The following is a 265818-nucleotide window of genomic DNA, read 5'->3' as shown; positions in this document are numbered from 1 at the left end:
ATTGTGGTGTGTAGTATTTATGTTATGATTGCCTTTGCTCATAACGGCGGTAAAGTGCCTTCATTCTGGGGTCAGTGGCTCATCTGTTTATTGGCCTGTGGCACATGGTAAACATAGAATGAAACAAAAACAAACAGCATAAATGGGAGGGAAACTGACCAAAAAGGAAATGTAAAGAGAAAAAGTATTAAATGTTTTTTTTCGCCTTCATCCATCCATGTTCTATACCACTTATCCTCACTAGAGTTGCGAGTATGCTGGAGCCTATCCTAGCTGTCTTTGGGTGAGAGGCGTGGTACACCCTGGACTGGTCCTTTTTCACCTTCATACACAATGTTTTAAAAATATAACATATAAAAAAAAATATATAAAAAAAATATAACATATATATATATATATATATATATATATATATATATATATATATATATATATATATATATATATATATATATATATATATATATATATATATAAGTAGCCCCCTGCAGCTTTGCATTTGCCAGTATGCAGACATTGGTGAGCACCTGGAAATGGAAGTAATCATGATAAAAGCACTAATTATTCCGTGATATAAAGGTTATAAAAGTTATATGCTAAAAGTACTGATTGTGTCTATCAGTTTAGAGAAGGAGACAGTCGGTGGTCTTGTGTTGGAGAACACATTTTAGATGTCCTCACAGAAATGAAGACCGCAAAAGATCGGACAGAAAAGGTAAATGGAGACAACTTGACCGGCAATATAACAAAAGCAACTAACACAACATTGTCTTCAGTTATATTGGGAACTCCAGCTCCTCAATGTCAACGCTTCCGTGAAGTGTCCACACCAAAGCTCCTGCTGGGTTCACACGGGTAGCACACAGGTATTGTATGAGTGTATTTACCTGCCATGCAGTTACTGTATAGGAGCTTCCTCCACATGCAGGGATGGAAGACACGGATGGAAGAAGGAGAGCACACCTGCAGTGTGAGAGGCCTCCGCAAGGCAGCCAGACAAAGCTGGGCCAGGTAAGAGGATCCAAATATTAGAACCAGTTCTCTGTATGAATTAATAGTCTGCAATAAAATGTGTTTGTGTCTTTAGGCTGGTGACAGAGGGTGTGCAAAGTATACTGGCCTGTCCCAGGAAATGCAACAACACAGGGGTCAGAGGTAAAGCTTGGGGCTGTGTGTCCGTGTCAGATACGCTCCTGTTGATGGAAGTGAAGTACGACGTCGTCAGGCGTTTGCTTTATACTGACATGTTGCAAGAACACCACAGTAAGGGCGATACGTCTGGACTTTTATAACGTAGAACAAGTGTGTGACTGTCTTTTCCTGTGATGTTCCAGCTGTCAATGTTTGGGAGGCTCTGTCACCATGGTTACGTCAAAGAGAAGAGGTTTGGTTAGAAGATCTTGCAGAGGAGGCTTTGGAGTCCAACGACATGCTCCGTTTGGCTGAACTGCCGGGAGCATTTAAAGTGTACAGGTGATTTTTTTTGTGGTGTTGCTTCATATTTGTATGCATTTGTCTGAAAAGATTAAAAATTATCTATTGGAAAAATGTACTGATAAAACAAATGTTCATCCATTTCTATACCACTTATCCTCATTAAGGTTGCAAGTATGCTGGAGCCTATCCCAGCTGACTTTGTGCGACAGGCGGGTACACCCTGGACTGGTTGCCAGCCAATCACAGGGCACATATAGACACGCTATATAATATATATTCACAGTATAAAACAAATGTTTTCTAAGGAAAAAAAAGTACATTTACGTGTAGAAAAGAATCATAAGGTTATGAGATTTATGCAAAAAACAAGTATTTTTTAGCATTGCTAAAATTGTATTTTAGGGGGAATCATTTTACCAAAAAATATATATATAAATATAATAAATATAATAATAATAATAATAATAATACATTTTATTTGTATAGCGCTTTTCAAGATACTCAAAGACACTTTACAAAAGAATGAAGTTGAATAGAGCAAGTAAACAGAATAAAAGACACACCAAAATACAACATTCATTGGTTAGTACACAGTTAAAAAAAGCGGGGGCGGGGCACAGCAGTCAGATATAGAAGGTTAGATATTAAAAACAGATTTAAAGAGGTGGGTTTTGAGTTGTTTTTTGAAGGTGGGAAGGTCAGGGCAAGCACGGAGTGAATGGGGCAAAGAGTTCCAGAGGGTGGGGGCAGCGATGGAGAAGGCTCTGTCTCCCCAGGTTCGGAGCTTGGTCTTACAGGGGAGTGCCAGGAGGTTGGAGTCTGAGGAGCGAAGGGGACGCGGGGGATTATGTGGATGGAGGAGGTCTGTGAGATATGGGGGGGTCAGATCGTGGAGGGCTTTGTAGGTGATGAGAAGAATTTTGAAGTGAATGCGTTGGGGGACGGGAAGCCAGTGGAGGTTTTGGAGGACAGGGGTAATGTGTTCACGGGAGCGGGTGGAGGTGAGGAGGCGGGCAGCGGAGTTCTGAATATATTGTAGTTTGTTGAGGGTTTTGGATGGTGTACCGTAGAGAATGCTGTTGCAGTAGTCGATTCTGGAGGTGATGAATGCATGGATTAGGGATTCAGCGGCAGAGAATGTAAGTGATGGACGGAGTCGGGCTATGTTCTTAAGATGAAAGAATGCAGTCCGGGTTAACTGTTTGATGTGGGGTTCAAATGAAAGGGTGGGGTCTAGGAGGATACCAAGGTTGCGGATGAGCGGGGATGGAGTGAGGGTGGCGCTGTCAAATTGAAGATGGAAATTATGGGTGGGCGCCGTGGTGTTTTTGGGACCGATGATGATAATATCTGTTTTGTCACTATTAAGTTTGAGAAAATTTTGTTCCATCCAAGTTTTGATATCAGCTAAGCAGTTGGTGAGGGTGGAGTAGATGTTGGAGTTGATGGAGGTGGTAGAAATGTATAGTTGAATATCATCAGCGTAGCTGTGGAAATTGAGGCCATGTCGACGGATGATATTGCCAAGTGGAAGGATGTAGAGGATGAAGAGAAGAGGACCAAGCACCGAACCTTGGGGAACACCTTGAGGTAAAGGGGCTATGGAGGAGGAGCAGCTATTTATGTGCACAAACTGTTGACGGTTGGTGAGGTATGATTGGAGCCAAGACAGAGCAGAATCGGTGATATTGAGGCTGGTTTTGAGGCGGGACAGGAGGATAGAGTGGCTAATGGTGTCAAAGGCTGCGGTGAGGTCTAGGAGGATGAGGATGGTAAGATGGCCGGAATCGGAGGAGAGAAGAAGATCATTGGTGATTTTAAGAAGAGCTGTTTCAGTGCTGTGTTTGGGACGGAAACCGGACTGGAAGGATAGGAATTTATAGGAATAAAGTTGTATTTTTATGGCAAAATAAAACCTACATTACATAATGTTAGGTACATGCTAGGTTAATTGGCGACTCCAAATTGTCCATAGGTATGAATGTGAGTGTGAATGGTTGTTTGTCTATATGTGCCCTGTGATTGGCTGGCGACCAGTCCAGGGTGTACCCCGCCTCTCGCCCGAAGACAGCTGGGATAGGCTCCAGCACCCCCGCGACCCTCGTGAGGAAAAAGCGGTAGAAAATGAATGAATGAATATTATATAATAATATAATTTATATATATAATATAATAATGATATAAGGCTTGATTCTTTGATATTTACAGTTTCATTATTGTACAACACTTTGACTTGTAATATCACTTATAATTTTTTCCTTCATAAAATCACCACTTTATTCAAGTCATTTTTAAAATGTGAATGTAAATATTTGTACTTCTACTACTTTTAAATGTGTAATCAGGCTTGTAAAATGGTCCTACAGGGTGGGGCCTGAGTCCAGTAGAGAGTACTTCACTGCTGTTTCCCTCCTGTACAAATTAAATACATCACAGCAACAAGAAAGAAAAAGCCTAACGACCTTGGCAGAGAAGTACACATCATCATTAGACGTCAATATTAAGTTAAATATTACGACTAAATATAAAGATGCTTATGTCTTTTCAGGCTGGATATGGAGAGTCTGAGACTGGCGTGTCTCCATATTAGGTTTGCGATGCTCAGAGCTGAAAGAGAAAAAAACTGCAACGATGCGTATTTGGGAGTACAGCAATACTGGGACATGTGGTAAGACATAAAGTCTTACACTGTGTACTTCATCAATGTACCTGTTTAAATACTTCCTCTTTACAGGCCACATGTTCACAGTCCATGCAGGCAAGAGACGGCTGCTTCATTACTGCACAGTGAAGAAGTACAAGAAGCCATTAGAGACTGGCAATCATCACAGCAGGTCCTACTCATAACATTGGCTTACATACATTGGCTTACATAAGCAACCTGAAGCAGCCATTAGTTACATGGGAACATTCATTCTACTGTTTACTCAGCAGGAACTGCTCCAGTTGCTGGTGCTCACCCAGGAACAGGAGAGGAAGCACCTGGTCTATTTGCTACATGGACTCACCCCGGAGGACATGCAAAAACCAGGTTCCACAAAGTCTCCTAAAGCAGGTAAATCGATATTATTTATTAGCGTTGATGAGTCCCACTGATAAGAAAATCCTGCCCATAGATTGTGTAGAAAGGCTGAAAGAAATCCGCTCCGCCTGGAAAGAATGCAGTGACAATGAGAAACCCCAGTGTGACATCATCAGCGGCCCCCCTACTGAGTGGTCCCAGGACCAGCTGGAACAGGTGTCCTTGATCCTCTTGACCCATGTCTTAGAGCTCCAAGAGAGGGAGGCATCTTCATTTCTTCACGATCTGATGGACAAGGTAAGGCAGGTACCTTATTCAACCAAATATATTATAAGATTTCCTTTACTGATCATGAAAACGTGTTTTTGGAGAAAAATTACTCATCACTTTGTTGTAATGGTAATGGTTTTATTTCATTTGAACATGCATCAGATTACAATTGAATGCATCACATAATCAGTTGACAGTTCCACATGTCCAAAAGGAGTAGGAAGAAGCAAAGCTTATTAAATCCTACCCCTCCATCTGGTACTTTTATAATCAGTAACTGTTACATTTGTTCACTTCCTGCTTTCCATAATACAGTTTAAGGTTTTTTTTTTTTTTTTAAATAATGCACCTCGTAGCAAAGTACGAGGTGATATGACCATACAATGATATAATGGGTACCATAGTAACTGTCAATATAGTGATATATATAGCACATCATGACTGGTTCAAGACTCTTCATCCTTGTATTTAGCAAACATCAACTGCTTGTATTGATTCTTGAATTCGTTCATCGTTGTGCATTGTTTGAGGGTCTTACTCAATCCATTCCATAGTTTGATTCCACATACTGAAATGCTATGTTTTTTAACGTAGTCCTAGTTGTAGTTGTCGTTTTAATGACGTGTTTGCAGAGTGAGCAGCAACTCCAGGAACTTCGGGAAGAGCTTGAATCCAAACTCCAAACACATCACCAATCCAACCTGCTCCACCTCATCAAACCAATGACTACAACTTCAGACTCTCACCCAAACCAGGAGAAAGTCCAAGATCAGTTCTGTTGTACTGAACCTAATGAAAACCAGAACCTCACTGCTGGAACATCTCAATCTCTAACAACAACCGATGCAATCAGCAGTCAAGTAAATGGAGTCCAAACTGAGGAAATACCTAATAAACAGGGGGTTTGTGCAGGTACCACCTACATGTCAACAACATGTCAACCTGAGCTCAACCTGAAACTTAACCCTAACCCCAACACTACCTGTTGCCCTAAACTAGACCTGAATCCAAAGTACTTGCTAGTAATACCCATCTATTTATTTCAGGCTGTGGAGTGACACTGGGGAGCCTGCCCTATTTGGAGGTCTTATGTGTTCCAGATTTAAATCCTGGAGAAGGCGGGCACGGTGAGGAGGAACAAGACACTAAAACAAGGAACCAGGACTATGATGAACAGGACTCCCTCATCACTCTGGCTTGGAGCACACAGACAGAGGACCACACCGGGCGAGATCATCTCCAAACTGAGCCATTTGAGGGGCACAGCATCGCTGAACATTGCAGAGCAGCGGCTGGAGAAAACCACATGGAGACTCTGACCCAGATCGCACATACGATGGTAGGACAGCAGGAGTCTCTGGACATGAAGCAACGTGGATTCTGCTCTGCAGTTTCCAGTGAGACAATTGATGAGGACACAGTGAAGGTGTGTTCCTCACAGAGAAGCAAAATATATGATTTGACCTCTATGGTCGACCTCTAATTGTATATGGACAAAGACACAAAATGTACCTCCACGTTGTCCCTCGTATTTTATCCTTGCAGGGACACTCCAAAAAAACAGAGAGGAACACAGACGTTCATTCATCTTCACTGACGAAGGACGCCAGTGGGCGAGTTTCTGCAGTGGAACGAGAGAAGACAATGCGTAAACTGGTGGACGTGCACAGACGGGCGGAAAGGAAACAGCAAAGAGACAGAGAGAGACAGCAGCTGAGGGTGAGAGACAGGTGTCAAAAAAGACAACTGATATGATGACGGACAGCTGCCATTCTGAGACACTATTCTTTAGGTTCAAGAGCGTCTGTCCATCATCCAGAGCAGAAAGGCAGAGGACAATTTATTTGGCCATAAACACAGAGACAGGATGAGACATTTGACAAAAGAGCTATCCCAGGTAAAGACTTTGTATCATTGGAAAAACACATCAGTGAAATAAACTGAAACATACCTTTGTTCTTTAGGAGGACAAGAGTCAGCAGAAGACGCTGGTCAGAGAGCAACTGGAGCAGCTCCGAAGAGAGCGTTCTTTTATTATGCAGTCCAGAAGAAAAAAGTATTAATTCACAATTCAGCAAACACAAACCCACAAATTCTGAATGTGTGTCAGAAAAAGTAAAAATAGTAATAGTCAGGAACCATTCTATGACGGAAAAAAAAAATGTCTGAGATTTTGAGAATAAGGTTGTAAATTCAAGAGAAAAAAAGTTGTAATATCATCATGTCATACGGAAAATAGAGCACAGCTCTTCAGGATGAAAGGAAACTTTTATTTATAACCTGGCAGCAAAACAGAGCAAAGAACAAAGAGTTTTTCGCATATATTTACTGTGTTTTATTTACTGTGATTATTTTAAAACTCTGTCATAACAGGTATTTTTCTCGGAAATGGACAACTTTATTCTTAGAAATTTCCAATGTTATTCTTGAAATCTCAGATCATTTTATTGCTGACCACGGATCAGTGACATGTAGCTCTGGAGTCGCATGTAGATAGATAGATAGATAGACTCCCTTTATTGTCATTGCACAAAAACACAGTAGTGAAATTGCCAACGAAATGTCGTTGCCTGGCTCCCATATAATAACAGACACAAAAGAAGATAAGTAATAATAAATAATAATAATAATAATAATGTGGAGAATAAATAGATAGAATAGACACCAAATATGAACAACATAATGTAAAGTGCAGCGTGAACAGTAAATTGCCCAAATAATTTAAATAATTTAAATAAATAATAATAATGTAAGTAAAGGTAGAGGGGCTTATTTGGCATTGAGCAGTCTGATGGCCAGGGGGAAGTAGCTGTCTCTGAACCTGGTCGTCCTACAGCGGATGCTGCAGAGCCTTCTCCCCGATGCCAGGCGAGAGAACAGTCCATGCTGGGGGTGTGTGGGGTCAGAGCAGATCCGATGGGCTCTAGATACACACCGGCTGTTTGCTATGTCCTTAATGGGGGGGGGCTGGGTCCCGATGATCTTCTCCGCTGTCCTCACCACTCTCTGCAGTAACGTCCAGTCCGAGGCCTTGCAGCTCCCAGACCAGACGGAGATGCAGTTGGTCAGCAGGCTCTCGATGGTCCCTCTGTAGAAGGTGGTAAGGATAGGAGGGGAGAGGGAGGCTCTTCTCATCCGCCGCAGGAAGTGCAGTCGCTGCTGTGCCTTCTTCGCCAGAGCGGAGGTGTGGAGTGACCAGCCGAGGTTGTCCGTTATATGCACCCCCAAGTACTCGGTTGTGTTCACAACTTCTACGGCTGTGTCGTTGATGCTGAGTGGAGTGTGGCTGGGTCTGGATCTCCTGAAGTCGACGATGATCTCCTTTGTTTTGTCAACATTCAGGATCCGGTTGTTCGCCTTGCACCAATCCACAAGGTGTCGCACTTCCTCCCTGTAAGCCAGTTCGTTGTTGTCCTGAATGAGGCCCACAACTGTTGTAGCTCGTTCAACCTTCTGTTGTGGCTCTACTCTAGCTCGTTTATGTTTCTGTGTAGTCGCAACACCATCCATCACCAAATGGTGGAACATCAGTCAGGATCCTGACCCGTGACCTATTCAAGCGAATGGGGAAATATAACATATTCATGGTTGTGGACTGATGGCAGTGGTAGTTTGCGTCTCTCGGAGTACAGGATTGGTGGCGTGCCACGATGTGCCATTCGGTCCTTGTACAACCAGGGCAAGAGCCTGTTTTCAGTCAATGTTGCCCGACCCCCAAGCTGCCCTTTGTCACCTATTCTGTTCATAAGTTGCATGGACAAAATGTCTAGGTGCAGTTATGGTGTCGAGGGAGTTCAGTTCGGGAGCCAAAGAATCTCACCTCTGCTATTTGCAGACGATCTGGTCCACATGTCCTCTTTGGGCTGTGACCTTCAGCGTTTACTGTGACGGCTTGCATCTGGGTGTGAAGCTTCTGGGATGAGACTCAGCACCTCCAAAGTCTAAAGTCATGGTTCTCAGTCTCTAAAGGGTGGAATAGAACCCTTCAGGTTGGGAATGTGTTCATAATGAGGTGACCTGCGGTATGAACATAGCCATAGGAGCTTATACAAGCTGTAGGGATTCGCTGTGAAGGTCATGACCAGAAATATCAGTGTCATTGACCTTGTTTTTTTATGCCAACAGCGCAAATAAGTGACAATTTTCATGTTGCACCACTGTGTCACAATTTAGTCAGTCATTGGGTTAGGTATACATAACAGCATGTACAAATATAAATTTCATTGGTTTGGACCCTAAAAAAAACATAATATAATCTGTTTTCATCTGAAGGAACACAGCTGGATTGAAGGAACTTCTGGATCCAGTGCATCCCCAAGGCAGAACAGGAGAAAGGGTGGACACTGACACTACAACTTAGGTTAAGATTACTAAATGGATAATTGATTCAAAATGCATGTCATCTCACATTTTTGCTGTGGAAGTGAACATTAAAATACCATAACTGCTCCAATGAATGCTTCAATTCAATAAATCACTTGGTTTAACAGACCCAAGTTTAGGTACTGTAAATAAATGTCCCTTATTATTGGCATTTACGGTACTTATACAAGAGATCTTGCAGAGAATGTTTATTATACAGTTTAATTACCATCTGGACAAACATAAGCATTAACAATAATATCACTTAACAATCCCCTCCCCTGAAGTTGTGACCTACCCTCTGGGACCAAATGTACATACACTGAAGCGCCATAAAGTCCTTATTTTATACCAAAATTGGCCAAGATTAACATGATTGGGACAATTGAGGGTACTGCTGTACACAACAAAAGGATTGTGGCTGTGCTGACTTGTGTGTGTGTGTGTAGCAAAGGGGTCAATATTGTAACATGTCAAGAAAATAGGTTTGTCCAACAATTAGGATGATATGTTATGTTTTTATATCCTTGTGACAAGGTGAGTGGGGTGGTGACGGACTGCCAACATTGGGGGGGATTTCTTGGCAAACATTCAATTGTTTGACAGCATCCACTTGCATTACATCTTAACACAAGGCAGCATTAGCAATCATCCTAATTAAGCCAGAACATTCCATAGCAGCTCCAACACACCGAGCCACTGCATTACACACATTACAATGAAGAAAGCCTTCACAGATTACGTTGAGTGGTCTCAAAACACACTTTTTAACATAAAAACAAAACTCCAAACAAGACATGGTTCCTGATAGGTACTACAACTCAGGATATTTTCTAGCAATGTGACAGCAGGATACTGGGCAGCACAAGCGAGTCCCGTTTTGAAAACATGGTTCAAGAAAGAGACAAATGTCCAAGCAGGCTGTGTGGAATCTTCGGGGCTGACGTTATCCATATGGTGTCAGAACACATTGGGTGTCTGGGCTCTGTTCTACATGTGCAACATTGTCAGCGGGTAAGCAGCATGCACTTATGTGTGATAGAGTACATTACACCTTGGACATGAGTCAACAATACTTGCTTTTGTCTTACACAAACCATGGAGGTCCGAGTCATGTTTTGGCCTGAGACTTTGTCGAGCACTACTGTCTAGAAACATAAAATAATCATCACAACTCCAGCATGTCTTATGGGCACCATAGATCTGAGGAGGGTGCGTGTATATGTCAATGTATGAGTGTATCTGTCTTTCACGGGAACTGTGAAAGGAAGGTAATGTGCATGTATGTGCGTCAAGTCTTGAATGGTGTTAGCAGTGGGACTCAAGGGATGTGCATGTAAACATGCTTAAAGTCTTTCTACTGGTGTGCGCACTGCACCCCTGGGCCATGATGGCCACCCTCCTCATCAGAACTATCATGGTAGGCCTCTCTCCTGGAGCCCCCAGCCGTCCCTTGACTCCTGTCAAAATCTGTCAAGTCAACTTCCTCTGCATCAGCGGAAATGACGGGTTCGTCTGCACGGCTTGGCAGCAGGCACTCGAGCTCCTGGAATAATAATAATACATTTTATTTAGAAGCACTTTTCGAAAAATTCAAAAGGGACAAGCAATATACTGTTACAGACAGGCAAACTTTTGTAATGGATGTCAGCCTCTGCACACATCGCTACAAAATCTTCAACAAACTGTAATGTCTGTTCTTGTGATTATGGAAGATAGTCACCAGTGAAATTCCAAATGCATGTGTAGATATTTTCATGACACTCTTGTGTACACAGACAGCAAACAGCTGCACAATTGGTGGCTGACCAAATACTTTTGTCCGCATATATTTAAAAAAATTATAGCTTTATTACATCGCATCCTCATAATCACTAGACAGATGTAACTCACGTTCAGCTTTTCAGGGTTGATCCAGTTGTTCTCCGGGAACTGCACGTCAAACTTGATGTAAAGATCGCCCTTCTCAAACGGGTTTCTGTACTGTGGCATCCCCTCACCCTTCACCATCCGAATAGAGCCTGAGTGACAGAGAGATTTTCAAGATGGCTACATCAACACAACATCCTCAAAAAGTGCCATTAAGCGCTTTAGTGAGCAAAATAAAATATAAAAAAATATAATCGCCACAAGCCACTACTACAAACCTCTATCATATAGCAGTGAGGGTGGAAAATTTTAATACTTCTGCCATCTAGTGGCTTGTCTTGTAAATGCAGTCAATGCAAGGGCAGTAAACCTTCAAAAGTCAAACATTACATTCACAAGACAATGATGAAGCAATGGTGTTCTGATTTCAAATCCGAATTGACTCACACCACCCGCTGAAACACAAAGTAGGAGTTATCACAATCCTACAACACAGACCTGAGGGATGCCCTCGAATCTGACACCAGATACGGAATGATTTCATCCGGTGAATGAAATCCAGCTACCCCACCCTCTATCAAAAATGCCTAGCATAAATATGTTACTTTGTGATGAAAATGGTAAAATAATTATTTACCTGGTTCTATGACCTTGCCAGGTGGGTATTTGACAAGCAACTGACGTCCATCCAGGTGTGTGACAGTCATTTGGAAGCCACACAGAGCTTCAACAAGGCCAATGCGTTGCACCATGTGAAGGTCACTGCCTTCCCGACGGAATTCCTGAAACGACCTCATTTATCAAGATTGGTGCCCATTTGATTTTAGAGAAGTGTAAGCACGAGTGTTTGGTACCTCGTGTTCTTTCTCCTGTAGGACCAGAACGATGTCTCCTGGTTCAACGCCTGGTGCTTGGTCAGCTTCCCCAGAGAATGTGATCTTTTGTCCGTGTTTCATGCCTTTATCCACATGCACCTCCAGGAGCTTTGTTTCCTTACACACCTTATGACCTTCACACTTTTTACAGCGGTCCTTCTCATTGATGACTTCACCTTCACAAACACAAATGTGGACCAATGGCTTAGAGTAGTACAACATTAGATCACACATCAAATTTGAGGCTATTGTTGTATGTTACTTGTTCTACACCAAGCATTAACTCATAGATTGCAGCATTTATTGATGGATTATACATTCCTGTTGGGACTTGGTTATTTTGTATTCAATTTTTTCCAACACTTTGTCTTCCATCATAACAGAATCTACCTAGCCATTGTCACCAATTATTAATCTTTTTAATCATACATAGTACATATACAGAAGGGATAAGATGAAATAAGCTCTGCTTTTTCCTATTCGTGTTCATGTTCAATTGTGTAAATGTAAATATTCAGTCATATTACCCTCTCCTTTGCAGTCTGTGCAGACTGACTGCACCTGTTGGACCATACCAGGGGCCAGCTGTCTGATCACGACTCTCATGCCTACTCCTCTGCATGCCACACACTTTTGCACTGCACCCGCTTTACCCCCCTGACTGGATGGCAAACAGGAGAACGTCAGCACTATTCATGTACATTAGTGGTACCCAAATACTATATATTAAATATATATTATAATATATATATATATATATATAATATATATATAATATAAAAATATATTAAACTATATATTAAAAGCAGGCTCACCCATTGCAGGTACCACATAGCACATTCTTGCTTAGCTGCAGTTTGGTAGTTTTACCATTGTAGAGGTCTTCAAGAGAAACTCTGAGTGGAGGGGGAAAAAACAGGTTTATAACAATAAATTATTTGTACAATAAACTGTTTTAAGTGTGAAGTACTCACTTCAAGGGGTGTACCATGTCTTCGCCTCTCCTCCTTCCTCCATTACGACCTCTGCCCTGGCCTCCCATGAACCCAAAAAGTCCCCCACCGAAGATGTGAGAGAAGATATCGTCCATTCCGGGCCCACCTCCTCCGCCCTCCCGAAGTCCCTGTTCTCCATAGCGGTCATACAGCTCCTTTTTCTCCGGGTTTGTCAGTACTTCATATGCAAAACTGATCTCTTTAAACTGGATGACAAAACACAATGTACACAAAGAGGTCTGTTTGGTTGCATGTTGACATATGAACAGCCATGGCAAGAACTTTAAATTGTAAAAGAAAATTAAAAAACGTCATTTAAGAGAAGATCGTTTGAAGAGCGATTTTGAGATATTGTAAGACACTATGAGATACGATGTACCACCAGAAGAAGAAACAGGACAAAAAACGGTATCAAAAGAATAACAAACAGTTAGTGTGCTCTATTCAAAGTTTGAGGGAATAGGTGATATTCCAGTATTCTCAAGGGAAAAGCATTTTGATTTTAAAAGTATTAACTGCTGATTAAATTAATCATTATGGGCTTTGTTACAAGGCTATGTATTGTGTATAATTGTGCTGTCATAACCCTTACAGTTCTCTTTTTGGATGAATTTCCTTACTTCCTGTTCCTGCCTGAGGGCACGATACCCTAGGTCGGCCATTAAAACAGCCGAGTAAGCCTGACCGACACATGAAAAAAAAAAACATGTATTGGACTTTGGGGCTGATGATGAGCAACTATGGTTGTCACATTCTGTTGATCTGTTACTGTGTCTGCTAAATACTGTAGGTCAAATTTAGTTTTATTTGGGAAGTTGCCAGTTGTCTGAAGAAAAATGTGGTAATTTAATAAATCACACATTCACAGTTTGTGATTTACAACGTTGCCATTAGAAGAAAATGAATTTAAATAGGCAAATTCTTCACATGTGCGCAGATACACATTATTAATAGACTACCGTTCTTCGTGGGAGGGACTGTAAGGACCGTTCTATATATAAAAAAAATAGTCGAAGATTTTTTACATGTTTAAATGGGTGTTTAAAGACGCAGGAAGATTGAATGGGCTACAAAAAGCAGCAAAGAACAAAAAAAAGGAAAAATAAATGTTTTCCATGAAAATATTGTTTTGTTGCCTTTTCCCAAGAAAATCCTCAGACTCAACAACATAAGGAAAACCAGTGTTTTTTATTGGGTTTTACTGACTGTTTAATTGTTATAGTTTATTCCACATACACCATTTAATAATATAGCATTTTATTTCAACTTCATCTTTGTTTGCCTGCTTCATTCACACCAGTCAGATTGCATATAGCATATATATCTCCAAAAATAACCACCACTTACACTATGCATTATGTCCATTTAAGAAATAAAACACTTGATTATCTAAAATAATTAAACCAATTGGTCCTTCCTTTGAATAATTGTTGTATCTTTGCCTGTTTTGGCTTTTACTCTGTGGTTCGAAAATTACCGGCCCAACTTTGTCCATCAAATTTTGTGTTTGTGCTGTTAACAGCAACATGGCAGAAGCTGTCTTTAAAGGGCAATGTGAAAGGTGTTAATGCATGATCACAGCATGGATATCAAACGATGCAATGCTGTTGCATAAAATATATATATATATATATATATATATATATATATATATATATATATATATATATATATATATATATATATATATATATATATATATATTTTTTTTTTTTTTTTTTAACAGGGCTTCATAGCCCAAATTAACTTGTTTTCTTGTGTTAATGCGCACAAAAAGGGAAAGAAATATGTGTTCATGTCAGTTGCCTTCATGTCAAAAAAAAAATGCAAACTATCCCTTGGTTTGGTGTTTATATATGAACACCAGAGCATGTTCCATACCTTGTCTCCAGCATCAGGGTTCTTGTCAGGATGATACTCCTTCGCCAATTTGCGGTACGCCTGGAATAATCCAAGAGTGATAAAGTTGTTAAGTAATATAACAAGTAATATAATATATAAAAGATCAAACCAGTCTAGTGCCTATGCACCAAAGTACGTAGGTATTGGTGGGTATAGTCTGCCTGCATATATAATGCTAGGGGCACAACTCCTGCTGTCAAAAACATCAGGACACCAGCAGGCAACTCAATGTCTTTGACATCTCAAACAACTATTTCATCTCATGAGCTTTATTCTTGACAAATCAATCATTCTGCTGATGCGACTCAATTAAGGTCTTTTGTAAATTTTGTAGAAACGATTAGAATGTTTGTACTTTTGCATTATCGCAAAGTATTTCGCTGTACGACCGATCGATCCGATGTTAATTCAGTTTACTTCATTGTCAGGTTTTTCGGGCACATGTGTGCAAAGGTAAGACAACAGCATGCCAGCAAATTACTATCTTATAAAACATTTAATTATTCATTGTGCATTATTCAAGTTCGGTGTTGGGTTAATAATACAAATTTACGGCGATTCACCCTGATTGCAGCAGCTAAATGCGATATATAATATATACGAGTACAAAGAAGATACATATTGACTTTAATGCTCCGTAAAGAGCTATATGGCGACGACTACTTCCTGGAATGTACCGTCTAATATCCGGCAGGCTAGGACACTCGTGGTCACTTTAGTCTATCAGTAACGTTTGACTTGAGTATATTTTGGGCCTATAAAATGTGATATACTCTGATATACGGAAATATCCAACATAGCCACCCACAGGAACGCCATCTAGTTTGTTACTAGCTTGCTTAGTTTTCTAGCTAGCTAGACCGCTCGAAAGCTGCTGCTAGCCATTTTAGCTAGCGCCTGGCAAACTAGCTCACGTTGGAAAATATGTATTCTAGGCCATAATGCAAAAGTGGCATACATTCAAATATGGTTATTTCGAATCCTCACCTTTTTAAGTTCATTTTCATTGGCCGATGGGGAGACTCCGAGAATGTCGTACAGCTTAGTATCCGCGACTTTCGACATGTTGCAAACCGGCTGCCTACTGCGGACGTTTTGCTAGGTGAGAGGGAAACACAAGCTTCCACCGGCTGGGTCGTCCAGGGTTGCCAGATTCACACACAAAGTCCCTCCCCACTTTTGACGTAGACATCCGCAAACCAGAGCAGTCGCATTTTCAGGGGGATCTTCACGAACTTCATACTGGCCATAATTAGGTTTTGTTATTAACCTTACGTTTAATGACGTGTTCTTTATGACATTTTAATGACCAATTCCTGAAATGTAGAGAAGAATCATATTTGTAGGAGGACCTCAAGACTCTTGAGTTAGTATCAGAGGAGAGCAACACAAGAGTGACGAGTTTGGCTTCGAAAATGAATATAGTTATAGTCTACAGAATGTTTAAGGTTGTTCATATAATGCCTGTAATGCTCATTAATAATGTCTAACTTTCTTCCCTACACCAAAAGAAACGCTTCCCATCATCACGTGTTCGATTATAATAGTCAAAATAAAATTAAACCCAATCAGTAAAAGCGGGTGCTATGGTTTTCAATAAGAAAATATTCAAGTGTACTTTGTATAACTGTAGGCATTGAGTTAGTGGTCGAATCGTAAGTGTTGAACATTTTGTACATATCCCTAAACGTTTCAGAGTGAGAATAGAATGACACTCCCTAAGCCATCCTACAGTATCTATAGAAACCGAAGCAAATTCATTGAAAGAGATAAATATTTAGGGTCAACCAGTGTAGTGTACTTAGTGTGTCTTTCATTTTAATTTGCATGTACATTAATGTGTGATTGTCTTGACGGCGTGTTTAGAGTGACAACAGATAATAAATGCCATAGAGCTGATGTTTATACGGCTTGACGGACAGTCGAACTTATGGACTGCGTTATCATCTTATCCGCCATTTTGATCGTCAAATATGTCCGATTCTCGTAGCTCGCCTGCTTAAGTGTATTCATTGGGTCAGTGTCGGTGTAACAGTGCGGTTTATCAGATCATTGTGCTGCTGCAAGGCAAACTGCGGGGAGTCGATGACATTGCTAGCTGCAAAAGCTGGCTAGCTCGAAGCTAACAGCGCAGTCAGGAATAGAATAGACCGCTATGGGCCTCCGGATGAGTCGCTGACAGAACCCACGTCGCCCAGTTGCCGTCCAGCTAGATGCAGAACGAGGAACATGACGTCTGAAAGGTAAACCTTCAAATGCCATCTTAAAAAAAAATAAGTGGAAGAGGTGACGCTATGATAAACGGGCTGAACAACGGGGCATCGTTCCATTTATAGCCGTGACGAACCGTACGTGCTAGCTTAACACGAAGCACCGGCTCCGAAATTGTGTGCTAACATTAGCGACATATTTAATAAAACATTGCGCAATTTACAATCTGTATAGAAGATAAACGCCACCGTATCCAGTGGAAATCACATTTCATTTCATTTCGAGCAGAGATGAGCCAATTTGATGCATAGTGCTGTTAATTAAACGATAGGCTAATTACGCTTGGGGTAGAACCGCAACATCAGTGGCTCCTACCGGCTGACACGCGGCCGGTCAAACCCATGCTTTCTATTTTACTTAACATATCTATATATCTGTAAACCATGGAATTGATAAATAAAAACAAATCTCCCAATCTCCCTTGCATGTGAATCCTCCACATGCGCAGTGATAGATGGAGACAGAGACAATGGACATTTAAATCAAATAAACACATTCTTTCCTTGTTTCATGTGCAAACAATCCGTCGTAACATTTTCAACATAGAGGCTCCAGCACCCCCGCGACCCTCGTGAGGATAAGAGGTAGAAAATGAATGAATGAATGAATGAATGAAAGGTCAAGTTGCAAACATCGCCTTAGTCCTGACTACTGTATGCACTATCATTAGTTACACTTGCACAATCCAATAACATGCAGTATAATGACAGATCACAGTGGGTTTCTCATATTTTGTCCATTGTAATAGCCATGCATTTTCTATGCCACTTATCCTCACTAGGGTTGTGAGTATACTGGAGCCGATCCCAGCAGTCTTTGGACGAGAGGCAGGGTATACCCTGGACTGGTCGCCAGCCAATCACAGGGCACATATAGACAAAACCATTCACACTCACATTCATACCTATGGACAATTTGGACTCGCCAATGAATCTAAAATACATGTTTTTGGAATGTGGGAGGAAACCGGAGTACCCGGAGAAAACCCATGCATGCATGGGGAGAACATGCAAACTCCACATAGAGATGCCCAAGAGGAGATTCAAACCGGATCTCCTGACTGTCGGGCCTACATGTTAACCACTTGTCCACCATGCGCCCCCCATATTTTGATTCAGTGCACCACACTACAGCCACAACAATAAACACTGTCACAGTCGTACTTTTCTGACAGTATTAATCACTATGATATTGGCATTGCGTATTGGCTCTCATTCGACACCACAGGTTAGAAGTAAGTCACATTTACTCATGTTTCTGCAATTTAGTAGGCGTTTTTATTATTGCACCTTAATTCATAAAGATGTTGTTCCTTAAAGAACCATTGTTTTGTACCACCTTTGCTTTTTGCTCTACACGGGATACTTGCTTTTAATTGATTTTTAGACCTGTACTTTTACTTGTACAAGAGTACAATATTTTAGTACACTTTCCAACCATAAATCAGCCTATGTGAGATGGGGTTCTCTGATTTATTATGGCTTGCACAGAGTGCTATGTGTAAATCACTTCTGAGTATGCAGCACGTCCAATGGTTAATTAAAATGATCTGCCTAAAGCTCTTTGCATTATCGTAGTACATGTTTGGCTTTTGTAATAAATGAATCAATCAGCAGTTTGTTTAGTACTAAGCGCAATGCCTCTTTTGCCTCTACAGCTAAGTGCATATGCCTCTGACATCAGCCATGTTTTGGAAGTTTGACCTACACACAGCTTCTCATCTGGAGGCTTTACTTGACAAGGAGGATGTCACGCTTACCGAGCTTATGGATGAGGACGATGTGCTGCAGGAGTGCAAGGCACAGAACAGGAGGTCTGTTGAAAGAATTATTATTATTATCTCGTTTCTCATTTGTAACTAACATTTCTTCTAATGTCATTGTGTAGACTTCTCCTATTCCTGTGCCAGGACCAGTGCATGCAGGAGCTGGTCCGGAAGATTACTACCGAGCCCCCTGCTGGTATAGAGGAGACAAAGCGCTTTAAGTACGTGTCTTTTAATATAAAAGTCTATAAATTTGTACATGTTTGTAGGTGTGCATTAAAATGAAAGTCTCTCACGCCCCCTCCGGGGATCCACTATTTGAGAAGCACTGGACTGCATACAATGTATCAAGCAAGCATCTGCAGCTGTTTTTTTTTTTTTTTAATTTGCATGGTAACATAAATGCAAATTCCTTTTATATTCCTTTTGAGCTTACTGCTTGGTGTGCTCTCTTGATTCACAGGTATTCAAATATAGCATGCGAGCTATTGACGAGTGACGTGGGCGTGATCAACGACAAGCTGGGTAATGAGGAGCCTCTTCTGGAAACCCTGTACGCCTTCCTGGAGCAGCCCTCACCTCTTAACCCCCTATTGGCGTCCTTCTTTAGTAAGACAATTGGGAACCTCATTGCACGGAAGACTGAGCAGGTAACACAGCCATTACAGCGACATACCTCCTTTTAGTTTCAAAATCAATATTGTTGCAGAAGTTTTCATCATCATTATTTTGTCATCTAGTCAGAGTAGCTTCTAAAGATGAGGTATTGAGAAGGAACCATGGTTGCATCAGAGGCCTTCAAGTGTAGTCACTGTGCTTAAGACATCAAAGCACAAGTGACTAATTTAATTCTTCAGTCTCCACTCAAAGCTCACTAGTGTCATAGAGTCAAAGGTTCTAGGGCACTGGTTGTCCTCCATTTTGTTCATACTTAAAAATAACTTTTCCCATAGTAAATTATATAATTTGAATAATCTGTTCCTGTTCCAGTTAACATAATAGCTGACGTGGTGACGTCACTCAAAATGAGCCAATGTAATCTTTTACTTGCCAGGAATGATCCTATGCCGCTAATATTGGAATAGTACCATGGCTTGCTCAAAAGTAAGAAGTTTATTGAGAAAACCAAATTTCAAAGTGAAAGGACGGACCAAAAAATGTTAATTCTTACAGAATCCAGTACTGTAGCGCCCAGTATGATGAATCGACAAGGTTCATAGCACATTAATTTACAGCACAGAAATGTGCAAACGGGTCTTCACTAAGGATTGTATGGGTATGTGCTGGTTTGTTTGCCACATTTTTAAGGCAAAAAAGGTTTGGACCTTTTGCTGTGAAAAAAATGTCATAAACGGACCTTATGCAATTTTAATTGATGACCCCAACTTTAGGATGTTACAATTCAGACACTGAGCAGTGTGGTGTTTTTTGTTTGTGTTTTGTTGTAACTTACAACTGTAGAGCTTGATGGCCTTTTCTGTATTCTGTCTAGGTGATTAGTTTCCTGCGGGGGAAGGAGGGATTCCTCTCCTTAGTTCTGAAGCACATTGATACATCGGCTATGATGGATGTCCTTTTACGGCTTATCAGCTGCGTGGAACCGCCCCCTCTTCGACTGGAGACTCTCGCTGTATGAGATGAGACAAACACACAGTTACACTTTAATACAATTGTGCTCAAATGATGTGATGTAATGTGTGTTTGTTTACAGTGGTTGAATGAAGAGAAGTTAGCCCAGAGACTCATAGAGATCATTCACCCAGAGAGGGATGAAGAGGTAGAAGCAAATTATTGTATTAGAAACTCCCTACTATGGTTAACACTATCAACCATATAGAGCTGGAATGTACAATTCTGACTGTATGTATTTTCTTTCTGTCAAGAGGCAGTCCAATGCATCTCAGACATTATGCGACATAATTCGTTTAAGCAGAGACCAGGCCAATCAGCTTCAAGATATGTCCCAGCCTGACCCCTTGCTAACTGTGCTGGAATCGTACGTAATACTGCAGACATATAACACACCCATGTTAGTGTTGTTTTAACAGGATACTGTAAATATAATGTCGTTCTCAGGCAGGAGTGTGTGGAGCAGCTGCTGCGGAACATGTTCTCGGGAGACAGAACCGAGAGCTGCATCGTCAATGGGATTCAGGTTCTGCTCACATTATTGGAAATCAGGAGGCCTGTGTGAGTTGACTGCAAAGCTTTCTTAAAAGATGTAAGATTCTATTTGTTCAAATCGAACGATGTATCTGTTCATTCTTTGTTTTTGTAATCCAGTGTGGATGGTGTAATGGATGCCCAGGGTTTTGAGCGAAGTTACACCATTAACAGCAGCATTCTGTTGGCCATTCAGCCACACTTGGTACACTTCCACCAGCTACTCCTGGAACCCCCCAAGGTACGCAACCAAGATTAATGAAATATATCTCATAGATTAATGAAAAAGATCCAACTGCTTACAACTTGTGTGCATGTATGTGTGTATAGCGAAGTCGTATGCTGACGACTTTGGGTGTGATAGAGGAACCTTTAGGGAACACACGGCTACATGTAGCCAGACTAGTGGCCTCTCTGCTATACACCAGCTCTGCCAGCCATGCGGTCATAGCACAGGAACTTTGCAGACTCAATACAGTGGATCTGCTTTTGGTGAGATGAAACCACACATGGAAGTTTTCATTTTACAGTATACTATTTCTAAAAAAATAACCCTTCACCTATCACTCAGAACTTATTCTTCAAGTACACATGGAACAACTTCCTGCACCTGCAAGTGGAGCTTATTGTTGCAGCCATCCTGCGGCCCTGTGCGCATGAAATGAGACTTCAGCCAGCTGTGGGATCCCAGGATAAGGCCAAGTCTCCTCAGGAGGCATCGCCGGAGCAGGCTTTAACTGAAACTCCAGTCACCCCCGAAAATGCTGCACATAATTTATTGGTGACTCACGTGGGTATCCTTGACACACTGAAGGCTCACAGTTGCAGTTTGTGACCATTGACCTCCCCATTTTTTTCTCAAGTTGTTTCAGCATTGCTGTCTTGTACAGAGGATTTTAGTTGCCTGGGAAGAGAATGATAAAACACAGTAAGTAACTTTGAGACTATGCCAAGAGGTTCTTTTTTGTTTAGAGGCATGAGGAGATGAGCTAATAGTGGGAAATTTGTTTTTTAGGTCGGAAGGTGGTATGAGGAGAGGCTACATGGGACATCTAACCAGGATCGCCAACACTGTGGTCCACAATCTGGAGAAAGGCCCGGTTCACACCCAGATTAGTAATCTTATCAGCGGTATGTGTAGAGAATAATACATTCGAAAAATGCCTGACAGTAAATCAGAAGAAATAAAGAAAGAAAGACATAGACACATTCATGCTTCTGTAATATCCCGTTATTCTGTAGAGCTGCCAGATGACTGCAGAGGGCGCTGGGAGGCTTTTGTGGACCAAACGCTATCGGAGACCAACAGGAGAAACACCTTAGATCTGGTAAAAGTTCAAATCTGCACAACATAATTTCAGTCAGTTTTTATTATACATACATAAACTTTCTATTTGTATGTTTAGGTTGGCAGTGGGAATCCACGTCCTTCCTCAGAGGACGATATGATGGAGAGCCCCTTCCCAAAAGAACTGTCACTGCAGCAGGTATTGGCACACGCATGCAACATTAAGGCTCTCTGTTATGCCTTCAAATTCAACTATTTGCTTTGCTTTTGTTTTAGGCTTTTTCAGACTACCAGATTCAGCAGATGACGGCTAACTTTGTGGATCAGTTTGGCTTTAATGACGAAGAGTTCACTGATCATGATGACAGCATTGGGTATGTCTACTAACATGCCTGTGTGTGTGTGTGTTCTAACCATGCCGACTAAGTGAATTCTTCTGTTGTTGTAGGGCAACGTTTGATCGAATAGCAGAAATCAATATCAACATTGATGTAGGCCAAGAAAGTGTAAGTTTACACAGTTGATGTGTATGTATTTTACTGATTATTGGTAGGTAATAGAACAACATGCAAAAACACACACATCTTTACAGTAATCCCTTATTTAAGATGGTTAATTGGTTCCAGAGTGTAAATTTCAGCAAAGTAGGATTCAATAAACGGAATATCTTGGTAGACCTAAGCCACAGAATTTGGATCATAGTGTGGAGAAGGATATCTGTATAGGAATGCTCCTAAATAATGACATATTTACCTTAAAGGCCAATACAGCTGTGTTTGACGCCTGTGCCAAGGAGAGGATTCAGCCCTTTGATGATGATGATGAAGAGGACATCTGGGAAGAAAAAGAGATCAACTATGCAACACAAACCAAGTCGAGGAACAGGTTTGCAGACTTGCTAATTCCAGTCTTAAATCATCCAGACTGGTGATGCATAAAGGTTAATTTGATCTGCCCATTCAAGATTTGGTGGGTCGCAGGCAGCCCAAGGCCAAGCAGCAGCTAAAACCTCTGATAGGTCAGCTACTGCTGCCACACAGGCCTCTGACAAAGCAGCAGGCTCTGACTCAGATGAAGGCGAGGAACTGAAAGATGACCTTGACCCTTTCTCTAGCCAGACAGAGTCCACAAAGAGTGAGTATATGATAATCATACCACTGTTTATCATACCATTGTTTTGCCCTTTCTGAGGGAATTCCTGTTTTTTTCTCAGACTCTGGAGGTTGGATTGCAGACTTTGGCGAGGTAAACTCAAAGGCTCCTGCAGCAGGCGTTGGTTTTGCAGCGTGGGACAATCCCCAATCAGTGGCCACAGAGACAGAGGAGAAGGGCTGGGCCAAGTTCACTGACTTCCAGCCTTTCTGCTGGTAAGTCTGCAGAATGTCTAAACAGACATAGCAATGCTGTCTTCACTGGAAAACTAAAATGATTTTGTTCCGAAAAGTAGAGTACAGCCAGCATGAGTTTGACCTCAAAACTTCAAACTCAGACACTAAATACAGTGTCAAACTTTAGCAATGTGCTGTTAGTGGCATTCACCAGGGACAGAACAAAGCCAGGGCGACATTCCAAAAGAAAACCATTAAAGTGAGTGAATTTATTTCTCAGTCAGATGGATAAAGCTGAGTCCTGGCATTCAGTACAAATGAATGAAGGCGATCACCCATCTTCACCATCACAGTCATTCTGGTACATTTGGTAATTTTGGTTTGTTCCTAGTATTGGTGAGGGTGCCTTGATGTCAGAAATTCAATTCAAAGTTTGGAATTCAAGGAATGTGACCTTCCTGCCTTGCACCCAAATTGGTCAAAAATGTCTATAGTGCTTTGGCTGCGCTGCATTTATTTATCATATTTATGACTCAATGTACTGTATATCTCCAGTTCTGAAACAGGCCCCAGATGTACTTCCCCTGTGGACTCTGACCACAGTGGACCCAACAACACTAAACCAAACCAGAATCGTAAGTTGGAGCAATATTCTGTTTTTGACCACTACAACATTCAAACATCTAAAACCAACATTTTAAAAAGTTTACTACTGCGTAACATTGAAATGATTATCTTATCCCTTGCATCCCTCTAGCTTGTGTGTGGACTGTCTGTGGCGCGAGAAAAGCTCCACTGGTGGCATCAGACAGCTCCTCCTCTAGCAGCTCAGAAACCGACGAGGAAGAAAGCAAGACTGAGTCAACAGCCACTGAGACGGTAACCACGGAGACCATCAACACAGGCGCTGGCAAGGAGACCATCCGGCTCACCATGGATGCTAAGAATGAGCGGGCTGTGTTCACCAGGTACAGTACGCATAGAATCATAGAAAAAAGCATTGGTTCAAGCACCAACAGTGGATATAAAAAAAGTGCCAGATTTTTAATGTAAGGACAAAAAAAATACTCTTAACACTATCTGTGCTATGCAGTTGAAAACTAATTATTTTGGTTAAATTCCTTCTAGTTTAATATTGCATGTTGCTAGGTAGTTTGTGTTCACTTTAGTTTGTCCTAATTACCAAGGCTTGGAGTGTGACCGATTACTATAATTTTCATTCCAGCAAAAGGATTTCAGTTCATTTTTCAACTGCACTGCATAGGTATGGTTTAACACTATTTAAAAAAAAAATTAAATTAAAAATGGCATCTTAAAATAGTTTTCCACTGTACATACAATGGAACCTCAACTGTCGAACGCCTTAAAGTTTGCATAATTAGGTGTTCGACCAAAATCTTGGGGGGAAAAATATGCCTTCCATGTCTTAATGCATGACGTCATCATACCATATCACGCGAGCCATCAGCGCACCTCACCAGACCTCATTTCAGCCTCCATCAAAAGGATTAACTCTGCGTGTGTGTTTTGTTTGTTCTTTGGTTGTTTGCGGCACTTTTTTTCTGAAAGAAGGACCATTCCCAACACGGGGTGTTAAGAGAACAGCGTGAGACGAAGAAAAAGAAGAATATGCACTGGAAGTTACCGTGAAGTTGAAAGCTGAAAGACACTTGCGGCATCCAAGTACTTTTGTCCAGCATTACCGAGTTTTTCCATTGCCATCGGAGATGTTCACCAGTAGTCATGTGAATGACTGTGTGCAGAAGTGCGGCCTCTGTTAAGAGATATTTAGTGCTGTGACTGGTTTTATTTTGGTAAGTTTTCTACTACTTCCTGTTTTTGTTCCCATCCTGACTGGCTTGATAGGACTCTTAGCCGGTATTGAGCAGCTTTTTTTTTTTACAAAGGACTTTGATTTGGATAATTCTGTCACTGGTGTATATTTGAGTTCTGTGTGTTTGTGCTGTTCGAGGCCATGAGTGAAGATGTAGACTGATACGTGAACGCCTCTTGCTAGCTGTTGACTGGTTAGCTGCGAGCGTGTTGTATGTGTGTTGTGTTTAAATGTTTTACATGACATTAGTGGTTAACTTCATTTTATGCGTGTGTGATAGCTTAAAAAAAAATAGATGCATCAGCAACGCCCCTCATTCATTAAAGTTAAGCGAGTGTTTACAGTGTTGTTGTTTTGTTTTTGTTTTTTTAACTTATGCTTATACTTGTATGACAGTTAATAATGTTAAAATGTAACTTAAAACATTGTCTGTACAGTTAATAAAGAATTTAAGATGGCGACATTTTGGAGTCTGGAACGAATTATTCAAACATTTTTGAAAATTGCGTTTGAAAAATGCGAACAAAACAGAGGTCATCCAGCGTGGCGGAATGGATTATGTTCGACTTTGGAGGTTCCACTGTAATAGCACTGTATCGTTCTCTATTGTCCGTATTTGTCTGTGCTGCACTAGACCGTCCCTCCTTTTATCCCTCAAAGCTGTCCTACCCTCTATGTTACTGTTCTGATATCACCCCCTTCCTGTCTCTTCCCACCTGTCTCATCTCCCCCTCAGAGTATTCAGACCAGCCACTAGACGGTATGTGAAGTGTGCAATGATTTCCTGAAGTTTTATGCAACAGCAAATGCCGTCCATCACAACAACAAAAAATATATATGTCTCACGTGGTTTTTGGTCTGCTTGTTGCCTTGTACAGGAAGTGTGCAAAAATGCCTTGTCATCATTCAGGACAAGATTAAAGTCCCTTTTCCACTGCACTGTACCTATTCGGGTTGCACAGATGTACTCGGCGTCGACTATTTTTAGTTTTGCGTGGTTTTCCAATACAAATCTCTACAGAGACACACAAGTAACAACAAAGCAAGAGAATTACTTTTTCATATTTTAACAGCATAAAACTGGATGAATCTGTTACAAGGATGACGGGGTCAAGAAAACAAATCTGTGGATTATAATAAACCAACATCCAGAATGGGACCAGACAGGGTAAGCTAACAGTAGCATGTGTTTGTTTGTTTTTTTGTCATTTCTAGCTACGCATCCTCAAATCTCCATGCTTTTATTTTGGAATATTTGGCAAACATCAATTTGCGGTACTTGCAACCCCAAATGACCAGCTACAATGTCTGCCTCATATCTGCATTTGCCAATGGAAACGCATCAATAGCGAGTGCAGCCATGATGAGGCGGGTAGTTAACGTGCAGTGGAAAAGGTGCTTAATTCATAAATGGACTGCACTAACTCAAAAATGACATACTTACTTCAGTTTCCTAATAGTTCTACCCAACACAAGCCTCTTTGTATCAATTGCTATGTGCACTTCTTAAACCAAAAATAGTATCTCCCGTAGGTTGAGGTTTCATAATTACATATCCAGTGCATCTTTTTCTTTTTTTTTTGCAGTGCAACAACCAGCTAATGTTAAGTGTTCCAACCATCATCTTCACTGTGAACCGAGCAAACGAAAAAATGAGGGGAAAATATAAAAACTGTTTTTGTTTTAGCGCACCCCAACACTAACAGTGTGACACATTGCATGCATTTGAACAACCCAATTTATTTCAGGGTTCCTATGATCAATGCATTGGCACGCAAACTACTAACAAATTGGTACTCAAAAAGCATGTACTGACTAAAATGATCGATGTAGAAGTTGGGACTACTGTGTGCCTTAATTAGGTTAGTCTACAGCCTGATTGGTGTTTGGGATGACCAAGTTTAGCAGGAACTAGAACTGATGTTTGTTTGCTTTACTGTTCACGAATGTAAACTTTGCTCAGAACGTTTTTTTTTGTTTGTTTTGTTTTGCAGCCAAGCAAATATGATGGCAGCTGAAGACAAAGGGAAGGGAAATGAAGCAGACGCGGGACATGATAGGAAACACGGAGACTGTTCGGACCCAGCTACAGCCATTACCACTCAGGGGTCGGCTGCTGTCACACAGTAAGTAAGTGTACCTATGATTACATTGATTGTCACTAGGATTGCAAATTTGACTACATTTGGCTTAAATTTCACATTTTAGCACAATACAATCACAATAATTTGTACAGATATAGACCTAATGGTAATAAAGATAATACCAGTGTGTGAAGCTGGAAATAAAGTCATAATATTCAGAAAATAAAATTTACTGCAAGTATTTTAGAACGTTTAAATATTAGGGGATACAGATTTTTATTTAAAAAATATTTATAACTTCTTAGCATATGTATATTGGCATACACTAGGGTTGGGCAGTATGGACCTCAGCATGTATCACAATATTTTTAGGATGTCACGATATAAATTTTTTTTTTTTAAGTCTTTGACTTATCATGGGAAGAATGTATACCGGTACATACAAAATATTGCCCAACCCTAGTATACATAATATCCTTGATTCCTTGCATTTTTCAGAATGTGGTCCTTGGTGGAAAAGGTTTGGACACTCCTTTTAAATGCTTAATATGGAAGTGTTGTCTAACTCCATTTTTGCATAGCCAGTTATGACATACCACAAATATTTTTTAGCTGCAGGTCACAATGCTGTTTTACTGTTGCTTGTCTTTAGCCAGTAACTCTGTTGTTGACCTCATCAAATCTGTCCTTTTGTCACAAACTTGCAGGGAGAAGCTGCCCTCCGTCAATGGACCGGCCTAACGACGGTACAGGCACGCACACTCGCTCACTGACGGACCATTCAAACTGCAACCATGCATTCTTTGATTCCTCTTAGCCCTTTCTGCCATTGTTTTTGTATGTTTTGATAGACGTTGAGGTCAAACAGCACCAGACTCACTGAACTGCACGTCAAAAGTGAAATGAAGTTACACATTAATGGTCTGCCCACTGGAAAAACAACACTGTCAAGAGCAAATTAAGCCAATTTTTGTACACGAATCGGAACCTGGTCCTGTATTAAACACAGCTTCAGAGCATTTGACTGTTGATAGCAAATAAAAAAAATCGACAAAACTATAGCAACCATTTTGACTCATAAGCATTTCAATTTGCATGCCATGCAAATGCTTTAAACACAGACTTGTTTTGAACACACACACACTCAGACACTCATATGGCCAACTGACCGTATCACCACTTCCTCCTTCGACCTCTGACAGATTCCTCAAGTGTAGAAATGCGTTTTTGTTTGTGTATAGATGGTGTGCATGGCAGCTCTGTCCAACGTGCAATCTCAGGTCAAAGGAGTGGAATGCAGATGCAATGAAAGCACCGCTGTGTAACACACATACACACTACATTTACACACATACTGTGTATACAGTATACACCCACACACAGGCATACATGCTTTAAAAAAAGGGGGGTTGAAAAAAAACGACACAAAGATGTGCATGCACCCTTTCCTTGGAGCTGTGTCAATATAATGTTCAATTTGCACCTGTATTAGGCTGTGGCTACTCTTGGTAATATAAATGTATACAGTATATATATACACATATATATGAACATTCTATCTATTTTTAGAACAAATAGAATGTACGAAAAGTTGTTTTGAATGAGTGTGTGTCGTGTTGAAATGATGCAATAACAATGTTTCAGTTAATAGCCCAGCATCAGTTCCTGTGTGTGTGTAGTCTTCCATATCACTTTGCCAATCAGTTTTTAGCTCACTTCACCATCCATCCATTTTCTATACCGCTTATCCATATTACTCCTAATTGGCCTTTTCTTGAGATTTTCTCATCAGCAAGGTACTTACATAAGTACTTAATAAGTGAAGAAAGGACTGATAAATACATTAAAAATGGTTAAATAATGCAGTTTAGGTTTAATGCTGAGCTACATTGGAAGTGGTGCTTTATCTTTCCACTCGTCTCCTGTCCTGCGTCTGAGGGCGGGTGGTGACTTCTACATATTTGACTTTATCTCTGGAACTATTTGCATTAATTTGGAGTGATTCACAAGCACTTTTTGTAGAAAGAAGCACTTACCGGCTTCATTTGAATCTCATGTACATGTCCCCCTCCCCACAATCCCAGGCTCTTTTGAAGTTTGGTTAATTTTCACTACAGTAGGGGTACAAAATAGAAACTATACAGCTTCTTAGCCAATAAACAAAACTAGTGGATACAAAATAAATAAATATGATGCACTATATCTTAAGTTATATCATAGGTGCTTTAAGGAAAGTGAGACAATACAGGTAAATACAACAGTAAGAGTTTGCACAATGTGAATGATTCTATTTTTAGTATATGGAAGTTTTTTATTGGTTTAACTGCAGCATTGTTAGTTGCCAGTTTGTTTGCTAGTTGTTTGTTTACATCAAGGCTGCCCAATCTTTTCCCACCGAAGTTTGCTCGTTCTGTATTATATATATTTTTTGCATTGTTTGGCCTGTAAATAAAAAAGGAACTGCGATCCCTGCACCACACTTTGGACACCTCTGGTTTACATGTTTCACTGGAAAGGCAAAGTGTTAGCAAATGACGGAAGAGTGTCTTCAGGCTCTGTCTCGGAAAAGCCGCTAGTCAGTGGCTGGGATGCACATTTGTGGAGGTGTTCTGCACGGGTGTACCGTTACACCCTCTGTTTTTTGTTTCAGGTTAAATATTCCTGGCAGCCATATTTACATAGAAATCAGGGTTTGAGGAGGAAAACAGGGCTGTTTCATGAGTGAATATGTCATTCTCGTCCTTTTTGACGTTTAGTGTGAGAGCTTGGTGTAGTGCAGCTGGGGCAATATGAATGTGTAATGGTATGAGGTACAAAACATTGGCCTATAAATACCTGTGGTGTATGTATCGGCATCTTGCTGTCTGTTGCTCATTCCAAAGGTTCTGTGTACCACTGTGAACCTGTGGTAGAAAATATAATCTGTGTTGTAAAATGCAATTTTTTGGTAATGCGAACTGATGCTGGTATTTGTGCGTGTGTGTGTGTGTGTGTGTTTGTTTTTCTTCCTTATGAAAATACTGTGTATGTTAATTGTTAATTGTTGTCACTTTAGCTTGTAAATTCATATATGGCCCTAATAAATATGTCATACCCAGAAGAAATGGAAGTGTGTGGCCTATTGCAGCACACACACACTATTAAAGGTCAAAGCATGTCATGGGTTGTAACACACAGATAAACAGCACACACACAGTGGTCTGAAAAAGTGTTTACCCCCTTTAATAATAAACTGTTTCTTTTTTTCCCAATTGTGTTGTCATTGATTTATATTTAAATTATTTGATCTGAAACATTGAAGTGTGACGAATAAGAAATCAGGAAAGGGCCAGCTTTTACACGCCACTACATACTCTGTAGTAGTTTAAAAAGGAGCTGTTCCTAGCATTCCCAGCATTTTTCTTATAGGACATGCCAGATGTCTGTACAATAAAGGTTGGGATGTTAAATGTGATGCGACTTAAAGACAGAAAGACGAGAACATACACACACAAACAGGGTAAAAGGAGTCCTTCCTGGGATCATTCTCCTGAGAGGGGTACCGGAGTACTTCAAGAGGCATGGCAAACACACTATAGTGGTAGGAAGTGATTTGCAGTTCTAATAGAAATGCAAATCATATTGAATAGTACATATAGGATCTCATCATTGGCTAGACAGTGCTTGTCATTGTGTTGTTAACCCTTGTCACCTTTGACAGGCATTAAAAATGGCACAGAATAAATTATGTATTTTATTTGAACTTCAGATTTTATTTTGTTTTGTGCGCTGCTTAAAGGGAACTTTGATCACAAGTGATATAAAGCCATCCAGCCAGGTAGAAAATGCTCTGGTTGCAGCGTACACACGCATCACCATGCCGACGCAAACGCAGAAGCACAAGCAAAGACGCGACGTGACGCAGTACAATGTGCTGAAATGCATCAATTGAACCCTTTACACTCTCCTTGATAAGGACTTTTCAAATTAAAAATATGCTTTTATCATTTTCACAGATTTCAGTGACATTCACAAGTGTTGGGAAAAGTCCATGTTCCATGATTTTCAGACAGCCCCCCAATAATGACATCATGGCAAAGTCTGCCTCCTTTGTAAATGAATCACATAAGCCCGCCTTCATTTACGCGAGGTGGGTCTGCTTTACTTGTGGTGGGCGTGTCAGGAGTATGGAATGAGGGAAACATGCTTAACTTCAAGCGTGTAGAAAAATACTTTAAAGAGGTTCATCCTGTATGTTGTCCTCAGTAAAGATGGGATGTAAAAAGATTAAAAGTGGGGCCACACAAAGATAGTAGATAGCAGTACTCACAGCAAGAACAGCAGGCTCAAATATGTTTACCTTTAGGGCAGGTCAACTAATGGATTATGGAGTTTACTTGTACATCGTACATCTCACATGGACACCTTCATGATCAAAAATACACGCTACACTGTCACAGCCTCCCCACAGAGCAAACAAAGGTTTTGAATATACTGTGCTTCAGGCGGTAGGGAAGTACGTTTATGTGATCCAGTCTTTTGTGTCATCATCATATCAAGTTTTACACATGATCCCAAACACACCTGATGCTCCAGGCGACTATTCCCTCTTCATTCAATAACCTTTACTCTGTCATCTGCATCTGCTGCTCGTCTCTTAACACACACACACACACACACACACGCTATGCAGAAAGGGGAAGAGGCGTAAGAGTATTTTAACTAGTGTTGGAGAAACCTGCCTGTCCGCTCAGAGCTGAGAGGAGGAGCCTGTGGGGCGTGGGACTCTAGACAAAGAAGACAAATGCACACTAACAGCACATACGAGTGGAGCAAAAGCGGACAGCTGGAAACAATCTTCAACTCCTAGGACTACTTTTTTCCTCCTGACTAACAAACTTGTAAAAAAAAAAAGGGGGAGGGTGGTAGTTGGTGTGCCAGCTGTGTGTGGATCCATACAATGGCTGACGTTGGCTTCCATATGTTGCCTGCAGCGTGTGGAAAAGTGTGTGTGTGTTAGCATGTTTGGGATGGCAAAGTGGGGCAGGCTCGACCAACAGCTCTGCTCTTAGCTCTGCGCCATGGGGGGTTGCCATAGTTACCCCTCGGCGACCAAAGCAGACGGCAAGGCTCCTCCTGACATCAACAATGACAAACTGTAAGTTTTGCTTTCATTTCTCTCTGTCTAAAAGCCCAATAGTTTGAGAATGTGAAGAAGTGAACAAATACTTTCTAAGTGAGCAACGTTCTCCAGATAAGAGTATGTTGCATATTTGTGTGATGGCATCAATGGATTCCTCCAGCAGCAGCTACAGGAACACATGCAGTGTGTGAATTGAAAGTGGAGCTCAGTTACTGTGCAAATATTTGCTCTCAAATACATAGTGTTGATTCCACCCTCATGACAGCAGGCCAAGGTAAACACACACACAAACTAGATGGAGGCAGCTGATCACACACACTACAAGCGTGTTTATGCACCAACACATGATTTGAGCTAGACCAGTGTGTTTGTGTGGCGACCACTGGCAGACCAAGAGGCCTTAAAGGGGTTAAAGCCAAGAATTGAAGCAGCACAGGATGTTCACTCCATTTCCTTTGAAGCCCCACTTCCACCAAGCAGCACAGTTCACTTGTGTTTCTATTGTCAAAACATGGCTACCAAAATAATACACATCTCCAAATGTGTCGAGATTTTTTTGTTCTATGTCTGAAACATAAAAAGTAATTTACATAGTCGACCGGTTTAGGGTGTACCCCGTCTCTCGCCCAAAGTCAGCTGGGATAGGCTCCAATAAATGGATGGATTTTTTTTATACATGAAATAATTTAAGGTAATATACATACATTTCATTTATTTTCATGTATATTTAATACGGAGCTGTGGTTGCTTTTATAATTGTGTTCGTATGTGTCAGGTTGATATCTTCTTCCTGTCAGATCTCTATCCAAAAAGATTGAACTCTATGAACTCTGCCAAGCAACAAATGGCCACACAAAAGTTTGACTAGGAAAATATATGTTGCTGGGTCTGCTAGTTAGTTAAAATATTATCTGTGAGGTTGTGATGTTTTGTGTCCGCTTTAAAATAATAAGCTAATGGAGAAGAAAAGGCCTCTAAAAGTGCCATTTCTCAACAAACACGTGTCCTCTAGTAATGCTAGATGTACTACATTGTTGTCATTTGAGCTACTAGCATAGTATTTCTCTTCTTTGTTGCTATAATACGGTGTCAGGCTCCTATGACGTCATAATATTGACATAGCTGACAGAGGTATTACTATCCCGCTTGAAAACACAATCCAGAAGACTGTTTTAATGCTCCAAACTGACCTGCACTGCTTTGTGGAAACGTGGTTGTAATGGTTTGGCTTCACTGACATTCACTTTTGACTCTGACCGTTTGACCCACTCTCTCTTACGCCCACCAGTAGGAGTGAAACCCCACGCAGTGCACAGTGTCTGCCTTATCACTGCAGGCTATGCAGGCAAGGTCACACTGAATAAACTCAGCTGCTGTCTAAGAACAGTGTGGCAGCTGCCCGATTCCTCTGCACATTTGCAGCAGATAGTAAAAGACATACACTCTAGTTTTACTAACAGACAACTGTTTACACCTGTAGTCATGGAGTCAGCTGAGTGTACCCTGACAGCAACACTTTAGTGAACCACAAAAATCACAATTGAACCATGTAGATTGGCGTGGAATCACCATTTTTCATGTGGTCAAATGATGTCAGCCACTTTACATTACACAAGCTCTTGCAAGGTTGAACATTCATTGACACAGTGGTCTTCCTGCTCTTTACTTTTCTGCAGCATCGTCTGCTTCTTGGACAATATACTGTAATTACTCTCAATTAAATGCTCACTCACTGCTCTGCAGTTGCCGCAGTGTAAGCTTGTTTGGCCACAGAGTGTGAAATGTCTTATCTAGTGGCTGCAGCAGCGATGTCACTGACCTATTGATTGTTTCGCACTGTAATTTTCACTTCATTACCCCTGCACTGTCCTCCAAAGGGGGATTAACAACAATAACCTGGAGGAGCGTCCGTACCTCCAGCAGGAGTACGTGTGCCAGCACATCACTCATTTGGACATGTCCGCCCTCACGGCACTGCCGCCTGGCGTGGACCAGGCCGAGTGGCTGGCCAGCAACAGTGAGTACATAACTCTTCACTTTCGTTGACTTGATGAACAGGACTTCATTTTCTCCTTTCACGGTTTGCCCACAGCCGTGACATTTTTCAAACACATAAACCTGTTCTCCAGTGCGCTGTCCGAGTTCTGCACACCCAGCACATGCCCGACTGCCTGTGGTCCAGGCGACACGTAAGTTAATGGCCTGTTGCTCTCAGAAATTAAGCAATTGTAAGATATGGTTATATATGTTGTCGTTATTTCTGAACTGATGCTTCAAAGGTTATATGTATTTAAAGTAAAACCCAGTGAAACTAAAGGGTAATCATTTTTCTGGCGGACGAGTATGAGTACACATTAAAAACATGCTGATTTACAAAGAAGCCCCCTGAGCATGCATATAAGTCAAAGAATTTGAAAAAAGTCAAGCTTGATAAATGACAAATCTAGCAAAGCGTTATTATTGTGGAACATCTAAAGTTGAATGCTGCATTGATTGACTATGTATACAACTCTTGTTTTAGAGTTTATTTTTGGACCGATGACCACGGCAGGAAGCTGAAGTGTTCCGCTCCACTTTACTTTGACTATGCCATGTCCTACATTCAGGATCTACTAACTGATGAAGATGTGTTCCCTACAAAAGCAGGTAAAAGTTACAAACTTTTTATTCAGTTGAGCATCACCGATTCTGACTAAAGTGCTCATCTCTACCACCAGGTTCAGTGTTCCCCACAGGCTTCATCTTTCTCGTCCAGAAGGTCTTTTTGCTGCTGTTCAGGACTCTGGCCCACATTTACTGGTCCCACTACCGAGAGACGCTTGCACTGGGGCTGCACCCACATCTCAACACACTTTTCACACACCTCACGCTCTTCTGCAGGCAGCACGCGCTCCTGGATGCGCAGGACACGGAGCCACTGCGGGACCTCATCATGGCTCTAGGACTGCAAGGATGAATTTAAACAGGAAACGTGCTGGTTAGAGCTGGATATGAAGTTACGGTTTTAAAAGCAGTGGGTCGTTCAACAGACAATCTTTTCATTATTTCTATGACATTGTTATGTATCGAGTATTTTAACATAACAGCGCATTCCTATGTATACTGATGCTGCTGGTTGTTCAAGTCTTCTACATTTACAGTATATTTAAGAGAGCATTTTCCTCTCATCTGACATACGTAACTGACAGTCCAGTCGAGAAGTAGAGATGTCCCCATCCGATCTTCAGGATTGGGATCGGCTGCCGATCTATTGTATTTTGAAGATAGGATAAAATTGGCTTCCACCACAAGATTGCGCCGATCCGATTTCCGTGTAACATTCATGACTATGGGCCACACCGGTGTGAGACATTAGCTCGACACAGAAGTCTTCTGTACGTTGATTGTTTTGCAATGTAGCAAGCGACACTGTCAATTCAGGAGGTGCACACCATTTTGCATTGTTTTGTTTATATTTGCCTCAGCAAGCTTTGACTGTCGGGACCTCCATTAGTACTTTTTTCCCCAATTGAGAAAACTGTCCATGTCAATTCAGTTGCATTATTTCAATGCTTTGAAGAGCTATTTTCATAACCGTAGTCAATTCCTCAAATTCAAAATCTTATCTAAAAAAAATCTGGATCAGAAGCCAAAAGATGTGGATTGGGACATCACTAGTAGCAAGCATTGAATGTGCCATCATTTATAACATGTACAACCACCATAGGAATGTTAGACTGCATGATTACAGTATACCCTCAACTTGTGTGTGTATATATTCTGTGCCAGAAACACTTGTGTCTGAAAAATAAAAAAGAGCAAAATGTTACAGTTTAAATAATGTATCTGATAACTGGACTTGTTTCAGTTTTTATATTACAAATTGACATGCAACTTTTATGGCGGAAAGTCCTGCTATTGGTTTGCCAACAACGCCCCCTGCTGACACATTGACTAAGCATGTTACCTGCGGCACAAAAAAGGGGACCCTGGATTACACTAAAATATAAATGTATGTTTCCAATGTATTCATATTACTTAAAAACATGCATCTAATTAAATTCAGGTTCCAAGTGAAAGGTTGTTTGTCTATATGTGCCCTGTGATTGGCTGGGGACCAGTCCAGGGTGTACCTCGCCTCTTGCCTGAAGCCAGCTGGGATAGGCTCCAGCATACCCCTGTGACTCTAGTGAGGATATATGGGGGTATAATGCAGTCCATTTTGTTTCATTTTGCTGGTTTCAGTTTCTAGTTCAGTCTGTACTTTAAAGATAAATAAATAGATATTAGCAGTTTCTCCATAGGAATTAATTTTAAGTGTAAAAAGAAAACTCAAAAACAGGGAGAACATGCAAAGTCCAAACAAATAGGTCCAAGCTGAACCAGAATAACCAAGTGTGAGTAATTTAGAAGGGTACCAAAACTCAGTACCATAATGACACTAGTACCAATGAAAATGGTAGTAAACAGACGGAAAGTAGACATTGGTGCCTCCTTTCGGTGTTAAATACTAATTACTAATAACAAATAAAAAGATTTGTCTTGCGAGTGTTGCATTTAAGATCAACTTATTCCAGTTTTCTTAAGGTGATACTATGTTAAAGGTCGGATCGTTGTTGTAGGACTTGAAATAAATAAGCCTTCCTCCTCCCTGCTCTTCATCCTCTGCTCTGCCTCCTCAATCAGACCTTACAGTATAAATAAGAAAGCCAAAGAGCCCAGTTAGTCCCCTTGAGAACACCTTTTTTTAAAAACTCGGATGTACTCAAGAAAGACTACACATAAGCCACTCAAGGAACAATCACTTTTAAACAAATATTTGGCATTCAATTAACCCACCTCCTTCCTGTGAGATCCAGCTCAAGGGTACCACTTGCTGCGAGTCTCCCGAGCGCGGTCATGAGTGCACTCCTGCCGGCGTGGACTTGTCTGCTGCTCGGCTTCCTGCCCCTGGAGATTCAGACTCGGACTTTCATCCATCAGAACCTCAGTACCAGATACAGGTACATGTTTTTAATTGTTCAGTTTCGTCGTTATCGTTATTATTCAAAGAAACTGCTGTATTGATTACAAGGGTCTCGTTAGGACCCCAAACATAGTTGCAACAAATTATGCCGAGCTCATATTCATAAAACTAGTTTGACTGGTGTGTTTTTAATAAATATATATTTATCGTCCTGTAAGTTGTAAATACACTGGCGGATATTATAGTTATAATAACAAAAAATATAAATATATCAGATTTATTTTTAGGTTGATTTTTGATCAGGCACTCACCTGAAGCCTCATTTCAGAGAGGAAGACAACCCTGGTCATTAATGAACGCATTTTTTTTTTTTTTTGGATGAAGTCAAACAATGGAGTCATACAATGTAGAAAAACAATTTACAAACAAAGAATGACGATAATAAAAACAGAAAATACAGTTTAGCATCCACATGTTCAATAGCTAAGTTGTTGCAAGAAGCATATAATCGAGAATGTCAAATTAGATTGCATAAACCGCAGCGTACAGGACTAATAGTCTCATCAATGAGCATGTCACCTAATCAAGTCATTAATTACAAAATAGTCATGTTTATTATATCTTATATTTGAATTTTGCAGTGTTAGTTGTTGTCAGACTTTGTATTTACTATTACATAAGGATAATCATTCTCACAGCAGGTGTCTTATTGAAGATCACCCCAAAAAAGGAGCAATGGAGGTCTGTGACTGATGTAACATAATACACTCATTGGCAAAAAAAAAAACTGTAATGAAACCCTGGGTACAGTACTTCAAATTAACAGGAAGTGCCGGAACTTTTTACCATGGTCCACAATGTTCTCACTTCTTGCACAATCCTGTCATACTGTTGCTGATTAACTGCAAATATCATTATGGAGCTGCTGATGAAGCGGATGATTCAGTCGGTTAAAACCACTTTGTTCCTGAATGCTGCAGACACCACCATCAACCACAGGCCCTCTTTTTGAAGCATAGGTACCGGTATACTGAACAAAAACTATCGCTATCTTATTGATGCTGGAAATGTTGTTCCAGAATTACACATGGGTTTAAGTTATGGCATCCTCTTCTGTTTTTCAGGTCACACAAATCTTCTAAATTCATGACGCCTTCTTACACCACCATGACAATGGCTACATTGGATCATTCTGTTTCCCTGGACGACCCCATCACCCTGGCAGACAGACGCTACCGCTGGAGGGCCCTACTAAAAACAGAGCCCCCGCTGAGGCTGTCTAAACTGTTGCTCCATCAGGAAGCGCTGTCATCGGCCCGAAAGGGTAGGTTACGAGGTCGTCGCCACACCAACAAAGGGGCCCGAAGGGGACAGCTGATGAGGGTCGGGTGCGTCCTGGGGACATGTCAGGTTCAGAACCTGAGCCACCGCCTCTACCAGCTGATTGGACAGAGTGGGAGGGCAGACTCCTCCCCCATCAATCCTCGCAGCCCTCACAGCTATGGCTAAGACTTTAGTGTTACAGGCTCACTACTTGGATTTTATTTATCAGTACATCATAGAAGTGTGCTCTAACTAATTTGCTTGTTGTTCGGTTTTTGTTGACAGGGCACTTTTTGTTGTTATTTTCACAATGATTACATAATTTTAATGAGTAATTCGACATGACAAGATATGTGTCTACAATTTTGCCTTTAGTATATAAGCATAGAATATGTACCTCGCAAACCAAGGCCAAACTCATTTGTTCCTAACATTACAATGTTATTGTTCTAATCCAATCCTGTAGTAACGCACATCAGCGGCCTGCACACCTTCAAGTCCACCGTAAAACACATTTTCCATTTAAAAAATAATAAATATTTTAGAATTCTAGATTTTTTCTTAATAATAGAGGCAAACCTCGGTTTTCATACACCCTCAGTTTACGTCAAAATATTCTCGGTTTACATACAAAATTGTACATAAACAAACCAGTTTTCCCTGTACTGTATCGTTCCACAACATCAAGTGCCCTAACTCATTGTCTGTGCATTTTTGATTGATTGTGACTGCTAAATAACCCACCATGGGGCCCAAATAGTCTTGCAAGTGCCAGCAATTTGATAATCAAGGTGAAAAACACTCGGTGAATTCAGTTTCATCAGGATGTATGGGAAGTCCGCATCAACAAGTTCTATTCAAGTCATAGACTTTAGACAGTGGTGTGAAAAACTGTTTGCCCGATTCCCGATTTTTTCTTGCAGTTAAATGTTTTAGATCATCAAACAAAGTTAAATATGAGTCAATGACAACACAACTGAACACAAAATGCATTTTTTTAAATGAAAACTTCTATTATTAAGGGAGAAAAGAAATCTAAATCTACATGGCCCTGTGTGAACCCTCCAATGTGGCAACAATTCTGCAAAGTTGAGTGGGCCAAAAAACAAACAGTGCTGGAAGAGAGTCATTGCAGGTTAGCACAAATTGTTATATATTAGGTACACAGGGCAATCGCCTTTTCACACTGGGCCATGTAGGTTTGGATTGATTAATTGATTAATAATGAAAACCAAGGTGCTACTGTACTTTCATACTGTACTTTTCATGATATTACACATTGTCATTGTTAGAAATCATGATGATGTGAACATACCTGGGCTCTCAGTTCATCCTTCCTGCGTCTGTCAAGGCTTCAGACACACACTAATCACCTGGGCAACAACAATCAGACAGAATAATTGTCCTCACACTTGCAGCCAGAATGGAAGTATGAAATGGAAGTTAAGTGGATATTTACACATCATTTATGCATATGAGTCAGTGTACAATTGTCGTTGTCCGCAGTGGAATGAAGCCTTGCTTTAATTTATCATTTGCCATGCTCAATAATTGCCTTTATTCTGTTTTAGTGGACTCATGACGTCAACCTTGACAAGGATATTATATTATAAGGATACTATATTTCTTCCTCATATTGTTTGTTAACCTTTTGTGTTATTTACTTTAAAATGTACAGTATACAGTATATCCCATGTGACTTAATCTCAAATATCATTTCATGAGAGTCTGAGTGGAAGAACTGTGTAATAAAACACTATTAAATCTCCTTGGTTCAGTAACCTAATATAAGGTCGTCAACGTCACCTTTTCATTAATGATGCTAACCACTATGTTTATGATTGGAAAATGCATATCTCTCGCATACACGCACACATGCAAGGTCCAAACTGCTTGCCTAAAATTGTCAAGTGCACCATGACATTGCACTCTGGAGCATTGTTCCACATTCCAGACCACATTCCAACTCCATGCAAAGACTATTAGATAAAAGCTGTACTGGGGATTCTATCATTCAATTAAAAAGTTGAAGAAAATGTTTTGAAACAAATTAACAAACTTAACTCAACTTCTAGGGGCGGCACGGTGATCGAGTGGTTAGCGCGCAGACCTCACAGCTAGGAGACCAGGGTTCAATTCCACCCTCGGGCATCTCTGTGTGGAGTTTGCATGTTCTCCCCGTGCATGCGTGGGTTTTCTCCGGGTACTCCGGTTTCCTCCCACATTCCAAGGTTAGGTTAATTGGCGACTCCAAATTGTCCATAGGTATGAATGTGAGTGTGAATGGTTGTTTGTCTATATGTGCCCTGTGATTGGCTGGCGACCAGTCCAGGGTGTACCCCGCCTCTCGCCCGAAGACAGCTGGGATAGGCTCCAGCACCCCCCGTGACCCTCGTGAGGAAAAAGCGGTAGAAAATGAATGAATGAATGAACTCAACTTCTATCAGTCACACAATTTCTTGGGAGGTTTTCCTCAAATAAATCGGCAAAAATGTTTGCTAATGTGGGCGAAAAAGTACAGAAAGTTTGGATTCATTTCTGAAATTGAGATTTTTGTTATAGTGTAACAACAAAAACAACATAAATAATGTTTACTGTTGATTTATCAATTTCCTTTATCAGTTTTCTGGACAGGGGTGCCGCCAGGAATAGTGACGCCTCATGAAAAAAAAAATATCACATTGGGGCCCCACTGAGCAATGGTTTCATTTTACCGACAGGAGCCCTGTAGAATTCTCCTGACATTTCCTTTTCCAGGGTGTCGGGCTGTCCTGTGGGGAAAAAAAATGCTCATGTATGATTTGTGCTAACACTGGATCGATACTAGACTACAATATGGATATCATATCAGTAGTGGAAAAAGTTGGATCTGACATATTTACATATTTATCCTTGTTGTGTTCTTCCAAAAACACAAAAAAGGAAAAAAACATCATTGTTAAATGTACACATAGGGATTACTTCTATCCAATCAGATTTCAAGGTTGGCCTGCATTGCCACCTCCCCTTGACACACCACTAAATGTCTCCAAAAACAGAGCAAAGTTTGACAAACTTGCCTGCATGTCAACAATAGTTCAGTGAAAACAGATTAACAGCGGTGACGTGCGGTGTGGTTCATGGCTGGTGACGCACTGACTCCTTTGGAGTTTTTTTTGTTAATGTTAGTGCAGGTTGTTCATTGAATGGATAACAAAAAAAGGAGAATAATTCACTTTGGTTGAAAAATGTTTTCATATACTTCTGAGACCCATTAAAAAAAATTTTTTTAAAAACATTTGTTGTTACCAAGCATGTGCCGCTTGATTGGCCACCAAATTATATTGGCCGGTTTCCGTAAAAAAAACCATGTGATCAGCATGTCGATAAATGCCTTTCAAAGCCGATCACAAAGACCGACATGTGTATGCTGTCGCATAGGGTTGCCCACGGCTGCCAATGGACGCACTTTGCAAGAATCAACACTAGTGTGTAAAAAATCAATGGCGCCAGTTTGACAGCTTTCCACAGGCAATGCCAATCGATGCTTTGATCACTCCCTTATCAAAACTATTGCTGTTCAACTTGCTAGAGTTATCCGCCTAGTTTCTCATCTCCTGACTCCAAATGTGACTTTTTACCATGGTGACATTTTGTTTTTAAAACAAACAAGCAATGTGGTTAGTTTGGAGCTTGTTTTTGCCCCACGAGGCAGTGGATATCACGTTCATGGGGTATGTACTAACTAACTAACTTTTTTCATGCTCATTTTCCTTCTCCAGGAAAAGTTCTGCTACTTTGTTGTAAGTCTGACGACCTCCCGGTGAATTTGGGTATATATATTTACATTTATTAATATTTGTTATTATTCCTTTTTTGTATTTTTCATCATGACAGGTGAGGCAGATGACCGCGCATCACTGATTAACAGAGTGTACCAGCCAAATACTGAGTGGACAGTTGTATTTGGTTTGGCTCGGTCATGTTTTAAAATGTCATAGGTGAGCGAAAGCCGGTTCTACGCCTGTTATTGAAGAACTCCATGCCAGCATATACAAACACATAAAGGTCAAGGTTCACAACAGTGTACCCCCTTAGATTTGATGACGTTTGGTTAAACTGTGACAGGACACAACATGTTTTGACCTGTGTCAGTTTGCTCAGAGGACTGAAACGGTGGAATATAAACAGATGCAAGTCATCACCTGCAGGAAGACTTCATCTACAAACCATGAGGGTCATCAATTTAGTATGTAGGATTTTATAGTCAGCCATTTTTGACTTGCTTTATTTTTAAAACATGTATTCAAGTCTTCATTGTTTATTTTAAATGCAGGGTCCAGACATGTCTCTGGCATACCGGCCAAATTTGACGAATAATACCAAAGAAAAGGAAGACTATAGGAACTTTGAGGTAAGCGTCAGTTGTTGCACTGTGTTTTGAATAATGGGCAAAATAAATATCCTGACTTTGTAAATTAGTTATGTTTGCACGTTTCAGAGTGGAAGCCTACAGGAGCGTGTGTTCAACACGTACAAATTGATGCATACTAACCAGACTGTGAACTTTGTGAGGCAAAAGGTGAGAATAAAACAACACACTCTCTGGCATCATATTTTCAGCTACCGTTAGGTTGATTTCTTGCATGACGTCTCAGATGTGATGGATACATGAATACAATAAATACAAAAATGTCAGTTTTTTTTCCACTGATATGTGCGTGACACTGAAAAATCTGCCTGTGAGGTTTTGGTGACGTGTCTGCAATTTACCATTACACGAGATGCGCTTTGCCCGCGCCCAGAATAGACCCGGTCGGAGATGGCGAGCTTTCTCCGCACCTTTGGCGCGCTGTTTTGTCCCGAAATTGTCACTGCGCCAAGCTGAAAATGTGGACTGTGCACTGGCCGAAATTACCACTGCGTGGGCTGCACCACCAAGTTATGATGTGAATGTGCTGAGAAGAGTATTTACATAACGAAGCATTGCTGACTTTTCAGTGTATAAAATATATCATATTGGCATTTGTCATCGAAGCCTTATCCAACCTCACACACAAATGACTAAGCAACATGAGTAATGAATATGAAATAATACCACATGACAGCCGTACCTTTTGGGTAAATGACATGTCCTCTTGTTCTCCTGCAGCACTTAGAATGGAGCAACTGCAACCACACCGAGATGTCAATGATGGACGCCATCATGTCTCTGGACCAGCTGGTGGACGAGTCTGATCCCGATGTGGACTTCCCCAACTCTTTCCATGCCTTCCAGACAGCTGAGGGCATCCGCAGAGAGCACCCAGACAAAGGTACACACAGTCACGATAATCCCTACGGTATAATGTTCACCAAGGCATTTATAGGGATAATGCTTTGGTTAACACACATGTATGTTCACAATCTGTAAAGGTAACAAAATGAAAAGGCCGTACCAAGACACTGTACTCCTATAGAGTGTTGTTATAATGCTACAGTGATGTACTTTATAGGGCTAAAGGTTAGTTAACTGTGTACATTTTGGAGGCCCAAATAAGGTATTTCAGGTACAATATAAAGCTGTCAAAAGTGCAAAAGCAGAACTTTTGAGTGTATCACCCCAGTGACAAGCCATTGTACCCCTAAATGGGGTATGTATCATGTCCCTTTTCCCCAGACTGACTGCATTTACCCCTGCAGATTCAGATAAATGTCTCCAATGTCTTTTTCCCAGACTGGTTCCAGCTGGTGGGTCTGATTCATGACGTTGGGAAGACGATGGCTCTGTGGGATGAACATCAAGTAAGAGACAATAAGACACAATGGTTAGCCATCAAGCATAGTCTAATAGAGTTTATATGTGTGTGTGTGTGTGTGTGTCTCCACAGTGGGCCGTGGTGGGTGACACATTCCCTGTGGGCTGCAAGTTTCAAAACTCCATCGTGTTCCGAGACACAACCTTCCTGGAAAACCCAGATGAGAAAAATCCCTGCTACAAGTAGTTTCTTTTGTTAAATTGAAAATCTGATTTTTTATTAACAAAACCCTTGAAATAGCATTTAAAATTGAGACTGTATATATATTTTAATATATTTAATCTCGTGAATTTTCTTCCCATTTTGTAATATCCTTTAATAACTAACCTCAAAGTGTATTTTGTATCATATATTCAGCTCAGAATACGGAATTTACAAACCAAACTGTGGACTAGACAATGTCCTCATCTCCTGGGGTCATGATGGTGAGTAAAAATATTGTACCAGAAATAGTTAATTTACATACAGTACAAATGACACACAGTTTGAATGGACACATCCTGTGTTGTACCCTTCAGAGTATCTTTACCGAGTGCTCAAGTTCAACAAGTGCCACATCCCGGAGGAGGTGAGTATCCTCCAGTGTTGATTCATCTTCCTCAACACATGGTCACAAGCCTTTGCCATCCCTCCAGGGTTTATACATGATCCGCTACCATTCCTTCTACCCCTGGCATTCCCACGACGACTACATGCACCTGTGTGATGACAAAGACCTGCAAATGCTGCCTTGGGTGAAAGAATTCAAGTGAGTGACATCACTGCTGTGTAACGCACAATGTTGTGTTTGATGCTGTTTCTGCATGTGTGTGTTTTCTATGCAGCAACTTTGACCTATACACAAAGGTCACAGAGCTGCCCGACGTGGAGAAGCTGCGTCCGTACTACCAGTCACTGATTGATAAGTACTGTCCTGGAATTCTAAAGTGGTGAACCAGCACAGCAAGTGTTCTTTTATGTTCAACAGTGTACCACTTCATTAAATCTATGCTAATTCTTAGTGGTTGGATATGCTTTGTATTGTATGAACCACTTTGTAGACCACTTGACTTCTTAAAGCATTTATTATATTTCAATGTTATTTAAAAAGTGTGTTGTTTAAGTGCACAGACTTAGTACTGGCACAGAAAGGCACACTTGTGGTTGATAAGGAAAAAGTGCTGTGATTTTGTTCAAGTGACAAAAAAATAAGAAATAACATTCTTGCATGTAACACTGTCATTCATTTGGTGTACTGACAAGTTTTCAAATAAATTGACATCAAGCAGTATGTTCTGGATGTTTGACAAACAGTATATCAACATGTACAGGTATGAGCCTGATCAGAAACGTACAACTACAAATATACACACACACACACATACCTCTTTTCTCAATTTGGAAACATTTTGGTAAACTTTCTCTCACTGTTCCTCCTCCTCCGTCACTACCACGTCTTCCTCCTCTTCATTGCTGATAAACGCTTTCTCATCACATTCTTCCACATCATCCTCAAGCTCTTCTTCCACCTCTTCATCATCATCAGCTCCAGTCTTTTGTCTAGATGACGTGCCTAAATGTTCTTCTTTGTCTTTGGAATCACTTGCCTGCTCGGAATCGTTTGCTGTTTGTCTCTTTGTCAATGCCCGCAGTAGACACAGGGTGGTGCTGCATCCAATGAGGGTCCAGATGAGCACAGGAGCGGGAACACCGGTGACCTGGGCACGCACCCACCTCAGAGCATGGGCAATGCTGGAGTTGGACCGGCGATGTAGAGACGATTTGTCCTGCACAGTACAATCATGCTCACTTGTGATTGAGGTATACCCTTTTTCCTCATATTGAGGCTCAAGTTGTTTGTTAGATCAAATCCATGCGTTTCATAGTGGAGGTCATATTGTATATATGCACATTTAAAAAATAGTAATTGTCAGTAATTTTGGATGCATTTTAGATAATAATTCATGCAAATTGTGAGTTGTATGACAGTCTAGAATTGAATTTACCTGCCCAGTGCCCACTCTGCTGTGATTGGTCACAGTCCTAAGCACACCAGACTACTGCCAAACCCCACTTTCTAATTTTGTCAGTCTAAGAGTTATTAATAACTTAATGAACCTTTTAGAGAGCTACTTCAAAGTCTTTAGGAGCTACTGGTTGGAGACCACTGACTTCCCACGTAAAAACTAACTTTGGCACCGCTGGTGAAGGAGAAACCAGACATGAGGCACTGCCTCTACCTCGCCTGCCTGAGGAGGACCACTTTGTCAGAGGCACTGCTGGTGCTGTGGAGCTGAAAAGCCGGATCTGAGGGCGCCACACTAAGTGCAGACACTCTTGGCACAACATGGGTAGTGGAAATGTGGTCATTACATGGTTTTTGCAGGACTAGCTGTGACAAGATATCGTGGAGCTGTTTTTTAAATTTGCATGCATGCAGGTAAGCCGCTCCTTGTATGCACACTCTATAATGCTACACAGACAACCGCTTACTTAAAATAAACACGGTGAAAATATAAAATTCTAACAACATTTATACGTCAGAAAAGTGTAAAAAGCATAATAGGTCCTCTTTAAAGAAGCAGAAGCTACAGTATTTTACATCCACAAAAAACATCACAATCTTCAGTCGGCATGTCGGTCAACAACAGCAATTTCAGCTCAGAATCAGGAAGCGGTGGCAGCTCTGCCTACTGAGAGCCGTTTCTATTATTTTGATCACATTATTTAACTACTTGTGAGGCAAAATATTAAAGTAACTGGTGAAGGTGTGCCTAATGTGGTGCCAAGTGAGAGAATTATATACCTTGAGTCCGTGTTGCTCTAGCATGCTCTCGAGAAATGAGTGGCCCAGATGCACCAAAGGATAGAATTCCTCATCATAGACCCTCCTCCACCATCGCTGTGGGTATGATCTGCACAGAGGTTTCAGCCATAAAGTAAACTTTCGATTTGTGTCTGTCTTACTAATTTAATGAGTAAGACTTAAAAGTTCCATAAAACCTAGCTGACCATATACTACATCAATAATGGAAATATTGATAAATATTCAGCTTTTAATTTTAGTAGCCACCATCACTAACCCATCCTGTTTTGGTTCTGTGAACCAGTATCTGTAGCGGTGGGCTCGCATGTAGGAAGGGGGCTCCTGGTGGAATGGGTACTGAGTGATGTCTGCCTGGATCAATTCAATCACTGCACAAAAAAAAAACAAATATAACGAAGTCAAAACTACAAATAACTGATAGCCTCTATCATTTCAAAAAATCTTCCAAATGTGTTGAAACATGCTAGCTCACATCTTCAGCACTCACAATCTATAGCCACTAGAGGCCACTGTTAGCCAGTTCTAACAAATGCAGTAATTTAAATTCAAGCAACTATTTATTACATGTCTAGCTCTTACTCTCTCTTAACTGCTGAACTTGTAAATTTACTCCGGTCCTAACTGATGATATCATAAAAGGTTAACTATGGGTATGGCTGGGTATGGCCAGACATGCAGCATGGTTAAAATTTAACACAAAGCAACAAAAAGGTACAGTTCGTCCGGCCAAGGCGGATAATGCATTATGTACCATCTTTCTTGCCCTGCAGTAGGCGGTACATGAGGCTGGTGAACCACGGCGCCTGCGTGTGACTGCCAAGAGCCGCAAACCACATCTGCCAATCCAAGCGGGGCTGGTGGGGTGTCACCACGGGGGGCGGAGCACTCATGTTGCCAGGTTTGTACATAAACTCAATTTCCTACAAGAAATTAGAAACAAATTATAAACTAAACTCTCTCTGGTATCACAGAACTGATTAAGAGGCCAGACATCATGCTTCTCACCGTCCAAGTTACACCATCGTTACTTCCCTCTATTACAACCTCAGGACGCCCACCGACACCGGTCATCCTTCTGAACAAACCGTAGGAGTTCACCAGCTGGTAACGATCCACCAACTCATAGGCTTGACGCACCCCAGGCCACAGCCTAGCATTGGAGTCATATTCTATGTAGGTGAATGGCACCTAGAAGCACAATACAACCTTTAAAAAAAGAGCCCAATAATCAAGAAAACAAAATTGTGAAAAACACACCATAAGATCTTATGTTTTGTACAAGAATTCCTTACTTTCATTTTAAATCATAACATGGTGGCACATTACTCATTTTTGATTCAGTTTCAATGCCACTTGTCCTCAGTAGGGATGTGGGGGTATGCTGAGCCTATCCCGGCTGACATTGGGCACATATAGACAAACAATCATACACACTCACATTCATACCGATGGGCAATTTAGAGTCTCCAATTAACCCAGTGCTTCTCAAACAAAGGGGTGGATACCCTTGAGGGGCATGGCGAACTGTCAGGGGGGCCTATTGTACTAGATTTTCAGTTTCTCTATGGTATTTCAAATCGGAGGGGCGCAAAGAACCACTGATTTGAACTGAGTTTCTATGAATTATACTCACCAGACTGATGGTGAACATGGCAGCCGCAGATGCAGCAAACACTGTCCACTGGAGAGTGGCAGAAAACCTTCTCAGGAAACCAGAGACACATGCACACCTGAAACAGAACCGTAGCTATCACACTCTTAGTTTCAAAGCAACAATGCCACATTGTGCAGTGTAGAGTTCACAAACAAAGAGGACAATGGTACCTGAACATGGCTGTGAGCATCTCCCACATGAGGGAGAGAACACCGATCCACACACATGGAATGGTGACAGTCTTCAGAAACCGATTAAATTGATGGAAGGTGAACGCTGAAAGAACAAAAAAGTTGAGCACAATGTGGATATGGATACAAACTATACAATGTACCTGTCTTGGAAGAGACTGCACCCTTTGCTATGTCCACCTTCAGGTCAAAACACATGATTGTGCCAAAAATCACCAGAGACCAGATGGCAAGCTCCAGCAGGTAACACAACCGTGACCACAGCTTGGAGCCTGAGAGGAGACAATTATAATAAGGATCAGCAATAAATTTCACACAGTCAATGAATTAATCAATCACTTATACCTGCCCCAACATGGGAATCTGAATAACTAAAACCTTAGAATAAAATAATGTACTCGGATAACCGGTTTGTGTTCTGCGCACCATTGGGGCTGTTTTGTTCAGACTTGCGCAGCCAGAAGTATACGTGCTGGTCATCAAGCAGAGACAGGCACAAGGCTATCGTGAGAAGGTTGAAGAAGTTGTAGTTCCCTGACAAAATAATAAAGACCTGTAGCAGCACCTGTACAAAGAGAACAAACCCATTAAAATCATTTGCAATTCCTTGCCACCTCCAGCCCAACATTCTGTATGAGCTTAGTGCAAATCAAGACAGAACATGTTGGGCTCACTTGCAAGTAAAAAGAACCAAGTCGTAGCCTGCGTAGAGGACTGAAGAAAAGCAGCGGTGCGGCAATCTCAATGACGTAGGCTCCGACCACGCTCAGCTTCTGCCACCAGACTGGCAACTGGTGGGCAAACCAGGCCAGAGGGGTGGGAATGCATTGGGTTTCGTAGTGATACGTCATTGCTGTACAACATAACCAGTATGGGGGGAAAAATACATTAGCAGTCAGATTATTACTTTGGCGAAAAGAGGTAATATTTTTGTGTGGGGTGTTTCTATGTAATTATATTGTTATTAGGAGAAAACAACTTTTATCAAACTTTCTAGAGGGGTGAGGCCAAAAGAAGAAAATGGAAGATGTCTTCTTCTCCCTCAGTTGTCAGTTACCTTGTTCCTTAAATGTTCATTTACCCCTCATATACATGCATTTAGAATTGTTTTATGAATAAGAATGCACACAAACTGGTGTACACGCTCACTGGGGTGGACGCTAACTGAGGTTCAAGTGTACATGGAGAACTGAGTGTACATTTTATGTGCTGTTTAAAAAAATACAGTATGTCTACTAGTGGTTGTCCTATATGGCTGACAATGAGATTTACAGCTACTACATATAGTGTCACCACCTATGGGCATGAGGAGAGAGAAAGGGTTGTACCGGTTAAGCCCCACCAAGTAGGACAACGTGAGGTGAGCTTCACCACTCCAGAGGCAAACATGAGACGGAAGAGTAGCCAGCGGATCAACCAGAAGGTCACGCGATCATGCTCTCGGGGCGCTCGATACCCCCTGATAAGAGTCATTGGAGCAACAAGGATGCAGAGGAAGCCAGTCTCCAAAAGTAGGTTGTCCCTGGGCAGAGTTCAAGATGGATGAGGAAGTGTTGTTTTTATCAAATAATGGACAGACTTGTGCGTAAATTATAAAATAAAAAAATAAAGACGACTCACCATTGGAAGTAGAGGAAAACCTGCCCCACCTGCAAAACAAGGTGAGAATGATTAGACATAGCATCAACTATATGAACACACATACTACCATGTATGGCTATCACCTGGTATAATGACAAGTACAAGGCCCAGAGGCAGAAAAACACCACGCTATCTCGTAGCGCCCCCACCAGCGTGGCGGCTAGGCTAAGCCCAGCCCCGATGAGGCACAGCAGCTCCATGGCGGTGTGAGTGTCCAGGCCCAGGTGAGGTCCAAGCCATAGCAGGGTGGGGGAGGTCAGCAGCTGTTCCCAAAGAGATTTGCCACTGTAACGCAGCCGCTTACGTGCAGGCAGCAGACCCTCGTTGCCATACAGACCTAGACACAAAGATATAGAAATATACATACATCTGACGTAATGCACATACTGTAACTTTACATTATTGTGGCACTGCATTTATTTAAGCAAAAACAAAATAAAAAATCTCAGGAGCCAATTGGATAAAAAAACACTGGATTTTAAAATACCCAAACACTTCTTTACAATCAGCAGATAATAACACCAACAAGTAAGTGCTATTATCTAGCAGTGATGCTTTGACATCATTGAAAGACACTTCAATGTTTTTTGGCATCCATGTTGTTTTTTTTCTTTAAGGTTTGATATTTTTGCAACCATAGTTGATAGCCCTCATTAATTCATACATTGATTGATTTAAAAAGGCAGTGTAAAAACTTTTTTTAGGTTTTTTTTAAGGTTAAATATACCCACTCGTTAGCATAAAACCACATATTTCTGCAATTGAAGCGAGTGGCCGACGCAGGGCATTGTGGATACTGTAGTTTAAAACCGATCCAGGTACTGCACTTGGCTTCATATCAGTTTGTGTGTTATGTCGTAGCATATGCTAACATTGTAAGTATTTTCTGTTAAAGAATTACACAACCTTGCAAAACTTTCTAAGCCACCTTTGATGCTAAGCTAGCTAACATACCAATCATACAAGCACGCTGAAGTGAACTTAGTTCTCACCCAAAGTTACTGTATGTCTCTTACCTGGTATCTGCAAATAAAGGGACACAAATGCTATCAAATAGATAGCAGCCATGCACCAGAGGAACATACGTCGTGGCAGAATGATTTCCCCCATGTTTGGACCGAGGTGCCGATGGGCGGGGCTGTCCTTTCCACTCTCACCGCGGAATGTTCAAATATCTACCCCCGGCAAAGACGCATAAAAGCGCGGCGTCAGTCAGTTTGCACCAAAGACATTAGACCGCCGCTTGCAGTAGCCTCTTGCCTTGCTGCTGGGCCCGTTAGCGACACCTAGCGTCCCGGAGTGTCGATTTGGACTTGTATAAGAATTATCTTTCTCTATTGTTTGTCTTTCCAAACTACAGGTACAGTTCCTTCACGTTGAATACAATATTTATAACCCGATTTTAATTTGACGAAATAAATGAATTAAAAAAACTAATCCTCTTCATATTGCCGTCTTGCCCACGATGCTGCGTTCAAGATAAGTAGGTTCACGGTGATTATCTGTTCGTTTAGCAGCATTTTGAACATTTTGAGGTGTTCTGGCAACAGTGTTGCGCGAATAATTTGGTTAATGATTTTTTTACTGAGGATAAGCAGACAGGGGGATGAGCCCTTACAGTTGAAACGAGTACGTTTCGTCATAATCCGTGTTGGTGTTTAAAGAAAATACTCATTATGCATTCACTCTTCACGCTCTGTGATTGGCCGGTCACACACAGCTACCACAGACAACAGGGTTTGACTGCCTTTATTGTGCAAGTCTTACCAGGCAAGCATACGTTCATGGCAATTTAAAAAAAAAAGGTCTGCATGCTTCTAGTCTGAGAAAACAAATGCATTAATCATTCAAGTTTTGACACAAACACAGGAAATAGATCACAACCTGCTTTTACAGAGGAAACATTAATAGTACCACTAAATCTGAGTACACAGCACTTATTGCACTTAAAGGAAATGATTAGGAGGCAAATTTACAGCATAAAATCATACGTCACAAGATGTATTTTTTTCAGGCATTAAACATCCTGTATGGACATCACACAGCCAAATCTGCAGCAGACACCAACATAGCAAAAATGTAAGATGAGGAATATTTATTATAATATATTTGATGCCGACCTTTAATAATAATAATAATAAAAACCAGTCCAGGGTGTACCCCGTCTCTCGCCCGAAGACAACTGGGATAAGCTCCAGCACCCCCACGACCCTCGTGAGGATAAGCGGTAGAAAATGAATGAATGAATAATAAAAAGTTCTACGGCTGTGAGACAAGCCACAGATGCTCTGAACACACGTGACGTGTTATTGGTGGCCCTAACCAAGAAGCTTGGATGTCAGTTACTTTTTCAATGTATCTGGTATTTACCACCCACATTTAAGGTGTGACTGTCATGTACATGGCTATAAAATGATGCCATTGCTACTTTACCTTTTGGAGGTAAAAACAATAAGATCTTAATCATATGTACAAAATATCATCGACACTGATTCTTCCTGTGAATAATACTGGAACAATAGTCAATACAAAACTGACAATTGTAGCTTTAAAAATGTAGACAATTCAAAACTTTGGATTCTGGACACAAGGATGTGAGCGGCTCAAGACCAATTTGGGACAATTTGAGTGCATTACAAATGTGTTATACATTTATTACACATGTTTAGTTTCCTTACCATCATATGTAGATAGGAAAACTGGTCATAGCTGCCTAAAGCATAACTGGTACCCGCAGGAGCCTCAGGGAGGGACACTCGATGGGACGGTGGTTAAAACTGAAAAAGTCAAGTGCTTCTTTGGCTATTATTTCAAGCACATAAACCGGAAAAACGGACCTGACATACAGCAAAGTCAGTATTAATTCAAACCGCTCACTCGATTTAGTGCGTGTTTTTGTGCGCTTGTTTGAGCATCTTGTTTACTGTTACTTGTGTCCGAACTTTGGGATGTTTTACAAAGTTAAGGCAGATATATATTGCTCATATTTGGATGGCTAGACTCTGTGTTCTGTGTGTGTTCTGTGTGTGAGGGTGGGTGTCATGTGGCCCCTTCTGTCTGTCCCATGTTTGTCATTGAGGACGTGGGCTCCTGATCCGTTTCCCTCACACAGATGACAGCATCGCCACTCACATTGATGAGACACTGGGCCTATGTGAGGAACACAAGCAGGCAGATTACATCTCTGATACCCCCAAAATTGGGATGTCTACATAACTTTAAAAGTGAGTGGGATATGGACCAAAGAAAAATCCATTAGACATTGTAAAGGTTTCATCTATAAAAACCTGGTATTTTTTAAAGGGGTGTGTCCACTTTCCTTAGCTACTGTATGAACATATCTGACTCTTAATCAAATAATTCGTCATTTTCTTCTGTAAATAAAGTGTGTGTGTTTACCTGATTCTTGTTTGGATTTTCCATTAACACACACTCTTTCATGCTGTAGGACACGACTGCATTACCCCCCAGGGCTGCTACATGGGCTCGAACCATCGCAAACACCTCTGCTATGAATGAATGCAGGAAGCCGCTTACACCACCTTCCTGTAAAGGACAGCATTCATGAGAGTGGATCCACCTTGTAAATGTAAATGCATAATTTAAATTAGTTTCAATAGTTTTTTTTCCATATTTTAACTGTAATAGATTTTTTTTAATAGTAATTTTTCACAAACATTGAAAATGACCCTTATTTTATAATGCACATGTTGACAGGTATGTTTCTTGCCGTTGTACCTCTCTTAGTGATGTCGTCTCTCTGATGAAGAACATGTTGATGATACCCAAGTATTTAATAATTCGCAGGCCGGGCAGAAAAGAAAGCGGCGTCATCTTCACCACGGTGACCGAACTTCCTCCAAATGAGCAGCGGTTGGAGCGTAATGAGCGGGAACGACTATCTGCCAGCGGACTGGAGCGATCCAATGATGAGACTGTGGGTTCACGCAGAAACATCCAAAAGGAGATGACAAAATGATAATGCAAACACCACAACACCTTATAAATAGTGAGAAAACTAAAAAAAAATAAAAATAATAAGAAACATATAGTTTAAAAAGAAATGAGCACCATCATGATGGGCATGTGTGAGAAAATCAGCCATCTCTGGTTGTGTGTGTGTACATGTGTATATTACACATGCAGTGATGTAATGGTGTGGTCACCAGACAATAACTTGCCATGCATGACAGGCGGTCGAGGCAAACAGACAAGACAGTTACACAGTGTCTGCAGACAGACACACAGACCTGGGCACAGCTGGATACGTTTAGGTGTGTTGACTACTGTACAGTGGAGAACATGTGACATTGATTGGTACTCTTTGGACCTGTAAAGGAGGCTTGAGGGATGGAGACAGTGACAGCTGCAGTAATACAAGCTGAGCTGGGAACATAATGCGCTAGCCGGAGTATGAAAGGTCAAATTGACCTTGATGTCGCTAACAATCATTCAACAAGGTGCCATTTATCATGACGCAAGTCCCTTACTGCACACAGGACTCAACATCATACAAAAGAAAATTGTGTCTTAAAAGGTCCCCTATTATGCAAATTGACTACCAGTTGTTCTACCAGTAATTTGTATACCTAGAGCCTGTTTGAGAACAGGAAATGAGAGAAAAAAAATCACCCCTCTTCACTTATTTGCTCTACTTTTAGGAGAAGAGGCACTCATATAGTGACAGGGGTTTCAGACATTCCTTCCGCATGGACATGTTGCTATCCCTGACCCACCCCTAGCTAGTGTATATATCCACAACTTAACAAAAGACAACTTTGTATTAAAAGAAAAAAATCCAAGCAAAAAGAAGGCTTCACGACACATATTAAAATAAGTCTTGTCGCTCTGCCAATGATCAGTCAGTCCGTTACAGACATTTCAGCTGTTTACTTCAGTAAATAGGCTAACTTATTACGATGTTGCTTTTAAAATGTGAGCAAAATGTTAGCACTGTAACTCTCATGGTTATGCTAATGTTATATTCCTCCTGTTCCACTACTTAATGTTACGTTGTTGTATTTGATATATGTCATCAATTACCGTGAGACATATATAGTGTTTTATGTATAGTGTATTCATAAAAAGTACATGATAATGTTTCTTGGAGTCGCATACTCTTTCTGAGACAAGAGTGCGCAATCACAGCTCATTAACATTAAATCTACAGACACACAAAACAATGTGTTCCCACTAGAGCCAACTAAAAGTACTAATTTAAACTAAATTTAACTCAATCAAGGCTAGATTAAGACCACCATACTTTCAAAACACTATATTGGCATCTCTGACACTTATTTTAAATTGTTGAAAAATACTATAATACAGGGCTGTTAATAAATTATGAAGGTGTTTTGGCCAATACACAGATCCTTCTTATTTTGACACCTGCATTTGAATTTAATGGATTTAAGATCTCGAAACACAAAAACAATGCATGTGGAAACACCTCCTGTTAAGTTTTTCACAGTAATCCCAAACTCAAACTGCTTATTGGAAGAATCCCTAAGAGAGGCGGGGCTTAAAACGGTCACACTCTAGCTAAAAAAGCTGGATTTTATTCATAATGCTCCACCTCCAGTGGCATGCATGAAGCAATGTATGACTGCTTGTCTGTCAGTGAGTGTGTATGGATGCTGATGTAGTTGTGTGTTCTGTATCATTGCACATGACCAGCAGAGGGTGCTAGAGACTGTGTCTTCCTACTTGTCTTAACTGATCCTCGTCTTATGGTGTGAGCTTTCAGCCTAAGCAGCTCTAGCCAGGTGCTGCATCTGTCTGCAAAGGAACCGTAATCAACGGAGGCAGCTGGAGAGAACACATACAAACACAAACACACACACACGCACACACATACACACACACACACACAGCCCACACCCAACAACAAGAAAAATAACAACACAAAAACAAACAGAAAAACAGAAAAAGAACAAAAGTGGATGAGGTCTGGAGCGGTGTGGGATATTTCTGTCCCAGACATAAGGATGAAAATTCACAACTAGAGAGATGTACTGTAGTAGTTTTGGTAGTAGATATGTCAGGTGGGGGGTGGATACATGTGAAGTTGGGATCTTACCTCTGGATGACACAGCGGTACTCCCTGAGACACCTATAGACACATGCATACATACATACATCAAAGTCTGCCTTTGCAATTGATATGAACAATGACACATTGGTTCTCAATCCGAATCTAAAAACACTCTGTGTATCTTCGTCAGTCAACTAAAGACCACAACACTTTCACACTCTATAACCTCACACCACTGAGGATTTACCTTCCGTTTGCACAATAACCAGCTGATTTTGGCAGAGTTTTGCTGCTGGAGTGAGTAAAGAGACTGTACCTGAGGTGTTAGTGGAGGACAGGGGGAATGCCTGTGAGTGAAACGGGGTGATATCTTAAAATAATGCTACCTGAGATTTTGGATGGTGGCTGAATGTTAGCGGATGGGGAATCGGCGCAGAGCTCCAGCGGAAATTGCAGCTGCTCTTCAGTCTCACTGCACCCTGAAAAAAACACACCCAATGTTATTCCAACACGTGCTACAACAAATCAACAACAGTGCTGTGTGTTTGTATTTTCATGTTTCATGCCAATTCTAAAACAAACTCCAAAAAGCTTTTTCATGTCTCGGCATGTAGCCTGAAAGTTCTCTAAAATATGAATGGCGTGCACATCTATTTGTGCACAGGTACTGCACAATTGCAACCACTGAATCCCCACAAGTTTCCAAATCACATTTTTGGGTGCTCCAAATTTAAACACCATGAGGGATGTACAAATTGGCTACCAGAATAATATCAGTGTAATGACAAACATAGTATTATATGTATTAGGATCATAATAATAACATATGAAACTTTTCTTTACCTTAGTCTTAGTATTAAACAAAAAGTAGACCTGCTCTCGATAAATATCAATACTGACCTTTCACACTGGAGTGTCATCGGTAATTAAAAAATATTCTGTATATTTTGTTTAGATCTTGAATAATCAATAAAATGACACAGTAAGGGCTGCAGGGCGGACGATTGGTTAGCGCACAGGCCACACAGCGAGGAGACCCGAGTTCGATTCCATCTGTGTGGCGTTTGCATGTTCTCCCCGTGCATGTGTGGGTTTTCTCCAGGGACTCCGGTTTCCTCCCACATTCCAAAAACATGTTAGGTTGATTGGCGACTCCAAATTGTCCATAGGTATGAATGTGAGTGTGAATGGTTGTTTGTCTATATGTGCCCTGTGATTGGCTGGCGACCAGTCAACTTGGATAGGCTCCAGCAACCCCGCGACCCTCGTGAGGCTAAGCGATACAAAATGAATGAATGAATGACACAGTAAAATTACTGTATTAAGTAATAGATCAACTCTGTGTAACACACTAGTGCATTAATGCAACTCGACAATTAAAAACAGCAATAGACGTAATGAGTTATTGTGCTAAATGTCGCTTCTTTGACTCAGGATGACTCGCATGTAAATGTCGCTTCAAATTAGTTTTGTTCTCAGTGGTAACAATCGCTCCACATGGTTTATACAAGTGTCAAACGTCAAATGTGTATTGTTGGACAGGGTTACATCAGGAACTATAATGACCTTTCATTTCCACTGATAATTTTAAATACTAACCTTTGGCCACAGGCTTTTCTGCAGGCTTCTCCTGGGTCTGGTCCTTGTCAAATGTCATGGCAACTGCCGTCACAGCAACCTGGGAGGCAGATAGAACAGTGCAGTGAGGATGAAAGGAGGAGAGAAGAAGGTAGGAATACAATGAAGACGCTCACCTGTATAAGTTCTTCTTCTGGTACTGCTACAGTGAAGTTGAGATGACAAATACAGCAGGGGATCATAGAGCGCAACTTGAAGTAAAAACTCTGAAATTAACACAGCAAATTAAGTACAGACAGTTCAGTACAAAAGAGGTGATATTGTTTAGCTACTTGTTCTTGCCTTCAGTAGGTTCTCACACAGGTCTGTAAAGATCTTGTTCAAGCCTTGATTGGTGAGATTGGCATTACTCAACCTTAATACTCTCACTGATGTAAACATCTATGAAACAGCAACAAAAATTGACATTTATTTAGAACGAGATTCAAACGATAATAAACGTTTTGTTTGTCAGTGAAAAATACATCAATATTCATCAAACATAGTAGTGTTTATTATAGTGGTTCAAGTCTGCCCTGCTTCTGTATCCACAAAAGAGTCTAGTTAATGCATTCAGCAGTCAAACCAGTAAATAGCGAAGCCTTTAACGATACAGTACATGACTGAGGCAGCTATCGGAAGACAGACCTGTACTCCTGAAGTCCAGTTATAAATCCCAGGCATGATCTCAGTGTTGCAGCTGTGAAAACCTAATGACAAATTGGCGGGCAGGGATTTAACAACAAACATCCGACTTGTACACTTTAATGATGATAAAACAGATGACATACCAGAAGGAGGAGGGGCATCCGTGAGAAGAGAGTGAATATCTTCCACAGCATCAGTGTCATCAATCTACAGCGATCAGAAATCTCAGTAATCCGCTCAACTCACCCTTAAATTCTAACTATTATTTTTATAAATGAGATGCACACACCTCTAGCACAAAAGCATCCTTCTTGCCATGAGAGAGGTCCAGTTCTAGCAGCTCATCTGAGCTTTCCGAGTGGGAGCGGAACAGTCTGGTTCTTTGTCTGGGCTCAGGGATTGGAGAGCCCAGCAGTTCCTCCGTGGGATCCTGTGGTATAAGTGAAGGGAACACAACAGCTGAAGCTGGTAGGACATCAACTTGCAATCATCAACACCACTGTGGTCCCAATCCGTACAGTGTCACGTTAATAACACACCACATGCATACTACCCTCACTCGCATACACCACGACACGCACAACTGGTGTTAATTTGGGGGGTGGGTTGGGGAGGGGGGTCTGGAGGAGCAAAAGGTGAGACATTTACACACACCATGAACACATACAGTGTGAATGGGCAGGTAGATTATAAACAAATACAATGGAGTCAACAATGGCTCAGGCCCCCTTCCACTTAACAAGTGACTGAGGTTGATTACACGTCGGCCTGATCCCAAACATCCCCCAGTTAAAAAAGGGCTGTCACACAGAGTTGAGGTGTTGTAGTATTGTGATTAAGAAGAGTCAAGCATTTGTCAAGCATTGCTGTGTCTCACAGCAATCAGTACCATGTTTATGTCGCCGAGCACCTCAGGGTCCAGGGTAAATAATTTCTTCAATGACCAGAGAGAGATAACAGGAGTGAGTTTATCAGGATGTACAGAAGAACATATGAACAGATCACATACTGGATTGCAATGTATGACGAAAGAAGAAGATGGACAGTTAATTAAAATGCAGTGTATGTCGCAGTGTGTGTATCCATAATCGCAATAGTTCAACCACTTGTCTCAAACAAAACAATATGCTGTAAGAAAATAATCAAATTAATATTCTGTAAAAAGCGGAAACTCAAAAGGTCAAACATGCTTGCACAATATTTTCACTTAACTGTGATGCAATTGTAAAAATTGCAACAAACCACTCCGATTTAACTTAACAAATGCTAAGGTGTAATGGATAGGTGATTTGTGCTGCATATGTGCTTAACACATCTCACTTTTTAAGTTAACCACTGTTTACCTCATGGAGCTTCTGTTATATACTCTTTTCTAAAAGTATTCTAACAACCCCTCTTCTGTTGTCGTTTGTTGTACGACTTGTAATTGTACAACGTCCTTTCAATTTAAGAGGTTCCACTGTAGGCTGAACATTATGGAAGTAAATGAAATGATTTTTGTGTAGCTGTAACTTTACAAAGCTGCATTACTCTGACATTTTCTCAAATTCAGTTTCAACTGTTCGTAACAACAAGGATCCTTAACCATCCGACTGCATGTGACGCAGCATTTCTAATAGATTGCTTACACCTTGACAGTAAAGACGTGAGTCACTGGGTGCTGCAAACTGAAATGATTTAAAGATCCACTACAGATATCTGTCATAAAAAATGAATGTTTGGCCAATATTATTTATTATTATTAGCTCTTCATGCAGATGTAGTGCATCTCACCGGAGGAGTGATTTGATAGAGTTCTTTGTTCTTTCCTATGGTATCGTTGATCCTTTTCTGAATAGTCAAAATGTGGTGCTCGTTGCTCAAGTCGCCCGGAGTCTTCCCTGCGATCTGAATGCCTCCTGGTGCAGGGAGAGCGGTCAGATACACACCTGTAGCGGACTACACACACACACACACACACAATTTTTAAACACTTCCATGAGGCAAACATGTAAATCAATGGCTAACATTATTAAATAAAAAATGTGGACCTACAGCTAGACCCAGCAGCATGTTCTCGCCAACACTGATCTGAATGTGAAGGCCAAACAGAGCGTTCATGTTACGCAGTTTTAGTTTGTTCATCAACTGAGTGTGAAGTTCGTATTCCATAAAAGGAAGCAGGTTGGAGATGGCCGTTGCATTGACTTCCCCCTGGGCTCTCTTTTTCAGGCGGCACAGCCTGGAAACATGTAGTTGCCTGCTTTAATGGATGTACTTCCTACTAGTCTCCATCGAACTGTAAACGCGTTGTACCTGGCCTGAATGAGACATCCTTTCCCTGTGACAGCTGCTTCTAGTGGCAGGTCAATTGTTGTGAACAGAACATCAGGGACCTTGCAAAAACAAGAACAATTATATAGCTGGTACTAAATTACGTTTCCCACAAAACAAATTGCATGGGTCAGTGGAAAACAATCATGCACTTGACACCTTTTGTCTTCTGCAGAGGTAACAATAGGTGAGCTGGGCGGGAAAGGGCATGTTGAACTCATCATACGGTATGTGACAGAAGCCACAATTCGGGGAAGGAGGTTCCTCAAACCTGGAAGATGCAATTTGGCGTCAGACCACACAAATCATTTCAACTAGTGCCACCTGTGTACTTACAGTCACCGGTCACTTCATAAGGTAAACCTGCACAAACTTACGTTGTGATGTTGTAAATGTTGTGAATTTTATTATATTGGGCAGGTGTATCTAATATTGTGGCAGATGAGTGTACATGCCATTCTCTGGGTGGAGACAACCTGTGTTCCGTGCTTCCGATGTCCAAACAGCCTTCACGCATGTAGCGAGGATTCAAGATGGCTGCTGTACCAGACGCTGACAGGATACACACCTCCTCACTACATTAAGGAAGAAAGAAAGAGTTATATTAACAGTATAGTATAACAGACACAATGGACAAAGGTTCAGTGGCTTGCTCACACACGAATAACGCATTTCTTCATAAACTAATCCTCACTAACTTGTCACAATTAATCATCAGGTTTACTGTGTATCAGCATGATACCTTAATTTTTTTTTAAAACTCTGTTCTTCATCACTGAAATCCAGACTGGACTTGGAGAACCAAGTGGGGGTTAAGTTGCTGTTGGTGTACAACACTGCTGATGTGGATGCCATTCAATTTCATAAAAAAATGATGTTTTTTGCTGCAACTGGGTGGCTGTGATTACGTTTACAATGAGTGACACCATCATTATGGACATGCTGTTTGTAAAGCTGATGTTTATGGAGGAGTTTACAAAAAACATTAAAAGAATAAGGGAGTCGGGAAAAAAACAAAAAACTATTTGATGTCCAGTCACAAAGAGATTCTGGTACTATCTGCAGTTGAGTAAATAAACATCCCCTGCTATATGATGGAATAGCTACATTTACAAAATCTTTTTTTTCAGAAAACACAGAGCTCTAATGAAGAGGAAGAAATCCATACCAGATGCTGGTGCTCTCGCTGTATCCAACAACAGCATGACAACCGAGAGCTTTGGCATGTGACTTGATCTCCTGTCGTATCTCCTCCCACCAGGCATCACGGGTCTCCGGCTCATCTGCAAAAAAAAAACATATCATGCCCAATCAAATAACATCCTACATTATTTTTATATTAATTATTGGATGAAACATTAAAAAACACTAATTGGACTTAATGTTTCTGTAAAACAACAAGTCGCTATTAAACCTAAGTGTAAATAAAGCACAATCTTGTTAAAAAGAAACAAAACATGCCAATATGATATTTGAGGAATAGCTTCCCAGAGATCCAGAAAATAAACAGGCAGCAAATACAGTGCAGGTTGTATTTTCTGGTTATTTGTGGAGTACCACTGTTTCAAAGCAGGCCAAAATGAATGATCATTTTGTAAAACAAAAATGATTTATGACAACTTGAATGAAGATGACGATGTTGATGATGAAGGCAAACTCAGTGAAGAGATCACCTCTATTTATGTGTGTCTACAGAAGTTTAAATAAGCATTAATATCTACAATATTTATCTTCATATCAATGTAATAAATATTTCAGATAAAACCACATTTCCCATCAGTCTCTTTCACGCTCTCTATTGAAATAAAAGGAGGTATTAAAATAAGAAATAGCTGGCTGAAGATTATGTCCAATTACGCCTTCATCATGTATGGGTGTGTTTCAATAGTCTCATGAGGCTTTTTTTCCAGTTTATTTTAAATGTGATTATTCAAAGAGCTTAATTCTTGACAATGTTTGAAATAGCTCCCATATAATAATATATAACAGAATAACAACAAAAAGGAAGCTACACTTGAGTATTGATCCGCACCCTGTGACACTCTGGGAGGGGGCCGGCATGCGGACAGTGGGAGAGAGACTCAAAAAGATGGGAATGTATCTGTGTGGAGTCGGATAAAAAGAATTCAAGATGAAGTGAAGAAATGACAAATGATGACTGATTGTCAGGCATCCGGGCCCATGAGCAGCTTCCTCCAACCAGAAGCAGAATGTCAACACAGGCAAAGGCTAACCAGCGTGCACACTCATGACCATGTGCACGCGTACGGGCAGAGGAGGGCCATATTCATTCACCAGTCTCACATCTTTCCATCCCCGCACGCTTATTTATTAAATTTTCCGAAGTTGTCAAATCAGGCTATGCATCCACCCCTTCCTCATTTCTTTCTTTATGAATACAGCCCGGTGAGTAAGGATTAGGAGTGCACATGCCTGCATGGTCAGTGGCTCTAAGTCACAAAGCCAACCTCCTAAACCTCATCCAGGGGTCTTGGCAGGTTGGAGCGCAATGCAGCTTCAGGGAAAGCGTTAGAACAGTGCCGGGGCAACATTAAGGAAGAGCTGCATCGGGATGAGCCGGGTGGGGCAGGTGAGTGTGGGTTGCAAAAGATTTTACCAGGCCAGGCTGGGTGGGGTGAGCGTACAGCACATGCTCAACTCAGCTCCACACGCACATTCACACAGATAAAAGAGAGGAGAATGACAGCTCACTGAGTTTTATTGCTTTTGGACAACTGGACCCAACATGGTGTGTATTCACTTCTACATTATGAGAGGCCTCATCCACCTCACTGAGCTGCCAGCACTCCCGTGGGTGAGAGCAGTAAAAGGGGGGAAATACCTGCCGTGACACTATTCCAGTCAAGCAGTTTGTATGAGCGCGTGTTACCCAAGGCTGGGCCAGAACACACCGTTAGTACAGAAAAGAGAGAGAGAGAGAAACAGAGAAGAAGAGACAGTCTAACACACAACAGCAGCACTCCATGTACACGAGACAATAAAAGACAGAGCTAGGTCACAGGGCATCTAATGCAAAATTAACAACAATCTCAAAGTTGACAAGCCAAAGAGAAGAAGTACACTTTTTGCCTGCAGTTACAAACGGGTCAGTCGCTTATTTTTCCTAATTTCACTTCAAGCAGAGCTGTAAATGACAGTAAATGGGACAATTCTGAACTAAGTGTACATTCACACTGCAGGGTTTGATGCACAATTCGGATATTTTGTTTACATTTATGCGGTTGTTCACATTACTACACAAATGCGACATTGTTAATATGAACGCAACATTGCTGCAGTGTGAGCGATAGTGATGTGCAATACCATTGATTTCATTTCTGAGCCGATACTGAGTAAAAATGTATGTTGGTATCATGATATCGATCCGATTCTATGTGCAAAGTCACCTAATGTGTTTGGTAAATTTTAAAGAGTCGTGTACAGTATTTTAAACCATAGAATAAAGAGTACAATACATCATAGTCATTTATTGATATATTTTAAACCCTTGAAGATATTGATGTAGTGGGGTGACTTACAGTACAACCAAGCTAAGAAAAAACAATAATTTAGCTGACGTATCAAGTGTATCACTATTTTGATTTCAGAATAGACTTTAGACCATTGTAAGAGCTAGTATTTAAGTATCGATACTTCAATATCGATTCCGTGTAGTAGATTAAGAAAAAAAAGGGGTGAAAATTAGAGCGATGGCAGTTTGGCGACAACTAGCTGCCGTGTCTGTTCCAAGCTATGTGTGGGTGGCAGGACAGCTGAGACATGACGAGAGCCGTTATGCTAACCTTTTAAAATAGATGAACATTGCCTACACCGGTGAGTACCTTTATCCAAGTTTTGCACAATAAACCACACCTTTTCATGACTGCCTACATCAGTGAGTGCCTTTTAAAGTCTTGATAGGCATGGCAATACACGCCTCTTGGTGACATATAGGTCGGATATATGCAACCTGTTCATACTGCAGTTGCATCGCATACATTTTGGATTTATATCCACAAACGAATGAAGCCTGAATTGTGCTGTTCACAATGGCATGAAAAAAAATCAGATACAGGTCGCATATGAGCGAAGAAATTGGAATTGACCTGCAGTGTGAACATAGCCTATGGCATACGTGTTTAAAAACACAACTATTTGCAAATAATGAAGTTACAAAGTGTACAAATGATGTGTATTGTAAATTCTGATTAATCCCTCTACTGAACTTAGTGCCGGGTAACTTGATTCCACAAGATGGCAGTAGCTGAATTTGAAGTATCATGAGTGGTCAGCATACAACAGCTTTATTTACCCGTGTGCAATGTTGGTTGTGCTACTCATCTGCTCATGTTAAACGCATGCATGTTACACTTGCTGTGCTTTTGTTTACAATGAACTTACGAGTGCGTTCATGCTGGCTGAGCAGTTTGTTGCAATTACAACATTGGTTCTGTTGCTATGTTGTGCAACATATATTACCATGTGGTCAAAAGAGCTATGGTCTTCCTTTACGCTTTTTCTTGCACACTACATTATTACTAACAGAAAAATCAGTACGTCTTGCAAATTCTGTTGATGCAACACATCATTGGATAATTTGTGCAATATTTCAGATAACACTTCTAATGGGATGTCAGCTTCTGCAAATATTGCTAGAAAAATCCTCAAACTGTAATATCTGCGCTGCTGATGCAATTCCAATCAAAAACACAACACAATATGGTGTAAACACACTCATACAGCCTGAGCTGCGTACACACAGCCACACTAGCATGCTCTGCTAAACTAAGCTAACCCAGTCAGCTTCCTCTCACGCTTGGTGAAGGTTATGTTTCCGGGAGTTGTTTCAACATGTTTAGTTTGATAAGGGGCGTGGTAGTTTTTGTGAGGAGATGACACCACATTTGAGTGGAAGAAATATAAGAATATCAATAATAAAAATTATATACCAATATCAATATTCTTTTTTCCAATTTGTCATTTTAACAATACTCTATTTACACAGTTATGTATTTTTGTGTACTCAATTTCAAAGCCAGTTTGTTTAACATGCTCTGGTTAACAGTTACATGTTCATTCAAACACAACAGGGCGCACCTATGACATGACATGTCATGACATGACATGAAAACAAAAGATTCCAAAATATGTCTTTAAAATAAAGCAGTGCAATTTACCTTTTTAAAATTCAATTCAATTACGTATACATTACAATGTTAGCAGGAATCGTGTGATCACATATCGATTAGTCAACCTGGGTCATTCCTTCGCTGTGGGAATGTATATATTATTTGTATATATTTGTTATTATTGTCTTCATATAGCCATACTTTAAATGTTTGGCACTCCTGTGATTCCATACAGTAGAAATAAACACATTGTTGATTAAAAGGTCTATTGGTCTTATTGACATAACAAATGACCAAGTAAACTGCCACGAGAGTTATTTTAGAATTTGGACCCAAATACATCCACTGGACACCTTAGGTCACTGTTAGGTATAATAGACAATTCAGTTGCTCACTGCAATGTCGGCTGCAGCCAAAAACATCAGACAGAAGCAGCAGCAGCAGGCAGCTAATGGCAGCCATGCACCACTCGAGCACCTCAACTGCACCAATCATCACACACTCATTAAAATGGCAGGCAAACACACAAACTGAGTTATCACATGGCCAGAGCTAACAAATTTTTATACAACAACCCACAAGGTGAAAGTTGCCAAAAGGAACATGGGGTGCTCATCTTTGCTGTCTGTACAATATAATGCTACCAATTAAACAGCAGCAGAAACACCTTTCACCTGTTTAGGATTAATGAAGCATGTTAATTTAGAGATGAATAGATAAGCGATTCAACAACGTCGAGACCAGATATTGACTCAATAAGCCCAAATCATTTAGTTCCTGCAGATATTTGACAGGCTACAACAGGGACATTGTTGTGTTCATGAACTCACCAGGGTTGTGTATGCGGTCTAGTAGTTTGACTGAGCGAGCGCTGACCACTCCACCAACATGGACAAGAAACCCAGGTGGGAAAGACGTCAAAGTGAAGAAGGGAAATTCCTGGACACAGACACACACAAAAAAACAAAATCATCCTGGTCACTTCCCAGCAGAGGAAAACATATTTACTTTGAACCAAATCCAAAACTCTCATTAGATCCAATAGAATGGCTGTTTATCTTTGCAAAGGCACAGCTTTGCTAGCAATAATGTAAGATCTAGTCAGGTTTCAGATGTGACAAATTCATCACATCTGAAATTTGACATCCAAAGCTACTCATCTTCTCTGTAAAAAAAAAACAAAACTAAATGGGTAAAAACACAGAGGGTGGAAACCTACATCACTGGATGAATCCATTTAGTTTAGGAACGTGCCAACATGCAACAAGTGGTGTACTGCCCCCCATGCAAATTCCCCACTTGCTTCATTCTTTGTCCACCCTCAAGAACATTTCACATACACCCTAAAGGGACTGTAATAAAAGGTTAATAAAAGTGCATCTAAAATACTGTGCATTGCTAAGTCATTGATGAATTCATTCAATTTAAAATCAATGTACAATGCGACCTCTAAATGGAACAATTTCTAACATTGCTTCTAAATGCATTATTAGATTTGCAGTGTTCCCTCAGTCATTCATGCATCTTTGTGCTTCAAGAGGATCACTGATCCTCTTTATCCAATCGGCAAATCCATGCTTTTGGTTACAACAATAGTTTGAAATATCAGAGCATCTATTAAGTCTCTTATTATTCATTCACGATTGAAGTGATGATCATAATAAAAATAAAACATGGAGGTACATGTCTGGGAAAATAGGATTTGGACAGCAATTAATGATCCATTATGCTAAAATCCATTCTACAAAATGGACACTACTCCAACTGAAAGGTCCTCCCCATTCTGAGCTGACAGGCAAGAATGAGATGATGATAAGGTGAGCGTGCTCATTCCTGTTTGGAGACAAAGCTTGCAGGGAAAAGTGGTCGAGAAGGAAAGGAGGAAAAAAATCGACATGGGGATATCATAAGGGAGTCACACACCCTTTCAAACCTGAAGACCACACAACTTCCTTTGCAGTCGTCCAGCTGTGTGTGTGCGTTTTCAGAGCAAAGTAAAGTTCCCACAAGTAGCTTGCGACTCTGACCTCCTCACACACACAGCAAGCAGGGGACAGGTTTGGAATGGTGGTGGTTGGTGGCCATCAACTGGTCAGTGTGTTATGGGAGGTATGGATATAAAAATAAAGTGACAGACGCGACATACCCTGGCGTTTAACAATAACCCAGAGGAGGAGGCGCCCTGCATAGGTAGCACAAGTAGTCGAGAGGACAGAAAAGGGAACATGGTTTGTATTTGTACAGACCCACCTCCAGGAAAACATTTCTCACACTGGCTACTTGTTTGGCATACATCTCATGCTAACACTCAGCATGTTCTAGCAGCAAATGTGAGTATGTTAAGTCAAACTTTTAATTTGTGTTTCCACCTGTATTTGTGAGTGTGACAAGTTACCCTACCCTCTGCTCGAGAGCTGTCTGTGTCTGCTGTCTCAGCAGAGTCTTCAGGGGTCCAGCTTCCTTGCCGGCACTGCCCCCACTGCCCATTCCTGGTCACACAGAAGACATTCAGGCATCACTTGTTGCATGCAGGGGAGAGGAGCCATTAATAACAATGGACAAGTCCAAGCAACTGTGTTAAATATACAAGACTGAGGATACCAGCTCCGTGTTCACTCTCATACCAGCCTTCACAATTTCTTCACATTACCAGGCAAAAGGTTAGGAGGAACAAACACCACGCTGCATGCTGGAATAATACTCCCCTCGTTTGTTTCATATGCAACTGAAATGTTAGCGCTTGCTGAGTTAATGGTGAGTGTGCAGTTATTTATGCACATAGACAAGATGACCGTTACGTCAGAGTCACTCGCACTTTGCTGTTATTGAGGTCCAGTGATGTGACAAATAACACAGCAGCCAAGCTGTACCCGAGGCTGCCAGTAGGAAGTCCTCTGTGAAGGACACGCTCTTTCTCAGCAAAGCAGAGTCTGAGTGGGTGGAGGTGGGTGGTGGTAAGGCAGTGGCTCTGGGGACACATCCAGAACCACCGCCCAATGAGCCAGAGCCAGAGCCAGAGAAAGACTGACTGTCCGTGGAGAGAACTGGCGAGCTGGGGCAGAGGAAGATGCCGGGCCTGCGTCTCACAGGCTTGGGCACTTCTAACCAGCAGGGAGTCAGATTGAAAGTGTTTAAAGAAGGGATACTGCAGAAATATTCTGGTAAAAATATTCATAAATAAAAGAAAAAAGTAGAGAAATAGGAGGACGGTGGGCTCCCTCCTGACTTGCATGTAACATATGCTGCTTTTCTACTGCATAGTACCGGCTTTGTCCAGTTGCTTACCCACAAAAGTCAAAGTGAGAAAATCACAGTGCATCAGCCACATAAAAAAACAGAGATACGCCATAGCAAATGTAGCTCAACTTCTTATTGTCATGTTGTTCTTAAAGCCACAAAGAAGTTTGCTGAAACAACAGCGCTTCTGCTGGTTGTAGCCAAGTAGTTTGAATTGAGACTCAATTGCTTTAATTACAACAGTGAATTCCAACAAATTATCTATTAATCATCAAGTATGCATATCTTTGTGGTCGATGATATACCAGGTAGTATAGAATCAGATGGCAGTATCTGCCTTTACAGTATAGTATCTGTTTGGACATTGGAAAAGCAACAAATGTGTACTATGAAGTGGAAAAAGAGCAACAGTTATGGATATTTAAGATGAGTTTAATTAAAATCTATTTCTAACCATAATAATTGCTGCTAAAGAACCCAAGATCAATAACAGCCCCATATAAGACACTGTGCTTCAGGGAAAGAACTAATGGATATGAAGCTCATGTGTCTTCATCATTATAAGCACGCAATCAGAACATTATTTCGAGCTAATGAAGAAGACACCATGACACAGAACAGAAAACGGACCTCATGACAAAATAATATATGACATGAATACTAAAAAAAAATTATAATAATCATAAGAATAAATCCAATAAAAAAAAACACCAGAGAAGCACCTCAGTGTAATGTTGGAGGAGGGCTGGATGGGAAAGGTAGGCGTATGCAGGGGTGGGGGGCCTCATGTGCTTACCCGTCTTGGGCGTCAAACTGAGGTCTGTGTCTGATGATGAGGACTGGCGGCTGCATGGCTTGGAAGGAGAGAAGGGGGGAGGAGAGGAAGAGGAGGTGGGGAGGGCTCTGAAAGGGGTAGGCGGGCCGGATGACAAGGGTAGGTCCTCACCAAATACCGGCCTGGCAGGAGAATATATATACACACATATCAGTCATAACTTCACCCGGTGGGTGTGTGTGTCATTTGTATGTGTGAGTAAACATTTCAAATGAGAAGGCTACTTTTGTTATGTGTTATGCTATGTTTGATTTGCGGGAGGTGAGTTTGAGGTGCTACATATGGCTGGAGAATGAAAAAAAAAGCAAGCGCAAAAAGCATAAAAGAAAAAGATCAAGAAACACAAACATACAGGAACAAAAGCACACAGAGAACTAAAGAGAAGCAACAAAACAAAAGTAGGTCAAATCCAAACAGAGGACAACTGAAGCATGTGTCCCAGTGGAGTGAAGCACAGGTCACATGACCATCAAGAGCCTTCAGAGACTCATCAAGACTCTTTTTGCAGCAACCATGTACTCCCAGACACTTAAGGCTAATAAGGTTCAATGACTATATCAATATGTTGCAAATGAGTTCCAGCCTGGTTTAGATGCAGCAACATTAGCTGCACCAACCTCTTCTCCACTGTCCACTAGTGATCCCCGATGTTGTTGCAAGATAGCTAAACCTGACTGGGACTTTCATTTGCCCACCCTTCATGTCCCATTTGGCCGGAGGAGAGATCTGAAGCTGGTATCTAGTCTTTAGATGTTATCTTGTCTTCATACAGTCTCACAAAAGGGAGCATTTTATTACAGTTCACCTTCTCAAGGGAAAACTATTGAAACAAAACATGGATATACTTAAGAGTAGTAAGTGTAGAGCTTGTATTGCAGTACATATTTGCTATCCACTGAAAATGACTTAAACAGTCTTTGCCATTGGAAACTACTGTTAAACACAAAAACTTTTATGCAATGTAATGCAATTTTACGCAATGAGAATGAAATCCTGTCATTGTGAGGAGAAGGTAAGTTTGTGTAGGGATGTATTTACCCAGTGGACACACTTCCAAACTTCAAAATAAGAGTGCTGTTTGACAAGTCCTGTGTAATTGTGTAAACAAATAAGGGTATCATAAAAAAAATATAAAATAAAAAAAAAATTATGAAAATGTTATTTACTGAACACAATTAATTTCTGTATATTTCTACAAATGTGTAAAAGTCCATTATACTGCTTTTTTAGACAGTATCTTTCCTTCCTTACATTGTTGCTAGGGCTGAACAAGCAACATATGAGTATGTACATAATTAAACAATAACAATATAACAAAATAACCTGCCAGTGTGGGCAGGACCATCATTCATTATGATTCCAGTAAACTGATTTTTAAAAAAATCGTTGTTTTTTTTCATGTCCCCAAGGAACAGAACAGAAATTTGATGTAAAACTACTTATTTTATATGGAAATTTAACTGGAAGAATTTACACAATGCAACATGTATTTCAGCCATGGCATTGTTAGCACATATGATAAACTCTTAAACTCTTTCAACAATGAGTGTTATAAATCCCCAACATTTTTATGACACATATACCTGTCTTTGTTTTTGGGGAACTTGATAAATGACAAATCTGGTCTATTGGACTGTCTATTAGAGCAATTAATAGCTGAGCAGTGTTTCTGAATTCTGCTCACCATCATGGCGGCCAAACCCACGTAGAGCATAATATGAAAGTGGATGCCGAGTCAGCACTCCTGATTTACCTCTAGACTCTTGTGGTGTATTTTTGGGCCACGTTTGTAATAATAAAATGAACGGTTTGGACACCCAGGAATCTGAGGTGCTGCTTCGCAACCAAACGCTGCCTGCTTAGCTCTGTTGATCAGGGGGTAGTTTGCATTGTGGAAGGATTTTTACAGCTGCACAGCGTTACGGAGGTGGCACTCACTGTCCTGTGCCTGCATGGCAGACATTTCACCTTTACTGATCAGCTGTATTTAATTACCGAATAAATGCATGATGCAAGAAACACTTAAATGCAAACCCTTACTTGCCATGTTGCAACATGGTCGCAACATATAGCGACTATGTTGCCTCTATAGATGAGGTGAGTTATGAAACAGATCCGGTGGTCGCAGGTGCTTGAAAGCACTCTGCAATTAAAGGTGCAGACAAATCTATATGGGTTGATCTGACAAATCTTAAAGTAGTATATAAAGTTGATCAAATGTAGAATTACTACAGTTTCTGTTTGTACATCAACAAGTAGTCAGATGGACAAAACACCCCTATGTCACTTGCTGATGCTGTGTACACCAAGGTACGTTCGACTGCAAGGTTTAAAGTGCACCCAAAGCACTTAATATGCGCCTCCAAAAATGCCTCGCTTAGGCTTCTGGCTGCCCTGTTCTTGTAATACAGCTATTCTCCAAACAAGAAATCTCATCACGTTTTTAATCTTGCAACCTTAGTGCTCACACACACAAATTGGACATGTTCACTATGCGATGTACTAGCTTGTGTTGCCAGCTGGATACTAAATGTATAGACTACTGCTATACAAGCTGCACACTGATGAATCTCATATATATCCACTTTTCATGTATTACCCATTGAGAAGATATAATAAAATGTTTGCTCAAATGTTAACATCGAGTATCCCTAAGTTTACATCCTTCCCTGCCTCTGCATACCAGAGAAGATGAGTGTGGGAACAGAGACAGAGAAGTTCTGCGACAGTCTCTGGGCGCTGCACACCGAATGCACGGGGCTGTTGTGGGTCGAGCGGCATCCATGGGTTAAGGGAGACCTGTGCCAATCAGCACGGACACAGAGAGAGGGAGAGAGAGGCGCCCGGTTGTTGGTCACACAGTAAGAATTGTGTCAGTCCCAGTGCAGCCAGAGAGGAAGAAATAAAGATAGGCACACAACAATGTACTACACAAAATTGGCAATAAAGTGAAAAAGTGCGAGCAAAGAAATGGTTTGTTTTTAACAATCTCTCTGCAAGCCAAGTGAGACATCTCACTAGCACATGAACATGCACGCCAGGGATGTAAACAAACCAGGGCTAAAATTACACTGACAAGACCCAAGGAGGTACAGTGTTATTCTTTGTAGGTATCCACTGCAACCATTTGCTTATTGGTCTTTTTCCATCAACACAGATACCTTGCGCATGCATGTTTCTGAAGTGTTTCCATCCCTGACACACAAAAACACACAAGTATGCCAACGCAGTGCAGCAGCAGACCACAGGGATCAGAACTTGCTAGCTACATACTCACTATTAAGAGGTAGCACTAGACCATGCAGAGAGCAGCAAGCCATGCAAGAGCAGACAAGTGAAGGTGGGTGAAAATGGTAGTGTGTGTGTATGTGTGTACTGTACATGTGTGTCTCAGGATGCTGTGTGCTCGTAGTTTCAAGATGCAATACAGGTGACAAAAAAGATAATGAACAAATACTGAGACACACACACACACACACACACAGGAGAAAAGATTACATAGACATTTTGCCCAAACGCTCTCCCTCTCATGCCAACTATCATTTGCACCTCCTCCATTCTCAAACACACATAATAGTCATGCTCTTTTCCTACTCACTCCTTTCCATCCTTAGAAGGGGAATTGCAGGCATTGGAGGCAGGAGCTGTGTGAGGGTGCATGTGTGTGGTGGTGATGGTGGTGGTGGTGGTGATGCTGCCAGTGCCTCCAGAGCTGAGTTTGTCCAGTGTGCAGGCGGTACCTATGGCCCGTACCACCAAGCCAGACTCTCCTTCCAGGTCAAAACACTGCGAGTAGCCCACCACAGCATTCCCCCCCATCTCTAGTACTTTTAGGCCTATCTTCCTCTGCAACTCTCCTAGACAGACAGAGACATGTTAATAACAATAGAATGGAGCAAACATTTCATTTCATATTATTTATTTCCCTACCAGACATAAGAGAGATGAGCCTCTGGCGAGCTTCGTTGGAGGCTCGAGGAGTTCTGATACGGTCAATCCACTGATACTCGGGATCTTCATTCACCACTAGTTCCTCCACAAAGCCATGAACCATTGCTGCCCGGTAATAGCGAGGAATGGATGTGGCTGCCATGCAGAAGTGACAGGAATGCACATTTAAGGTTGTCCTATATTTTGGACTGTGTATCTTTCTCCCTTTTATAAAAACAAATCTCAGGCTTACTGAATATAGCGAAATCTCTAAAATAAAATAAAAAAGTAATTCTGAGTAAACCACGGACAAAAAATGCGATTAATCACAATCAAATATTTTAACTGATTGACAGCCCTAGTTTTAATATCCATCCATCTTCTATGCTGCTTATCCTCACTCGGTTCGAGGTTATGCTGGAGCCTATCCCACTGTCTTTGGGCGGGAAGTGGGGTACACCCTGGACTGGTTGCCAGCCAATCACAGTAGTTTTAATATTAACAGAGGTAACATATTTTTTTTTAACCTATGGATTGCCTGTGCTGTGAATAATGGTTTTATGATGTTTGTCAAACTCACTGCAGAAGAACTTGACTCCACACGATGATTGTCTAAAGCGGTTCAAGTCATTGAAGAGCTCCACTTTGACGAGGACATTAATCTCCCCACGGATACCTGACAACAAATAACACAAAGGGTGGATGATGATGATGATAAGTGATAGTAAAATCTAGAACAACGCTCATGTGCCATTGAAGAACGTAGAGTTGATTCAAGTACCATGGATAGTATCATAGATGGGAAACCAGCCGGAGATGACAGAGGCGGCCTCACTGCACAGCAGCGGGTCAATGTCGATGTAGACCTTCCCTATGGCATCGTTTGCACTGTAAGTGTCGTGGTCCAATACTGTGATCTGCAATGGCTCATCCTGTAGGTCCTCATCGTCAACCTACATAGCCACACAAACAGCATAAATGTCATACAAAGTCATGATGACGAATAGAAAGGTTAAAAGGTCCTTGACTTTGCAAAATTGACTTTTTAAATTATGTGATAATACTAGAGAGAGAAAACCCACACACTGGGAAAACATGCAAACTCCACACAGAGATGCCCTACAGAGATCTTTACTGACCTTCTGACTGTGATGCCAACATGCTAATTAATCACTTGCTACCGTGCGGCTTTGGGTGCACCTGTCACTCCTTATTGTTGCGTTGTTGTATGCGATATACACATGTGATTAAGCTGGATATGCGCAATGTCACAGTGTATACAGTATGTCAAAATTGGATAAAATGCGCAAAAGTGCTTTTTAAAGCCACACACTGTCAAAGACAGGTGTGGCCAAATACTATATTCAATAATTTGCACATGAAGCTTTGTTGCCTACAGGTAGAAGTTTTGACACACCTCCACTATTAGATGGATCCACTAAAAATGTAGTACATCAGTTGTTTTACCTCAAATTTGAACCATTCTGAGTTCCACTGTGGATTAAGGGATTTGGGGTATACATCTGTTTTGAATGTTGTATTTCCAAACTTGACCTGCAAAGAAAGTGAAATGTATGGATTATAACTAATTGTAGTGCAACAGAGGAAAACAAACATCACAGTCAACAGTTCCTTACCTCTACAAAAGCATCTGTAAGGTCACTTGCTCTGTCCATGACAGGCAAGTGGCGCCCAGCTACAATTTTGGCTTTTAGTTTTCCAGGCATGATTCAAATGTAGGTTGATCTGTGAACAAAAAACGTTAACATTAGAATACATATAAGAAGTGGTTAATCTATACACGACACCTGCTGTAAGTCCATTCTGCTTTCAGACGATCAGTGAAGTGTGAGCCAACCACTTGACTCACATGTGTTTTTGACAAGCGCTCACTAGCTTTGCAGGAAGACAACGCGAATATTTCATCGTGTAGCTATGATAATGATTATCGACTCACTTTTAAGCCATTTGTTGGAGGAATTGTTTACGGAAGTACGTTATTTCCAGATAGCTTGGCTGTTAGCTAGCAATGCTAGCTAGTAAAGCTACTTATCTCCTACCTGATCGGCCATGTTATGCAGTGCCATAGCATACAACAAACGCCATCTAACTGCTCACTGTGTCAATTGTGCTACAATTACCTGTGCAACCTTACCTGTGCAACAACATCAACAATCAGCTGTCAGAGCCGCAGCAGGCTCCTCTCACTCGGACATTGTTGCTGACAGCCAACCGCTCTCCTGACCGCAGTGTTCGTCGTTCTCCCATAACACGAGGCGTTTAAGTCCCTGATACAGCACAGCAGAATGGCGCTGAGGTTACAAATAAAGATACCCGCTGATAAGACGTAAAATAGACAATGTAGGTGCTAATGTTCTGACGTGATTTCCTCGCTAATTGATTAAACCCTTAAGTGGGACAACAACAGCTAGCATGCTAGACCCCATGATGAATGAGGTTCGGACTGTGTTGCACTGTTTCCAACGCCTCAGTAAGAATATCAGCTATTGGCTGTCCTGGAAGTCGCTAGAATTCGTTGGCTGACGTCATGGCCTAATTTGCATATTGTTTGCATATGTAAGCAATGCTAACGCTAATCGTTTGTATTTATGGTGAGAGGGAAAAGTTATAATTTTCAAATAGCAACCGAAAGTTTTGTGTCAAGGTAACATAAAGGTATAAATTATTCAGTTTTTATTTAGTTTGCATGTCATCACTTTAAATAAATATTTATGATATGCAATTGAAACACAAGTAACCATTCTTTAGATAAATTTATTTCTGAAATGTGACAAGACAGTGTGCCTTGAATGGAATAAAAATCATCCCTGAGAGAGTCACGCAATGTACAAAAGTCTGAGATGAACTCCCTGCATTGAGAGTAGTGAGGTATTGTCTGAAAAATACACACAATAAAATCAGTTGAAAGAAGAGCAAAGGATTCGCACTGCTTCAACCACAACCATGACAAAAGCTGAATTCATTGAACCAAAAATGAAATGAAATTGAAATAATTGTCTGGCACCATAATAAAAATTCACATGAACTACCAGAATGCTGCAGAAACAAAAAAAAATAGCATTAAAAGAACATATCCAGCTCCTGTAAGTAAAATAAAATTTCCTGTCAGGTCTTATCATACACTGGAACTGAAAATGGAATTTATATTGGATTGGGATAAGTTCTTTGGTAAACACATTATATTACATCTCTATGTTTGGTAAAAGCTTCAATTACGACATGATGCAAATTTAAGTCTACACTTCAACATCGGAGCCACAACAACAACAACAATAACAAAGGCACATGGAGAGTGATGATGACATTTACAAAAAGACGACTTGACGAGACATTGAGGTACAAAATAGTTATTAGTTATAGTGACAGTTATAGTTATAGTCACAATAAGTTAAGCTTTCCATAATTTATTCAATGACATAGACACTATTCTGACAAACACATATTTTACAATAAAATAAAACATTTTCCAGTTCAGACAAATGTGCAATACATAAGACAGGTGTGTATAAACATCCTTGGAGTGTTGTAAATTTGGTGAGGTCCTTGCAGCCAGTAGTGCACATCATGTTGTAGTCAGCAACATACAGTGTCTTCGTTTACGCAGGCATAAAAAGTACCCTCTTTTTGAGTCAGCAGTACCCACAGTGGAAACAACACTGATGTTATCAGTACAATCTCCATAGCGACGACCTTGACTGCAAGCTAGGAGTGCAGCTCAGGAGTGGTCACCTTGTCTGCTTGCTGATCAGTAGTCATGACAATTAGGAAGCAGAAGTCATGGATCGAGCTCCAACTTTAAAGTGCTTCCTGTCCAAAAAAGTTTTTTAGATGTCGTATAGGCTGGGGCGGGGGTCACGTTTGTCTGGGTGACACGCGGCGGTTCCACATGCCGCGTTTGGAGTGATAATTGTGGAAGAAGTTGCGTAAGTAAATCCGTTCCACCTCCAGTCCTGCCTGGAGGATCCTGTAGCACAAATAAACAATGATCTGATGCACCAATTTGTGAGATCTCTGCATGAAAGAATACCTCTCCTGGTTATTATTACATCATCTTGCCACATTACATTTGGTGCCAATCTGGAACCAACATTGTATTAGATCCCATTAGACTATGTGTACCTAATGTCAATCCGTGTATAATTTGTGTGTCGGTGTGGGAAGAAATGGGTGGAGCATCATTGAACCACAGTGGAGTAACTCACCTGTCGAGCAGCTCCCAATCTTCTCCCCCCCACTGGTTGGTGAACTCCTTTGTGTTCATTCCTCCCACTGCATCCAGATCAGATTTATAGATGCCCAGTAAACCGAAGCCATTTACCTCCCAGTAACCTGCAACAGACACCATATTAAATCAAACCAGGAACCATCAAATATATTAAAATCCTGAAGGAATAGCTTTCCAATTAAAATTCAAGTGTAAAAACATATGAATGTAAAAACCACCTCTGGCTTCAAATGGTGTGGCCCCGCAGTCCAGCCTCAAAACAATGGGGGCAAAAGCCATGAAGCCCTCTACACAGTGCTTCCGAATGGAATCGATGATGGAAGGGGGAAACTGAATGTGGAGGTCACAAAGAAAAACAATGCTGTGTTCATCCTGTCGAAAGAATGGAAAATAAAAAGTGAAAACTCAGATTACATGTCGATAAAAATCTCAGTGATGGGTACTCACGTCTATAAGGTTGATGCCTGCTTGCAGACCTGCAGATCGCTCAAAGTTACCATTCAGCTTCATATACTGGTACCTGAGGAATGCCAGAGAGGCAATTATAGTACATACTTGACATTATTTTGTGCATGTGCCCTCTGATGCGTTTACTGCACATGTAATGACTTTCATCCACAGATTATCCATTATAAAGCCCACCTAGGCAGAGAGGACTTCTGCAAAGCTCTCCTCACGTCCATGTCGGTGCTGTTGTAGTCCACAATGATGAGATTAAAATTGGCATCGCCCGTCATCTTGAACAAGTCGGCCATGTCGTCAATCAGCTGCTGCACCCATCGGGCCTGGTTTTTCACTGTTTTTGCAAAAAAAAATAATGCTAAATGTATTCATTCATTTTAATATAGTCCGATTAATTCAAACTATGTACCGCCGCCGTCAAGTTAAATGAACATACAATACAGTACCTGGCACGATGAAATGGACCGTGGCCACAGGGTTCCAGCTGAAACCGACTGGATTGCACAACATCATTTCAGGCTTCGACCGTCGCTGGAAGCTGAAGTCCTTGCTGCGAGATCGAGTGTGGCGGCGAACCAGAGCATAGATGTAGCGTGACAGGCGAAGCAGCTGACCGTTGGAGTCTTTCAGCTCCACCTCCAGTAGGTAGCGGCTGCCCTGGACCCCATCCAGACGCTTCTCCACGTTAACCACACGTACTAGTGTGAAGCCACTGCATAGGCAGACCATTACCACACAGTAATTAATAATTGTTACTTTTAACGATTTGGATAAGTTATTTTAACTAAAAAAAATAAATACTGTGAGGGAAGTGTGGGAGTCATAGTTGTGAACATTAAACTACTACAATCACACCCCAAATACAAAACCAACATGTAACAGGTAAGCAAACATATAATATGAAACAACAATTATTCATTAATTCATTTTCTACCGCTTATCCTCACGAGGGTCGCGGGGGTGCTGGAACATATCCCAGCTGTCTTCGGGCAAGAGGCGGGGTACACCCTGGACTGCTCGCCAGCCAATCACAGGGCACATATAGACAAACAACCATTCACACTCATACCTGTGGACAATTTGGAGTCGCCAATTAACCTAGCATGTTTTTGGAATGTGGGAGGAAACCGGAGTACCCGGAGAAAACCCACGCATGCACGGGGAAGAACATGCAAACTCCACACAGAGATGGCCGAGGGTGGAATTGAACCCTGGTCCTCCTAGCTGTGAGGTCTGTGCGCTAACCACTAGACTACCGTGCCGCCCAAAACAACAATTATGTTCATTATAAATTTTACCAACTTTTTAACAAAATAAGTGCCTTGCAGCACCTTTTTATAAATAGTTATACATTGTTTATTGTCCTGCAACTACTATGTGTAGTAGTTTCCCTGTGTATGTGCTATTGCTCAGTTCCTGTGTGATGGTTATAACGTATGACTCCTTCAGTCAGACTGTTATGTTGAGTAATGACCTCCTGCCATTTCCGATGTGTTAACAAGCTCATTGCAAGTTTCCGTTTAGCAATTACTTGCCCAAATAAAGAGCAACTTCCTATAACCAAGCTGACCATCTCTCTCCATTATATCTCAGGCTCCTGACAGCTTCTGGTGGTGTTAGTCACTTAGTTGAAACGTACCCCCACACCCAGACTATGAAGGTGAACGAAAATGAATGTTGATAATCATGAACCACAAACAGACACTTACTTTTCATGCTTGTCATTGAGCTGCTCCATAAAAGCTTTGACTATGGGCAGAGCATTGCTAGAGTGGAGAAGTAGGTTTCCAGAGATGTTGCAGTGCAGATCGATCCAGTCGGAGCGCATGGCCTGCAGGTCTACGTGGTTCACCTCGAAGGTCTGGCTCCAGTTGACATCGGCATCAAACACTGGCACCGGGGTGATGTCATCATCGTCGAGCCCTTCGAAGTCTCCTTTTGGTCCCCATAGAATGTCAGTCTCACGCTGTCTCTTGATTTCTTCCCTGTTATTTACTTCTGCAACAGCGAGCCCCCTCTTGTCGTCCAGATCTGACCATTTTTGGACGTCCTTTCCTCCTATAGCTCTGTGAATGCTATTCTTTATGTCCTGCAGTTCTGGTAAGTTCATCTCCAGCTCTTTGTCTATGAAGTTCCTTCTGGTGTCAATGTCCCTCTGCTTGGTTGCTAATAACGGGTCTCTTTTTGAGGTCTTCTCAAAGAGCTGGTGACTGCGGTGGGCTGTAGTGGACGTGGGCGTTTCACTACCCACTTTTATGGCATTATTAACTGTTTGAATGTGGGTTTCATTCATTTTATCAGCCGTCCTTCTGTAGTTTATTTTCTCTGATTCAGGCTTCTTTCTGGCAACCACTGAATTAATCTGTTGAGCTTTCATAGCTGTCTCGATTGATTTAAGTCTTGCTCTTTTTGTAGATTTGAGCTTTCCTTTTGGTTTTATATCATCTACAACTTTAACAAGCCTCTTTGATTTCATCTCTGCTTGGCTCTCATGCTTGCGCAGTTGAATTTTGGAAGTCTGGAGAGGCAGTGGGACATTGTCTTTGCCTGTTCTCCTCCTCATACGAGCGTTAGGTGACTTCTTCAAGGTGTTGTTGGTTTTGCTCAAAGAGAAGAGTTTGCGTCTTCGCTTCAAGACGTAATCATCATAATCATCCCCGTAGTCAGACAAAAGATTGCTGTCCTTCTGATATTTGTCTCTTTGATACGCTTCAATGCCAAAGCTATCGTCATCCCCGAGCACTGACTTCCTCCTCTGGAAGCTGTAATCTGAAACAAAGACAAAGGATGTCAAAATGAGAAATGTAAAATACATATTTTTAACAACTTTGCAGACAAAAATAGAAAGGTACCACTGGCCGCGTTTTCTTTTTCCAATCCATCAAGTCGGTCTAGTCTCATGTACCGAGAAAAACCAAACCTAGAACAATAAGTAAGCAAATGTAAATATGACGTTACTTTATACCAGATGGTTTCACCTCAAATGGTCTCATCCTGGAACACACATTATCCTTTGGTCATTCAATTGCAACCCACTTTTATAGGGTGTCAAACCAAGAGCATGTTATGTTATGTTCATTTTAAAATTGTTTTTTAAAAAAATATGAACACGCCCCTGATAAAAAAATCTTCAAAACTAATATGAATAAAGAAGTACATTTGGTCTATTTTCCTACTGTTGATGATTATTGTTCTCTGAGTAATATCCTTTGATCAAGCCTTTTCCCCACATTTCACACTACACTAAGTCATAAATGTATGATTCCTGCTGATATCCTGCAATATCATATCGGATCAGAATGACCGCAAATATGAATATTTACTCACATTTTCATGTAGCTGGGGTTCTCTGGGTAGAAGCAGCTGTTGTCTTTTTCCATGTGTGTGAGTCGAGTGTAGTCGTTGGGAAATATGTAGGACAAGTGGACCTGGGGACAAGAGCAATATGGCAAAGCTATGAAGGTTTAATCGCTCCCACCAAAGTTAGACAGTCGCAGTATATAGATAATAACTGTTGGTCATGCCTGACTGTCAATTATTTAGGGCTAAAATAATTTAAATGTTGCCAGCCATAAATAAAACACAAATGGATGACAGCTGGAACACTGATGAAAGTTGGAGACCACTGCAACACGGACTCTAAACTTCTTCAGTTTTATGTTAAGCAGGACATATTTCTATTCATTTATTTCAGACACCACCAAATAAGTCCCCTTTTCTGTGTATTTTCTGGGATTTCCAGGTACACTTAAATGCAGCAAATTGTACTTCCGCTCGCTGTAAGAGTTCCGTTAGTGAGAGATATGAATATCCACTTAATGTTTATTTAGACCACACAAAAACGTATAATAAAGAATTTTTTTGCGAGTGTCAGTAAATGCACCGGGCTGTTGTCTACTGACAATGTCGTTTCCTGGATGAGCAAACGAAGGGCGTGTGTTTGAGTTGGAGATACATATAGCATATGGTGTTGGAATTTCACTGCTGTTGATGTGTTCAGGGTCAGAATAAAGTTACAAAGGTTTGTCAGACTTTGTGACAAGATGGGGATGCTGCACATCTCTGTCTGCCGTCATAACAGAGATGCGGCTTGCCATGAAGCACATGTGATAATTACTCTTAAAAAATGTGTTACTGCCACTCAAACAAATTTTTTTCCCAGCTATAGTATTTGTATAACAATATAATAAAATATACTGTTTATGTGTCTAATATTTGCCCGTTCCGTAGCTACATGAGGTAAACAAAATATTAGAAACAGCTCTCAATGTGATGCAGTGCATTTCAGAGGTAGGACTGAGGCTTGCACATTGAAGTTAAAAAGATAAATGTGTACACAAGTTTGAAAGTTACAGAATTACCTAACTGAGAGAAAGGGGAAAGTATTTAAATTCTCTTTGTAATAAGGGGCTGCATGCATAATTGAAACCTAGCTGATCCCTGGCGTGTAGAAATGTAATTGGTGTGACAAGTGCGTATCCAGGAGCAATCCTTACAAACTGCAGCCCTTGGTATCGAGTGAGTGGAAAGTCTTTGATGGTGTAGCTGGGTTTGTATGAGCAGTCGGGCAGAACGCCTTGCAGGAGCTCGACATCTATCAAAGGCACTAGCAACAAACAAAGCACACGGATATGAGGCAGGACAACTTCAGGTGATGAAACAAAGCTTCTGCGTGCACCGTGAAGGGGTAGGGGGGGGGGGGGCAACTGAAACTGAAGATGAGTCTCTCACCTTGGTAGAGGGCATCTCGTGGGTCTTCTCTCAGCATGTCTGCAGTTGCGGTGTGCTTTGGTGGAAGGGGCCGTTGGTGGCTTGCAGGTGTCTGTGGTATATGCGCAACATCGCTCATTAACAATGCCGACTCATCTGTGGGACGAAGCCAAGAGGCATTAAAACATGAGCAGAATCATTTCCAAGGAGCTTTGCAGAAAACGACTATGAGCCACCGTGAGAAGTTGTTGTATAAAATGTACTTGGTGACATGCCGCCGAAGTACTCAATTTGCTTCACACTGCAATACACACATAGCGTTGCGCACACAAGCAATTCTCAAACGGGACTTATAATAGTCTTATTTCCATTCAGAGAAGGAAATAAAAAACATTTTGGTGAGAATCTGGGTGAAGGTGAATTTAAACAGGAATTCTTTTTCAAAGTTTCAGAATGACCATGGCATAAAGGGAACCATCCACCACCAAGAATCACAATGTTAGCATCCCTCTATAGCAGGGGTCTCAAACTCGCGGCCTGCGGGCCAAATGCAGCCCGCGAGACGCTAGTTTGAGGCCCCCACCTTGATACCAAAGTTTAATGTTGAAATGACAGCTTAAAGCTGTGTGCACACCGGACACAATTAACATGATTTTCCCCCACCCACTGTTACCCTACCCTGTTACCCCGCCCTGTTTTGCTTTGGATTAGCAATGAAGCTAAAGGCTTATGACGCTGGGTACAAATAAATGCAGGATTTGGAATAAAACGGAAAATACACGTCAGGATAAAGCATCTCATCAAACATGTTGTTAAAGTTACGACACTGCTCCCAGATGGAACTGAGTACGATGCTAACTTGCTAATTGGGTAAAATTATCAAGTTTCATTAATGTTCATGTTAAAGGTTAAATAACTGTTAATACTGTACATTTGAATCTGAAAAAAATAATTTCTCTACCAACTGTATGTGGTTTCTTACGTTTTTCTTATTTGCTGTTTTATTATTATTTTACTTATTTATTACTGATTGGTTGATTTATTGTCTATATTCTTAATTTTTTATTTATCTTATTTTGTGTATAGAAAAATAAAAATAAAGATATTTGAGAACAGTGGAATTTTTTATCAGATATTTTGGTGTGGAAAACCGGAACCAAAGTACTGAAAAAGTGTAGGGTATAGCAGAAGCAAAAGCATTGAAGATAGTTTTTTTATTGATTTTTTTTCCAGTTTTTAATAAATGCGTTTTTTTTTTTTTTTTGAAAACCTGATGCGGCCCCCAGCTCCGGTGGGGGAACCTTGCTCCGGTGGCCCCCAGGTAAATTGAGTTTGAGACCCCTGCTCTATAGGATCTGTCATCCTAACTTAATATGGTCTCGATGATTACTATGAGTGATGTGCCAGGATACTTACTAACATAGAGTGAAATATACTTGGATTCAATGACCATAAACCTGAAATCTTCATCCTGGAGCTTCCACTGTGTCAAAGTGAGCAGAAGAGAGTTGTTTGTAGAATGACTTTTCCCACACCATTGCACATACTGTCCAGGTACTTACAGCCACCTCCACATGGTCAGTGCCTTTGTCATTCTGCTTGTGGATGATTTCAAAAAAGTACATCCTTTGTGCAGAAAGCCTGTTAAGCAATAAAGTATATTCAATAAAACAATGTATTCACTGTTTCAAAAGAGAAACCGTCCAAAGTAAACGCTGACGGTCATTGCCCGATGAGGCCATCAGGACCACATTGTCTGCAAATAACAGAAATGAGATCCTCAGGCCCCCAAACTAGACTCTAGAAATTCTGTCCATAAAAATAATGAACAGAATTGGTGACAAAGGGCAGTCTTGGCGGAGGCTAATGTTGACCAAAAACAGGCTCAACAACAGAGGTTCCACTTCAAAGTAGTAGTACAAGAACTATAACGCTAATTAATGTATCACAGCCGATCATAGCATTTTGAGTAGTATATTGTAGACATACTGTACATACTGTAAGAGCAATCTTATTGTGACCAACTATGTATGTAGACCATTATTCATTTATAACTATCTGCAGAATTACTTGATGATGACATCATTGAAATCCAATTGGACAGGGTGCAACATGTACTTCCTATTACTGACATAATGATAAAAAGCAAAGGCACATGTAAACGCCCTAAAGCTGCACAGTAGCGTGAATGCAGATATGAAAACTGAAATACTCACTGAGTTGGTTTGGAGACCTGACTTACATACTTGTCAAATTCGCCTGGGGCTGTCCACTCAGACCCCGTCTAGAAAGAAAAAAAATAATCAAAACATATGTACCTATCTCCAGTTCCTTGTGAAGACAGTGGACATCCATACCTTCCCAACCCATGCAAGAAGCTCCAGATGGGTAGGAGAGTTGTCTGTGCTGAGCCAGAATTCCGAGTTGTCATCAGAGCTTAAAGCGAACACAAATTCACCTAAAGAGACGTAAAGATTCTACATGAGACCTAATTCGTTACAGAAAGGACATTTAAGTTAAAATGTCATACCATCAGCGTAAGGATGTAAATAACCAAAGATGCGGAGCCCGTAGTTGGTCCACTGAGGGGACACAGCCAGTTTGTGCACTGTAGTCCTGGACTGAAACAAAGAACATGGAAGTGTAAGCTCACTCAGAGACAAGATGGGGATGCAGTATATCTCAAGTCACGGGACATGAAGAACTCACATGTAGATGTAGAATGCACCTCAGATTGAAGTAAAATGTTTGCATGTGTGTGCCAGAAGGCAAGCTGCCCATTTTTCTGATACAAGACAAAACAATCAGGGCATTGTGGAGCACTGACCTTTGCCAGCAATAATAGCTGACAGTGGCAGATTATTCCCCCCTATTTTTGTTGCTAATGCAATACAGCACTAGAGGAGAAATGGTGCAGATAATAGTTGAGCTCTTAGTAAAATTGCTCTGATTTAAGTCCAATGTAGTTCCACATGTATTTCCACTCCAGTGCATTTCAAATTGGATGATAATAGCCAAACATGTGAAAGAGTTTAATTTTGTCATTGTTGCACATTGTACATCAATAAACCTCATCTTTGGTCTTCCTCTATGCCTCCTACCTGGAAGCTCTAAACGCAGCATCCTTCTACCAATATATTCACTATCTCTCCTCCGGACATGTCCGAACCATCTCAGTCGGGCCTCTCTGACTTTATCTCCAAGGCCTCTAACATGTAATGTCCCTCTGATGTACTCGTTTCTGATCCTATCCATCCTGGTCACTCCCAATGAGAACCTCAGCATCCTCATTTCTGCTACCTCCAGTTCTGTTTCCTGTCTTTCCCTCAGTGGCACTGTCTCTATGCCAACCAACATGGCTGGTCCCACCACAGTTTTGTGTACCTTTTCCTTTCATTTTAGCTGAAACTCTTCTATCACACGTCACTCCTGACATTTTTCTCCACCCGTCCCATCCTGCCAGCACACGCTTCTTCGCCTCCTTTTCACAATCTCCATTGTCCTGAACTTTGACCCCAAGTATTTAAAATTCTCCACCTTGTGTATCTCTTCTCCCTGTAACCTCACTCTTCCACTTGGGGTCCCTCTCATTCACACACATATACTCCGTCTTGCTGCAGCTAATCTTCATTCCTCCTAATCATCTCCTCCACCTGTTCCCTACTCTCACTACAAATTACAATGTCATCTGCAAACATTTAACATTCTGTATTAAAAATAAAAGTACAACACAAACACATTTTTTATTTTTATTTTTTACATACTGTAACATTTGTATACTTGCAGGCATGACTGCTCCTGGCTAAATTGGTGTCATAAGTATTTTATTTGGAGTCCACCCCCGAATTACAAAACAGCTGTATCACGAACAGGAATTCTTGGCACCATGAAAACACATCACATTGGCTCCCCCAGGCAGCTGTGGCCCCCACAGCTCTATGAATTGGCTTTCCCATTAAAAGCTATTTTTGTACGATTTGACTTGAACATGAAGCGATGTTTTGATGATTTCTGTTATTTATGTTTTGGAGTTTTTGTGCAAAATAACATATCGACACATATGACAGCGATGTGCATATTCTGTGCATTTGCAGAGGATGCAAATTCATGGATTGTGGGCCCCTATGCACTGTGCGTGTTCTGCATGTAGAGAGGCGATCCTTGTATGCAGACCAAAAAAATGCAATAATAACATGATAATAATAAATAGTAATTAAAAAAAAAATTCTACATTTTACATCAACTATACTGATGCGGTCTCCTTCTACCTTTTTGCCACTGATAGGGTTAGTAATGGGTCTTTGCATTTGAATCACACTTCAGCAATGACGCTGAAATTATACATTTGATGTGGTGGGTTTATTATAATACGCGGCTATCACAGTTAATCACAGTTATCAGACATGAAATGAAACCAAGAGGGAACACAGAGGTAATGGACATGAACGTATTTCAGATATTGATATATCATTATCTAAGAAAGCGTAAGACAGTGGTCAACAAAAATATGGCTGCCCTGCCTTTCCTCTCTCCTCATCCCTGACACAAGCAAGTGTGCACCCCTCATAATTCTATTCATTCATTTTCTATACCGCTTATCCTCATGAGGGTCGCGGGCATGCTGGAGCCTATCCCAGCTGTCTTCGGGCGAGAGGCAGGGTACACCACGAACTGGCCGCCAGTCAATCACAGTGCACTCCACACAGAGATGCCCGAGCTGAGAATCAAACTCGAGTCTCCTAGCTGTGCAGCCTCATAATTGTATTATATTTTACTATTTAGAATACTTCTTTTGCAACTCCTTTGGCAATTGTGAGGTGGGGGAGAGCAAATGTATGGAAGTGTAAAACCTAAGTGACCTCACAAAAAAAAACTCTGGTGAAAAACTCTCATTTTTTACTGTTATGTTAGTCCTGTTTTGTGGAGTTAAAATTAATGTTTGTGCTGCTTTTGTTTTTGAGTTATTAATGATTTAAGTGCACGTTTGTTCATACTTTTGAAGTATGACGGCACAAATGTGCACTTTAATTGCACAAAACATTCATTTTAATTGCACAACACAAACAAAGAAGGGGAAAATGTGACTATTTGACCACAGTTTTGAGTGAGGTGGGGGGGCAACTTCACTCAGGTAAATGTAAGGAATAGTGTGATATTGTAATATATATATAATCCTTAAATGAAGTGATTTAGTCCAGATATGTGCGTAGTTGAGTTAGCACTCATTCAGTACTCTAATGTGCAATCACTGAAAATGTAGTGAATTAAAAACATGGGTTTGACTCACATGAGGGTACAGAGGGTAGTGCAGGTTGTGGCGCAGTCCCACCGTGGAGCCGCCACACCAGTCCTCAAAGACATGCAAATTGGCCTGGCCTTTAAACTGCCAACAGAGAAAAGTCAGAGTCAATCACTCTGTTTGTGCAGCAGTCAGTCAGCGGTGGATCAAGCAAACATTTGACCTACTTCAGCATACTAAAGAAACAAACTCATACTTGCACCCACGGGGTGTTTTTCGCAGCGTTTGCACCCGCAACTCTAGCTTAGTCTGCACTGTCAAGCATGCACATGTCACTTTGGTGCGTTATGGAAAAGAGGCTCTGATGTTAATTATTTCATACTAAACTATGAATGACTTTACTTACAGCAAATTTTGGTGCTCTTAACAATGCAACACATCACCGTCCAGCAAAAAGCATGTAATGCAAAAAGCACTTTTTATATCTGACTGCGGTGCCCCCGCCCCGCTTTTACTCATGTTTTAACTGTGTATTAACGAATGAATGTTGTATTTTTGTGTGTCTTCTACTCTGTTTACTTGCTTTATTCAACTCCATTCTTCTGTAAAGTGTCTTTGAGTATTTTGAAAAGTGCTATACAAATAAAATGTATTATTATTATTATTATTATTATTATTATTAAAGCCGCTTTTCGAAAATTTAATTCAAAACATGAAAGAAAAACCCTCAACTTCAATCGACCAACATGTTTGGAAACAAATAAAAACAAATAGAAACCTTAACTCACAAAACACACAAGGATTGAAGTAAGTTTTGTACTGTCCTGTGAGATAGTGATAGCATAATTAATACAAGTACATGTATGTTTCCTGGCTGCTCAATATGGTGACAGCAACAATATATTGACAATCAAAACATCAAGCATTGCAGGTGTGTTCCAAATACACAATGGATCATTGGTGTAAGCCAACGGTAATCTTATAGATACATGTTTATGTATGCAAAAAGGCTGATAGGAACTTTGTGACAATAAAAGCCAAAGTCAAATATCCCTAAAAACATACACCCACTCCCTCTCTCTCTCATATATATTGACACAACAGATGTCAAGTTTCAATGCTAGCACAGGTGTCCTGAAAACAAAATACCTATTTGGCATATGCCAAAGAGGTCATGTTATCCGAGCGCAGGCTCCAACAAAAGAGCACACCATTACAGGTTTGAGCCTCCTCCCTTCTGGTGGTAGTAGAGGTTTATCTTTAGTAATTATGCTGGCTTTGACCGGCAGCATTAAATATACATGTTAGCATGACCTGTCTCTGGGGTCTGGCCACAATATAGGTTAAAGAGTATACGTTATATGTGATACTGCACACATTTCTGCTGTGGCTGGTACAATTTCATCACACTTTATGTTCATGATAAACAGCACTTTACAATGTGCCTAGTTAATGATGGAGCTTTCACTGCCTTGTGACACCTCTCTGGGACCTTACTAGGACATACATAAACGTAGACCAGCTGTTCTCTGTCTTTTCTATACCCAGCACATAACACCCACTTCTCCTCCTAAAGTAATATTTTATTTGAAGATGACATACGACCAAAAGAAAAACATTAATATTGGAATTTTATTCCAAGGTTATTGTTGGGTTTAGACATTATTGGGTCATGCCTTTCAGGGGTGTCCAAAGTGCACAACACAACAATATGTTTTTTTTTTTTCAAAATGAGGCTAGGGAACAAAGTTACAATATCATATCCATCCAATTTCTATGCCACTTATCCTCACTAGGTGCTGGAGCCGATCACAGCTGTCTTCGGGCGAGAGGCGGGGTACACCCTGGACTGGTCGCCAGCCAATCACAGGGCACATATAGACAAACAACCATTCACACTCACATTCATACCTATGGACAATTTGGAGTCGCCAATTAATCTAACATGTATGCTTTTGGAGTATGGGAGGAAACCGGAGTACCCGGAGAACACCCACGCACGCGCAGGCAGAACATGCAAACTCCACACAGAGATCCCCAAGCAGAGAATCAAACCCGTAATTTTACAAGAAGAAAATTATACAAGAATATTTCAGATGAAAATGTAAATATTAAAAAAAAGGAGCAAAGCAAACTGAAGTTCATATCAATAGCACCGTTTTTCACCTATATCAAAAACCAGATTGACATTTTTTCTTGAAATATATATAACTTATTAGCATTTCATCATGTGTTAATTTTAGTGGCCCGTGCATCTTTTCATTTGAAATGTGGCCCTCGATGGAATAATATTGCATCCTGCTAAATATCTGTCAAGACAAAGTGACTATTAACATCACTGTGTCTTGCCTACTGTCAAGCATGGTTATGGTACACTAAGCTTCATTGAGGTAAACATGAATTCCAGTATGAACTGTGACATTGTGAAGCAGAGCATGATCCTTTCTCTTTGGGAAGCTGGGCCACATGGGAGTTTTCCAACATAGTGAGGTGATGTGAGTGGCCAAGTACGTGCGTATGTCTCCAGACTTGAACACCTGTGAGTGGAAGGTGGAGGAGCGTAAGGTGTCTAAGATCCACCAACCTCACCAGTACTGTCATCAGGAGTAGAAAACTGGTGAATTATTGGCCCGAGAGGATTAAGGCAATGCTAGATAACTCACACTGTAAGTTGAGACTGTGGACACATACATGTTCACTGTGAAGTTTATTCATTTGTGTTGTCACCTATACAAGCTGTACACCGACTACTCTAAAGTATATCCGCATTTCATTTCAATAGTATTGTCCCCTGAGATATAAAATGATAAAATGGTTGACGAAATGTGGACTTCTGTCACATATTGATGTGCATGTTGTATCAGCTCCCAGCATCATAAACAAAACCCAAATGCACTGAAACTGAGTGAAGTGGGACATACTTCCACAGGTTGCTCAGACTTCTATAAGAGGGACTCCACACCATATGCACAATCACACACACACACACACACACACACCTCTGGTTTCCATGCTTGTGGCATACGTCCGGCGCTCCAAACATGGGAATCCTCCAGGCCCACTCTGACCTGGAAAATAACACATAATTTGAAAAAAGTCCCTGCCTTTTATAGTGCTAGTTTCCATACACACACTCATCCCAGAATCGTCACATTTTCTATGAACATGTCTTTTTCCATGCACCGTTCTTAGTTACTTACCCTTTGGTCAAGCATGGCCGCCCTCCAGCTGCTGCCGTCATCTGGATTTGGACCTAAATGAAAATATAAACACATGATTATGACAAAAATATAGCTGCAAGATTTACAACCACAACACTGATATTAAAAAGGGCAGTTTATAGTGTGTATTATTGTACATATAATGAATTCTTAACTAACAAACAATCAGAAGACAAAAAAGTATGAAGGCTGTTAAATTATAACCTGCTTCAAACAAGCTGATGCACTTCATGCGATTCCATTTTGTCTTGTTTTTTCATGCTTTTCCCCCCAATTTCCTCTGTTTTTATTCTTTCCCTCCATTGCTTTGGAGCTTATGTAACAGATTTCCACCCTTTTAATGTTTTACTTCCATGTTCTACCCACTGAATGAGCGCAAAGGCGTCACCAATCCCACTTCCATCATCTTTTCAAATGAAGGGCTTGTAAAAAAAAAAAAAAAGAGGACCTCAGTCTTTGTTTTTATGGCCTTGTGGTGGGAGCGAGGGGAACCGGGCTTCCACTGCTTGTGGAATGAAGCCTGTCATTATCACAGGGGTGGAGACACCCACACCCATGGGGAGAAGGGGGGGGGGGGGGGGGGGGGGCAGCGCCAGCTTTGGCAACACACGTAATTCTAGAGCGGTGGTTAAGAAAAGCTAGGAAGGGTTTATTTTTATCTGTGTGCGGTTCTTCGGTTCTTCTTCTTTAACACAATGTGTTCTAGAATGGACATTTATTAAAGGTTTCATGATGGCGGCAGCTTCACCCTGGTAGCCTTCCATCCTGGACGTTTTGATGATCAAAAAATACAAATGGTTATTCACAGTCCAAGTTATCATATATTTTGTAGTGCGGTTGGACTTGCAAAGGTCCGTGGGTCGACCACAGCTTTTGTCTCGACTAAATGTTAAAGCAATGGGAACCAAAGGTACTATTTCCTGTCATGAAATACGTTTTAACCTCTTTATAACTTAGGGAAGGAAAATTATGTGATGAGCTAGAATTAATCACAGACTCTATTTAATTGAACCTGTTAATTCAGTCATTGTTAATTCAACCTGAACTGTTGGTTGTACCTGAATACATTTGTCATTAATGTTGGTTACTTGTTTGTTTTTTTAATTTATACCCGATTCCATTCCAAGAAGACACCGGGAATCGAGGAAACTTCACCTGCACAGTCCAGTGTCCAAGTATTTATTACACATTCAGACTGGTTGGATTTTGGGCCGAAAAGGTACTGAATCAGTTTAAAGTTACTGAATTGTTTCGGATCGTATCGTTCTAAATGTACCAATATCGTCGTTTAATCATATTGGCAACCATGAGTCATGATACGAATGGAATCGTCACACCCCTATTTTCTCGTCATTTCTGCCTATAATGACATCCTCCAACAGTTTCACAAGATACCCAGCTGTCTTCGGGCGAGAGGCAGGGTTCATCCTGGACTGGTTGCCAGCCAACCACAGGGCACATATAGACAAACAACCATTCACACTCACATTCATACCTATGGACAATTTGGAGTCACCAATTAACCTAGCATGTTTTTGGAATGTGGGAGGAAACCTGGAATAAACCCACGCATGCACGGGGAGAACATGCAAACTCCACACAGAGATGTCCAAGCGGAGATTCAAACCCAGGTCTTCCCGATCTCCTGACTGTGTGGCCAACATGCTAACCACTCGTCCACTATTCCTCTACTTTTCATGGCCAGATTTGTAATCCCTTGTGGACATGATCTCATCAGAGACCCCAGCAGCCCAATGAGCCCATTATTTCACTCTCATTTATTCATTCAAGGCTCCAGAATATAGAGGGATATTGTTTAGTATAATGGCGTGTGTGTTTGTATGTACCGGCACATCAATGGGGCGAAATGGCACAGTTGTAGTGAGTCAGTCTGGACCAAAATGTCCAAGGCCAGATTTTTGTCCCAGGCCACCTTTGAATGTCACCGTGACTCACACCTTTATCCAGGTTTACACCAAAATGTATATGTCGGAATGACTGTTGGGAAAAAGGTCATCAAATAAACTAAGCTTGGGGTGACCACAATTGCACAATAATGAAAAAAATGTAACATTTCAAGGACAGCCGCTGATGTGATTCATTAGGGTGGATGTTACACTAAGATACCAAGCCCTATGACATGCCTGTAACACAACACTACTGCACCTTTTATCTTGCTTCAGAAGAATAGGCACACTAATGGGATCATGTTTCAGCACATCGGCAGCCTCTTCACCTGAGGGACATTTATTAACTGCTATGTTTCTTTTCTCTTGAGTGGTCACATGACCCTTGTGCGGGAAAAAAACAAGTCGTCTCTTGAAGACGAAGAGTGTGTGCAGAGCGGAGCCCGGCGACGCTGCTGTGGTAAAGCTGTATCAGTAAGCTTCCTCTGCAAATGAGAAATGATCAACACTTTCCAGACTTGTGGTGCCGACATGAAACCAGAACAGTAGTTTTGTTGATAACCAACCTGATTAGTTATGCTTTGTAATCATATTTGCAAACACCAAACAATTAAACTAAAAAAGGTCAAGTGAATTTTTAACTCACCGGTTACATATTTGCTAACCTGAGATGTCTGGTTCTAGTTGCAAGGAGTAAATGTGCACAATACTATACTTTATACGTATACCCTGGTACGACATACACAATTTGTCTACAACAAATTGTTAACCAAAGAGAATTAAAATTGCCAGGACAGCATACAAAATACAGCACCATAATTAATTGTGAATGGAAATAAATGAGTTTTAGCGCAATGCTGACACCCGATTTGATGAAAGTTCTTATCAAGTTATATTTATTATAACGTTCATTCTAAACTGCCAATGAGAGGAAAATCAATCGGAAACTTTAATTTGTCAATTTCTTAATTCTAAATGTATGTTTGGGATTTTATTACATAACCTTACTAATTGGTCTAATATACTGTACATCCTTCACACACCTATTTTTATTGTTATTTTACAAAGTATTAATTTATTTGTATTCCTCTACTTATTTGGTTTTTAATTCTGGCATCTTTGAATGTTCAATGACAAAATTAACACCTTAAAGGGGACCTATAAATGTAGTTAGAATGTGTATTATCTTCTGTATTCTTCTGTTAAATCATGCCAAAGTTTCAGATAATGAGATTTGCGCATTTGGAAGTGAGCCCTAAAGGAAGTTTGGGATGGCTCAAAACGCTCGTTTTGAAAAGGCGTGGTAAAACCATTCCTTTGTGTCATCACAGAAGGGCGGACCTCCTTATATATAAACTATCTGCCCTTCTCCGCTGTTTACTTGCTAGCAATGCCCCAAAAGGGAACGCCACCATCAGGCACAAGTGGTTGGAGTTCCTGATTCCCAACCACGTTCCCAACGCCCTCGTGTGAGGAAAAGCAGTAGAAAATGAATGAATGAATGAACAGCATTTCACACTAGACTGTTAAGTAAACATGGGCCACTATGCAGCTGGACTAGCCGACAAACTTGCTGAAGCCCTACACCTTTCCAACGTTACTTGGTCGTGTGGGAGAGCCAGAAGGGCAAGTAGTAAGTAACAGTTTATCAGTATCCTAACTGTTTATTTGGTGTAAGTCATGGAGCAAAATAACTTGTCTGTGTGGCATTACAGCATTGACGAAGCAGGGTTGCTAATAGTTCTATCCAAGTTTTTTTTTTTTTTTTTTTTTACACACACAGGTAGTCCCGCAAAACACATTACATAAAAAAACGCTAAACTGTTAAAGCAGCTTACCATTGAAAAATGTCTTGAAGTAACCTCTTTTCTTCTTTCTCTTTTCTCGACTGTACAGTTCCGGATCACATTCGAGACCCAACACATATGACTGTATGTTAAAAGCCGACATTTATCAACTGCTAATTTCATTCATTCATTCATTTTCTTCTGCTTTTTCCTCACGAGGGTCGCGGGGGATGCTGGAGCATATCCCAGCTGTCTATGGGCGAGAGGCGGGGTACACCCTGGACTGGTCACCAGCCAATCACAGGGCACATGTAGACAAACAACCATAACTCCTAATTTAATTTTGTATTATTTATAGATTTGTTTGTTGTTATTTATTGTAGTCATTCATTCATTATTAATTCATTTACCAAGCGTGTCAGAGAAGTTCCAGGGCTTTTGATATTGATGGTATTTTCTTCGAAATGAGGTCCATCATCCTCTGCGAGTTCTTGCCAATCATCACGTCTACAAAGAGGTCATGTGGCATTTGCTTCGTTTAGTACATGAGAAGAGGTGGCAAGAAAACTTGCGGCTGCTTCACCATGACAATGCGGCTGCTCATAATGCCCTGAGCAGTTCAAGGCCGAGAAGAAAATCAGAGAAGTCGTGTGCTCTCACTGGGAAAGGTGCATTCATGTCAGACACACTATGCCAACAATTTCTATTTGCTCTCTAAAGACTGTATTTAATTATTATCAACTACTATATCCGCTATATTTGAAAGTGGGTTAGTTCATAGTGTGCATCGTTGATTTTTGAGAAAATTTGAGAAAAACTGAGACTTTTAAGTGCGCCTTATAGTGCACAAAATACATTAGTTATTTACAAATGTATTTTTTTTTTTTATCACTGCACCTCCAGTAGTTGGGTACCCCTGATCAAAGGCACCTTGTTTTGAAGACATGAACAACATCACAATGGCCATGATGACAAAGCTGTGGAGAATCCCATAAGAATTTTTCCAGGAGTGCATAAATGCAGGGCAGAGAAAGCTGGAAAAGCATTTTACATTCCAGGGGGACAACTACGAAGCGGAAAACTTGTAGTTTGGTTTTCAATAGATCTTTTGCGACACCAGTCTTGGAACTTTTCAGACACACCTCATATTTACTATCTTTTTAAATGATCATTTCTGATATTTTGGGATGTTCCTCACCAACATGAGAATGAGATACGTTCATATGCATTTCCAATTCAATAGCCTTACAAATAAACAATTTATATCTCTTGCATTATACTTTTGAAAAATCTCAATGAAGTCTTGTGATTTTTGTTTTTCTGGGATGTTCCGCCCCATCATGACCATGGATGTTGTCATCTTCACTTCCTCTTCTGGAGTTCTTTATGTCTCCATGGTGTCATGTCATGTGTGTGTAGAGGGGAGGAGGGTGGCTCCAACGAAGGAATGCATGGGGAGGCGAGCCCTACCTACCTACATTAGAGCTTTTAGCATGTGTTTACATGTCAAGCTTTGTTCCAAGAGTGTGCGTGTGAGTCGTGTGTTGTTGTTGTTGAGCATACATCAGCCTCTTTCCACTCACTTGCTTTCATCTACAGTACATCTCTGCAATAGTGGCGACAACCTGACATTAAACTGTGAGGTGCAAATAAAGGTAAAGGATTGAACAGGAAGTGTGGTTAGCCGACGTGAGACGACGCTTGACTCTAATGAGTAAGACTGTGACCTGACCTCCTGAACTCCCCCTGCACCCCACCACCAAACTCTCTCACAGGGTTTGTAAATGGACCAGTTTCACCTGCATTAGTCTCTTGTTTCCAAAAATCATCCTGAAACTTCCATACAGAAGTCCAACGATTCAAAGGCTCAAAAGAATGTCTGCCATGCTTTATGATTGAGTTAATATTTAAACACATTTCACTGGATTACACCCACCAGTGAGCAGATTTACACTGGGGTTAAGTGCTAACAAATGATCTGGCTTTTTTTGCTGATATTGTCACCCACATTTCATATAATTCCATACATATGAGAATGAAAACATTTAAAGTTAAGGGCAATTTAAACCAAAATGCATTGTATCTTTACTGAATGTCTGTAACTGCACTTGCACTTAAATATAATGAGAGTGATGAGAAAAAATGAAAGTGCATGCACTAAATTCTTGATGATAATTGCAATTTTCACAACTTTCCAGGTCAAGGACCTGTGGAGAAGAGTACACACTGAGTGAGTAACGACTGCACAAACACTTACCAGGTTCACGCCATCACTCCCACCAGTAAAATGACCCAAAGAATTGCTAACGTGTTGCATATTGCATTGAATAAACCTTAATAAATACTGTAGATATGGATGCATACACACCAGAATGCATATTTACAATGGAGCTAATTGTAATGTTGATTTTTTTTACACATTTTGGCCCTAAAATATTGTCCCAATGCCTTGCACCAGAATCAACTACAATGAAGTTACAACTATTAACAGTAGTATAGTGCTATATATGCACAGATTTCCAGGTTGAACCCATCCCATATTGCTAACATATGGTTTGACTTATTTATTTTATTGAGAGAAAAAAAGTTTAAAAGTTACATGCAAAGTAAACCAAAATGCATTGTACGCTTTTTAAATACCCGCAATTGCATTGAATAAAGCTTACAAACAACACTTGATTATAAGAGCACTATGCACAAGTGGGGGTGAGTGGGCAAAACTTACCGGTGCCATCGTTCCATGCTTTGGTCGCGACCATCTCATGGTAGACGGCCACAGCTCCCACAAGCAGAATGGCTCCAAAAAGAACACATTTACCATTCCGTCGCAGTTTCTTCAGTGGAAAAAACATTGTGATCATGGTAATAGTCGGGTGATAGCTCCTTCGGGGTTATTCATCTGTTTGCTGTGTCGTGCTTTGTCCTTCTTGGTAGGTGGACCGATCCAGTTCGATCCCACTTGTGGCTGGCTGCTTCTCGACCCGGCGAGTGCGCTCGAACACCTAACGACCTGGTTGTCCCCGCTGGCACTGGTTGTCGTTCATCCGGGAAAAACTAATAACATAGCCAATGGACGAAGTAAGTTGCTAAATGCCCAGTGAAAACTCTTAGTGGGGTTCTTGTTGTTGCCCATGGGGCATCCAGCGCAAACAACACAAGACTTTCAAGCCAATGCTATAATGAAGTCACATACAGCGGCGATGACTAACCGGAAGTACACCTTATCTGCATTCAAAATCAAAGCATTACTATGCCAAATTACTAATGTAACCGAACATTTTTACACAAAAATTGATTGAATTCATTTGTTAAATTTCACACACACACACAATGTATATTTTATTGGCACTGTACGCCATTTATTTATTCATTTTATAATGTAGTTTTAAAAATGTTTGCGAGCTCGTACCGGAAGCATTTATATATATTACTGATAATTGACGCTTCCTCCCTCAGATTGGGAGGAGTGAAATTGATTTTACCTTGAGATTTCACACTACACCTGTACCATCTAAGGGGTCTAATGGGTTATCATGTCATAAAAGATAATGTTTTGGTTAATTGTTATATTGATCTACTGCCATATGAATGTACAGTATACTATTGTGAGAAAAATCATGCATCTGCAAAGATACAAAAGTGGTGAGCATATTCCAAAACATAGCCAGAGGCATTGTTTTTCTACATCTATTTATCAGCTATGGTTTAATGCAGTGGTTCCCGAACTTTTTACAGTCACATACACTTTCAGACATTTGACCTGGAAACTGTGTAAGCCTTGCTAGCCAACCAGTTAAACAGTTCCCAAAAGGGGACAACAGAAGTAGGTCTTTCTTCTTTAGCCTTTACAGGATTATGTGTAACTATCACACAATACAGAACTTAAAATGAAAATAGTACATAGTTTGGTTACATGTACATTTACTTTGCAACAGGGATTAAAAAAAATACAAAGAAAAAGCTATCTTAGCCTACTACGTTTTGAGCCATCCCAAACTTCTTTCAGGACTAACTTCCGAATGCGCAAACCTCTTTATCTGAAACTTTGCCATACTTCAACATGAATACAACATTCTAACTACATTTATAAGTAAGAAAAGTGGGAAAAGCATCATAGTTGCCCTTTAAAGCAGCTATATCACTATGGTAATTTATGCTAAACTCATAACCTCATCCGGTCCAGTCCACAGAAATTTATAATATTTATTCATTATTTGTACTGTAGAGAGTACAGAGTGTTGGTAGGTCTGCATTAAAATGACGACTCCCTCGTGGGGCTCGTCCCACTATGTGAGAAGCACCTACTTTCTAGCATAAAAGAAACATTTGTCCCAAAGGTATTAAGTCGTCAAGAAAAACACCTAACAATACTGACATCTAGTGGTCACCAAGCGCTACAGCATTCTAGAATTCAGTGTAGTAAAATGTGAAAACAATACATACTAGGGGTGTACAACGCAGCCCGTATTTGTTGAGGTGGGAAAAGTATTTGTATTCGAGGAAAAATAATATCAAATGACCCTTTTATGTATAAATGCACTGAGCACAAAGCCGTACAGTTTAATTCTGTTCTTGCGCGCACTTTCGCAGTTTTGACCCCAAGAACTGAATGATAATATCTCATATATATATTTATAATACTTATATTTATTATTGTTTACGCTTCCTTTCGTGTGGTCCTTTTACTCCATTAACTATGGGGGATGGGTCACTTTTTGACACCTTAATTCTGATTTCATGTGAAATAATGCACAAATGGAGGACCCTGATTAGCCACTAGGAGACAGAAGTTGTGTCGGGTTCATAGTGCATGGGTTTTGGACTACAATCCGAGGCTGACGATGCAGCTTTATCATAAAAAGCGATGTATTTATTTCTTCAATGTCTTACGGCTTAAAGTAAGGTGACGAACAAATTAATGACAATGCTGTATAACCATATGCAAAAAGTATTCATGCTCTTTCAATACAGGCAAATCCAATGTTATTACCGTTTAGTTTAGAATGCTCTAGTCTAGAACATGCAACAACTTACCAAGAATGATTGCCTTTCTCCATATAACGATAACACATATAAAACCATTGTTTTTTCATTACAACAAAACGTATATAGCTAATACAATACTAATACAGTATATCCATTAATATATACGCCAATAAAAATTAAGTTTCACCCCAAATGTGGTTTTAGAGTGCATGAATAATTTAGTGCTTACCTCCACCTGTATTCTCTTCTTTGGCAAATCCTGCAGCTTTACATGGAAATATTAAAAATACAGTACTCTATTTGGATGTTATGAGCATGTGTCTAAAAACAACTTCCTGTCAGAAAACGCTAAGATTCAAAGCAGCTTTTAAGTGTTGGGACACCTCTTTCTGAGGGAATAGATCTTCCTCAAAGGCCAGATTCTGGATCGAACGCCTTTGGGGATGAATCAGAATACAGATTGTGTGTTAAGTGATTAAGTGATCTTCAGGGCAACAATAAAATCTGACACACTCCAAGTCTTTCAGGAGGAGTGGAAGTTGCTGCAACGTGTCCAACATCATATGTTCTACATTTTCTTTGGCCAGTTGTCATACAGTGTGTCTGGGACTACAAGGCTATACGTCAAAATATTCCACACAGACATGCATTGCAGGTTGTAGCTATTGTTTATTTTATCCTTTTGCCTGCCTTGTACCACACCCTTCCAACACACAAAAACATAGACCCCTTAAAACTAGTTTCCACTGAAACTGAAGGAGACTTGTAACTTCCTTTTAACATGCTGAAACGGCACAACTTCTTACAAGACAGAAAATTAAGACTGTAGATTACATGACGAAGGAGCTATTGTGTCCTCTATAGCTGCTTTAATGCATGTTGAGATATTCCAGTTCATTATTTTCTATATTGTATTCAACACTTTGAGAAACAATTCAGAACTCACAAGCACAACACTTGGGAAAAAGTATTTGGGTGCACTGTCAATATTTCCAAAGCACCTGTGGATAATCCCAAACCTAAAAAGGGCTTTAAGCAGAATAATTTCATCTTCGCTGTGAGAGAACTGAGTCTAACTAACAAAGCATACGTGTCAACACCTCCTGCTGCTACATACGTACTTTAGGAGCATTCACACCACATCCACCACAACTCCAGGAATTGATCAGTAGGCCCAAAAGCGATGGCTTGCGCGGATGGATGAATGGTAAACTTAGTAAAGAGGAAGGGTAGAGAACAACGATAGTGCAATGTGAATAGCCCTTAAAAGTCAAGGCTTTCCAATTCTCTACAAACACTTGTACACGAAAAGCTGTGAAACACAAGCACAGTTCTAAGCTGTGGGTTGAAAATTTCAGAAAGGGAGACGGTAGCACGCTAATGTTCTATTTAAACCACATCACACCTGCTGGCTTCGCCATCACGACGACGACAACGACGACAAGATGCCTGAACAAAGAAAGTCAGCAAAGTCAGTGCTCTTGTTGACACTCAATCTCACACACACACACACAGTCTTAAACACAAATAGCTGAAGTAACAAAAGTCTGAAGAACAGAGGAACCATTGTTAATACAGTCGGAGCTATGCGAGAAGCCTTTAGGATTTTGCGTCGTTCTCTGCTGCCTTTTCGCCGCTTTCGATCTCCATTTCTTCATTGTCACCACCGCCATTGTCCTTGCTCTTATCAGCCGCTTTCTACAGAGGAGAGGAGACACAAACATAATCAAGCAATCTCTGTCACCCACTGTGGATGCATTTACCATGTGTGTGTTTTCAGGAGCATCAGTTACCTTTGAATCCCTCTCTGCAAACTTCTGGAACATGTTGGCGTAAGTGCGCTTGTCCTTCTCGTGCTGCTCCCTGATTTGTCTCTGACACAGAAGCACCTAATGGAGCGCAATATAAGAAAGTTTTAGTTCCTACTCCTTGAGGTGCAATTGCACATTCCCATTCCGCTTTTACTGACAATTCTTAGATTGACAATACCAGAGCATTCATTTAACAGTATTTCATTGTAGCAGTGACTTAGAAATGCACTGAAAGACACAGAGCTGCTTATACATTTAATTAGTATTTAAAACCCAAAAAATTATTCTGTTTTTTTAAATAAATACTTTTCATTATATAAAACAATAAATTGTTTAAAATCAATTATGTAAAAAAAAAATTGGTCGATATATATATATATATATATATATATATAGATATATATATATATGTGTGTTATATATATGTGTTATATATATGTGTGGGGGAGGAGTGCAGGAGTGCGACGGTGCCTCGACCCAGGAGCATAATCACTCAACTGAAAGCAGCAAATGCATGTAGAGTAGGAAAATTGCATACATGTTGGCAGGTACAAAATATATCCAAGTGCACCCTCCCACCCATTCCCTTTGGACAGCCCTGATTTAAGTAAAGTATATCATTTTATCTAATCCATACCTGGCTCTTGGCAGCTTTGTTGGCAGGATAGAGTTGAACAACACGATGGAAGTCATCTCTGGCCTTGTCAAATTCCTTCATGCCAAACAGTGCCTCTCCTCTCCGGAACAATGCCTTCTCATTGGACTCATCCAACTCCAGGGCCTACAATCACCACAGGCTTCGTTAAAGGGTACCTATTATGCTTTTTCCACTTTTCTGACCTACAAATGTAGTTAGAATGTTGTATTGTTGTGTTAAACGATGCCAAAGTTTCAGATAATGAGGTTTGCACATTCGGAAGTGAGACCTGAAAGCTCGGTTTCAGATTTTCTTTGTAACACTGGACCAATGTGACATCACAATGAGCCAGACTTCCTTATATGGGTGTGTCCGGGTACAAGCTGTTAGCTGTGCAAGCTAAGTGGGACCAATCACAGTGGAGCTGGTGTGCCCAGGGGTGGGCTGTGAGTGGAATAAATTAAAGGACAGTTTTGTAAATACAAGGCAATAGAGCTGGAATAGGTGCAGAAGATATGGAAAACTTTCTGTGCAGGTTATTGTGTGTAGCTGCTCGATCGGAGTCCACAACTCAATACAAAAAGGGGTGAAAAATGAGCATGGGTCTCCTTTAAACAATCACTGCATCATTGTCTTCTCTGTGCAGGTGGTCCTCGTGTCATGTCATGTCATGTTTATGATGCACTCCCATAAATACATCGTCACTTTTGTTATTTTCAGTTAACTTTAACTGAACTGAACTTTAACACCATTTTCCCCCCAATTTATTATTCCCAATAATCTTATTATGACATTTGTTTGGCTTCTAACTTAATTATTAGGTATACATTGTGATTTACACTAAAATTGTACTTACAAAAGGAGTTACATGTATGAACAAAACCTCCTATAGTTCAAAGGTGTCAAGTGGCTTGCCTTGTCACAGTTCTCCAGAGCTTGATTGGGCTCTTTGAGTTTCAGGTAGCACATGGACAGGTTCAGATGAGCAGCCAACCGCAGCGCTTTAGCCTTCTTCCCATCCTCTTCGGACAAAGCAGTCTCGTTTTCAAGCCATGACACAATCCTTTTGTACTGCACGGATGCCTGCTTGAACTTTCCCTCCTGAAGCAAAATAAAAGCAATACCTCACAAAATGAATCCAATGTTAATTGAAGCAATGTACTGTATTTGCACAAGCATACCTTAAAATACTGTGTGCCTTTCTCTTTAACAAGGCTGCTTTGCTCCAACTTCTCGGACAAATTCATCTCCCAGGATTCTTTTGCCTTTTCAAAGGCCGTTAGCTTGATCTTGTACTGCAACATTGCTCCACCAGGAATGTTATATTTGGTATTTCCAACATTCCCAAAGCCATACCTGCAAGAAATAAATAACATTAAATAACGTGACCTAACCCGTTGCAAGTGATTTTTAAATGTCCAACACATTGACCCTACTTGGGTTTGATGTGAAATATGGCTTCTTCTCCCTGCTCCATGGCCATGATGGCTTTCTCCACTCCATTCGGCAATCCCAGACTTTCTCCATCCCCAATCTCAAACTTGAGTTCTCTTTCATCAAACACACGGCCCTCGCAGAGTCCCTCCAGGGTCACTGAGAGGAGAACCAAATACATTTTTTTTCCAAAATGCTGCATATTTTCGGCTATATCATTTAGTACATTTACCAATGTCATTCTAGCCAATAAATGTCCCTCATCAATAATGTGTCAGTGACAATTACCAAAAGAATCTCTACCTGCTAAATGCTGCAATTAGGAGATTGTTACAAGTGGAATATACCATTTGTTACCTTCAACAGAGGATCCTTCATTCGGCTTGGAGTATCCCTGCCCTTTGGTGATAATACGACGGATGATTCCTCCGTCCTCACCTTCAGTTAAGTCTTCACCTTTGAATTCAAAAAGCTCCACCTGCAGGTTCAGATGATGGATTAGTCGATTAATTGATCTTTAAGAACATAATCAAATTAGGTTGTTTATACCCTGTTGAACTTGGGCCGACTCCCCCAACCTCTCCTGGCCTGTGCTCACACTGTTCATTCACACCACAGCTTACTTCTATACTGTTGTATTACTGCAATTCTTCTGACTTTTTTGATTATTTCCAGTCTTATTTGGAGTCATGATAACCATTTTGTACAAGGATGCTACTGTCATTAATTACTTGCAAGAGGGCCGACGGCATGAATTAAATGGCACTTTCTAATCTGCTGTATTACTATAATTTCTATGACTTTGTGGAATATATCCAGTTTTATTTATTAGAGTTGTTCTGATTACAGCCGATCCCCGTTATTCGTGAGGGTAATGTTCGGGACCTACCAGCAAAAGATGAAATTCCACAAGTAATACACCTATGAAATGTTGTCTTTTTGACACAACACTCACTCCTAACGCTCCTGCTGCCTTGACAGTGATGTACTCATCTTACTTTGGATGGACATTTGCATTAAAAATGACTCTTTGAATAATATATGCGGTCTCACGTCAATTGCTACTGTTCACCAGTGAAAGACGCTATCACTCCGAGCACACAAATCAGAAATACAGTCCATTACAAGCACAGTACACTACTTGGCTGCAACCAGTAGAGGTGCTACTGCACCAGTCCTACCTAACTTGCTAGATAGATGGCATTAGTATGTGGTACAATGCAAATAATCAAATAAATGATCTGATTTCCTCTACAGTGATTGAAATGAATAATCACAAATGTTGAAATAATGACAGTGGGTGTAGTTGAATATGATAATATGTAGTGGGCGGTGTAGTCATTATTGGTTTCAATTTATGGTGACTGCTGATTGAGATAAGGGAGAGGAGATTAAATAGATCCTGGACCTTAGCAGTCTAGTTCCACAGAACAAAACAAATCTCCATGGTAACTCATGCCAGAACATATCCCACCTTCCACTGTCCTACTTTTGCGAAAAATTGATAAGTTGAGCCAGGATAGCCATGATATCCTGGCTTATCTGAGTTTTGTGCAACGTGCCTCAGAACTCCAGGCAAGTCAGGCTTACCTCAAAAACAAGCGTAGCATTTGGGGGTATTTTGGGTGGGCTGCCCGCACAGCCATATGCATACTCTGGTTTGCAGATGAGTTGGCAGAGCTCGCCTTCTTTCATAGTAGCCACACCAATGTCCCATGCCTTTATGACTTGACCTACACACAAAGACAGACATAGGAGGATAGTAGGATTGAATTGAAAATAAAACAACTCGTTGCTCCCACACAGAGTGAATGTTGACGTCTCTTTGAGATAGGAACCAACCTTTGCCCAACTCGAAGGAGAACCTCGATTGTTGCTCTCTGCTGGAGTCAAAAACCGTACCATCCAGGAGGGTTCCCACATAGTGCACAGACACCTTGTCTCCTGTCATTGGCAGCTCGGTGCCTGTACCTTCCCTTTTGACCAACTGAAAACAACAGTTAGATTTCACTATTAGTCAAAAAATAAAATATAAAAGCTGCAGTCTAGTGCCTCGCACTGCAGTGTTAATCTGGCTGTGGTGTTTATCTATGGATGTTGATATATAATCTGGCATGTGAACAACTGGTATTTATTAACATCTTACTATCTTACGGCGCTTATGGAAAGTTATGAAACAGTGAGAATGACGAATTAACCACACTGTTCTCATCCACGTGATTAGTAAATAAACACAGAAACCGCCATTATTTATTTGCTAGTCGCTTAGCTAGCGAGCTAACCAACAACGGCTAGTGTTAGCATACGAATCTAGTGCAAAAAAGCAAAACACCCTGGCTAACACACCAGTTAGAAGGTTTAAATTAAGCATTTAAAATGAACCTTCAAAACGCCTCCATCTTTCTTTGACGTGATGTCTTCTCCCTCCATTTGGATGGTGTGTTGTCCTTCGCTTGTTTGCTCCTCGGCAGTCATTGTAAATAAGGAGAAAGGCGTCTCTTGCTCTGACCTGCAACCACAAATTAGCGAGTACCGAAACTGACTACCAGTCACAAACCACCAACGCAATGACTGCAACTGCACTAACGCCAGACAAAACGCTTAATAATAATTACGGTTAATTTACCCAAGTGTGCGAAAGCTACAATGCAACGTGATAAAGGAGCGCTGATGGTGTCTGTGAAGCGTTTAATTTATGCCGACTGCAAGCATATACGAAGTCCACGTCGTTGTGCACTATATCGAAAACTGTCAAGCGCTCAAAAAAGCAAAGCAGAGAACTTTCCAGACATTCTGCAATGAATCACGGGAAATACTCGGAGCGTTAAATAAAACCGCTATCATCTCCAGAAAGCTCGACACAAATACATATTACTGACGAGTAAATGCATCTATTAAGAACATAATTCGTCAATATTTGCATATGTAACTGTATTATACTGATCTGTATCCCAAACAAATACAATATTTTCATCAACATGACATATAAACTATAAACCTCCAAGAGTTCCGCCCGAGAATGCTGTTCAGTACGTTACAACACGCGCTCCTCCCCTGAGCTGCCTTACTATTGGTCATATTCTGTGCCCATTTCTCCCCGTTGGCGCGGTTGTTAAAAAGCCGGGAGTGAAAAAAATAATAACCCCAAGACTGGTAATACTTTTGTCTGTCTTATCTGTTGCGTTTAAGGGTTATGGGGATTATTGTGATCCGATTATGACAAACGGTGTAGCGAAGATACGTCTGGCAGCAAGTTGAATTGTTGTGATAGTAATAGTGCTAGTAGTAACAGTGCTAGCTACATCTGACAGTGATGCTTAATGGCACTTCCCATTTGAGGGAATCCATCAAATCAATCCAAAACTATGTGTTCTGGTCAACATGTATTTGAATAATGCATATGTTTATTAGTATTAGTATTGTTATGTTTGACAGAGGACATGAGCGTCTCCTACAATTCCTCAGATTGATCATCATGGAAAATGGCAGACACCACTTTCCATTTCCCTACCAGCCTTACACCATCCAGGAGGACTTCATGCGCTCCTTGTACAGTGCACTCGACCAAGGCAAAGTTGGCATCTTTGAGAGCCCTACTGGGACGGTAGGCTAGTATAGTCTTGTGTGGCATAAGTGTGGCCTAAGCCCCCAGTTATTTCATTTTTACAACTTTTATTTAGACCATTTGGAAATGCAGAACAATACAATGATGCTTTAATTACAGCATGTATCCTCTGATGCAGGGCAAATCTCTGAGTCTGATATGCGGAGCACTGAGCTGGCTTACAGACTTTGAGGCCAACAAGAGGCGAGAGGCTGCTGCTCTGCTTCAGGAGGGTGAGACTGCACTTTCTTCACCTAAAGAAGAGGCCTCCTCTCAGAACTCATCTGCAGAACCTGACTGGATCACCAGCTTTGTCCAAAAAAAGGCTGAACGGGATTTGGTGTCAAAGCTGAAGGTAAACATGTCCACATATGGATGGGAAAACCTCCCTCTCTTGTAGGATGCTAACAAATGTGTCTCTATTATGTGTTAGGAGGATGAATTGAAAAGGAAGAAGAGAGAGGAGCGGTTAGAAGTGATTAGAAACAATGTTCAACTGAAGTATGCAGTGAAAAGAAAGGTAAGTTGCAGCCTGTTCTTAAAATTGTTGTTGGTTTGCTGTTTTAACAATGAATTGAATGTGTAAGAATAAAGTGTTGTTCTTATGTGTGCACTGCAGAGTGGTGACGAAGATGAAGCATTCAAGTTGCTGCAGCTCAGTAAAGAGGCTGAAGCTGATGCACCAGCAAGTGAAGATGACGAGGATCTTATCATGGTGGAGTATGAAAGCGATGATGAATCCAAGTTAAAGAGTAGGTGAGAGCAGTCGTCACGCTTGGAACAATCCAAGTTTGTCATGTAATTGTGCAGTAACGACAGAGTGCTTGCATCCTTAGATTTTGTGGAACTGAAGAAGAGGAAGAGGATGAACTGGTCGAAGAGCATGTCACAAAGGTGATGCATAAAATACTTTGATTGGAAAGGTTGAAGCATGTTTCCGTGTCCTGTGATATGAATCAAAATGTTACACTTTTGCAGATTTACTACTGCAGTCGCACCCACTCACAGCTCACCCAGTTTGTTCACGAGGTCCAGAAGAGTCCCTTTAGCAAGGACATCAGTCTGGTCACGCTGGGCTCACGGCAGGTAAACGCATACACCCAAAACCGATATTAAATTGTTTAAATAGTATTGGTATTAAATTGGACCCTGCAACTGACTGGCGACCAGTCCAGGGTGTACCCCGCCTTCTAGCCAAAGTCAGCTGGGGTAGGCTCCAGCACCTGCAACCCTAATAAGGATAAGCGGTGTAGAAGATGGATGGATGGTATTAAATTAGGCTGTCAAATTATTAAATTTTGTAATTGAATAATTAAGTTTATAATTTAATTAATCATGATTAATCACCATTTGCAACTTTGTCTGAAATATACATTCATTCATTCATTTTCTACCACTTATCCTCACAAGGATCGCGGGGGTTCTGGAGCCTATCCCAGCTGTCTTCGGGCGAGAGGCAGGGTACATTCTGGACTGGTCGCCAGCCAATCACAAGGCACATATAGACAAATAACCATTCACACTCACATTCATACCTATGGACAATTTGGAGTCGCCAGTTAACCTAGCATGTTTTTGGAATGTGTGAGGAAACCGGTGTATCCGGAGAAAACCCACACATGCACGGGGAGAACATGCAAACTCCACACAGAGATGGCCGAGGGTGGAAATGAACTCGGGTCTCCTAGCTGTGAGGTCTGCACGCTAACCACTCATCCGCTGTGCAGCCTTGAAATATACACATTTTCACACTTTTATTAACAGAAAGATAAATGGCAGTGCACATTTTTCTGAACGAGAAATGTTGTCACGTGACACCCCTACTAATAATAACTAATCATTTGTATAATACATAATTCTTTCATAACAAGAATCTTTGCAATGCAAAAGTGCCATGGATTTGCATTCAAGCTTTACATCAAACTTTTGCATGGATCTGGAGGTAATCATTTTATTATTTTTTCTTTACTTAAGTTACCACTCTGTTTCATTAGTTACGAGCACACAAACACACCTTGAGACGATTTCTAAGATGTTAGGATTTACTCCATGACTTTGTGAAGACATTGGCGATGTAGTGGTTCATGTAGCTGACTTTCTTTCAACAAAATCTCTCTCTTTGCAGAATCTCTGTGTCAATGAGGAGGTGCGACGCCTCGGCAGCCTTCAGCGTATTAATGACCGCTGCATGGAGATGCAGAAAAACAAACACGGTGAGAGCCATCTTCAGCCTTGATCCAGACACGCTATAAAATACTTATTTAAGCAACATAAGAGGTGCAAAGATTTTAAACGACTCTCGATATGATATTCCACACAACCGTGAGTATTATTGTATGTATTTGATCATATTGCAGAGAAGCTGCATCACGATGAAGAAGCAAAGAGGAAGCGAGGCCCAGCCAAGAGCGTCTGTCCCTACAACAGGGCTTCGGCGCTGCAGCAGATGAGGGATGAAGTTCTTGGCACCGTCCATGATATCGAACAACTCTTGAAGCTTGGCAGGGAAAGTCGTTCGTGTCCTTACTACGCCTCACGGCTTTCTGTTTCACCGGCACAGGTTTGTACTTGTCTCACTTAATGTTTTCTTTTTGTTTTAGTACTTTGACGGCTCGTATTGTTTGCATTGGTACAGTTGGTGGTGTTGCCCTATCAGATGGTGCTGCATGAAGCCACAAGACGGGCAGCAGGGATTCAGCTGAATGGACAGGTAGGACTTGATGTTTGCTTCTATATGACGCAAAAGTAGAAAACGGCGGTGAAGTTGCTGATGAGCAGACGGCTATCTTAATGTCGATAGTGGAATGTTTGTGTGAACAGGTGTTGATCATAGATGAAGCCCACAACCTTAGCGACACACTCTCCTGCATACACAGTGCAGAGCTCAGCGGCGCACAGGTAAACAGCTTGCATATCTAATACACTAGCTTGTTATTTTTTGGCTTATGTACTGTACAATACGTGGCCTGTGGTGATATACTCACATTGTTGTGTCCAGCTTTGCCGCACACACTCTCAGCTCAGCCAGTATGCTGAACGCTTCAAGTGAGTATTAAACTGTATTCATTCTCTAATACTATATTTTTCGAGTGAGTACTCTTATTTGCAGACTTTGTGATTCCTAATATTTTAATATGTGCTTTTTCAGGAGCCGCCTGAAGGCCAAGAATGTGATGTACATTAAACAGGTCTTGTTTGTTATTGAGGGGCTCGTGCAAGTTCTGGGAGGTGAGCAAGTTTGGCCTGAAAGCATTTTTTGACTTTACAACCAAGACGTTAAAACTGTCACAACAACCTTTATCGTCTGTTATGAGGGCGTCCAGTGTTCATGCATATATTGTCCCCACAGGGAAGGTTGGTCAGAATCCACAAAGCCAAACCTCACAAGAAGGTCAGGCAACACACACACACACACACACACACACACACACATACACACATACACACACATCTGGCTGAAACTCTTCATACACAATTGTTTATTTTTTGTTTTAGCAACAGAGATGCTGACCATTAACAACTTCCTCTTCAAAGCCCACATTGACAACATCAACTTATTTAAGGTGGTTGTCTGTATTTAAGCACAAATAATATACACAGTAATTAGAAGAATTGTTAGTTTTATATTGATGAAATGAACTTTCTCCTTCCCTCGCTAGTTGCACAAGTACTTTGAGAAGAGTATGATCAGCAGAAAAGTACGTCTGGAGCACGTTGACATTTTGAGTTGAGTTGCAGTTAAATTAAAAACCCAAACCGTGTTTTCCTCTCTCTCTCTGTTTTTCAGCTGGGTGGTTTTGTGGAGAAATATGCAGGTTCAGGCATGAGTGTGCACGCTCCGATTAGGTCCAACAAAGAGAACCGCCGCATAGAGGGGTTGAATCGCTACCTGCAGTCACTGCAGAGCAACCAGAGCATGGCACCAGGTCAGAAGTCACGTGCTTGTCAAATTCCATCATGAAAATCATTAGTAGGAGTGTATGTGTACTGTACAGACTTTTCTAATATTTTAGTTGCTTTCAGTGCAGGATGTAGTTAATCACAATAAAATGTATTTCAGGGCTGCATGTTGGCCACACAGTCACGAGATCGGGAAGATCTGGGTTCGAATCTCTGAAATGTGTGGAGTTTGCATGTTCTTCCTGTGCGTGCATGGGTTTTCTCCGGGTACTCCGGTTTCCTCCCACATTCCAAAAACATGAATTGTCCATAGGTATGAATGTGTGAGTGTGAATGATTGTTTGTCCACATGAGATTGGCTGACGACCCGTCCAAGGTGAAGTCAGCTGGGTTAGGCTCCAGCATAACCCCCACGACAGAAAATGTGTTGATAGAAAATGCTTACATTAGACGGCAGGTATCGTTTGAATAATTAGTTGCCATAGAAACTCTAGCCCTATACACTTAGCACATGCAAAAAAATGAGCTTTAATGAGCATAACCAAGCTCTTGTCTGTAGTTCCTCCCAACGACCAACAGGGGTCGGTAGAGGTTGACACTGTGCAGGCTGCTTCACCCATGATGCAAGTGGAGGGCTTCTTTATGGCCCTTACCAACAGCAACAGTGATGGTCGGGTGGTAATACACAAACAAGGTACTTCTTTAAAGACACACCACAAATATTAGTGAAGAAAGATTTGAAAATGTACATAAACATGTAATTGTGTAGGTACGTTGTCCGAGAGCAGCATCAAATTCCTCCTGTTGAACCCGGCCGTCCCCTTTGCACAGGTGTTGAAAGAGTGCAGGGCCGTTATCATCGCTGGAGGAACTATGCAGCCTGTGAGTTCCTCTTAAAACACAAAAAAATTAGAATGTTCTAAAATGTTTGGTGCTCACATCTGCTCTGTGTAGGTATCAGACTTCAAACAAGAGCTGCTCTTCTCTGCCGGAGTGGAAGCAGAGCGCATTACAGAGTTTTCCTGTGGTAAGTGGCCCATTTCCCATCATGTTTGGGACGGTGTAGAGGGATTCTCCATCGCCCTCACATCCTTTTAAGACCTGTGAGGGCCACATCCCTCAATACTGAGCAGTTATTCCAGACTTTAAGGGTTCTTACTAATAAATAATATACAGGGTACACAGTTAAATGTATAACTTGAATGTTTCAGATCATCAAACAAATGTAAATATTAGTCAGTGAGCATACAACTGAACACAAAATGCAGTTTTTATGTGAAACGTTTTATTATTAAGAGAGATGGCTCTGTGTGAAAAGGTGATTGCCTCCCCTGTTGAAATATATCTGATTTTAATTGAGATCTATCAGTCTGAAAAAGGCTATAAAGCCATTTTTACAGCTTCGGGACTCTAGCAAACCACAGTGAGAGCCATTATTCACAAATGGCGAAATGAGCGGAAACAGCTGTGAATTTTCCCAAGAGTGACCTGGAAACCAAAATGACCCCAAGAGCACAGCGACTTCTCATCCAAGAGGTCCACAAAACACCCCACAACAACATCCGAAGAACCGCAGGTCTCACTTGCCTCAGTTAAGGTCACTCCACCATAAGAAACATCACTTGGCAAAAAGTTCCAAGACGAAAACCACAGCTGAACAAAAAGAACATTGTCTCAATTTTTGCCAGAAAACATCTTGATGATCCCCAAGAACTTTGGGAAAATACTCTGTGGACTGATGAGTCAAAAGCTGAACTTTTCGGAAGGTGTGTGTAACATTACATCTGGCGTAAAGGTAACTCCACATTTCAGAAAAAAGAATATCATATGAGCAGTATCTTTCCAGCAGTAAAATATGGTGGGGGTAGTGTGATGGCTACCTCTGAATGGCAGAAGAATCCTATTGAGATGTTGTGCTATGACATTAAAATGCGGTTCATACTGGAAAACCCTCCGTGACTGAATTACAACAATCCTGCAAAGGTATTGCAAATCCTTGATTGCGGTTGTTGCTGCTCAGGGTGGCCTAACCAGTTATTAGGTTTAGGGGGGCAATCACTTTTTCCACAGGGCCATGTAGGTCTGGATTTGTTTCACCCATTATAAAATGTTTCTTTTAAAAACTGCATTTTGTGTTCATTTGTGTTATCATTGACTAATATTGAAGAGTGACAATCGTGCACAAAAAGTATAAATCAGGAAGTGGGGCACTTCACACAATACTGTGATGTAAATAGTGCTCTTTAAAGACTCCATATGTAGATCATTTGTATTTACTGTATGTTTGCCTCCACAGGTCATGTAATTCCACCTGAGAACCTCCTTCCCATCGTCCTATGCAGTGGTCCATCCGGTCAGGAGCTAGATTTCACTTTCCAGAACAGAGACTCTCCTCACATGGTAGCACTGACACATAATAACGCAGTACAGGTTATCTGTATTATTACACAAATGACAGTGTATTGTTTGACAGATGGATGAGACGGGTCGCATCCTCTCCAACATCTGTAACGTGGTACCAGGTGGAGTCGTGTGCTTCTTCCCCTCATATGAGTACTCCAGGCGCATCGTGTCCCACTGGCAGTCCAGCGGTGTTCTGACTCGCCTGGCCAACAAGAAGAAGGTACTATATATGAGTCTTTGAAGAAGATACAGTTTGTAACTGTACAATAAGGCAAATGAGGACACCTGACAGAGGTGTCATGAAGAGAGAACAGGAAAATGTTCTAAATGTTTGCTTAAAATTGGTCATAAAGCTCCCCTTTTAAAGCAAGCAACCTGATTTCCTCAGATCTTCCAGGAGCCAAAGAAGGCCAACCAGGTGGAGCAGGTACTGGGCGAGTTCTCCCGTTGTATTGAGGTAACACCAACACCCCTGATGACTGTCGTGATTGTCACCTAAGCTGTCTTCTCAATGATTGACATCTCTCTTTTCCTCAGAGGTGTTCTCTGCAAGATGGTGGCTTAACAGGAGCGTTGCTTTTCTCTGTGGTTGGAGGAAAGATGAGCGAGGGCATCAATTTCTCTGATGACCTGGGCAGGTTTGTGTGTGTGTTTGTGTGCAGGTTCTAGCGCCACTGTTTGTGATGTAAGTGACACACTGTCATGTGTACATGTCACACAGATGCGTGGTGATGGTGGGAATGCCTTACCCTAACATCAAATCTCCCGAACTGCAGGAAAAAATGTCTTACTTGGACAAACACCTGGTAAGATGTCACACTGGTTTACCTTTTTCTATTTGTGTGTACTTAATGACCGTGTGCAACATTTTTTGTTGCAGCCACACAGCGGAGGGAGGAGCCCTGGCCAAGCATTAATTGAAAACCTCTGCATGAAGGCTGTCAATCAATCAATAGGTATTATAGATTACTGTTCATTTACTGTTATTACTGGGAGGATCTAATAGTCATTAAGGTTCAAGTGTATTTACTTTCCCGGCCAAAAGGTAGAGCAATCCGTCACCGGGGCGACTACTCTTCCATACTGCTCTGCGACAGGCGATACTCTCGTCCCTCCACCCTCTCTAAACTACCAGCGTGGATCAGAAACCGCACCAGCACGCACCAAAGCTTCGGCCCCGCCTTCGCCGCCATACGCAAGGTGAGGAGCAGGAACACAGAAGAAGGTTTAATCAGTGTTTGTTTAGACCATGAAAACCTCATGGATTGTTCTCCTCTTGCAGTTCTTTGTGGAGAAAAAGCTGCAGAACAAGCTTCAACTGTGACATGACCGAGCATTGTAGAACCCTAAAAGTGCTGACAGATTAATGCAGGAGGAGCTCAGAAATAAGGCTCTTGACTACATTTGACAATGTGTTCCACTTAACAGCTCTCAGGGGATGTTGTATTGTTTTCACTGCACTGCACTTTTTATTGTTCAATATTGTTTTGTTCTGCTTTTGCATGAGAGCATCCAAGTTCAGGGAAGGAAATTGGAAATAATGTGGCCAAATGAAGAGTACATGAAAGTATTGGGCAGCTGGTTACTACACGGGTAGAAGAAAGAAAGAAGAAAATAGTTGTTCCCCTACTTGAGGCCATTACTTCCACGTGAGGCCAGGCTCAAACTAGACAAATGTGGCCCAGTACTTTTGTGCACACAATGTCTCTGACAAGCTAGATTAAGTCCGTAACATGGTTTGAACATTTTTTAAATACCGCATGTTGAAGTAAATTATTGAAGGAGCTACAATGCAGAAATGAAGCACAACTTTCATTTGCAACATTAAATATTGAACATGTTATGTAATGCAAACATTGGTTTATTGAAGAGGAATGTGTGAGTAAAATGCTTCCATGATTCACAAGCATTTGTAACTTAAGACAGCCATAAACGTTGCACTTATTTTTACAAATGTTATGTAATACTTCTAGTTTAGTACATTCACTAGTTATCAAGGACTATCAAATGCTTTTTTTGTCAGTGCATTAAATGATTAAATCCGCAATGTCACACCTCCCAGTCTTCATCGTCTGCTGTTGTATGTGGGGAGGGAAGTGGTGGGATGACGTCTGACATTCTTGCAAAGGCGCCACCGGCTCCGGTGGGAGCATCATTTGACTCTCCACCTGATGGAACCTTGCCAGAAATACCTAAAAGAGGATACGTTCTTAATGGGACATACTTTTCCCAAATATCCATGCGGCATCTTTGTATGTTTCATTCTCATTACCTTTCCTGCGCATGGCAAGCTTGTTGAAGAGATCAGACATGAAGTCGCCACCACTTGATGTCGCTCCGACTGCTATGAAACAATAAATAATATGCTAGTTTGGAACCGGAGAAAACTCTTTATTAGGTACAGCTGCATAATGAAATCTAATCCAATCCAAGTGCTTTATTTTAACTCTCCCTGCCATGGAACTACGAGTTAAACAATGTTCATCACTGATTGCATTAATATTGTATTAACAGTAGGGGTGTCACAAGATTAAAACATGAGATTTCTCATTAAGAAAAAACAGTTTTGCAATAATACACGCCATGTGTATGCACGTCTGTTTTAATTGTCTCTCGCCTCCAAACAAGCAGTAAGAGGATTCAGTAAAAAAAAAAGGCGTCGTAGAAATTTGGAAGGGAAAATTATGATTGCAAAGCTAAACGCCATAGCAAGGAATTGTTGGCCCCAAAAAGTCATAACTTTAGAGGTTTACTTGGTCTCAAAGAAGTTGACAATATCGTTTAGCGTCAATGTGTGAGAGTATTTATTTCAAAACATACCTGCATTGTTTTGTGACAGTGAAATAAGTTTTTTCTCCAGTCATATTTTTTTTTTCATTGTACTTTTCTTAAAATTAATGTTAAAATCTTATCTTGTGGACCCAATGTTGTGTATTATCTCATCTTGTGACAGCCCTAATAACTCCGTCAGTCTACACCAGGGCAGCTATGTCTATAAATGTAGTTCCAGCACCACTGTGTGACTAAGGAGTCAATGAATAATGGTTTCGATTCATTGTTGAAGCAGGCCTGTACAAATTTGGAATTGAATGGAGAATGACTTCCAAACCACCGACTTCTAAATTCCTATTCAATTATTGAATCATGGTTGCAAACAGGAAGCAGAATTTGAGAAGCAAAGTTGAAATTCAGAAATAGAAATTGCTTGAAATGCAAACCAATTCATGATGCATAATGAAGGTGTATGTAACAATGAAGCTTTACAGTATACATTTAAAACATGAATTTGATAAAAATATTACTGTATGGACTTTACATGCACAGCAATTTATTATAGTAGGTAGCCAAGTATAGTAATTGTAGTAAACGCTCACAAAGGTGTTGATTGAATATCCTGATGGTCCAAACTTGATTTTTCATTACTACTTTTCATTATTAACAGTGGTCAACTTCTTTTTGTGCTTGTATACCAATTGAGTATGTTAACATAAAGACAATAAGCCTTTGTCAGATGTATTGTTTTAAAATTTTTTATAAACAATATTTAACTTATTTTTAGACTTGCTTGGCAATTAACAACGTCAGAGAACGACGTAGTGCCTTAAAATTTTAAATTGGTTATTGTATTGTTCTTACGCTTTAATATTAACGGTGGTTAACTTATTTTTACACTAGTATGACAATTAAGTATGATGTCAAATATCAATGTGGACCCTCACATCCTATGATTTTTCAGTAGGTGGCCCTCAACGGGGAAAAAAGAACACCTAGATTTAATTTCTTTTTACACTTTTACACAATTCAGTAGGGGTTTCGCAAGATTTTGTGAGATTAAAACATAACATGATTTGTCATTCAGAAAGAACATTTACACACCTTGCTCCTGCTCCTTCTGTTTCTTCTTCTCCATCTTGCGTTCTTTTACGTTTCGTAACTTGGCTTTGCCAATGCCTCCGGCGTTGCGGATGGACTCCAGGAGGCTGGCCCTGCCGTCTGACGGCTCAACCACCTCGCTGGGGGCACCGGACACTGGGCCTAAAAGTCAAAGTCGGGATGATGAAGTCACTTATATGTTCACCGCATTTCTAGTATACTTTATTTTACGCTTTCAAACCTGAGTTAGGAACTCTGGAGCCGTCTGTGGATGTTTCTGAAGGAGGAGGAGGGGGAGGAGGAGGTGGTGGTGGAGGAGGCACTCCGGCTGTAGTAGCTTGGGCAGGTTCAAGGGGAGGTGGTGGCGGTGGAGGAGGAGGAGGTGGAGCATTAGGTTGGAACCCTGAAATAAACAGGACAAGTCAGTCAACATTTAGATATAAAATACACATACAAGTATAGTATATGTCTAAAGCTACGACTTCTACTTTTTTCTCGTGTTTTTTTTGTGATGCCACATCGGAAAGGTGCCAGTGAAACAAAGTGGAGAAGTGTGATAATGACAAGAGCACCAGAAATTAAACTTAAAGTCACTTTATAACTTAGAAAGCAATTGATGAGACATATTTTCCTAATGATGATGCAACATCAGGAGGAAAATGGGGGTTCAGTATCTTGCCTAAGGATACTTGGACATGATTATAGGAGGACAGAGGATCGAACCCACAGCCTTCAGGTTGGGAGACGACCACTCTACCACCTGAACCCTGCTCCTCACTTTCTATTGTTGGTAATTTTATGTAAAAAAAAGTGAAATCAAGGCTTGAAAATAGTAGATAATGCAAGTATAAAATAAACACACAGATGGACAAATGTAACAACTACCTTCTGTGTTGCTTTCCACTGAGAAGGACGGCAGCTCAGGCATGATGTGTATTGGTCCGGATGGGGCAAAACCAGGACCCAGGTCGGCACTGTAAGACAGGTCATCTGCAATGCCAGGGAGGTCTGGCAGGTACGAAGGGACGTCAATTTCGGGCACCTGACCCAGGTCTGGTACATAGAAATAGTTTTCTGCCGTCTGTGGACAGTGGTGACAAATGAGACAGATCGTCAATATTGACTTTTAATGTATCTTAACTACAAAAAAGTGCCATAACCATAATTTCCGGTGTGCAACATGAATAGTTTCAAAACCACTCAAGACATCTTCTTCAGCATCACCACTGAACTGCCGCATAATTCCTTTGTCACACACTTTGCTAGTCTCTCTCCCCTTTGTTGTCACTCTTGTTGTCACTTTCGTCTGAAGGCAAATCAGCCATTAAGCTTGATCTACACTCTTCATACGCAGTAGTCCAGCCTTTGAGGTGCTAGTGGACTGAGTGAGTGATCTGAGCAACGCAAACGAAAGCTGTAGTAGTTCTAAACTTCATCAAACGCACCTAAAATGTGTCAGATATTGGTGCATGACACCTCCAAAAAGTGGCATTAGCTTCCACTTCACTCGTCTACATCACTACTTCCTGAAGCCGCACTCTAACATCATAGGAAATGTAATAATGTAATGAGGGTCGCGGGGGTGCTGGAGCCTATCCCAGCTGTCTTCGCCAGCCAATCACAGGGCACATATAGACAAACAACCATTCACACTCACATTCATACCTATGGACAATTTGGAGTCGCCAATTAACCTAGCATGTTTTTGGAATGTGGGAGGAAACCGGAGTACCCGTAGAAAACCCACGCATGCACAGGGAGAACATGCAAACTCCACACAGAGATGGCTGAGGGTGGAATTGAACCCTGGTCTCCTAGCTGTGAGGTCTGTGCGCTAACCACAAGATCGCCGTGCCGCCCAGGAAATGTAATATTTAGCTATAAATTGATAGACTGCTTATACGCCGGAAATTACAGTATCTGGACAAAAGTGTTGGGGTACACTTCTGAATCAGTTCAAGCAATCAGCACTTAAGGTCTCATTTTAGAAACATATTTTGGACAATTGTTGGCATCCATAAAAGCATGCTTGGATGACTTTGGTGTGGAGGACTTTGAAGGATTCTCTGACCTAAATCAACTTTGTCAAACATCACTGACTTCACAAATAATTATCTCGCTGAATAGACAAAAAAAATCACATCTGTGTAAGCAAATGGGCAGGTGTCCCAGTACTTTTGTCCATATGGTGTTTGGAGAACGTTACCAGTCTCTCCAGCTGTTCTCTCTTTGTGATGGACAAAGGAGCATCAAAAGGCTTCTCCGCTTTTTCAGTTTCTATCGTCGTGTGTGTCTTTGTCACAGCTCCCGCCAGAGGATCGAGGAATACATACTTCTTATATCTTCAACACACACAAAAAAGAATGTTTAACATTATCTTTTGTCATTGTGCTCATGTGTTTGTGCACATGGACTCACAGGTTCTCTGTGGTATTAAAAAGCAACAGGGAGCTGACGGAGGACACGTTGCGAGGCAGACTGCCCAGCCCTTCCTCTGTTTCATCCTCAGACTTCTTCTTATTGCCTACGCACACCGGGAAGTAGACCAACTTCTCCTGCACGGGAGGCAAAAATAAAGGGTACAATGTGACGACCTGTCAAGTGTCTCTAAGTGCTCATTATCAAGCTAATTCCATTGAAAAAAAATCCTCACCTGTAAGGTTTTCTCGTCAAAGGGTCGAAGTTTGTTCTGTATCCTCTGTCGAGGACGGGCTTGTAGCGAAGGGTCACCCGCTCCGGTGAAGATAGACGAGTAGTCTTGGAGTCTGTCTGGGGCTGGGTACTTGGCACTGGAGAACACCTAAAAGCACAACCCAGAAAATATAAGCCTTGCCATTTAAAACCTTAATGATATCTTAATTATTTATGCTTTTTACACTCAGATGTCAAACATAAATCAGCATTTTACGCTACGTTGTTGTCTTACTTTGGTGGCCTTTTTACTGCCTTTGATCCTGTCAACACGCGCCTGAACAAGACGGATACGGTCAGTGACACTCCGCATATGCTGCCGGTTTTTCTCTACACTCTCTGACACCCTGAAAGCAACACACAAATTGCTTTTAATTTAAGCATTTTGCATTAATTTAAGCATCTTTTGTTAAGCTTACCGCCTAAAAATATCTGTAGAGATGGTCTCCAGGTAGAATAAGGCATCTGCTATCTGATGAACAGCCTCCTCTCTCCTCAGGTCTGGCTGGATGAGAGGCACTGAGTAAACCTGACCCTCCAGGCAGTGCTTCTGGGTCATCCTGCAAAGAAGCAACCACATTTAAAATCATTTAGGTAATTTATTTCCATGTAGAGTTCCATGTTTTCATTACTAAACATAGGAATCATTCCATTGACCATTTTAGAGCTTGTTATGGTCAGCACACATTATATCAATATTAGGAGAGAAAGCATGAGCAAAGTTTTAAACTAGCTAAAATATTCAAACTGCTTCACTCTCATGTGAGTCACATGACTGCTGCTAACACATGACCCACTGTTGTGTATTTCAGTGTGTAAATTAACAAATGCCAATCCTGTAAATGTTTGTTTGCTGCTAACTAATAGCAGATACAGATAAGAGAGACAATATTAATGTGGTAATGTAAGCAGCTTGATTTACGACAGAAAAAGTTAGCAGTTTAAGCTAATAAACACAAACGCCGTACGCCGTTTGGGTGCACAGTTTCACGTCGAATGTCATTAATTGAACATTGAACCTTTTAAAAACAAATTCCTCACCTGACCATTGATGTTGTGCACAGGACGTGAATAGCAGACAGGAGAAGCTAGCTTACAGTGCTAGCATAACACCGGCCAAGTACTTCCGCTTCAATGGGTCATGTGACTTACCATTCTTCTAATGAGGCGTTCATGTCCAGTTGGAAATCTCCAATTTCATCGAATGAGCAATTACTCGACATTGTACTTCATAGAAGCGAAAAACAACCTTTAGAGTGTGAGTAAATACGTGAACTGACAACTGCTTTGGTCGTTTGGTAATGTTATTTGCAGTCGAAGAAGATTTTGTATGCTTACTATTAGTTTTAGTGAAAGCATCCGTACGTGTGAAACGTTGTGTTCTTATCTTTTTGTACGGTGACGTTTTCGCACTCAATTAATTCCTGCGTTTCATAAATGTGTCATAAGTGGATTCAAAGCCCAAAGCATTTGAAAAAAAAATGTATTCTTGTTATTTATATATTCAAATGTATCCAGCCTGAAGCGTGCTGAACATCATGTGATGCTTCTGCTCTTAATTATATATGATAATAGGTTAGGATGGATGGCAGCGAAGAAGACAATAAATCAATACTGTAGGCAATACAATACAGTAACTTCAAATGCCAGAACTGTATAAAAACAATACCTTTTAAACTGCATTGCTTAAATTATGTAATGATTGTAATTTGCAGTAATGTCGAACTTTACTACGTCACACTGAGAGGTGTTTCTTACATTCCGGTTACCTTATTTAGCCCCAATAATGTGATGTCCGATTGCTGCAGTGCAAACAATAGTTTTGTTCAAATATTACCTCTTTACTGACCAAATGGCCAGTGTTGATGTGGATGTATGTGCAAAAAAACTGCCCTTCATCCGGAAAGGCTGCTCTGATGTTGAACAGCCTATAGGGTGCGTGTTTGCCCCGGAGTTTGATGGTTACTGTGCGTAATGACGCATGCCTCCTCCGCCTGCTCCTCCCCCTCCCTCCTGTCACCGCTGGATCTAGTTTCTCTCATCAGGACCTCTCATCGCAGTGAGAGAGGGAGACCGGAGGGAGGGAACATAAGTGGAGGCGAGTACGGTCGCTGCATCCTTCATTTACAAGCCAAGCCAAGCAAAATCAAAGAAGGAAATCCTCCATCCTTTTTTTTTTTTTTGCTCCAGCCTCTTTTCCTCTTTTTTGTTCTTCATTGCCCTCTTCTTGTGTATATGATGAGCTCCAGCTTGCTGGAAAATCCTGTGCAGGCGATTTTGTACCTGCGGGAGCTCACCACCATCGTCCAGAACCAGCAGAGCCTCATCCAGACACAGCGCTCCCGTATTGAGGAGCTGGACCGGCGGGTGGATGAGCTCATTGGCGAGAACAGGCACCTGCGAGATGTCCGGGTGCAACAGCAGCATCCGTACCCTTCCTTCCCGCATCTCCTTCATCATCACCATCACCCCGACCCGGGTTGCCTCCATCATTTCCACCTCGTTCAGGACCTCCAGACCAAGACCGGTGCGGGCTCTCTGCCGGAGCAAGAGCCAGCTCCAACGGTACAACAAGTCGAGAGTGCTGCGGTGGGCCAACCCCCAGTTCTGGACCCAGGGGACATGCAGCTGGTTCCGGCAGACCCTACTACGGTTTCGCCGGTGGAAAGTGACCCGGAAAACGGCGGAAGTTGCACGAGCTGCCGTTCTTTGGTTCCGATGACCCCGACTACTCTTTGCAGATCCTTGGCCCTCGCTAAGACATCTGAGTGAGTAGGCTACGTTTGCTTGTTGTTTGAATTTTGTATCTTTCTTCATTTTTTTTTCCTACACCATCATGACCAAAACGTTGCCCTCTTTGACATGCGCGCGCATATGCGTTCAATTAAAGAAGATGGTTTTAACATTAACATTTATGAGAGCGTGACAGTGGTGGATTATTTAAATGAGAAACTGGATCACCATCACTGGATCATTACATAACAAACAGCTGCACAAGCGTGTATGTACTACGTATGTACTGTTCGTGTGTGCGTGTGTGTGTGCGTGTGTGTGTGTAAGACAGGGCATCCTCGCGTGTGATGAGATACATGAGTCCATGGTACTGCTACATGCTGGTTTCCCTGTTAATTACCATGCAGGTTGTGCAGGTCTCATGGGAGATTGGATGGGCCTCTGATGTTGCTGTGTTATAGATGAGCCCCCCCACCCCCCCATACACTCTTGCCTCATAGTACCCCACTACATCATCTAATGAGAGAAAGACCATCTTTCTTTATCTCACTGTGTATGTGTAAGGTGTGTTGCCTAGCTGCAGTCCTGATTGGTCGCTCTGGGAAACCACCCCAAATGAAGGTGAGGTGGGTGTTGGAGTGCAGGAACGGTTACATAGTTGTTGATATACATGTACCTGTAGTCATGGTGACAGAGCAGTCCTTAAATGCGGCTTCACGTTGTAGTTTTTGCACATCAGGTCAATGGCTTTAATGTGTGTTTAAGAGTTCACCTTCCTGTCATCGCCTGCTGGCTCCTCCGAGTGCAACCCGAGCAGAGTTCAGATGTTCCCTGTGGTGCAGCCACACATAGCAGTTTTTTGTGTCTGTGTTTTACTAATGATGATGATGTGTGCACTTGCTGGACAATTCATTAGGCACACCTACACAAAGGTAATCATGGGTTATGATGCAAATAATATTTTCTTGCAAAGTTAATAACTTGGTTATAGGCTAAAGTAGTGAGTGTATAACTTGTTTAGTAGTGTATAGATTTATAATTATTATTATTGCCGAAATAGCTTGCAATACAAGGGGGTGCACCCCACAGTCAACATGTCCAAATACTCATTCATTCATTTTCTACCACTTTTTCCTCACAAGGGTCACGGGGGGTGCTGGAGCCTATCCCAGCTGTCTTGGGGCAAGAGGCGGGGTACACCCTGGACTGGTCGCCAGCCAATCACAGGGCACAGACAAACAACCATTCACACTCACATTCATACCTATGGACAATTTGGAGTCGCCAATTAACCTAGCATGTTTTTGGAATGTGGGAGGAAACCGGAGTACCCGGAGAAAACCCACGCATGCACGGGGAGAACATGCAAACTCCACACAGAGATGGCCGAGGGTGGAATTGAACCCTGGTCTCCTAGTTGTGAGGTCTGCGTGCTAACCACTCGACCGCCGTGCCATGTCCAAATACTGTCCTATTTGAATTGTCAGTATTTAATATTAGCCCCATTGTTATCCAGCAATCCCTTAATGTTCTTGGGCATGAAATTACCAGAGGTGCACAGGTTGTTCCTGGAATCTTGCATTCTTCCATGACATCATCACTGGTAGATGGTGGACACCTTCTCCACTTCCTTTCTGCTTGACAATGCCCCACAGGTTCTCTATTTGGGTTTATTACCATGTTAGACAACTGCCATATATCCCAAAGGAGGGGATCATGTTCTGCTTGTTGAAAGTACATATTGAAATTAACGTTTCCCTCAATGAAGCGCAGCTAACCAATGCTGGCAGCATTCATGCACCAACAGACCATGATGAAACCACCATCTTGCTTGACTGTAGTCAGGACAGGATGTCCTATCTTGATGCTCACTTGGTTTGCCAGGTATTTCGGCAATTCCGGCTGTGTGGTGAGTCATTTTTGGTGGATATTAAAGCTATATACTGCACAAGCCATACACTGACTGCTCTAGAGGAAATACAACTTTGAGTTCTGTACTGTTGTCTTTTAATATGACATCCTGTAATTAAATGGCTGCTGAAATGTGAGAGGTGTGCTCACTTATACTGACCATATAGTATATATATATAAACAGTATATATACATATGTATATAGACTACTATATACTGTGATTTGGTGTCATTAGGTTGTACTGAATAAAGGTGTATTGAATAAAATGGCTGCTGCCTTGACTGCGTACATGTTTTTATTGTCATTTGGAGTCTTCATCCAAATGCCACATGGGCTTGTGTGTAATGCTACTTTTTGGTTGTCTGGCTGCGTGTTTGTGTAGTTTGCATTGTTGCCAATGCTGCCGGTGCACGTGTATGCGCCTCTGGGGTATGTGTGTGTGTGTTTGGGGGGGCGAGGGGGGGTCAGAGATTCTCTCCTCCATGCATTCTCTCGCTCTCTCTTTCCAGCTGAGCCTCCTATCTGGCCCACTTAGCCTGTGGAGCGAACGGTAATCAGCCATTCTCAGGAGGGGAGAGAGGCGGCGAGAAATAGAAAGATGCACGCTCAGTAACGCTCTTTGATGGAGGCCCTCGGAGGAGTTTTGTGGAAGGAGCTTGAGGCTGACATTGGAATGGACCAGCTCAGAGAGGCTGAGGCAGGTGCAGAGAGAGGACCAGGAAACAAAACTAAACAAAAACGAAAAGAAAGGCTACATTTTGGATAGCTGTCTACTCGCTTTATTTATCCTGCTGGCAGAACAATACATAGAAAGGCATCGAGGGAGTATCCTGTGGTGTCTGGGAAGGTGCACAAAATGTATTGGCATCATCCCAAGCCCATGTTGTTGCATGTGTGGCCTTCTTAGTTGTGCTGACTGACGACTGAACATATTGTGCTATAAGTCGTCTTACAAAAGAGTGGAGAGGTGAGCCATGGTGTGAGAGAGGGAAGGAAACACGGGCCAACAGCAGAAAGCGTGTACTCTTAAAATATTCACTTTGCTCTCTTTGTACGCCACCTTGAATGTGGATGGACATTATGTGTAGGCCTTGTTCCTGAGAGGGAGAGAGCAGTGTGTGTCTTGTGACATGATCACACAAAAAAATAAAATGAGTAGATACAGTGGTATGAAAAAGTTTGGCCACCCCTGGTAATTTTCAAGATTTCCCTTATTTGTTTAGATCAGCAATTTCAGTTAAGTACATCATATCGCGGATGTACACAGTTTATCCTATTTACAGAAAGTGTGCAATAATTATATAAACAAAAGAAGACAAGTGCCTAAATTTGGGTATACCAACAAAAAAAATGACATCACTATTTACTAGATCCTCCTTTTGCAGAAATAAAATATATAACTGAAAAATATTAATGTAATCATGCCGGCATCATCTTATACTGCCACTACTCTTAGTATCGATAATGTAAATATTTGGATTGGTCCACCTCTACCATCCAGGCAATAGCAGGATTTATCACTGATGCGACCTTCCTATTTATCTCCAAAGGTTGTGTTTTGAGACACTGGCTAGAATCGAGCCTGCACCATCTTCACAAAAGGCAGTGGCATGTACCATTACAGCACACGGGCAACCATTACTAATACATTCTGTTATAATGATACAAGCTTGAGCGGTTGAGCAACTTGTTGTCCGGCACAGCTCTTGAACGCATCAGGTAGTGATGTTTACCAACGTTGAACACAAAAAGCTCCTCCCCCAAAAAGTAAAAAAGTTATTTTGTAGTCTTACGGGGTATGTTGAGATTTCATGTGGCTCATTTTCTTCCAGTCCTTTTCCTCTTTCCTGCGTCAAATGTTTGCACTTAACAGTGCGAGGACCCAAAAGGTGAGCGTTAATAGCACGTATTTTGATCGTCCTTTTTGATCAGTTGGATCGCTTCACTCAACATTAAAATATGAATGAAAGTGTAAGTTATACAAGGAGGGAAATGGTTGTGCGCGACCATCTGTCACACTCATTTAGAATGATGGCTAAATCACCACCAGCAGTGTGATGCATGGTGGCGATAAACAAGCACATCTGGACACTGCTATCAACACACTCTAAGTGTTCTCAGCCCCAGATTTGACCTACATAGGGGTATTTACCAAGGGATCAGTGCCAAATAATCACCAGGAGTTTAATGGTTGGTTCTCTGAGCAAATGTCGGACAAAGTGTTGGCAAGGTGCTGGACAAACGTGGTGTTGTTTTTCCTCTCTTACAGAAGTGAGACGGTGCTGCATCAGTTCTGTTGCCCTGCCCCCGAGCATCCTGAAGTCGATGCAAGTAGCTCTTCCGGGTAAGACTGACACTGATTGACTCATCATTTAAAAACTTTAGTATGTTTGTCAGACCACTAAAGTAAGGGTGTCTTAACTTTTTCCACATAGGGCCAAAGAAGCATAGAAAAAGTTGTAGGAAAAAGTAAAAATTCATTAATTTTCTACTGCTTATCCTCACAAGGTTTGCAGGCGTGCTGGAGCCTATCCCAGCTGTCTTCGGACGAGAGGCGGGGTACACCCTGGACTGGTCGCCAGCCAATCACAGGGCACATATAGACAAACAACTATTCACACTCACATTCATACCTATGGACAATTTGGAGTCACCAATTAACCTAGCATGTTTTTGGAATGTGGGAGGAAACCGGAGTACCCGGAGAAAAAGCCACACATGCATGGGGAGAACATGCAAACTCCACACAGAGATACCTGAGGGTGGAATCGAACTCAGGTCTCCTAGCTGTGTGGCCTGCGTGCTAACCACTCGCCCTAAAAATAAAAAATGAAACATATACACATATATTTAAACAAAATAGGTGTTATTATTAAAGTAATTAACATTTTTTCTTTTTATATATTGACTTTTTTGCTCTATTTTTCGCCAATAAAAAATGAATCAAAGGCCTCCGGGCCACACTGTGGGCACTAAACACAAAGCAACACTAAACATATGCGCAATATCCTGTTGTAGTTTTGGTTTCAACCTCCAAAATACCAATTTTATAACTCCAAAATTCACTTTCCATTAGCCATGATTACAATTTTTTTCCACCTTAATGTGCAATGTGATGTGTAAAGGGAACCAGAATAGCTGATCTGTACCCAGAGGTGTAGTGGAGGCGTTGGAGGGTGAATATCTTTTAATGTAAATGGACAATAGTACCACAAATAAATGTAATGGGGCTTGTTATGATTCTCTTTAGTATTCCCAAGATGTACTTCAACTATGGAGACCCTTGAGGTAAAAAAAAGAAAACAGTCAGTAACCAATCAGTATTTCAGGGAGTGCAATAGGTCCACAAAGTACCTAAAGGGTGGAACTAGACAACTTTCAGGCAGCTGATTGGTCGATAATCTTGTCTTCTCCCTGGCAGATAATAAACAGCCACATTCCAAACAGGCTGAACATTAATATGGCAAATCGCACCCATGACAAATCATTTATATCCAATTTTCCGGTCATCAGTTTCAGAATATGCAAAAAAAGAAATTTCATAGATAATAATCATATAATTTTACATGGAGATAATAATATGACATAATTATGAATGATGAATTAAATGGTCAAATTAAATGACACAGTACAGGGCAAAAGGACTAGTTTGTTATGGGCAATATAATGCAAAAACCCAGACAGTGTAAGAAGAATTTTGGCTACATATTTCATCAAAAATTGAATCATACAAAAACTGTGAGGTTTGAAAACTGAGATTTGACTATTGTGTTATTACATATTGCACACATTTGCTTTGTCGCCTATTACACAAAGCTAAGATGTGGATGCTTTCTTGACCTATAGCTTAGCATATTATCACCTACACTGCGTTGGTTCTAGCATTTTCCATACACAAAGTGTATAGAAGTGGCCCTTGCTAGAAAAAAATGTGGAACTCCCTGATTTCTATCAACGATGCAGCATCCTACCATCCTCTGGAAATAGCTTAGTGGAATTAATCAATCAATTGCTAATCAATGTGTTGTTTTCATCTCTTATTGACTCCTTTGTTGTATAGTATTAACAACAAAGCAGACTAGTTTTAATACTGTATGATACATTCGGTGTGTGACATTCCTCTGACCACACACATTATGCTGTGTGTGTGTGTGTGTGCGGTGTGTATAAGTATACTCGTGTGGTCGCTGCTGTTAAAAGAGCCACATTAATCGCTGTGTAACAAATAGCTCTTCGGGCCTCAAGGGTATTGAACACAGGCCTGAGTCAGAGCAATGAGCTGAAGGGTACCTCAGTACTGATATCATCAATACACAAACGCCCATAGAAACCCTGTGATGACGCAATGGCCATCAGTACCATAGTAACAAGGGAACAAGAAAATTCCACGGAGCCACATTGCCTTCTGTTTTCTCCACGTGGGCAGGTTGTGTGCTTGTTGTACAGTACAACTTTGTGTGTGTGAATGATGTTTCATTGTAGGAGGTATGAATGGACAGAATCTTCTGTGTAATTTCTTTGAGCATGCCACTCCTGTATTCATCATTACCTAACATTCGCACAATGTCACCTTCCTGTATCTTTGTTTCCCCCCCCCATAAGGAGGTTTTAGATATTTTCATTATGCCTAGAAGGAAACTTGATTTACTGCCAGCAGTAAACACAAAACAACATGCATTATTTTTCATTGGTTTGTCTGTTGTTTATCTGTTTATGTGCCCAATTCATTTTTCTTTACTGCCATAAACATTTTCTGTGCAAAAGGTTGTTTGTTATATCAAATGAATATAGCACAGTGAATTGGCAAGTGTTGGCCCCACTTCCTGATTTCTCACACTTAAAGGGGATTTTTTGGGGGAATTTTGCCATTCACAATCGTTATGTGAAACATGAATACATATTTCTTTCCCTTTTCTGTGCATTCTAACATGGGAAAGCAAGTTAATATGAGCTAGACGTCATGAGAAAATACTCAAAAATAGGTTTCAGTATTTTCTTACATCATTAAAATACAGCAATATACTGCAACTATTACATGTTATCATCACTGTATGTGTTAATGCATGATCACAACATGTATATCAAATGATGCAATGTTGTTAGAGGTTTTTTTTTAGAGCCCTTCGTAGTCGAAATAGGTGTATCCCAATGACGTGCGTTGTTTGCTAGCTCATATTAACTTATTGTCTTGTGTTATAAAGCACAGAAGACCCCACAACAATATTCAAAGAACTGCAGGCCTCACTTGCCTTTGTGTTCATAACTCCATCATAAGAAAGACACTTCCGATCCAGATGGCATATTTGGCATCAATTTAATTTTTTTGTTTTTTTACACACGACAGTGCATTGAACATGTTGTGAGGCTTATAATGTATCTTTGTCAAATCTCATCAGATCAACTAATTTGTTGAATTTATGTAAGCTCCTACCACATTCCATCCTTCATTGGATTGAGTGGAAATTCTACATTAAGATGTCGCCTTTTAAAAACCTGATTTAGTATCTGTTCACTTCATGCCTGTGTGGGGCTGTTTTCTTACTGTTAATGCTATGATGAAAAGCAGTGAGTGTCTCTTTAAATTCCATCACGTGACATTGCATCGCATGGCGGCTGCGACCTGTGCCGCCTCCATGTTTAACAGTCATATGACGAGCCCACTAGAGCGCAGCTAATCGCTCTCGCTTTCTCATGAGGTCATGAGCAGAAAAACCCTGCCTTGGTTGCATAGACCCCAACCTGTGTGTGTGTGTGTGTGTGTGTGTGCATGTGAAGCAATGTATATGTCTCGATGGGATTGAGTGATGCAATCTGACAGATGTACATTTATGCATCATGTCCATGTGCACACTGTGAGCAGGAGAAGGGGGGGGGGTGTATGGCTCACATGTTACAGATGTTTGTTGCTCTACAGATGCATATATAGCCCAGTTCTTGGGTTAAATCCTCTAATGTATTCTCATGTACTCTAATGTATTCTGATGCAGTGCTGGTGCTCATTTTTCCTCATGTTTCTATCTCAGTTTTTTTTTTCCATGATCCTAATTCATTTATAAGACACGATGAATCACCGCGGCCTTGTTCCTGAGTGTAAAATTGGATATTTTTACAATAATGAGAGGGAACTTCACTCTTAAACAGGATGTTTAACCTTCCTAAGCGCTGGCCTTCTGTGTGTAGTCATATTCAAGTACGCACTATTGAGTGGAAAGACGCAAAGAACAACCTATTTATGTTGCACATACTCTATCAGCTGAAAAATTGTTCATGTCATCACAATTATGGCAAAATCTATACAGATGAGCAAGTTTAAAGATCTCTTATTCTGCGAAATTGACTATTTTTTATATGATGTGTCTCTTGAGAGCGTTTACGACCACCAGACATTATCTCCTTCACCTGTTTGTGCTACTTTTACGAGAAGTGAAACGCTCGCTTTTGAGGTTCTTGTTTTAGTTTTAATGTTGTATGAAGGAAAAACCTTCACATGCACAGCTTGTATACTGTATGCCCAAAACTAAGGACAGCAATGTACAAAACAAAAGCAGGCTTTGCTACACATCTTAAAAGGAATTGTGCTGTGTCATGCAGCCGTCAGTCAGCTATAGATGTGGGAGCTGTATGCTTGATTATTATTTTTTTTGAATAGGCTATCCCAGCATTGTGCTAAAATGTGATTTCAACACAATGTAATGTTAGCACTGTAGCTCACATAGCTATGCTAATCTTTGTGTCCTTAATGTTGAGTTGATATTAGAGGTGCTCCGATATCAATGAAAAAAGATGGTATCGACATCTTGCTTTTTCACACTTTCTGTAAAATGCAGATACTATCGGCCGATCATCTCCGCCCCCACTGCAGCATTCAAAACAATATGTAACATTAGATTTAATCATTTACACTGCATGTATGCAATCGGTATTGGTATCGGTATCTGCCGATTTGACTCATAGATTATCGACATCGGTATCGGCAGCATAAAATCCTGATCGGAACATCTCGAATTGATGTATGTCCGGGGTGTCCAAACTCCACCCAGAGCCGCACACTGAAAAATCAAAAAATGGCAGGGAGCCACTTTGGTACTTTTAAAAAATGTTAAATTTTGTGAAAATGCTAAGTTTGTCACAGTTAATTGTTTCAAAACTTGAATATGATCAGTGAATTTCTGCATAGTAGGATACCTTATTTATGAAAGGAATATCTTTGTAGTTAGAGTATAGGAAACGTGTGTTGCTATAAACATGCTTCCTAGGGGAGCTGAATGACAGGCGGACAGGAAGTGTCGAAGGTTCAGAGTTGAATTCTAGCTTCCTAGATTTGTTCTGGTGTTCAGGTTTGCCGTTGTATGTCTCACCAAACATTACAGGAACATCACTGAGCTTTGTGTTGTTATATTAGTTATGAGTATTAACATTTCATTTTTTTGTCTGCATATTCTGCCTTTATGCTCAAATTTTCCCATGTTTTTTAAATGTTATTTCTACATTATACCACGGTTCAATAAAAAAACAGAGGCAACACTGCTACAGTGTTACAGTGTACATATATGTCAAAAGTGGATAACATGCACAATAGTGCTTATTGGAGACACACATACTGATGGAAACACAGCTCATTAGTGTTAAAGCTACAGCCACACTGTTCCCAGTAGGGCACTGTCTAAATTCCAGCTTTAAGGGTATGGTTTTAGGCAACACACTTCCATTAAACTGTTGTAGGACCTCTAAGACTTATTTAAAATTGGTGAAATATACTATAATTGCACCTTTTGCATGCCAGTCAGGCATTTCTGCTTGGTAACCTCATTTGCCTTTGGCAGATTGTCAATACTGCTTTCATGTAAAAGAACGATGGACATGAGCTGGGATTAAAAAAGTGGAGGATGGGACACTTTATTAGAGCCTGTGCGCCTCCAATCATAAACTATGTTGTAGCTGGAATATTGGAATATATACCGTATATATTTTTTTATTTCCTAATGGCTTCTAGCCTGTGCTGATTTCTTGTGAAATCTCTGCACAGGCTGATTGAGTTATCCCTCTATTTTTCATGCAAGTCGTGTTTGACTTTGAGGATATTGTCTCTCTGTATCGTGCAGCGCTTACAGCCATTTTCCATCCTCGTGCTATAATCCGTACCACGGAGAGATTGTGAAAAAATACACTTTTATTTCTACACAGAAGACACCATTATTAATAAAGCATATTTGTGAATTAAAAATGTATGTATTTCATGTTACTGAATATCATGAAGTTTGTTTTTTGTTTTTTAATTTACATCAAGCCATGTTTTTATTTAAAAAAATTCTTGTTTAACCACATTCAACTCCTACGTGATAACTTCCTCACAATAAAATAAAGTAGTATCAATACATTTGAGCAATTTGGATACACAAACAAAATCATTAATATACAAAACAAAAAAATGGCCCAAGGACTGACCCCAGAGGTACTCCACACTGAATTTAATGCAATTCCGATTTTCGGTATTGGCACATATAGCTAGGTGTGGGTCAGACGCGGCATCATATTTGTGATGTCATGAAAACCCAGAGCTTGAAAAGTGACCATTTGAGCACCCCTTCCCTCGAAAGTGGAGCAAGCAAATGAGAGAAAAGATAGATTTTTCTCATATGTTTGCTGCTCCTAAAGAGCTCCTAAAACACATATTTGTCACGTTCGCGCTTGCGGACTATGCAACGCGATCCCAGGATGCAGAGAGCAGGACCAAAAGTGCAGATAAAGGGTTGAGTTGAATGCAAATACGGCAGCAGCAGGATAACACAACAGCCACGACAAACCAAAGACAATTCACAATGAAGCCACAACAGAAAGAGCACGCACCTGAACTAAATAGGGATAATGAAATTAGAAGCAGGTGCGTGAAAAGAGCAGGAGCAAGGAAAACGGAATGGCACGACAAAGGAAGTGGTTACCAAAATAAGGGCATGGAAACCGGAACAGAAGCAAAGAAGGAAACTAAGAGAGCTGACAATATTACTGTTAAAGCATCATTAAAAACTCCATTGTACACAGGGAAGCATGAATCTAATATAAATCTGACTGGAAAACAACAAAAATACTCCAGTCTTTATCCTTTTGCTTATCTTGCAGGGGAGCTGGAGCCTATCCCAGCTGACTTAAATATATATAGCAAAAGGCAATGGTACCCTCGAGATAGACTACAGTTAAGTGTTATGAATATGAATATAATCAAATGTGTTTCTCATTAAAGTTGGAGAATGGATGCAAGTCCTTGTTTACGGCAGATACTGTAGAGGCTAGAATAATCCTTCGTCCTCTTAGCCTCAAGCATCCACAATCATTTTCCACCTGCTGCCCTCCACAGGCATGATGACCTGAGCTTTTGGAGGTCATGATACAGCGAATGATCGCTATCTGCTCTTATTCCCATGACAGCGGCCAGTTGCTGAGCCTGGAGGATGGAACGTCCTCTGGAGGACAGGAAGTGGAGGGCACCAAGCGGGAGGGGCCCAGCGAGTATGAAATCTCCCTGGAGAATAAAAACAAACAGGTACGTTCTCCAGTTAGGGTGACACAGCCTGTCCGTGTGTTTGTGGCTGTGTTTTTTTTTCGCCCTTGGTAGCGGCGGGACAGACGGAAACGATTGCTGCTTATCTTTTTAGCGTGAGAAGGTGCCAGGGTGACATTGCGTTCTTCATGATACAAAGCAAGCTCCACTAAAAACATTGAGATCTATTTCTGTCTCTGTTGACATGAAAAAAATAACACTAGCATTTTCTACATCCATAGCGACAGGAGCATGGAAGATGCTAGGTTGCCATGGTAACAGCTAATAACGGCTTCTGGCGGTTGGAGATGTCTTTTAGTACAGAGTTTATTTAACTGTGTGTGTATGTTCTTGCATGAGCAGGCACACAAATGTGCATGTGATTTTGGCCACTTCATTAGGTACACCTGCATAGTCTCATAGGGTTAAAGTCTTACTTTAAAACACAATGATGCTCAATACTGCATCATACTGAGAGCTTCTAATATTTTGGGTATATTGAGGCACAATATTAGGAACTGCATGATCACTCTCTCCTCATTCCAGATAGAAGAGCTGGAACAGAAGTATGGAGGTCATCTCATTGCCAGACGAGCCGCCCGTCGCATCCAGACAGCTTTTCGTCAGTACCAGCTCAGCAAAAACTTTCAAAAGATCCGCAACTCCCTCTCGGAGAGCAAGTTGCCCCGCCGGATCTCCCTGCGGCACCCGAGCCCCTCAGGCCGAAACCGGAATAGCGCTCAAAGACATAGTTACTCCCTTCATCCGGGTGGAGGACAGATACCGCTACGTTCTAAAACACCACCGCCGCCACCGTGCCGCTCGACATCTCTGCCACCTTCACCGGCATCCGCCCCGACAGCAGCTGCAGCAACTACCCCCCCGATGTCAGGATCAGCTCCCACTCAAAGTCCTGGACCCTCACTTTCACAGCTGGAGGACTGCTTCTCTGAACAAGTGAGCAGGATTTCCAATGTATATATGTTTATTACCCACCCTCGGCCATCTCTGTGTGGAGTTTGCAAACCCGTGCACGCATGGGTTTTCTCCGGGTACTCCGGTTTCCTCCCACATTCCAAAAACATGCTAGGTTAATTGGCGACTCCAAATTGTCCATAGGTATGAATGTGAGTGTGAATGGTTGTTTGTCTATATGTGCCCTGTGATTGGCTGGCGACTAGTCCAGGGTGTACCCCGCCTCTCACTCGAAGACAGCTGGGATAGGATCCAACACCCCCGCGACCCTCATGAGGATAAGCGGTAGAAAATGAATGAATGAATGTAACAATGACGTGTTAACATACATAATGCACCCCTGTCATAATGTCAAAATGTGCATGACATCTGATGAATGTGTCTTTATTTGTGCTTTTTGAAAACTTCACTTATGTAGATAGACTATTTTTTTATTTTTTTAAACATTGGAGTCAAAAGTTTATTTTTGTGTCCATTCATTCGTTCTTGAAATTTCTACTTTCTAAGAAATTAAAGTGATGGAGCACCTCCTCGTCATTCTCTCAATGTCCGGGCAAAACATCATAAAAGCATCTCAGTCCATGAGATGTGTAACCCGGGCGTGTTTGCAGCTGTGGAATGGGCGAATTACGCATTTCCCAGCATGCTTTGCTGTAGTTAAAATGATCACTTTTGACTGACTTATGCCTCTTTAAGGTGCATGTACAGACAGTGTGTAATAGTTAAATTGTTAAATAGTTACATGGATTTTATTTGTGTACAGTTAAATTATTTTGACTTTTGGTCTGAATCTGGCATATTAAGAACGGTTGTGAATTTTGTGCTACATACAATATTGTTTTCACCTTTAAAATTCTAATATTTGAGGAGTAGTATAGTATAGTGTAGTATAGTATAGTGTAGTATAGTATAGTATAGTATAGTATAGTGTAGTGTAGTGTAGTGTAGTGTAGTGTAGTGTAGTGTAGTGCAGTGTAGTGTAGTGTAGTGTAGTATAGTATATAGTTTTGTGATGTCAGCTCTGTAATATATATTTGATGGCAATAAGGAAATGTGTGATGATAACCATAGAACTGGTAATTTAACTCACTGGTAAATAAAATATAAACACAACACATTTCACAAGCTGAAAGCCATGTAGCCTTTCCCTAATAGATAAAAGGCCTATATTTCTCAATTATTAATATTATTAATTAATTATAAATATTAGCCACAAATCTGTCCAAACATGTTAGTGAGCATTCATAATTCATTCATTGATTGGACAGCATTATTATTGCACAGGATTAAAAATCCACTCTGTAACTGTATTTGATTATATCAGAAGATTACCAGATACTGAGTGACCTTCGACAGCACCCCCTGACCCCCCCAAGCCCTCGGTCACACCACAATATAGTTAAAAAATAGTTCTCATTTTTACCTGTGCCAAAAGGTATCAGATGTCACCATTCTTTCGCCTTCCCTTCCCTAATTTGCCTTTGAATTTAACATTCATCCCCAAAAAAGCCATTTACAGTGGATGTTGTAATTGCTCAGACATTGTCACCATTCATGTTGGCCCACTCGTCTTATAATAGAGCAGAAAATTAGCCAGAGAAAAATTAGAAGTCCATTTTGGTTCCAATTACCTCATAAGACTGTAAGATAACCTTTGAGGTTACCATCTCAGTTATTGTACCTGTAAAAGAACAAACCATGCAAGTGTGCTATCACATCCCACACTCATAATTGTGCGTTTGCTCCTTTCAGCTTCATTCGCTGGCTCAGTCGATAGATGAAGCCCTCCGTGGTTGGAGCATGTCAGAAGGTGGAGAAGGCAAAGGCCTCCTCATGGACCCCAGTGCCCTTAGAGCAGCTGCCCAGAGTGCCTGCCTGCCCCGCAGCGCCAGCTCTCTACTCATGGCCTTCAGGGATGTGACGGTCCACATCGACAGCAATAGCTCCTACACCATCTCCTCCGCTACCACCACCACCACCACCACCTCTCTGGGCAATACAGCTGAAGCGGGCAGCAGGAAGACCTCCTTGAGCGGGATGGGCGGAGTAGGATTTGGAGGAGGGGACGGGCTGTCGGCGGAGGGTATCGAACCAGAGTTTCCTGCGCCCCCTCCCAGCGAGGAATTGGAAATGGTGGATCCTGGCTCAAGGAGGGGTTCTGCTGTGCCCCTCCCAGGGGTGGGAGGATTTCTGGAGGGGGAGAGCATCTTAGACAGAGCGGGGTCCACCTCCACATCTACCTCCACATCCACCACAATCGCCACCTCAACCCAGTCCAACCAGCAACCCGCCCAGATTTACACCCAGTACCAGCAATACCACTACACTCACCCCCAGCAGGTGGCAGCGGGCCCCAGTCCTGACGCCCTCCAGGCTCTGGTGGTGTCCTTGCCCAGGGACAGATGCCAGGATCCAGCTTCATGTCGTTCTCCTACCCTCTCCACAGACACACACCGCAAACGGCTCTATCGTATTGGACTCAACCTTTTCAATGTGTGAGTGCAACCAAACACACACTGTTATTTCTTTGTATTCACCATCTTTCTTTATCGTGATGGTCGTGAAAAGAAAGAACATAAATGCCAAGGCGATAGAAGAGATATAAAAGAGAGCTCTAAGGAGGGCATGAACATTGTGAAAGGAGCCATAAATAGAGTGCACGCCTGGCCTGCACTTATTATTACTATTAGTTGGTACGAATTAAAGTTGATTAAGTCGCATGCATCACTGACAGCAGCTCTGACCTTAGCGTACAGAGCTAACAGCTTTTGTGCATGGATGCACTCGCCTTGTCTTTTCTTCTCACACACAAACACACATGAAGCAAACACCCTTCTTAAAGTCAAGTATTTTCATTCTCATCACTTTACCTTGTAAAGGGTTATGACTTTGCTTATAAACTCGATTATAACAGTCCTTTTAAAACTGTATGCTAAAAGGATATATATATAAAAATGTAACCTTGTTTGCGTTGCTGGTGTGTTCTGTCAGGAACCCGGAGAAAGGCATCCACTTCCTGATCACACGTGGCTTTGTCCCAGACACGGCCATTGGCGTGGCTCACTTCCTGTTGCAGAGGAAAGGTCTGAGCAGGCAGATGATTGGAGAGTTTCTGGGCAACAGCAAGTTGCAGTTCAACAGAGATGTTCTTGAGTGAGTCCTCATCATTTATATACTGTAAAATGTTTTTTTTATGTGTTTGTATTTATTTTTGTATGTATTTATTCAGTCTTTATTGTCATTGTCTTTATTTGCATGAAAAACAACAAACAGCCACAACAACTTTACAAATAAATAGTATAAAATTCTAATAAAAGCTAAAAAATTAGAATGACATGAATATAAGAGTTCTATAATAATAATTATTAAATAGTCAAACGGGCAGTTTCTTGTACTTGACATGCAGCTTTCAACATTTTATTTTTTATTTTTTGCTTCCCATGGAGACGACTTTAGGTTTAGTATAAATAATTCACCACAGCTTTCCAGACTCTATGTGAGCCATTAAAAGATTTTTTTCAGCAATTGAACATTGGCCATCTTTCAAATGTTTCAATGGGGATTGAAAAAAAGGCCACGAGCCAAAAAAAAAGACCCAACAACAACAGAAGTAGAAGAAATCAAAGAATGACCAAGTTGTGACACTTTATTTAACCCTTTACATCAGTGATTCTCAACTAGCGGGTTGGATCAGTTTTCAGTGGGTCGTGCAGTCTTTGGCAAAAAAAAAAAAAAAGTGTAACTCGATTTTCATGCCGCCATGAGGTGAGTGCCATTTTTATGGGCAACTTGAGCGTGAGGGGAAGGATGTTGAGTGAGGACTTAAGGCACTGTCCAGCTGACACACAGCTAGATAGCTATGGTACATATCTAAAACACTATGTGTTGCATGGGGGAATTCTGCCCACAATGAAGACTACCAGGTGCAGTATGACCTTAGTGTTCAATGCCCAATTTGATCTGTTGGGGTGTTCTACCAAAGAAATGGTCCTCCTGTTATTTGTAAAGTTACCTAATGAGTGTTGAATCAGAGCAACTCGATTCGCTTGATTTTTAATTTCTTGTTTTACTAGTTTGAGGAGGTAGAACAGGCCTTGAAGTAAACGGAAGGTTGGTGGTTTGAGCCCCCCGTCACTATCGTTATGTCCTTGAGCAAGACACTTTCCCCACCTTGCCAACAGTGCTATGTGACTGTATGAATCTGAATTAATGTTTGGTGGGGTCGCACGGTAGTCGAGAGGTTAGCGCGGAGGCCACACAGCTAGGAGACCCGAGTTCGATTCCACTCTCAGTCATCTCTGTTCTCTCTGTGCATGCATGGGTTTTCTCCGGGTACTCCGGTTTCCTCCCACATTCCAAAAACATGCTAGGTTAATTGGCGACTCCAAATTGTCCATAGGTATGAATGTGAGTGTGAATGGTTGTTTGTCTATATGTGCCCTGTGATTGGCTGGCGACCAGGGTGTACCCCGCCTCTCACCCGAAGACAGCTGGGATAGGCTCCAGCACCCCCGCGACCCTCGTGAGGATAAGCGGTAGAAAATGAATGAATGAATAATACAACATTCTAACAACATTTTTAGGTCAGATAAGTGGAAAAAGCACAATAGGTCCCCTTTAAAAGTTCATTTTCACAACTTTGTGACACTCCAACATTACAACATTTTTAGTAATGTTACGACTTCATAAAAAAAATAGTTTTTACAAAGCTTTGACTTCAATCTAGTCAATGTGCAACTTTTTCCGTAATCTTGCATGTTTATTCTCTTTGCAAAACTATGGTATGCTTGTAACGTTATGACTTTTTTCACAATATTATGAGTTAATTGAAGTACATTTACATAATTTTTCTCCGAAAATATTTGATTCTCATCAATGCACAACACTGTTCTTGTAACGCTACAACATTTTTTTAACTTTGCAACTTAATTCTTTTTTTTTTTTGTAACTTTTTCTTTTAACAACTTTTTTTCCTTTTAAAAAAAATGAAAATTTTGGAACATGACAACTTCTCATTCTTAGAAAAACTTATCTTGTATATTGTAACATTACTTTTTTTCTTATGTTGTGACCTTAATCTTGTAAAGGTACAACTTTTGTCTCGTAACGTTATGATTTTATTTTTGGAACATTACAACTTTATTCTGAAAACTTTGTGATTTCATTCTCATGAATTGACAACCGTATTTTCTCCAGTGTGGCCTTAAGCACGCTAGCATGCATAAATGTAGCAGACTTTTATTAAAAAGCTGCATCCATCCTCATGTGGAGACAGATCCAGGATAGAGCATGAGGCTTTTTGCTGAGGTTGTTGCAGAGATGGTAGAAATAGGTCACTGCACTGCACACATACACACTCATACGTACACGTTCACTCGCTCTAAGACTCACAGTGGTGCGTAACCCCCCCGTGCAGGCATACATGCACAACACATTCATGTACTGTATGTGCTGCCTCTCAGCCTTTCATGTACCCCTCTCCTGTCCCCTTCCTCTTTAGAAAGTCATTATGTGGCTCACTCGGCCATCTCTTTGCAGCCTCTTATCTCCCACTGTCATCACAGCCTTTCTTCTCCACTAATGTGTGTGTGTGTGTTCAAACACTTTGCCTGTGTATGTGTCTTCCAGCTCAGTGGCTCAGTAATGGAAGTATGACTGTAAGAAGAAGGTTTGCTATCAGCACTTGGCGATGCGGTAGTGCATACACGTACTAAATTGTTGGCTAAACTGCTTTTTTATGTCTTGTCCGCTTCCTCGCTTCATAGTTGCGTCGTGGACGAGATGGATTTCTCCGGCATGGAGTTGGACGAAGCATTGAGAAAGTTTCAGGCTCACGTTCGTGTGCAGGGTGAGGCGCAGAAAGTGGAAAGACTCATCGAGGCCTTTAGGTAAGAACCGTGGCCATTTTTATTGTAAAAATAAAAATGTCGGTACAATGCTGTTATTATGTCACACTATTTACATAGTAATGCATCTATCAACATCCTGCCGACACTATTTCCCTCTCACATTTTCAGATTATGCTCTGCTTCACAATCTCACAGTACATGTTTCCCCTCAATGAGCAGCAGCCCCCCAGTGGCGCCAGCACACATGCAACCCCAGACCATGACACCGCCACAACGAGTGTCTTGCTACTCACTCACTTGTGTCATCAGCTTTTTTTTTCACACAATAATTTGTGTCTGTGTGTTGATGGCTTTTGGTGACTGCTCTACAAGCTGTAAAATGACTTCTCTAAAGTGTACTAGGTTCCCAAAATGGGGTACGGGAATTGTAATAGGAGGTACGTGAATAGAAAAAACTAAATTAGCGCCCAACACTCTGTGCTTGAATGCCTCACAGTGCAAGGAAAACAGAGACAGAGCATGAAGTTCTTCATTGCTTTGGGTGCATCATATGAACAAATTAGTAAATACGTATGATGATTATTTTGTGCATTATGAGTCTTTCATGTTGATTTAATTAATATTGGTGTTCCAGTGGTGAAAACTTGTCACTGTTAGTGGAGATTCTCAAGAAAATGAGGCTTTTTCATTGGTTGTATGTATTTTTTCACTTCGGATCCTGCTTTATCATGATTGTTAAAGGGGATCTATTGTGCTTTTTTTTTGTGCCAAGATTCATTCATTTTCTACCGCTTATCCTCCAGAGCTGTCTTCGGGCAAGATGCGGGATACACCCTGGACTGGTCGCTAGCCAATCACAGGATGCCAAGCTCAAACTTGAATAAAATATATGTAGGATGATTACTTATCTATTTATCAGGTCTCATGTCAAACGTTGTCAAAATGTGACCATGCAAAATACTTTTTTTTTTTTTACCAGAATTACCATAAAATTAACTATGTTAAATGTAAGTTAATTAGAATAAACTAGCGTTAATTAGGCCTAAACTAGCGTCCTGCGGGCCACATTTGACCCGCGGGCCGGGTGTTTGAGACCCCTGTACTACGCAGTCCCACAGCCCTGGTGGCCCACTGGTGCAAAACTCAAAGTTTTTTGTGGCCCCTATAGGTGGCGCTTGAGGCCCAAGTTTGGGCCGTGGTCCTATGGTTAAGAATCACTGCTCTATAGTATGCTGAATCATTTCTATAGTATTGTGACGATAAAAAGTGTGTGTGGGGGGGGGGGGGGGGGTACACTCTCTTGTGAAATACTGTAGCGAACTACATTACTCGGTGGAAACATGGCTCTTTAAAAACCCTTCCACAAATCAATCCCATGCTTGAACTCAAAAGGCCACACTTTTTTTTTTTAAATCATTGCTTCCGGTGACTGGTGCTGATCTTATATATTCTGCACTAAATCTAAAAAGTAAAAAAAAAAAAAAAAGATCTTTGATGTCATGTAGAAGCCCTGGGCTAACAGACATACCCAACCAGTGAGGCATTTTAATAACCTTTAAGTGCTTCTGTGAGCTCATCGTGACAGGTTCTGATGAGACCGAAGCTTTGTATGATTAACAAATTATACTGATTGCCTGTAACCATGGCAGAATTCGGCTGTGTGCTTGATTGTCAGCCAATTATACCGCAGATGCATACAGGCACCAAAATAGATGCTGTCTCTACTTCCTAACCTCTCAGTGACACTTTGTAGAAACATCTTTGTACTTGTTTGTACGTGTTGCAAGTTTATACGATATCATGCAAATGCACAAATGAATACGCCATCAATGGTGACTCATTTTACAAATGCATTTGCAAATTCACCTCTAGTGTAGTTCTCACTGGAACTCTGTGGGTCGAGAAGAACAAAAAAAAGCTTTTTACTTTGTGTCAAAAAAGTGTTTGAAACTATAAAAGGGAAGGAAGTGGCCAGACTAATATTCTCTGCAGCGTTGCCCTTGAAACATCCTGGAAGTATCCTGCGTAAAGTGCCTGCAGGACAAATGGGGGGAAAATTGCTGCTGTGATTTAGTGTTATAGATGTGCCAGAGTCACTGAAATACGCTATGTGTGTCCTTTGTGCAAGAGGATCAACACATTTTTGGAGAAAACTATTTATTGTGCTACCTTTTTTTCCTGCTGTTTGGATAAAAACTACTGTGCTAGTACATGAAAAAAATTATACTATGCTTCTCACACTTTTCTGACCAATAAATGTTGTTGTATTATCATGTTAAACAATGCCAATGGTCAGATAATGGGTTTGTACATTTGGAAGTGAGACCGGAAAGAAGTTTGGGATGGCTCTGAACGCTCGGTTTCAGAGAGCTCTTTCTAACACTGGCTGTTTATGACATCACAGAGAGCCAGCCTTCCTTATATGGACATGCACTCCTGCACTCACTACTGCTCTCAACACAGCTTTGCTTCACTCTCTTTACGATTCTTAGTTTTTGCACCCAGGAAATCCTTCTATGAGGCAAGCTCAGTGTTTGGAGTTGGTGATTCCCAGCAAGAGAAAAATATTTTCATCTGTCAACTGCATTTCACACGAGATTGTACTTTCTGATAAACTACCATTTTTGCTTTATTTTGAATAAATGTCATATTTTGTATTAGTATTCTCAGCTGCATCTTTTTTTTATATCCTTAGAACACACAAAACTCTGGTTTCCTCCCACATTCCAAAAACATGCTAGATTAATTGGTGACTGCAAATTGCCCTGTGATTGGCTGGCGACCAGTCCAGGGTGTACCCCGCCTCTCACCCGAAGACTGCTGGGATAGGCTCCAGCACCCCCGCGACCCTTGTGAGGAAAAGCGGTAGAAAATGAATGAAAGAACACAAAAAAGTGAAAGACGTTTTTATGTCATATAAGGATTGTGGATGATGGCCAAAATTCCCCAAAGGTGCAGTTTTCCTTAAAGTGACCTCCATCTCATTCTACTTTATGATGACTAGCATGGTCTTGCTCTCGATTGATGTTGTCCTTAATACTGGGCCTCAATTAATTCTGTTAGAAACAAGCTGTTCTGATTGGCCGGCATCCAGATGGAAGCTGAAGGGCACCCTTTTACCTGAATATTGCATTTTTATTCTCTTTTTGCCGCAGTCAGTGTGAGTGTTTGATATAATCAGAAAAAAACTGAACACAGAATGCACAAAGCTCAATCAACACCTCCAGACCACAGGGTTGCATACACAACAAGAGAATGATGTGAGGGTAATTCATATTTTTCACATTTTGCATATACATCCATCAATTTTCTGTACCACTTATCCTCACAAGAGTCACAGACTTGCTGGAGCCTATCCCAGCTGTCTTCGGGCGAGAGGTGGGGTACACCCTGGACTGGTCGCCAGCCAATCACAGGGCAAACAACCATTCACACTCACATTCATACCCATGGACACATTTCAGAACTTGCAGTGTTGTCATGGGTTAATCACATTGGGCCCTTGGGTGCACATTACACATTACACATTCACCAGTCATCATAGACATAGTGTGTGTGTGTGTGTGTGTGTGTGCGCATGGCTGTAGCTAGGAGTATAGGTCAGGAGTGAGCCGGTGTTATCAGGACATCCAGACATGAGATGCCATGTGTGTTACGTAACACTTGTTATGTCATCTGTTGAAGTGTGTTGCACTTGTCGTGGGGAGTCTTTTTTTTTTTTTTTTTTTACATAGTTTGTGCCAGCTGGCGTGCCACCTTCATACGCAAACATGATGATCATACCGAGGCCAGAGAGCCGGTGTTCAAAGCAGACTGGTGACATAAGAAGGAGAGCCAAGAGTGAACAACACGCAAACACACACACACATTATTGCGGTGTGTTATTTACTAACAGGACTGTTTATTCACACATAAACATGCAGTTATGGTTGGAGTGATGCATTCAGGCGCACAGTGTAGCTTGTCTTGCATCAAGACATGCTGCATATTACATCAAGTAGGCAAGTCAAGAAGTGTGTGTGTGTGCTCATTGTGTGAAGCAAGTAGGATATTTTTTTACCCCAACATTTTTCACCATTATCCAGGATTACACAGAAACCACACAAAAGATTTTCACAAATGTGATGAGTGTAAGCACAGTTCAGCCATGCACTCTGGACAGGGTTCAAACCCGCATCCACAAATCCCTGGTAAATGCCAACGAGCTAAAAGCACCAGTACAGTTTCTCAGGGTGTCAGGTTTACCAATGTGCTTCTCTCACAGCTACACCAGCTGGTATCCGTTACAGTTTTATTAAAAGAAATCATTTTGAACCATAGTCATAACCCATTTGACAACCCCTTTTTTCATGACGAAAAAGAGATGGTGACAAGCTAAACATGGCTCTTTGAGAACTAAAATATGACCTAATATGTGGTAGTTAGCTGTAGTTTGATCAAAGTTACTTCAGATTTATCAGAGCACAGACTTGTCTGCAGCATAACCATCAATCACCATCAAAATTAATAATGTCACCGTGACAACCAAGTATCTTCATATCTACAACTGCATAAACCCCACCACAATGCAACACAACTGCCGACCAGCGACAGAAGCAGAAACATGCATAGGTGTTCAAGGTGTGGTGCAGGGGCCATTTGTGGAACATGGATCTTTGCAGAAATAAAATGTATTCTGTTATAAGCTATTGTTTCAGGAACTGTGCCTTATTATGACATATTATTATTATTCATCCATCCATCTTCTATGTCTCTTATTCTCACTAGGTTCCTTTTTAATTTTGCTCCCATCTTTCATGAGCTGAAGTCAAAAAAACTTTTTATACCTCTCCCAAATATTGTTCATAAATCTGTTAGGGCGCACTTCTCCGTCCATCCACCTCACAGATGTAGCATATCAAGATTCTTGTACAGTTGCGCCTTAGGCTGGCCACAATAAAAGACCACTCCAAAATGTGCATTTAATTGTATTGAAGGGTGGGGCTTTGAGGGTTGTGGGGTCAGAAATATCCTGTCACGTAACCTCCTTCCCAGACAGCGGGGATCTGTTGTATATGATAGGATCGATCTACCTATCTACCCACGTATCTACCTATCTACGTATATGCAGTGACAAGTCCACAGTGCCATGCAGCAAAGCAAACCGCTTTCCACGTCGTTGTCTTGTCTTAGCTGTCGTGATAAAAGCCTCCTTCCTGTTAAAACGGACCGCTGGGTAAGCGTATGTGACAGTAAAAGAGTTGGGGAGGGAGGTGCAAGTGAGACTTTGTGAAGCCTGTGGGCAGCGACGGAAACGACAAACTGCACCATCTCTGCTGCAGCCAACATGACGTGTAGCGTTACTTCACCAAGGGCCAAAGCACTTTGCACTGTCAAATGCGTCCTGTCATTGTCATTCATGATGACATCAATGTCCCTTGTTGTCAGTCACCATTGAAATGACCATTAGACCATTTCCAATTCAAGTCTCATGCTGCCTTCGCAGTCTTCATTATTTGCACCGACTGTCCTACTGCACTTTTCCCTGGCTGCTGTTATTGTTATTGCGCCCTATGGTATCACTGAAAATCCCAAGACTTCCTAGCAGCTCACAAACAATATCCTAAAATAAGGAGCGAGAGAGAAAATGTGGCGGAGTTGGCGGGAGGATAAAGCTGCATTGCAATAAAGTCATGAAGCGTGAAGTCAGGGGGCGCTTCATTAAGTTAGAATGCGCTTCAGGACACACAAAGACTTTCTGAGAGGTGTTTCTAATATTCAGTCCATCCCTGAAGGTCTACTCAAGAGAGGTGGAACCAATATTAAAGTATTTTTCATCATCGTTTCATATACTGTAACACTTCATATTAAAGTCAATGCAATTTACAGGTTTTAGTTTTCATTTTTTCCTATACATTATATCCTCAATGACTAATTCATTAAGTATAAGCAAGGTCACATTTGATTCATACTGTTGAAAATTAAATATTAAACCATATATTTACTATTTGTAGTTTAGTGTAGCTGTGCACTGCGTCATATTGAAATATATTCCTCATGTTTTTTAGCCAGGAATTCATAAAATGATAGTGTGCAGATGCAGCTGGTGTTGTGGCCAGTCATATATTCTATATTCCATATTCTCTCTGTAGTCGATGCTTCTCGATTACAGTGTGATGCAGCGAGTAAAGAGAATAAAATAAATACTTGATATGCCTGAAGGCGTTATTTATTTACATATATTTTCATATACACAATCCAAAACTGTCAACCCATGAATGATTCTTTAGCCTATGCTATTCATTTGTAAACTTTATTTTGTGTATAGATTGGCTTGAATCAATTGTTATTTATTTATTTTTAGATTGGCTTGAATCAGTTGAAAACAATGTTTACTTGATTTATTTATTTTTAAACATTATTATATGTGATTTGTCCTGTTTTGTCCTTGACAGCCAGCGCTACTGTATGTGTAATCCTGATGTGGTGCAGCAGTTCCACAACCCCGACACCATCTTCATCTTGGCCTTTGCCGTAGTCCTTCTCAACACTGACATGTATTCGCCTAACATCAAACCGCAACGCAAGATGGGCCTGGACGACTTCATACGCAATCTGAGAGGTGAGAGAGAGTACACATTTATTTATGTTGTTGTTTTCATCAAATTGAGCATTTATGTATGGACATGCACACATTTACTCCAATAAAGCCAACTTTAATTGATTGGACTTCTCTTGCAAGTCACATGAAGTCAATTTCTCCAAAAGGCCTCGCCTCGCTCGCCTCGCCTCTACCATCCATGATATCCTTGAATCCTGAATGTTCTTCCCCAGTGATGTGCCCAATTAATTGCGGCTCATTGAGATTTAACGATACAAGGTCATATTTTCCAGAAGCATCTCATCACCTCCGCTCTGCTTCAGCGCCGCTCGGCAGCAGAGCAGTTTGACTTCTATTTACCTTTACTCAGCACACTTCTCTTAAGTCAACAGCAGTGACTGCCGACACAATCTCTGCTCTCTGAGCTGCTTCATTGTCAGGGAAACTACATACACCGGAATATGACTCTTAGTACCCATGTCGACTGTATTCGATTTAATCTCAACCATCCAATTTGGATGCTTGCTCTTTTGAGGTGTGGACGATGGAGCAGACATCCCCAGAGAGATGGTGGCGGGCATTTATGAGAGGATCCAGCAAAGAGAGCTGAGATCCAATGAAGACCATGTTACTTATGTGAGCCGAGTGGAGCAGTCCATCCTGGGCTTGAAAACTGTAAGTACGACCAACTGTCCAGGGGGTGCCCACGTTCTAAAATACTGCTTATATACTACTACCTATACTGTAGTACCGAATACCTTATCTCGGTACCTCACTTACATATCTACATTTCAAACACTGGGATGTTAGATAGATTTGTTACCATAGTGACCAATTTAAGATGATTTTTCAAGTTTTTGGAAACTTGCTTCTCTCCAGGTCATTGATGTATGTGAATGAGGAAAAATATAAATACGGTATTTTATTTTTGAATACTATGTTAGAGAATTTTGCTTATTTTAAAGGGGACCTATTATGCTCATTTTTTGTATTGAGTTGTGGTCTCCTATAGAGCAGTTACACACAATAACCCACACAGAAAACTTTCAAAATCTTCCAGAATCTGCACCTATTCCAGCTGTATTTCCTTGGATTTGTGCTTCCCGGTGTGAACGGTGTGTTTTAATGTATTCCACCCACAGCAAGCAAGATTGGTCACACTCCCTAAGTGCTTCCGAATGGGGTTCCTACAAATGAACCCCACTTTCTAATATAAGGAGAAACTGGACACTAAATTATATTTGTGGCGCCCCCGATTGTTTTGTTGAGGTTGTAGTCAAAATATTATGGAAGACATGCATGACATACATGTAATATTGATATCATGAATGTTTTATAATCATTAGACATACAATCAATTACTGGCAGTTGTCCTGACAGAGATGTTTTGCTTAATGTCGACCATGTTTCTACTCAAATTTTACAGACATGTGCTTGTCAGTCCTGTAAACATGTGTACCAAATTTTGGGGTGATTTGGTGAAAAACCCTAAAGTTACATTGGGTGTTTTGTAGAGCATATTGTCAGTCCAACTTATGGGACCAAACTTTGGGGTTTAGTAACGACGAACCTTAACCAGAAAAATAATAGCACAGCTAGGAGACCAGGGTTCAATTCCACCCTCGGGCATCTTCTCATGTGTGGAGTTTGCATGTTCTCCCCGTGCATGTGTGGGTTTTCTCCGGGTACTCCGGTTTCCTCCCACATTCCAAAAACATGCTAGGTTAATTGGCGACTCCAAATTGTCCATAGGTATGAATGTGAGTGTGAATGGTTGTTTGTCTATATGTGCCCTGTGATTGGCTGGCGACCAGTCCAGGGTGTACCCCGCCTCTCACCCGAAGACAGTTGGGATAGGCTCCAGCATCCCCCGCGACCCTCGTGAGGAAAAAGCGGTAGAAAATGAATGAATGAGTATGGGTGCATATTTTGGTTAATTTTCACCCTACATACCTACCTGCCCCCCACCTACCTAACCTGATCAGACATACAGTACTTGTTACAACCTATCTACTGCTTGCCCCCTAACCCATCGGTACCTTCCACAGATCCTGGCTGTACCCCACAGGCGTCTGGTGTGCTGCTGTCGCTTGTTTGAGGTTCCCGATGCCAACAAACCTCACAAACAGAAACTGTCGCAGCTCCAGAGAGAGGTCTTCCTCTTCAATGACCTGCTCTTGGTGAGCATACTCCAGTAGTCTAACATATGCTCCTACACCCTCCAGTGAAACATATTTGATTCCTTCAGCTCTCTCTTGTTCTTTTATTTAGTCTGCAACTTTCAAGTATTTTTATGTGTTTTTTTTGGTGTGTGTGTGTGTGTGTGTGTGTCTCCAGATCTTGAAGTTGTGCCCTAAGAAGAAAAGTTCAGCATCATACACTTTCTGTAAAGCAATGGGTCTTCTGGGGATGCAGTTTCACCTCTTCAGCAATGAATGTAAAATGCAGATAAAAGAAAAAAGCATTTTGTATTATTTGTATTCCGTACATTGTTCAAATGTAACCAAATGCACATTTTTGAAAAAACATTCTGTGTTTCTGTTCCTACCAGACTATGCCCACGGCGTCACCATGCTGAGCCCGTTTACCTCAGAGAAGAAGCAGCTGGTCAGCTTTTGCTCGCCAAGCGGGGAGGAGCTCAGGAAGTTTGCAGAGGAGCTCCGAGAGGCTATTTCCGAGGTCAATGAGATGGAGCACATACACATCCAGTGTAAGGAGTGGAACTACTGTGCTAGTATATACAAACAAACACGCGGATATCTACAGCTGGCTGTTTTCTGGTGTTAATAGGGGAACTGGAGAGGCAACAAGGCATCCAGCCACACAGCATACACACAAATGGCGGCCAAGTGGATGTGCACACAGGACATGGCTCCCCTTCAGGTACTGTGCATATCATGCTCTTTGTATATCACAACAGAGTGAAAATTGGTCAAAACATGCACCTCTACTTTGTCCTAGGATGACTTAGAAAAACATTTTGATCACAACCCAAAACTCTGTCAATGTGTGACAAAGGTTTATGCACAACTTACATATGTTGTGGAAAACATTTCTATCATCCTAAGTAGGATAGAGAATGCCTGAAATAAATACATAACTGGCAGTTTTTATTACCTTTGCAAAACAAAGGGGTCAGACAACACACAGTATGCATGGTGGTCTGTAGGTGTCTCTTGCCGGGAACTTTTATACTTCATAGCATGCAGATGAATTACATTAGAAAAAAGAGATGGGCGGCACGGCGGTCTAGTGGTTAGCACGCAGACCTCACAGCTAGGAGACCAGGGTTCAGTTCCACCCTCGGCCATCTCTGTGTGGAGTTTGCATGTTCTCCCCGTGCATGCGTGGGTTTTCTCCGGGTACTCCGGTTTCCTCCCACATTCCAAAAACATGCTAGGTTAATTGGTGACTCCAAATTGTCCATAGTTATGAATGTGAGTATGAATGGTTGTTTGTCTATATGTGCCCTGTGATTGGCTGCTGTTTGGACCAGTCCAGGGTGTACCCCGCCTCACGCCCGAAGACAGCTGGGATAGGCTCCAGCACCCCCCCCCGCGACCCAGAAGAATAATCCAACACTTATACATCCAATTCAAAATGGCCATCCTTCATAACGTCAGTAAAAGTTCACTTGTGGCATTCATCCCACTTTACTGTCTTTCAATGAGTTTAGTAGTTGAAATATATACATACAGATGTAGCGGCCGCAGGCATGGCCGGTGAAATGGAAAGGCTTACCGCAAAGTTGTTTTCTGTAGGTATGGATATCAAAGAGGGGGGTTGTGAGCATGCAGCTTGTTGATCAGCCACAGCAGGAGCCGCTGATTACCTGCACCTGCTGGCCCTTTAGCGAATCAGGAGGGGAACTACCGTCAGCTGACCAAGTTATATAACTGCTCCTCATTAGGGTGGTGGCAAGACATGGGTTACATGTATATACTTTCACCAATTTGACACCTCTTGCAAATTGCATTGAAGTCAATTCAAACTTGATAGGCAGCACCTTTTTAGTTACTGGTTTACATTTCAATGATATAAGCTATGCAAAAGAAAGTGAAGCCTAAGCTGATAAGCTGAAGTCTGCTTGACTGTTTATTTACTGGCTGCAGATGCTTACTGGACTCTTGTCAGCACTGTGACAGCTATGATCAGGTGCATTTAGCCACAAATTTGTTTCCCTAAAGCAAACAGAAAGTTGTGGTCATTTTTTTTGATAAACTTAAGCCTCGTAAATCTTCTTATCTCACTTACCGAGGAAAAAAAACAAATAAGTATTTTTTTTTTATTCCTTGCAAGATTCCTGTATGTAACAAAAATGCTTAAAATGGCAACTGCTTGTCACTGATTAAAAGCCAAGGAGACGTGAATATGCCAAGGTTAAATATCATTTAAATGTTAGGTAGTTAGTGATGTCACAAATCATACACCGTATTTTCTATACACTATAAGTATAGGTAGTTAAGCGACTATAAGTCACACTTTTTTTCATAGGTTGGCTGTTCCTGCGACTTATACTCTAGAGCGACTTATAAATGTTACATAAACACTGGACACTTTTTCTGTTCATGTTTATTTTTTGTGTAGCTGAATAACCGTTGTGTTAGCATATCTTACACCTATTCAGCCTGTTCTCTATTCTTTTATTGTTAGAACTTGCCTTCCAAGATGACGTAATGTCTGTTTTAGTTAAGTAGTTTGTAAAATAAATTACCCGCAAAAAATGCGACTTATACTCCAGTGCAACTTATGTATGTTTTTTTCCACCTAAGTATGCATTTTTGGACTTGTTCGACTTATACTCCGGAGTGGCCTATAGTCCAGAAAATACGGTATACAGATTTGTCTTGTGACTTATGAGTTGTACAAAATAAATAAATAAAACAAAATAAATTTATAAACATAAAAAAAAATTACGATGCATTCAGGTTTCCTTGTAGAAAGCTAATGCAACATTTACTACTGCTCAGATGCAGATTTTGTGTAAAAATGATTATATTGTTGTTGGATCTGTCATGTTTTTTGATCAGACAGCAATGCTAGAACATATTCCCAGCCAATCACAGGGCACATATAGACAAACAACCATTCACACTCACATTCATACCTATGGACAATTTGGAGTCGCCAATTAACCTAGCATGTTTTTGGAATGTGGGAGAAAACCAGAGTACCCGGAAGAACATGCAAACTCCACACAGAGATGCCCAAGCGGAGAATTGAACCCAGGTCTTCCCGATCTCCTGACTGTGTGGCCTGCATGCTAACCACTCGAACACCGTACGACTGTTATCATTTAGCTTGATTTAAAGTTTGAGTTCATTTGGAGCGTTTGATACACACAAATACATACAGTATAATCATGTCCTGTTATTTATATGTCTTTCAATGAAATACTGTAAAAACAGTCATATTTCACACATAGTTGCAAATGGTGATTAGTCATGATTAATTAATCTGAAAAACATTGTTAATAATTGCAATCATTTGACAGCTCTAATGGAAAATGGAAACTCAACTCATTCATGTTTCCAAGACTGTTACCACTTTTGTGTTTTCTAAAAGTAAAATTATGCATAACTAAAAAGAGAAAAATAAATGGTTGGTTCTGGTATTCTTAGGTGCTTGATAGAGCAGCTAAGATGTTTGTGTGCGAGCACGTAGTGGGAGACCCATCCCGAAAAACATTTGGGAAGTTGAATGGCCAGCCGTCTACTCTTATCCTCCTCCAACCCATTTTAAGGCCGCCCAGATGTGGACAAGTTTTACTGCTGCTTCAACAGACAGGTGATGCCCACACGTAGAATAGAAGCCACAATGGGAAAATGTACATTTTCCCACAACTGGCTTAAAAAGTCAGAATATAAAAACAGGTTGGCTAAATGGCCTAAATGCAGACTTTGTGTTAAATCTTTTAACATATCCAACATAGGCCGGCGGTGGTAGTGAATCATGTGATGGGAAAAAATACACTTTACTGTCGTCTGGTTGCCACTTCCTGCAGTACTGGGTTGGTCTTTCTTTGTATGAGCGACATTACCTATAGCTATAATCTCCTGCAAATTATGTGGTAACATAATGGCATACAGCTGCACGGCGGATGAGTGGTTAGCACAAAGGCCTCATAGCTAGGAGACCCGTGTTCAATTCCACCCTCAGCCATCTCTGTGTGGAGTTTACATGTTCTCCCCGTGCATGCGTGCGGCTTCTCCTCCCACATTCCAAAAACATGACAAACGTTAATTAGTGACTCCAAATTGTCCATAGGTATGAATGTGAGTGTGAATGGTTGTTTGTCTATATGTGCCCTGTGATTGGCTGGCGACCAGTCCAGGGTGTACCCCGCCTCTTGCCCGAAGACAGCTGGGATAGGCTCCAGCACCCAGGCGACCCTCGTTAGGATAAGCAGTAGAAAATGAATGAATGAATGAAAAACTATTAATACATAATTTATTTACATTTACTGGAAAAAGTATGGAATTGTGAAATGTCATTTATATGACATAAACAATGAAGTGGCCTGCGAGACAGAAATATACATTTTCAGTTTTGTTCCATTAATTTATTTGTATTCATATCATTTGTCAGCTGTTTGGGTCCCCCTACCCTGGAATTAAAAATGGAACATTCTCGTCTTCTATGGTTTAGAGGACTTTAATTTCTCTATTTGCAGTTTTAGTTGTGATAGAGGAACTTTGCCTGAACAAATAAAAAACAAAAGTCCCAGCAAGTTAAATCATCCGTCCAGTCCAGGGTGGACCTCGGCTCTTGCCCGAAGTCAGCTGGGGTAGGCTCCAGCATACCCCTGCGACCCTCATGAGGATAAGCGATTTCAAAAATGGATGAATGTTAAATTGTTTATTATTAAACATTTAATTTTGTACCTGGAGTTTACTGGCTGTGAGCAGGACAGAGATTCCTGTCTTACTATGGGCTACCTCATTGTTGTCATACTGCATGCTGCTGATTGCAGAAACTGACACGGAGTTGATCAAATGAACATATGTTCCACTCCACATACACTCACATCATTGGTGCCAATTGTATACACCTTTGGTGGAGGTCCTGATTTACACATACTGCCTGTTGATTTTGTGCCCACAGGTCAACAGGACGTGTACGATAAAACAGGCAACAATAACACAGTGGAGGTAAGTGCCAAAACCACTCTTGTCTCCCTCAGGTAAGTGCGTGCTTGTTCAGCTCTGTGAGTGTTTTGAGTGTGTGTGTGTGTTTGTTAGGGAGGGACTAGTCTCATCTTTCAAAGAAGAAAGTCAACTTCTTGCTTTGCTTTAATAATGACAAGAAAGAATAGGAAAAAAAAAGCTGTGCCCGAGGCTTATCACCGCCATGTTGTCAAGGATACAAAGGGTGCTGAGAGGCCCGTGAGGTTGTGACGCTGATGTGGCTCACATGTGGATGACTAGATGGGTGAATGAGTGGATGAATGGATGAGCCGCCTTTCTGCTGACGTCCATTCTTCAGCAGCTGCTTCTTGCCAGCGGCCTCACTCTATAAGCCTTTGCAAGCCAACGTAAGCCAGGCTGTATCGGCACTAGAGGCTTGATGTTAGTGTACCCACAGTGTGTGTGTGTGTGTGTGTGTGTGTAATAAACAGCCATGAGTTGTTGTTGTGTTCTTCTCTCCTTTTCTTCTCCCTCTGACCATTTCTTCCCCGTCTGGGCTAGTCCTTTTAGACATGTCAGTCATTGTGTTAGGGAGGCACCACGCCCTCGGTGTCACCTCTATCCCCTATCCTGACACGAGACCCTCTACCTTTGACCAAACAGAATAAACACACACCCACCTACCCACCCACCCACCACCTCTCACTTTTCAGGGCAGTGCGTGATAGGAAAAAAAAGTTGGGATGCTGTGTAAAATGTACATTATGGACCAAAGTTTGTATTATGTTTATTTGTTTATCAGCAGAATATGGAATAAGTTGGAGTCACCAATTAACCTAACATGAATGTTTTTGGTATGTGGGAGGAAACCGGAATACCCGGGGAAAACCCATGCATGGGGAGAACATGCAAACTCCACACAGAGAATCAACCCCAGGTCTGACTGTGTGGCCTACATGCTAACCACTCATGCACCGTGCAGCCATGCTAAAACATATTAATTAATTCATTAATTCTCTACCACTTAGCCTCACGAGGGTTGCGGGGGGTGCTGGAGCCTATGCCAGCTGTCTTCAGGCGAGAGGTGGCGTACACCCTGGACTGGTCGCCAGCCAATCAGAGGGCACATATAGACAAACAACCATTCACACTCACATTCATACCTATGGACAATTTGGAGTCGCCAATTAACCTAGCATGTTTTTGGAATGTGGGAGGAAACCGGAGTACCCGGAGAAAACCCACGCACGCACAGGGAGAACATGCAAACTCCACGCAGAGATACCCGAGAGTGGAATCGAACTGTATTATGTGCTGTTATGTATAAAATTTGTGTTGTGAATGAATTATATGCTTATAAGAATATTTGGTGGTCATTATCATTTTACACAACGTCCAAACTTTTTAGAGTTAGGGTGAAAAAAGAAGTGAGTCAGTGTGTGTGTGTTGCATGCGCTCACTATGCACTCCACCTCCGTGCATGCCTGCATGCCCCCGTGCGTGACACACCAGAGGGCTGCGTAAGGCTGCGTTCAGGCTGGTAACTCCTCATGCGTTCTCTGGCTGTTCCTAAACTAGGTGTCAATTCACAACAGGCTGCAGACCTACCAACTGAGCCAGCCCAGCGTTGAGGCCACGCCCCTGGCCCTGACCGCCCCGCCCGCCTTGCTCAGCCCTGCTCAGGCTGCCGAGCTCCGACCGGAGACGCTCATCCAATGCCAGCAGATCGTCAAGGTCATCGTGGTGGACCAGAGCGGGCGGGGCCGCATGGAGGCCTTCCTCAGTCAAGGCCCGGCCGCCCATCAGCTCATTCAGTCAGCCTTGTCCACACCTGTGCACGTCAGGGAAGGGGACGGGCCCCAGCCCCCTTTGCCGCCACCCCCACCCCCTTACAACCACCCACATCAATTCTGCCCGCCTGACTCGCCCATGCCACTCCATCACACTATGCCTCTCACTCGCAGGCGTAACTCTAGTGGCTCCCGCAGCATCGTCTGAATGCCCCCCCCCCCAATGCCCACATGTTGGAACAGTTGTCACCCCTCTATGAGTAGTAAGCATTAAGAAACAGCCAAAAGAGCAACCATGCCGTCGGAGTTCAACAAAAAGACAATGAGCTGAACCATCATTGCCAACATGGACGTCATTTTTAAAGAAAACACCATAGCTGAAGATGTCTGTCCATGATTCACCCCTGTATGAAAATACTATTTTGATTCCCAATTATAATCCCCAATGGACGCTAGAATAATATAAATATGGAGGACGTATGCTTATGCTTATGATTTAGCCCATGCACTGAAATGAATAATCTCAGCACTACAAATGGAGCTTCTCAGCGCTGTAATGATTTCTTTCTTATCTCCCTAATTAGCTTATCTGTGTCATTTCTTATTTCAGGATAAGATAAGGTGGAGCAAAAATGGCTCTACCACATCTAGCCTGCATGTACAGTATCATGTCATACATACACTTCATGTACTTGTAAAAAGAGGAGTATTAGGGCCATACAGACAACCAAAAGGACATCATGTCACTTTAGTAATAGTAGTCGGATTTTTCGGGAAAAAGTGGTAACTTGAAGGAATACAGACTGTTAAGCTGCTGTTTCTTATTGAACAGAGTCAACAAGCACTACATTCATGTAATGTAATGTAACAGTACAGTAGTGCAACAAACTTTTTACTCGAAATGTTATATACATATTCATCGTTGTATAATAATTGAATTCATAATATTTTGATAATAATGCAGCATTATTCTTACTTACTCTAACAAATTATTACTATTATGGTGATATGATGACCTTTCTCTCATATTATTATGACTTTATTCTTTGGGTGAGAGGCGGGGTACACCCTGGACTGGTTGCCAGCCAATCACAGGGCACATATAGACAAACAACCATTCATAATATCATGATAATATTTTTTTTAAATGAAGGTGTTTGTTTTTCTTTTAATACAACATCCAACATATTTGATTTACAGTGTGGCCCTCATACTCCTCCATATTCATGTTGTTTGCTACAATGCTGAGGCATTTAGCTGAAAGGAAGTGACAGGAAGTGCTTCCATTAGCTTCCTCACGGGCAGTTGGGCTACTTGATCCCTAACAGCCAACAATGAGGCTCCTCTCCTCTTGTACATTGCCGCCTGCTTCCTCCAGTGTGAATATTCTTGTTACCTTTCCATTGAGGCCATTTATCAACCGGGAGATTCTTACTTGTAGCTTTAGTTGAAATAAAGGACATTAAAACGGAGGGATGAGGGTGAACAAACACACAAACACATCACAACCCCTATTGCACTTTTACTTTCTTGCACATTGAAAAAAATATATATAAAAAAAATGCAGAGATGCATTCTTGTGCTGAATGTTAAATCAGGAAAAAGGAGCGGCAAGATGATCCGTGAAAATAATCGTTACTTGTCATTTCATCGCCGCGTCTGAGCCGCTTTGTACAGCTGATACGAGACGCACTGAGCACATCTGGTAACCTCTTTTGCACCGCAGAATATATTGGATAAAATATATTGTACATAGCTATAAATATAATATATAGATTCTATTCTGAGAACGTGATCCCTCGTTTGTGTGCGTGTGCGTCAATGTCTGAATTTGTACAGAGAAGAATCTAGTTTAAAACAAAAAAGGAGATATAGTTGTTATTAGTCACATCTAACATGGTGGGGGTGTCCTAAATATTAGCGCGAGCAGGGAGGAGGCTTTTATAGACTTTGGAGCAGTTACCATGGCAACACAATCGTCATTACGGTAGCATGTCATGTTATTACAGGATTATTAAGAGAAGATGTGTAAAGGGCTATGCTGTTTTGGTCAACAGATACACAACACACATACACACACATACACACACGCACACATACAAGCACAGCAGCCAAATTCGTAAGAAATTAATTTTAGAAACTGCTTGTCTTATTTTCCTGCTTTGTTTTTTTCTTTTCCGTGAACTTTACAAACTGACTTGATTCAGCATGTTTGTGTTATGTTTGTTTTCAGCGACACAGGAGCTTTGTATCGCTGTTGTCAGGGCACGTCCACTCTATTGATGTCATTTTCTACCCTGCAGTTTGTTCTTTTTATTTAACTTGCTCCCTGTCCTGCTTCCCCGCCGACCCTTCCATGCCTCCTCCTCTGGTTGTCATGGGGATGCACCCGCCTCATGCATCCTCACTGTGGAGCACTGTCATGATGAATATTTGCACCCTCACTGTATTTCTAAAACAAAGCCAATCTGATTTCTTAAAAAAAAGAAACATGTTTATTATTATTATTATTATTATTATCATTAATATAAAAAAAGTATCCAAGTATTTCTAATTTTTGTTTGTTTTGTTTGGAGAGAATGAAAGAATAAAGTAGTTTTTACTCTCTGTGTGAATATTGACTCTAATGAAAGAATTTGCACGTAGGAGGGTTGGTGGTCTGCCGGGTTTATGGGGAAAATCAGTCGGTAATAGCGTTCCTGTGTCTTCAGCACATAGGCTCTGAACTCATTCATTATGGGATGAGGCTGCAATATTGGATGTGACAGCACACACTTTGGTCCACAAGCTTATGAATCATCAATTTTGCCTTTAGCAAGAACCTTTAGCTTTCATTTAAGATATTGTACTAAAAAACAATATTTATCATTTGGGAATTACAGCAATTTTATGACGAATAGCTCAATTTTTAGGGATTTAAGAGTAAAATATATTTCAAATCTCACATTTTAGTTAGCATTTTTTCTCTAGGGACAGTACTACACAATATATAGTAATACACAATAGGAATCGGGAAAGTAGTGTATGATATACTTTAGAGTAGTCAGTGCAAAGTTTGTAAAGCGGTAAAGATGAACTAAACGGAAAATGACTGAACACACATCTATTATTGGTGACGTAGCTGGCAACACAATTGATTATCACGATAATTGTGATAATGAATGAAGGTGACAGTGAGCATCAGTGGGAGTGCAACATGACTAGCATCACGGAGGAGTGGAAGAGAATTCCAGTAAACCGTGCAGCTCACTGCTGCACAAGCTGTACACTGACTACTCCAACTTTCTATCCAAATTTCATTTCTCTCTTAAGAAGAGAGAGAATGCTCTCTACTCTTGTGACCCCTGAAAATTAAAGCTGTAATGTCTGAATGCTAAATTACATATTTTTGTAACACCTCTTAAAGTGGACCTATTATGCTCATTTTTCAACCCTTTGTGTTGAGTTGTGGACTCCTATAGAGCAGCTACACACAATAACCATCACAGAAGACTTTCTAGATCTTCCAAAATCTTCCAGTTTGCGGAGGGGAGAGAGCGTATTTGGCTTATAGCCACACCCATAAGGAAGCCAGCTCATCTGTGACATCCCAAATGTCTTTCAGGGCTCACATCCAAATACACAAACCTCATTATCTGAAACTCTTTTAACACGAGAATACAACGTTCTAACTACATTAAATGTCAGAAAAGTTGAAAAAGCATAAGGTCCCCTTTAATTAAAGTGTGGATTTCAATCACATGTTGATTGACTTATACAGAAGTCACTGTGGTGTCTGCGAACCTAACTGCATGCTTATTTCCTGTACAGGAGTCATACAAGCTTAATGGGATACGATGTTGCTTCATTTGCTCAAAGAGTCCTTAAGGGTACCGCTAATTCAACTATAAAGGATGTAAAAATTTGAAAAAAGGCTTTTATTATTGCAAATCACTCTTGAGGAAAGAATAAACCCAAAACTGGAATGCTGTCAACTCCTCAACGCAGGCAGAATTTACAAAGACATAGAAAAAAAAATATGGCTGAATAAATTATCTTACCAAAACACAAAGGGGTTTCGGTATATAATACAGTCATGACAATACACAGCGGACTCAGTGTGTGCAAAAATGTGATAGAGCGCTCTACCACTTCCTCACCGTGAAAACAAGACGTTCCTTGAAGGGAGCAGCAATGTTCGAAGGGTGCCTTTGACCTCCACCATCTTCTAATGAACATAGCCATCTTCTGGCAAAGTGTCTACATTGTTACATTGTAGTCTCTTCCCATTCCAGTTCAACATCACCTGAAGACAAACACATGCGATGAGACAACATCATCAAGGAAGCGGTGTGTGTCTTAAGCGTGTGTGTTACCTTCCATGGCATCCAGGGAGTCCATCTTCTCCAGAGCAGAGTAGCTGACAAACCATATGGACTGGCTGTTGCCTTTATTGTTCAGTAGTTCCAATGTGCTCTGGTGCAAGAAGATGTACTGGGCCTGACACACACACACACACACACACACACACACACACACACACACTACTGAAAATAGCTACCAACACTAGCAGTACATGCTGACTGGCCAAATTCTAGCATATTTTAATGTATTATTACTAATTTTAATCCCTGAAGGGAAATTCAATCTTCACTATGCTGTATATATTAACAAAAAGGCAAACAGTAGTCAGAAAGCAGATGAGCAGATTTTTGCATGCAACATACTATGTCATTCAGTTATTTATGATAACCACCATCTAACCCAATAAGACTATAACACAAGGAATCAAAATAAGCCACAAAAGTCAAAAAGTAGCATTGATGTAGTGTTGTATAATAACTCCTGTTAATGTGTGTGGAAAGAGAGGTACGGGGAAATGTGCCCATGGAAAAATAAATAATCTGTTCCAGGGTTAAAATGTCTCCTCTGTAAAATTCTTCACTGTAGAGCTCCTGTATCAAAGTAAGTTAAACAATGACTAAGAGAGTAAACGTTGGGCACCTTTTGTGTACATTCTGTTCTTTTTGTATTTATTCTTACATTATTATATTCAAGGTAATGTCGCCAGGCGGGTCAGTGTCTTTCATGACACAACAAGGTCTCTAGTTATGTCAGAAAATGGCAGTTTAATTCTTCTTACATATTACTATGACTCTTCTTACTAATATTATTGTCGTCACCATCATCTCTGGATGTTTATCTTATAAGTACAATAATAGAAAGGCCTTAATGCGAGTACAGATTTTCAACACGTACCTAATGGTCCCAAAGAATCAAGTCTACCATGTGGAGGGATATGGAGCCCCACGATGTAAAAAAAAGCAACATGCCATGACAAAACAATAACCACGATGTAGACATAATGTCCCTGCACACACTGAGACACACAAGTGATCCATAAGTAATGAGCGAGCAGGGTGATTTTAGGATAGATTCGTGCTTTGTCAAAAGGGGGATCCTTCTCATAATACACGTTTAATCCACTGCCACATCATCTTTGTCAGAAAGGGAATTTTCTAATAATTCCTCATGGGGAATGAGATCACAAGTGGGTATGGAGTGTAAAATAGGACAACTTGCTGATTAATATTCTTTATGATTGATTATTTTTGGCTGATTCTCCAGAAGTGTGTGTTAATTCTAATCACAGGAATAAAAGGGTGATTTTAGTGGATGTATACTAACCAGGTTCTGTACCATGCACATCCTCTCACTGCGCAGTTCAGCCACTAGACCGTAAACGTCCACAAAATCGTGATCTCTGATGTGTTGAATGAGATGGTCCAGAGCGATGAACACGCCTGTTCTGCCCACACCAGCACTGAGGCAATACACACGCACACACACACACAACTATTACTATGCAGCATTTTGTGGTGACACAGAATTTATATAGATACACTGTAGCACCTGCAATGGACCGCTATAGTGGTGTTGTCATGCCGGTGCGCTCGGACCGCTCTGACGAACTTGATGAGAGTGCTGCAGGATTCTGGGACCCCGTGCTCGGGCCATGATGTGTAGTTGAAGTGGCGAACCAAAATGTAATGGCCGTGCTGAAAAGAGGAATGAATACATCAAATAAAGAAGGTTCTAGTTCAAATATAATTTGTTGTTTAGTTGGTTAGACAAAACTAACACATTTCCACAAAAAGTAAAGTGGTGGTGCAGTTATGGTGCAAGTCAGGCCAAAGGTGCAAATGTATTTCAGTTGTTGCTGTTACAGTACTTTTTCATTGGGTCTAAGTGGCCAACCAACAACAAAAACACCTCAACATAAAATCTACACTTGGTCATGTATTACATTCTGTACTGTCATTGTTACCTTTTCTACTTTCAGGGTTCTGACAGTCCAGTCAGGAAGGATTTCTTCCGATACTTTGGATATAAGGATGTCGCCAAACACTGACATGGGTTTGTTGTCCTCAGGCCAGTATTTGTGACAACGAATCTAGATGAGGACATGCACACAAATATGTGTTTGCTGTTCCACAGTACAACATTATCACATCTCCAATGACGCACCCTGCCTTTTTCGTGACACTGTGTGAGCATAGCGATGGTGCGACTTCCTGTTTCCCAAATCATCTTCCAAAAGTCAGCCACTGTGTTGGGTAATGGACCCTGGGTTGCAATAAACTCATTGGGACACAGGTAACCCTATGAGAGACAAAATAGTCCATTAATCCACACTGATCCACATTTCTGACAGAATAAGAACATGACCAAGAAATGCCCTGGAAAAAAAGTGAGTGAAAAAAGCTGATACTCACTGCAACAAAGCTGGCGTTGATGTAGTCTGAGCCGGCAGTTCCAGGTTCTGACAGCAGTTTCACCCTATTGTTATTATCTGGATACAACAGAGGATGCACAGTGTGAGCCCTATGTGTAATTTGTATCACGACTGCAGTTCTTTTAACAACAGTGTGGAAATGCTAGAACGGCAAAGAAAGAAATTAATTGCAAACAATATACGGTACTCCATCCATCTTCTTCCACTGTAGCATGTCCCAGCTACTTAGTCCAGAAGGGAGAGCCCAGTCATCCTACAGAGAAAAGTCATTTTGGCTGCTTGGACTCACGATCTTGTCCTTTGAGTCACTACCCAGAGCTCATGACCACAGGTGAGTGTAGGAACATAGAGAGATTTGCCTTACGGTTCAGCTCCCTCGTCATCACAACAGACCAATGCAGAGTCCGCTTCAGGGCAGATACTGCATCAATCCGCCTGTCAATCATGCATTCCATCTTTTCCTCACTTGTCAACCCGACCTCAAGATACTTAAACTCCTCCACTTGGAGCGGAATCTCATCCCTGACCTGGAGATCGGGGACCACTTGGACCTGGAGGTACTGATCATCCCAGCCACTTCATACTCAGCTGCGATCTAATCCAGTGGGAGTTAAAGGACCACATAATCTGCAAAAAGCAGAGACCTAATCCTACAGCCACGCCTGTACTGTAAAGGTAGTGAACAAAAACGGTGACAAAGGGTAGCCTTGGCTCACTGTATCCTCACTGGAAACAAGCCTGATTAATTGCTGGCAATGTGGACTAAACTTTGACACTGGTCTTTCAGGGACAGCCTGTATTAGGTGGTCCAGTCCCCCACAGAAGTCCACACAAGTCCACAAAACACATGTAGACTTGTTGGGAAAACTCCCTGGCAAGAGAGTGTAGGGCTGGTCCACAGTTCCACGACCAGGATGAAAACCACACAAGACCATCTGGTGGATCCCCCTCCCCAGAACCCCTGAATAGACCTTAGCGGGAAGTCTAGACAGGAAATATTATATTTTTCACTCAGCAACATTAGTTTGAATGCATAAGAATCATTGTCTCAGCATCTCCATTCAAACAAGTTTTTGTCATGCTCTACGTCACTCTATAAAATGTCCCTAAAACACATTGTGCCGTGATACAACTGTGTCCTAGTGAGTGGCATCAACTAAAATATCGCTATCTAATACAGCATGCAATCCCATTGACGGTTGTATTTACTCACAAGGTTTTATATTGGGAAAACGGTTCTTGGATTTATTCCAGGGCAGGTCAGCATCAGTGGTTGCCAGGTCCTGAAGCAGTTTGGGAAGCTCCTAAGAAGATACGTTGCTGCATATTAGATTCATTTAAAAGATAAAACGACGTGGCAAAAGGTCAGATTTGAAAATATGCTTACAGAAAATTCCTCCTGGAATTTGGCATTGTCATTACTGCATAGATCCTCCACATGCTGGAGGAAGGACTTTTTATTGATGGGCCTGCCACAGAAAAATACGAAAGAATGGCCTGCAAATGTGCTCATATTCATGACAAAATATCTCATCAAATCTAATGAAGTGTATGTGTAACAGTGTAATACCAACCAGCACTGAACATTCACATTGCATACTGCAGCCCCTGTCGGCATATTATTTATACATAATTTATGCTGGATGACTTACTTGAGTGATTTCCTGTAGCTGAGGAGTCTGGACCAAAATAGAAAAAACAGTTAGAAAAAATAAAAATCACAATCACTTCCTGTTTTTGCATATGAGATCAACAGACACAGTGACAGTGTGTGTGTGCGTGTGTGTGTGGAGTAATTTGAAGAGGTTAATCCACTTGACCTGGTGTTTCTTGGCAATTCTGAAACTATGCAAGTGATAAGGTGTCCCTCTTCCTGCCCTCTAAAACCATTTAGCCTTTCAGGCAGGCTGGAGATAGCGCATAAACAAATGGAAAAAAAAGGTGCCTCTTGGTGCAGTGCAATGCCAATGCATTAGCTAGCAATAGTGGAGGAAAATGTGGAATGCAGCATTTACATAAATTGTATTAAAACTTACTGGATGACATATATCTCCTTTCGTCTAAAGAAGAAGGAAGAATACCTGTTGGGAGAAAAGTGCACATTAAGACACAAATAGGCCTAATTATCTTCCAAATTCAATGTGACTACATGAATGCAAAGTTATTTTAGCCACTTATTATGGAGTGATATGTATAAGTGAGATATGAGATATATTTGTGTCCGAATGATGACAGGAGTGTGTATTTTAGCGACAGGCGAAGCAACATTTCAAACAAAGGCATGCACTGTATAAGACAATGACCTACAATATTTGCTCTAAAAAATAATGATATAAAAGGAGTAGATGGTTCTTTTACCAGGAGCAGATAGCTGAATGTACGGGTCCTCATTCATTTAGTGCTTTTAATGTTGTTCCTTTTAGAGTTTTACACAATTCGTAATAAATGCTGTAAGATAAATTCGATTGCTATTATGTATGTATGCTTTCTTTTGCTATATGCCGATGTGTGACTAGTGACGAGTGACTACCTACCGTGCTGCTAATGTTAATGCTAGCATCACTAAACATCTTCAGTACTGGTCACATTGACACAAGGCCCCAAATAGCTGTTTTCAGCTATGCCTGCGAGTAAGTAGCAAATTTAAACCCAAATTTGTGTTTGTAGTTCAAAGTAAAAAATCAGCCGAGTGGTGGCTCACATCTAAAAAAAAAACACTCTTTAGTTGGGATACTCGTGTGCCAAGGTAACACTGTATAAATGACAATGAAAGAACACCGGCAGTGTGCCAGTACCTACTCGGTGACAAGGCAACTCATAGCAACAGTTGATACAAATAACTTTGGTCTGGTTGCAAGCGCCATCTACCAGGACTTTGAAGCTAACCTTACTATTCAAAAAAGCTGTTTTTTTGTCCATTTCTGCTCAATATTTCTTCCCGCTTGTGGCTCCACATCCACCATTAATTAAAATTACTTAAATTGTGCCATTAAAGTAAAGTTTGTTTAATGCGTTAACTTTGACAGCCATGATATACACATATAATACATATATGTATTTTAAAGAAGACAATAAAAAAGAGCACATTTATCAGCAACCATGGCTGCACACAGCTTGTCTCTAGAGAAGAAAGGATAAAATATCAAGTCACAACATTGCGGCATTGTTTCGAAGCTGCTGCTTCTATTTTTGCACAAAGTCTTCAACACAAGATGATTTAGTGCCGACAGGAGCATATATCATGTTGGCAGCAGTAAAAACAGTTTCTGTCTGTTGCATTGAAATTTGAAATCATATCTGGGGCAGCCACATAAAATCACATCATGTTCCCCCTGCTCCAGCTTTCCAAAGTGTTAAACATAATCTTATGAACTGTACCAACCGGTTGACTTTTTCTTGTTTCAGTTCCAAATCTGCCACAGCAATCAGCTGATCCAGTTTATACTTGGTCTCAATGATCTCTGCTTGCCTGGGAGAATACGTTCCACCCTCCTTCTTGCGCTGGTGGAACCTGACAAACATGTCAACATATTGCAAGCAGTAAATATATATAAATACACAAAGATGTTTCACCCATCCAGAGTGTTTTGATTCATTCCCAAATGTTTGTAAAAGTGCTTTCATCTTACTTGACAGATACACAGATGATGACAATCAGTAGCACCGCCAAAAAAAAGGAGAGGAGTACACCAAGAATGATCTGCTCATCTCTGGTCAACAGTCCATCAACTATGGAGAAAAAAAAGGGTAGGCAAAATAACCAGGAGATCATTTCTGATGTGCTAATGTTGAATATGAACATACCTGCAGTTTTAATATGGTCAGAGTATTCAGAGTCAGTGTACTGGCCAATGATGTTAGTCGCTCTGAACTTAAACCTGTTGAGTATATAGTAATATATATAATAAGTAATATGTATAATATAGTGTAACCATTTACATTAAGATGGTGTTGAAGTGATGGTGCACTCACACATATACAGTGTTGGCCTTTAGAGGTCCATTACACAAAGTGTCAGTGTCGTTCTCCTGCATACACTCATCATGTACTCCTATCACATAGGTAGTCGCCATAGTGTTATTGTGTCTTGGCAGAAGATGCTTGCCCCTAGAGACACTCCGTGCGTCCCTCGTGTCCCCTGAACATGATGGGTTGCGGAAGCCCTGGTCAGTAACATACGGCGCGGGATGGCCAAAGAATGCATTCCTCCAGTTAGTTAGGTTTGATGTGTCCTTCACTGTGGTATGATGGCAGAAAGAAAAATGCACATTGAGTCAAATATGTGCTGACACTAAAAGCCTGTATGTGTTAGTCAAACTCAAGACAGACTTCAGCTCTAAGTGAGCAACGTCAATATTTTTCAAGAGTCATACCCCCTGACTCAGCCACGATGACCTGAATTTTTGCGATTGGTCCATTTTCGTCACTATAGAAACACGCAGGCATTCGAATGGTGATACTCCTGTGGGTAACCATGGCAACACCTCTATGGCCGAGCACTGCTTGGGGTCTTTGGGTGGGCTTGGCCGGGGCTGCAGCACACAAAAATCACAACATCATGATGCACACACACATTAGAATATGCACATAGGCCTACACTGTCAGACCACAATGTTATGATAATGACTATACAAGAACGGGATCAAGTATTCTGCCTTTATTAAGTTAATGAATACCATATTAAGGGAAAATACTTTTTTGTTTGGGGGGTTGTGCTGGAATACATTGTAAAATATTACTATTTATTCATTTTTATTTAATCGTTCAATAACTTAGCAATCACTTCCCACAGTAATTATACTGTACTATGAGATTTGTGGTGTCTATTCGAGTGGAGGCCATTATAGTTGATATTATGTTATACTGCATACTAATTATTGCTGTTGTAGGTTGCAATGGTATACCTGACCGTTTCATACTCAGAAGTGTTTCTAATAATATGGTCACCACATCTAGCTACATACATTATCATCATCAATTATTGTTCTCTGGTAGTGACTATTAAAACAGATCATTATTATTCTGGTAAACACAGAGGTTTTGTTCAGTTATGAATGATATATTACTAAACATGGCTACACAAAGAAAGGGTGAAATTTTCCAACAAGCACACAGATGTGAGTTATATTTGAAGTGTCAGAAGTAGACAGGTTCAGGCTTGCATGCTCTCCTACTGCGCAGTCAAATTGCAGTTGATGGCAATAGCAAGGTTGTGCTTTGACTCAGTGATATGTAGGAACACAGTACCTTTGATTCCAGTCGTTATCTGGACATGTGGGCTGGGTGGACTCCTACCAGCGCTGTTCTTTGCTGAAATCTACAGAAAAACACATTGAATCAAGGAAAATGATAAAGAAAAACACCACTAATGGGTTAAACAGTAAAGAAAAAAAATGACGTCTGTATGTGCCCGCTCACCTGAATACTGTAGTCATGACCACCTTTTAGGCCATCTATCACCGCGCTCAGCATGCTATTGTCGTTTTGGGTGGTGTTAAGGCTGATGTTCCTCACCAGTAGTTCTTTTTCAAAGATGTATACAAAGTAGGACGTGATTTGTCCATTGGGCTCCTCTGGCGGGGTGAAGGTCACCTTTACTTGGTTTACCTCATCCGGAATGACAGAAACCACCACGTTTTTGGGTGGATCTTTAGGCTCTGAGGACAAATAAAAACCATAGAATACATGGAAAGATGAGGACAAAAAGAAGTCATTATTTCCCCTATACTTTTGACTCTTGTTCAAATGCACACAGAAGAATAAAGAAATACAACACAATTTGGTGAAGGTTACAATGTTGCAGTAGGTATCTCCATTTTTATCTGGGATTATGTTAAACTTTCTTGTTTTTTTTATCTAGTAAATGTTCGACAACAATTCATGCTTTCTTAGAGTAAGTTTTACTCCCCAAAAAATGTTTTACATTTGCCTTTTATTGTAGGCTGAGAAAATGTCCTGTTCACAGGAGGGTTTTCTGCCTGTGGCAGCTCTTGACTGGGTTTTTCTTCAAAAGAAATTTAGATTTTAGCTTTGTTAACAAGTTTTCCACATACCTTCCTCCAACGTCAGAAACAGGATGGGCCCAACAGCTTTCCCATCCTTAGGGGCGTGCTCTACTGAACCAGTAAAAGCAGTTACAGTCACAGAATAACGTGAGAAAGCAGTTAAATTAGTCACAACCACAGTTGTCAACTCCCCCGGAGCTCTAACTGCAGAGTAATTCAAACCAGGACCATCCACCTAATAGGACAGAGAAAATGGAAATATTCAGTATAAATGGCTGTTAATATGATATGATTCAAAGAAATGACCTCCACAAGATAAGATGTTGGTCCAGAGATAATGGCTGGAGGGTGCCACGCGATACGGAGGCTGCTGGAAGTGGAAGTCACCCTGAGGTCACGTGGAGGCGCGTCCGGGTCTGAGGAAGATACCTTACATTACATTATAGTATGGCTCAGACTGTACAAGCAAACAGTCACAAACAGATCCATTCATTCATTCATTTTCTATCCTCATGAGGGTTGTGGGGGTGCTGGAGCCTATCCCAGCTGTCTTCGGGTGAGATGCGGGGTACACCCTGGACTGGTCGGCAGCCAATCACAGGGCACATATAGACAAACAACCATTCACACTCACATTCATACCTATGGACAATTTGGAGTCACCAATTAACCTAGAATGTTTTTGGAATGTAGGAGTACCCGGAGAAAACCCACACATGCAAGGGGAGAACATGCAAACTCCACACAGAGATGCCCAAAGGTGGAACTGAACCCTGGTCTCCTAGCTGTGAGGTCTGCGCGCTAACCAGCAAATATAATAATTATACAATAATATTGTAGGCAGGAAGCAGAACTGGAGGTAGCAGAAATGAGGATGCTGAGGTTCACATTGGGAGTGACCAGGATGGATAGGATCTAGAATGAGTACATCAGAGGGAGAAAACCCACGCATGCACAGAGAGAACATGCATACTCCACACAGAGATGGACGAGGGTGGAATCGAACTCGGGCCTCCTAGCTGTGGGGCCTGCATGCTAACCACTCGTTCCAAAACCTGATAAGATCATTGTGATGTTCTTACTGCCAGCTAGGGTGCGTGCATAGATCCACTGTGTATATTCTCCAACTCCTGCATTAGTCACAGCGGCCAATTTGAAGCGGTAGTGTCTGTATTTAGCCAGAGGATGGACCGTGACACTGGGGTCCTCTTCTGAAGCGTTAATTGACATTGTGATAGTGGATTTCACACAGTCCGAGTCTGCTTCTTCACTCTGGTCTTGTTGTGCAGCAATGAGGTTGTCAGGTCCACAGCTAGTGGTGAGTAGCTGTGCAAGGAGGTGGTATTCTATCAGCAGGCCCGGGATAGAGAGGGGGGGATCCCACTGGAGTGTGATGTTGTTGGGGGTGACCTGAGAGATGGTGAGGAAGCGAGGGGCAGATGGGGCTAGACAGAGAGACAAAGAGGATTAAATGTATACACTCATCTAATGCTCCGAAAGGGGCAATAAATGTGTACCTGACTCTGAAAGTGTAGAAGCAGTACAGTTGGTTTGATCTCCTAGCCCTGCAGAGTTGACTGCAGCCACACTTAGCAGATACTCCTGCTCTGGTGGCAGTCCAGTCACTGTGTATTCTGATGTGTTGACCTGGTGTGTGTAGGACTGCAAGTCCATTTCTATTAGAATCTCGTAAAAGAGGATCTGTCCATTCGGGTTGGCTGGAGGTTCCCAAGATAGCTGAACGGAATCCCAACTGATCCCTGAGCACGACAGGTTCCCAATAGCTTCTGACACTGCAGAAACAAAGAGGGAGTGGTTGGGGAAAAGACTTCAATTTAATTTCCAATTGTGTTTTTGTACAGACTTATATGGAGTCTTAGCTTAGCATAACAGAGACCCTACAGCAGGGGTCTCAAACACGTGGCCCGTGGGCCAAATGTGGCCCGCAGGACACTAGTTTGAGGCCCCCACCTTGATATGAAAGTTTAATGTTTGATATGGATGCTGTATGGTATCATGTACCCAGAAAAAAATATTATGTTTGATTAATGTTCATGTTAAACTGTTAATAGTTATCCTCCCTATTCGTGTGGAAGTGGTAAGTTTTTGGCTATTTAAGTTTAAAGGAAATAACTTGAAGGCTACCGTTTAGGTCGCTAGCTCTCTAGTTTGCAAGTTAGCATGTGTCTCAAGACCCTGCAGTTGCACAATATGTTGTAAATAAAAAGAGTATAAATGTGACTATAGTCGTGTTTTGTCATGTCTACAGGGCTCTAATAATGCTTTGTTAATTTTAATCTGAAAAAAATAATTTGTCTGCCCACCAACTATATGTGGTTTCTTAAGTTTTTATTATTTGCTGTTTTATGATTATTATTATATGTATTTATTACTGATTGATTGATTTTCTTTATTCTTGATTTGTTTATTTATTTTCCATCTTATTTTGTGCAGAAAAATAAAAATTAAGATATTTGAGAACAGTGGAATGTTTTATCAGAGCTTTTATTGTAGAAAATCGGAACCAAAGTACTGAAAAAGTTTGTATATTTTTCTGTTTTTCATAAATGCGTTTTTTTTTTTTTTTTGAAAACCTGATGCGGTCCAGCCTTGCCCAGACCCTAGCTCCAGTGGCCCCCAGGTGAGTTTGAGACCCCTGCCCTACAGGAACCAGTTTTTAGCATTAACTCAAGTCAGCAAATCTGACATTTCTTCAGCCAGTTGTCCTTACAACTCAGAAATTATTCAATTATTCTTATTATTCTTGGTGAGGGGAAGTCAAATGGTTCTTCTGGCTCATCACAAAGTACGTAGCATCCATTTTGACTCAAGTTTAGGTAACCAAATATGGTTCCTCTTCAGATAGACTGTTCATTTTTTTGGTTCTTAAACAACACATTGTTTGCATGTTTTTACCTCTTATAGATATAAATATTACTTTCATTAGCCTGAATGAGTGTGAACAAGCGTGTGTATTTGTTACCTGACTCATTAGTGGTGAAGGTCACAGGGCTGCTAAACTGGTTCCCGTGGCCCACTCGGGTGAAAGAGTAAACACTGATCTCATAGGTACTATGAGGCTTGAAGCCAGATATGTATTCAGTGGTTGATGGCCCGGATGAATTCTAAAATGGTGCACACAGACAAAAACACACATCTAAAATAACACATGAGAGATAATATAATGCAGTCCTGATATCTTATTATATCATCACACATATGTGCACGTCTGAGTGAATATAATGTTAACTCGGAGTCGCATCTGGAGTGTGAAATTAGAGCTAGCAATCCGTGTGACAGGTGTGTACTTTTGCAGAGTGGATCTCGCGAGTGAGCTTAAGTTGTTGTTATTACGGACTAGCTTCCGGTGTGTGAAATTGATGGTACCTGGTGTGTGACGATGTGTGTGATGAGGTTTTGAATCCTGAAGCCGTACTGTATCACCACCCCATTGGGCTCCAGGGGGGGCTCCCAGCTCAACCACACAGAGACGGCCGTGTGATTGAAAATAGTCAGGTCACGTGGAGGGGACATTGGGCCTGAAACACAATGACATAGAAGATGAAAGAGACATCAGATATGTACACGCATATAGTTAAGGTGTGTCACTGCACACACTTACCCCCTTCATCGGTATGCAGCATCAGCACCAGGATGGGCCCTGAGCCTTTACGTGTTGCAGCGCTAATGGTCAGGTTATAAGCTGTGTACGGAAGTAGGTTAGTGAACGTGAAGGAGCTGTTGGGGGTATGTGTGGTGTTTAAGCCCACTGGGCTGAACAGAGTGAGGGTATACTCTGTAATCTCCCCATTAGCCTCAAGAGGGCGCTGCCATACAACGGCGATGGAGGATGACGACAGGTTCGTTGTTGACACCAGCAGTGGCGCAGAACTGGGGACTAAGGTCAAAACATCAAGGTCACATATGTATAAACCGCTTGTACTGTATAGGGCGGGGGGGTAGATGGGTGATGTTTGTGTTCCTGAACTAACCATCATCATCCGTCCGTAGGTACATTGTGCTGGTGTGGTTGTAGGCAGGCCCGGCTGCTGTTGCCGGGGTAACAGTCAGCACATAAGGGAAATACTTCCTCAGTTTGGTGAAGAGGAAGACAGTATCAGTGGTGGTTTTCTTGATGGTTTTGTTGACCACTGGAGGGCCTTGTTTGGATACATTTGGGAGCATGCCGGCCTCCTGCAGCGTGAGCAGGTAGTAAGGACGGCCATTTGGCTCCAAGGGAGGGTCCCAGCTGATGATGATGGCGGTGGAACTGAAGATCTGAGCGGTCAGGTTGTGCACGGAGTCAGATGGCACTGATGGGTACATAATGAGAAATAGTATTACTCCCTTATTGACTTACTTTGTTGTGTGACCTATGCAAGAAAATACACTTTGAACATTGTGAAAGTGCACAGCAAACCACTTTTGGTTATTATCTGTTACATAGTGTCATTGCAGAAATGCAGTGATCAAGCAGAGAAATAAGGCAACATGAAAACATAAATAAAACAGTAGACAGGAATGAAACATACATGAACAGAGGCATTAAGGGTGGAGAGAAAAAGTTAGAACTATCATACTCATCCTGTTTGTACATATATGTTTGTCAGTGAAGCATGGAAGAAGCTGCACAAGATGAAGGTTAAAAAATGGGGATTAATATATTCAAAAAATGTCCTTAAGATCAGTGATTGGCTGTGAGAGGCCAGGTATATGTGGAGACTGTGCCCAGCTGGGCTTGGCTGTGTGGGAGAGGCAAGGCGCTGTGGAGGTCCACTGCTTGGCTGCGAGTGGAACAGCTAGATCACAGGCAGAGATAAAAAGTCAGTATAAGGCGTAATTATCATCCAGTGGTAAACTATTCAAAATCTGTAAAATGTATTCAATTTGGCTAAGTCACTGAAAGCAGTCTGCACCATTTTTCACAAAATCACATAAAAACAAAGAGATCCGTCTGACGTAGAGTTCAATTAAAGATATGTTGAAGTAAATATGACATGCATGTAAAATATGGTGGGATGATCCCACCTAGAAGACTCCAGGCTTTGTTATTTCTCTATCATTGAATCAGTGCACTCTGTCTTTGTTCTTTTCCCTTCTAATTCCACATAACTGTCATCCTGCTTAGGAAAGGAAATACAAACCGGTTGTCCTCAAGGCATCCATTATCGATGCCACCAGTGGGACAAAATAAGAGCCAGTTTGCAAGACTGAGAGTTATCTCCTTTCACCTAGCAGACTGAGTGTCACTCCTTCGATCAGAGCAGAGTTTTTATGTCATTTTTTTTGTTTGTTTGTTTGAAGAAGAGTGTTGAAAAAAGGTGTGCAGACTCGGCCTCCAGTGAGACTCTGACTATATACAATAAGGTCCAATGGATCCACCAAAGTCAAATCCCTCAAAAGTCAAACAATAAACCCATTCAACTTTCGCTCAGTGAGCATCTAAAGAATACTAGATGTGTCTTTTACTTTTTCTTTAGCTGTTTTTGAAATGTCACCACAAAAGGGTAACCTTCTAGCTGCTAGGTACAATTCATTCAACATAAACAAATTCTGCCAAGCAGATGCTAACATGAATACACCTCTTTTACACTACACAGCACATATTAATGCCAGCAGTGGTACAGTCAATTAGAATGAGTGGTTTTACTTTATTTTTGTTTTATTCTACACTGATGAGCTACACTTTGTATTTGTATAATGCAACACAATGGAACAAATTGTGTTTGACTTTGGAGGTTTCCTTGTATTCGCTCACCAGATACTTCATTAGGTACACCTGCACAATTTCCCGAGATTGGCAATGTCAGAGCGGTATGAGCAATTCCTTTATGATTACTTCCACCAAGTCATGATGCATCCATGTTTTGGTGCTTAACTTTCTATTGGTATTCTATATTCATATGTACATGAATGTTGATTTTTTTTCACAGTACAATCTTCTTCTTTCCTCTTTCTCTTTGGGCATTTCCCTTCAGGGGTCTCCACAGCAAATCAACCGCCTCCATCCAACCCTGTCTTCTGCATATGTCTCTCTCACAACAACTACCCTCATGTCCTCCTTCACTACATCCATAAACCTTCTCTTTGGTCTTCCTCTACACCTCTTACCTGGCAGCTCTAAGGGCAGCATCCTTCTACCAATATATTCACTATCTCTCCTCTGGACATGTCCCAACCATCTCAGTCTGGCCTCTCTGACTTTATCTCCAAGGTCTCTAACATGTAATGTCCCTCTGATGTACTCGTTCCTGATCCTATCCATCCTGGTCACTCCGAATGTGAACCTCAGCATCCTCATTTCTGCTACCTCCAGTTCTGCTTCCTGCCTCCAATATTATTGTATAATTATTATATTTGCTTTATGTTTTTTTGTGAGAGTGATGCTTGCACTTATTTTTTTCTTCTGATTGATAGAAAACATGTAATTTCAGACCAAATTAATATTGGATGAAGATTATACATTTAAACAATGCAAAATTGAAATGACTGAATTAGGTTAATTGGCGACTCCAAATTGTCCATAGGTATGAATGTGAGTGTGAATGGTTGTTTGTCTATATGTGACCTGTGATTGGCTGGCGACCAGTCCAGGGTGTACCCCTCCTCTCGAAAGACAGCCGGGATAGGCTCCAGCATACCCCTGTGACCCTATTGAGGAGAAGCTGAATAGAAAATGGATGGATGGAACTATTCCAATATGCTTCTAGTATTATGCAGAGAAATTCAGGAAAACTGCAAATACATGTTCCACTACATCTTGTGATGGTAATACCACTCTGACAGTGTCAATCAAGATGTAGCATGACTATCTTTGGAAAAGCATATTTTTCATATACTGTGCAGGTTTACCTAAATTTTATGGAGCGCAATGTGCAGTATTTTGGTGTATCTTGATGTTTGTGTGTGTCTGACTGACCATCCTCAGGTAAGACTAGAGTCAGTGGCTCGCTTTGGACGCCTCCGTCCCCTTTTGTAGTGCTGGAGGTCATCCACACTGTGTAGTTAGTACCCCCAATAAGGCCAGTCAGAGTCCAGGATAGAACTGAGTCCGGTGATACAGGGACAAACAGTTCTGAAACGGGAACTCTCTGTAGAGGACAGAATGACAGAATGTTTCAGGGTTCAGAAAGAAAATAGCAGAGGGATCTCATTTGCCACCTTTTGACGTCATCTTTTTCAAGATGTGTCTTACCTGCTCAGCCACAGTGTTGTTATCAGAGTAGTAAATTGAGTAGTGAACAATGATTCCATTGGGTTCAGAGGGTGGGTGCCACAGCACGATGACAGAGGAGGCGGTCACATTTGCAAATTTCACATTCCGGGGTGGGTCAAATGGCTCTGAATGACGAATAATACAGAGATGTGTGAGAAGGTCTCATGGTCTCCTTGTGCTGGCCGTGATGACAGTCATCTAGCACCTGCATCAGTGGTGAAGCTGAGGTATGCCTGCACCCCTCCATCTCCCATTCTGGTCCAGGTGGAGACTGATGCATTGTAGTGGCTCTCAGGGTCCAAATTAATAAGCACTGATGTCTCAGTTACATTCTGCAGCAGATCCATTGTTTCATTCCTAGCAAATATGTCAGCTGGCTATTTTTTGTCATGTTCATGTTCTTCTTTTCAAACATAAATGGTGATTTTGGTTTTAAAAACTCACCAAACTCTTACAAGATAGTAGAGTATGTCTGAATTGGCTTCAAGTGGTGGTTGCCATAATAACTCCACCTCATAGTCGGACAACTTCTGAGCATGGAGGAACTGAGGGGGCGTGTCAGGAGCTAAGATGTGGGAGAAAAACTTTCCAGTGATGTAAAAACAACTACAAGAGAACCAGTGGAGCTTTGAGGTCCTCATGAGGGAAAAACCATTGCTGAAATTCAAAAATGGTTAGCTAAACACATAGAAGTGAGGAAAAGAAGCAGAGAGGAAATGACGATCAGACACACTTTTTCGGGATACTGTGGAATCAACCTGGAAGAGAAAAATCCACTCCCCCCCCACTCATCCATCTGTCTCACCATCCTCCAACGTGGTGATGTTGAGCGGCTCGGTGCTGAAGTTCCCTGGTCCAGCCCGTGTATGCGCCTGCACCATGACCCTGTACCGTGCAAACTTCCTGAGATGTGTGATGCGGATGAAGTTGGTCGGGGAGGTGAGATTCAGGTAATGGGTTGAATTCCACAGCTGCAGGCTATAGTGGGTGATGATGCCGTTTGGCACGAGAGGAGGCTGCCAGGTCACGTTGACCTCATTTGGGCTGAGTGACTCATAGGAGAGGCTGTAAGGAGGACTGCCCGGGACTGCAAGTAACAAAAAGTTGTTGATTTACTGCTGCTTATTTTTCCATTTTTAAAATTCCCATAAACGCACCATCCTCTCCAGATAAGATGCTTAAATATTCAGAGGTCTGGTTGCCGTGGCCATAACGTGTAAACGCCATCACAGAGACATTATAGTACGTGAATGGCTTCAGGTTCACGAGAGTAACTTCGTTGGTGGAGGTGTTCACTGAAGAAGAATACGACCGGTTCTCATAGTGGACCAAGTAATGTTGGATCACACCATTGGCTTCCTCTGGAGCAGACCAGGTCAGGATGACCGTGGACGGGTTGGTGTCCACCACACTGAGGTTCATAGGTGGTGAGTCTGGCTCTAAGGGGCGAGATTGAGCTTGACATGCAACCATTATGGTTTATGTGTGCATTTTTTATCTGAACATACCATCCTCTAATGTGAGGAGAAAGATGTAATCTTCCTCAGATAGAAAGCTCTCTCCCACAGCTGTAGACGCCGCCACACGTAGCTTATAACCAGTATACTTCTTCAAATCTAGAAATCAGAAATGATATTGGTAATTGTTACAATTACAATGACATACATCAGGATTAGTCTGAAGATAAAGCTGCTACCTGTTATGACCATGCTGGTAGAATTAGTAAACCATATCAGAGCTTGACCACTGTGCACTTCAAGGCCGTAGACGGTGTAATGCGTGATCCGCCCGTTGGGGTTGAGTGGAGGCATCCAGCTCACACGTATGGAAGTGGAGCTGATGTTTTGGTAAGAAAGGGCGAGCACTGAACTGGGGACTAAATGAAATGTGAAAAGTGAAATGATTTTTTACTTTGCAGCAATGAAAACATTCATTCATTCATTTTCTACCGCTTTTTCCTCATGAGGGTCGCGGGGGTGCTGGAGCCTATCCCAGCTGTCTTTGGGCGAGAGGCGGGGTACACCCTGGACTGGTCGCCAGCCAATCACAGGGCACATATAGACAAACAACCATTCACACTCACATTCATACCTATGGACAATTTGGAGTCGGCAATCAACCTAGCATGTTTTTGGAATGTGTACCCGGAGAAAACCGGGGAGAACATGCAAACTCCACACAGAGATGGCTGAGGGTGGAATTGAACCCTGGTCTCCTAGCTGTGAGGTCTGCGCGCTAACCACTCGACCGCTATGCCACCCGCAATGAAAACATGATGATGAAAATAATAATGACAACCCACCTTGTTCTCGAGTCTTCTCAGTGATGTGTGAGGCTGGTCCTTCGCCCACTAACGTAGAGGCAGTGACCCTGAAGGTGTACTCGGTGAAGGGTTCAAGACCGGACACCAGGTAAGACAGCTCTTCCATCAACACATTCATCATTTCTTCTTGCACAATCACACCTGCAGTATGCATGCATACACAGGCTGGTCATCAAGCAGTCACAATATGTGTAAAAGGCAAAGCGGAGACTCCAGGAATTACTCTCCCACCTTTAGTAGAACTCGCTGTGTTTTGTGATGATGAATGTGCCGTGAAGGATGCATGCCGTGTGGAAAAGCGGCTCTGGCCTGGTGTGAGAGTAAGGTAGGATGATTCAGATGTCATGTCCTCAGCGTGCTTTGTCAGCCATGGTGGAAGCGTAACAGGCGACACAGGTATTGGTGTAAGAGGAGGTGAAGAAGACTGGTAAGTGTCATCGGACGTCTCAGTGAGCGAGGGGGTTAAAGAGGGGTTAAAGCCCTCGTAAGGTGTATCAGCGGTGTGTGTGCTTTCCTCAGCGCTTGTGAGTGGAGAGAAGGAGAGGCTGGATGAGGTCCTGGCAGTTGACTGTGTGGGGTCAAAATCAGCAGTGGTGAAGGTCAAACTGAGCTCAGCATTTCTCCTACGCCGCCCTTGAACAGAATGCTGATCAGGGCCAAGCGTCTCACCTTCGGAAGAACCAGTCGTATTCTGTGAGTGGAAAATGGGAGGTCTACAGGTGAAGGTATATGGAAGGGTATACAATGAAGTCCAAAACTTGGCATTATAAAGATTATTACCGGTTCTGCTTTGAGGGTGATGTCATGTAATAAAGTTTCATTCAGCAGGACCTGCAGTCTGTACTGGGTAATAGGACCATTTGGTTGGGCTGGAATTCTCCAAGTCACGCGGATTGAAACAGCATCCTCTGCAACTGCCTTCAGGTCTTGAACTGCACTGGGTGCTACGTCACCAAACACAATAATAAGCATACAGGAGGTGCTTGATATAATCTGTAAACCGACATATAGTAAGTACATAGCACTGCACACTATTGGATTATGCCACAAAACTGTTATTGTCATAATGCCAAGACTTATTCAGCCATTACTGCCCTATGGCACTTGCGCATTGTCTTGTTTTTGAGGTCAAAGCAACCTTTCATTTGTTTTGGAAGAATTAAACAGGTAGCTCTCAAGGCCTATATATTACAAGAAGATCCTTTCTGATCTGGAATGACACAAAATGGCTTAAAATTGTTAGCGTCAAAGGTCAGATAGGTTTGTTTGACGTCAGTGTGCTACCAATTTTAAATACAGTGGAATCTCAGAGTACGCCCTGGTTAGGATTTTGTTTTGGTTTAAGTAGCAAAAGTTGCAAAAGTTTGCCTTGGTTGGCATATATTGTTTGTTGTTGTTACACAATATGATACACGTCTTGTTGTATTATTAATATACTAATAATACTAGTACATAGGTATGAATGTGAGTGTGAATGGTTGTTTGTCTATATGTGCCCTGTGATTGGCTGGTGACCAGTCCAGGGTGTACCCCGCCTCTCGCCCTAAGACAATGAATGAATGAATATAATGAATGAATATATACTAATATACTACTATATACTAATATCCTTTGCCCACCTATGATGTCATCAGCAGTTGACTCTGCAGTTCTTTACAAACTAACACAGTTACACCACAATTTTCTTCAATCATAGCTGGAAAATAACCCACGATGGTGCCAAATAAAGTTTCACTATCAGCATTATGATAAAGAAGGTGAGAAACACGAATGGATTCACCAAATAACCAAAGTACTACTGTGTTGTCCGTGGGAATCCTTTTCTCTTGCTGCTCGCCCTCCAAATACTAACGCTAACCGAGGTTCCACTGTAGATTTTTACAAATAGATTTGGATTGTTGTCTATCATGCTTGAAGTAGTATAGGTCAAAGGTCAGTACATGTTTTTGTTGGTACTCTTGATTGGAATTTTCCTCTCTGATAATGGAACAATGTTGAAGACATCAAAAATATCTTTGATTTTGAGTACCATGAAATTCTGGAAATAATAGGGCTTCAAATGGCATAGCAGTGCAATTTTCTTGACAGACACTCTACCTGCTGCATTTTTACACAATGACAATGGTATCAAACGACTATAATTTCTGTCATCCAAGACAATTTTCCAATGGGTCTCACATGTTCATATGAATGACAAATTGTTTATCAATGCTGCTGTTTACCTTCAGCAGATGTCATCACCTCCTCCTGAGCAATTGGACCCACTTCTCCGGCCGCTTTGGCGCCAACAGCAATGGTGTACTTGGTGTAGGGAGTCAAACCGGTGAAAGCGAACCTCATGTCTGCTGTGCTGTTTTCATATAAATATCCTACGTACAAGGACATGGAGAACATTCTGTCAGATATATATTTGGCATCTATTCATGTATGTATGCAGAGTCAATAGCTACGGACCTGTAGAGCCATATAGGAAGACCACGTAGGTGAATTTTCCTGTGATGATGGTGGGTGAGTTCCAGGAAAAGGATATTGATCGAGATGTCACATTTAATATTGAGAGGTTCTGCGGTGGATCTTCTGGGGCTGCAGTGCACAAACACACAGACATCCTTCATTTATATAGAATTTTAATCTATTAATAAAATCTAAAAAAAAATAGCCTCATTTTTCATTTTCATTTTCTAATTTTTCCCCACACCTGACTCGGGCATGCGAACCATAGTAGACGCAATCTGTCCTTCTCCATCTGACGTGAATGCAGACACTTCAAAAAGATAAGCAGTGTAAGGTCGAAGCTGATCAACTCCTACTGATATGGGGACGCTCCAAGCGGCCGCAGGGGGCACGGCGGTGAGGGTGTAAGGTGGAGAAGATGATGATGTCATTTCCAAGGGACTGAGGGTCGCACGAGACAGAATATCTGCAGCATCCTAAACAATAATGGTGGTATGATTGATTTCTTTCTTCATGTCAATAAGAGTTTAGTTTTAAAGATCCATACATTGCAATGAGGCAGCGCTCCGGTCATGATATCTTCTGCATTGACCTCAAGGTCACGGACCGTCTGTCCTGTGCGAGCGTGTTTGGCTTTGACAGCAAACTTTGTGATGAGGCCATTAATCCGGTGTGGCAGGAACCAAGTGACCAGGACAAAGGTGTGATTCTGGGCAAAGGCTGTTAAGTTGGTCACCAAACCGGGAGCTGCATAAAACAAACGCACATGAGCACACAGCTACACATCGCTGTACAACAATACAGTCAACATACATTTTTAGTGAGTATGTGTGCGTGGATACCTACGTGACTCAGCAGTCTTTACGTAGACAGCTTTGCTAAATGGTCCTATACCTACTGGAGAAGAGGCTGCCACCTAAACACAGAAAGACAGTACTTTATTAACTTTATTATTCGGGTTAGGCATTGTTTGAATTAATCATGTTGGTCGTGCATCCTCCTTTGCATGATATCATAGTGTTGCAAATGCTACAATGAGCCGACCGCTCTTTTTTATGATGTGACGACAAACTTTTTAGCCGCTTCTTCTGCGTTGGTGTCTATATCTTTCCATGGCAAAGTGTGCATCAAATCTAGGAATCTAAATAAAAACATTCGAACGATCCTGGGCATGCATTGGGATGGAGGAAGGACATCACAAAAAGTGTGAGCACCTCTTCTCCTACAAGTGGAGCAAGCAAGTGAGGGACATGATAACTTTTTCTCATGTTTGGTGCTCATGAAGGGACACATAAAGGGTCACAGAGCGTGCCAGTCTTTAACAAGGCATTTATAAAAAGTTCATGAATTCTAGAAGCTCCTTGGCACATTCGCATCCATTCATCACAACAGACAGTGAAAAGAGTCTTGGCCGATCCATAGATCTGTTTACATGATTAATAATGCAACTGGGATCAATTACCACCATTAAGCCAGATCAAGAGCCTATAGTGTAGTGCTATAAAGACTCGAATTATACACTACAAAAGAAAAGCAATGCACCAAAACATATGGAAATGATGTCTGACAGTTTACAGTGCTAGTGTGTAGCACTGAAGCACTGTCCTTGACCAAGACAAAGACCTGGACAAAACCATACACTACCTAAAGGTGACCTATTATGCTTTTTCCACTTTTCTGACCTGTAAATGTAGTTTGAATGTTTTATTCTCGTGTTAAATGATGCTAAAGTTTAATGTTTGCGCATTTGGATGTGAGCCCTGAAAAAAGTTTGGGATGGCTCAAAACACATAGTTTCAGAGGGAGTTGCAAAACTGTCCCTTTGTGATGTCACAGAGGAGCGGACTTCCTTATGGGCGTGGCTGTAGGCGCAATACACTCTCTGCCCTCCCTCAAGCTCTGCGTCTGTGTTTACGTTGCGAGCAATGGCTCGTAAAAAGTGTTTCTTTGGATGTAAGGGAAAGGTTTCCAATTCCTAAAGACACCACCACCAGTGGTTGGAGTTCCTGATTCCCTACCAGCAAACGAAATGCATTTTAATCGGTCAACGGTATTTCACACTGGACTGTTTTGTGAACATGAGTCGACAAAATTGCTGAAGCCTGATGCCTTTCCAATGTTACTTGGTCATGTATGGTTGTGTAAGTATGGATATTCAGGTACTATGATTGTCTCAAATGGTATATGGTTATTGCAGTGGAATCCTGTGCATGAAATATATTTGTGACAGGAATAAAAATAAGTAATAAAAGAAGACTAAAATGAGTAGTGGTCCTATAAGTAGGTTTTAAGGGTATCACATGTGTGACTACCTGAATATGGTATGTCGAGCCGGATGTGAAGTCAGTGAGCAGAGTCTCTGGTACATCCAGAAACTTGGTCACCTGTGTGAAGACAGGATCCGGATAGGGACACACTTCCTTGTACCTTAAAGAATCATAGGTTCACTGTCACCATCCATAGCATACAAGAATATCCTGATGTCATTCGATTCATATATATATTATTTTTATTCCTCAAATCTCAAGTCTCAACTTAACAAATTTCAGTATCAGTACTGATACTGGCCCAGTATTGGATCAATCTAAAAATTTGCAGTATTTCCCAATTTGCTCAAGAAAAGACATTGCTGAATAAAGATACCTGATTATATATCCATCAATGCTGCTGGTACCAGGAGGCATTGTCCAAGAAAGCAGAATCCCATTGGAGCCTACAGCCTCCCCTTCTAGTCCCAAAGGTGCATCAGGAACTAGAAAGCAACATATAGTGTCACCATGCTGTCACTTATTATAATATACCATACTTGATAATTCAAAGGACACCATTATGAACAACATGGGAATAATATGTAACGTTAGTGACAATGTGGGCTTGCAAAGAGTGTTTCAACTATGATCTGAGGCTTCATATAAAAGAAACATTTAAAAGACTCTCATAGTTGAGTCATTCATCCTACAGTTCAAAAGCAAGTGCTTAAGTTACCAGAGAGGAATTAAACGGGAAAAAGGGCATAGTCATTCACATCCAACACAGTGACATTCTTGTTCTTTGGTTTGACTAACACCATCAGACATAACTGCATAATTGTACCTTTGTAAGTACATAATGTGGACATACCGTTTTAAACAGGAAGTCAAAGCTACATTGAACTGCTCACACACAGAATACTTCAGGTTGATGCTTAAAGAAAAAACACCTTTTGGGAATTTTGCCCATCATTGACAATTGTTATGGAGCTAACTAATAATGTACGTCATGGGAGGTAACTATTTTGAATCCTAACAAAAAAATGCCAACACTGTTCAGGGCTTGACAATAACGATGTACCGATGGCACCACCACCGATTAGATCCAATACCAAGTGCTGATTTTGCACAAGCTACAAAATATAGCGGTTCCATTTCTCTGTGTATTTTTCTCACCTTTGCGTCACAAATTTTTGTTTGACCATTGAGCATTTTTTTCTGGATTAAAAACACTTTACTAGTACACAAATGTGTCTATTCAATAATGTTTCATTGTGGTGCACAACTTATAAAAGGCAAAGTGCCTAGAAGTCTCTTGACAATCCAGATTTCCATGCAATGTCATGATCTATGTAGGAAAACAACCACAAGAAATGATAATCATTTCATCTTTATTTGAGATTCTCATGTGATGCCACAAAAATTAGATGATATCATTATGGCAGTCTTTTCATTTTACATGGGGCAAGTTCGGGCAAGTAGTTCTCACCTTAAGGATTCCCCATGGGCAAGTCATTTTTGTTTTTAATGCAGAGCCCTGCTGTTTCATTTACATAACATAGCTTTGCATATTAACAAAGCTACGACAATATTGTTATTCTAGCAGCTAACTCTATTTATCTGCCGGAGCAACACGATGCCTCGCGAGCTGCTCGTCTCAGTGTCATTCAGAGACGGAAGAGTGGATATCTTGATCTCAATTTCACTTTTCAAGATCTACAAGATGCTCCTTGGGTGTCAGCATTTTTTTTTTTTACCTGAGCACTGGAGCACAAATCTCGTGCTGGAAGACACAGCCATCCCAGTGAGAGCGGACATTGTAAGTGTTGTAGCTGTTTCTATGCTGCTGTTTTCTTTTTTTTGTCGTTTTTTTCCCCGTTAGAATGCACATTAAAGGGAAATAAATACTGTATGTGTTCATGTTTCACTTAAGGATTGTGGGCTAAATTTCAAAACTAGTGTGCAGTGATGTTTATGTGAGTGTCCTGAATTAATCTGGCAAGAATGAGAAAGGATGAATGAACTAGAGAGGTATGAGTTGGCGATACATACAGTATATGGTGTTGGAATTGTACTGCTGTGTATGTTCAGGTCAGAATTAAAGGGGACCTATTATACTTTTTCCACTTTTCTGACCTATAAATGTAGTTAGAATGTTGTATTTTCCTGTTAAACAATGCCAAAGTTTCAGATAATGAGGTTTGCGCATTTGGAAGTGATCCCTGAAAGAAGTTTGGGATGGCTCAAAACGCTCGGTTTCAAAAGGCGTGGTAAAACTGCCTCTTTGTGATGTCACAGAGGGGCGGACTTCCTTATATGGTTCATAGTTGGCGTGTGACCAATCACAGCGGATTGGGCATTCGGGTATTTTTTTCCCTCCCCTCTCCTCTTGTTGAATAGGAAATAATAAAGGCACAATAGAGCAACAATAAACAATAGCCACAGCAATAACTGCTATAACCTATGGATGAGGAGCATTATAGTTTCCTTTTATGTCGCCTCCAACAGAGTCTCACACCAAGCGTCATACCGCTATCACAATCTTAACAACAGAGTCCACTTTCACACTTAACTGTGGTGACCCAAATCTAGCATTTTCACATCTCACCGCTCTCGTTGGTATTGATCATGCGGCTCACTCCTGGGCTGATGTTGGATGAAGACGCTGCGGTGACAGTTCCAGTGTATGATTGTGTTACACCGACCATTTCATTCTGTGAAAAACATATAAATAAAAATATCACCACTAATAAGATCTGCAAGCTTATCAATTATATGGTTTACAACACCTATGCGGTCTACACTGACTTTAATTGATTTAATGACAAGATATATTTTTACAATTATACAAGTTTTTTGTGGGGCACATTTGCAGTGATTGAGCTTGTTGCTGTAAGATAATCATCACTGTTTTTCATAGGATATAAAGTTTGAAATATCATAGCCTTCCAGGGATGGGTTTTATGTCTACTGACAATTTGTCAGAACACGAGGGGGGGTGGGAGATTACAAAAGAGAGTTGAGGATTTTTTGCTTCGAGGAATCGTTTACGTCACCAATGCGTATACGTCAAGGAAGTGGGTGTGAAGATTGAAGTGGATAGGAAAAGCGACAAGACAATCAAAAGGGAGCAAACGAAATTAAAAAAACAGAGAGAAAATGTGGTTAAATAGCAACTGGAACATAGTGATGTTTATCGTTGTGCAGCAACAATGAAATCCCAGTGGCCACTGGTGTGGCTGATGGATAAAACAACTGTGCGATAAGATGCACATGCCTTTCACAATTGGTTCAAGTACAACCCTTCTCCCCACCTCAACAAACTTCAACTTTTTCCTACGACTGAAATTATTGTTAATTTATTATTTCTCTTTAACCAAGCAAAAATATGTTTTTTCCGATGACTCGATTAATCGACAAAAAATTTCAGTATAAAATATACTAAATACTAATACTAAAATATTTGATAGCTGCAGCCTTAAAGACAATATCCTTTCCCACATAATCTGCTTCTTTGAATGCATCTACTAATGTCCAAAAAAGCAAATTCAATTTTGTTTCCTTTGGCTTTTTCCTGATTGCGGAGTCGCCACAGCCGGTTTTTTGATCCACATACTGATGCGGATCAAATTTTGGAAATTCTAGGGTTTGTTCCGAATTCCAGAACGCTAACCACTACACCAACGAATGTGACTATAAGTCTTGTCACACTGGTCTTATTTTATTTAAAAAAAATAAAACAATTCCAAATTCATTGCTCATGTATTCATCAAAAAAATGTTATCTTATAACTCATATGACAAGTCTACGGCTTTGGACTTGACTCAACCTGTTGAGACTTGACTTGAGATTTAACTGGGATTTTTACGACTTCACTTTTTTCACGATTTGCAAAACACTAACTTACTCCAACCTCTAGCATGTAGCATTTAGCTGGTTAACTTGGTGCCACTTTTTGAATTTGTTATTTTGAAATTAGAGGTGAATGTCAACATCAAGCTGGCTGGAGGGCTTGGAGGGTGTCAAAAACAAACATATTTATGATGATTTAGCTTGGTCTCCAGACCAGTTTTGTCAATAGATGTTCAACCTTACCTGTGAGTGAACTTCAGTCATGCAGAGAGTGACTAGGATGAGAGAGAACACGGCCATGATGGATAGTTGAGTTGAAAATTTAGTTTAGTAACAGTGGGTCAACGGTGTCGCCAGCTGAAATGCATCCGGCCCACAGCTGAAGAATGTCTAAAAGCTCCTCAGTGCCACCACTGGAGTTCGTAAAGTTAGTCATGGAGGAATTGGTCCAGCGGTCGATCCTGGTTTTGAGGTATTCCAGTGTTACAAAAAGGAGGCAGTGGATACTTTCATTGTCTCTCTATGGAGTGCTGCATAAGCAACTGAAAGATTCAGGGTTGAGCTCATGGGGTTAACTCAATAAGTAATGAGATCTATTACTCATCTATGCATGTGTGTGTGTGTTTGTGTGTGATGGGTACAGTTACATTTTGGGTAGGTGTATAGGACACCTGGCATCCGGAAAGAGCCTGGACAGGGGAGGGGGGGCTTGGCCTAAAATATGTGTACAAATCCACACTATGTCCTTTGACCATCATATATACATGATTGCTGTCATAAATATGCTGAACAAAAATATCAATGCAACAATTTCATGACTATAAATTATTTTGTGGATGCTAAAAACTTCTGAACCACTTCACACAAAAGGTGAACATTTGTCAGAACATTTGTGTGCTATTATTTTTCTGACAAATACACCAAATGGGAGTGCAGTTATTAAACCCAGAAGTTTCAGACTGCCTTTAAAGGAGTGACAGTAACATGTCTGCAGAATTTTATTGATTTAACACAAAAAAAAATGATCTGTGTATGTTCCTTATGAGTGCTAAACTATCTGTGGGACACTTGACTACTGCTGACGACTACAGATACAGCCTGGCCCCCACATTAAGTCCTAATGAGCGTATACCGTGGAGCACACAACACACACTTTTCAGTCATACGCACAAAAAAAAAGCTTTCTGTCACATTCAGGGAATGTAATAATGATACACACATCACCTTGTCACATGCTTGGTCATTCTTCCTGGCCGGGGCTCTGCAGGGATCATACATCTTTAAAGGGATGGAAACTGAATCTGTCATGTGATGACAATGGTTGCCAGGTAACTAACAGGTGGGCCTGGAATCTGAGGCAAATGTGTGTATTGGTCCAAGGTAAAAAGGCAATTGGCATCACTTGCATCTGTGAGTCAAGCGTTTGATTGATTCCATTTAACCTGATAACATTACAGAAACATTTTCAGCAGTCCACCCTCGGCCATCTTTGTGTGGAGTTTGCATGTTCTCCCCGTGCATGCGTGGGTTTTCTCCGGGTACTCCGGTTTCCTCCCACATTCCAAAAACATGCTAGGTTAATTGTCGACTCCAAATTGTCCATAGGTATGAATGTGAGTGTGAATGGTTGTTTGTTTATATGTGCCCTGTGATTGGCCAGGGTGTACCTCGCCTCTCGCCCAAAGACAGCTGGGATAGGCTCCAGCACCCTCCGCAACCCTCGTGAGGATAAGCAGTAGAAAATGAATTAATTAATTTTCAATAGTACAGTATTGATAAATAGTGATTCCAGTTGAATGCTGAGTTGCATGTTTGGAAGGATGCCCCCATTTTTACTAGACTGCAAAATGTCAACAATATAACATTATTTATTAAATTAAAATATACGTAGCTGTTTTCAAATATGTATATATGTTACTTGTAGTAATGTAGTGCTGTCTGGAGATACAGGCCTGATTCTCTGTCCCTGATGTAAAGTCAATGTTTCTGCCTGAAGTCAGGTTGGAAAACACTTACCCAATGCCTTCTTTACCTGCAGTATATGTTCAGGTGGTCAATAAGTTAAGGAACATCACATGAATACTTAATTTAACAAGTAAATCAAAAAAAGCCTAGCAACCTCAGTCTGCCAGGAGAAGCCAGACCTGAAATCATCCATCACAAAGGTCACGGGTATGCTGGAGCCGATCCCAGCTGTCTTCGGGCGAGAAGCGGGGTACACCCTGGACTGGTCGCCAGCCAATCACAGGGCACATATAGACAAACTGTCACAATCTGCATCTCTGCCTGTGTGACAGTTTTGTGTTTCACGTTGTCTGCCTTAGTTCCTGTTTTCATGCTCTTATTTTGTAGTTCTTCCTGTGTTCCGTCACTTACTTTCTCTCGTGTTGTGCGTGTTCCTTTTGTTGGTGCATTGATCATTTTGAGTTCAGACGTGTTGTATGTCAGTGCTGCAATCGCTTATTCGGAAATAAAGCTAAGCTTTTATCTGCACCTTCTCCTCATCTCTGCATCCTGGGGTCAAACCGCAACACTGACATGCCGGGTCGTAACACAAACAACCATTCACACTCACATTTATACCTATGGACATTTGACAAATTGTGGACCCTTACAGATGCCCAACCCATCCATATAGTCTGCATATGTCATTTTGCAATTACAAATCATCCATTATTTACAGAGATGACACTGTTTTCATGTATGTACCAATATTATAAAAATCATACAATACCTACTGTGATAATCAATCACATTTTTTATTCACCTACAATACAGTATTCTGATGACAATAAAAAGACAGTAAATACAGTATATTGTGTGATACTACTTCTACAGAAACAAAGCCTTGTATAGTGTAAACACCTATGAGCTTAAACACATGTATCTAAATAGGCTGAACATTAACAATATTTATGGTCAAAATGATCAGTTGTCAACATTAAGTAGAAGATGACATTGATAAAAATTGATGTAAATTGTCACAATCAATTTCAACATATTTTGTTAACACTCCAATCCCAAATGTCTCCTGTTATTTCCCGCCATGAGGACCGTCCAGTCAGTTCCATTGACAGGTGCAGCCCAGGGGCTCCTGAAAGTGGTACTGCACACTCGTAGCGTTGCGTGTGCAATACAACGTGACTAAGCGGGACTGCAGTTCGCTCTCACGGCAGCACTTGCAGAACCTGGCATGACTGTTAATGTTGAAGTTGAAGATGGTAGCGGACGGACATTTGCCATCACAAGAGAAGACGGTCACCTGTAACAAGGTGTGGTATGTACTGTATAACTGCTCATATGTATGTACAGTCCAATATGCGAGTGTTATCTCACTGGTGTGTTGCTCCTGCAGTCATCTTTGCGTATGGTAGTCCGGATGACCACTCGCTTACATGTCTTACCGTCTTCTTTACCTGTACTCAGATTGAACGACAACATGTGGATGAATCAAACATGTATACAGTATCATTACAAACACATCCTTAGGAACACCTGCCCTATATAAGGAAAAACAACACAAGAACTTAATCAAAAAGTGTAGATACAAACATAATGTAGATGGAAACCACAATGTAACCTTCTGGATGCTCTCAAATTTGGCCCATGTCGATAATAATTTAGATATTATTTTGCTAATACAACAATATGATATATAATGTTTGTATACACTCTTAAAAATGCTGGGTTAAAAACAACCCAATATGGGTTGTTTCCCAACCCAGGGCTGGGTAAATATTGGACCAACCTCACGTTGGGTTATTTTCAAGTTGGGTTGGTTATCTTAACCCAACAATTGGGTTGTTCATATGACCCAACACTTGGTTCATATTTACTACACTGCTGGGTTATTTCAACCCACCAAGTTGGGTTGCCAATATACCATACATATAAATATATATATTTTTTATTTTTATTTTAACATAATGGAAATCACAACCCAGCAGCAAATAACTTAGCACCCAACAGAGATAACCCAGCGAATTGGGTTCTCAGAATACCCAATTCAATAAAAAATACCCAATTAAATGACCCAACAGGCTCAACCCAGCGGTTGGGTCAAAAAAAACAACCCAGCATTTTTAAGAGTGTATTTATTATAGAATGAGCTGGCGCTTTGTTGCCCAGCAGCAGGCATCTGTTATAGTTAGGTGCAGAAATCAGACTTTTTATTGGCTTCTGGCCTCGACTTGAATGTGAATGGGGATTGAATGTGTATGACCACTAGTATGGGTATAATTGGCAATTATTTAAAACAACACTATCAAGCGAAACAATGACATATTCAGACATCCAAACACAACAGTCAGGAGACCAAAGATTTACTGAGAAGGTACAAAGTGGAGGTACCTGTGTCACAATTAGTACTACCAGTGGGGGTTACGGGATTAACGGTAAATGGTAAAACACCCGCTCCAGCACCTGGTTGCATCGTCAGGACAGCAAAGAGCACCAGGAGAACACAACAATTGTTAAAAAAAAATGCAACATTCAACATTGCAAAGACACAGAGAGGAAGCCACCCTGCATGCACACCTCACCAAATCCCAAACCTCTGCACCAGCTCACATCTTCACCGTGGAGCAACTGCAAGGTCAAAGCAGGCAAGCGGGTGAGACTGCAGAAACAATTAACATCAAATCACCTGGCGAGCACAAATTCAATACTGATCCAGACACTATTTTAATTTCTACTTCTCCGATTCAGAGGCAAAGCCACGAGTCGTGTGAAAGCATCGTGGTTGCTCTCCAACCTCTACCACAGGCCACACCCCCAACAATCCAGCCAATAACCTCGTCCACTGCCAGGCAACAAGGCGCTCACCCGCAATGCTGGCTGAAAGCATGAACACCAGCATTCTAAAAAGGAGAGGACTCACATGTGTTGCAGCAGCCGTCTACATAACTTTGAACCACACCGCCATTCTGGAAAGAGAGAAGAATACTTACCACACATTGTATTAAGGCCAAATATTAAACACATAAACAGGAAACATAAATAAATTACCCATATTGCAACACACCATTCGTGCACTGCAGGCCGAGTCTGGCCCTTTAAGAAGCTACCTTGTAAAATAATATTTGGTTTGAAGGAGGAGGATGGCAACAGGAGGACTACTGCAACAATATGTTTTAACAAGGATACAAAAACACTGCCATACAGCAGAACGGCGCCAGGACGATAAGGCATCGTTAAAGGAGTGCAAAATATATTTGAGTGACTTTATAATTTCTTGTGTTGAACCAGTAGGTTGATGACTAAAATTCAATTGAAGGTGTTGAGAGTGTTTAAACAAGAGAGAAATATAACAAAATGTGTGTTTTACATTCTGAAAACACATATATTAATCATAAAAAATATATATTGTTTAGCTACTTTGCAGATTTGACTTATTGCAGGCCATTTTGGGAAACTATCTCCCGCGATAAATGAGGGAACACTATATATGGGCAAAATATCAAACGCTTTAAACACCTTTGGAGCAGAGGTGGCGAGTAAGTAGGCACTCTGACCTAACAATTGAGTCCAAAAATTATTTGATATTAACCAAGCTTGTTTGCTGTCATCATTTTTATCCTGAGGACTGGGGAATGACAGCGGACATTATAAGTGTTGTTGATGTTTCTATGTTGCTGTTGTTAACGAGAGAAGCGTAAGATCCTGGGCTAAATCAGTGTGTCTAGGGAAGACGTTTCGGTAATGTTTTAAATCATCAAAATATGGCAAGATACTGTATGACATGTTCTCATTAATTTGCTTCTTAATGCATGATCACAGCATGTGCTATATATCAGACAATAAAATGTTGTTAGTGTTTTTTTAAGAGGGCTTCATAGCCGAAAAAGGTACAGTACCTCCCAATGATGTGCATTGTTAGCTAGCTCATAATAACTTGTTTTCTCTTTTTAGAATGCACAGAAAAGGGAAAGTTTTGTGGATGATTGTGGCAAAATTCCAACAAAAGTGCAGTTTTCGTTTCGAGGTACTTTTGGAGTGTGTGTGATGTTTTATTGATGGTCTGATATTGTTGTCAGAATGGCAGCTGTTTATTTAGTAAATAGCATCTGACTGCTCTCATGGCTAATTTACACATGCTGATTTAAGATCACAGTTTGATACTTGTTATACACTACTGATGATTAAAATTTTAAGACTAGTTGAAAAATGTTTTGCACTGTTGGATCTTAAGGAAATTTGAAGTAGAGGTACAGAATCCAAAAAGAAAAATGGGAGTCAAACAAAAAAGCTACACAACAGCCATTCAAGTGAAATTATCTGATCAAAGGGAGGGCAGAGGGCATCCACTGTCTGGAATCGATGCCAATTTTTGTAAATTCTCCTTGCCATCGATCCCCAAATGTTCTCAAATGGATTTAGATAAGGGAACACTCAGGATAGTCCAAAAGAGTGCTTTTGAGGTGGAAAAGCGCTATACAAGTGTAAGACCATTTACCATGAAAAGACCATTTCATGAACAGCCTATTTTGGTAACACTTTATAATAAGGTACACAAAATTACAGTAGTTAACAAAGCTCTATTTAGAATCCCCTTAAGAACGGTGCAAAATGTAAATTTTTGTATTTTTAACTGGTATTAACATTTTCAACAGGTATTTGCTATAATTCAGTTTATACTCATATCAGATGGAGACATTGAGTTGAGTCACAGTTAAAATGCACCCCTGTGGGAAACACAGCATATTTTTTTTTCTTTCCTCGGTCCTGACCTGAGTGCACTCGGTGTCATTGAAAGGTGGGCAAACCACACCGGAGGCCAGCAACATGGCTCCCACTGCTGTTTCCACACAGTCATAACGGGTACAGTTTTCCACCCAAGAGCTTCCCACCTGCAAACGCCATAAAATCATTTTGAGTCTAAAAATCCTTCATTTGTTGGGTGTACACTTGCTCTTACAGCAACAAGTTCTGTTGTGCCGTTGTCATAGGTGAAGGTGCAGGAGATATTTTTACAGGAGCCGCAGCACACCTGAGGATCAGTGGATGGTACATACGCTTGGTTCTGTTACGACAAACACAAACACAATTTTAGGTGGTAAACTACCGAAAATGATTGTTGTATCACAATGCACTGAATAGTGTGGATACATACAGGACCACATTGTTGGGAGCAGTTCACCGAAGTCATCCTTATGGCATAGAAGCCAGTAATTGGATCTTTGTGATGCAGACAGTGGACAGTGTAACACAGCTCTGCCTCAAAATACTGAATGAGCGATTGGCCTGGCCCAAGCACTGTCAACCCTTGGAAAACACACACCTCTGTTTTCTCTAAGCCAAACACACAAAAGGATGTCATCAACAATTATACCATACGGGAGGAACATGGCATATACTGTACATATAGGACGGAATTAGGATAGGTGTGTGTTTTCATGCTTGCATTCCACATACGGCATGCGTGTTGAGGACAGCCACAGTCATTGCCGCTGGCTGGGACCTCCAATAGAACTTCCCCCTGCAAGATGCTAATTAATCCCATTCTGTACTTTTTCACATTGTCTAAACCCTGCTTACTTACAAGCTGACATGTTGGAAGAGCACTATCCTCACATTGGCATTCTGGAAGTAACAGAAGAGAACCATGTGTGTGTGTGTTATTTATGCATATACATAAAAATGTATATGTGTGTGTCTGTACCGCAGTGTTGCTGTGGACAGCACTGGCCAGGTGGAGTAGTTTGGACCAAAGTAAGACCAGATGCACAACTCACGGATGATTCAGGACACTTGTTCACATCACACACTGTAACACACATGGGGAAAGAAGTACAACAAGAGCAAAAAGAAACATGCAAGCAATATCCACCTGCAAAATCAGTGATGGAACAGCTGGGAGGTTTATTCTAAAAAAATGTAGGATGTAAAGTCATACATAAGCACAACAAATTAGAATCCAGCCTCCATTTTAGTTTCATCAGTCCACAGCACCTTATTCTAAAATGAAGCCGGCTTGTCCAAATGTTCTTTAGCATACCTAAAGCGACTCCGTTTGTGGCATGTGTATGTATATGTGAATGGGCATGTATGTGTGAATAATAGCACAGTAGGTCTTTGGAGCGGTCTATGGGTTGAGTTTGACTGTTCTCACCATCCTTCCCCTATGTGAAATTATTCTTGGCCTGCCATTCCGCGCCTTAACTAGGACTGTGCCTGTGGTTTTTCATTTCCTCACTATGTTCCTCAGAGTGGAATCTGACAACTGAAATCTCTGATCTCGCTTTTTGTATTCTTCTCCTAAACCATGATGTTGAACATTCTTTGTTTTCAGGTCATTTGACAATTGTTTTGAAGCTACCATGGAGCTACTCTTCCAAGAAGAGTACTTACAATTGGCCACCTTAAATACCCTTTGTCATGATTGGCTGCACTTGTTATGCAGGTCAAGGGTCAGTGAGCTTTCCAAATAAATTTTGTGTTCTAATAGTTAGTGTTGAAGGTGTTAAAATCAATAAAAAGGTGGCACACAGGTTCGTCTGTGTTGATGGGCTCACTTCCTATTTAATGTATTTTAGTATAAATTTTTTATTTATGATAAATACAGTATGTGGATTGTTCTAAATCTTAATTGGAATATCACTGTAATATTATTGCCCCTCTACTCATTATGAAACATCTATTTTAATTTCGAAAAACTATAGAAACACAAATAATTAAAACAATACTTTGAGGGAGCTGCCAATCCTCCCTCACTGATCAGGTGTATGCCCAACCTACACACTGTTATGTTTCTATTGGTGTATATAGCTAGCTTTTGTTATTTACATATATTCTGGTTAGTACTTTAATTATATTTGTTTGCCATTTAAGTTGTTTAATTGCCACTTTAGTTAGTTAGTTTGTCATTTAGAAGTCATTGGTTTTGTTCCTAATTTCTCATCAGTTTCTCCTTTTTTTTTGAGGTGATTGGTCGGGGCACAAACATGGAGGCGCGCCCATGGGAGTGCAGGCCAGAGGCTGATTGCCTTAATTGGACTCTCCCAAGTGTCACCTGGAGGAGGGGGGGATTAACTGGGTGGTAGTTCGATAATCTGAGTTGTTATGTGTAATCGAGTGCTTAAATGTATACAGGAAGCGAAACTTCAGTGTGGGACTCTTGAAAGACTTTTGTAATATAAAAGAAGGGTGTTATAAATGTAAATAGGGTACCTTTTAGACGTATTGCCTCACCCTCTCATTGGGCACTATGGTTGGCCCTTCACAGCTAAAAGGGGCTGGGTGAATTGTTTGGGAGAGGCCTGTTGTGTGTGCTGGGGGGAAATGCTGTTGCATGGTCTGGCGAAATAAACTTGAAGCGCTCTCACGCCTGTGTCTGGTGTGCATTTCAGCTGCTATGGCTATCCCGGGCTAGTAAGAGGCCATTGTTTCCAACTGAAAATCTTCCAAATACGTATATTGTTATGTCTTTGTTATTGTATGCCAATACAGCGCTCACCACAATGATACTGCGGACAGCAGCTATTGGTGGTGTTTAGGTCCACAGCCAGGACCTCTCCATGTGAGCAAGTTGGAACAGGCTCAATGCATGACTCACACACTGCACAGAGAAACCATAGAAGACTCACAACACTCTATATAGTTGATGGAGGTTTTAATGGCAAACTGTCTGAACAAACTTACCACAGAGGTAAGAATAGCAGCACAGTTTCCCACCTCGGATCTCCGCTAAAAATTGGTCCTCCCTACAGTCGGGCGCGGGTGCATGGGGACATGCTGTGGGGTCACACTCTGGAGAAGTGTTAAAGGCAAAATGTTGAGGGCAAGCTGAAACAGGACATTTGGGGAATGACGCTTGAACGCACCACATCTGTACTCTGGGCAGCAGGACAGGCTACTGTAACCCATCACCAGTCTGTCCCCATCATCACAAGTTGGGGCTTCACTGTCACAGATGGTCATGTTGCAATCTAAAAAACATTACAATACTGTTGTTAGCCACAGTTTTGTTTAGTCTAGATCAGGGGTCTCAAACTCAATTTACTTTTTCTACACAAAATAAGATGAAAAATAAATAAACAAATCAAGAATAAAGAAAATCAATCAGTAATAAATTAATAAATATAATAAAAATAATAAAAACTTAAGAAACCACATACAGTTGGTGAGTAGACAAATTATTTTTTTCAGATTAACATTTAAGATTAACATTAAGCATTATTAGAGCCCTGTAGACATGACAAAACACGACTATAGTCACATTTATACTCTTTTTATTTACAACATAATGCGCAACTGCAGGGTCTTGAGACACATGCTAACTCGCAAACTAGAGAGCTAGTGACCTAAACGGTAGTCTTCAAGTTATTTCCTTTAAACTTAAATAGCCAAAAACGTACCACTTCCACATGGATAGGGAGGATAACTATTAACATTATTTAACCTTTAACATGAACATTAATCAAACGTAATAATTTTTTCTGGGTACATGATACCATACAGCATCCATATCAAACTTGCGCGGGCTGCACTAACATTAAACTTTCATATCAAACTAGTGTCCTGCGGGCCGCATTTGGCCTGCGGGCCGCGTGTTTGAGACCCCTGGTCTAGATGTTCTCAGAGCACTTGAACTCACCACAGATCTTCTTCGGGCAGCAGGTTCCTTCCTCCAGCACATCCAGCACATACTCTCCCTGTCTCTCACACAGTGGGGTTGGAACGAAGCTGCAGTCAGGTTCCACAGTCACCACAGAGCCATTTTCCATACATTTGTACAAACAGCAGCCATGAGTGGAACCATTCCACACTTCGCCAGGGGCCCGAGGGTTACCTTCATTATCTGTGCAAGCTACAGAACTCAGAGTCAAGCTAATTAATTCACAGACACAACAGAAAGATGACAGAAAGTGTTTTTTCATTTCAATGCAAATCACCACACTGATCCTCAGTCACACAGCGAGCAGAGTCTACACGATGCAAGATGGTTCCACTGCGGCACACACACTCCTCCCTGATGAGGGGACAGGTTGTGTCGTCATAGTAGTCTCTGTTCAAACACGTTAGGCTTGCGCAGGTGCTCACACACGGCTTGTACTCCTTCCCTGCGGGACACCTTAGCGCTGTGATGAGATATGATGGGCTTAGATAATGCATGGGCAAACAAAAGTAAATACATCTGTATGTGTTTCTTTACGGCAGAAGTTGTGTTGCCTCCAGCTGATGCACACTTGATGTGTGTAGCAGATGGCCACGTACGCCGCCAGGAAGTCACATTGGTGGTCCTTGTAGTGGAGGTCCCCCGCCCACATTATGTCACAGAACTGATCTGGAGGCACCTGCAAACACAGAAACCCTTTTTTTTTTGGACATTTTTTTTTGTGTGGACATTTCAACATTTCTCGAACCCCCAAAATACTGTATATTTTATGATACATTTGAGATTGCTATGATATATTGTCATATATTAAACAAACTGGGGCTGACTATGATATGCTGCAATCTAGTAATCAGTACTGTGGTCTTCTTTATATTGGAATGCCATATACTATATTCATTGCTGTAGGTTGTGATTTAATGTAAAAGGCATAAAAAAACACCTTGCTATGGCACGGTGTGAAGGCTCTCTGGTAGAGCATGTAGAGACAGATGGAGCAGTCCCCGATGGTGCAGTTGTCTCCCACCCTGCGAGTGTGGTCAGCTTCATCCGGTGTGGGAACCCTCCAAGCTTGCAGGAGGAGCATCATGTCTCCCACTTCTTTGACCACTGTGCCATTGGGCAACCTCAAGTCGTTTTCAGGGTTACCGTCACAATAACCTATCGTGACGGGTAGACACATGGCTACCTGTATGTTCTCAATCCAAATGTCGGACGGGAGGGAGCCGCTCACACTCACCACACAAGCCCCCAGTGGGCACAGATGTCACGTTGGGGGTGATATACTGCAACGCTATAATCCCCGTGCTGTGATACCACTGTATACTGACATGGCCAGGTGTGCTGATGAGATACATTGTGCCAGTATCTTCTATATGAAGAGAATGGCGGGAGAACGGCAGTCTGGTTGTCCTGTGGTTGACTGTCACCTATAAGCACAAAAGGATATTGCAAAGGAAGAAGCTATATTTTTGTCAGTAAATCGGGTGAAGGACGAGCACCTTTCGATCCAGTCGATTAATAATGATATTGTCTGAATGGGTGGTAATGTTTAATTTTTTTAAACACAGTCCAGATGTTCCACCTGTTGGACTCTGTGGAAAGATATTAACATATAAACAAAACACAGTTATGGATGATGCTTTTTAAATGCAAAAGCGGTCTTGAATACTCACAGGTCTTCTGATTGAGTTTACACTCTGCAAAGACAACAAGAATTAACCAAAAAAAAAAAGACATTGTTTCATCCAATAATACCTACCTGGCTGGTTGGACATTTGTCTACAGTGCCAATAATCGTCTCTGTGGGCAGCTTAACCAGGATGTAGGAGCCGTTATCGTACAAGGCCACGTTATTGCCATCAAATGTGATCACACGCAGATCAGACATTATGGTGCAGCGACCTACCAAAAATAATATCCTAATCATATAATAATCATAGAATTCATATATACTCTTTATATAGTATATAATACTTACAAGGGCACTGCCATTGTGGACAGCAAGGGTCCGTGTTGATGAGGATGGGGAGGCCCAGCAGACTGCATTGAGGACGGGTCGTACTGAATCGGCAATGCAGGGATGCGTTGTAAAGCAGGAGCTGCCCATTGAAACAGATGAGCTCTGCACACTCATCAATACGGTAGACATATGGAGGCTACAAAAAAATAGAGCGTTAAAGTTGTATTGACAATTGGCCCTTATGAACATTATTGTACAGCCTGACGGTAACAAGAATGAAATCCAATACAAGAAGTACTATGTGGCCTTTATAAAGATAATACAGCTCAGTCTGGATGGTATTGATTTAACTAGTATACTATATTTATTGTTTGCAGTGGTGCAGAACTCCATAATGTGTTTTCTCAGTTACTTCTCTGTGTGATGTAGCCATCCAACTAGAACGGCTTTAATAAACATACAGTACCAATCAACTAAAAAAGGTCACTAAAACTATTTCCAGGCAGTTAATGCGTCTTTATGCTTACAGTACAGGGCGTAGTGACCATGGGAACTGGAGATGTGGTTGGCTCCTCCTCTTTAGTTGTCGAGATGTCTGGACTCGTTAAGATTTGTCTCGTTATGGGCTGAGTGGTTGTGTGCATCGGTGGCGAGGTTGCCACAGCAACTGTTGAGGTTTCCGCTGGGGTGATTGTGGTCGTGACGGCAGGCGGAGGTTTAGAAGGGGCTGTCATTTTTGTTGTGGTATCTGAAGGTGCTGTTGAGATTATAGGGACTCTTGGCGTTGATGGTGTGATGGCAGTGGTGGAAGGGGGAAGCGAAGGGGTTGAAGGAGTGGGAGCAGCAGTTGAAGGTTTTAGGGTGGGGACAGATGCTGTCATGGTGATTGTGGCGGCGGTCGTGGGAATTGTAGTGGCAGGGGTAGCATGAGATGTACTAAAAGTAGTGGCAATGGTTGTTGACCTCATTGTGGTGGTGTAGGGCGTGATCACTGTTGTTGTGCTTGCCATGGTTGTGGCAGTCGTAGGCCTTGTTCTAGTGGTCGGTGGAGGTGTTGTTGTCGGGGATGTTGTTATGTTGAGTTGTGTCACAAATGGAAAAGTGGTTGGTCCTATTGGAAGGATCACACCTAAAAAAATACATTGAGAAAATTCAGCTATTATCAAACTAACAAAGTCACACAAGTTGACATGACATGAGATCTCAGCAGACCTTATAGTGATAAGTTTTTGTAGGATTTGGTTTTTGATTTAAAAAAATGCCACAAATATAGCTCTGTTTTCAGACACTGTCTCGGTTATCGTATGGACAAACAGTGGGCCAAACAAAACAGGTGAGTGCCCCAAAAAAGCATCCCAGCATTGGTGACTCAGTCTCTGGGAAGAATTGAGAGTGGTTCTTATACAATTGGGATACTATATACGTATTGTGGCCATAACATTATTTAATCATCTTTAATAATCTTTAATAATTTATGTGTGGGATGTTTTAAGGAAAACCCCTCTAGTGCTAAATGTCACCAAAACCAATGAGCTATGCTGTGGGACCACTTTTTGGGTCTTCACTTTTTCAGGCCCTCAGTATCAATGATCAGCTGGCGGAGCAGGTGCAGATCTTTAAATATTTGGGGACCAATACTGACATTTGTTTGTCCCCAGAGCTCTACAGCACTTCCACCCGCTGAGAAAACGTAGGTCAGTAGGTCAGTAGGTCAGTAGGTCAGATCAGTAATGATACACTTGTATCAATACACTTAAACGATATTAGGAAAGCAGGAAGTGAACACATGTAACAGTTACTGATTGTAAAAGTACCAGATGGAGGGGTAGGATTTAATAAGCTTTGCTTTTTCCTACTCCTTTTGGACATGTGGAACTGTGAATTGATTATGTGATGCACTCAATTGTAATCTGATGCACGTTCAAATGAAATAAAACCATTACCATTACTTGTTGTTGATTTCCAAATCAATTATTTGGAAATTAATAGAAATTAATCGAAATTAATAGAATTAATTAATTAATAGAATTATCGTCAACACGGCTTCCTGGTGCAACTCACTGACAACATAAAAACATACAACAACACATTCCCCAAAAAACAAAACAGGCCAGTAAAATAATTGTATGCCCGCAAACCCACCTCAGGCCGTTGTTTTCAAAGTCACAAACATTTATCACTGCTATCATCACTTTAAACAAATGCAAATGAATACAAATAGTCTTTATCCATCCAGGAGCACTGCTGCATCTTTTTAAATTTGGTGTCAATGTTTTTATCGATCTATCTGTCTGTCATCGAACGCACACAGAATGATGAACAATGGAAGAAGCACACCTTATTTAATCTTAACCGCCAACCGTTTTTCACATCTATTGCAGTACATTTATTCACTTCCAATGTAACATAAATACTAAATAAATACTACTACTAAATAAAATACTACTTAGAACATTATTATACAGCCAATAAAGGTATCCACTATCTTGGAAAATATTCAATCTTGGAGGTACTGCTGTATATAATCACCGATACTCACAATCCTCCATGTAGACACATCTGTTAGTGACTTCATCGAGCACCATGTTTTTTGGACATCGTGGGAAGCAGCCCTCTACGCTGTAATGCACACAACATATGAAAACATTTGTAAAAGGATAATATTAGAGTATGTGTGTGTGTGTGTGTCATGCGGGGGCTGCCAGGAAGCAGGGGCTCTTACAAAGGCAGAAACTGGCAGCGTGTAGCATCTGGGTCACTGCATGTGCGCACGCAAGGGCTGGCACAGGCCTGATAGCGCCACTCACACATCATACGGTAGGGGATGGTGAAATGAGTCTCTGCATATGGAGACAATCGATTTGACTGGTGTTAATGCATATACACTATTAATGCAAATGGTAGAGTACAGTACACCTGATGATGTAGAATATTAAATTGTACAGCTCGGTAGAAATGGAGTTTGTCCGTACTATATGTTTAATATATAATATATGTTTTTTGTTCCAGACCTTCTAGTATGAAGCTACTGCTGGCTTTGAAGCCAGTGGAGGTGTCGTATCTCAAAGCTCGTGCTGCAGTGCGTGTCAGTGTCACAAAGATTCCAGGTTGGCTGGCGACTTCGAATGAGGTGTGACCAGGCAGAAACAACCCCTGATGCAGTATAAACGTCGCTCTACGTTGAAACTCCTCCCCTTGTCTCCAGCGCTCCAGCTGGAGACATCTCTTTCCTGCCACCACGAGGAAATAGTTTGGTCTCTCTGCAGACTCTAGGGACACCACAGGGATGCCTGGAGAAATAGAAAAGAAATAACAGCCTATTATAGCACACTGTACAGTTGAAACTTTAGGGATCAACCCTGCTGACTCATACAGACAAACACATTCCCACATATGGACAATTTAGAGTCTCCAGTTAGCCTAGCATGAATGTTGGGCATACAGAGGCATACCAAGGTTAGTGAACTCATATTGCATATAATGTTAAGTTGTTTTTATTTTTTCTTTGCCTTGTTTGAATTTTTGTGATGCCACCAAAATAGGCTACGAGTAATGGAAAAGAAGAAAAATTATAATATTAACAATAATAATAATACATGTTATTTGTATAGCGCTTTTCAAAATACTCAAAGACACTTTACAGAAGAATGAAGTTGAATAAAGCAAGTAAACAGAATAGAAGACACACCAAAATACAACATTCATTGGTTAATACACAGTTAAAACATGAGTAAAAGCGGGGCGGGGCACAACAGTCAGATTATGACCGTATCGATGAATGTATTGCATTATGGCATGGAAATTCACATGTCTCTGTCCTGGCTGCTCAGTACAACAAGGCTATAAAATAATAATAATAATAATAAGAGAAGCATGAAACCCAGAATGAGTTGTGTGATGAATTCAGGTAAACACGTCACTACTGTCATTTGTTGATGTTGTTAATCTTGTTATATATTATGTCATTAATATTCACTGTCTTTAAGGGAAGTAACTCACCACCTAATCAATGCTCTTCCTTCTTTTTATGCTAATTCATGCTATTACCCATTCTGATTGACATATGTTTATACTTATGTGACAGTTAAGCATCTTAAAACGCTACTTTAAACATAAAGGTTTTATGATGTAGTGATGGTTTGTAATTATACATACGTGATGTTTTGTTCCTCTGGAGTCCTGCTGTGACCATAAAGTTGAAGAGTAGTCCAGTGGCAGGGAAATGTCCTGAACTGTCTCTCAGCAGAGGAAATACTGAGCCACTTGTGCGATTGACTCCCATCATTGTGTTGCTATGGACAGCACTCAACAAGGAATACGGGCCATCGCCTAGCCCTGAGTTGCCAATAAGTGGACATGAGTGTGAGGGCAGAATCTAAGGGAAAAACTGTATAAAGTTCTCAATCACAGATATACTATGAATACCTTCATTGTAGTATTCACAATCCTGAGCTGAAATGGAGGATATATTTTAATTCATGTGTCAACACAACAGATAATCATCTGTGTGTGTACTTACGACACACAGAGGGTGATCTCCAGTGTATGGTGACCCCCTGCTGGCAACATTTGTGTGCATAGGCAGCGATGGATGTGCACAGACACTCACAGTCGCCCCCCCGGTCACAATTGCAAGTGTCCGACAGGCAGTTTCTGTAGAACCAGGCCACATCCACCTGGAGGGTACACATGTCATGTAGAAAGGCACATACGGTATAACAAGAAAAAGCCTCACAGTCTACAATATTGCACTCGCTTTTTGTTTCACAGTATTTTGCTGTTACGGGGATCCTTTGCAGTGGCCTATTTGTTTTCCTCTTTGGTTTGGCTCATTTCAATTACATTCTCAAAATAACATGGACAACCTTCCACACAACTTGGCAATTGTTCACTACTGAATTGAGTGTCTCATTTATTCCATCAAATGATTAAGTACTGGTAGCAAGGGTATATGTGTGGATTTCATGGCCACGGCCAACTGCTAGACCATGGTTGACCCCACGGACTACCAAAGTTGCTTCAATCTCATCCGAGATTATGGTCTTAAAGATCTGATTGCTAAGTGTAAAACTATGTGACAGATGTTTGCCCATATGATGAGTCAGTTTAGATTTTTGACTGACAGTGTATTCATTGTGAAAATAAGAAATATAGACAGAATATAGTCGGGGCCTGCAGCTTTCCGCACGTCGACCTTCCTCAGGACTCTCCACACTGCAGCGGCATCTAACTTGACTGCCTCTTCATCGGGGTGGCGGGTAGCCTTCCTCGCAGGGTTGTTGTTCAGAGCCTCGAACCTTCCTAAGAAGTTATTTAGCTCATTGAGGAAGCTGATGTCATTCTGGCAGGGTGCAGGTGTGGCTTTGTAGCCAGTGACAGACTGGATGCCCTGCCACAGTTGTCTGGTGTTATATGTACCAAATATGTACCAAATGCAGAGAATATTTAGAGAAAAGTGTGTTTTAGAACTGAAATATACATATGTATAAAGCAGGAATTGTGTACTGTAGCAGAATTGGTTCAAGGGTTGGTGCAGGAGTTACATGTTGTTGCATGATCAATGTGTCTCAAGTACCAGCTTTTTGTGTGTAAACTATTCCGAAAGGTACAGTGGTTGCTCAAAACATAGTCTGTTTAATTGTCAAAATTAGTCAAGAATATACTGTAATACCATGGGTACCACATATGAATCTCACACACAATGCTAACACAATGCCAAAGTGACATGCATGATGAGGGCACAGACAATTTAAGAAGTTTAGTTCTGGCAGAGGTATGAGTATTTGTACGTAGGTAAACCTTGGTGTTGTACTGAACCATCCACGGTTATTTTGCTGAAAGAACCAAGAGTTTATTGGCACCGTAATCTGCCTATTTCGGGAAATAAGCCAAAGCAATTGAGAAGGGTCTTGGCTTTGGAAATGTAATTTCTGTTTCAAGAAATGAGCCAAACCAATGGGGAAAAACTCCAAATTACATGAGACTAAACAAAGCTTTGGTTTGGGGGTGAGTAGTTGTCAATAATTCAGACTAGGATTCAGGACAAAGGATTGTGGGTCGAGCTCTGGTGTAGGAAGGGGATCGGATAACCACTATGTCAGACAGGCAATAAGCATCAACAAGTTCAATTGGCTGCATTTGGATGCCCATTCCATATACATACAATAGTACTGAAATTACTTCAGTAACCAAAATGTTATTTTAGTAAATTAAAGCTGTCCACTATCACTGTCCACGTTCTCGCTCCAATTTTGATGCTCATGCATAACTAGCATGTACATTCCTTTATCAATTATCGTCAAATAAACATACACACAATCCCTATGAATTAGACTTGGCTGCTAGGGTCAACCGGCTACGCCTGTGCACAAATATATGACTCCATCTACTGGCCACACAACTTTATAACATGCAAGTAAGTGTGACAAATGGACACTACCTGTATGTGAACAAAATGTGCTACTTTCATTTAATTTACATGGACCAATCATTCCACTGTGTGTGTGTGTGTGTGTGTGTGTGTGTGTGTATCACTCACCACATTATGACAAGGTGCAAAAACCTCACTGTACAGGCGTGCACATTCTCTCTTAGCATACGGCTGTCTCCCCAAGTCGGCTTCACATGGTCGCTCCACTATATAGTCACTTTGACACTAAAATGAACAAAACCACAAAATACATGTGAGTAAGTTAAAAAATACTTTTTTGTCAAAAAAAATACATTTTAATAGGTATAACGTAATATAAATAAATGGGGATATTACCTGCCCCAGTGTCCAGCTGTCTCCAAAGGTCTGTGCATTGTTGACTTCCATGTGGCTCGATGTGGTCATATCATTCACTGTCACACCATCAAAATTTCCACATAGCCCACTGAGAAGACCCTGAAGAAAAACATTCTCAATTGAAGCATATCCAATACTCTATAATTGATGGAATGCTCCAGATCAGTGGGGTCCAAAGTGAGGCCTGGGGGCCTTTTAACTGGCCGGCAGAGCATTCTAAAAATATAATTTAAAAACAGAAAAAAACAACCAATCACAGGGCAAATATTATGACAATAAAGTCATAATAACTGAACAAGTTTAATATGAAAGATTAGAATTTGTCAATTTTGTAAAGAGTGAAACAAAACAAATAATAAAATTTTAGGAAATTTGCTTGGGTAAATGTTATAATGTTAATGTTCATATTAATTCATAAAATGAATGAATGAATGGAGCCTATTACAGTTTACGTCACCAGCCAATCACAGATTACACAAAAAGTGTCCTGTAAGAAAAAAGGTTAATACTAATAATACACATTGTCATCAATAACACAAAGATGAGATTTATTTTTCTTTAAATATAAAAAATGTGTGTCACAGGTTAAGATCAGATGAGTTACCAGCATGCTTTAGAAAGTCAAAAGTGTCTGATATGGTCAGTAAATGTAAAAAAACAAACAATTAAAAAAAATCATTGACAGCTGGGATAGGCTCCAACATGCCTGCAACTCTTGTGAGGATAAACAGTATAGAAAATGAATGGATGGATGTTGTTTTAGGAATATCTCCAACACAACTTCTTAGTCAGTTAAATGTCTGCTGAAAACATCAATAAACAGCAATAAATGTTGCATGTCACAATTTAATAAACACACACAGATACACTATAACATTATCCACATAAACCTCCAAAAAGCCAAATGTTTCCCACAATGGTATATAAAAAGTATACTGTTTGAATTTGGACTGATTTAAAGCACCGCACCTTCCACCGAGGTCCAATCCTGATGTGCACTGTTGTCTTGCGGTCCCAGAGGACAGTCAGATCCTGATTGGGGAAGTAGACCACAGTGTAGTAGCCTGCTTTCCACAGCTCAAACACAGATTCTCGACCCACCACAGTGGATGGGCTCTGCAGGCGACACAACAATCACATTATAGTCACATAGCTCGTTGGTATTGAAAATAATAAATATTTAGTATGTGTGTATACAGGGTTCCCAGAGTTGTCCATGAAGTAGATCTTGGTAAGTCCCACATGTATGACCAATGTTTTCATGCACACAATGCCACTCTCATAGCAGTCCTTATTTTGAGCAACAATGGACACTTCGGGTTCTCCTAAACTCTGTGCAAAGAAAGATGTTAATTATATTCACTTGTTAGGCGGAAACTTGGACATTTGATTGTACGTGGTCAGAAAGTACTCTACTGTAATTACACAGCTGGGACCCACTTGCTTATTCTATACAGGTCTGCATGGTGGTCTGCAAATCTGTTGGGTCTGAATTGCGACGTCTGTTCCACCGATTCTAATTCTATATCCCTGGGAGCACTGGAGCCTTGAGGTTTGAGGTGAACACTGGTTTCTTTGTCTTGCTAAAGCTTTGACTAGCATTACCAGGGGACTAACAAAGAAGTACACACATACACACACCTTTACCTGCTCTGACTAAAACGTCTGAAACACACTTAGCTGTTCCTGCCTTGCTCAAAATGAGTATCAAATATATACATATACTGATACATTTTATCATACGGCATGCATATAAATAAAGCTATTGAGACATTGTAATCAACTGATAATCAGTTTTCATATTGTCATATTTAAGTACGCTTCCATGGGGATGGGTCACAGTCTTCTCCGACTGGGATCTATTTCTTCCCCCCCTCACTCTTTCTCTCAATGAACCACAGCTGCCCAGTAATGGTAGCACTCATGCAGTACCAACTTGTGTTGCCTGCTATTCATTAATTAATTCAATTTCTACCGCTTATCCTCACGAGAGTTGCGGGGGTGCTGGAGCCTATCCCAGCTGTCTTCGGGCAAGAGGCGGGGTACACCCTGGACTGGTCGCCAGCCAATCACACGACACATATAGACAAACAACCATTCACACTCACATTCATACCTATGGACAATTTGGAGTCGCCAATTAACCTAGCATGTTTTTGGAATTTGGGAGGAAGCCGGAGTACCCGGAGAAAACCCACACATGCACAGGGAGAACATGCAAACTCCACACAGAAATGGCCGAGGGTGGAATTGAACTCGGGTCTCCAAGCTGTGAGGCCTGCATGCTAACCGCTCTTCCGCTGTGCAGCCCTGTTGCCTGCTAGTGAACAGTAATAGCTGTGTGTTGAGTCATTTTCAACAAATAGTAAATCTTTACCTCTGTACAGTTTGTTCACTGACTATACCTCTATCCAAGTTTCATCCAAGCTACAGTATAGTGTAATAAAAATGCTTGCTGAATGGGATACACTCGCCTTTGTGAGATACTATACAGTATGCATTGCAATGAAATCAACTGAAACTCACTTTCAGGAGGTAGACCTGACAGTCAGAGTGGTAGTCATACTCCAGGCCGTCAAAAGTGTGGTAATGTCTGTCACTGTAGACAGTACACACAGCTGGACATGGTGAATAGCTACAGTTAAAATAGCCACGGTGACACACACTGAGGAGATGGTGGCAGGTTGGGATGCATGTGAGAAAAATAAAGAGAAAACAGAAGCAACAAAAAAACAAAAAACAAAACAAAGAAAAACCAGACATGCAAGTTCAACGTTCCAAAATGTGTGTTGGCTGCTTGTTCCTAGTGATTAACATCACATTGTATTAGCATGGGACACTTGTGTAATTTCACATCACATCTTAATCAAGTAAATGTCTTTTTATCATGCAGCAAGTGCACATACCATTTATAACAGGACGTTTCTACAGTTTCTCCAGGGAGATACTCCAGGCCAAGCCAGATGCAGGGACAGTTCTCTGGATAATAACACTCCCCATGGTGCAGCACAAGCCTTTAAATAGAAAATATCGTAAAGAGATGTGCATGTCTATTTCGATATGCTGCAAATATGACAGACGATAAAATGATTACTCTATAAAGATATATCTTCATAATGATACAACACACTTTGTGCATTGTGGATTTAATGAATTAGACTACTCTCTAATTACATCTTATCTTGCAGACAGCCTCCGGTTTCAGCCCTTTTGTGCTAAATCCACTTGCATACATTTGAAAATTAATCTCTTTAATGAGATCATTTGGTCAGTTTCATGCCAAAGATCTTAATTTGCACTGATGTACAGTACCTGTCAGGCAAAATGCAGCACCCAAAGAGGTGACAACTTCAGGGAGAAATGAATAACAGAAAAAAAGAGCTTGTACTACCCGGGAGGGCACACACAGCCTGGAATGCACAGCGTGTTTGGCGGGCAGGTGATGTTCAACATGAGGTTGCGGCAGGTCGGTGCGCAAACCACGCCTCCTCTCTGCTCAGTGCAACTGTGGTACACTTTACCCGCTGGGCACTCCCCAGTATCTGTACTATCTGTGTCTACATAGCACATAAAACACAGGGAGATGCATGTAAATCAATGCCTGTGTCCTCTTCAACAACCAGAGCAAGGAGTCATGGGAAACAAGCTTGAGACTGGCATAATAAGCTTGATTTCAGCAAGAGGGACACAGTCTGAAACAGCACTTTGTTGTTAGAAGAAATAAGAACTGGACGAAGAGGTGGGGGGCGGAGGGGGTTACCTTTTTCCTTTGGCACACACTCGAGCTTCCCATTCCTGCACAGGCTGGTAAAGACAGGAAGGGTCAGAAATCAGTTTAAGTGCATTTTGACCAACATTCTTAAAAGAAAATGGACTTTCTACTGTTCAGAACAGGCCGGCTGTGGCTCACCAGGGACCAGATGCGCTGAAGACAACCTCCCCTGGTTGTGACACACCAGCCATGGTGTAACAGTGGCACTGAGCTCTGCCAATGACATTTCTGCCATTAAATTTAATATGATAATGATGGTTAATTCTTCCAAATGGCAGCTAATGACCATCATTCTGACAGTATTAGACAGTGAATATAGATAATGAACACACTGGTGTAAAAATAGCATGATGATACCCCAATAAATCATTTAAAAACTTTTTTTCCAAGTAATGTGACCTTCAGTACCAGTCAGAAGTTTGGACACACTTGCTCTTTCTATTAAAACAGTTGTTGTAGAAGTTGCAATCAATTCAATGTCCTGAGAATTGACCTGGATTAATATGAATATTCACAAGCATACTGTTAGTTCTTAGTTAAACAGGAGACACATGGTAAGAGGAGACAGATTCAGAGAAGACAAAAGAGTGATCAATTAACATTTAAATAGCAAAAGGGAATCGAAATGGATGAAAAGTCTTACAGTCGCACGCATCGCTGACGAACGTCGTCATAGTAACTGCCATCAGGACATCCACACCCTTCCGCACAGTCCTCGGGGTTACACGTTTCCATGCTCGAAAGAGCACGACAGGACCGCCCGCAGGATGACACACATGAGTGGTACAGCATCCCTCCAAGGCACACCACTCCTGTATGTACACATCATACATCCATCCAACAATGCCCCTAATTATTAACTACAGTATATATTACAAAAAAAAAGTGAAACTCCCAGCAACAGCTAAGATCCAGAAATATATGGCCTACTTTTTGCACACAAAAAAAATCCCATAAGGCATGTCATCACAAGTTATCATTGCAATTATGCAAATATATTGTTTCATACAAACATACACACTTGCTTCTTACAACACTCACCACAGTCAGAGACATGTGCCCTGAATTGAATGTGAACGCCATGTTTGGAGCAGAGCAGAGTATAATGAGCCAGAGCGGTGCAGAGACAACTGTTCCCACATCGGCAAGCCTGGTAGCGACACTGCTGTTGGTAGATGTTCGGACTGATGTAGCCGTGACATGGCGCAAATACACTCCCGAGGAGCACCTCACACTGGGAGGCATATAATACTGCAACATAAGCACATACAAGAAACATGTTAAAGTCTACTTACAAGTGTCGACAATGTTGCAAAGACATCCCTTAGCCTATCCCAGCTGTCTTCTGGCGAGAGGCGGGGTACACCCTGGACTGGTCGCCAGCCAATCACAGGGCACATATAAACAAACAACCATTCACACTCACATTCATACCTATGGACAATTTGGAGTCACCAATTAACCTAGCATGTTTTTGGAATGTGGGAGGAAACCGGAGTTCTCTTAAACATCACCTTCAAAATCAAGAATAACTACATTTTTTTTAATATCCAGAGAGATTTCAAAGAAACAAACAAATTAAAAAACAAAATAATAAGAACAGCACAGTCCAGCTTGATGGATACTTACCATTCTGTAAGTTTATCTCACAAGGGTCAATAATGGGCAGGTTAACAGGAGCTGCACACGCTGAAGAAACCTTCCAAGCATTGGCATGAAGCTGCGGCGTTCCCTCTATCATACCTGCAGGAGATCTATACACAAATGTGCAATGAAAGACTTAATTTGTATCAGCGGTCAGTGCGTGAAAAGCTCACAGGAAGTCATCTCGAAGATTCCCATTCAAAGTTCCACAAAGGCCAAGCGTCAGTCCACGCCAGCGGCTGTCCAGCTGTAGATGGACTCGCCCTCCTCTGCCATCATAATGCAGCCTCAGCCCGATCCTTGCCTTCAGTTGGGTGTACACGGAGGTCAGCTTGCGCACATCCAATGCTTCTATACATTAGAAATAAGGGACACAATTACTGCACTGTTAGCAGTATTTCAAATAAAAAGTGGCTTTAATAGCTACCGTCAAAATAGGGCAGGGCAGGTGCTGAATTGACGCCTATCATGATGCCACCTTCTCTGGTCAGAGTGATCTGGCGACTCACATCTTCCTCCATCACTAGTGTCACGGATTGAATACACACCTCCTTCTGTCGACAGACACGACAAAAAGGCAGATTAAATAGTATCAAACGTGTGTATGTGGTGTATATAGCACATGCGCAGCACCTCAGTACAGGTAGCGTACTGCATTGTGACGGTGAATCTGCTGCTGCCACGGCTCTTTGCGAGGACGTACTGGCAAGCTCCGGGCTGGAGAAACATTCTCCCGTCGAACGTGGTCACGAATATGTCGCCCACTACTGAACATTCCGCTGAGGTGGAATAAAAAAGGCATTAAGTGATGGATTCACTGCTTATTCTGGATAGCTTGGATAACCTTACCTGTGCAGTTGTTCTCAGTGCAGTTCCACACCCCTCCCATGCAAACACTAAAAAAAGAAATCAAGTCATTTACTTTGACAAGCTACACGACTGGAACACACTTACCAAATATTGCAACCCTGTTGAAGTGTTTGGCCATGCACATATGATGTACCGTGGTAAACACATGGACACTGAGAAGCAGAGATGCATGTTCCATTTTGCAGGATGAGCCCTAATGGAAAAAGAATATGATGATAAAATATTTCATAAAAAGGGAGTGGAGTAGTGACCTACAAAACCTTGTGATTGAACTACAAAATGAATGTACTTGAATAAATAAATTGCTGTATTGTAGTTGTCCTGCTTTTTTCATATAAAAACACCTCTGACTTTAATGCAAACTAACAAACAAACATTTTATTTCCTAAAATGCGTTTCCTCACTACCGTCAGGACAATAGCATCCATCCAGGCAATGCAGATTGGTTCCGAGGCACTCCTTTTCAAAGGTGCAGGTGGGGGGGCAGCAGCTGATACAGTCTCTATAGACGAAGCTCTCCTCGCAGCCGTCATCTTCATACACAGACAATTTCACAAAATGAGTAAGACTTTTTGCAGAAATGTTCCTTAGCAGATGCAGATAGTACTTACTGCAGGAAGGAAAGCTATCCCTCCACTCCCTCACTGGATATCCCACATGAGAGCAGGCCCTTGTATACTCCACCAAGGTACGGCAAAATGTCTCCTCATCATCGGATCTGTGTTCGAAATGAGTCATGTGGAACTGTTACTTTGCTAGCGTACCAAAAATATTTAAAAAAAACATCAAATTATTGAGGGCAAAGGGAATTTTGACTTACACACAGAGATCAGAAACACAGCTTGCCACAAATGGGTGGGGATCAATATTCTCATGACAGGACAGAAATGGGAAGAAGAGAAGGGCACTGCATTTCTCGATGGCATCCTACAAACACCAAGCGAACAATGATGCAGACAAAGCTGTAAAGTAAGGCCACTCTGACAAACAAACACAATACAGTACACCTTATTGAAATTAAGTTATTAAGTTATTAAGTAATTAAGTTCATCTACAAACATCAATGAACACATGGTGCAGGTCTAAAACCATAATTCATTCATTCATTCATTTTCTACCGCTTTTCCTCACGAGGGTCGCGGGGGGTGCTGGAGCCTATCCCAGCTGTCTTTGGGCGTGAGGCGGGGTACACCCTGGACTGGTCGCCAGCCAATCACAGGGCACATATAGACAAACAACCATTCACACTCACATTCATATCTATGGACAATTTGGAGTCGCCAATTAACCTAGCATGTTTTTGGAATGTGGGAGGAAACCGGAGTACCCGGAGAAAACCCACGCATGCACGGGGAGAACATGCGAACTCCACACAGAGATGGCCGAGGGTGGAATTGAACCCTGGTCTCCTAGCTGTGAGGTCTGCGCGCTAACCACTAGTCCACCGTGCCGCCTAAAACCATAATTATTAAAATAAAAACAACCGAACCTTACATGAGAAAGCATGGTGGCAATGGTGCATAGAGTAGGTAGCTAGATGGTTTACATAATCATGTTTGTGTTCAAGAGACCATCAGTACAGTGTGCCACTGTGGTTCTTACATCCATGTCAGATTCGGACTCGCACGGTCCACTGAAGTCAAGGTCCACTGAAGGACAGGCTCTTTCATAAGGCAGGTCCACCGCCCAACTGTTAGCAAACACCGCTGGCTCATTGGTCTGAATGCCTGAAATACCCAGTGGGGACACACAGTGCACAGACATAGCAAATAATGGCCACAGTAGCTTCATACATGTATTATGATAATAATTGAGACAACTCAATGTCAATAAATGGGTTATAAGCGTGTGAGGAAAATGTCTTACCACGAGCAGTAGTAAGGTCATCGCCTGCGTTATGATTGAAATTCCCACACAAGCCACAAGGGGCACCCTGGTGCTCCTCGCTCATCTTCAAGTAGACACCCGAGGCTCCATCCCAGGCCAAAGAGAAGCCAAAAACACTTTTCACCAGCAAGTAATCAGCCAGTCGCTCAATAAAAACACCGCCGATAGTGTGAGGCAGACTGAGCCTGGTTTCGGACAAAGACAGAAGGTATTTTTAACGCTGAAAATCTTCTCAAGAATGGACTATTATACCTGCGTCCTCCCTGGTAGACATGGTATGAAGATATGTGGATCTCATCCTCATTTGGGAAAAGCAGACTGAGAGCTCTTGGACAGGAATATACACTCCCGTCGCACACACGGCTGTTGTGGATCTGAACACAACCAAACTGCTGAATGATAACCTTTCTTAGACTGGCTGTGCTTTCTCTTACCCAAACTGTGTACTGTGGTGTTGCAGAGTGGCAATCCTGAGCCAAAATATAGGAGCAGGTGCCAGGAAAGTAGAAGTATATTCCATCAAACGTCTCATAGTGGTGCTGACCCCACGACCTGCAGATCCCATCTCTGTCTTGACCCTGGTTGGGTACTGATCAGTACACACATTTGGTGACATAAATATTTAGATTCAAAATATAATACGTCTGTGTCATCATCTTATATTTAATGACGGAAATGGTTTTTTTTTAATCAAAAGCCCCCTGGTTTAGGAAATCCCCACAGCTGACAATGCTGACATTCACAGGAGGTCGGTGAATGCAGTGAGTCATCTTATCTGCTTAGTGAAGAGCACATTATTATATAAGGTGATACTACTCATTTGGAAATGACATGGTGAAATATATGGTGATCAGAAACATATGCTGGCCACAAGACGCTATTACCCTTATCTTTAATATATATAATGTCCCAGTTCCTGCATGGCGAGCATACTGATCGGGCATGTCACCCATTGACGGCGTATACGAGAGCATGTACAAGTTCCCATTGATATCCAGTGCAAGAACTAGGACATTATATATATTAAAGATAAGGGTAATAGCGTCTTGTGGCCAGCATATGTTTCTGATCACCAAAAGTGTTGCGTTTATATTTTTGTTGAGTATACATATATATACATTTTCGATTAGAGTGATCAAAATAAATGAGGTCATTATAGGGTCAGGAGTATTGAGACACCGAGCCCTTTCACCTTCAGTAAAAGCCGCACATTATGGCACTAAGGCAATATATACTTTTGTTACTTGTAAATGAAGGTTTCTTTTGGCAGTGAAAAAAAACACTTACTAATCTGACAGCGGTCTCCGAGGGCCTGGAACTGCGCGCAGTCACACACTCCATCCACCTGACACCAGCCGCCATTAAGGCAGCTGCAAAATTCTAGGAGAAGAACCCACAAATTAATAAAGTGGGCATCTGCATGACATGTTTCAAACAAGCACGAGTGTGTACCTGAAGAGGAGTCTCTGCCTGTGTAATTGTGCAAAACGCCACGTGACAAAGCCTTCTCCGAGAGCAGCGGAGTCTGCTAATTGACGGAATGCTGCTTTAAAAGCGTTAATCGCAGTGTAAATGCAATAGTGAGTGTGTCACATTCTCTACAAAGACAGCTTTGTGGGGCACTTTGGTGTGTTTTGCGCATGTGGCTGCCCTGACCTCTTCTGGTTCTCTTAGGTGTAGTGTACCAACCTCTTCCCATAGGAGATCCCGTTTCCTTCTAAGCGCATTTGCTCGTCTAGACACACAAACACACACATTAGTCAGAAGTTGGAGTGGTGAGACGGAAGGCTTAAGCACACTTGCAATTGAGGTCCTCTTCAGTGAAGTGAATTCACACACAGAGAGGAAGATACTGTCTGTCACACAATCAAAAAGAGGAGCTCTTAACCCACGGTCCTTGAGTTGGAGTGGTTGCATTTTTGATTAAAATAGAGCCTTTTTTATTTTTTATATTGTATGGAATATTAATTGCTGGATAAATAAAGTACATTAAAGGGGTCTGTGACACAATAAAGGTCTATAACAGGTATAACAGGGGTCTCAAACTCAATTTACTTGGGGGCCACTGGAGCTAGGGTCTGGGTGAGACTGGGCCGCATCAGGTTTTCCAAAAAAAAAAAAAAACGCATAAACTTTGCTTTGGTTCCGATTTTCTACAATAAAAGCTCTGATAAAACATTCCACTGTTCTCAAATATCTTACTTTTTATTTTTCTACACAAAATAAGATGAAAAATAAATAAACAAATCAAGAATAAAGAAAATCAATCAATCAGTAATGAATAAATATTATAATAATAATAAAACGGCAAATAATAAAAACTTAAGAAACCACATATAGTTGGTGGGTAGACAAATTATTTTTTTCAGATTAAAATTAACAAAGCATTATCAGAGCCCTGTAGACATGACAAAACACGACTATAGTCACATTTATACTCTTTTTATTTGCAACATATTGCGCAACTGCAGGGTCTTGAGACACATGCTAACTCGCAAACTAGAGAGCTAGCGACCTAAACGGTAGCCTTCAAGTTATTTCCAAAAACTTACCACTTCCACACGGATAGGGAGGATAACTATTAACATTAGGGGGGATAACGCACTAACATTAAACTTTCATATCAAGGCGGGGGCCTCAAACTAGTGTCCTGCGGGCCACATTTGGCCCACGGGCCGCGTGTTTGAGACCCCTGGTCTATAACAAGTACTGTATACAGCATATGTAACCATCACTGCATTTCATATTATTTTAATATAGATACTGTAATACTTGAAAAAAATCTGATGTGTTACTAACATTTGAGCATCCTCATTTTGCTACAAAAGCTGCCTTAATATTCTAAGCACATTTCTGAAGGATGTAATTCCTTTTTTTCACAATGATCTTGTATTGGATCTAATTTTATTGGATTTTTGTACAGTCTACTGAATGTTTCAGAATTCATACCTTTGTATTCTTGCTTCTGAACCTGAAGGTCGATTCTGGGCTCCTGTACATACCAGATGATCAGATTACCAGATAATTACATACGTAGAATACCAGTCAGATTCCAGATACCAGCTATACCAGTTATATCTGCATATATCTGCATCAGCTGACTGTTTTGATGCCATATTAGCATCAATAGCATAGTAATGCTATTAGTTTGTGACATATATATGTGTGTCTCACTTACCCTCCAGGAGAAAAAGAAGAAGGTGGGAGAGCGACAACAACATGACAACAACCCGTCTCAGTGTCAACATGAAACTCATTTCAGAGTCCGGTGCATATCACTGGTCTAAGGAGGGCATTTGGACCACACAGTGGCACCACACGGTGGATCAGGTGGATGTCCAGGAGGGACGACTACCTAATGGTGACGACACACAGTCCACTCCCACTCAGCCCAGGTAACGTTCTCCGATACTTTTGTTGTGTGTGTATATTTTGGGTGACTGTTAAAGGAAAATTGCACTTTTTTTCTCCTTATCTGAGACATGAACACACGTCTTTCTCTTTTCTGTGCTTTGTCCAAAGGAATGAAAACATTAAAACTACACATAATGGGATACACCTATACCACTACAAAGAACGCTCCACAAACCTACAAGAAGGTTTTATGGTTTTATATGCACACAGTGACCATCCAGTAACACATACATTAATAATAACATGTAATACCGTTGCCATATTTTGGTCCTTTAAGCATGACCGGAACTTACTTCCTCAACACATTGACTTCAAAATCAGCGCTAACTTTTCCCAACTCAAAAATAAAAACATAGCAGCAGTGGCGCCATCTCCAATAAGTAGCCTTTTTGGTAGTGGTTTGAGGCACTACCAGTTTACCAGTGTAGTAGTTTACTACTACTTTGCCAGTGTGTTGTGGTGAAGTGTTAATGTATGGAGCCTTTTCTAGTCTTTGAGTCTTATCTAGTGTTTCCCATAACGTGCAGAAAATAGCTGTTCCTTTTTGTTTGTTTTTATATTTTCAGAACGCATAGAAAAGAGTGAGACATATGGGACTTCAATTTCATAGACCAGGCATAGACCCTCTACGCCAGAGGTAGGGAACCTATGGCTCGGGAGCCAGGTAGGGCTCTTTTGATGACACTATCTGGCTCTCAAGCATTTCTTACCACAATAAAAATGTATTTTTGCTAACATTTTAAAGTAAACATCACAGAAATCACTGTTAAAAATAATATTAAAAATCAAAACTTTCTTATGCATTTTAATTCGTCCATCTATTTTCTACTGCAATACGGCCGACCATATCCATCTTTCCTGATGATATTTTCCAGGTCAAACACCAAAACTTGATTATTACTGGGTAATGCTGTAGTCAACCTCGGTCATTGAGATGTCAAAAAAACATGTAAATGTAAACTTTCCTCCTTTAGTCAAATAGCTAAAGCTGCAGAACCAAGCCTTCTGGTGAAGATGGCCAAAAGAATGAAATACGTGTACTGAATACGGTTCAAAACTATGCAGCAGCAGAAGTTGCATTAATGGCAGCAAGTATTTGATTTATTATTAGACACTGCGCTGCTCACGAAAGTATGCTGGCCACACCCCATTGGCGTGGGGTAGTGTGCCTGGTCTACATAATTAGAGCCCATTATATCTAAAACTGTTGGTCTTACATAAAAATGCACACATTTTATTGCATTCAAAATGTATATGGCTCTCACAGATACACATTTTAAAATATCTGGCCTTCATGGTTCTCTTAGCCAAAAAGGTTCCCGACCCCTGCTCTACGCCATACCAACGTTGTGTGGCCAGTGCGCTTTGCAAATTTCATGAACAGCGCAGTCTGGCGCAGCGCCGCGCACCCACGCCCCCGTCCCTCCCAGAGGTTTTCACTTCTAAAATGTTGATGTTGGGTGACAAGCCATTTATTTGTCCCCCTATTATTGAAACAGAAACAAACTTTTTTGCTAAAAGATGAGGATGAGTGACATAGAAGATGGATGGATAAATACAACAATATAAGTCAATGTAAGTCAACAAACTAATACAATTATTCACTTTTATTACATATAATTGTTTTAGCCAAAATGAAGTCAACAGTGAATAATAACCACAAAAAAAGCAAAAGCATTGGCTCTCATTCAAATCCTAAGCTCCAGGGACTCATTACCTACTTTTTGTTTTATGATGTATAAATATGTAACTAGAAGAATATCAACGTTTGGACAAAATGAACTGCACAACCAAAAAACATCAATATTTGCAAAAGTAAACATAGAAGAGAACTGATATATAATTTAATTTCATAACGCTAGTACAATTACTATAAACACTATAAACATTTTTATCGATCTACCCATTAGGGCCCATCATTTTTATTGGTCTACAGCACATTCTAAAAACACAATTAAATAAGAGGAGTAAAATAAACCTCAGGAAGTTGAAAGAAGAGGAAAAGGCATAATGAGAAAAAGTTGAAATGTAATAACACTGGTACTAAAAATATGCTTTGTCACCTAAAGCAAATAGCTTACATGTTGTTTTTCGATATCTTTGGTTGATTTTAGCCTGAAAATGAAAATCATCAAATGTCCTCCAAAAACTTTGATTTTTCAGGACAACGTTTGGACACCCATAGTCTACTAGGTCTACTTTTTGAGGTATTCCACTGTTACAACAAATATTGTGGAGGACAGCTTGGCATTTTGTGTCTTCTTCTATTGCTTTTGGTTTAATATTCTTAATCATTTGTCAAACCCAATTATTCCAAACAAAATGCTGTCTGCAGAATAGAAAAATAGGTTATTTTTATATGCGGCTTGTCAGATTTTTACAAAAAGCTTCTAAAATAAAGAGCACTAAGTCATTAACAGGGACTAACTAACTAGACTAACTACACAGACCAGAGTTAAATGAATAAGATTATAAATATATAAGAAAAAATTGTCAGCAGAAGTGTTGTCTCATCCTGTGTGTGTGTGTGTGTGTGTGTGTGAGAGAGAGAGAGAGAGAGAGAGAGATACTATCTATCCATCTATCCATCTATCCATCTATCCATCCATCCCTATCTATCTATCTATCTATCTATCTATCTATCTATCTATCTATCTATCTATCTATCTATCTATCTATCTATCTATCTATCTATCTATCTATCTATCTATCTATCTATCTATCTATCTATCTATCTATCTATCTATCTATCTATCTATCTATCTATCTATCTATCTATCTATCTATCTATCTATCTATCTATCTATCTATCTATCTATCTATCTATCTATCTATCTATCTATCTATCTATCTATCTATCTATCTATCTATCTATCTATCTATCTATCTATCTATCTATCTATCTATCTATCTATCTATCTATCTATCTATCTATCTATCTATCTATCTATCTATCTATCTATCTATCTATCTATCTATCTATCTATCTATCTTATCACATTTTACATATTTACAGTGGTTAACTTCTTTTTACACTTGTATGACAGTTATGCATGAAGTCTTCTTTAAACGTTATTCCTTTGACTGGCATCATGACAGGGTGTAGTTTTATTTTGGTTGTATATAGTTTTGCTTACACTTTACATTATGTTAAACTGTAATAACAGAGTTGAAGATGTTCATTTCTTGTTGGAAATCAGTGCATTGATATCATCCTCTGGTTGAAGGCTGTGCCACTGTGCAATTGGCCGCCTGGGGTTTGCCAGCATGTCTGACCAGTGGCGTTGCTCGGTGCCGGTGCTGCTCGCACCCAGCAGTACTTTACCGATGGCATCATTTTTTCCAATCTTGTCATAGTCCAACACAGTCACTGCTACCTGCACCTTCTAGAAATGAAGATATACACATGTTTCACATCAGACATACTGTATACGTATGTTTTATGTATTATCATGAGGTCTAATGTTTGCAGTAATGTGGTGTTTCTAACAGTAATGTGTGGATGCTGTACCTCTATCTGTTCACATGGAACTTCAAAGCTGAAAGACTCATTGTAGTAAGGGTTCAGTGTGTTCTTCTTGGTTGTTGTTTTCTTTTTCTTTAGTCTTTTCCCATTCTGCATCAAGTGGAGTTTCACATAAGGGTCTGACAAAGAAAATCGGATTTTTAATATGATGTGCTGCAGCCCATTCATCATCCAGCATCATGATTGACTGCTTTTCAATTTCTATTTATGTTTGCCTTTCTGAAAAACAAGTGATCCAGTTAGGGATTACGTCTTACGTCACTTACCCGATAATCCACCCACATCCATTTTCTTTAGGTTTTTGGCCTCCAGAATCACCACTGTCAGTTTCCCTGCAGTCGGCACATACCTCAAAGACAAACAAATGTCCCCGAGACGCTCGCTCTGTCACAAAGAGAGACCCAATTTGGTGTTTTTCTGATAGATCGTCACTCTTTCATCACAAAAAAACACCAGAAACTGTAGTCCTTTATACATATTAAAGCGTCTTGCGTTAAACAAAAATCTCAAATCTGTGCAATTATTTTCCTGTTTATTATACACACTCCCACCTCTTCTTTCTCTGCCTTCTGAAGGTCCCGCCACTCCTGCAGCGACTGACTGAAATCCACACTGCTCATCGGTATCTTCACAGCCCCAATGGCATCGTGTTTGGAGAAACGGTCAAAGTCGTATACAGTCATCACCAACGTCTTCCCGCCCAGCTCGGTGTACGGTACCTGCGCACACGTACAGTACATGTATTCGCATTAAATATCATGACTCAAACTCTATGCTGTAAAGTCATACAGTTGGGTATTTAGCTCAAGTTCTCTGGAAAAAATATTCCTCTAATGAGATTTGAATATATTCTGTGAGACTAGATTAATTATTTGACTTATGTGTGTTTTAGGCTGCCACAAAAGTGTGATGATAACCATAGAATGGATAGATAGTACAATATGACTGAAGCATTCATTAAAACATTCATTTATTCATTTACCACCGCTTATCCTCACAAGGGTCGCGGGGGTGCTGGAGCCTATCCCAGCTGTCTTCGGGCGAGACGCGGGGTACATCCCGGACTGGTCGCCAGCCAATCACAGGGCACATATAGACAAACAACCATTCACACTCACATTCGATTGGACAATTTGGAGTCCTATGATTTTGGAATGTGGGAGGAAACCGGAGAACCCGGAGGAAACCCACGCATGCACGGGGAAAACATGCAAACTCCACACAGAGATGGCCGAGGGAGGAATTGAACTCAGGTCTCCTAGCTGTGAGGCCTGCGCGCTAACCACTCATCCAACATTAAAACAATAAAAGAAAAAAATGGACGTCAGATGCGTGATGGCACGATGCAAGTTAACATGTTTCCACCTTTTCAGAGTAACTACGGTTAACTTCTTTTTACACTTGACACAAAAGAACGTGAAGTTGCAGCATTAAAAAAGAAATTACCTTAAATGTGAAAGTCTCATTGAAGTTCGGTTCGAGTGTCTTCCTATGAACTTTGGTTTCAAACTTCTTCTTTTTGTCTGGGAGAAGATAAACTTTTACGTAAGGGTCGGAGCTCCCGCCCACGTCCATGGCAGGAAGTCCCACGGCCTGCAAGATGCCAACTACCAGCTAGAACATGAAAACAGAGAAATTTACATCACACAATTACTGTGACTATTATTGTTGTGTTGTGATATTGGACATCTCACCATGTTATCGGTGAAGTTGTAGTCTAATGTAAAGTGTAGTCTGCCAAGCTTGTCATCCTCCTTTGGCTCAGCGTCTGACAACTCTGTTTCCTTCTTGCTTTCAACTTTTAGCGGCTGCACGCAGACACACACACACACACATGCACACACACAACATGTCAACATGATAAAATCAGAGAATCAGTGTGAATCTTTGGCAGTTTGTGTAACTGCTCTTGATACTCGCTCAACTCTCATCATCACACGGCGCAGCTCGGTGCTTTGTCAGGTTTATGCATGCACGCCTCAGGACAGTGTAACCCTACATGAGTGATGTGCAGTGCATCCCTTCTATGTGAACACAAAGTGACTAGTCCTACATGGCCCAGATGTCAGAGCTGTGATATATTACAAGCACAAGGCTGCAGGAGGTGTACCTCTTTGTAACCTTCATCCATTTCAGTGTCAATGCCTCCTCCTTTGCTCTTCTCTTTCCCCTTTTTCTTGTCCTTGTCCTTTTTCAGGCATTTCTTCCATGCACACACACCAAAGGAGAGCAGCACGCACAAACTCACAATACAGAGGGCGGCAACAATCCACGATGATGCTGCAAACCAAAACACATACTATATTAAAAACCTTCACACTTTTCTAGTGACTATCTGGTGACTACAGAAAAAGAAATAAGATCTCCAAAAAATACGTATATAATTATAGGTTATCACATGGTTTGTCTGGTATCAGGCCAGGTATCATGCCCCCAAGTGTCAGTATCAGCCCGAGACCGAAGGTCTTATTATCACATACTATTTAATCATGAGCTTATTATCACATACTATTTAATCAAAAGACCATTTTGTTTCCAGAAAATTTTCAGTGTATTACGTACATGTATTATATCAGGCTCATATTCATCCCCATTTTCTTTTCTGATTGATAAAATAAACATAGACACGTATTTGTCTAACTCAGGCGGGGGAATACTTTCTACCAGTCTTCGTTCGTTCTTGCATTTGATGAGCCATTCAGAAAAAAGCTTGAGGTCCCCCTTGGTTTTCCGACTTGTATTTGCATTTTTAGTTTTTTCGATCATTTCAAGAGTGTCCTCCTCATTAATGGTGATAAAATGTTCCATTTCTAATATTCTATTTGCTATTTTCCCTATTTGTCTTTCGCCGGGAGTGTCAACCGCTGACATGTTGACAGAGCACAGACGTCAGCAAAACAAACGCTGTGTGTTCACGCTCGTGCGCTGTTCTCTGATTGGTTGTTTCACGGGCACGATACCAGAGCAGCGCGCTCTGAGTGGACAGCTACGGGGGCTGATACTGGACATGGTTAAACTCTATATTTTATCAGTATCACTTCCCTGGGCTTTGACACAGTATCATTTCGGCCTTTTCCTGTATCATTCATGGGCGGTTTCTAGGGCTACAGGGCCAATTAATACTGTAGTATGTGATAATATGCAAACCCACTCATGGTGTCACAGCACTGTTAGGTTGACTTAGTTGAGTTAACTCACTGTGGATTTTATGCTGCTCACTCATGAACCTGTTGGCACTCTGGCCTGCAGAACGCGTTCCATTATCTGTGGTGTTCAGCGAATGGGTGGCGCTTGTTGGTATGATTGGGACATCATCTTGATGGTTACCCGTCATGTTGCAGCTACATCTGATACAACACAAAATAGGATACAATATCACAACATGTAGTCATACATTAAGTAATGTGAAAAATACTGGATGAATTTGGATTTGGTTGCAATTTTATTATCTTATTCTGCTGTGTGCTGTCAATCATTCCTCTGCAGCCATGGGCTGACTTCACAGCTGCGATGCGCATCCATTTTGCTATTTTGCGCTCCCTTGCACAAAATGTGGGCCCTCCATGGATTGTGGCAACTAAGCACAGCGCGTTTTTGGTGTGTAGGGACTATTTGCATCCAAAATTTGTTTAACATCACACCACCAACAGCAATCTGTGCCAGGCCCGTGAACACCTGACACCGAGCATCCATTTAGTTTGACTAGTGTAAATTCATATGCACTGAAAATAATGACATTGAGGTGATCAAGAAAACCATGAAAGTTGCAAGATACCATCTCTTACATTAAACTCTCATAAGATATTTGTGTTATTATCATTATATATATACAAACAAATGTACCTTTAGGGTGGTCTAATATTTTTTTCCATGACTGTATATATATTTTTAATGAAAATAATTTCACATTTTTTCCACTGTTAAACTCTAACAACGTACTTCATTGATAATGTTTTTTAGTCAAGATTTCAAATTTCAAATTTTGTTCAGTCATCCTTGAATGCACCACTAATCCTCACTTTCTCAACTGGGTATGTGTGCACTGCTGTGGAAGCCTGTATCGAGCCTTTGTTTATGGCAGTGTCATTTAGTGGCATGCGGGCCATTTGTGGATCTTTTTTTTTCTCAGCGTGTAAACAGCATATCGTAGAAACAAACAGAAAAATAAAGCATAAAGTAACTAAGAAAAAAACAGAAAATTGTAGAAGACTTGATATGAAAAGCTAATACGTAAGTCTTACAGATCACTTAACACACCGTACACATATAGCTGAATAATCAACAATAAATATACGATTTAAGCCCTGGCCAATTCCGGTTAAACCATACCCACTTCCGGTTTATGCTCCGCTTATTCAGAGTACAGATACATACAGATATTTAGATGGGTGAACAGACACATATACTGATACAGATAGTGGTGTACTCGCTCATCCCTAGTAATTACTACTAATACTATGCTTTGTTGTCATGGTATCCTTACGTAGCCTCACTCATCGCTGTTGCTAATGCACAGGCACATGTTATCAGTGATAACAGCTACTTTACACCATAGAACTAAACAATGGCTCACAAAATCAACAAAGTTACAGTAAAAAAAAAACTGTTGCATCATCATGAAGATGGCACATGGAAACTGCAAACCCTGAAAGAGTGCAATGCTGCTTGAGTGTGGGTCAGCGGAGGATAGTGGTCATATTATAGTGTGAACGCACCCTGAATTACCATTTTATTATTTTTTTGTTTTTGCATAATCCTGTTTATAGCAGATCATTTCTGAGCTCATGGAAAAAATGCAACAAACAAAACAAAAACTTGTTTCTAAAACTAAACAAATAGGCTCACTTGTAAATGCCTGATAAAAGCCAATTGATCAAATTTATAATATTCTCCCGTGACTGGTGGTTTCAAATAACTTCTCCTTTTTCTGCTGGGTATGCACTAACACTGGAGCAGGATGTACACCCTGTACGACTGTATGTGACCCAGCTGCTGACGTGAAGGAGACGAGAGAAGCATCACACGTGGACTTGTGTGCTGCTCTACAGCGGTGGCAGCTAAGAGCCAAGGTCATGCTCTCATTCAGCCTTCACTACATGTACTGTAGGTGACAGCCATCAAATCTTGACTTTTATTCAGTATAATCAGGGGGAGTTGTAGCAGTTTACTAAGTTCTATAATAATTGTTATTTGATTGTTGTATTGTCTTAATAAACATGATGTGGAAATGTTGTAAATATATGTTACTGTGGTGCTCGCTGTAAATAATCTCACACTTATTCACAACATTTTTAAGAATTATACTAAATATTACACAGAGCCTGCTTTTCATCTTCAACAGATATTTACACCACAAACTCACAAGGTAGTTAATACATTACTTCATTCAATAACTGCTGGCAGAAAACACGTTACTTGGTTTTCATCCTCAAAAAAGTTGCACACACAATAATTCCAAAAACCTTGAGTACTAAATAAGTATATAATATAATAACCCTAATGTTTTTACATCCAGGTAAGTGTTCCTTGTTTAAAATAGTTTTGCATCAAATAGAGTACATAATAAACAGACCTACCAGTATCTGGTTGTCCCAACAGCAGCAGTGTTCAGACTCAGAAGTGCTGCTTTCCCCCACAGAGAGGAGCAAGAGGAGGAGGAGGAGGAAGAGAAAAGGATGACAGGACTGGATCAGCACAAGAAAAACGTGCAGTCAATATGTGCTTTTTTTGTGTGTATCTCGAAAATTTTGGGTCAAATAATAAAAAAGGGAGAAGATATTTTGGAATTTAAAGTTTCTTTCTCTCTCAAGGTGCGTTAATTTGGGTCTTTTTTAAAAGCTCCTCTTTTGACCTCTGTCCCATCCATACTAGTCACCCTCTCCGGTCCACAGATGAATATTCATTAGTGTAGTGACACTGCTTTTTAAAAGACTCGTTAGCATACTGAGGGTTCAGCAATAGCCAGCATTAACATTCAGAGTAGTGTGTGCATGTATATCCGTGTGTGTTGTTGAGCATCTCACTGCAGAACTTCCTGATATTGTCTATGTATAGATGATGTTGTTGCCTGATTTAGAAACTTTGGATGTGGTTTCTGCAGCAACACACACAGATCAGGTTCCGACCCGGGTCTCTGTTAACCTTGAAGAAAATGATCCGCAATACTGTACAGGAAGAACGGTGAGACAACACCTACAGCGCACTTTTGGTGTGTTTGGATCATTTTTGACAAAGGTCAATGTCTGTGCCCTTCATATAACATGTTCTAGACCTTCTGATTTGGTTAACGTTCAAAGTTCTCAGGCCATCCCTACCACTTTTAGACATTTGTTTGTATTGTTGTATAATACAATTATGAATAATGAGTGTAAACATACATTATATGCTTACAACCAAATACCCAGCATAGTTAAAGCATCTGTAATTAATAAAAAATGTACGTATAAACCAAATTATTTAAAAACGATTTACACTATTAGACGCTAGATGGCAGTAAAGGTTTTTGAGCCACTGTGCGTATGCGCTACTTCAAGCGAAGAAACTCCGTCTCCAGGATACAGAGGGAAGCAGTGGTTTCTAGCGTGACAGATGGTGAGGTTTCTTTTCAGTTTTTCTCCATAAAATATACTATCCAGTATATGTCTTTAGATGGATAGAATGTGTCGCTTAGAGCGGCTTGATGGGACCAACAATGTAACAAAATGAGCTTGCGATAAACTCCGTTTCACTCAGTTTAGCAATTGTAGGCTAGCAGATGCTAACAGTGTTACCTATGTCTTTGCTTTTCTCATGAGCGACTTGTTACTTAAATTGTTAGTCGGATGTTCTTATTTAAATATACACGAACGCGGTCGATGTATTGTTTGATTAGTGCAAATTGTAATAATTCTGTTTTAGTCGCAAGCGTACTTGTTGACTAAGTATACACGTGTTGTGTAAATCTACATCTCTAGTCACAGCCACCCTGAGACTGAAAGACAGAAACGTACCTGCCATTTCATGCCAACTGCCTCTCCGATCACCACCAAACATTCATTCATATTTATATACTGTATCTGTGTGGTGTCTTGCCAAAGGACACAATGGCAGAGTGACTGAGATGGATGGAAGAAGCGAAGTTTGAATCCTCAACCCTCCAATGACTCCCCGAGCCACTGTCATAAGTGATGCAACGTGTGCAGTGTCTTCACCTGAAACATGTCCTGCAAACTGTGTGTGCACTGGAAGCCGTCATCCTCCGCAGCTTCGGCCCTGAGGGAGGACAGGTGCTGTTCACCCGAGACACTGGACAAGTAATGTTGAGCCGTAGTGGGACACAAATTCTCACAGTGCTACAACTGGAACACCCGCTTGCTCGGTAACACAGGCATGTTCTTTTATGGATGTTCTCAGTGTGGAGTGTGTAATATTTATTTCACTACAGGATGGTGGTGGAGTGTATCAGGAAGCACAGCAGGAAAACAGGGGATGGATCAAAGTCCTTTATCCTCCTGGTGGCATCATTATTACGGACCATTCATAGTGCAGCCTCTAAAGAGCCAATTGTATCACACAATTATAAGTCTCGGGCAACCGCAGAGTCTGCCACTGCCAGGCGCTTGGTGGAGCAAATGCTGGAGTTCACACAGGAGAAACTGGAGGATCTTATCGCCGTTGCTGTGGCTCCCCGTGGAGTTCGTCTTTTGGTAAATAATTTATCTGCAAATGCAGTGACTGACCATGACAACCTTCAGAAGTTGCTTGGGACTTTCTTTTGTACGCGCTTGGGTTGTACCCACTGTGACTTAATGAGTGAACTCATTTGCAAACTGCTCATTAACTGGAGGTGTTTTACTTTCTCATCACTCCAGTTTCTAAATGACAACTTCCCTGCCCTGCATACAGCTGTGGTAGGCTTTCCTGTTAGTTGTTCACGTTTAATTGCAGGACAAGTCATCCATAGGGACTTTGCAACACCCCACCACAACGTTCGCCAGGACCCAGTTAAGGCAGTTGTATTTACCATATCCCTGCAACCAAAATGGCTTAATGCAGAAGAAATACTGGAGCTACAGACACGAACGATGGGGGATCACGGAAATCATCATGACAGGAGTATTTTGCACTTTAGTGCCTGGGCTGAAAACTCACTGGAGTGTATTTTTGCAAACCTTCAGACTCTTGGAGTCTCGATTCTCCTGTCTTCAGTGAAACAGTCTGATGCTGTCCTGGCTTTAGCTACACAAGCGGAGATGTGCGTTGTGGAGTGTGTGAGTGAAGATGAGCTGGCTCTCTTTATACACCTGAGTGGGGCCTCACCTGTCACAGACTGCCGTGGGATTCAACCAGTGCATGTTGCTTCTTTGACCTCTTGCCAGCCAATACATTTGGGGGCACATAGGTTTGAAAACATTTTCTTTCAACATGATATCATTCCCATCTAATTTGCTTATTGAAATTATTGATTTTTTTTTTCTACAGGTATGTTCATGTGACTTTCCCTGATTCCAAGGAAGAGATGGCCAAACCAAGTACTGTTGTCATCTGCGGCCTAGGGGAAGGGCAAACAGATCAATATGCACGTGCAATTGAGGACGTCATCCATATGCTGCGTACAACGTGGGAGCCCTTGGATGCAACTACAATACCTGTACAATCAGGCAAATCTTCATCTTCAATTTTGCCAGGCTTTGCCATAACTGCTGGTGGAACTTTTGAGTTTCTCTTACATCACACTCTCTTACAACATGGCAAAACTCATACCATTTCCAATCCCACAGATACAGATGTCCCCATTGTGTGCCAGCTCTTGGCTGATGCTTTACTGTGTCTTCCGAGACATATTTACTCTGACAATCTAAGACGTTTTCTGCAGGTTCAAACAGGAGTCAGGAGTTGTGATCCTTCCCAACCGGATAGAATCCTTTGCAAGTCAGAGTTTAGCCAAGCACTAAAAGAGCCAAGTATGTATTCATCATCAAACAATTTTAAAATGTCATCCGGACTTGAATCTGTCTCCTGTAAATACTATCTAATTATGGCTGTACTGCAGTGTGTCAAAAGTCTCCTCCGAGTGGACACTGTGTTGCACGTGTCCTCTGACTTAAATCCAAAACCATCCAGACCCACGTATTCCTCTGATGATGAAGACTAATGTCTGAAAGGTGTTTACTCAGGTACCATTTTGAATATTTTGCACTTTAAACAGTTTACAGTTTCATCTTTGTTTGCATATTTATATGAAGGATCGTTAGAATTTTTCCTCATATTTGCTGCAGAGAATACTAGGTGTCTATTATGTCCATGTGTTTTAATATGTAATTTTTTTCGCCCTCATACTTCATGAAATGAATGAATGAAACATATAACCATGTATTTTTTCTTATACAGAATTATAGACTTTTTAATTTACTGAGTAGATCTTTGTCAGATTGCTTTTTACCATTTTTGGCTTAAATAAATGTATTCGAGAATTACAGTATTCTAGCCAACTTCTCTTGAGGCGCATTTTTTCAAGTTGCTGAAACTACACTGTGCCCTGTGATTGGCTGGCGACCAGTTTAGGGTGTACCCCGCCTTATGCCCGAAGACAGCTGGGATAGGCTCCAGCACCCCCCGCGACCCTCGTGAGGAAAAAGCGGTAGAAAATGAATGAATGAATGAATGAAACTACACTTTTCTGATTAATCAGGGGTCCTAGTAGGACCCAAAAGATGGCAAAAAAAACCCGCCACTTTCCCAACGGGTCAATTTGAAACCTTTTTTCCAGGTCTGTGGTTGTTGTGAAATTGCATAGTTGCAGTTCCTAAAAGTACACTTTTCTAGTCCGGGGGATGGGGGAAACCTACCATACAGTCATCTTTTCTCTGAGGAGTTGCCAGTTTTATCAAAACTAGATTTCTATTGAAAGGAAAAGCAAAAAGTACCGGTAGTCCTGAAGGCTTTTCTTGTTTGAATGGACAGATTACACTTCAGTACACTACTCTAGTAATGTTACTTCATCAACATAGTGTCAGCTTCCATAACCACACGGACGACACACATATATATACATCCCCGCAGAGCCTGATGGCATTACAAATTGCCTTACAGCAATAAATGAGTGGATGGGCAGGAACTGCGTTCCGCCTTAGAAACATAGCCAAAGTATTACCAGTTATAAACAGAAAGGAGGCCGAAAAACTGATACATGCTTTTATTTCAAGCAGACTTGACTACTGTTGTGTGTGGGAGAACACATCCCTTCACTGGCTACCGCTAACCTACAGAATTCATTTTAAGATACTACTCCTCACCTACAAAGCCTTAAATGGGACAGGACCTATATACATGGCAAACTCACTGATCAATTACATACCAAATAGAACACTAAGGTCAGGTGACATGGGGTTACATAGCAGCTCCAAGAAATACTACAAAGAAAATTGGGGATACCGCCCTTGCTAACTATGCACCAATACAATACCAAAGGACATTAGAGAGGCAAATTAAAAACATTTTCATTAACCTTTGAAAGGAGATGAAAATGGGGCTAAATACATAATTTGTGTATGTGAGGTTTTACTGCAACTCGAACTAAATTGAAAATTACATTTTTATTTAAATTCTGTTCAATTTGTGTTAATTCCATTTTATTTAATTTTATGTATAATCAATTGTTTCTTATTTTTACCCGTCTCAAGCCTTTTCTTTTTATAAAATTTCATTTTATGGAAACTTTCTCGATGTGTAGCACTTTGAGCTATAATTTTTGTGTCAAAGGTGCTATACAGTAAGTAATATTATTATTGATTGGCAGCTAATGCATGACAAACAGCATGATGGTCCAAACAGCTGTCAGGGTTTTTTTTTTTTTTTTTACATATTTTTTGTAAATTCTTTTCATTCTAATGTAGTTTTGCTAAATTTAACACACTACATAGTTTATGCTAGGTTGTGCATTCAAACTAAAATTATATAAAAATGTGCAGCTACTCATCAATCTACTGTGCAGAATGTGCACTTCCTTTTGTTTTGGTCGATGAAAGTGTTTGTTTTGGCTTGTCTTCTTTTTAAAGTTCTCAGTGTGGCTTCTGTTTTTTGGGGTTTTTTTTTTCGACACATCTCATTTTCGCTTCCCCCCTGGCCAGCACAAAGCACATACGGAGAACACATTGTCATAATTGTGCACATTCCATTTTATAATCAGTGTTATCTGGAATGGGCATCTGAAGGTGGAGGCCACAAGGAGGGTGTCAAGACCAGACTGTCAACAATCAAATCACTGCATGCTTCCCCATGCTCTAATCATACCCACACAAAGTCTATTCTTCACAGTGAGTCACTATTTTGTATCGAGCTGAGTCTTGAGTTGAAAAAAACTAATACAAAACAGCACTCCATCTTGTGCTTTGAATCAAACATGGTTCACCCATGATGGCTCATCCATCGAAACAAGTCTGCTCCCGGACTCTATCGTAGGTCACATAGTAGTAGCTCATGTGGAGTGCAGTTTTAGAACAGTCTGATGAGATCAAAAACTCAATCCATTTTGGTTTATTTGGCTGTTGAATTGTCTGGGGTAATGGTATAAACGTTCTGTAAAATGACATGAAAATACATCTAAATGTACAGTGTATATCTAGAAAACAGAGAAGAGATATATGAAAAGTGACATAACGTGAAGGCATTTAAAAACAGCTGAACAAAAACTTGTCACAAATGAATTGGGATACTACTATTAAAGGGGACCTATTATGCTAAATTTTCAGCACTTTGTATAGAGTTGTGGAATCTAGAACACCTACACACAATAAGCCGCACAGAAATCATTCGAGATTTTCCAGAATCTGCACCTATTCAAGCTATTTTTTTATTGGATTTCCAAAACGATCTGTTTAAATTGATTCCACCCATGGCCCGCCTCCAGGCATGCCCACTCCACTGTGATGGGTCACACTCTCAAGCTTTCCCAAAGACTACTCCCGAACCGCACTTTCTAATTTTGTCAGTGGAGGTTTTGATAATAAATAAAATCTTTGGAGAGCTACTTGAAAAGTGTTTAGGAGCTACTGGCCGGAGACCCCTGACTTACCGTGTATTAACTCAAAATAGGAATACCGTAGGTTTTCTACAAGAGCAGTAGTATAAATGTGGTCACTACACATTTTTTGCGGGACTACACATGTTTAAAAACTATTGATTGTGGTGGAAAAAGGATATTAGCAACTCCAGACATCAGTGACCTTGTAATTTGCACCCCACTCCCTGTATGCACACTCTATAATGCTACATATACAACCACTTACACAGTTACGACACTTATAAATTGTTACTTAAGCTTGCGTAACATTAACAGATAGTCCAGCTTCATATAGTCTAGCGTCGCCCATACAGCTACCCGGGCATAACCAGATAAGGAAGCCAGGCTAACTGTGATTTCACAGTTATTGGATGTTAGAAAGTACTGTCTGAAACGGTGTCGCAAATGTCTTTCAGGCCTCACTTCCACCTCATTATCTGAAACCATCATTTAACACGAGAATACAACATCCTAACAACCTTTATAGGCCAGAAAAGTGGAAAAAGCATAATAGGTCCCCTTTAAATTGGAATTAAAAAAAATATTTACAACTTAGCATTATGTCCATTAAAAATCAATTCAGTTGTGTATTTGGCTGCTTGTGTATTCTTTTGAAAAGGTTTTGGGGGGAGCTGCGGTCAACAACTCCTCTTGCCAGTAGGGTGAGCCCACAAGATAAAAGTGATCAACAAGATGATCTTCTGTTAAGATCGGTGGTATTACACAAGCACTAGTTTCATTCAAATGGTCTCAAAGTGATACATTTCTCACATTGTCAGTGAAGCATCGATGGCACCCATTCTATAGCTGGGCCCGACAACCATATAGACCCTCTTGAACAAGCAGTGATTCTATTGGCATTGGGGAACCATGTGACTCTAGGAATGATATCATGCAACATTAACAAGGACCCTGTGATGCGTTCTCAGTGGCTATCACACCACCTCCCGAGACTTTCTGATGGCACAGCACAGGAGCATGCTGAAGATCATCCCAAACACCTGCAAGACATATCAGGTTAGTTGCTTACATTCCCATTTGAGTTATATGGCCAATCAAGTGATTGCATTACCATAACGACCCCGATTGCGATGCCCACTCCTCCTATGATGTGCAACTTGGAGTCAAACACGTCCTCAATGGCTTCAGGGCAGTTCTAAAGTACACACAAAAAAAAGACATGAACCAATGCTGACTTGTGGGATGGAACACAAACAGCCAGCATGCACGCTCCAATAAAACCATTGTTGCCATAGAAACCATGGCGAGAAGGCTGAAGGAATGTGTGTGACAAGCTACACCATTATTATGTGTTTTGACATGTAATTACGCCATCTCTCACGGCGTTGAAGCTATAAGACAAGTCTTCAAGCTTTTGTACCATATCCATTTTCTGCATATAGATGTGATCGTACCTTGATAATCAACTCCTCAAGTAGATCTCCTTGAGGACAGGTGTCTTTGGCAGCCTCCAGTACAGCACCAGTTGGACCGCAACAGTTCAGCTATGACAAAATATAAAAAGCTTTTTCATTTTATTTCTGTTGTTCCAGAGGTCCTAAGTCATAGACAAGTGGCGTTGCCAGGCAACACTAGTTATACTTTCAAATGCATACAAATCAAATATCTTATGATAGTTGAAAGTTAGAAGGTTTGGAAATACAGTATGTTTCTCCCAGGGGAACAATTAAGAACGCTTGAAACAAGTAAAATGTTCTGAGTTAAATTTTGCATTTTCAATTCAACAATTCACTCTATTCCCTGCTTTCACTTGTAAATTAGTATGATTTTTTAATAGTAACTTAAATAGAAAGTGGTTTGGTGGTGCTATCTGCAGGGGAAAGAGTGCTGCAGCTAATAATCCACTAGAGGGTAATGTATCATGTGTCAATTCACTCAGCATTTTCCAGTATGAAGATGCTTTGACAAGATTGTGTGACTGCACATTTTGTGTTGGAAACTGCAATTGTTTCTTGTGTAATACTGAATTTAAAATCCGTTTAATAACTAATAATTGTAGGGTTTAGAGTATTACAAATAATGTAGGTATTTTTAGGGCTTGTCTATGCGTCTATTGTAAATCATGTGGTTCTACTGCCTTAAATTAAGGTGCGTCAATTTCAACTTTTAAAGGGACCAAATATGGTTCCCTGCCTTAGGTTTGTCTGTAAAAAAATAAGGGTAGTTGTGTACATGACTGACAAGCTTGTCCTTGACTCATTTTTGCCATGTGACATAAATGTATGAGAATGAAGCTCACGCCAGTTTGAATCACACGCAGAGTCTCTCTGAGACGCTCATCACCCGTATCTCTGTAGGTGTTGTAGGTCTTCATGTAAAAGTTTGTAATGTCATTCACCACCTGCCACACAAGCACAAGAAAGATTGATACATTTGTATTGATGTTTTACTTTAGCTTTTTCCTTTTATTTTGTCAAGCTTGTTCTATTTCTGTGAGTTACCTTGCTCTGGTTGGAAAATCCCCAGATGCCAGCAGCGACTTCAATGGCAAAGATTATAAGCAGGAAGAAAAAAAACTACAGAAAGAAAAGGGAGTTAGATTCATTAGACACGTGCTCACTTATGTGCATAAACTAGAGAGGTCATCTGAGTGGAACTTCATTTACAGTACAGAGACCCCTCCTACTTGGAGATTTAGTGCAAGATGATTAAGGCCAGACGGCGCATGCAATGAGCTACACAGGAAGTGAACAATAAAAAAACACATAAGACCTTGGCCCTCTTTAATAAACACTGACAAAAACTAGCATTTAAAAGATATTGATTAGATACGTACCAGCCCCAGCATACAGGGAGACTCCTGGATGGCACCACAACATCCAAGAAATCCCACTACCATCATCAGGGCTCCAGCTCCAATTAGGATGTAAACACCTACACATAAAGAAACATTTTTACAGTTTCAGAGACCTAATGTTTAGTACTGTTCGGCGCCATGAAAAACAGGAAACTCACGTTTGTTTCAATTTGTTCATAACATTCCCAAATGATGTTATTTTCCATCAAAAGTATATGTAGATCTTTATTGGGTAAGGAACCATATTTCATCAATTTCTTTATTTTCTATGCCACTTAACCCTCATCAGCAGCTGGCGTCCCAGCTAAAACATATAGAAAACATATTTGGTTACTGAAATCAAAATGGATGCCATACATCTCACTGTAAATGGCAGAAGAGCATTTAGATTATAATTAAATCGAATGAAAGAAAAGCATTTTATGTCACATAAGTATCACTGAATTTCAAAACAATTCTTACTTTTGTGTTTGTTACATTATAAAGTTGTATGCCATCTTGCCTCATAAAAAAGTCTGTTTGTAGAGTATGCTCCTCATCACCAACTACTATACATTAGGGTGACCAAGGATCTTGTTTTCCCAGAACGTGTCCTGTTTTGGTTTGGCCATCCTGAGATTTTTTTTTCAGAAAGTGATGAAAATGTCGGGCTGGCACAGTGTTCTCCCTGTGCATGCGTGGGTTTTCTCCAAATTGCCCATAGGAATGAATAGGAGTGTGGTGTGAATGGTTGTTTGTCTATATGTGCCCTATGATTCGCTGGCAACCAGCCCTGGGTGTGCCTTGCCTCTTGCCCGAACACAGCTGGGATAGGATCCAGCATGCCTGCGACCCTTGTGAGGATAAGCGGTATAGAAAATGGATGGATGGATGAAAATGGCCTTCAAATTCCCTAATTTTTCTGTTTGAAAATAATGGTTACATTCTAAAACTTGAGCATCTGAACCCAAGTTTCTATGTTTTTGGAATTATTTCGTTCCACTTTGTCAATGTTCTTCCAATGAAATTTGTGTCTTTGTTAGATTACAAATACCTTCTATAAATAATTTTCTATCCATACACAGGAGGCACACTTTAAATGTATATTGAAATGATTAGGCATCTTTGAGTAAATTACAGTATAGTTTTGATATTTCATTGTTAGGCACACATTTCCCTGTCAATGTAGCACACAGAGCATAATTCTGTTAACTAAAACTAGTGACATGATGTTCCATTAATAGTGCATGTAAATGCACAAAAGATCCTGTGAATTAAATACAATGAACTCCCCTCCTAATAATCCTTGATAAACACCACTGAGCCTCTTACCACTGTAAAACACATATGGAGAGTCTGATCCTTCAAACAGGCCTTTGGTCTTCGAATCTAATCTTAACCACAGCCCAATGGCGAAGACAGCGGTACCCGCAAGCTGAATGAAACAAACACACAGACTTCAGTTCAGTTAGCACCACTCTAACAAGCATTGCACACACTCGGTCGGGTATAAGGCAGTACAAAACACACACACATTGGCTACAACTGCACTAATCCAATGTGAGAGCTGTATTTATTTATACATTTGTGGAGATGTTTCCAGTTAAACAGCATTTATAATGGATCTAATTTACTCCTGCTGGTGTAACTAATGTTTTGCTGTAATTCCTCCACTTAGAATAATACATGCACGACACCATTTTGTTTTGAGTGCATACACTTTAAAACATTAAGTGGCTGTTGAACTTTCCCTGAAAGGTCCTCTCATGTGTTCATAGAGTGAGCACGCTTTAAATTTAATACACTATCTTGATGTTCTGTTCAGTTTTGATTCACTGGAAATTACTGGAAGTTCCTCCACTCTTTCTGTCTCTCACGTAGACACACACACACACACACACCAGGAAAAGGAAAGCGCACCTACCCAGAAGAAAAAGTTGAATATGAACAGGAGATATTTGATGCATTTAATCCCCCCAGTCATGTTGATGTAGTTCCCGCTATGACGATTTGATGACAACCTTTAATTCCCTTAGAAGCTAACGAAAAAAAAACGACTCTTTGGAAAGTGAAAGCGCTGTAAATGCCCCTCCTTCTGAAACTTGTTGCGCTTTTGGGGAGTGGCAAGAACATCAGTGTTATTCAACAAACTGCCGGCCCGCCTATGTTCCTTCCTCTTTATGTTCCATGCTCATGCTTGCACAGATTGTGTGTACAACTCCTGCAGGCACTCAGCCAAGTGTGTTAGCATCTGATAGCAACACAGAGGGTCCTGTTTGAACATGCTGACATCTAATGTCTTCTGAGATATGTAGTATTTACTCACCTTGTGTCTGAACTATAAAATCTCCAAATCAATTAGTCAGTCATACAGGGGTGGGGTTATATCCTTTTGTTCCCCCTGAATCATTATTTTTTTTAAAGATTTTATGGACATTTCTAAGCTTCCAGATGAGTGGTAACAGTTTGGTGACGGCCCTTTTCTGCAAAGTAAGGCCCATAAAGGCACAAAAATGTATTTGAGCGCTCTTGTATTGGATCTCAGTATATTGTTTACCGAAGGATGTGGCTTTAGTTCAGGCCTAGACAATACATGTTGTTTTTATGTTATATATTTTAAAGCATTGTTTATTTTTACAACAGTGCATTTCTTCTTTCACACACACACTTTGCATGTCTTTCCCCCGAGGATGCATTGTCGCGGCCATTTCTAACAATAGCTGCAAAACTTAGAAACTCCATAAAAGGTCAAAACATCCTCATGAAGCCAAACAGACATATGCTACTGTTGTAGCAGCTATAAACAAATGCACAGTCAGATCGCACCCCTCAAGCTTGAGACATAAATAGCCTGCTTGGGCTGTTGGGGTGGGTGATACTGCTAATTTTTCTATCGATCTGATACCAATAACTACAAGTCCAGTGTTGTCACACAGTGACACTGATACATATTTTTTTACTTGAATTGAAAAATATCATAGAATTATTTTGTGGCTTTGGATGTGTTGTAAACACGGTATAGAATGGTTTAAATGTCACAATATAGTCTGTGTAAAAGTAACAATATCAATAATTACAGAAAATGAACAACATAACCGACACACATGGACATTTGTGAAAATAATCATAAGAGAACGTAGAAAAATATAATCATATCATGTCGGTATCAATCCAATAACGACATTACATTGGTATCGTACTATCGATATTTGAATCGATCTACCCACCCCAAATACCAGGGACTCAATCTCTCTCACACACGAGCGCTCACGCTGAGCTGTGAATAAAAGTCAGAATTGTTCAATTATTAACGTTTCCCACCGTGACAGTCGCCACCATTGCATTTAAAGTACCGCGTCTGTGTGTGTGTGCTCTGTACGGAAGTGGGTCACTTGGCCACTAGGGAGGATTATCAGCAGCCCGCTGAGTCTCCACACGCACTGGGATTGTGTTTATAGTGGCGGTCCGGTGCCAGAAATCAACCCAGTAGAGGAGGGAAGGGGAGGGGAGGGGAGGAACTGTGACGATGAACCGAGCGTGTCTCTAACAGTTCGATACCGTTTGTGCGTCTACGGGACATTTTCACTCTCGTAACCCACTCACGCACGAATGCAAATACGTAGGATCTTCCTCCCCATACACGCCAACAACAAACAACATTTAAATGCACTCACCCAGAAGATCAGGTTGAAGGCGAACATCAGGTACTTGATGCACGTCTCTCCCCCAGATAGTGCGGCCATGGCGGTGATCCTGTTAGTAATAAATGGACTGCAACAGGAAATGAGAAAAAGCGGACCTTTACACGGCAGTGTGGTCGTTCAGTGAGGTTCCTGTCCACGCGTGGCTCTGCTCCGCGTCGCCAGTGGTACGCGCATAAAAGTGTTCCGCCCCCCGAGCGTAAGGAAGAATAGAATGTAGACTTCGATTGTTATTTTTCTTTTCGTTTATGATATACTTTTTATTGTTTCTGTTAAATGCCTGGGTATTTTTGACTGCATATTACAACGACGTCATTGTCAGACTGAATGTACACCATAATGACGTCATTCTCCCCGCAAAGAATAGTACAGTATATATATATATATATATGTGTGTGTGTGTGTGTATGTGTATATATATGTGTGTGTGTATATATGTATATATATGTGTGTGTGTGTGTATATATACATATATATACATACACACACATTTAGGTAGGTTAAATAAAAGACAAATATAGTAAAGAAAGTAAAGAAACAAAAAGTGTTTTTATTTTACAAGTACATATAATTAAAAAATATCATATAATGCCATTTTGCTTTGTTTCTTTGTAATGACATTTTTTTGTTTCTTTTTCAGTTGCTTCGATAAATTGGACTGGTGAGCATCATGCTTTCATGGAAACATCTATCAAAACAAACAAATCTGTAACTGCAACACATCGAGCTTTCCGTTTGCACTTCAATGTCGGAAGACATGATCCCGTACCAGCTCGAAACACGTAAAACATAATGAAACATAATGAAACAAATTGGCATTATATGTACTATTGGAAATTACAAACACTTTTTTGTTATTTTACTTTATTTACCTTTTATTTAACTTACAAATGTGTCAGATCATTTTGCCTGACCCTGTATACGTATATACATACAGATACAGATACACATATATTTATACACATTATATATATGTATGTGTATACACACACACACACATGCCTTGGAACATGCAGTGTACAGTATAATCAAGAAATACTGTCCCAGGAAGTGTTATTTTATACCTGCCAATGCCTTTATTTTTTTCCCAGCTGATAGGTGATGTTTGCATCTCTTCCTAAGACCTAGCTCCCATTGTTCGCGTGCAGTTTTGGCACACATTAGTTGTACATTTGCGTTTGTGGCACTACCAAAATCTGTGTTCTTTGCGTGAGATATCGCCTGCATTTGTGTTTTCCATCAGAATTGTTTGGGTTGGCACTGCCTAAGGCTCGTATGAAAGACTAATCACTCAGCCAGGCGATCAGTGGGCATATCCTGGTATTGTCTCACTGAGGCAGTTTGATGGTGTCGGGCTGCAAGGCATTTACTTGTGGACAGATATCGTGGCCTTCTTGACATAAACTGATGTGGGGGAAGGCAAGTCCAGCCAGTGATACGCAGAAGGGTGGGAAGGACATTTTGCTATAAAATAAGAACATAGAGTGGCTTGAGCCTGTTATGTGAGACAAAACACTTTCTCAGACAATGTGAATCCTGAAAGTGCAGCATTTTTGGATTGTGGGACACTTTCTTTAAGCAAGATTTGTGGATTAGCAGACTTTGTAACCATGAAGGTACAGTACTATTTTTTTTAACCAGATAATGACAATGAAGCATGTAAACATATTTGTGTTCCAGTTGTGTGCAAGCGGGTGCTTGAGAGGAATCTGGCTTCTGATGCATCTAACAGGTGAGTGCCCTATTAGAGGCATCTAATGCATCTTTTATACCAATAAAATGCTTGAAGATTTGTTTATAAAAGATGTCTACGTGTTTAGCATGCATGGCAGGTATGACAGGAAGGTGTAGTCTGTTTGGACGGCACCACGTTCATACCTTCGATGGGGTTTTGTATGAGTTTCCCGGGGACTGCAGCTACCTGCTGGCTGGAGACTGCCAACGTCGTTCCTTCACACTGCTGGGTGAGGACAAGATTGAAACACTTTATACTGTAAAACTCCTATAATGTTTAGGATTATGGTGACAGTTTCTAAATCCTTCAATATAGTGACATGGCAGGCTGTCGGCACAGTATGTCTTATTATATAATTGCCTCTTTGACAGTGTAATGTTAACTTTGTAAAGGCATCTTTGCTTCGTATGAAACCTGAAGTAAAACTGTGTATGCACTTTGGTCCACCTGCAGGGGATTTTGTTGGTGGCAAAAGAACTGGAGTCACCCTATTTCTAGGCGACGCGTTTGAGCTTCACCTGTCTGTAGATGGACGGCTGTCACAGGGAGAAACAGGGTAAAACAAAACAAATAAAAATGATGGAATTGGTCCCTTTCCTTGCAGCTACATTATAACAGGTTCTACTCCCCTGAGAAGACTTTCTACTTGATCTTGGTGTATATTACTCTGTATCACATGTGTAACATTTGTGAGAGAGAAGTTGCTCACTCATTATCTTTGTTGTAGTTCATCCCAATGGTCACATAGTTATCATAGAATTGTCCAAAATGTCTTGATTCAATAGAATCCAATATATTCAACAGATCCCAACAATAGACCAATTATTTGATTGTTCAAATAGTGTGTTTTTGGACTTTAACAATTGCCACCCCTTCCTTGTAGACTTTCTCTGCCGTATGCATCTCATGCTGTTTTTGCGGGCATGGAGCTAGGCTTTTATAAACTGTGGAGCGAGGAGTTCGGCTTCACTGTGACCATTGACAACGCGGCCAACATGGCCCTGACGCTCACCAAACACCACGCAAACCTCACCTGCGGTCTCTGTGGCAACTTCAACTCTGTTCCAGCTGATGAATACACTGCTCAAGAAGGTTAGCATTAACTAACTTTGGGGTGTAACACCATGCATGGCTGTGTGTCAAATGTAAGAAGAGTGCAGTACAAGGCTGTGCTTGGTTATTTCCTGAGAAATGAATTGAGTCACAAAGGTTTAAAAAACAGGAAGATGAATCATTCAGCATTGGCAAACGATAACAGGGTTAAGAACAAACAAAAATCAAAGAAAAGTGCAGCATGTGATTAATGCCAAAGCTGTCAGTTTCCTGAAGCAGTTTGTGTCATTTTAGGATTCCTCACAGAGGACAGTTATGACTTTGCAAATTCATGGGCAGTGAAGGGTGCAGGTCAAGCCTGCCGACGTGTTTCAACTCCCAGTCAGTCCTGCAACAGCTCAAAAGAAACTTCAGAGGTCTGTCACACTCTCTCGCACGCAGACAAAGCAGTGTGTCCTGTTTTAAATCACGTACACACTTCATTTGTGTGGATTTGTCAATTTTCAATTTTTAACTTCCTAGGACCAATGCAACAAACACTAATAGAATTGCTGTGACGCTTTTTTTTCCTGGGTTGTTGCCAGGCAGAGTTGATTGGGCTCAAGCTAAACTGCCCCATATTGTCTCCATCAGGAACACCTACCCATGGACTGATGGGCCAATTGGCATAAATAAACATTGTGAAACAAATACAATCTTTAATTTCTGCTCTGTATTAAGTCAAAAATACTGTGCTATTTAATTAAGTTCATTCAGCCTGCCGTAGCAATAAACCCACCTAACAAAAAATGTATTGTTGAATATACATAGTAGCCCAACATGGCTAATATTGCAAACATTGTTTTAAACTGACCAACAACTGAAAGCGTGTAGATTTTGACAATATATTTTGTAAAATTTCCAATTGCATTTGAATAATTTTGCCCATGCATTTGGCAAGGATCAATTTTCAGTACCTTTCCACAGGAAGTTTATTTGAGAAATTTGGAAGAATTGAAATTTTAACACATAAAGATAATAACAATAATTTATCAAATCATTTAAAATAGATTCAAATTTTTAGTTGTAAATAACTGTTTTGGAGGAGGCCATAATTTGGTATAAGTACTGATAATCCGATTCTTGGAGAAACAAACAACTTCATTCATTCATTCATTTTCACGAGGGCTACGGGAGTGCTGGAGCCTATCCCAACTGAAACAAACTTGAATTTTTCTTTTTGTAGATTCTGACCAGCTGCAGCGTGTTGCAGACATCCTCTGTGTTCCTGCAATGCGCCCACTTGGTCTCCCCCGAGGTGTTCCTGTCACTGTGCCAAAAAGAGGTGTGCCACTGTGACCAGGCCGACAGCGAAGACTGCTACTGTCCAATCCTTTTGGAGTACGCCCGCACATGTCACACCCACGGGATGCTTTTACGAGGGTGGCAGCAGGAGAGTCAGTGCTGTAAGTGCAGCAGTCACATGGGCAAAATGTTGCCAAATGAGCCGACATGATAAGTGTGCGAATATGTGTATGTACAGTCCCTAAATGTCCAGTTGGAATGCACTACAGTGAATGCACCAAATCCTGCTCCACAACCTGTCATAATCTCAACATCCAGGAGGTCTGCGAAGAAGAGTGTGTTGATGGCTGCATATGTCCTGGTAATCGCTTTGTCACTCTTTTTCACCCCCTCATGTTTTAGTAAATATAGCACACCGTGACTGTTTATGTGCTTTACAGTGGGTAAAGTTTTGGACGGGACCCGTTGTGTGGAAGTATCTCAGTGTTCATGTGTGCACATGGGACGACACTTCCCTCCAGGATCCACCATCTCCCAGGACTGCAATACCTGGTCGGTGAACCACATAGACGTAACCAGTAAAAAATGAAACTGCAGTCTCTAACGTGTTTTTGTCCCTAGTGTGTGTCGACATGGCTCATGGGAATGCACCAATGAAGGTTGCCCTGGTGAGAAATCCAAAATAGTCATAAAGTAGACTTACTGTGCATGACATCATTGCGCATTGTGTGTTTATTATTGTGGTTTTGGTTTGGAGTGGTGTAGAAGTGCACTGCATCATATTGGGAGTTCTTTCTGGGTGGTTTAAGGTGACTAAAAATATTAAACCACTTCTCATTGTAATGCAATCCAGCCCTACACTGATACAAACCTCAACTATGAAATGTCCCGTGAACATAACGTCTGTTGTGTTTAAGGTTTCTCATGAATTGCACACATGTGGCGTCATCTGTTTTTTTTTTTATAGGTGAGTGCTTGGTGGTGGGCCAATCCCACTTCAAGACCTTCGACAACAAGTTCTTCACCTTCACTGGCCTATGTCAGTACCTGCTGGCCCGAGACTGTGCAGAGCAGCACTTTTCTGTCATTATTGAAAATGTTCAGGTATTGGAGGCATTTGACTCACAAATCACAACACAGAATATACTTCATTTTGCCCTGTCTCACTCTTGGTGGCTTAAAAGGATCCTTAAAAGGATTCCAGATCTATTTCAAAAAATGACAAATGACAGGGGTCTCAAACTTAACATAATTGCATTATGTATTGGCAGAAGGGCTGGGAATCTCACGGTATATAATCCAGTGCGATTCACGATACATGGTTCACGGTAACCGCAATGCAAGATGCTGCAATAAGAATGAGGGCTCTATTGTTGTAGACCAGGCGCGGATGCGCCTACGCCGCGGCAACAGGATGTGGGCAGTTTGCGATAAAGATGTTTTGTCACATGCCTAATTTGGAGTGATGCTGGCTCCCAACATGCATTGTGGTACTTGGTTTCTCTAAAAAGTTGCTGAAGCTATGTGTTTGGAGTTAACATAGTTGTTTATTATTCCCCATAGTTGTAGTAGCCCTTGTTCACTTACCTGTTAAATATTGTGGTGTCATTTGTAAGTAGTGTTCTACTGTATCTGGTGATCCCACTGTCTCCATGTCTCCAACACCACTGTTAGAGCAGTGTTGGTGTTGCTTGGATTACTTGCAGTTACACTACTCATTGATGTCAAGTTGCAGACCACAATTAGACTAATAATTTTTAATGCCAAGTCACAGGATGCAAAATACGATTTCGCATTTGAGATCCCTGCTGTACACTATGTGATCTTGACAGACCAGCAAAATATGAAACACCAGGATCTTTGACAGGGTATTAACTCAGCATATATTTCTGTCACTTTCTGTCTCTTTGTGATATTTGACAGCTGGTGTTGTCTTTCAGTGTGCAGATGATCAGGATGCTGTGTGCACTCGCTCCGTGACCCTCAGCCTGCCCATTCTTGAGGACATGACAGTGAAGCTGAAGCATGGAGGAGTGGTTTCTGTCAACGGCATGGACATCCAGACCCCAATGCACCATGGTAAGCTATTTTGATGGGTAACGACTGCCTTTTGTCGCCTTATGATTGGCAAGCTGGACTGTACTTACAAGACTATTCAAAGGCTGACATTTAGATTTGATAAACATGTGATTTTTTAAATAATAAAACGGTTAGGTTGATAATTGTATACCACAGATAAAAGTTGGATTAATCGGCCTCGGTGCATAAAAATTGCATAATTTAATTACCATAGAATCTCCCACGAGGTAGAGAATTAAATGATAATCCTGATTTCACCCAACTATGTTTGGAAGGCATGTGAAAATCAAAATCGATGTGCAGTGGGATAAATTATGGTTGTCTATAGTCCTGCATTTATTTTTTTGTACTTTTGTTTTTATTAAATTTAAGTGCATTTTTACTTTTAAATGACGTCATCAATTTGTGGATTCTCACCAAAATATAGAGTGAACCTACTTGGAAGAAAAATTAAAAAAATAATAGAATTAAAAAAATAATTCTAATAAATGCTACTTATAAAGCAAAACAAATAATTACAGAATGTAAAGAGTGAATGAATTAATTTAAAATAATTGTAACTGTATCACACTATTCAGTTGTGAAAGGATACTGTACATATTACTGTTATTATATATTGTCACATCCATACTGTGCATACTGTTTATAATCTGCAATAGCCATATTATAGTCATTTATATCCCTGTACATATCCTCACTGTATTATAGTCATAGCCTGTTATAGTTTGTACATAGATCTGTCCATTTTTCTACATTTACGTACTACTAAGGTACTTATAAAATTGCACTTCTGGTTGGATGCTAACTGCATTTTGTTGCCCTGTACCAGTGACATGAGCAATAACAATAAAGTTGAATCTAATCTAATCTAATCTAATCTAATCTAATCTAATCTAATCTAATCTAATCTAATCTAATCTAATCTAATATACACTTACCCCTCGAAGTGCTTCTCAATTTCCAGGTCGCTTGCATATCCAGAGATCTGTCCAGTCATCTGTGCTTATAAAGGTTGGAGATGGCTTTCGCCTTGACTGGGATGGCAGGGGTCGTGTGCTTTTAAAGGTACATTAGTCAATCATTACATTTTTGGAATGCCTAATTATATTGACATGACATCCGTTTTCCTAGCTGGGAACACAATGGGTGGGTCGGACTTGTGGCCTCTGTGGTAACTACAATGGTAACCAAGGCGACGACTTCTTGTCTGGGTCTGGACTAGTCGAAGCGGACCCTCAAACATTCGCTCAGTCCTGGAGAATCAACGCTGACTGCAAGTCAACCCACAAACCCGAAATTGATCCCTGTTCCATCAACCCCAAAAGAGGTGCATGCACACTCACGGTGACTTAGCACACATCACTATGTATATGACTAACATCTGTTCTGCATTCACCTTTTTTAGTGCGTTTTGCAGAAGAAGGATGCTCAATGATTATGTCAGATGTGTTCAGCCCATGCCACTACCTGGTCAACCCAGGTCCTTTCCAACGGTTCTGTCGTTATGATGTTTGCTCATGTGTGGATGGGGAGGAGTGTCTCTGCTCCGCGCTGGCCTCCTATTCAGCTGCCTGTGCTGCCAAAGGGGTGCTGCTGCACTGGCGTTCTCCATCACTCTGTGGTAACCCTTCTTCCTTGTATTTCATTGAAAAACTTGAATTGACTTGAAATACTATACACCGCTTATTTAAATTCCTCAGAAATGCAGTGCACTAGAGGCCAGGTGTACGAGGTCTGTGGAAGTCTGTGCGACCGCACTTGCCGATCCTTGTCTGGAGCGGAGGCCGGCTGTGGCAGGGAGAGGGTGTGCGAGGAGGGTTGTTTTTGCCCTGCTGGGAAGTACCTGAGTGACTCTGGAGAATGTGTGACGGCTGACAAGTGCACCTGCCTGCATGATGGACAGCTGTACCAGCCCAACGATGTCTATGCTGATCATGACAGCATCTGGTTTGTGAAAAAGCATTGATCAGGCACACTACTGGGAAATTCAAGTGCAACATACACATATTAATATAGCACTTTACATTGTTTATGTAATGTAACATACATACACGCAGTAATTTTATTATTATTTTGAGGTGGGTTGAGGATATTTCAAATCAAGTTGTTGTTACCAAATAAGGTTCCCTATTTTATATACAGTTATTAAACTTTTGCATGTTTGTATTTATTGTGCAGCTACTGTGAGAGCGGATCCATGCGCTGTAGCTCCACCGAAATGAGTACTTCTTTGTCTGATCTCTTCTACGATGATGACCTGGCACCATCTAGAGGTCATATCTCCAAAATATTTAAATATAACAATGATTTTACACATGTTGGCAAACACATGGATGTTATTATAAAAGCTAGAACAACTTAGTAACTTAAATTCTTGCTTGCAGACCGGCGTTCACCACAGTGTGTCCCTCCACTGATCCGTGCAAAGTGTAACGCAGGAGAAAAAGGTCTGGAATGTGCTAGAAATTGCCGTAATGTGGACTTTCCCTGTGTCTCCCAGTTGTGCATCCCTGGATGCTTCTGTCCACCTGGCACTGTAGGTGATGTTATGTGCTGTGTGGTTAGGGCGAAGTACTTGTTCATGAGAACATGCATGATTTATATTTCAGGTATATCACCACAGAGAATGCATTGTGCCAGAACAGTGTCCTTGCTACTTACACAACAAGCCTTATAGATCAGGACAAACCGTATCAGTGGACTGCAATACCTGGTAAATAGATGTGTGTCTGTGTGAAAAAGATCATAAGAACGTGAGATTTCATGACCTCTTTTCTTGTTTGCAGTATATGTGAAAACAGGAAATGGCGCTGCACAAAGACGTTTTGTGATGGCATATGTCGCACTGTGGGGGAAGGCCATTACATCACCTTTGATGGCCTGAAATACACTTTCCCTGGACTCTGCCAGTATGTCCTGGTCCAGGTGAGATTCGAAAAACCCAGAAGAACCATTTTCACTCCCCTTTGTCCATTCCACTATCACTTTAACTTGATTATTTTCAACAGGATATGTGTAATGGAGAAGAGGGTTCCTTCAGAGTACTTGTGGAAAATGAGGCCTGTGGAATTGCGGGACATCGCTGTACAAAGTCGGTATCAGTCTTCTACCATGGTGGCTTAATTGTTATGCAAAATGGAGAGGTACCACATCGCCTGTTACATTTATTGTTTTTTCCCTGAAATTTTGATATGAGCAACTTGCCACTTCCCTTGCTCAGGTGAAGATGAAAGTACCAGTCCCACAGAGTGCACAGGTCGAGATTGTCCGATCGGGTCAGTTTTACACCCTACTGCTGGGAAAACACATTTCCCTCAGTTGGGACAAAGGAACCCACCTCCTGGTCCACATCTCTGCCACATACAAGGTGTGATACGTAGTCTTGTACCATTTGTCTCTCTTTTTATAATCAAGATTTTACTATGTGTGTAGAGCCGCGTCTGTGGTCTGTGTGGCAACTTTGATGGGAACGTCAATAACGACTTTGTCAGCAGTAACAATCAGATGGAGGTTGATTCCTTTCACTTCGGGAACTCCTGGAAGATTTCTCCCAGTTGTGCTGATGTAACACAGGTAATGCTTGGACATTCATTCATTCAATCATTTTCTACCACTTTCGCGGGTGCTGGAGCCTATCCCAGCTGTCTTCGGGCGAGAGGCGTGGTACACCCTGGACTGGTCGCCAGCCAATCACAAGGCACATATAGACAAACAACCATACACACTCACATTCATACCTATGGACAATTTGGAGTCGCCAATAACCTAGTATGTTTTTGGAATGTGGGAGCTTGGACATGTATCCTTGAAACATTCTTCTATATCAGGTTCTATATCTTCTTTGTATTGTGGTACACCCCGGAGTCAGCCCAGTCAATCACAGGACACATTCACACCATTCACACTCACAGTCACATCTTTGAACAATTTAAATTTTCTGTCCCCCAGTGGGGGGCGTGACAGAAAATAACTGACAACCACTGGTTTAGGGCAACATTCAATATTTACAAGTTCATAGCAATGAGACAAGCACTTTGTGTGTTTGTGTTTAACAGGTACCCGCTCCCTGTGGTGACAACATCGTCAGAATGGTAACCGTTGAGCAGTCGTGCCATGTGCTTAGTGGTCCCCTTTTTAAAGAATGCAACAGCCAGGTGAGTGCTGTTGCAGAAATGTAGATAACCAATACATAGTCAGTTTTAAGTAACTGTTTGCTCAACATAGCATGTCTTTTTGGTAAAAATAATTAGCATGTCCCAATGCCCATATCTGCATCTGTTATATCGGTTATAGTCGCTGTTCTCCTTTGTCATCATTGGTACATTGAGCTAACATGTCATGTGTCGTCAAGTGGTTAGATTTTTACAGCAAGTTATGGTTGGACTCCAAGCAATATGTATCTTTTAGGGCGTCCATCTGATCAACTGGTCTACATTATCATTCTGAATGCAAATGTGTCTTTTTAGGTTTCTGTTGAGCCTTACTTGGAAATGTGTGTCGAGGCAGCGTGCTCCTGTCCATCAGTTGGCGATTGTGCTTGCTTTTGTGATGTAATCGCAGCCTATGCTCAGGCTTGTTCAGAGAGGGGTGTTTCCGTCAGCTGGAGGTCCAATGAGCTTTGCCGTAAGTGTCAACAGTCCTTTGCACTACAATAATTGTGTCTTTTATTTTAAGAGCAGAGTTCCCGATATTTGCAACTGTTTCCACTTCAAAGAAAAAGTCTAAACAATCAGACAAACAAATGGAAATGGTAGGTGTGCCACAACAGTATGTTGGTTTATTTAGTGACACAGAAAGCAAAACCAACAAAACTGAAACACAGTCACTGTTGGCGCATGTCAAAAAGTTCAGATGAAATAGAACCAACATGGTTTGAGGAAAAAAAAACACCTTGCCAAAATTATTTAGCAGCCTTATTTCTTGCATTATAATTAATTGTGGAGATATATAATTAAGTTGATGTAATAGCCTTACCGCACCTCCTTTGGATTTATTTTATTTATCGATAGCAATGAGCTGCGAGGAGCTGAACCCAAAAAGCCTAACATCAAGGGAGGAATTATGTCAGTGGAGGTACAGCACTTGTGGTCCTGCCTGTCCCATCACCTGCCAGCACCCTGAACCTCTTCAGTGTTCTCTCACATGCGTGGAAGGGTGTCATGCCTACTGCCCCCCAGGTGCCTTCAGTAGTCAAATCCATGTATTATTTAAATACATTGCAGTGTTGCATGTGTTTAACGGTTAGAATGTTGCTCTCAGGCCAGCTGTTGGATGAGGTGGCCATGAGGTGTGTTGATCCCTCTGAGTGTCAGGTGTGCATCCATGATGGTCATAAAATCTCTCACGGCAACAAAGTAATCATCAGCCGTCACGACCCTTCCCAATGCAAAATTTGGTAAGTAGTAGTACTTTCATGCTGCTGCATGCTTTGTAATTTTCATTTATATAAATGCTTTCTTTGTCATTTGTCCTTAAGTCACTGTGACAACAACACCCTAGCATGCAAGGCTTGTGATGCTGCAGCCATTGCTGCACCGACCCTTCCTTCCCCCACCATCACATCTTTACCCATGACCACCATGATGCCTGAGGGGACATGCAATCGAGCCATGGATCTGGCTTTTCTATTGGATGCCTCCGCAGCACTGAGTGAAAGTGAATTTGAGGCCACTAAAAACTTCATACTGGGAGTGATTGAACCCTTCCGCATGGGCTCCGCTCACACTCGAGCTACAGTGCTACTTTACCAATCTGGCGTCAAAACCTGTGACCTGCAGGTAGGAAATCCTGTGATATCTATTTTTGTTTTTTTGTCTATACAGTACAGTGTTTTCCCCACATCAGAGTTCTACATCCATTTGTTTTTGTGTGTAGGTTCAAAAATGGCTGTTTAAGAAGATTGTCCATGAACTGCACTATATAGGAGGAGATGCAGCTTTCTTGGATGAGGCCATCAAATATCTGGCTTACAACATCTATGATAAGAACAAACGGGAGCACACTGGTCGCGTTGCCGTCATCTTGACGGCAAGCACCAACCCTCGCTCGATGCGTGCATACATTAGGATGCTGCGCAGGGAAAAAATCACCACGCTAACTGTGGCCCTCGGACCAGGGGTCAACATGACCCAGATTAATGACATTACAAAGGCCAATCCCGATAACAGGGCCTATGTCCTTAGCAGCACAGCTGAGCTGCCGGATCGTCTTTTAGAAGTCACAGACTACCTCTGCACTTTGGGATTGGAGCCAAAGACTACACCAGAAAAATCTAGCACAACCACAACAACCCACCCTCCTCATCCAGAACCCACCCCCACAAAACACCTCTCCACCACTACCACCACAACCTCTATGTCTCCAACCAAGGAAGTGACGTTCATCATCGAGGGCTCTGATTCAGTCGGGGAGGCCAACTTCAACAAGTCTCTCTTGTTCCTGGAGGATGTTATCACAAAGATGGCAGAGAAGGAGGAGTTCATTCGCATCACCGTGATCCAGTACTCGATAACAGTGACCGTAGAGATCCGCGGTTGGGATCTGAGGTATAAGAGGATGCTGCTCCTACAAAGACTCAGGCAGATTCGCTTGCGTGGTGGAAACAAGACCAACACCGGCACCGCTTTGGCAACAACATTTAAAGAAACTGCTACCGTCCCACCTTCATCACGTGTCCCCACACCTCCCCAGTTGGTTTTCCTTGTAACAGAGAACCCACCCACGGACACTGTGACTCGCCCACCATCCACAAGCACCCAAAGGTATGTGTATCCAATCGGCGTTGGACCTAAAGTGCGAGAGTTTGACTTATTCCAGATCAGCTCACCGACGAGGCCGATAATGGTGGAAGACTACAACCATCTCACAAAAATTGTCCACCGTGTTGTCAACATCACACACTCCATAGTCACACCACACTTCCCGACACTGCCACCTGTGGTTCAACCCACACTCCCCAGCCTGTCTCCAACCAAGGAAGTGACGTTCATCATTGAGGGCTCTGATTCAGTCGGGGAGGCCAACTTCAACAAGTCTCTCTTGTTCCTGGAGGATGTTATCACAAAGATGGCCGAGAGGGAGGAGTTCATTCGCATCACCGTGATCCAATATTCGATAACAGTGACCATAGAGATCCGCGGTTGGGATCTGAGGTATAAGAGGATGCTACTCCTACAAAGACTCAGGCAGATTCGCTGGCGTGGTGGAAACAAAACAAACACCGGCACCGCTATGGCAACAACGTTTAAAGAAACTGCTTCAGTCCCACCTTCATCACGTGTCCCCACACCTCCCCAGTTGGTTTTCCTTGTAACAGAGAACCCACCCACGGACACTGTGACTCGTCCACCATCCACAAACACCCAAAGATATGTGTATCCAATCGGTGTTGGACCTAAAGTGCGAGAGTTTGACTTATTCCAGATCAGCTCACCGGAGAGGCCAATAATGGTGGAAGACTACAACCATCTCACAAAAATTGTCCACCGTGTTGTCAACATCACACACTCCATAGTCACACCACACTTCCCGACACTGCCACCTGTGGTTCAACCCACACTCTCCAGCCTTCCACCTACAGGTATGGAAAAAAAAAACACTTCACACACAATCATTTCACACTGACTCCTTCATGTGCAGTAACATGATGTGAAAACATTTTTGCACAGTTCCTTGTAAGACTCCTGTGGATGTGTTATTCCTACTGAAGGCCGGGGAGCAGTTTGATGACATGAAGTTTTTTGTGAATGCTTTCATCAACACAGCTGACATCGGTAGGTATAATAACTAACTAGACGACTAGTACTTTCCAATAAACAAATAACTGCACTGTAGTAATAAACTGCACTTTAGCAATGTCATGTTACTGCATGCAGGTCTGAAAGCCACTCAGGTGAGTGTGATCCAATATGGTGACACTGCCACAATGGAGTTCACCTGGAAGGAGGAGCAGAGCAAGTCTCATCTTCTTAGCTTGGTGAACAACATTCCAAAAAGGAGAACTGCTGCCCCTGCACTCGGTAGAGGAAACAAAAACATGTGAGTGCATTTCATTACGCTGACTTTTTATGCTCACCGCTGTGTCTTTGTGTAGGCTCAGTGCTACAATACGCTGTGCAGGCTGCCATCAGGGGCGGTAGAGTGGGTGTGGCTAAGGCTGTGGTGATGATAGTGACTGACAAGTCGACTGACCAGGTCCGTGAAGCTGCAAATGAGGCACTGGCTGCAGGTAATTAAGGCAATATGCCTTAAAGCTCCCATATTATGCTATTTTTCAAGACTTTTAAATAAGACTCAGAGTTCTTGCAGCAGCGTATTGGAAGAATGTTTCCAAAATCGAGCCTTGTTGCTGGAATTTAGACAATTTATGATGAATATTCTTTTTTAATGATCAATATTTTTTATTGCAAGACAGTGTTGTTCTAACAGGAAATCTCATCGCATTTTTGTGTCACAAAAACGTTTTCCTGACTGGTCTTGTGACACCCCTACCTTACATATTACTGTTATGACATCATTCAAAAGTATATTTTGCATATTAGTGTCATAGGGGACCTTTAATTTGTTTTACTCCCACCCCCATTATTGACATATCTTGGCTTGTCTGTCCCTCAGGTGTGTCGGTGTTTCCCATCGGCGTAGGTCGAGACTATGACCAGAATGAGCTTGACATTATGGGTCACAAACAAGATAACAGTCTGCACCTGAAAAATATGGATCAGTTACGGATGTTGCTGACTTTGGACCACGGTTACAAAGAGAGAATCTGCAGAGGTGCATGCACCTACATACACATGGATACAGTTGAAAATAATACACCTCGTACCAGCATTTTAGTCATTTTTATAATATCACTGATGGTGACAGTAGTTGATGGCTGTTTGCTTTGGCTCTCAGCTGGTCCACCAGGAGTGTGTGTTGATGACAGTGGAATGGAGAGAAAAGTGAGTGGTTCAGTACACATATGGTGTAGGCTGTATAACGGACCTTTTATAACATGTCTGCATCTTTTTATCGGTGTGCTGCAGCCAGGGGAATCATGGATGCTGGAGGATGGCTGCCATTCAGTTCTGTGCCATCCCAGCGGGGCTGTTACCATGCAGAGCCACAAAGTCAGCTGCGATAAACTGGAGCCGCCAGCCTGCAGAAGCAACATGCCACCTGTAAAAGTCCAGGAGGCCTGCAGCTGCCATTGGGAATGCCCTTGTATGCACACCAAAATTATTTGTGATTTGGTTTGCACCTCTCTATATATATTTACATCTTCCTGACAATCTCCTTGCTGCCTGTTTGTGTTGTTTTACAGGCATTTGCATGGGCAGTTCCACCAATCACGTGGTGCGATTTGACAGCTTGCCACTCAGGCTAGATGCAGAGGGGTTGTGCTCCTACACCCTCCTCACTGTCAGCAGAGGTGTCAGCGAAGGTTCAGAGGTCATACTCCACAATGGACCCTGTCAGGACTCTGCACATTACAACCAAGTTTGTATGAAAGCCATCGAGGTGATGCATGGCCCACATAGACTCTTGTTGAAGGATGATATGATGGTAAGGTGTTTTTGTGTTGTTGATGTGTCATGGACTGCTAGATTGTTAACTATGTGCTCACTATATGCAGGCACTGATTGGCCAGGATGAACTTTCACTGCCATGGAGGTATGCGGGCCTGGAGCTTGTGCGATACGGAGGAATGATGCTCCAGCTCAAATCTGATCATGGCTACATTCTGACATTCACGCCTCAGAGCAATGAATTCACCATCACATTGCTCACCTCCAGCATCAGGGGCCACACCGCCGGACTATGTGGTAACATATTTGATGACCTTTTAGCATGATTACCTACTTTGGGCTGCATGCGCATGTGTGGGTGTGTTTGTTGTGATTGACAAGTGTCCCTGAATGCAGCGGCAACTTGTGTCACGGGAGTTACGTGATGCAGCTTGAGCAGCGCTGACAGCAGTTTGCTAGTTTTGATCCTGCTTGTTGAGTATGAAGTGTCCCATTATCTGACTGGAACCGGAAGAGCAGTCATGGCATCTGTAAAGCTGATGTTTGCAATACAATTTATTAGGGAATTAGGGAAATAGCAAATATGTAATTCGGGAGAAAGTTAGCGGGGAGTTGGACACAAAGCTTCAATGGTGGCCATGTCCAGACATTCATTCATTCATTCATTTTCTACCGCTTTTTCCTCACGAGGGTCGCGGGGGGTGCTGGAGCCTATCCCAGCTGTCTTCGGACGAGAGGCGGGGTACACCCTGGACGAGTCGCCAGCCAATCACAGGGCACATATAGACAAACAACCATTCACACTCACATTTGTATATGGACAATTTGAAGTTACCAATTAACCTAGCATGTTTTTGGAATGTGGGAGCAAACCGGAGTACCCGGAGAAAACCCACGCATGCACGGGGAGAGCATGCAAACTCCACACAGAGATGGCCGAGGGTGGAATTGAACCCTGGTCTCCTAGCTGTGAGGTCTGAGCGCTAACCACTAGACCGCCGTGCCGCCCATGTCCAGACAAATTATGACAAATAACTCTACTACTATTATTATACTCTAGTATTTTGACATGGTATAATTATTTGTTCAAATGCAAAAATACATTTGTAATGCATTTTTTATGCAGTTAAATCAACACCTGTGTCCACTTCATGAGCATGTACAGTAATCTTGTGAGATGTACAGTGTTTGCACTTGTTACAGTACATTATGATTTTGACGTAATTCAGCATTTTCCCTTCATCTTTCCTTATAGGTGCTTGTGGGGACGAGTCCATTAGCATTCTCTCTTTACGTAATGGCAGCTCGACCTCTGATCAGCAGGCATTTGTCTCTGACTGGACCATGGCCAGAGACGGGGCTGTGTGCTTGCCGAAACGCAAGGCGGTGTGTGCAACTGGAGCATCGATGGGATGTCAGGCCCTTCGCTCTGAGGTGTTTCAGCCATGTCACGCACACATACCTGTTATGGTGTTTCTCACCAAATGTGAGGAGCAGGCGTGTGAAGAGTCGGATGTGTGCAAGCTCATTTCTGCCTACGCACTCATGTGTAGACAGAGGGGTGTGTGCTTAGAGTGGAGAAGCTCCCGCCTCTGCCGTAAGTCAATTTAAATCACTTGATTATTTTTATACTTTTATACCAATCTGGGCTTTCACCTATACTCCATACTCTTTTGCAGCATTACATTGCCCGGCCTCCATGGAGTATGACGCGTGTCGCACAGGTTGTATTGAGGACTGTGAAAACACGCAGGCGTTACGGGGTGACTGGTCGGTTGCCAGGGGTAACCAGTCATCTTGTACAGACACACCTACTGAGGGTTGTTTCTGTACTAGAGGGACAGTTTTGCATCAAGGAGCATGTGTGTCTCCAGAGGTGTGCAAGCAGTGTGTCGACCACCACGGACATGCATATAAGGTTAGACTCTTAACTAAATTTATGTTATTCCAACCAGGATCTGTTATAGACTCATGAGTTATCCCCAGACACTTCTTTAGGTCCACTTGTAAAATCTAATGAGACCGAAAGCTGAAGTGGAGGTATTCATTAACAATGTGTTTAGTATTTTGATAGCATTTTTCTGTATGAGACAATGTGCTACTTCATACTAGGAGGTATCTAGTGCTTATTATCATAGCGATAGTACAACCACAATACAACAACAATTGTTAAACTAATACCTCACTAGCCCTGTGATTGGCTGGCGACCAGTCCAGAGTGTACCCTGCCTCTCTCCCAAAGTCAGCTGGGATAGGCTCCAGCATACGTCCCCAGTGAGGTCAAGCGCTATACAAGATGAATGGATAGATGGATGAATACCTCTCTAGTGTTGGCCATTAAAAAGCATTATTTTCTTTGTGAAGACAGAATTTGTGATACATTGCTATGTAACTTGACTGCCCTCTAGTGGCTGTAACTGCAAATTGTGTATTTGTGTGTGCACAGTACCTGCAGAGTTGGGTACCAGATGACAACCCATGTTTGATTTGCATGTGTTTGGATCGACAACACATCAACTGCACTGCTCGACCCTGCAATGATCTCAAAGGCAAACACCTCTAATTTTTTTTTCTTTTTTGCTTCATTAGGCTTTCTTACCTTCATGCTTTATAACTGAATATTTGTGTTATTGTGTAGCACCAATCTGTGGACCCTGTGAGGTTCTAAAGGAAAAAAGAGACTCCAAATGCTGCCCGGAATATGAATGTGGTAAGTACAAAAATAATGTTACGTTAATACTTCTTTGGTGTGTATGTAGCCCACGTGCTGCCACTGTGACATTTCAGTGTGTGATCTGTTGAGCTGTGATGTGCCTGAAGCTCCCCGCTGTGAGGATGGTGAGGTGATGGTTTTGAAAAACCCAGGAGAATGTCAACCCATACATGAGTGCGGTAGGATGCATTCTCATCAACCCACTATCACTCACTCACACACACACAGCCGTGTTTTTTGACTTTGTCTCTTTTCAACCCCAGTTTGCAAAAAAGAAGACTGTGCTCCTCTCCACCCCCCTGAGTGCGGGGCCCATCGACAGCCAAGACTGAAAAAGACAAAGTGCTGTGATGTGCTTGAGTGTTTATGTAACTGCCACAACTCCACCCGCACTTGCTCTCCTGGCTTCATCACAGCCTTCAAGACGAACGACTGTGGCTGCACCGAGACAAGTTGCGTACCAGACAAAGTCAGTGTGTTCAACAAGCATAACAAGGTCACAAGGGATGCCAGAATATACATATAGATTAAGAACCATTACCCAACAGGTGTGTGTGGTTGGCGGTGTGGTCCATCCAGTGGGAAGCCAGTGGGATAAAGGATGTGAGAAGTGCAGTTGCAGTCACCTGCAGGACAAGGACACATCACTGCACATTGCTCAGTGCTCTCCGCCATTGTGTGACCACAATTGCCCCATGGTGAGAATAAACACATGCAAAAATAAAAGGCATCAACTATACATAATGTTATATTTACACATCACAGGGCTCCACATACACTCCGGCCAGTGGAGGATGCTGTGGGAAGTGCAGACCCACTAGCTGTGTAGAGTCAGAGGGAGTGATGCGAGGGGACACAATGATTGGAGGACAGCTCAGAAATGTATGCAAATAATTGATCTATATGTGCCTACTGTAAACATACTGTAATCAAGTCCATTGATCTGATCTGTTTCTATAGGTGGGGGAGCAATGGCAGTCTTCAACTGATAAATGTGTGTTGAATCAGTGTGTGAGGGTGAAAGATGAGGTGTTCACCTCTTCCACAAACATCAGCTGCTCCGTTATCAACACACCGACCTGCCCGCTGGGCTCAGAGTTGCGTTGTGACATACATGATTGCTGTCCACGCTGCCACTGTGGTAAACATATACAGTACATACATGTTCCTTACAGTATACTGTGCAGTGTACACATGATTCTGCATCGGTAAACTATCAACATGCATTTGCAGTGTCCTTCCAGCAGATGTCGTACTCTTGTCAGCCTTCCTACCTTGCAACACACATCGCCTGTCAATAATCATGATATTGTTTTATTCTACCCTGCAGCTCCTCTAGATGCTTGCGTCCTCAACAAGACTCTTATTGGTGTAAGCAGTAAATATTGTGCAGAATTTCAGTTTGAATTTTTTTTTTCATTTGAAAATGTTTCTCTGTGCAGGTAGGGGAGAAGCTGATGGTGGATGCTTGCACACGCTGCGAATGCATGCTGGAGTATGGTGTCATCAACAAATACAGGCTATCCTGCAAGACGACTCCCTGTACTTCTTGCCCCATGGTAAGTGATCCTTTATAGGGTCTTATAATTAATGTTGGGGCTGCACGGTTGATGAGTGGTTGACACGTAGGCCTCACAGCTTGGAGAGCCGAGTTCAATTCCATTCTCGACCATCTCTGTGTGGAGTTTGCATGTTCTCCCCGTGCATGCGTGGGTTTTCTCCGGGTACTCCAGTTTCCTCCCACATTCCAAAAACATGCTAGGTTAATTGGCGACTCCAAATTGTCCATAGGTATGAATGTGAGTGTGAATGGTTGTTTGTCTATATGTGCCCTGTGATTGGCTGGCGACTAGTCCAGGGTGTACCCTGCCTCTCGCCCGAAAACAGCTGGAATAGACTGTTTCGTGACCCTCGTGAGAATAACCGGTAGAAAAATAAGTGAATGAATGAATAATAATTATAGTGATGCTCCGATCAGGGTTTTATGTTGCCAATTCCGATACAGTCGTCCAGGACTGAAATTGACCGATACTGATCACATGGATTAATTTTCCATTTGTCAATTTATTTATGATGAATGCTATTAGCCATGGGTGCCATATAAAGTCATGGTCTCTTCAGTGTCAGGAGGCCCCAAAAATAAATACACACTAATAAAATTAGTAATGAATGAAAAAAGAGTGGGTGGCAAGCTCATTTTTTTCATGGAACCTAGAATTCCTGGCTTCACCCCTGCTATCAGCTATATGATGTGGAAAAAAGGAGCCACAAAATATTTTTTCAAGAGAACACACATCATTTGTCATCAATTACAGAGGATGAGACACCTTCTTCAAGGAAACTTTGGATGTGAGAGTACATTAGTGGCAGGACTTCCAGCTAAGTAAGCGAACATGAGGAACAAAGTGTCTCACCCCCTCCAACACACACTCAGTGCACTAAACAACTCATTTAGTCTTTAGGTCTTTACTTTCTGCAACTGTCAGAGTATGCAGTAAAAACTGTTGCAAATATTCTGTACAACAGCCGTGCAAGACACCTGTGACCTGATCAACATGTATATAACTGTATATAGTAGAAAAAAAATGATGTAATATTTTGTATTTGTATTACCCAGTTTTTGCACTTTATCTGCCCTTGTGTGCCTTGTACTATATACTGTTGTGTGCCACTGTACTTTTCACACACATTTTACTGGGTTACCCCTGCAAAATTATTTTTTGTGGCATGTCTTGGCGGTTGTTTTTGTTTTGGCATGCTTGCGCACTGTGAAGAAAGTAGGAGGATGATACAGCCCAAGACGTTAGCTACGGCAAGACACTGCACAGAATTCAGGGATCACTGCGGGCTGCTGTAGTACTAGTCTTTTGTAATCAGCACTGAAAGGCATTTGTGGCATGTCTGATAATTGTCTGATAATGATCAGTGGCCAATCAATCCAGCATGCCTACTTATAATGCATACATTTATGTATATGTTTGAATTTACTGTACATACTTGGTTCTCATGCAGTTATTTGTGCATCAACTAACATGCAATTCTCACTTCAGGGATACATTGAGCAGAAAGAAGAAGGCGCTTGCTGTGGTCGCTGTGTCGCCACTACCTGCTTTGTAAGCATGCCGGATGGAAAGCAGATGAGTTTACAGGTAATTGCCCTGCAGAAAACAGGCCTTTCTAATGTGCTCTATGCAATGCTATACTGTGTTATGCTTTTCCATACTATAGTTTTAGCCTTTTCTACTATCATACTGCACAACATTATTCTATACAACTATTCTATAATATTCTGTATTAGGAATGTTATGTTTATACCACCATGCTGTATGTCATGCTGTTCTGTAATGTGTTATATGAAAGATTATACTTTGGTATTGCATACTTTGCTTCACTAAACTATGCTATATGACTTGTACACTGTACTTTACCACAATATATCATACTATAAACTGCAAGTTGACTATACTACAGTAAACAATACTATGCAATGCTGTACTGTGCTTAATTGTACCATATCATACCATGTTCCTCTTAATTATATCAAAGAATCCAATCATATGCTACACTGTACTACACTGTACTATACTATACTATACTATTTCCATACAATACTGCCACTATACCACACTATTCTAAACTATATCATAGTCTATGCTGTACTTTGCCATACCATACTTATATACTAAACAATACTGTACTAAACCATTCTTCACACATACTACCATAAAATGAAAACTTTAAAAAATTACATTATGTACTGTATGTCGTGAATGTAATTTAATACACACGCCCACTCTTAGGTGAATACCACGAGAGATGATGGCTGCAACCAGTACGCTTGTGGTGTGAACAATAAAGGAGATCTAGCCCTGGAGATACGAACGACCACCTGCGCTCCTTTTAACCGTCAAGAATGCCTTGAACAGGGGGTGCGAACGCCACACAGTTACAGGCCCCACCACACACCACGCAATATCCACACACAATCATGATGCTCATCTCAGTTGTCTATTCACAGGGCACTATTAGCCAGATTGGAACAACATGCTGTGAAATGTGTAAGTAGTGTTATGACATGTACGTCTCCTCTTTTATTGGTTTAAAGTTTGATTTTAATATGAGTTTGTTGGTGATTAGGTAGCGAGTCAGCGTGTCACAGGACGGCAGGGACATTGAACTATGTCAAAGTGGAAGATTGCCAATCAGAGCACCAGATTGAATTGCACTACTGCGAGGTGAGAAACACGCTCACACTTTTAGGAGATGATCTACCGTTTTGGGAACTCCAGATTATCAAAGACTAATCAAGTCCTGAATCTGTCTCTCACCATGTGATCCTCCGTTTTCCCCATCTGTCTGTCAGGGTAAATGTCGCAGTAAGTCCATGTACTCCCTGCAGAGTGCTGCTGTCGAGCAGGAGTGTGTGTGTTGCGTTGCCACGGAGACAGAGCCCTTCAGTGTTCCTATTCTGTGTACCAACGGGACCCGCAGTCACCACACTGTCCTGTCAGTCACTGCATGTGACTGTCAGTTTAAACACTGCACATAGAGGGGAAAGGGAACTTTGAAACATATATTTTTGTTTTTTTTATGTTTGTATCCAAGCAAATGTAATAAGTAGCCACTTATTCAGTGTCAAGCCACTACAGTGTAACTGTGTCTTGTGTCACGGGTATAAAAGCATTACTTGAGAAGGTACTGCCTCAGTCACATTATAGCAATAGAAGTAGGTTCCTCTATCCATTCCTGAACAAGGCACTCAAATCAGGTGCCTACTCCTCCAGTCTGACACTTCTAATGTGTGTTCCTGGCAAGCAGTTTGTTGCTGTGGTCACACGGTGTGTCTTTTATGCAAAAGAAAATATATCAATGCAAACTAATGATTGAGCCATTCAGTGAACGAGTAGTTAGCAGTACACTTTGGCTTCATAGTCTGATGATCTGGGTTCAACTCTCCATTGGAACATATTTATGTGGATTTTGCAGGTTCTGCCCTCCCTTGTGTGGGTTTCCTCCAGATATACCGACGCTCTCCCACAGTCCAAAAACATGAATGTTAGGCTAACTGGAGACTAAATTTTCATCTGTGACAATGTGAGTCTAAAGGAATGTTCGTCGCTACAGTATGTGCCCTGTGATTGGCTGGTGACCAGTCTCCACCTCTCCATTAAAATCAGCAATTATAGTGGTTTTCAAACTGGGGGGGGACATCATTACATCTCCAAAAGGGGGCGAAAAAAGTTTGGGAGCTACTAAGCTAGGATGAGATCATGCTATGATCTATTTCAACTGATGTTTTCATGTGCAATATTAAGCGTAACATTCATTCATTTTCTACTGCTTATCCTCACAAGGGTCCTCACAAGTGCTGGAGCCTATCCAAGCTGTCTTCGGGCAAGAGGCGGGGTACACCCTGGACTGGTGGCCAGCCAATCACAGGGCACATATAGACAAACAACCATTCACACTCACATTCATA

General features: G+C 41.2%; 19 protein-coding genes and 1 long non-coding RNA gene across 52 annotated transcripts; 8 read left to right on the top strand and 12 right to left on the bottom strand.

Moving 5' to 3' along the window:
- Positions 1-4955: 4955 nt before the first annotated feature.
- LOC131131442 (uncharacterized) lies at positions 4956-8239 on the bottom strand. Its single transcript, XM_058076156.1, has 3 exons — positions 7551-8239; positions 6681-6757; positions 4956-6350 (listed from the first exon to the last, which is right to left on the bottom strand). The coding sequence occupies exons 1-3, from the start codon at positions 8237-8239 to the stop codon at positions 6310-6312; spliced, it is 807 nt and encodes a 268-aa protein (XP_057932139.1). The 3' UTR covers positions 4956-6309.
- A 1600-nt stretch (positions 8240-9839) lies between these two features.
- Positions 9840-15929, bottom strand: dnaja2b (DnaJ heat shock protein family (Hsp40) member A2b). Its single transcript, XM_058074934.1, has 9 exons — positions 15720-15929; positions 14712-14771; positions 12810-13036; positions 12651-12731; positions 12363-12496; positions 11815-12011; positions 11598-11742; positions 10985-11112; positions 9840-10637 (listed from the first exon to the last, which is right to left on the bottom strand). The coding sequence occupies exons 1-9, from the start codon at positions 15795-15797 to the stop codon at positions 10449-10451; spliced, it is 1239 nt and encodes a 412-aa protein (XP_057930917.1). The 5' UTR covers positions 15798-15929; the 3' UTR covers positions 9840-10448.
- ppp6r2b (protein phosphatase 6, regulatory subunit 2b) lies at positions 15428-29944 on the top strand. Of its 7 annotated transcripts, none has more exons than XM_058074927.1 (25): positions 15713-16975; positions 18661-18816; positions 18891-18989; positions 19232-19418; positions 20261-20398; positions 20480-20545; positions 20652-20764; positions 20845-20958; positions 21052-21172; positions 21262-21423; positions 21503-21721; positions 21795-21859; positions 21947-22062; positions 22174-22259; positions 22338-22418; positions 22496-22593; positions 22668-22725; positions 22980-23104; positions 23184-23353; positions 23433-23586; positions 24103-24182; positions 24305-24515; positions 27376-27507; positions 28173-28211; positions 28317-29944. In XM_058074927.1, exons 2-24 carry the CDS (start codon positions 18671-18673, stop codon positions 28204-28206), a joined length of 2775 nt encoding a protein of 924 aa, XP_057930910.1. In that variant the 5' UTR covers positions 15713-16975; positions 18661-18670; the 3' UTR covers positions 28207-28211; positions 28317-29944. The 7 variants fall into 7 exon arrangements, with proteins under 7 accessions (XP_057930913.1, XP_057930910.1, XP_057930916.1 ...); XM_058074929.1 differs by having other exon boundaries at positions 15715-16975; positions 27376-27511; XM_058074926.1 differs by having other exon boundaries at positions 15715-16975; positions 28173-29944.
- Positions 29945-32188: 2244 nt separating this feature from the next.
- On the top strand, positions 32189-36620 carry LOC131130858 (MOB kinase activator 2). The gene is made up of 5 exons (XM_058074935.1): positions 32189-32602; positions 34465-34604; positions 34680-34776; positions 35109-35233; positions 35305-36620. Exons 1-5 carry the CDS (start codon positions 32526-32528, stop codon positions 35541-35543), a joined length of 678 nt encoding a protein of 225 aa, XP_057930918.1. The 5' UTR covers positions 32189-32525; the 3' UTR covers positions 35544-36620.
- Positions 35100-37662, bottom strand: LOC131130860 (uncharacterized). The gene is made up of 2 exons (XR_009130102.1): positions 37406-37662; positions 35100-35531 (listed from the first exon to the last, which is right to left on the bottom strand). It is a non-coding gene; the product is annotated as an uncharacterized LOC131130860 (long non-coding RNA).
- Positions 37249-40609, top strand: adm2b (adrenomedullin 2b). The gene is made up of 2 exons (XM_058074936.1): positions 37249-37569; positions 38657-40609. The coding sequence occupies exons 1-2, from the start codon at positions 37466-37468 to the stop codon at positions 39039-39041; spliced, it is 489 nt and encodes a 162-aa protein (XP_057930919.1). The 5' UTR covers positions 37249-37465; the 3' UTR covers positions 39042-40609.
- Positions 40610-42548: 1939 nt separating this feature from the next.
- miox (myo-inositol oxygenase) lies at positions 42549-45902 on the top strand. Its single transcript, XM_058076282.1, has 11 exons — positions 42549-42568; positions 42990-43083; positions 43171-43248; positions 43336-43416; positions 43987-44149; positions 44551-44618; positions 44705-44814; positions 44990-45057; positions 45151-45200; positions 45268-45380; positions 45457-45902. The coding sequence occupies exons 1-11, from the start codon at positions 42564-42566 to the stop codon at positions 45563-45565; spliced, it is 939 nt and encodes a 312-aa protein (XP_057932265.1). The 5' UTR covers positions 42549-42563; the 3' UTR covers positions 45566-45902.
- On the bottom strand, positions 45678-52477 carry lmf2a (lipase maturation factor 2a). Its single transcript, XM_058076281.1, has 14 exons — positions 51941-52477; positions 51008-51261; positions 50904-50932; positions 50612-50805; positions 49958-50136; positions 49710-49848; positions 49427-49555; positions 49263-49368; positions 49072-49168; positions 48444-48626; positions 48190-48358; positions 47695-47806; positions 47418-47526; positions 45678-46398 (listed from the first exon to the last, which is right to left on the bottom strand). The coding sequence occupies exons 1-14, from the start codon at positions 52032-52034 to the stop codon at positions 46036-46038; spliced, it is 2157 nt and encodes a 718-aa protein (XP_057932264.1). The 5' UTR covers positions 52035-52477; the 3' UTR covers positions 45678-46035.
- A 181-nt stretch (positions 52478-52658) lies between these two features.
- On the bottom strand, positions 52659-77146 carry c2cd5 (C2 calcium dependent domain containing 5). 19 transcript variants are annotated; one of them, XM_058075804.1, is made up of 32 exons: positions 76823-77146; positions 76305-76413; positions 76135-76221; positions 75449-75620; positions 75248-75343; positions 74668-74823; positions 74336-74594; positions 73421-73536; positions 69066-69154; positions 68812-68847; positions 67496-67604; positions 64379-64432; positions 62705-62819; positions 61992-62111; positions 61696-61807; positions 61519-61598; positions 61258-61444; positions 60997-61161; positions 60113-60157; positions 59513-59653; positions 59367-59430; positions 59224-59285; positions 58879-58977; positions 58713-58802; positions 58558-58636; positions 57345-57437; positions 57206-57268; positions 57004-57036; positions 56631-56732; positions 54663-54859; positions 54324-54470; positions 52659-54074 (listed from the first exon to the last, which is right to left on the bottom strand). In XM_058075804.1, the coding sequence occupies exons 2-32, from the start codon at positions 76392-76394 to the stop codon at positions 53964-53966; spliced, it is 3369 nt and encodes a 1122-aa protein (XP_057931787.1). In that variant the 5' UTR covers positions 76395-76413; positions 76823-77146; the 3' UTR covers positions 52659-53963. The 19 variants fall into 19 exon arrangements, with proteins under 19 accessions (XP_057931787.1, XP_057931781.1, XP_057931784.1 ...); XM_058075798.1 differs by lacking the exon at positions 73421-73536 and adding an exon at positions 70699-70859; XM_058075801.1 differs by lacking the exon at positions 73421-73536 and adding an exon at positions 70699-70859 and having other exon boundaries at positions 56631-56702.
- A 287-nt stretch (positions 77147-77433) lies between these two features.
- On the bottom strand, positions 77434-99485 carry b4galnt3b (beta-1,4-N-acetyl-galactosaminyl transferase 3b). Of its 2 annotated transcripts, XM_058076271.1 has the most exons (20): positions 98965-99485; positions 92525-92577; positions 92324-92392; positions 89373-89468; positions 86616-86706; positions 86443-86543; positions 86302-86369; positions 85648-85726; positions 85502-85568; positions 84107-84241; positions 83872-83981; positions 82703-82803; positions 82228-82295; positions 81085-82144; positions 79822-80087; positions 79556-79709; positions 79361-79433; positions 79132-79285; positions 78891-79017; positions 77434-78652 (listed from the first exon to the last, which is right to left on the bottom strand). In XM_058076271.1, the coding sequence occupies exons 1-20, from the start codon at positions 99098-99100 to the stop codon at positions 78541-78543; spliced, it is 3120 nt and encodes a 1039-aa protein (XP_057932254.1). In that variant the 5' UTR covers positions 99101-99485; the 3' UTR covers positions 77434-78540. The 2 variants fall into 2 exon arrangements, with proteins under 2 accessions (XP_057932254.1, XP_057932255.1); XM_058076272.1 differs by lacking the exons at positions 89373-89468; positions 92324-92392; positions 92525-92577; positions 98965-99485 and adding an exon at positions 86795-86813 and having other exon boundaries at positions 86616-86701.
- Positions 99486-101874: 2389 nt separating this feature from the next.
- On the bottom strand, positions 101875-108240 carry fkbp4 (FKBP prolyl isomerase 4). Of its 2 annotated transcripts, none has more exons than XM_058075997.1 (11): positions 108106-108240; positions 107490-107616; positions 106950-107094; positions 106698-106840; positions 105465-105585; positions 105110-105266; positions 104855-105029; positions 104589-104774; positions 103674-103817; positions 103019-103114; positions 101875-102923 (listed from the first exon to the last, which is right to left on the bottom strand). In XM_058075997.1, the coding sequence occupies exons 1-11, from the start codon at positions 108183-108185 to the stop codon at positions 102825-102827; spliced, it is 1473 nt and encodes a 490-aa protein (XP_057931980.1). In that variant the 5' UTR covers positions 108186-108240; the 3' UTR covers positions 101875-102824. The 2 variants fall into 2 exon arrangements, with proteins under 2 accessions (XP_057931980.1, XP_057931981.1); XM_058075998.1 differs by lacking the exon at positions 108106-108240 and adding an exon at positions 107734-108038.
- Positions 107722-117184, top strand: ddx11 (DEAD/H (Asp-Glu-Ala-Asp/His) box helicase 11). 3 transcript variants are annotated; one of them, XM_058075995.1, is made up of 28 exons: positions 107722-108260; positions 108573-108711; positions 108851-109066; positions 109145-109231; positions 109331-109467; positions 109548-109605; positions 109690-109797; positions 110837-110924; positions 111069-111271; positions 111347-111421; positions 111532-111609; positions 111710-111756; positions 111860-111939; positions 112061-112102; positions 112207-112274; positions 112371-112409; positions 112499-112637; positions 113171-113305; positions 113381-113493; positions 113566-113638; positions 114908-115011; positions 115085-115234; positions 115403-115471; positions 115552-115652; positions 115736-115820; positions 115895-115970; positions 116060-116214; positions 116297-117184. In XM_058075995.1, exons 2-28 carry the CDS (start codon positions 108583-108585, stop codon positions 116336-116338), a joined length of 2697 nt encoding a protein of 898 aa, XP_057931978.1. In that variant the 5' UTR covers positions 107722-108260; positions 108573-108582; the 3' UTR covers positions 116339-117184. The 3 variants fall into 3 exon arrangements, with proteins under 3 accessions (XP_057931978.1, XP_057931979.1, XP_057931977.1); XM_058075996.1 differs by having other exon boundaries at positions 108543-108711; XM_058075994.1 differs by having other exon boundaries at positions 108250-108711.
- On the bottom strand, positions 116856-122736 carry wash1 (WAS protein family homolog 1). Of its 2 annotated transcripts, none has more exons than XM_058076000.1 (11): positions 122620-122736; positions 121998-122138; positions 121814-121925; positions 121541-121687; positions 121306-121442; positions 121094-121229; positions 119773-119968; positions 119129-119290; positions 118891-119049; positions 117287-117355; positions 116856-117206 (listed from the first exon to the last, which is right to left on the bottom strand). In XM_058076000.1, the coding sequence occupies exons 1-11, from the start codon at positions 122625-122627 to the stop codon at positions 117064-117066; spliced, it is 1410 nt and encodes a 469-aa protein (XP_057931983.1). In that variant the 5' UTR covers positions 122628-122736; the 3' UTR covers positions 116856-117063. The 2 variants fall into 2 exon arrangements, with proteins under 2 accessions (XP_057931983.1, XP_057931982.1); XM_058075999.1 differs by having other exon boundaries at positions 116857-117206; positions 117287-117358.
- Positions 122737-123647: 911 nt separating this feature from the next.
- Positions 123648-160694, top strand: iqsec3b (IQ motif and Sec7 domain ArfGEF 3b). 2 transcript variants are annotated; one of them, XM_058075530.1, is made up of 15 exons: positions 123648-124346; positions 128493-128567; positions 135647-135761; positions 136305-136715; positions 138486-139228; positions 139725-139886; positions 142499-142621; positions 149017-149183; positions 149698-149837; positions 151211-151342; positions 151500-151599; positions 151714-151872; positions 151953-152045; positions 156267-156313; positions 157868-160694. In XM_058075530.1, the coding sequence occupies exons 1-15, from the start codon at positions 123814-123816 to the stop codon at positions 158285-158287; spliced, it is 3420 nt and encodes a 1139-aa protein (XP_057931513.1). In that variant the 5' UTR covers positions 123648-123813; the 3' UTR covers positions 158288-160694. The 2 variants fall into 2 exon arrangements, with proteins under 2 accessions (XP_057931513.1, XP_057931511.1); XM_058075528.1 differs by having other exon boundaries at positions 123666-124346; positions 157885-158063.
- Positions 160695-161297: 603 nt separating this feature from the next.
- Positions 161298-188994, bottom strand: ptprq (protein tyrosine phosphatase receptor type Q). The gene is made up of 46 exons (XM_058076155.1): positions 188931-188994; positions 187710-187815; positions 185496-185604; positions 185165-185279; positions 183699-183768; positions 183400-183599; positions 183097-183328; positions 182853-182981; positions 182621-182767; positions 181179-181342; positions 180630-181089; positions 180378-180539; positions 179772-179951; positions 179584-179691; positions 179233-179514; positions 178881-179162; positions 178520-178640; positions 178281-178432; positions 178055-178200; positions 177779-177950; positions 174852-175172; positions 174482-174757; positions 174247-174398; positions 173843-173984; positions 172377-172652; positions 171942-172304; positions 171166-171275; positions 170908-171094; positions 170273-170511; positions 170102-170171; positions 169228-169386; positions 168827-169091; positions 168659-168732; positions 168484-168583; positions 168237-168365; positions 166891-166935; positions 166507-166533; positions 166242-166323; positions 166068-166158; positions 164835-164911; positions 164587-164721; positions 164387-164512; positions 163972-164117; positions 163747-163882; positions 162435-162558; positions 161298-162364 (listed from the first exon to the last, which is right to left on the bottom strand). The coding sequence occupies exons 2-46, from the start codon at positions 187807-187809 to the stop codon at positions 162327-162329; spliced, it is 7221 nt and encodes a 2406-aa protein (XP_057932138.1). The 5' UTR covers positions 187810-187815; positions 188931-188994; the 3' UTR covers positions 161298-162326.
- A 2871-nt stretch (positions 188995-191865) lies between these two features.
- On the bottom strand, positions 191866-219745 carry otogl (otogelin-like). The gene is made up of 58 exons (XM_058075542.1): positions 219667-219745; positions 219438-219480; positions 218178-218223; positions 217941-218013; positions 217776-217868; positions 216923-217077; positions 216741-216862; positions 216468-216673; positions 216204-216328; positions 215422-215528; positions 215213-215319; positions 215009-215134; positions 214686-214794; positions 214581-214627; positions 214365-214510; positions 214159-214285; positions 213905-214082; positions 213717-213841; positions 213129-213338; positions 212731-212899; positions 212226-212300; positions 212076-212119; positions 211707-211872; positions 211222-211329; positions 210842-210980; positions 209513-209647; positions 209285-209431; positions 208295-208414; positions 208067-208183; positions 206048-206204; positions 205954-205980; positions 205684-205863; positions 204540-204818; positions 204251-204368; positions 204068-204147; positions 202056-202657; positions 201547-201724; positions 201328-201470; positions 201242-201265; positions 201068-201160; positions 200806-200995; positions 200509-200726; positions 200106-200247; positions 199846-200031; positions 199548-199760; positions 198775-198879; positions 198593-198700; positions 198408-198509; positions 196614-196718; positions 196494-196534; positions 196367-196430; positions 196065-196243; positions 195870-195974; positions 195682-195801; positions 193833-193878; positions 193304-193375; positions 192290-192369; positions 191866-192215 (listed from the first exon to the last, which is right to left on the bottom strand). The coding sequence occupies exons 1-58, from the start codon at positions 219743-219745 to the stop codon at positions 192015-192017; spliced, it is 7602 nt and encodes a 2533-aa protein (XP_057931525.1). The 3' UTR covers positions 191866-192014.
- Positions 219746-222828: 3083 nt separating this feature from the next.
- Positions 222829-229037, bottom strand: syt1b (synaptotagmin Ib). The gene is made up of 9 exons (XM_058075479.1): positions 229005-229037; positions 226627-226775; positions 225539-225708; positions 225123-225236; positions 224875-225042; positions 223980-224147; positions 223695-223812; positions 223414-223547; positions 222829-223288 (listed from the first exon to the last, which is right to left on the bottom strand). Exons 2-9 carry the CDS (start codon positions 226760-226762, stop codon positions 223082-223084), a joined length of 1215 nt encoding a protein of 404 aa, XP_057931462.1. The 5' UTR covers positions 226763-226775; positions 229005-229037; the 3' UTR covers positions 222829-223081.
- An 888-nt stretch (positions 229038-229925) lies between these two features.
- bbs10 (Bardet-Biedl syndrome 10) lies at positions 229926-234381 on the top strand. Of its 2 annotated transcripts, XM_058074600.1 has the most exons (5): positions 229926-230019; positions 230505-230785; positions 230852-231808; positions 231889-232370; positions 232460-234381. In XM_058074600.1, the coding sequence occupies exons 2-5, from the start codon at positions 230595-230597 to the stop codon at positions 232507-232509; spliced, it is 1680 nt and encodes a 559-aa protein (XP_057930583.1). In that variant the 5' UTR covers positions 229926-230019; positions 230505-230594; the 3' UTR covers positions 232510-234381. The 2 variants fall into 2 exon arrangements, with proteins under 2 accessions (XP_057930583.1, XP_057930582.1); XM_058074599.1 differs by having other exon boundaries at positions 231889-234381.
- Positions 234382-234926: 545 nt separating this feature from the next.
- Positions 234927-242145, bottom strand: cd9a (CD9 molecule a). Of its 2 annotated transcripts, none has more exons than XM_058074607.1 (8): positions 241940-242145; positions 239598-239700; positions 238266-238363; positions 237931-238005; positions 237729-237830; positions 236884-236973; positions 236541-236624; positions 234927-236469 (listed from the first exon to the last, which is right to left on the bottom strand). In XM_058074607.1, exons 1-8 carry the CDS (start codon positions 242006-242008, stop codon positions 236404-236406), a joined length of 687 nt encoding a protein of 228 aa, XP_057930590.1. In that variant the 5' UTR covers positions 242009-242145; the 3' UTR covers positions 234927-236403. The 2 variants fall into 2 exon arrangements, with proteins under 2 accessions (XP_057930590.1, XP_057930591.1); XM_058074608.1 differs by lacking the exon at positions 241940-242145 and adding an exon at positions 240190-240982.
- Positions 242146-243351: 1206 nt separating this feature from the next.
- On the top strand, positions 243352-265029 carry vwf (von Willebrand factor). The gene is made up of 53 exons (XM_058074596.1): positions 243352-243582; positions 243647-243698; positions 243787-243930; positions 244155-244257; positions 244585-244793; positions 245049-245170; positions 245980-246199; positions 246277-246399; positions 246479-246590; positions 246660-246706; positions 247006-247142; positions 247979-248117; positions 249082-249182; positions 249249-249444; positions 249523-249738; positions 249818-250064; positions 250296-250390; positions 250502-250653; positions 250727-250830; positions 250904-251042; positions 251126-251260; positions 251338-251484; positions 251550-251690; positions 252173-252271; positions 252584-252740; positions 253127-253294; positions 253377-253512; positions 253594-253894; positions 253992-255696; positions 255785-255889; positions 255992-256135; positions 256210-256344; positions 256731-256889; positions 257013-257059; positions 257144-257321; positions 257422-257663; positions 257734-257923; positions 258882-259223; positions 259306-259544; positions 260073-260175; positions 260265-260336; positions 260414-260518; positions 260603-260808; positions 260888-261037; positions 261105-261221; positions 261300-261480; positions 261670-261710; positions 261782-261898; positions 263390-263488; positions 264140-264268; positions 264358-264397; positions 264477-264574; positions 264703-265029. The coding sequence occupies exons 1-53, from the start codon at positions 243577-243579 to the stop codon at positions 264886-264888; spliced, it is 9078 nt and encodes a 3025-aa protein (XP_057930579.1). The 5' UTR covers positions 243352-243576; the 3' UTR covers positions 264889-265029.
- Positions 265030-265818: the final 789 nt, after the last annotated feature.

Source organism: Doryrhamphus excisus, chromosome 6 (assembly GCF_030265055.1).
Source record: "Doryrhamphus excisus isolate RoL2022-K1 chromosome 6, RoL_Dexc_1.0, whole genome shotgun sequence".
Taxonomy (NCBI): Eukaryota; Metazoa; Chordata; class Actinopteri; order Syngnathiformes; family Syngnathidae; genus Doryrhamphus; species Doryrhamphus excisus.
This window is presented reverse-complemented; position numbering and strand designations above follow the sequence as displayed.

Coding starts and splice junctions, on each gene's coding strand:
- LOC131131442 (XM_058076156.1), bottom strand. CDS start 8,239: ATGGATGGTGTTGCGACTACACAGAAACATAAACGAGCTAGAGTAGAG. Junction 6,758..7,550: donor ATCCGCTGTAGGACGACCAG/GTTCAGAGACAG, acceptor GCATAATAAAAG/AACGCTCTCTTCGGAGCTGC. Junction 6,351..6,680: donor TGTCCTCCTAAAGAACAAAG/GTATGTTTCAGT, acceptor GTTCCACTGCAG/AAACTCGCCCACTGGCGTCC.
- dnaja2b (XM_058074934.1), bottom strand. CDS start 15,797: ATGTCGAAAGTCGCGGATACTAAGCTGTACGACATTCTCGGAGTCTCC. Junction 12,012..12,362: donor CACAGACTGCAAAGGAGAGG/GTAATATGACTG, acceptor GTGTTTGTGAAG/GTGAAGTCATCAATGAGAAG. Junction 10,638..10,984: donor TCAACCCTGAAAAGCTGAAC/GTGAGTTACATC, acceptor TTATTATTCCAG/GAGCTCGAGTGCCTGCTGCC.
- ppp6r2b (XM_058074927.1), top strand. CDS start 18,671: ATGCCTCTGACATCAGCCATGTTTTGGAAGTTTGACCTACACACAGCT. Junction 20,959..21,051: donor TTGGAAATCAGGAGGCCTGT/GTGAGTTGACTG, acceptor TTTGTAATCCAG/TGTGGATGGTGTAATGGATG. Junction 24,516..27,375: donor GAGCGGGCTGTGTTCACCAG/GTACAGTACGCA, acceptor TTTGTTTTGCAG/CCAAGCAAATATGATGGCAG.
- LOC131130858 (XM_058074935.1), top strand. CDS start 32,526: ATGGGGGGTTGCCATAGTTACCCCTCGGCGACCAAAGCAGACGGCAAG. Junction 34,605..34,679: donor CGAGTGGCTGGCCAGCAACA/GTGAGTACATAA, acceptor GTTTGCCCACAG/CCGTGACATTTTTCAAACAC. Junction 34,777..35,108: donor GCCTGTGGTCCAGGCGACAC/GTAAGTTAATGG, acceptor CTCTTGTTTTAG/AGTTTATTTTTGGACCGATG.
- adm2b (XM_058074936.1), top strand. CDS start 37,466: ATGAGTGCACTCCTGCCGGCGTGGACTTGTCTGCTGCTCGGCTTCCTG. Junction 37,570..38,656: donor AACCTCAGTACCAGATACAG/GTACATGTTTTT, acceptor TCTGTTTTTCAG/GTCACACAAATCTTCTAAAT.
- miox (XM_058076282.1), top strand. Junction 44,150..44,550: donor CAGAGAGCACCCAGACAAAG/GTACACACAGTC, acceptor TCTTTTTCCCAG/ACTGGTTCCAGCTGGTGGGT. Junction 45,058..45,150: donor CATCTCCTGGGGTCATGATG/GTGAGTAAAAAT, acceptor TGTACCCTTCAG/AGTATCTTTACCGAGTGCTC.
- lmf2a (XM_058076281.1), bottom strand. CDS start 52,034: ATGGGGGAAATCATTCTGCCACGACGTATGTTCCTCTGGTGCATGGCT. Junction 51,262..51,940: donor CCTTTATTTGCAGATACCAG/GTAAGAGACATA, acceptor CTTTGTGTCTAG/GTCTGTATGGCAACGAGGGT. Junction 49,556..49,709: donor TGAACAAAACAGCCCCAATG/GTGCGCAGAACA, acceptor GTCTCCTCTCAG/GCTCCAAGCTGTGGTCACGG.
- c2cd5 (XM_058075798.1), bottom strand. CDS start 76,394: ATGCCTGGAAAACTAAAAGCCAAAATTGTAGCTGGGCGCCACTTGCCT. Junction 67,605..68,811: donor GGTTATTGTTAAACGCCAGG/GTATGTCGCGTC, acceptor GTCTGTGTCCAG/GAATTTCCCTTCTTCACTTT. Junction 59,654..60,112: donor TGCTCGGCGACATAAACATG/GTACTGATTGCT, acceptor CTTATACCACAG/GATCCCACGGAGGAACTGCT.
- b4galnt3b (XM_058076271.1), bottom strand. CDS start 99,100: ATGATCACAATGTTTTTTCCACTGAAGAAACTGCGACGGAATGGTAAA. Junction 86,370..86,442: donor TTCTTGCATGGGTTGGGAAG/GTATGGATGTCC, acceptor TTTTCTTTCTAG/ACGGGGTCTGAGTGGACAGC. Junction 85,569..85,647: donor CTGACCATGTGGAGGTGGCT/GTAAGTACCTGG, acceptor ACTTTGACACAG/TGGAAGCTCCAGGATGAAGA.
- fkbp4 (XM_058075997.1), bottom strand. CDS start 108,185: ATGACCAATAGTAAGGCAGCTCAGGGGAGGAGCGCGTGTTGTAACGTA. Junction 107,617..108,105: donor CTCGGGCGGAACTCTTGGAG/GTTTATAGTTTA, acceptor TTGTGGTTGCAG/GTCAGAGCAAGAGACGCCTT. Junction 106,841..106,949: donor CTCCTTCGAGTTGGGCAAAG/GTTGGTTCCTAT, acceptor CTTTGTGTGTAG/GTCAAGTCATAAAGGCATGG.
- ddx11 (XM_058075994.1), top strand. CDS start 108,502: ATGCATATGTTTATTAGTATTAGTATTGTTATGTTTGACAGAGGACAT. Junction 109,468..109,547: donor GAATCCAAGTTAAAGAGTAG/GTGAGAGCAGTC, acceptor TTGCATCCTTAG/ATTTTGTGGAACTGAAGAAG. Junction 115,653..115,735: donor TTCTCTGATGACCTGGGCAG/GTTTGTGTGTGT, acceptor CATGTCACACAG/ATGCGTGGTGATGGTGGGAA.
- wash1 (XM_058075999.1), bottom strand. Junction 121,926..121,997: donor TCTACAGATATTTTTAGGCG/GTAAGCTTAACA, acceptor TGTTGCTTTCAG/GGTGTCAGAGAGTGTAGAGA. Junction 119,050..119,128: donor CTCCAGAGTTCCTAACTCAG/GTTTGAAAGCGT, acceptor TTTGACTTTTAG/GCCCAGTGTCCGGTGCCCCC.
- iqsec3b (XM_058075530.1), top strand. CDS start 123,814: ATGATGAGCTCCAGCTTGCTGGAAAATCCTGTGCAGGCGATTTTGTAC. Junction 142,622..149,016: donor AGACTCATCGAGGCCTTTAG/GTAAGAACCGTG, acceptor TGTCCTTGACAG/CCAGCGCTACTGTATGTGTA. Junction 151,343..151,499: donor TCTTCAATGACCTGCTCTTG/GTGAGCATACTC, acceptor GTGTGTCTCCAG/ATCTTGAAGTTGTGCCCTAA.
- ptprq (XM_058076155.1), bottom strand. CDS start 187,809: ATGGTCGGTGTAACACAATCATACACTGGAACTGTCACCGCAGCGTCT. Junction 166,159..166,241: donor AATTCCAGGAGGAATTTTCT/GTAAGCATATTT, acceptor GTATCTTCTTAG/GAGCTTCCCAAACTGCTTCA. Junction 163,883..163,971: donor ACTATAGCGGTCCATTGCAG/GTGCTACAGTGT, acceptor GTATTGCCTCAG/TGCTGGTGTGGGCAGAACAG.
- otogl (XM_058075542.1), bottom strand. CDS start 219,745: ATGAGTTTCATGTTGACACTGAGACGGGTTGTTGTCATGTTGTTGTCG. Junction 211,873..212,075: donor GTGTGTGCCAAAGGAAAAAG/GTAACCCCCTCC, acceptor TGTGCTATGTAG/ACACAGATAGTACAGATACT. Junction 200,996..201,067: donor TTAATCGACTGGATCGAAAG/GTGCTCGTCCTT, acceptor TTGTGCTTATAG/GTGACAGTCAACCACAGGAC.
- syt1b (XM_058075479.1), bottom strand. CDS start 226,762: ATGACGGGTAACCATCAAGATGATGTCCCAATCATACCAACAAGCGCC. Junction 225,237..225,538: donor TGGATGAAGGTTACAAAGAG/GTACACCTCCTG, acceptor GTCTGCGTGCAG/CCGCTAAAAGTTGAAAGCAA. Junction 225,043..225,122: donor ACAACTTCACCGATAACATG/GTGAGATGTCCA, acceptor TTCATGTTCTAG/CTGGTAGTTGGCATCTTGCA.
- bbs10 (XM_058074599.1), top strand. CDS start 230,595: ATGCAACGTGTGCAGTGTCTTCACCTGAAACATGTCCTGCAAACTGTG. Junction 230,786..230,851: donor CTGGAACACCCGCTTGCTCG/GTAACACAGGCA, acceptor ATTTCACTACAG/GATGGTGGTGGAGTGTATCA. Junction 231,809..231,888: donor ATACATTTGGGGGCACATAG/GTTTGAAAACAT, acceptor TTTTTTCTACAG/GTATGTTCATGTGACTTTCC.
- cd9a (XM_058074607.1), bottom strand. CDS start 242,008: ATGGCCGCACTATCTGGGGGAGAGACGTGCATCAAGTACCTGATGTTC. Junction 236,974..237,728: donor TGCGTGTGATTCAAACTGGC/GTGAGCTTCATT, acceptor ATTTTGTCATAG/CTGAACTGTTGCGGTCCAAC. Junction 236,470..236,540: donor TCGCAATCGGGGTCGTTATG/GTAATGCAATCA, acceptor TATGTCTTGCAG/GTGTTTGGGATGATCTTCAG.
- vwf (XM_058074596.1), top strand. Junction 249,183..249,248: donor GGGGTCGTGTGCTTTTAAAG/GTACATTAGTCA, acceptor CCGTTTTCCTAG/CTGGGAACACAATGGGTGGG. Junction 261,899..263,389: donor CCTGTACTTCTTGCCCCATG/GTAAGTGATCCT, acceptor TTCTCACTTCAG/GGATACATTGAGCAGAAAGA.